The following is a 288,358-nucleotide window of genomic DNA, read 5'->3' as shown; positions in this document are numbered from 1 at the left end:
TTTTGACAGCTATTGTGTGAACAGTGCATAGTTTGCTTAGTCGGACATACAAGTCAAACGGTAAAACATTACAAAAGTTATTTATTTATTTTTAACTAGTTACCCACCCCTACTTTCACGGGTGTACATGTATTATTCATATAAATCTTCCTCTTGAATCACTCTATCTATAAAAAAAAATCTCTTCAAAATCCGTTGCGTAGTTTTAAAGAGTTAAGCATACATAGGGACAGACAGCGACAGCGACTATGTTTTATACCATATAATAATTATAATGATTATCAAAAGATACAACCCTAAATGCACTTGGAACTGTCGCAGAACCTTACTCGTCCTCAAAAATATGACAATATACAAGGTTGGAGTGGCAATATACTTTCAGAGAGAGATTTTTGAGCTTATAGAGTTTAAAAATCTCCTATATTGCCACTCTTAAATCTTTTTATTATTAAATCTTTACATAAGTTTTCAGATAGTTTACAACCCTACAACAATATTCAAGTAGGTACGTTGTTATATAAGCTATAGGTACATACATATAGTTGAATAAACATTTAAAGGCGGTGATTGTTATATAACCAAATATAACATTTTATATATACATATTTACCTATATATTTATATTAACAGGAATCAGTATTATATTATTAAATTTATATTTTGACTAACATGTACAGGTACACATATATTGGTACTTTGTAGTCCTGATTTTGCTTATATATCATAATTGAGAATAATTCGCCTCAGATGAGAATATTTTATCTACAAAAAATATAATTTATACTTAAGTTAGCTAATTAAATATAAACTGTAAACATTACTTCAATGTATATAAGTTTTAATCCAAAATAAGACATAAAATTGATAAAGGAAAATGCATGCAAGGCATACCACCCCGGCGAAGAATTTCATATGAGAGTATAATTTAATATTCTTTGTTTCATACTTTTTAGAACTCCCTAGAATGTTTTCGTGGTTGGTTGTCTTTATACATATAATATATTATGGTGCGTATACATTAGCGCCAAAATTCTATAATTTAATAAATATCTCTGGCCAATTAACACAGTGCCATCTAGTTCCACGGTAAGCAGAGCTTGTGTTAACAGTACCTAGACAACTGTTATAAATACTTAAATGTCTTTTTTGTTAATACACACATAAAAATAATCCAGACAAACACAAATGTTTTTCATGAACACAAATGTTTGCGTCTTACGAGGAATCGAACCCGCGACCATCGGAAGCTAAAGCAGTGTTTTAAACCGCTAGACTACCGAGCCTTTTGTATAAAATATTCTTTAAAAGTAAAAAATTCATTAATTTTTATTCGGTCAGTAATATTCTTTACACATAATAACATAATTCTGAAAACGCAAGATTTTACCTTGGTTTCTTAATAGATGTAGTCTAGATCTAGGTGTAGTCTATGCTGGATTTCTTAATAGGTCTAGGTATAGTCTATTTACGAACGGAGTTTAGTAGCTACGTATGTACAACTCTAACAATAAGAACTAATAGTTCTTGGGCACAGCAGATCCGGTGCTATCTGTTAAACCCAGACAAATTGACACATGAAGTGGCTAATTGGGTTAGTGGAGCCGATGTTTTTATGTGTGTAGAAGGAACGCTATAATAATTATCGTAAGTATACCTTCCCGAATGACATACCCAGTTGATATATAGCTATAATATAGCAGTGCCTGAAACTTTGTCCGTGTGTTATAGTAAGTTTGACCAAATAAAGAAAAAATATTCAACATACTAACCAAAAAAGGGTAAAGAAAAGTTTCATCGTTCTAGGTTCAAAAATGACGAATTTCCGAACAAACTCTGATCCCTTATTTTAATTTACCCACTTAAGGGTAACGGTTTTACAAATTTAGAACGTCTCAATTATTTATACTTAAATATCACTTTAAAAATGAAATTTAAAGATTCTAGCTTTAAAATAGGCGATAATTCCATACAACCCTTCAACACCCCTTTCAACCCCTTACAACACTTTCTCTTTATTTATATTTAATCAATAGCCTTAAAAATCGGTTTTATGCTTCTAATTTAAAAAAATACAATAAATAATTTTCGAACATTTATGTCCCCTTTCAACCCCTTACAACCCCCGCATTAAAAAGTAATCGTATCAGTAGTTATAGTATATAGTATATATATTATTAGTAAGGAGGTTATAAAAAATACAACTTCATATTTTACATATATTTAGAATTATTTGCAGTTTAATAAAAAATAAATATAAAAACTTAACTGTAATTTGTAGTAGTCGGTATAATAAAATGTAGACAGTTAAATGAAAGCCTTTAAGCATATTATGAAGTAAAATCAAGCAACTATTTCATAATTGCGTAGCTTTCTCACAACATGACGTTAAAAATCTTCTATTAAAAATAACTTAGCATAAAATTTCTTTAAAATTTTAAATAACAAAATTTATTAAATTGTATACTCTAAGTTTTATGATGAATATATTATAATATGCGAACATTTATATGGCGCGCGGTTGAAAATTTTTATTTTATGAACTTACTATCTGTGCCTGCGACTTCGTCCGCGCGGAATACTGACATTCGATAGCATTTTTATAAGGCTAATTATAAAGAGCAAGGAAAAAATAATACCATCGTTCCAGCTTCAAAAGTGACGATTAACAGACAAACTTTCATCCCCTATTTTATTTTACCACGTTAAAGACAAAATTTTTACAAACTTTGAATGTCATATTCATTTATATAATAATAATAAGTATCAAGTTTAAGGCTTTCAAAATGACGATACTTTCATACAACTGCCCTTTCAACCCGTTACAACCCTTTTTCCTATTTCCTTTCTCAGGATCTAGACTATCTGTGTACCAAATTTCATATAAATTGGTTCAATAGTTTTGACGTGAAAACCAGACAGGCAGACTTACTTAGATATTAGTAAGGATTATATTTGCTTGAAATTTAATTTTGCTGTTGTATTCATGAAATGTCTGTAGAAGTAAATACGCTACATAGTTGTCGTTGAAGATATTTTATGAAGATATTAACTATTTCCTTCGAAACTTCATTTCATACAAGATATAAATACATTATATCAAGTATGGAAAATCAAGTTATGAAGTTTGAAATAGGTAACCCACAACTTAAATAGAAATAAACACGTAATTTCAAGTATATGTAAACCTCAAGAAGTGAATTTGAATTTTATGAGGCTCAAAATAAGAATATTTGCTATGCGCTTGGATTGTTATTAATTATATTTTAAGCTTTTTCAAGCGGATTGACACACTACTTTACTTCCGATGATCGCGGGTTCAGATCTTCGCACGGTGCAAACATTTATATGAATGAATGATTGTTTGAATGAATATGATTATGATTATTTGTATCGGTCTGGTTGTTTTCTATGTATATAATGTATGTATTTACAAAAAAAATGTTCTAAGTATTTATATCAGTTGTCTAGTACCCATAACACAAGCTCTGCTTGTGTGGGACCAGATGTGGTTGAGTCTTTGTCCAGATTTATTTATTTATGTCTATCCATATTTATTTAACATATCCATTGAATTATGCAATATCGAAATTAAATCGAAGTCAGTTTGTATTAGGTATTAGGTAGGTATGTACTTACCTAATTGAATAGATCTCAACTGAAAATAAATCAGCTCTTCCTCAGATTGCAACGAATCTCGACCAACGTCAAAGCAATTTCAATGGATGAATGAACTATTCTTTAAGAGTTTTCAGCTCACAGACTAAAGTAATAAAAATAGCAAAAAAAGCCGAGATCATCTTCTCCTGCACTAATGACATTTGCTGGTCGGTCACCGGCAAAGAATTAAAGTATGACAATGGAATCAGGTTAATTACTATGGCGTAGATCATTTTCCATGATAGTCTCGAAGCGGACCTATAGGTCTAAAAATGTAAAATCATATTCATAAAATAATCTGTCGACAGATATCTGCATTTAATAACCCTATTCTAGCGTATTATCCCTAATCTAGCTGTACCCGCGACATCGTCCACGTGGATTTAACTTTATTTTTCTAAAATAAAAGTAACTCCGTATTACATCAGCTACCTGCCAATAAAAGTCCCGTCAAAATCGATCCAGCGTTATCAGAGATTAGCCGACAGACAAAAAAGACAGACAGACAAAAAATGTTATTTTGGTGTATGTACCGTATTTATTTTCATATGCATGTAGTAAAAAACGGTTATTTCAATATTACAAACAGACACTCCAATTTAATTTATATGTATAGATATAGAACCACCATAATAAAAACATTTATAATATTAATTTATTAATATGTTTGTTATGTTACTCTTTCAAGCAAAAGTATTGAACGGATTGTGATGAAACATTAGAGTAATATAGCTATCAAAAGATTATATAGTAGTAAGAAGTACATAATGTACATTGGGCAAAATATAATGTATAGCTAGTATGGTATAATTACCTTTTCAGAAATTTATGGAACAACCTGTATTGATCCGTTATATAATGCAATTATATACTTAGATCAGAAGTACCTACCTTTGTATAATAAGTAATACAAACTGTTGCATTGCATGTACACATGAGACAGTGTTTATGGTATTGTTTTATTTCACATGGTAAACATACAAGCGAAGCAATTTGCAAAATTGAAGGCCAGCGTGTCGCAATTGCTAAGTGCATATCTATAAACATTTAGGTAGGTACATATTCTACATAATGTAATTATATTCAACTAGTTACACCGCGCAACTTCGTCTGCGTCACACTTACTTAACATTTAACATTATATTTCGCCTAATTTACTTAATATCTTAAATTAAAGCCTATGTGTTATTCTGATGTATAACCTATATTACTGCAAAGTTTCATCAAAATTCGTTCAGTAGTTTTTGCGTGAAAGATTAACAAACATCCATCTATTGTGATAAACTTTCGCGTATAAAAATTAAATAAGATTTGTTGAATAATTGTGTTGAACAAAATTAATTTGGTTTCCAAGTTTAATTTGTAGGTAATATGATATCTTTGCTGGAATACGAGATGTGGATATTTGAGGGTTTTTAGGGATCATTTGCATGGCTTTTTCTCATTGTCTCCGAGCGGCACTCACAAGATGAGTTTCGTGTTCCCTCGCATTGAGGTATGTCACTCGCACGCTGAATAGGAAAAAAGCGACAGGGCAATCTTTTTGAAGGACGTCAGACAATTACTTGATAGCGTTTATAGTTTTTTTTAAGGATTATAATGGTGCACCCACCTGCCCTAACGGTTTACGCTGGCGAGGCACCAGTGGAGGATCATAAGATGAGTATGAGGTCAGGTCAGTTCACAAAGAATTTATAACGATGGTTTCCAGGGCGACCCGCGAGGTCAACCTGACATGAAATATTGGTAGCAATAATAATAATACTCGCAAAACAATTCTCGACCCAGGTTAAGCTAGCTAAAGCTTGTCTTATGGTTACTAGATAACTGATACAAATACAGAGATTTTTTTTTATAAAAACATACATATTATATATGGAACATCCAGACCGATACAAACAATCATACACATGAATACAAATGTTTGTGCCGTGCGAGAAATCGAACCCGCGACCATCCGGCGATGTGCTAAACCGCTAGACCAAAGAGGTCGGCTCAATATCTTAAGCAATAAGATCATAAGTCCACATTACTAACAATCTTCTTTCCCCCTAGCCTTTATAGTTCGAGAGTATAGAGATTATTGAAAAGACTCATCATTTGTGGCATGTAATAGTGAACATGTGTAAGCTGCGATTGCTATTTTGGGATAAATAGACCTTTTTGATCTAACGAGTCCCTATTATAATTTGATTAATTAGAGCACGAATTGTGTAACTGCACGCACGTAAAAGGAAACGGCGAGCTATTTGATGTTTTAGAACAAAGTACATAGATCTGATTAGGTCCTACCTATACCATAGATGGATGACGGCATCTGTGGTCTAGCGGTTTAACACACCGCTTTACCTCCGTTGGTCACGGGTTCAATTCCTCGCACGGCCCAAATACTTGTATTCATAAGTATGGTTGCTTGCGTCGGTCTGGGTATTTTCCATGTATATTATGTATATATTTACAAAAATTAATAATACATACATCTACTCATATGTCCACGTTCAGAAGCACTGGGTACGCAGTAATGCAATGATATCCAGTACTTCTGGAGCGGAAAAACTACTGAAACTACTTTCACACAAAAAGTACTGGACGCATTTTGATAAAACTTTACAGTAATATAGCTTATACATAGACTATAATTTCACGCAAGCGAAGCCGCGGGCACAGCTAGTTTGCTACAATGTATAGAAGGCTGTTTGCACTCCCCCGAATTCTACAAACCAGTGATACAGTTCCTTATAATATTACTGTTTTATTAGATACTAGCTACTCGCCTCGACTTTGCACAGTTGTACATGTATTATATATATAAACCTTCCTCTTGAATCACTCTATCTATTAAAAAAAATCGCTTCAAAATCCGTTGCGTAGTTTTAAAGATTTAAGCATTCATAGGGACGGACAGACAGCGATAGCAACTTAGTTTTATACTATGTAATAATGATTAGGGTTGAGTGTCAAGAGGAATATAAGAGAATTATATTTACATTCCCGAATAATATTCTAGATAATTAAATGCAGTTTATAGCGCTTTTATTTTAAAATGTATGCCAGTTACCTACTGGCATACATTTAAATGATGACATGACCTACAAACAGAAATATCCAAATGTTACAGCTCTACTCTCTATTTTAAAGGTTTGAGTGATATCTCTTTGACAATTTGAAATATTAATACAACAGTATTTAGTGCCGTAAAATTTTATGGACTGTCCTAATAACCTTATTATATTTAGATAGAGATATTTCATACTTATATTATATTCTTTATCACGCCACATAAATTATGGGAATCAAAATTAATTAATAATCAATAATCAAAATTAAGAGTAATAAATAATACAAGGCAGCCATGTCGCATATGCAATAGATAGTAGGTAGGTGGCACTAGAATAAAAAGAAAATGTAAAAAAAAGAAAATAATAATAATGGGAATAACATTACAAATTAATAATAATGAACAACATAATGTATTACATATGTTGTATAAATAGTATATAACATAGATATGTATATAACATATTAAAGCTTGTTTTAAGTTTACTAATGAGGCCAGGAGGCGCCGCGCCGCTGTGGTGGTTTAGAGGTGCTGCACACTGCCTTATTTGTATGTATTTGTATCACATTCTAGTGCCCATAACACAAGCTCTAGCTAACATAACTTGGGTCTAGATGGCGCTGTGTGAATTGTCCTGAGATTGTTATTATTATTAGTAGATAATGCTGGCATTTCAATCGACTACATACTATATTAGCAATAATATAAGATCTGCCTTTATCTAAAGTTATAAAAATTACATTTGTTAGTTAAAGTTTCATTGAAATATTTCATGTATGCTATTGCTGACGTACTGGCCACATACTTTTATAGTTTAATATAAAGAATTTTATTACTTATTATTTTAGATAGATGAAAGAAAGAAAGAAAGAAAAATATTTTATTCAGTGCAATGTAAAAAATACAATATTAACAACATTTTAGATTATTTTAGTGTCTAATATATACTGTGACAGATTACAACACATGTTATATAAATGCACCAACTATATGTTGAATGCCGGACTGATTACATAATGTAATACAGCCCCAAAGGTGCAGAGTATGTAGGTACCTACTAACAAACGTGACCAGAATGGTCACGTGGCAATAAATATGAAGATGAAATTGTATACGGCAGATATAAACAATGTACAGAGCCCACAGTGCCGCACACCATTTATAATTATTGTAGCAGATCAAACCAAATCAACAAATCAAAACAAAATTACTAAGAAAGTGACTACATATTTCTATTAGATATTATTCGCCATTTCTAAAACAATTTTACTGATTCTTCTTCATAGTAAACAAGTACTGTGGATCTATAGAAATAAATAAACTTCTGTATGGAAAGAATTATGATATACATTTATTTTGAAGTGAGTAATAAATAGATGATGTAGATAAGTCAATGACATTATCAGTAATAGATATCTAATATATAGATACCTATATAATAAACAGTATAAATTGACTCGCTTTAAAAAAAGTTCAGTTGAGTTTCTTGCCAGTTTCAATTGAATAGTGAACTTTACGGTAGAGAAACATATTATTACAAAATCTAGACATTCATAAGCTGCTAAAATGTCCTACATGAATAAATGATTTTTGATTTCATTTGAATAATAATAGTTTTTTAAAAATGAAATAAAACTATGTGTGTGGGACTGTGTGTAGGGCGCTGGGGTCGGTGCAGCCAACGATGGTGGTAATTAAAGGCGGAATATAAATATATAATAGTACCTATACATATTATAAAAATATTTGTCGTAACAAAACTAGAATGAAAGCAAGAGGCAAGAGCAATAAAGGAAGAACAAATCCAACCAAATATTCATATAAAATTATAAATTTTAAAAAATTAAAAATAAAGAACTGTCGTGCCCTACAGCGGCTCGAATTTAAGGAGTCCTGTACACTATGAATTCAAATATTGTATATATTATGTCAATTTACACAAACGTCCCTTTTAATAGATGCATAGATCTTCGCTTTAATTTTATGAAGTTGGCAGAAAGTCTTTTTTAAGGCCAACAAAGGACTGCTTTCCTAATGGCACAGGATTAATAATAAAGTACCTCATTATTAATATAAGTATCTGAAACATAGTATTAGATTTTACATTCTACAACATTTGTTTTTTAATTCTGTATGGGTCCGCGGTTTAACCTTATTATTCATATAAACTATATAATTTGTAATCCCTTATATATAATCCCTCTAATTCTGTTACCACAGAATTTTGGGTGTTTGGAAGCCAATTATCAGGGCTGGCAAACACAGAGTCAACAGATAATTATTTGCTAGGGCCACCCAGACTACCCACAGTCCTTGCCAGTTATCAATCAATATTCTCACAATGGACAATTTACACAGCGCTATCCAACTAATATAAATTCTAAATAATATACATAGGAAACATTTTGATCTATACAAACTTGTGAATACATATATTTGCATCGAGCGAGGAGTCAAACCCGCAACCGTCGGAAGTAAGGCGATGTGCTAAATCTATAAATCACGGATTACATCTAAATTATACGCAGAAGGAACCTATGATTACGGAAACGTGAGACTGTGTACTAAACCACTGGATCGTGACCGAAAATGGCGAATATATGGCATAACATAATACCTACGGATAAAAATAAAGTTCAATTAGGAAGTTTTCCTGTTTGAGATCTGCTGAAAACAGGTTATCTTCTTACACGAGAAACTTACAAAATAAACAAATGAATATTAAGAAAGTAAGCATTCGTACAAAAATAGGTTTGGTTTACGTTAATATAGTATTACAAAAAGTACTTCATAAAATGTCCATGCAGCATCTCAAATCGTCAAGCAGATGTTCAACCAGGTGCAACGCTCGACTTTCAGATAGATAACCTGCAATTTACTTGTAAACAACTATTAAAATACCGGTTGTACCTTATACACCATATGTTTCCGAGCGCATGTTTAACAGATGTGTCAATTTTGGTCATTCGGAAAAAATCTAACTCCAACGCCTAACCACCCCATTCTATATAACCTACACCCTATTTCCACCCCTATACAAGATGTAAATCACGTCATCTGAACGTTCTGTGTCAGATTAGTGGAAAACTTGTTACGTTCAGATAAGATGCCGAGAGGTGTATTGCATTTCATAAGCAATATCTTGTTAACTTTAAAACCGAATCTGATTTTTATTCTTTATTAATTTAAAGGCTTTAGAAGGCAAGTCTACCTATTTAAATAAAAAAATACATACATAAAATTATAATTACGTTTTTACTTGTTGTTACAAGTACTTATATTTTTAATTTTATCTTCTCTCTATTTAAAATAGATAAACGATATAAGAGTATTCGAAAGACATAACATGAGTTAATCTGTACTTATAGGTATCTACATATGTTTAATAGTAAGTTATAACGATTATATTAAACAAGTTTAAAGGCTTTACAGATAAAAAGGAATTAAGTCGTTCGCAGTCTGGTGAGTTTGTCACGCCAAAATTTTCTCTTTCATCTGAATGTACGTAATATACCTATATAATAATGATAAAGCAGTCCTTACGATTAAATGTTAATAACGGTTTAGTAAAATGTATCTAATGGTTAATATTTCCAGCAAAATTATGTTTCTATGTAAGAGAATTCCCGGAGATTTGAATCGCGTTTTGCCAAACACGTCAAACGACTATATTGAGGATAATTTTTAACCGACGCCTTTAGTCATATATATTAATAGTACGAGTATTAGGTACAGTTACATTTTGAATATTTATTTTTATTAAATTTATATATCCTTTGATTCCTGGCCAGTAATGATATTTTTTACAAAAATCTCATGTTTTCAAACGTTAACGGATAATATTGTAAATCATACAATTACGAAAGTCAAACTGCACGCAGTGTACAAAATTTGATTAATTTTACTTCCTATTAACGTACATAAATTCATCCAAATGTAGTTCAGGGATTTAGCGTGATAAGGTAACAAACAAAACATTAGCATTTTCAATATTACTAGGACACCTAATATGCATGTACCTAATTTATTATGAGAGTTGAAATGAAGATCTAGTGCTCTCTTGGAATAATTAAAATGACTTATGCTTTCAACGGGACTGGCATTATGCATGAGGTGTAAGAGAAACCTAAGAGTGACGTAAAGTAGAGTATCCACAGGAATATTCCGCTTAAGAGGCACGAATTAAGACAACAAATATCCTTTGTAGGTATTAATAATTATGGCTTAGTGTGTAACAAATTCTTTTTAATCCCTTTAGAACTTTAACTTCGAATGTCTATAAATTACAGCTAGTTTGACACAAAATTGTCGAAGAATACAAAGAAATTACAATACAGAAATGTTATCAAATACAACGGCTGTATGGGCTTAGACTCTTTGCCTTTCCTATATGGATAAATAAAAAAAATTGTGTCGTGTCAGTGAAGACGTAATATAACCTCAAAATGTTTTGAGGTGATGGCAGCTGTCGGTATAATTTGAAGGCAATAAGATTAGTTTATGCACGTGCCCCATGCATCGCTCGCACTTTCGGGGCTTGTATTATTAAGAGAGACAGCTGCAAGGCACAGTCGACTACGAATTAAACAGCTACGCGTAACTTTGATGCACCATAATGGATCCGTACAGAATCACACAACACTGTTTTAATAGTAACATGTCTGATCTATAATTTTGCATTATTAACTGTCTGACTAATAAAGAAGACCGGATGTAGCCACTAGTAATCTAGATACGTTGACGTACAATTTTGTTCAAACAATACACGTTCAGAACAAAAATAATGCATAAAATACACATACATTTACAGTGTAATTTACTTTGTAGAGTTTTTTCATGATGCATTTCAGATATTTATTTATTAACCTATTTATTTATTCGAAATGAAGCATACCTAATATATAAAAAGCATAAAAACAGAACATATACACCAATAGTATACCTAATAATAAGATTTCACAATAATAATAAAAAATATAATCGGACTTCGCATAGATATATACATAGATATATAGGTACTATAGATTTTTATCTTGGTACTTTCATATTTACTATTAGTAACTTTATAGATTGGACAAAGGAAGGAAGGATCCCTAAACCCATGCCTCAAGCAAAACCGAAAGCTGTTTCTACCTGAACAACATTTTTTTGATACCTATATGTGAAGCAAGACAACACTCATTACGATAATTCAAAGTGGTAATAATAAATTTATATTTAACCAACTTCGGAGACCCGGGTAGATTCGAGGAAAGAGGTTGTACCCTATTAGATACTCCGCCAATTCCCTCTATTGAGAGTAATTAAGTATAAGTATTATATTTTATTATTTCTTATCCGTCTCTGATGCCGGCAACATATAGAACAATAATAATAAAATTAGTCTCTCTTAGCTCTCACAGCACACTAGTCTCATGGTAGGGGGACTGTTAGTAATGTGGACTAATACTCGTGGATCCTCCTGGAATCCATTATGAAAATTCATAGTAAATTTGCCACGATTGGCTAACTAACCTGACCTCATCACTCATCTTATCATTCTCTACTGATGCCCCGCCAGCGTAAACCGTTAGCGCAGGTGGGAGCATCATTCCATTATAATCCATAAGAGTCCCATGGCAAGTAGAGCTTGTTTTATGGGTACTAGTCAACTAATGTAAATACTTACATATTTTTTTGTAACTACATACATAATATACGTAGAAAACACCCAGATCAATACAAACAATCATACTCATGAACACATATGTTTGCACCGTGCAAGGAATCGAACCCGCATCCTTCGTGGAAGTAAAATTTGCTAATTCGCTAGACAACCGGCCGAAAAGCTCAGAGGCAGCAAAAGCACTTTGATACGTAAAATTAAAAAGAATCCATATCTGTACCTTTCATTCCTTTCCTTTGAAATATTTTAATTAATTTTACATATTTTCTAATCAATAATTTAAGTAATACTATTAGTACAGAACGTTACTAGTATTGATACGATATGCCAAAGTTGGAAAAAATATTAAGATTCCTTCATCAGTCGGATAATCTATACCTACATATAAATCAAATTGGAGTGTCTGTTTGTAATACTGAAATAACCGTTTTTAACTACACGCATATGAATATAAATACTGTATATACACCAAAACAACATTTTTATACAATTGTTGTCTGTCTATCTATCTGTCTATTTTTTCCGGCTAATCTCTGAAATGGCTGAACCGATTTTGACGGAACCTATATTGGCAGGTATCTGAATGTAATAAGGAGTAAATTAGGCTACTTTTATTTTTGAAAAATAAGGTTAAAGTCCACGCGGACGAAGTCGCAGGTAGAGCCTGAACGTAATAATATTAATTCATTACTAAAAGAAATAATAACATATCATTGTTCCGAGGAAATTAAACACCATTGTATTAAATTATGCTCAACTAGGTATCTATTTGTAATATTACCGGGAACGTGTTTACCTAACAAGTCATTTGACACATTTTTCAAGTGCTGTGTGCGCTCTATCCGTTGGATGTTATTTCATGCAGCAAACTGCTAATACAATAAACATTTATGTTACAGGAATATAAGTAGGTAATGTAATGATTTTATGTAATTACGCAATGTAATGATTTGAAGTACCTACACTTCAAATCATTACATTACGTAATTACTTACCCTTAGAATATATACCCTTTATTGGCGGACTATAAGTTACAATTTGTCTTTTACTGTACAGTCAACGTGGTGAACTGGTGGGTGCCTACTTGTTTTTTTTTTCTTTTTGTTCATATTTAGGTACCTACTGCATTGAGCAATAATAATAGGATTCGAATACAACCAAGTATGTTTTTGAAATAGATTCAATTTATTTCAATTTTAGAACTAAGATTAGAAGAGAAGAAATATGAGATACTAGCTGTGTCCGCGTTAAAATTAAATAAAAATTTTTGCCTATATGTTATTTTGATACATAAGCTATATTAATATAAAGTTTTATCAAAATCCGTTCAGTAGTTTTTGCATGAAAGAGTAACAAACATCCATACTTACAACTTAAATATTATTAATATTTACCTAACACATCTCATTTCTGTGTTATGCTGGCAGCAGCAGACTGATATGAGGTAGGTATCCCAACCAAGTAGTAAAGCTATGTTAATTTATCTGTAAATACCTACGAATGTATGTATGTAGCTGTACTCGCGTCTTCGTCCGCGTGGAATTTAACAAAAAAGTTAATTAGAGAAATTTTCTAATATAATAGTAGCTTACGTTACTCCTTATTACATCAGCTACCTGCCAATAAAAGTCCCATCAAAATCGGTCCAGCCATATCAGCCATTAGCCGGAATAAACAGACAATCAGACAAAAATTGTAAAAATGTTATTTTGGTGTATGTACCGTATTTATATTCATATGCATGTAGTAAACGGTTATTTCAGTATTACAAACAGACACTTCAATTTTATTTATAAATATATATATTGATTTATAAATACTTAGTACGTAAACCTACTTATAATTCCATTCGTAGTAAGTTATTATACAAAGCTTCAGTGAAAATAATTGATATGTAACATTTAACATGAAAGCATTTTTGACTAACACAGAAAAAAATATTTTTCAGTAGATATAATATATCGTATATGACAGTCATAACTATAGTGGCTTCATACTGGTAAATAATTTTTTCAAATCAGTTGAGTAGATTAGCATTTACTTACCCTCTACAACTTCATAAACTTCACGTCCTTATAAATGTACTTATTAATTATAATAATAATTTCCTTCAGCGTATATAAACGACGCAAACAGATAACAACTGATTTTAATTGCGGTGAAACCTAACCAAGTCTCTGCTGAACAACATACCTTGATGTTAAAAGATTATTATATTGACAAGACTCAAGACTTTTGCACTATGGTAAAATGCTATCTTCGAGATCTCAGAGGCAGCGAAGGCCCTTTGAACGGTAAAATTAAAAAGAATCCATATTTGTACCTATCATTTATCATTTCCATTCCTTTGAAATATTTTAATTAATTGAACATATTTTCTAGGACTTCTGTCATACTAAGAATAATCTTCAAGATCTTCTTTATAGCCATGCACCTCTGCTTCCGGGAGCCACCTACTTAAATCATTTAAAATAAGATGCAAATGCAAATTGACTGCAACTTCAATTTTCAATACAGGAAACCGCAATCGTAATTGGTACATTTGATTAAGGAACATACCTACTCTTTAAAACCTTATTTTAAATTTGTAGTTATTAATGTACCTACATCTGTAGTTAAAACTTTTGACTGTGATATATATTTTATTATTATTTATTTATAATTGTACATGTATATACAATAAATTAACAATACACACATGAATTTTGTTTAAAAGGAGTAGCAATTATATAGGTACTCGCTGACCCTGCAAACGTTGTTTTGCCATATAAATTAAAACCGCTATTAAAAAACGGAGGTTAATGGCAGAAGAGTGAAAATTTAGGGTTGTGTTTTTAATGCCACATATATAAAAACATAAAATATTATATTTACAACCCTTATCATTCAGAGGTAGGTACTGAAAATAGATAGTAGCCGATTCTCAGACTATACTTAATATGCATATAAAATTTCATAAAACACAGTCATGCCGTTTCGGAGGAGTATGGTAACTAACATAGTGACACGAGAATTATATATATATAAGAAGATGTATGATACTTATGTAGATCTGTGCATAATTAATCTATTTATTTATATAATGTAGTGATACGGAGAGCTAAAGCTTTGTAATTGTTGCGTGTGCGGCTGGCTATAGAGAAGCGTCGGGAGCGCATATGTCGCGCACATCTGTCCCAGGCCCGGCCCAGCCAAGGCAGCCAGCTATCTCGCATGCTTATTATACAACGTAGCGCACGGGCCGGGCCCCACTTACAGGATGTTACTACTTAATCGTTATTACTATTTATAAACACAATATCTTCTTAGTAAACATGTCGCTATGTGCGTACATCAATAAACAAATCAAAAGTAATTTATTCATGTATGACATTTTATACTCTTATTAACGTGAACTTTTTGTATTATTTTTTTCCCAAGTTCCAGTTGAGTAGGTACTTTAATTGAGAAGAACTGGCCAGAAACTCAGCTGAGTTTGATTTTTTAAGCCAGTATTTACAATGTATAGCTATCAATGTCTAACAATAAATCAAAATCCCGTGCATAGTAATTTACCACATTAAATTTCAAGTCTCGGATTGATGTTATTTTTTTATAGATACTTGTGGAGCTAAAAAAATAACATGTTCTTGTACAAAGGGCTACTGATAATATTAAAAAACACTATTTGATTATATTGCCAATTCTTAAAAATACCCTCAATTTTAAATACTTTATTTAGTTACCTTTTACATTTTATGATTTTTCTCCTATTAATCATACAAGTTTTACGGTTCAGCTCAACTTGACTTCATGACAAAATAGGACAAAGGAGATAAAATTATTATAATATCTACGTTATCATATCATGTAATTTTATTCTTACCTTGATTTTGAATTTAAAACTTCGGATGATACAAATTGTTATTTGCTTGTAATCTACACAGAAACATTAATATTAACATTATATACGCAGTGTCCAATCGGGAACACGCTGTATATCGATATCGGCTGAGATCGCGGCGACACCTGCGCCGCCCGCTGCACCTGCCCGCCTCTGATTCGCCAAAAGTGAACAGTCCGATGAATCACCTGCCGCGCACGCTCTCCTATAGATGTATAGAACATACCTATACCTCTAGGGGGGAAGGGCATTGTTAGCATAATAGTTTGCCCTCCACGTGATACCCCCTTGTTAGTAATGTGGACTAATTACCCCATTGTTAGCAATGGACCAAAAAATGTTCACCTTATCTGGAAACATTGTGATATATTCATTGTGAATTTACCACTATTGGCTAACTGACTTGACCTATTGCTCATCTGGTGCCCCGCCAGTGTAAACCATTAGCGCAGGCGCGTGCACCATTCCATTATCATCCTTAAGCTATACCTCTAACGTAATGCATGGCCTATAAGCAACCTGATTTTAGAAAATAAGTATTAAGTTGATATTATTATTTAAGTAACATTTTAATTATAACATTTATATTATTATAATCAGCACTAGTTTGTTGTTTATGAAAGTGTCTTACACATTAAGACAGTTCATGAACACCTAACTAATGTTGTTACCGCAAATAAAATTAATCAAAATATCTACATGTCTGATATAGACATATTGATTAATTATATTCTTATGATATGTCAAATCTACCATCAGTTCCGGAATGATTTTGATTTGAGAAGAACTGACAAGAATGTCAGCTTGTATTCTTTTCAAATATACCGCAATTATGTAATATCTACTTACTTCAAATTCCCGATATTATAGTAGGGCTCAAGCGCTAGTTACATATTTTATCAAAGTCCTATTTATATTTAGGTTGGTATTCAATTTTGTAGAAATTATTATCTATTTCTATATAATTTTGTATTATTTGAATTACATGAATAAGACTTTATGCTCAACAGCAAAGTGTCTGATAAACTATATTTTAATGATCAAAATTCCAACACGCAAGTATCTTGCTCGTTCTTGTGATGACAGATTTCCGAATGAGCGGTAGATTAAAATGTGATGACTATTCAAAAGTGCTTCAATGTAATTTAATTTGTCACTGTGAAATTTTGAATTTTACATTCATCGATTAATATTTAAAATATATCTATGACTATAATCAGTAATTTAAACTGAATTAAAATTAGATAGATAGATATAGCGTTTATTTGTTTGTTACTAATCACACACAACATGTTCATAAGAATAGACAATACATAATACAACATAAGATTTATAAAATTAAATCAAGATGAAACAGTTACAGCACGTATAACTTATTGATAGTGATAAATTGTTCAGAACAGGTACCTACCACATGCCTTGTTCACTCTCGATTCATTCAAACCGGTCATAATCAACGAGTTAGTATTGCAAACCGGACAACAATAACTTCGGCAAAGTTCGGCATCATTACAGAAATGTTCTCGTTACTTACCAAATAACGGGAACTTTAATACAATGTCTTTAAGTAAATACCAAAGCAAAGACTGTATATTTCATAATTAGGTAAAATATATACAATCATTGACAAAACATTGTAGCGCAGGACTTAAAGGGAAGTAAGGACTTCTTTACACAATGATACGCCATTCATGTTTTTTTATGTTTATTTATTTTCATTGGACGGTGGTTTTATCACATCTGTTACATTATTCACGTAATACTAGGTTTTGTTTGTAGAGATCATTTTATTAGCTATTAATTACTTCTTAAACTGTTAAGTACATACTACTAGTGTAATTATATTGTACATAATATAATGTTTCTAAAATAAAAGTAGCCTAAGTTAGTCATTACATCAACTACCTGCCAAAAATAGTCCCGTCAAAATCGGTCCAGTCGAAACAAACAGACAGACGGGCATATATATATATATATATATATATATAGATATATATATATATATATATATATATATATATATATATATATATATATATATAGGGGTGTATATACCGTATTTATATTAATATGCACGTAGTGAAACGGTTATTTCGACATTATAAACAGGCACTCCAATTTTATTTATATGTATAGAGATAAATAGAAACTATAAACAACATTCGACTAATTACTAAGAAATCAAATTACTTTAGAGCAGGTGTGGTCCACTATCAGTTTTAGTCAGCATATAATCATGCATTATGACGACTTAGGTGGTCTAGCATACCGCATTAATTCACGGATTGGTCGCGACATACTAGCAAATTCCTTGCAACAAATATTTGTACTCATCAGTATGATTGTGTGTATTAGTCTGGATGTGATCCATCTGTGTCAATGTAGATTATGTTTAAAATTACAAAGAAATAACTAATAATAAATAATAATAAATTATATAAAATTTGTAGATATTGCGCTGAACCGATTTTTAACATATTCACATGACATATAAGAATATATTAAATTAATCAATTGTAATTCATAATAACAGATCAATGTGATTTAAGACATCTAAGTACATATCTACATAAGTACTTAAACGCATAAATACTACAGAGCAAAATAAAATACACAGAATAAAGTACCGAATACTGCGAGACAAATGTAAAATAACCGGCAGTCTGATTTTCGGCATAATCTAATCAAAATCATATAAAACAGACGACATCTATACAATGGAATTTATCCTTTGATGGTATTACTGAAGGTTCATTAACATTTAATTTGTTTACGTTAATTTACAAACACTCGAATATAAATTGTATTCAAACGAGTACTATTCTAAATCTATTTTAAGTGGTATTAATTTAATTTCGAATGGTATTGACCAAAGTTCGGGAAATCGGAGTAGAGCCGATTACATCCAACAATTTCATTGTCATTTATCGGCCTGCATGCAATGCAATGCACCAAATTATTATATTTGTGGCGTTCGGAAACTAGAACCTACTAGAGTACTAAACTAGAAATTAGAAACTACCAAAATAATATTGAATTTTCATTTAAATTTAGTAAAATGTTACGCTCTCTCACGTTATCTCACGATTCAAGTATTACTACATTGGACAAAACAGGTATTGTTTCATTCATTTTTTTTTTGTTTTTGGATACTTTTCGATGGCTCCGAGAATGAAGAAAATACTGGATTTAATTTTTTATATACACAGTTTTATCATTTTGACGATAAAATATAGTTCGATATAGGTTTTCGATATTTTACAAATACATATTCACCTCAAATATAGTAAAAACAAACGGGAATAATTACACAACATCTTGTTGACGAAGCCATATCGAAAACACCAACAAAATATATTTCAGTGTCCAATAAAAAAAAAATTAGGGAAGTTAGCGGTATCTCTAAAAAACAAAAGCTGTGAGAGAAAATCTGTTGCTATATTCAAACAATACGCGTTAATTCGAGATGGAAACGGCAAAAAATCTAAGGACACAAACATTATTTTTTGGTTGACCAGTGTCATGTTACGATGGATCCCAATGTTTAGAACACTTGATACGGCACGATGATGTTATAAAAATTATTATTGAGGGAAAAATAGACGGAAAGAGGGGGAGGGGAAGACCAGGGCACAGCTACATCAAAGAAATTAAGGACAAAATGGGAGTCGTGTCGTATCAACAATTAAAGAGCATGATGGAAGATCACGGAAAGTTGCAAGCGAATCGACAAGAGCGTAGCTCTTAAATTATGAATGAATGAAGTGTTATCATTTCGATACCGAAATCGGGGGCAATGTTGTTGTATTGTCATAGGGGTGAAATCTACTCGACGGTCTCTCTGAAAAATCGTCCTTGACTTGGCTACCTCGCGGCTTTCTAGGGCGCCCCACTGCTCCGATATAGCTCCATATTTTAGTGGCGTGTGTTAGCTATTTATGGCGACTGGGGCTTAAAACTTACGGAAAACTATACAATTGCCAAAAAAAGTAATAAATATAGATACAAAAATGATAATTTTACCAAGTGTTTGTAAATGAAGTAACTTATTATATTTTTAACATAAATCGAATCGCCGTTCAATTCAATTCAGGTAGGTATTAAAGTCATCCGATATTTAAATACTGTATTCTTATATATTTATATATAATAAGTAAGTAAATATAATAAATAAGTAGTAATCTATTTAGCCATTATATTAGATGATGGTGACGTAGATAAATATGGTGTCTATGGCGTCCATAGAGTAGTTTTATTATTTTATAAACAAATTCATAGACTATTAGTACAATATTTTTCTACGGCACCACCACATCTCCTTTTATTTAATTTTAAATTTTACTTAAAGAGAACTTTGATACGCCGAACTTGTAAAATAATTAAAAATGAAATAAAGAAATAAATGTTAGACTTTGAAATCTTATTTAATACAAATCCATGCTAGATGGCGTGTAATAGTAAATAAGGAAACACTCAAACAACTTATATTTCTATATGAATGACACTCAATACAATATTATTTTACATATGTAAATACAAAGATAATTTTAATAATATAACACACAATTACGTATCTACTAAAATATAACGCGATGTGGAATGTATTCCCAAACTAATACTTATTGGTCGAAACAGATCTAAAACTATATTAATATTATGAACCTAAATCGTTACACTATGCATTTATTGCACATTCATTGCAAATTGTGCTATTTGTGCATATAATATTTTCAGTGGGATTGTTTTATGACCGTAGGTCTGCATTGGTGGGTTATACCACATTATTATATAAAATACACATCAAACTTAACACGTTGAAGGCCGCATACCGCATTGAAAAATCTTACGTGACGTGGTCTAGTGTTTTGAGTAGTCATGCTCACTGAAATGTCCAGACTTGTGGCGACGTCATTGGGCTCCCTAAAATATGGTCGAGCGCAGTGATGGCTGGCTCATCCATCATACACGTGAACGGGTGCTGCTTGTAGGGACTACTGGTCTGCTCTAATCGCTAAGACTGATTTCCTATTATTAATTGTTTAACCACTTGGTTATATATTCAATATTTTTTCTATTTGAGTATTTAATTGAATTAGTGCTAATTGGGAGTTTGTATTCACACACTTAAACTTAAAAATGTAAAGTAATAATAAAATTATTTAATTTTAATGCAACACGCAAGTTTCTTGCTTGTTCTTCTTGCGATGATACATCTTTCCGAATTAGCGGTAGATTAAAAAAATGTACTGTGTAATGACTACTCAAAAGTGCTTCAATGTAAGTTTTTTGAATAAATGATTTTCTATTCTTATTTCTCGCATAGGGACCGGCATTTATTATTATTATATGTTATTTTTAAATAGTGTACAATAATTTTAGTCCTAGATTTAAAGTACCCACGGGAGATGACTCGGTTCAACGTGTAAACTTACATTCGTTGAGGTGTGGCCCATCGGTGGGCATGCGGTCTTAAACGTGTTAAAGCTAGTGAACATTGCAATAATATTAAATTTGATAGGTCAAATTATACCTATCCTATATTTAACTATTATAGCTACCCGCGTTGGCTTCATACGAGTTTCCATTTATTATAAATGTAAAACTTCCTTTTCAATCAATCTATCTATTGCTGAAAACTGCATTATTAGTTTAAACGATCTAATCGAGCAGACAGCAGAATACTACTGAATGAATTTTAATGAAACTTTACAATAATACAGCTAATACATTAGAATAACCCAGTTTATAAATTTTACCCGAGTGAAACCGCATATACAGTTAGTTTGCAATAAGCATTAAAAATATCGCAATCTAGAAAAATACATATCAGGTGTCTTTCTAACAACTGGAATCGATTTGTATAAACATTGTAATACAAAATCTATGTGATTGTTATAAATTACGGACGGACGAAGTTCCCAGTATCAACTACATACGTATGTAACAAAGTTGTTACTATTCAAATTACACGGTCGCATGAGTAATTGTACACGAAATATTACCTACCTTGTATGCATTTCCTTATGTTTATATAATAAATCGTTCTTTCAATATAAATAACATCCTATTTCACTAGTTTGTAATAATTATTTCACGTGGCCGACCACTGGACATAAAACTTCGTTTTAAAATCTCCCGAGTGGAATCATTCTGTGATTGTATTAAAACAACTTAAAAACCTATGATGATCACTCTCCATACACAGAAAAAGCTTACACTTAATATAATATAATAAACGCGAAAGTTTGTAAGTATGGATGTTTGTTACTCTTGCACGCAGAAACTACAGAAGATATTGAACGCATGTTGATAAAACGTTACGTTAATATAGCTTATGCATCAAAGTAACATATAGGCCATAGTTTTAATTGAAATTTATATACGGAAATTTAACGCGGGTGAAATCTAGTATTATATAAAAACTAGCTATACTATACATTAAAATCGCCATTAAAAATAGAAGTTCATTATAGAAGAGTGAAAATAGCGTTGTATGTATCTTTACATGCCACGTTATGAAAATATAAAAACAAATTGTCCACAAAATAAATAATTGTTAAGGGTGGACAACCCTTATCACTTAGAGGTATAAATAATAGATAGTAGCCGATAATCTGTATGGTTAGTTACATTACGCACGCGACTGGTGTCGGCTTCGCGCGGATGCATTACAAATCTTTGTATTTCTCAACTTGTACTATTAGCATAGTACAAGTTGAGAAATAAAAAGACACCCATGTATAATACATATAATAAACCCTCCGCTTGAATCACTCTCATCTCTTAAAAAATCATTGAAATCCGTTTCGTAATTAAAATATTATAAGCAAACGGACAGCGGCAGCGAATTTCTTTCATACTATGACATATGTATATACATATATATAAAGATTATAAAAGTATCTTTAAACACATCACTACAAATTGTCATCAACTAATATATGTAGGTACGTAACAAGTAGGTAACATATAAGATACTATGTTTGTAGATTTTAAATCATACTATATAAAGTACTACGCATGTATAATATTATACATAACTTTCCGAATTAAGCAATAGTAAAAACCGTGTCAAAAGCCGTTGATATGTATACAAGAAATAAGCGAAGGAACAAACCGTCAAATATAGTTACTTTGTTTTATACTATCCGTATATGCATACTTTATACAGATAGAACTCATAATCCTGTACACTGAGATCTTTACACGCGGATTTGTGTGATCAAAACTTGCAGAATATACCTTTTCGCTAATGAAAAGGCATATAGTTCAGTTCAGTTCAGATTTAACTTACATTAATATAATTAAACGTAGTTATGTAAAAGGCATAAATTTCTTAAAATTGGCTCAGATTTACTTGCATTAATATTATTAAATGTAATTATTTAAAAGGCATATAATTGTTCAGTCCAGTTCAAATTTAACTTGCATTAATATTTTTAAATGTAATTATTTAAAAGGCATATAATTGTTCAGTTCGATTCAGATTTAAATTGCATTAAATGTAATTAAATAATTACAGTGTTCTCTTCATTTAAATCCCTGTATATATTAGAACCACTTGTGAACAGTGGTACTTTTATTATATAATACAATGTAACATGAAACTTCACCATATCGTGTGTACTAACACCTTTTTCTGTGTAATCGTGACAACAACCGTAATCGCTGTACAAATTATGATTCAAAACTGTTTAATTTAACCACACGTAAAATATATATAATTTATATTGAATTGAATATAAGTTGAATATTATAGCTAATTTATAAGTTCAAGATTCATTGATTTTATTACAGTTATTAATGTGATAACTAATAATGATGAAGTTGAGTAAAAGCAAAAAATATTGCGTCTATGGATTTACAAATAACAATTTCCGTATATTTTCTTTCTGTTGTACTATTATTTTGCGTAAATACAAATTTTCTTCAGATAGAATTGTACATTACGAGAAACTATGGCACTTAAAATGTTCAGTTTTAATCTCATTCTACTCAAGTTAACTTTAGTTTTTACAGTTGATGCCTCGATGGTGTGCCAATTTAGCACATGGCATCACTTTCTGTTATACATCATATTATCATTAAAATTTCGTTTCGCTCTTCAAAGTTGTCGCGATTTACAAATTATGACTTAGTATTTCAGCTGTACCACATTCGTAATATATTAAATCATTAATAACTGTATTAACTTACATGTAGCAATTGTTAAATGTAAAATTAGTAACTGTCACCTGCACCATGTTACAGCGCACAAAGTATAGTCGCGGTTCATTCCTCGGATACTACAATTATTTTAATTGAGTATATCTGTTTGCATTGATCAGTGTTATATATATATATATATGTATATAAGACTATATATAAATTGTCTAGTACCCAAAATACAAGCTCTTTTTAATTTGGGACCAGATATCCATGTACGATCAGAGCTGACGTTTTATCTTATTATTATTATAAAAGCTAAAAAGTTTTTGATACTCACAAACTTTATGGATGAATGTTAGTTACTGTTTCACGCAATGGATTTTCATGAAACGTTACAGTTATAGGTTCTACATCAGAATAACAAATAGGCTATAATTTTACGCGATTGAAACTGCGGGTACGCAGCTAGTAAGACATACAGAGAACGATCTATACAGTGGGCATCTTTAGCGCCAAGACGCATGCCCATTGCTGGGACTAGTGGGCGTAGATGTTGAACCGTTTAACAGCGATTCGTCCCCAGTTCCGTCTTCCGTACGGCTCTCGTCGGGCGGGTGCCGGCAGAATGGGCAATGGCCTTTTGTTACCAGATGTATCTCATAATCTTCCGCGTAAAAGAGCTATAACAAAAAATCTTATCAATTAATACTACACATCACAACATATTAATAACGAACACAACAGCAATGTAATCTTAATAATATTATATCCGCGAAAGTTTATAAGTATAGATATTTGTTACTCTTTCACGCTAAAACTACTGAACGGATTTTGATGAAACTTTACATCAATATAGACTATATTTTTTTATTTAAATTTAACGCGGATGAAACCGCATATACATCTACTATATAATAAATAACGCTGGATATATCAAACAGCGGCATCTAGTTTAACTTAGCTGAACTTATGTTGTATGTAGTACAATGTAGTACAATTCATAGAAATACTTCAACACTAATGGACAGATGCCGTTGTATGAAACTACTAATTTGGTTCTTAAAGTGTTATCAACTTGCAAGAAACTATGATAATAATATATTAAACTGATTTTAATGAAATGATCCTTATTCATTTGAGAAATATTGGCGAAATAATTACAAAATAACAGGACTAACTATACAACATAAAATAAGTGTAACACAAAAATAGAAACAAACCAGAAATAGAAAAAGATCTATGAAAAAGAAATCTTACATGATACACTAATTAAACACTAATGTTAATTTTGTTTGCAAATTCATATGCAGGTATTCGTAAAAAAAAATAAGCTATAACTTTTTTGTTTGTGAACCGATTGCAATGAATTGAAGATTAAATATTACGAGAAGCTTGATACAACAGTAAAACATGCCTTCAAATCAGTTAAGTCCTTTCTGAGATCAAGAGTCAATGAAAAACACCTTGACAAATATATATTTATATCCATTCTCATAAATACAATGGGTAAAAAAGTATTTCGATACGAATACACGCACAGACAAGTCAATTATGACTTTAAACCGAAATGGACTGTGCACACAATATTGTTCCATTAAAAGAACCGACATCGCTAAATCAAAACTTATATTTGGTAATTAAAATTAAATATGATTACATCAAACTTCTACAACATACATTTTGTATCATATTATAATTGTATTTAATCTTTCCTATTTGTATGTTTACTTATAGGTAGAAAATATATTAATTAAATAAAATATATTGTGGTCCTTATCTCACTAGGATACATGATCGTAGCCAGCCATGTGCTCAGGGTGGGGTAGCAGTCTAAAATATTATGTAACGAGCAAACTATACCCGCGATCTTACTGTTATAACATTTATTTGAAATATATACGAACTCAGTTCTTCCCATCTCGAAATCATTCTGTACTGACGGTAGATTTGACATATCGTAAGAGTCTGTAATTGACCTACATGAATAGAGATATTATGACTTTTTTTTAGTATATCTACTGTCGAGTATGGGCTTTTTACAAATATTGAGTATTGTAGTTAGTACCTATATAATTTCTTTTTAGATACCTTACAGATAAGAGCCAGAGTGTGACAGCGTCCTACGCTGTCTGGTTGGTTGTTTACGCTTATGCTCAGATACTAGATGGCGTTGTAGTCACTGAAATCTGTTTTAGCGGTAGCTGTTAACGGTAAGAAACAGTAAAAGAACATACGTGTTGGCAGTGTGGACAGGCTATGGCAAGCAGCTCCGGCAGCATATTCCTGTAGTAGAGAGTAGGCATCAGGGGCCTCTTCACTATAACCACGCTGGCCGGGCTCAACTGCAGCAGCGCCTGCCGGCTGCACCACACCACGCCGCTTTCATCATCCTAATAATTAAATACTCCAGTAAATTTTTTGATGTATTGCTTTTTGGTGTGGTGGTTTGATGAGTACACACACACGCACCTTTCGACTTATAAATGTCAAATTACATTGATTATTTAAAAGAGCAACACTCGAGTTTCTTTCTCTTAGATTTCCGAATGAGCAGTAGTTAAAAAAAATAATAACTATAACAATTCAAAAGTACTTAAGTAAATGACTAAAGGATTTTCTATTCTATTCTATTCATACATACAGGTATCATACATAAATAGTAAACTACGTACTTAATAAATTATAGATAGATACATTTAACGAGTAATATAGTTCTACAGTAATTAATTTGACAATTTTGATAAATGTGCAGTGCGTTTGCACTTCATTATTAGTTGAAACTCTTTTCGACAGTTTCTTTTTCTGAGATTAAAAAAAATATGTAAATATATGTTTTAATTTTTATGTAATTAGATACATTACAATTTATGCCTACTTACAACAAGTAAGTGTACAATAACATGAAGTTTTACATCATAAGTTGATAAAATTATACAAATACTAGCTAATCAAGCAAACATTGTTTTTCCATACAAATTAAAATAGCTATAAAAAAAATAAAGGTTGTTGGTAGAAGGGTGAAAATGTATGGTTGTATGTATTTTAAAACCTCATAATAAAAAAATAAAAATAAAAAATTGTTGACAAAAAGAAAATTTTCTTTTCTGGTGAACCACCCTTAACGCTTAGGGGTATAACAAGTAGTTATAAACCTATCAAAATCGTTTCGGAAGAATATAAACACGAAACCTGTGACACGAGAAGTTTATATATTAGATGTTGATTTAAAAATGTTATGTTAGTAATAATTCTATTTGCGTTTATAAAGAATATTTTTCTACCTCATCGACTTTATCCAGGAACGGGTCGCTGGAGTCATCAACGTGGTCTATTCGGAGCACCTCCGCTCCGCCCGTGTCTTCCTTGCCATTCGTATCGGGCAGTGGAGTCCGTTCGATTAACTCTAGCGCTTCAGCCTCTGATATCCCTTCCGAGGGCATGAACTGTACTAAAGGTAAAACTTCTACGAAAAAAAAAACAAAACAAAAAATTAATAGAATATATATCATATCAATTCCTGAATAAATTAATGTATAAGATTCATTTAAATGTGTCTGTAACAAGTGTTTGAAAGTAGTTTTTATAAGAAATTTAGTTTTGTTCTTTTTGTGCAAAAAGGTAATTTTTTTTTCGTTTTTGATAAATTAAAATTTATTGTAAATTTTATTAGATTAAGGTAACGTGGGTAACGTCATAGCAAGTATGTTTTGGGATTATATAAACTCGGTGGAAGGCGTCGATATTCGTAATACAGTTTTATATTTCTGTGAATGACATAGTTTCTTCAGTTAATTACACATATTTTCTGTTTTACATACATTTATGTAATATGTAAATATATAAATAAATATAATAAAAATAAATTGTAATTCCACTGAAATGTCAGTACTTTTTAAGGTTTAAAAGATATCTATCTTAGCGTTTATTACAATTAAGATATCTCTTAAAAGTATTCGTTGAAAACATACGATGTAAAGAATAAATTTGTTCAAAATTAAATACTTATAATAAATAACCTATTTTATTTATGGTGCCGTTGAATAAACTAAATCATACTTATAGTATTAGTTGTTTCGAAATTACACGAACGCTTAAAAATGTTGAAATAACTGACCATGTGTGGCCAGGGAATGTGCGAGTGCGTGTGCGCAGTGAGGGCAGCGTGCGGCGCTTAGCGGTGGAACGTGGCGACGGCAGCGCCAGCATAGCGGGGACACCTCCTCATCACGACCCTCGCTCCCGCCAGCCGCTCGAGTCTTCACCATCAACAGCTCCACACTCTCCTAACCACCACAATAAACAAATAAATAACCCTGGACAATTAATACAGGGCTTTCGATATATATGGAATACCTGACAATAAGGAAAAAGTTAAATCATATTTACTAAACAAAGCTTTTACGCACTAAATGTTACCAGCCCCCCCCCCCCCCCCCCCCCCATTCGGTAGATCACATGGGGATCGAAATTGCGACCACCTGAGACGAGGTTCAAACCCCTAACGGCCCCTCAGCCTACCGTCATATCTATCAGGCAGAGACTAAAGGCTTACTTATCGGGCAAGAGTTGGTCTTCAGCCGCTTCATAAGTCCGTACTTTGGTTTGAAGTGCCCTGTTCACGTGCCCCCTATCGTCCACTGAAACTGTAAAGACCAGCTGTGGCCAACAGCAGTAAACCGAAAAACTAAACGAATACTTGAATGACGAGTGTGCATGGCAATTGTTGTTCCTGCACTGTATTTTCATTTAATGTTAGACATAAACACCTACCTAAGTAAATAATTCAAATACTTGGCATTTAAAAAAAAACTATTGAGTTACTTGCCAGTTCTCCTCAGTTAAATCTGTTCACTAAACTGGGCGGTAGCGTTACAAAAGTTACAATACAAAAAACTTTACGTTCATAAGCGGCTAAAATGTCCTACATGAAAAATTATTTCTGATTTCATTTGAAAAGATAGATACTAATAACCCAATATGTATTTCTCTATATCTTTGCAATATAGTCTAGAAACATTTTGCGAGAAACATACGCTATATATATAATCTGAAGCAGAAAAACAAATTATTAATGTTATAATATGCATCTTACCTGGAATTTTTGTGGTACTAGAAGACCTAATATCTTGTCTAGCATTTGTCGAGCTAAAGCATTAGCATTTAGCGCCTTTGCTTGCCTTGCTAAGCAGAGATACAAGCAGCTGAATTTGAAAATTAAGGTTTTTTTTATTTTTAAAACATATCTTAAAAATTATTTAAACAATCATATAGTACAGATTCATTATTTGCATAATTTTTTCAACAAATACTATTATATACTTATCTATAATCAAAATATCATTTGTTTGAAGCCACTTTCTATTTGAATTTATTTTATTTACTTATTTAATTCAGGCTACATGGCCCATATAAATACCTTAATGACTAACATACATATGAAATAATCTATACATATAAATAAAATTGGAATGTCTGCTTGTAATATTGAAATAACTGTTTTTTACTACATGTATATGAATATAAATACGGTATATACACCAAAATAACATTTTCTACAATTTTTGCCTGTCTGTTTGTGCCGGAACAAATCTATGAAATGACTGGACCGATTTTGACGGAACTTTTTTTGGAGGTAAGTAAAGTAATAAAGTGTGTCTCTCAAACCATGACACTGGCAAAATCACCGATCAGAATTGGTGGCGGCCATTTAAAATAAAGGAGAAGAAGAAAGAGTAACTTAGGCTACTTTTATTATACTTATATATAGAAAAATTCTTTATAGTTCGCCGGCTCAGCTACTTAATGAAAAAAAAGGATACAATTTAGATATCCCTGGCGGTGGTTCACCATCCAACAACGCTAGTACATACCTCGCTGCATTCAACAACGAGTCGGGCTGAATGAGCGAGAACGGTTCATGGATACATCGATGTACTGAATCGTATGCGTTGTATATGCGGGCCAGGCGTTCGTTGTACGAATACTGCCGCAGGCTGTTTTCCCTTTCCCTATAAAATTTATTAATGGAACACAATTATGAAATTTGATTGAAGACAATTAAGTTATTATGATCAATCTGGCATGATACATTGCTTGAAAGATAACTTTGTCTTTATCTAACGCAACAGTACCTACATACTTATGACGGTAAATTTGAACTTGAATGTTCAAAAGTGTGATTTACTGGGGTGAGATAATAATATAAAGATGTGTAAAAACTAACTTGTTAATTGAATTAGTCGCAGTGTCTAAGCATTGCATTGCTAGTAGATGGTGCAAATATCCAGCATCGCTGAACCTCTCTTCAGCGACAGCGTTGCCCACCAGTATTGTAAACACTCGCATCGCTGTACTTGTCTCCCCCGCCATGTGATATGCTGAAAGAATATTGAATTGTATTGTATTGTATCGTTGGACTGCATTTTCCGCAATCAGCCTCTCATCTGGGCCGTTCTATCTGTGGAGTAACTACTAAAGTATCCAAACTCCTCCCAAAAGCGCAGAAGTCTCCTGGTGTCTTCACAGGCTTCACGGAGCGACCTCACCGTTCCGAGGTTTTGATTTCATTTCATTTCAAATGAACTTGTACATGTTTGCAGTATATACTATATGTATATCTTATATATAAAATTCTCGTGTCACAGTTTTCGTTCCCATACTCCTCCGAAATGGCTTGACCGATTCTTATGAAATTTTGTGAGCGTATTGAGTAGGTCTGAGAATCGGCCAACATCTATTTTTCATCCCCCTTAGGGGTAGTCCACCCCAAATTTTTTTTTTTTTAGACAAAATTTTTAGTTTCTATTTTTTTATGATACAACATACAAAAATACATACAATCCTAAATTTTCACCCTTCTATCATCAACCCCTATTTTTTATAGCGTTATTAATTTATATGGCACAACAACGTTTGCCGGGACAGCTAGTATATATATACTTTTTAAATTCAAATTTGGGTGAATTGAGTGCATTTGCAATTTTGTTAAAAGGATGATCTCCATCTCTCTATTATTGTTTAAGATAAATGAAGATATAAGTTTACCTTTCTGTGCGTCCACGAATTTATTCTCCTGTGCCATACGATGTGCATATGGTAGGTAGACTTCGCGTTTGCACTCAGCGTGTTCTCGTGCCAATGTAAACGCTCTGGACCACTCACCCGCCGATACCGCCAGCTGAGCTACTTTTCTGCAAAGTAGGTCAAAACATGTTTAGTTCAGAAATAGAAATAATATTATTTTGCCTACCACTAATTCGGAGTGCAAACTCATCACAAGAAGAATGAACAAGAAACTTGTGAGTTGCTTGAATAAATGTTATTTTATATAAATAACAAGTAAGAGGCATGACATAATCAACATAGAAACAGCTACAAAGTCATTCTTAGTGCGATCAGATCATAGTCAGTGCTATGAATTGTAGAGCGAGTCTAGACTCTAAACCCTTAGAAAAGACATAAGCTACTTTTTAATGAGAAAAAAGATTGTAAGGGGTTGGTTGAAAGGAGAGATAAGAGATGAGTCTCATCATCATCTGCTTCTTCCTTATCCCATTTATTTGGGGTCGGCGTAAATGTTTTTATCTTCCATTCATTCCTGTTCGGAGTCATCGCGTTATTTACTTCCTTTCTTACCATATCATCTTTCACACAGTCCATCCATCTCTTTTTCGGCCTTCCTCTGCCCTTATAACCATCCACATTAATATGTAACACCTTCCTTAAAATATTATCCTCATTCCTACGCGTTACATGTCCATACCATGATAGACGATTACTCTTCAACCTCTCTAACACCGGTGCCACTTTCATACTTCCTCTAATGTATTCATTCTTTATCTTATCCATTCTTGTCACACTACACATCTACCTCAACATTCGAGTGTTAGTTGAAACTTATTTTTAGACTGTTGATTAAATATAAATAAATATAAAATTCAAAGTTAGTAAAGATTATAAACATTAAGGGGAAAAATAAAATAGGGGTATGCAAGTTTGTATGGAAATTCATTTTTAAAACTAGAACGATGAAATTTTTTCTTTAATTATTAAATATTTTATGGTCTTTAAGGTTTCCAGGCTAACGATATATAGTATATATTTACGTACATAGAGGGAGCAAATAACGAGATGACTGCGTATAGGGATGAATGGAATAGCAAATATTAAGTCGACCCCAAATAAATGGGTTTAGGAAGAAGCAGATGATGATTATATATTTACCTATAGTCTCCGAGGCGCTGATAAACGTCAGCGGCAGTGGCCGGCTCGCCGGCAGTTACTAACGCTTCCGCCACGCAACGTAACGATTCACTCGAACCTTTGTCCAACTTGCGGGCCAACTCTATCAACCTATAAAGACATGAAAATCATGATGATATTTAGGACTATATATACAGGATGTTCTTGTGATATTTTGCTGTATGAGTATAGGTTTATATATAGGCTAAACTTCATCGATAAATAATGAGATAAAGACAAGGAATATGATATATAAGATTGTATACAGGGTGTTATTGTGACGGTCACAGTATAAAGCCAAGTGTTAGAGTCGACATCGATATTGTAGAAAAATCCGATATTTTAAAAATATTAAAAGAAGGTAGTCTTATTATTACTTAGTATCGTTAAACTAGTTGCGTATAACCCTCACGCATATCTGTGTGAGAGGGGAGAGTCTTTATAAGCCACGGCATTCAATCGACGAGCACAGAACGGGCCGGTTGTACTTTGGATACTAAAGCGAATTGTATTAGAGACAGGTTTATCCCGGATTTAGTTGGGTCTGGGAGGAATCTGCTAGTAGTGAAGGAGAGTGTTAATGCAGAATGCATTAACACTCTCAAAAGGGCATTTTAAACCTACACCCGTATCACAAGTCACGGACGCTACGTGAAGTTTCCCTTCCGGTAGCCGGCTTCAAAGCCTAAATCGTCATCATAATAAGTGGATCTTACACAAGGACGACAATGTACGAGGCTAGGATTACATACGGGTTGTTACTACACTCACATGTCCTTGCGGCCGCCCTCCGCCATGAGTTGCGCCGCTCTGGGCACGTCCCCGGCCGCGAGGTACATCTCTGCAGCTGCACGGGGTTCATTCACGTGTCGAGCCCACTCCGCCCTTTGCCTCGCTAGTGCTGCTATACCCTCCCCTTCGCCCACGTACTCCTTTATAATTATAATTCAATTCGTCTTATTAATACAAAACATGTAACATCGTTCTACAGATTTCGTGGCTCAGTTATATTCACTTACATAGAGTGACAACCCTAGGACCAAATATTTCGCCGGTCTCGTGGCACTTCTAGTGTGTCAGGTGTCTATAGGCTACAGTAACCATTTACCATCAGATAGGCCGTTGCCGTGTTTGTTTGTTGTTTACATAAAAAGACAAAGTGACCACCCTAAATCTACGGGGGAAGATGATTGTTGGTAATGTGGATTAATAACCCTAGAAATGTGCCACATCAGGTTAATCTACACGCGGATCATCCCGGAAAATATAATGTTAAATTCTTGATGAATTTGCTACGATGGGCTAACTGACCTGACCTCATACTTATCTCGGCATCCTACACTAATGTACCTTTAACGCAGAACCGTGCACCATTCCATTATCAACCCTTAAAATCCCCTAAAACAAATGGCCTCCTCAATTCACTGTACTAAGCCAAGTCTATTTTTTTTATATATCAATTTAAATTTTTATTAGTACCCTCATCTGATACTGGGACTTAGATTACGGACAACCGTATGTCACTCAATTTACTATATCTTATACATATATTGACATCAATAAAAGACATCTTGAAAATAAACGAGTTTTATTCATAAGAAGAAAGGAATCATTTGCTTCTCATCATGCTTTTCTAATATTACATATTAATGTTAGTGTCAATGAATTGTCACCATTATCTGTCAGCCACAGAATATCAGTCAGTCAAGTGGTCAGAATACAAAATTATGTATATAATACTATTAAAATTAATCACCACTCGTCATACTCTTATGAGAGCAGACCTAAATTAATATGATAAGAAATTTTATTCACTAAAACCTACTACTAGAACATTTTAGGCAAAATTATAAAGATACTAGATGTGCCTGCGAATTCACCTGCGTGAAATTTATAGCCTATATATTATTGTAGTTTCATTGAAATCAATTCAGTAGTTTTTGCGTGAAAGAGTAACAAATCCATTCATCCATACTCGCAAACTTTCAGATTTATAATAATTGTAAGATAATAATATATTTGCAATGGAAACGGTAGGTAAATAAATCGAGTCTGCACGCACCTGCGCTTTATTGAACATTCTTAAGTCGACGTATAAATTTAGGGCACGGTCGTCACGGCCCGCCGTATGGAATGCTCGCGCCGCATCATTATACCGACCACGGTAAGCAAGCACTTCGCCAGTAATTATTCCTCGCTTTTCGCCTGCTTCGAACCGCTCCTGAATGAAATTAATATATATATAAAAATACACATATTTCATTGGCTTTATAGCTTTGTATAATTTTGTATACACATTATTGTATAAAACTCAAGTTTTCTCTGAAATAATATAAGAACTGGATATCTGGTTGTTTGAAACCTTTATTATTCCACTTTCACATTATACATCTATCTATTTGACTCTCGTGCTATGAGAATTGTCGATGATAAGTGGTCTCGGACAGTGCGGTTTCAGAGGAGTGTCCTACCGAGTACACTTAGATTGTGGAAAGCACTACCCGTCAAGGTTTTCTTGCGAGACTAATGAAGTTTTTCAAGAGGTAAAGGTATATTGTTGTATGTTTTATTATATTTGTACAGGTAAAAAGAAAAAAGGTTTGGTATACGGAGAAAATATATATCCAGATAGTATTGACATATCAGAATAAACCAAGTAACAAACAAAAATGTACAATAAAAGGAACTACAGAATTTCAATACAAATTTAGAATATGAAATACATTTGTGATTAGCCAGTTACAATATATATTAACTTTCTAAAGGCTTCCATAGATTACGGTAACCATTTACCAACAGATGGGCCGTATGCTTTTTTGCCACCATCATCATCATTACCTTGCAGTATGTCATTCTCTTCCACTGCTCTCTATCATTCGTCATATCTGAGCATACTCTTCTTTTTTTTTTATATCATCTTTCGCACAATCCATCCATCCTTTCTTATTTGCCACCATCATAGCATAAAAAAATACACAATCAACGGGTATTGTGCTTTATTATGCGCTCCTCCACTGGCGCCATGCCAGCATATACTATTAGTGCAACGATTACACCATTATCATCGCTTTAAAAAACAAGAATACTACAAAATAAACCTGTAAATGATCAATAAGAGACAGGAAGATGATATTCTCGCTCCGCTGGAAAGCTTTCCTCGCAACTTCGAAACTAAGTTCTTCTAACGCTGCCATTCCGAGTCGTTCCCAATCCAACGCAGTCACACCGAGGCAGGCCACCGCATATGCTTCACTGTAATTTAAAAATTTTACATATTATTAATACTAGCTAGTCGTCCCGGCTTCGCACACACTAATATTATAAATGCGAAAGTTACTCTGTTTGTCTGTCTCACTTTCACGCCTAAACCGCTGAACAGATTTAAATTAAATTTGGTACACAGATAGGGTTTAGAACCCTGACAAAGGACATAGGCTACTTTTTAATGTGAAAAAAGGGTTGCAAGGGGTTGAAAGGGAATGTGAAAGGTTCTATGGAAGTATTGTCATTTTACGCGGGCGAAGTCGCGGGCGAAGCTAGTATATATATATATAAACGTTCCTCTAGACTCAATCTATTAAAAAAACCGCTGCTTAGTTTTAAAGATTTAAGCATACATAGGGACAGACAGCGGCAGTTTATTTTATACTATGTAACATTCTTTAGTTAAACACCACTATTATCATCAAATAGTGGTGTTTAACTAAAGAATAGTTTTATTTATTTATAATACTTTATTGCACTAATATAGAAAGGACATTAAGAAAAATAAAACTAAGTACAAAAGGCAATCTTATCGCTAATGCAATCTCTCTCAGTTAACGTTCAAAGAGAGTATGTACTAAAACATGAAGTAGGTAGTGCATGAGTGGAAATAAGTTTGTGAAGTAAAATAAATCTAGTTAAAATAAAAATTGTCATCAATACATATAAATAAAATTGGGGTGTCGTATTATTGAAATTGTCGTAATATTATTGTGTTGTAATATTGAAATAACCGTTTTTTTTACTAAAGGCATATGAATGTAAATACGGTACATACACCAAAATAACATTTTATACAATTTTATCTGTCTGACCGTTTGTTTTGGCTAATCTCTGAAATGGCTGGATGGATTTTGACGGAACTTTTTTTGGAAGGTAGCTGATGTAATAAAGAGTAGCTTAAGCTACTTCTGTTATAGAAAAATAAAGTTAAAATCAATGCGGACGTAATCGCGGATAAAGTTAGTGTATTATATATATAATCACGCCATCTATCGCTGAAAACTACATTCTTTTCATAATCATCAGAGGAGCTTCCTCCCGCGTACACTTAGGTTGTGGAATGAACTACATGCCGAGGTTTTCTCACAAGACTACAGCATGAGGTTTTTCATGAAGGTTTCTTAAGTCTGCAACGAGCACATAACACCCCTGGTGTTTCAGGTTATGGTATTTACCATCAAATGGGCCGTATGCTTGTTTGCCACTATAGTAATATAGAAATAGTATAATAAATAAGAGCGTACACACAGCGGCGGCTGCGGCTTTGTTTTATACTATGCAATTATGATTATTTGTTACTCACTTAAATAACTTTTGTTGAATATTTTGATGTACTGCGTGAGACAGCGGCACATTTATAGTTTGCATTGAGTTCGCTTGCAAACAAAACACACGACCTCCCTGTAATAAGATACATATCACTAACATCCTGTATATAAAAGTTCCAAATCTACTTGAAAAAGATTCGAATGCCGTATAAAACACTTTTTTAGTAAAAAAAGCTTAAAAAATTAAGGAGTTTGTTAAATGCTAATAATGTTATTGTGGAAACAACTTAAAATCATAGTACTGACAATATTATCTAATTGCACAAGGAATCAGTGCGTAGCAATTGATATGATGATTATCGCATGCCTCCTACTTGTTACTGTGTATTTATTCATTTAAAATAACATTTATTCAAAAGAGCAACACACAATTTTCTTTTTCATTCTTCTTGTGTTGAGTCTGCATTCCGAATGAGTATATTAATATATATAGTATATTTATAATAAAGTAAATTTATATAGTATATTTAGATATTCGTTGCTAAAAATCGTCGGACTGTTAATTGTCCTGAGATATTATTATTATTATTAATTATACCTGAAAACCAACAACAGAGCCAATAAGGGGTTGAGTGGCCGGTGGAAAGTGACCAGCCTTTATAGACAGCAAGCCACCACCGGACAAACTCAGCAAGTCGTCACACCAGGAGTTCCACGACACTGATGACACGTTATCTTCCTGTAAATAAATTATGTATTAAAAAATACTAATGTTAATAAAAGAGCAACAGAAAAAGAGGTGGGAGGATGGCATAAGGGCAGTGGCATGACCAACATGGAGAAGGAAAGCGTTGGACAGAGGAACACGGAGTCTTTTGGAGGAGGCCTATGTCTTAGAACAAGCTGATAAACCTAGAAAGAGAAATAATAAATAAACAAAACCAACTCTTACTTTACTCTTGAAAGTTGTCGCGATTTACAAATTATGACTGAGTATTTCAACTGTACCACATTCGTAATATATTAAATTATTAATAACTGTAGTAACCTAGATGTAGCAACTCTCCAACTGTCAACTATGCTCGCACCATGCTGCAGCGCACATAGTCTAGTAGAGACGTAAAGAAGGGTCTCAAGTGTTAACAGAAATATTACAAGTGTAGGCACAGTAATAAATTTGCCCAAAAACATGTCCAAAGTTTCGATTGAATAAAAATGAAATTGTAATAGCTGACCGTGTACAAGAGTTCGCCGGTTGGTAAACTGTAGACCCGGCAGACCGAGGAGTCGTCGACGACTGCCAGGCGACTCCGAGATGCACTAACGTCCAGACAACGCACGCTACCCGCCGTTTGCAGCACCATTTTAGAGTTCCCATCGGTAGGTTCCACCTGCCAAATCTAGAACGAAATAGCGATCGATCATTTATTGAAGTAATTTACTAACTTTATTTTATTTGCTTTATTGACCACTAAAATTGGTCCAAAAGGTGGACTTAATGCTATAGCATTCTCTCCCAGTTAACCTTTGGGATGTGCCGAGATACTTGGTTGCTGGTAAAAAAATAAAGAAACTTATAATTTGTATTATATCATGGAAGGTGGCGAGAGCTCCACCGACAAGAGAACAGCTCTTAAGTTACGAATGAATGGATAATATCATTATTATAACAAAATACACATATATACGTACATACATTCATAGAATTCGACTAATTTACTTTTTAATACAATAGTTACTCTGATTATATAACTTAAAAATATCCTAATCGGTTGATATAAATCTATCAATTTCTAAACTTACAAAATTCAAAACTCAAATTATCTTTATTCATATTTCTTTATATATCAAATCTACCGTCAGTTCGGAATAGGGTTCATTCCCGGGAATTCTCGGTTCGAGAATTCCCGTGAAATTCATGGGTTTTGTTCCCGGAAAATCAAGCTCGAGAAAAGTCGAGAACTCGAGAAATCATGTACCTAAATAGAAATTAAATTGCCCTTTGTTTTGTTGCGTGGCGGCGCAATAATTTAAGATATTAACGTTTTTGTTTTCTTTCGTGTTATTTTTTATTTTGTAGAAACTATTTTTGTTTACATTGTTTTTTTTTTATCTAAATAAGCAGCCAAAAATGGTGCTATTATTATAAATATAAGTCTGAATAATTAGGTCCTAAAAAATTGAAATTGGCGTTTTGTAAGGGAATAAAAGTAAAGTATTTTTTTTTTTTACAAAATATATCAAAGTAAATAATATATAAAATATATTTATTTAATCAAAGTATGTACCATTTCTATTTATGCACTTTTGCCTTTTGTTTTTGCACTTTGGACTGTCCCATCGGAGTGTAATTTTTTCCCTTGCAAGAAGTTATCCAAATTTCGAAAAAATATGGTAATCTGTTGGTGCAAGGTCCGGGAAGTACGGTGGTTGTCTTAGACATTCCAATTGAAGCTCTTTTAATTTGGTAACTGTCTGTTGTGCAATATGTGGTTAAGCGTTCTTGGCGATTGACCAGCCTCGGTTGTTTAGCAGCTAGCTTTTCCATCATGGTTTCTCAATTGCTGACAATACATATTTGCCGTAATCGTCTGGCCAGATTTAAGAAAGCCGAAGTGAACAACACCGGAAATAGTCCACCAAACGTTCACAAGTAACATTTTTTGAGCCATATTTCGCTTGGGGCAGGATTTGGTTGGTTCGTCGAAATTTCCAGAACGAAAACGTTGGAACCAAAAATGCACGTGTTTACTTTTACGAGACCACTGCCATTACACATCATTAATACTTCGAGCCGTTTAGCACCGTGTAGCACTGGTGCCACAGCGGAACTCGTACTCGTAAATAACGCGATATTTTAAGTTTTTTCATTTTGTATGCTGTGAGTGACCCAAAGTGAATAGCTGTATAAATTTGGAAATGGAATTCCTAACCAAAGAAGAGATATTTGAGATCAAAGTGACCAGTACGACAAAACGCCAATTTCATATGTAAGGATCTAATATTATTTCTCTATTTAAAAAAAATATTCATATGTAATATTAATGTTTTTAAATACTCAATAAAAGTTTAATTTGATACTTTTATTTGAGAGGAAAACCACTGAATTTTTTGACGTTATTGGAACCAAATAATATGAGAAAACGTACATAAATGTAAATTTCTCGACAACCCGAGAAGACCCGAGAAATTGACCTCGAGAATTCTCGAGACCCGAGAAATTTAAAAGCTCGAGAAATCATGAACCCTAGTTCGGAATGATTTCGAGATGAGAAGAACTGACAAGAAACTCAGCTCGCATTTTTTTTTTAATATTGTCAATATTTACTTATTTATTATTCATTTTATTTATTTACAATACAGATTCATTTAAAGACAATCTATTACTATCCCATATCCTACTTCCATTATTATCCACCAAATCGGAGGCTAGCAGTTTTGGGAATTTCAACATAAATAATAAATTATTAAAACCTCTTTACTTAAATAATTTCATAATTTTGAAACAGATAATACTATGCTTTCTAGATTACGATTGTCTTTTGTTTTTATGCTCTTTGGTATACCGCTGATTCTTGCTCTTCTCTCTTTTAGCATCAATTACTCCTGTGCTGGATGTATTCCTTTTGCATAATTTTCCACTTTGTTTGATCTATGGCGCTTGACTAGTTCGGCCCTGCCGACTTTTTGATGTCATCAGACCATCTGGCAGTTGGTCTGCCTACGTTTCTGCTTCCCATTCTAAGTCTGTATCCATCTGTCATCTCTGCTTCGATATACATGACCTTTCATACGCTTCTGTAGCTTACTTTTGATGATATCGGTAACTCTAGTGCGTCTTCTGATCTCAGTGTCCTTCTAATTATATCGAAATTATTATAAAAACATACAACTAAAATTTAATTTCTTAACTCCGTAAAATAGCATTCCGAAGTAACGGTAGATTTGGCATATCATAACTCTGTAATAGACCTACATGAATAAAGATTTTAATTTTGATTTACCTGCCCGTTAAGAAGTCCCAGTAACAATACCTCCTCAAAATACAAGGTTGTCACTTTAACATAACGTATGGGCGCCGGTACAACCCACGATTTTGGCATTCGTCGTCCAATCATAACTAATTTCGTATCCTGAAAAATATACAACAAAATATGTAAATAACATTGCAACAGTAAATCCCGATTAGGTCATGAGATGTACTGTCAACTATCATCATTGTTATGGACGGATCATATGAGTATTGTAAGGCATTTCAGTAGGAATATTTCAATTAAACTGTAGGCCCTTTCACGTTGAATCTACAAGCGTGTTTTCATCGCCGGCGCCTAAGCCAGAAATTAAAGTGCACTATATTAAAACTGGGACATTAATAAAGCAATCCTTACTATACTATACTATAATACATTATTATTATTGCAAAATTATAAATGCGAAAGTATCTCTGTTTGTCTGTCACGCTTTCACACCAAATCTTATGAACCGATTTAAATGAAATACAAGAAAGCCTGAAAAAGGATATAGGCTGCTTTTTAATGGAAATAGGGGGTTTTAAGGCTTGAAAGGGGTGATGAAATGTTGTATGGAAGTATAGTCATTTTCAAAGCTAGAACTTATTGTTTAGGTTGTTGATTAAGTATAAATAAATATGACATTTAAAGTATGTACAATTTTTACCTTAATATAAAGAATAAAATAGGGGACGAAAGTACATTTTAACGATGAAAAATGTAATTTATTATTGAGATATTATACAGGTGAAACAAGAACGACAGGCAGGTGTCATAAAACCACTCGTTAAATATAAAAATAGAAAATAATATTTAAATTTATATGTAATTTAAAAGGGTAAAACTGTGTTGGGCAGGCAATGAATAATACATTTAGGCAATAACCATATGGTAATGGTTACAATATATACAATGTATCTTGCAATAATTTTAATTATAGTCAATTTACTTTCAGATACAGTGAAGTGTTTGCATACGAATTGGGTCGCTTTACTGGTAGGTAGGCTGTTAGCTAATGTAGCATACACCAGCTAATGTATGCTACATTAGCTGGTGAGCGACTGAGTGCTCACTCCTGTCGACCGCTCCGACTGGGCTACGTCCATTATGCCAGTGATAAAGAAAGATAGTACATCAGAATATGCGCTGATTACAAAATAACTTTAAATAAAATGTTGAATGTGGATTGTCACCCTTTGCCTAGTGTGTTGTGGAGTTCTACCTCGGTTTACTCGCGCGGTTACATCGTGGGGAATATTTTTCAAAAATAGCTTTATCTCAAGCCTATGCGCAATTTACACTCGATGATACCAGTAATAGCACAGTGATTAATACGCATAAAGGCTGATTCGATATAATCGATTATTGTATGGTCTCGCGTCTAGTCCGGGAATATTTCAAAGGAAGTTACAACAATTGTTTGGTCATATACCATTTGTAGGGGTATTATTTGATGATATTACTATTAGTGGTAGGGATAATAAATATTGAAATCTAGTGGTCTTAAAGTTAAAAAAAAATATGCAGTTTCTTTGCCGATTCGGTTACTTATTTAAGATATGTTGTCTCAAAAAAGGAGGTATATACTTGTCCAGACAAAGTTACATATATAACGAACACCCCCATACTTACAAACTTAGGCGAATTACGATCTTTCTTAGGTATGGTAATGTATTACGGTAAATTTGTTAGGAGTATAAGTTTCATTTTAGCTCCGGTATATGTTATTACGGTCAGGGGTTCGATTCGTATGGACAGAAAATTGTGAAAAAGCTTTTAAACACGGGAGGGAGGTAAAGCAGTTATTAATATCGAGTGAAGATTACTGCATTATTCGACTGATTAGCCTTTAATCTTAACGACGGATGCAAGTAATGTAGATGTCGCTGCGGTGTAGTAGAGAACGCCCCATCGCATATGCATCGCGTTCGCTAACAGAAGCCGAGTGGGCATATTCACAAATTGAGCGGATGGCTCTGGCTATTATTTATGGTGTAAAGAAGTTTCACCTATACTTATATGGTAGGCATTTCATCTTGAGAACCAATCATAACATTGTCTTCAGTATTTGGTAGCAGTGCATCCGCTTTATTTTTAGCGGATGGTACATATTCTATATTGTAAATATACCCGGACAGTAACACTTCCCATCGTTGCATACGACTTGCAGCCATGATTGTTATGCCCATAACTTACAATATAGAATATGTACCATCGGCTAAAAATAACGCGGATGCACTGTCGCGGCTACCGCTCTGGTATAGTGAAGTTAGTTCGGTGAACGAAATTACCTATTTGAAATTTGTTTATTTTTATAATATAATAATTTTTACCCGTAATTCATAACGGCGTTAGAAGGGGACGGCCGCTGACACTATATTGAGTCGACTTCTCATATATACTCAAGCAGGCAGTGGCCAGGCCCATGTACTGATGAAGCATTAAAGTCGTACTTTGTAAAATGTAATGTAATTTATTGTGAAAACAACTGTCTGATGTAGGGATAGAGAATAAATTCCTATGTCGCTGCGGGCGCTAACATTTCAACAATTACACAGTAGTCACATTGACATTGTAAAAACCAAATTATAAGCTCGTTATGTATGTATCAACACACAATATCCTACGACCCCTATAATTGAACATCAGAGATGTGCACGCGGGGGCGTGCACTCTCTGTAAAACGGGTTCTGTGAAGATATGCGTGTGTTCCCGCATACCTTCTAAACATCTTTTGAAAGTTTGTATTAAAATGAGAAGGGGTTGCTCTAAATACCTTACAGAGCTGGCCGTCGCTACAGCTGTCGCGGTAGAATATAAATGTACTTCCCGTGGCATGCTGACTTGGCGTACCGAGGAACACCGTGGAGTTTTTAGTGTGTACAAATCTCACATATTCCACCCGTTCCCCAGGACGGGTGGACGAATCTATGAAGACTCTCCACGATAAAAAATGGTTCGTTATGTATGGTGCTATGTACTTACCTGACATAAAAGCAAAGCGTCACTAGTAGCTACAAGTAGCGAACATTCTATTTTCTGCGATAATTTCTCCTTAACTCTATACAGCATACCCTCTACGTCCCCTTGTTCGTACACTACGACTCGTTCTGGCAGTTGGACCTATTTATGGACAGAAATACAGTATTAATAATAATAATAATAATAAACCTGTCGAACTGTACGAAATTTTCTGGAAATAGATGAAAAGGACAACACCAATCACACAATAAGTACACACACACTCACAGAAACACACACTCGCACGCACACACACACAAAGAGACTGCATTTACTTGGTTTCGGCCCATAAGTGTGGAAAAAATCAACAAAAGTTTAGAAAGTGCGACTATAGTCAGTATAATAATAATAATAATTTATAGTTGTCATTGTTTGGTGATTTTCACACGCAATAACAAGTTTATCACCCAATCAAAGGGAGATATATAAAATATATATAAAGAATACATAATAAAGCTAAGAAAATGAGACAACAATGATAATAATAATATTAACTCAGGACATTTCACACAACGCCTTCTAGTCCCAAGTTAAGTTAGCTAAAGCTTGTGATGGGTACTAGACAACTGATACAAATATATAAATATATTTATTTCGTAAATACATACAAACAATTATACTCGTGAACACAATGTTAGCACCGTGCGAGGAATCGAATCCGCTACGATCGGAAGTAAAGTGGTGTGCTAAACCGCTAGACCACCGAGGTCCTCAAATAATTAGTTATTTAACTAACTCATTTCTTAATAATATGATAAACGCGAATGTTTGTGAGTATGGATGGATGTTTGTTACTGTTTCACGCAATAACTACTGAACTGATTTTGATATAGCTTACGCATCAGAATAACATATAGGCTATAAAATTCGCGGGTGATACCGCGGACACATTTAGAGTATTATATAATAAGAACAGGAGCAAATACAAACCGCTAATCTATGTTTATATATAGCAATCTTTTGCACTCTATCATGGCATTTAATTCGAACTTTGTTCCCTGAGGTCAAATGCTGCACGATCACATCTGTCATGTTCTCTCTGTATGCGTAACGCTCCCGATATAGCCCGTGAACTGTACTGAATACCACTTGGTAGCACCATAGAGTACCATCTTGGCACGCCACAGCCTGAAAATAAAATTTAAACAAAAAGTCACTACAAAATGAGTCATTTATTGAAGAAAAAATATCCTATTCTATTCACAGGTATTGTATTATGGCATTTACTTTCAAGTGAATAATTATGTTAAGCTTAGTTTTTATGCCAGCATGTTTTATAGATTGATTTATTGGAGAATAAAACTTTAAGTCTATATTATTAATGTGCATTACACTATGGCAATAACTTTAAAGTAAATACTGCTTGGTATTTTTATTTATTTCTAAGGATTAAAGTGTTACAACTTCATACACTGTATTCTAACTGCCCTTTAAATCAGGATTATTAAAACATAACAATAATTAAGATAAATTAATGATAATTTTGTAAATAATTTTCTGTGCACAATAAAATGTTATATTAATATTATCATAATTATATTTATTTCTAAATAAAGATATGTTTTTAAGGATGATATTGGACGGTGCTCTCGCCAGTACTGTATTAAGTCAGGTAGACCTGGAAACTGTGTTAAATTCTGGTAAATTCACCACTTGATGTTAAATTCTAATAATGGGTAGCCATTATGGGTAGTTACCCATAATGGCAATTTTATCTGAGCTGACCATGAGGTCGGGGGGCGGGGCAGCAGTGGAGGATAATAATATGAGTATGAACTCATTTTATCATCCTCCACTGGTGCCCCGCCAGCGTATACCGTTAGCGCAGGCGAGTGCACCATTCCATTGTCAACCCTTAAGAAACCCCTGAAACTACAGTGTGGCATCCATGCCTCTGTATGTTAATGTAAAAGTACAGTGTCTGTTTTTTTTAGTAATTATAACTGGGACTTAGATTACTTAGTGACAACTTACCATTTGATAGGTTGAATGGATTGGATAGATTGGATGGATCGGCTGCACTCAGGATTTCTCTGCGTGGTCGAATCAGAAATGAGAAGGGCCGCAGAAGAACCAGAGTGACCAACATAGCCCGAAGAATTGCGAAAGTGCCAAAGGGTACATAGCTCGTAGGACAGATGGCTGTTGGGGCGACCACGGAACGGAAGATGCAGCGTGGGAAGGCCTCCAGCAAGGTGGACCGACGATCTGGTCAAGATCGCTGGAAGGCGTTGGATGCGAGCAGGGCAGGACCGATCGTCGTGAAGATCTTTGGGAGAGGTCTTTGTTCAGCAGTGGACTGGTGGTAGTGATGATGACGATGATGGTGATGATGATGATGATGATGAACCTACCATTGTATTGAATGCAGGCGATGGGATAATAGCCCATACCCATTCCTGTGGCGTGTTCAATATGGGCACTCCCTCAGAAGTAAGCACGGCCCAGCCACCTACTCCGCCCACTAATACTAGCGCGCCCAACAGCGAAATCGAGAGAGCCGCTAAACCTGAAACCAATCAATTACGATAAATTATACTTATTTTATTTACATTTGAAACATTACTGTCCACAACACTCCTAATTAGTTAATATAATATGTGATTTTAATTAATAATATGTACACACTCTTAGCAGTGCCAGTGTCCCAAATAAAAGAATACGTGAAAAAATAGAATCAGTATGTAATATAAAAGAAATAAGTATTTAAATGTAATTAATAATGTAAAGAAATAGTGGCAAAAAATATTTTTATTCCATAATTTTACTTATACCATGTGCGCTGTATTATGATGCAGGTGACAGTTGCCTATATTAATAGACTAGTGCATTCTGGCTGGGTTAAATTAAAGTTACTACAGTTATTAATGATTTAATATATTACGAATGTACCACATTCGTAGTATATTAAATCATTAATAACTAAGCTAAAATATTAAGTCATAATTTGTTCATTTTCAACTGTGGCGGCAACTTTCAAGAATGAAATGAAACATTACTGAAGCTGTCACTCGAACCATGCTACAGCGCACATGGTATAATCTATAACAAACATATATTATCTGTACAGTAGTTGATTTCAAAAAAGTTACATTAGTCTATGAACAAGGAAAGTGAAAGAGTTTTAAGTTTTAAATGAGATAATGAACAAATAAGTAATATAAAAAAGCATTTTTTCCTACAACTCTGTGGGAGTTATGTCTATCTCTATCTTTCGGATCTTCTTCAGGATCTTTATTTACTAAAGTAAAATTGTTAAAATAATAATAATACTGCCAACTACAGAATAGAATAGAATAGAAAAATAATAGGCCAATATTTATAGTATATTCACCTAAACATTTAACATTGCTATGTAATTGGCTTAGGCCCGTACTTACCAAAATTACCGGCAAAAGCCGAGAAGATAAATAATAAAAATAATAATAATAATAATAAACTTTTATTAGTTAATAAAATAAATAAGCATTTATCACAAGTCCCAGTTACTATGATACTACAAAATCTGATTATTTCACATTATATAGTTATATTTTAAGATTTATGTAAGCAAACTTCTAATACAATAACCTTATTGTTTCTCGACATTTCGTATTGCATATGTAGTGGATATTATCTTACTAATATTATAAACGCGAAAGTTTGTGAGTATGGATGTTTGTTACTCCTTCATGCAAAAATTACTGAACAGATTTTGATGAAACTTTACAGTAATATAGCTTATACATCAGAATAACATAGCACATCACATAACATAGGCTATAATTTTTATTGATTTTTAACGCGAATGAAACCGCGGTAACAGCTAGTCATTATCATCATTATTATTATTACATAGTATAAAATAAAGTTCCTATCGCTGCCTGTCCCTATGTATGCTTAAATCTTTAAAACTAAGCAAAGGATCTTGAAGCGGTTTTTTTAATAGACAGAGTGATTCTAGAGGAAGATTTATATATATAATACATGTGGGTGTACGTGCGAAGCCGCCGCGAGTAGCTAGGAACAAATAAAATATAGACATGATCTTTACCAATATTGCGTTCTTTGTGTAATTGTTGACCTTGCACACTATAAAAAGACAGTGTATCATTCCAATCAGTAACCAGAAGTGTTGATTTAGAGAATACCACAGCCCACACCGCAGCGTCGCGTATAATCCGTTGAGTTTCATCACCTTGCTGAAATTAGAAACATGCAATTTGATTTCATTCATATAATTTATTTCTTTGTTAAATATTTCGGATTACATCCATATTGAGTTAGTGAACAACTTAAAAGCTGTTAGTAAATTATAATATGCTAGCTGTGCCCCCGGTTACACCTGGATTATATTTCAATAAAAAAATATACCTTATATGTTATACTGATCCATAAGCTATATTACTGTAAACAACTTATAAGCTGTGCTAATTAATTATAATATACTAGCTGCGCCCGCGGTTTCACTCACATGAGATTTATATCTTATATGTTCTTCTGATGTATAAGCTACATTACTGTAAAGTTTCATCAAAATCTGTCCTACTGAACGGACTCTTTATTGCGTGAAAGAGTAACAAACATCCATCCATACTCACAAATATTCGCGTTTATAATAATAATAATGATATAGAGATATGCTCTCAGTTAATATATATATGTCCACGTCCAGAAGCACTGGGTCCCCAGCAGTGCAACTATACCCCGTGCCTCAGGAGCGAACAATCCGACATATATATGACTAGCTGTACTCGCGACTTCGTCCGCGTGGAATTTAGCTTTATTTTTCTAAATTAAAAGAAGCCTAAGTTACTTCTTATAACATTAGCTACCTGCTAAAAAAGTCCCGTCAAAATCGGTCTAGCCATTTCAGAGATTAGCCGGAACAAATAGACAGACAAAAATTAAAAAAAATGTTATACTGATGTATGTACCGTATTTATATTCATATGCATGTAGTAAAATACGGTTACTTTTGTATGCATTTATTTATATATATTTATTGATATGTATAAATATAGTTGTTAGGAGGGTGATTGTGCTCCCCCGAATTCTCAACCTCAGTGATTCTCTTAAAACCATCTACTATGTATGTAAATGTAATTATTGTACTAACCCTATCTCTTATAGATACTGCACCACTGGCCAAACCAATTGCCAAATGTTGTCCATTGGATGACCATGCACAGGATGTAATACGTCCAGCCAATCTAAATTTCTGGACAGCTTTAACATCAGCCGACCAAAACGCGAAATCTGTGAGGGCGCATGAGGCGAGATGCATTGTCACTGGATTGTAGGCCAAGCATTGTATTGCTTCACTGTGTCTGCAACATAGTGATAGTTTGTTGTTTAAAGTTCTATAATACATATGTATGTAAAAAAGAAAACGAGGGCGACAGAAAAAGAGGTGGGAGGATGATATAAGGACAGTGACGGGACTAACATGGAGAAAGAAGGCGTTGGAAAGAGGAACCTGGAGTATTTTGGAGGAGGCCTATGTCTTGGGCAAGTGGATGATCGTCAGCACAAGGCCACAAATAAAATAAAAATACATATGTTACATCACACTGTTTGTCAAATATCTGTTAGTATCATGGTTCTTTTATGTTCTATATAATAGCAAACTGGGATCAGTTAAACAAAGAAATTATTATGATATCTTATCTAAATAAGGGAGGTTGAAGGGAATAAATATGCTTTGATTATTAGTATTATTCCCCTGTATTTCGAGACCTCGCCTCTATCTGGAAACCAAGCTGGTTTAAATTGACCACTTTCCAATGGGTCTAGCTCGTGCCAACACATCAAGATTGATCTGATTGAGCCACTGTATTTCCCATCATATTTCATTCGAGAATATATTTCCTTTTTATAACTAACTGGCATTGGAATTATCATACACAGCTTAAAGGCATAATATCATACCATCATTTAATTGAATAGAAAGTAACAATTATTAAAAAAACTGAATTATATAAGTAAACTGTACTGAACTATATAACTACTGAAATTTTGTAAAATATCAAGTTTAATATTAAATTTACTTACATTTACCAGCAAATCAATATACTATTGTTACTCATTATTAATAAGCAGATAAAAGAAATACTTACGAATATTTCAAAACTCCTTCCATTTTTGAGGTCCAAATGATAACATTCTTGTCAGCACTGCCACTTGCAAATTTTTTTCCATCCCCACAGTAGGCCACCGCATGTACAGCCCCCTTGTGGGCCTGTAGTAACTGTACGAGTGCTCCATCACGAGGATCATATACCATCACTTTTTCTCCTGCACCTACCACCAATTGTGTGCCATCTGGACTGAAGCATATTGCGTGAACACTGAAAAGATATATTAACTTTATAATATTAAAAAGTAGATGTATTATGGATTAAAACACATTTATATTTTAGAAACATGTTTTTTAATATGACTGCTTGTATTGAGGCTTACATGGAATGATTATATTTTAGTACCCTACATATTTGACTTTTTTGATAAAAAGTTATATTGAGGGTGACAATAAAAGACACACACAATTATTGTTATACAACATACCTTTCCCTCAAGCTTAACACTAATATTAACAAACTCTTGAAAAAAATCAACAATATATGGTTATCCTATTTACAATCTATCATAAGGGAGTTTAGAATGTCCTTTGGGTTTGTTTCTTATCTTTCCCACATTTGATGTTGATGGTATTCCCAGCATGTCCGCCCATTGGTCACAACTGGGTATCTCAATTATATCTTGCTCCTGCACTGTTTCCCATGTCTGATCTTCACCTAAGTTTTCATTTGTCAATTCCTGCTCCACTTCTGCATCCTGTTCTTGTATTTCACTTTCTGTCTCCTGTGTTCTTAACTCTTCTGTCTCTGTGTCCTTAAGTGTTACCAATTGATCTATGTGTCTATGCATACACTCTCCATTTTCTGTTTCTATTCTATAGCTAGAAGGACCCTCCTTCCCTATTATTGTTCCAGATTTCCACTTTTCTCCTTCTGCATAGTTCCTGTACATTACTTTCTTTCCAACTTGAGTTTCACGATTCTTCCTATTTGCATTATGTATAATCTGATTTTCTGTCTTTCTGTAATGATTGATATTTGGGTGAACAGTGTCTAATAAAGTCCGCAGCTGTCTATTCATCAATAATTCGGCTGGACTTCTCTTAGTTGATGTGCAAGGCGTACTACGTAATGTCAGCAAAATTCTTGGTAATTTTACTTCCCAAGGTACATCTGTCATCTTTTTTAGTTTATTTTTTAAAGTTTGAACCATTCTCTCGGCCTGCCCGTTGGTGGCGGGATGATATGGCGCTGTCCTAATGTGTTTTATTTTGTTAGCCACTAAAAAGTCCTCAAAATCCTTTGACACGAAAGATGTACCATTATCTGATACCAATGTTTCACAAAGCCCGTGTTGCGCAAAGATATATCGTAAATGTTTGATAACAATGCTAGATGCCATAGAATTTACAATGTGAACCTCAGGCCATTTTGAATATGAGTCTACTACTATCAAAAATATTTTATTTTGAAAAGGTCCTGCAAAATCAACATGAATACGGGACCATGGTCTAGCAGGCATAATCCATTCATGTGATGATCTTGTTGGCATATTTCTATTTTCTAAACAGGAATGGCAGTTGCTGATCATCTTCTCTATATCTCTGTCCATTTGTGGCCACCATACATAACTCCTAGCCAGAGCTTTAGTATGTACTATACCATTATGAGTTTGGTGTAATAGTTTTAACATGTCCTCTCTAAGTTTATTTGGTAATACCACACGACTTCCCAGTAAAATACAGCCATCTTGTATACTCAACTCCAAGCGATGTAGCCAACATGTATGTAACTCTTTATTTGTAATTCGGGCTGGCCACCCTTTCAAAATGAACCATTTTACTCTATGGAGAGTTGGATCTCCAGAAGTTGCTCTTTCAATGTCTTTTGGACCAAATGGCAAGTCATGTGGTGTTTCTGCTATTAAGAGAACCTCCCTGGAGTATCAATATCTTGAGATGATACTGGCATTGGCCAGCGGCTAAGTCCATCAGCATTACTAATTTCCTTACCACGTTTATATTCAATTTCGTAATCATGTGCTGCTAAGGTCAAACATATACGAGTCAATCGTGGTGAAAGAATATCTGGTATCTTCTTCTTAGTCCCAAATATTCCCAGAAGCGGTTTATGGTCCGTTATAATTGTAAATCGACGACCCATCAAATAATTGTTGAATTTTTTAATCCCAAACAGAATTGCCGTGGCCTCTTTATCTAATTGAGAATATCGTCTTTCATGTGGGTGTAGTGTTCTTGATCCCATAGCTATTGGTTTCTCATCACCATTATCCATAATATGTGCCAGAACGGCTCCTACCCCATAGTCTGATGAATCACAAGTTAAAATCAGTTTCTTCTTTGTGTCATAGTGTGTAAGACAGACATCATTTGCAAGTAGACTTTTTGCGGTATTAAAAGATTGTTGTTCCTCTTTACTCCATTTCCAATCCTGCTTTTGGTCCAACAATCTATGTAGTGGCTCCAAAACTGTTGCCTTGTGAGGTACAAAGCGTTCATAAAAATTATATAATCCAAGGAATGCTTGAAGTTGCTGAACATTCCTTGGAGGTGGCGTGTTTATTATTGCATTAATTTTACTTTTTGCAGGGTGTATACCCTCGGCATCTATTAGAAATCCCAAGAATTCAACTTGTGTCTTTGCAAACTTACACTTGTTTTGATTAAGCTTTAGTCCCTTGTTTGTTAAACGTTGCAGAACTATATTCAGTCGAGTTTTCATTTCCTCTAGTGTATGACCAGTAATAATAATGTCATCGAGCAGAACAGCAACTCCTGGGACATCTGCAAGTAATGCTGTCATTGCTCGCTGGAAAATACCTGGGCTGGCTTTAACACCAAATGCTAGTCTATGTACTGAAAACAGACCTTTGGTTGTATTTAATGTCAGTAGTTTTGATGTCTGTTCATCAACTGGCACCTGTGTGTACGCTCGATCCAGGTCCAAAGTTGTAAAAAATCGTCCTCCTGCCAGGAGCGCAAAAATTTCATTAGCAGTCGGCATCGGGTATGTATCCGATTCTGTAGCTTGATTCACTGTGCTTCGGTAATCACCACACAATCTAATGCTGCCATCTTTTTTTACAATGGGTACTACGGGAGTTGCCCATTCTGAATACGGTATGGGTTTCAATACACCGTCTTTGACCAAATTGTCTTACTCTTGTTCTACGCGATCTTTCAAAGCATATGGTACTGGTCTCGCCTTTATAAATTTAGGGACAGCTCCTGGGACTAAATGTATTGCTACAGGCTCTCCTTTGTAAGTACCTAAGCCATGTGAAAAAATATTTTTATATTTATTTAGTAAGTCTTCACACTGTATGCCCTCATGCTCTATTAAATTTATATTATTTATAGAAATATTTAGAGGTTGAAACCAGTTCCGACCCAACAAATTAGGGCCTTTTCCTTTAGCAACAATAACTGTTAATGGACATTGCTTATTATTATATGTCACATCAACATCTAATTGTCCTAGTAAGTGCAGTGATGTATTTGTCCATGTTGATAACCGTAGAATCATTGGTTGTAACTTATTCCTTAAGTATTTAGGCAATTTTTCAAATGTATTTACATTTATTATTGAATATGATGCCCCCGAATCTATTTCCATTTTTGTCTCGCAACCATTCAATAAGACATCAACCTGTATAGGCGGTATTCTCTGTAGATTATTTATATCATTCACACAATATATACCGTTAAGTGAATCATTATTCTGAATATTCGAATCTTCCTCAGTTGTGTAACGGATATTCTGATTTTTACGTTTCTGTGTACAAATTTTCTCTAAATGCCCAATTTTTTGACAAAAATTGCATTTAGAGTTCACATGTCGACATGTACCACTATGTTTATCACCACATCGATAACAGAATCTATATCTATTATTGGTGGTATTTTTGTCACGTATGGCACCAATATCCATTGGTTCAAATGTTGAACTGGATGTACTTGGGGTCGGCTGCACTGCACGCATCATTGTGACGTCACGATGTGCTGTTTCTGCTGCTGTTAGACAATCCACCACTTCCTTGTATGTTAAGTTGTCTCGTTTCAGTAACTCAAATTTCAATTTCTCATCTTGCATCCCACATACAAAACGATCGCGAAGATTTCGTTCCAAATTACTAAAGTTACAATGTGCAGCTATTTTCCTCAATTCTGTTAAGTAATCGAGCGCCTTTTCGCCTTCCCTTTGGTTGCGGTTGTAAAATTTGTAGGACATGGTGATTTCATTAGATTTAGGTGTATAATGTTTTGTCAATAAATCAACCACATAGTTAAAACTGACTTCATGTGATTTTCTTGGTATTATCAAAGCTAGCACCGTTTCAAACACCTCAGAGCCACAAATTGTATAGAAATTAGCAAGTTTCACATTATCGTCGCAAATTCCATTTGCCACAAAACAATAATTTAGCCTATCTATGTAGTGACTAAAATCTTCATTCCCGGTCGGTACTCGTGGAATTTAATTGCTTGCATGTTTGTACATTTATTATCACTATAAATTTATCACTCGTCGCCAATATTATGGATTAAAACACATTTATATTTTAGAAACATGTTTTTAATATGACTGCTTGTATTGAGGCTTACATGGAATGATTATATTTTAGTACCCTACATATTTGACTTTTTTGATAAAAAGTTATATTGAGGGTGACAATAAAAGACACACACAATTATTGTTATACAACAAGATGATTCTCAAATAGTCTCTAATATTGTATTTATTTTATTTAATTTTAAATAATTTATTAATTTAGTATAACACAAAAACAAAAATGTAATCATTTAAAAAATAATTAAAGTAATCATAATACTCGTATTAGCAATAATGTTATTTCAGAACAATTCACATAGCACCCATAACATAAGTAGATCTCGTGTTATGGGTACTAGAGAACCCATATAAATATGGACATGAACATTTTTTTGTACATATACATAAAATCATGTTATGAATATTGAAAAATATTTGAAGCGAGCAACAAATTGACCTGACAACCATCAAAATTAAGGTGGTATATTAATTTTTCTGTACAGTAGTCTATGTCTACAAATCTTCAATGTATTTCTATCATACTACAACTACATCCTGGGTATTGCCATCATCTACCATGAGATGAGGTAAGACCAAGCACAATCCCATAATTAATAAAAAAAAATTACTAGAAAGAGGCACAATGGAACTGCAATCCTATCATTATCATTCCAACCTGTGATAGATTTTAGTTTATAGCTCTCCTTTCTCCTTTTGTAAATCAACAAGCTTAGTTTGATTCCCCTTACATACATTGTATTTCTGGCTGCTTTTTAAATAACTAATAGTAACTAACTAACTTAATATACTTTTTAATAAAATTAATAAATAGGCAATAGAATAAATACAAAGTTAAATAATATGCAGTAAAAGCTCTTTATTTGCAGAGTATATGTTTCATATTAAGCTGTGAATACTGAAACTGTGAAAATAGAATGGTAATTTATATGGAATTATAGGAGCAACATTTCTAGGTACCAAATAAAAAATAAAAAAATATATAAATGTATATAAAAACATCAATTTAATTGAAGTTTTTGACCATTTTTATTCATTATCTTAAGGCTTAAGAATTTTGTAATTATCTCTTGCAGTTTTTAAAAGCTCCTACAATTCAGACTGATATCCATGTACGCTTTTCATTCTGTTTGTTGACATTCTCAAACACATGGATCGTGGCGAAGGAGGCTCAATGTCAAGTCCTCGGCGAGATCATTTAATAACATACTTTAGTTAGTTTCCTAAAAATAGGTAGGAATTGAATCGCATTTTTTAATGCGCGTATAGTGAAAACGCGAATGAAGGAAGCGCAAATAAGAAGCTTTTACTGTATACATAAATTAATTATTCTTAATGTTGTAAGTTATTATTGGCATAGTAACCTACCTGGAAAATTCGACTTTATCAGCTTCATGGATTTTATTCACCCATTTGGGAACAGTTCTCATTGTGGACTATTACAAACTATATGTAAACTGCAACTAACATTATAAGATAGTAAGTAATTTACTTTGTATTCAGAAAGTCACGTACTTTCTGTGATATTTTCGGTTGACAACGGGCCTCAAAAAGATGTAAACAAACCAGCGTTTGAAAAGGTGAAGGTTACAAAGCGCGGTGTTCAATTAAAATTTATATACTTAATAAATAGGAAAACAGATAAAGCATATGTTAACACCAGGATATATAAGTATTTAATGGTAAATAACACCAATAACCAGATATTTAGAAACAAACTTGTGTTTACAACAAGTTTGAGTTTAATATATACCTATATAAGCAAAATTCTAACAGACTCTCAATGTCAGTGGTTTGACTGCTAATATCAATCAGCATCAATCAATCCATATGTCAGTTATTTCCTTATCTCGACAACGGTTGGCTGTGCCGATTTGATAAATTTTGATTTTAAAATATTTGTAGAACTCCAAGGAAAGTTTAAATGTTGGGAAAATATGAAGAAATTGCATGTAAAATAGTAAAAACAACCAATTATTTTCCCATACAAATGGTTCGTATCTGTCATTCAGGGGTGCGTTTAGAAATTTATAGCGCAAAGCACAAGTTAACCAAAAACGTTTGACATATTATTAATTTCATATGTAGGTATGAAGTTCGTTATCTGTTAGTTTATATATCAAAATCGGGACACTGAACAGTCCAAATAATATTACAAAAAACTGATGTTTCGTATTCTTCTTGTTGATTAAAGCTCCATCCACATTCATTATTCAATGCCGCTTTCTATGATACAGGGCGCAGGGCTAAGCACTATTATAAAAGCACCCAATAGATGGCGTCAGGGGTATCGTCAATTTAATGTTTTCATGACAAAAACAGCAACTGTAGTGAACAATTGCGCTGATAGATGTCGCTCAGAGATTAAAAATTATATACCTCGTATTACTTCTAAGATTTTCTATTATTCCCCTAATATTAGATAGGTACATCAACTTTTTTTTATAAGTTTAACCACATTGTTTCAGATCTAGTGACATCTAGCGAATAAAATAGACCGAAGAATAGCCCGAGTTAGGATAGAACCATTTTCTTGTATAAGATAGGGTATCTGTATGTAATATTATGTTATCTGTGGTATAAGTAACTCTTTCCCTCTTTCCTTTTCATTTTTATAATATTTTTTATAAGTTCCTCATGCCGTTTTGAATATGCTAATATTTCCGACTTTTTTTCTAACGTAGAGGGCAAATGATCCTGCGGCTTACCTGATGGTAAGTGATTGCCACCGCCCATGAGTACCCGCAACACCAGCCTTTTATTTATTTCTTACCAGAACGCTTGATAAAAAATAAATAAAAGGCTGCCGTCTCGGACATGCACAACTCGGCATGTTTTTATATCTTCAAGTTTAGTACGGATCCTAATTTCTTCTAATAATTTCGAAATATTCTTTCTTTTCTTTCCGAGTAAATATGAATTCACAGGCTATGATCCAGATACAGGTTAGTCAATTTCGAGATCCTGCGTCGATTCTCTGTTTGGCTTACTTCTACCCCAAGCAGCTGGCTTTATTCATGATGAGACATGTTACACTTGTACCCCTAGCTGTAACCTTAGACTAAAGTCGTATCCACCAGGCAGGAGTAGGCCTTCAGCCACTTCATAAGTACTTCCGCAGGTTAGGGGGGTTCGGAGTGCAATCTGCACTCGCTCCTTATCGGTCGGTGAAGCTGTAAAGACCTGGACCCAACAGCATTAGAATAATTCGATAAAAAGACGGTTATACCTCTTCAACTATGTAATAAAACATTAGAGCGTTCCTAAGGGCTTGCAATACTCGATTTCCTTAATGTCCGCAGTGGAATCTACTGTGGTGAATTCATTTCACCGTACCAGCCAACTAACCTAATTTCATCTTCATCTTTTTATAGTCCATTCGTTACTATGGGACAACTGACCTGATTTCTTTGTCTTTTTATACTCAAGTCAGCTGGTTCTTCATTACTATTTAGTATAGATGATTATTACATTGTCACATTTATTATAAATACCTTTTAAATAATAAAAAATAAACTGGTAAAGGATATTGGGGTTAGGTAGGTAGGTAGCGAAGTGCTATTAGTATAATAAATATTTGCTACATGTTAGTTTTTTTTTCTCTTGGCTTGGGACTATGGTGCATTTGCCAACATCAAAGTTTGGGAAACTAGGACTTGGAGTAGTAGTATCTTTTATCAAATAGGTACATCTACAAAAAATGCAGATGAAGTGCCGATGTGATTTTTATGCGAGTATCTTAGATGTAATGGTTACTATACATATATATGCACATAATTTGTTATTCAGCATAAAAAATAAATATTTCCTGTCAATAGAATTGTTTTGGTGGGGTTCTTTTGTGTTGAGATAATATGTGAGATAATATGTTAACTAATAAATAATATGTACGCAGCAGAAGAATTGTATTGTCTTTTTATAATTTTCTACAATAGTGTTAATCAGTATTTGACAACTAAACTATTATAAAATCGTAATCGGTGAGGAGGCCGTATATCCACCTAACAAGAATAATAGTACACTAAATCTTAGCTGTTGATACATACATATGACTAGCATAACCGGATGGTTTAATTTGCCGTTTCTAAAAATTTAGGCAATTTAAACTATATAAAGTACAAGTACTATACGTAATCAGACTACAATTAGATACATGTAATAAGTACATGCTATTTGAATTTTCTCTGAAAATCCTGTAAAGAGTTCCACCCGATGCCTTCTGTATATCACGGTGTACACTTATTAACTGGCGCAGCTTTATAAAGCATAAAAAAATATTCAAGGCAAACAGGAGTTAATTATATTTTTTTTGTTAATTTTATTAATAAGTATGATATTGCAGTTTAAAATTATTTTTTTCCCCAAAAGGAAATTTGAAGACTTGTTTAGGTATATAATGAAATCTTCCAAGCCAAACCAATAAAGTATTAAAAATATATATATCAGTCGCCATCTTGTATGCCATGCTCTACCTATTTTATTCCGCACGGTAAAGAATGTTATCCGGTATTGGAATGGTATTCTTAGTTAAACTTCTTTTTTTTTTAACAACCGGGGAAAGATATCTCCTCCTATTTTCTTCCTTATTAATCCATTGATCCATTGATCCATGATTAATAAGGAAGAAAATAGTAATGTGGATAGATAACCCATTGCGAGCAACCATGTTGACCTCCACGCGGTTCCTCCTAGAAACCATCGTGATCAATCCCTAACTGACTTATCCTTTCATCCTTCACTCGCCACGAAAATCGTTAGCGCTCAGACAGATACACCATTCATTAAAAAAAATATTCTTAAGGTCCACTTCCATCTACTTTAATATGACAGGAACTCGACGGTTTTATGCCGTGTCTCCATTTGCAGTTTTTTGATCTAAGCGGCGGATCCTGTGATAGAAGACCGATACGTTATCCAGATTGAATTATTGGCACTACGACAATTATGGATTAAGCTGCACACTTCAATTTTAGTTCATAAATGTGCTCAATTCCACTACCGTATAAGGTTTAAATTTGAGTACGAAGAGTTTTAGTGAAAACTGCTGTAAGTTTGGACGAATCTGAAAAAAGGTCGTTAATGGAACAAAACTGACTAATAATTAATGACGTGTGACATTCGTTGCGCTACCGTCCGCCCCTCGCTTCTTTCAGCGTCGCCCGTCACCGTATTTTCTCCATAAATTATAGAGTCCATGCACTCTACATAATTCTTAACGCTTAAACTTTAGAGGTTTGTTTGGTTTGTATTTACTGAATATTTAATTTAGTTTTATCTTTTAGTTGACATCTATAGTTTACTTGAAAGTAGAGTAGTTTTGCCTTGGTGACTTTTTTATGGACGTTGAGGCAGACGGCTTGTCGCCGATACCGGATGTAGTAGGCACAGAGTAGAGAAATGAAATTTATTTACTGAAAGCAACAAAATTTTACGTATATTTCTTTGTTGTATTACCTATGTAGCGTTCCATTATATTAATACATATTTACCAACGACTCTTTTTCATGTTTTAAAGTAGTAGGTATTATTTTTCAAATATGTACCTACCTATTTTACCTAATTTCAATTAGTTTTATACAATTACTAAAAACATTTCTGGCAATAATATCTTCTGAAAATATAGAAGTGGAACTTAAAGTTTTTATGTTTATAGGGTCTATACCTACCCAGAGCCTCCAAAGTAAATAATATACCTATACATATATGTAGGTACAACTTATAATATATGAAGGTCCCTATAATAATCACATAACTGATAATTGAATCAGTTAGAATATATCATAGATGGCGATGACAAAGTGGTAAGCGTGGTGATGATGATGATGACGATGATCGTGATCTCCTCTCTTCTTTTATTAGGATATCTATTCCGCAAGGATAAAAGTCTCTCACAAGTGATAACATAACAACATCACATAAAAAATTAAATTGTAGGCATATAGTGTTTGTAACCGTTTATATCCGATTCAATTAAAAAGAACAAAGAATTTTCTTAAAAAACAATTCACCGAGCATTTTGTGAGTGAGCGTCTACTTTCAATTTGCCTTTAAAAACAATTTTAGCGTAGCCTTTACAAGAAATATATGGTCGGTTAGGTTGATCTAACATCCCCCTCACGTCACCAGCCGGCGGGAACACAATTAATCCATTTGGAAATTATCCGGTGCAGTCTCCCCTCGGGGTTCAATTAAAATGTAAATGTCCGCACGCCAGGCTCTCTTTAGCTGTAGATAACAGCGCCGCCGGTACGCGCTCCATACCCACGATACGCAGTGCTGCCTGCTATCACCAAGTATCATCGTATTCACACAAACTCTGTCTATAAACACGTACCTATATGTATTAAATGAGGTATGAATATTACAGATTAGCTGAAAGTAGATAAAACCGAATTCAAAGTTCGATAAGAATTGTTTTTGATATCAATAATCTAACGGGATGTTTAGTTAATGTGGTAACACTAGTAATTGCCAGTGGTCGAAATTCAACCACAATTTATTTAAATTATAAATGCAATATTATTAAGTTGGATTTCTTTCATAATAACACAGAAAGAAACCTAGATTCGCTGATTTGACAGTAAACCATATTGAAAATAATAGGAGCATGGAAGGAAAAATTAAAAAAAAATGTTAAGGGTGGACAACTCTAATCACTTAGGGTTGTGAAAAATAGATAGCCGATTCTTAAATCTCCGAATATAAAATTACATGAAAATCAATCAAGTCGTTTCGGAGGACTATGGTAACTAACACTAACACTGTAAAATTCTAGATAAATTAGGTCCATATTTATAATCATACGGTACAATAGTAGATACATACATATATGTACATTAGAACCGTATTGGAAAGCGAGTACGCTACAAAGTATATGTACGAGTATTAGATCTTATCTGTGACTAATATAATAGCAACAAAGTATTTTAATTATATTATTTACTAATTAGCTATACCAGCGACTTCATCCGTGTGGAATTTAACTTTATTTTTCTAAAATAAAATAATTTTTCTAAACTAAAAGTAACCTAAGTTATTCCTTATTACATCAGCTACCTGCCAATAAAAGTCCCGTTGAAATCGGTCCAGCTATTTCAGAGATTAGCCATAACAAACAGACAGGCAGCCAAAAATTAAAAAAAATGTTTTTAGGTGTATGTACCGTATATATATTCATATGCATGTAATAAAACACGGTTATTTCAATATAATAAACAGAGACTCAAATTTTATTTATATGTATAGATGTAAGCAATTATGATACCTACTTTGTTGCTATTATGCACATCAAGGGTAAGTTTGTTACAAAATGTCTTACACTCGAATGAGTATAAATAATAGCAAACTTGATAATGAGAAGTTTCAATCGAGGTTATAAATCAACAGATTTAATGAGAGTCATTATTCAGTAATTACTATCTGTTGGTAACTTATCAAAACAAACCGAGATAAGGATGTAGATCTCGTGCTGCGAGAGAATAACAACAATTTCTAAACATTTCACCTATGGTGAGTGTTAGAAGAAGCGTTGAACCAAGTTTATATGTTGTTTGTATGTAGTATATTTTACTCAAACATACTTCATGTAACCATTTAAATAAAAATCAATTGCCACAAATGTAGGCAAGTGGCGGAAAGGGAATTGTTAGTAATGTGGACTGTTGACCCTATTACTAGCAATGTACCATGTCAGGTTGACCTCCACGCGGTTCCCTCTGGAAACCGTCGTGATAAATTCCTGATGAATTTGTCACAATGGGCTAACTGATCTATTCATCTGACTTCATGTTCATCTTATCATCCTTCACTGATGCCCCGCCAGCGTAAACCGTTAGCCCCGGTTGGTGAATCAGTACATTATCATACATTAAAAAAATGTAGGCACGTGAATCAATTATCTATACCTATAAAGGCGTAGCAATCTATACCTTATTTAGTAATACCTTACTTTCGATGGCTGGATTCGATTCCTCGCACAGTACAAACACTTGTATGATTGTTTGCATGGGTATGGGTGTTTTATGTATTTTCGAAAAAATGTACTTAAATATCAGTTTCGTAGATACCTACTATAACACAAGGTCTACTTAGCTTAGGACTAGGTGGTGCTCTGTGAATTGTGTTGAATTATAAAAATTTGACGACCTCGGCGATCTAGCGTTCAACACCGCTTTACGTCCGATGGTCGCGAGTTCGATTCCTTGAACGCACAAACATTTGTATTCATGAGTGTTTGTATCGGTCTGGGTATTTTCTATATATAATATGTATGTATTTACCAAAAAAATATATCTATGTATTGTATTTGTATCAGTTATGTAGTACCCATAACACAAGCTTTAGCTAGTTTAACTTGGGTCTAGACGGCGCTGTGAATTATTACTATTATTATATAAAAATAGATTCATTGTTTGTGTTGACACTGGTAGGTATAATGATTTTGTATATACAACAAATATTGAATTAGTGTAATTAGTAATACTTGATTCATATTTTAGGTTATTAGTCAAATAAACACGAGAACATTTATTTATTCAAAATCTAAAAAGATGCACGGAATCAAAATTTATAAAGCTCTCAAAAAATTGGCAATACGCAACATGTCTTTTGTAAATTTGTCAAAGTAGACTATACCGTTCTGTTTGCAGATTCAGGTAAAAATTCTTTGTGATTGCAGTGTAAACTATATGTATGCCACATATATGATACATTTTTATTTAACTAACCTTTACAAGATTATTCAGATTAGAAAATCTCTAAAAAGAGCTATGCTTCATGGAAAGTCACTATTTTATACTTATAAAACCATTCTTTATTTAGTATAGAATCCGTTGAATAGGCCGCGGAAAAGTCAGTAATTATTGTGAATATTAGTCTTCGATTACTTTAATTTTAAGAAATTACGAAACGAGGTAATATTTATCTTCACGAATTGTTATAACATTTCAATATCATTACATAGTATAAAATAAAGTCGCTGTCGCTGCCCTATGTATACTTAAATCTTTAAAACTACGGAACGGATTTTGAAGCGGTTTTCTTTAATAGATAGAGTGATTCAAGAGAACAGTTTATGTATAATACATGTACACCCGTGCGAAGCCGGGGCGAGTATCTACTTACTAATAAAGTTAACTTACTTATAAAAAAAAGTAAAATCGATTCAATTATGCGAAATACTATATATAAGTATCTACATATCTTAATTTAGTACCCAAGGGAGGTAGACAAATAAACCTACAGGGGTTAGGGTTAAATTAGACCTAAATTAGGCCCTAGGCTTTTATAATTTGATACAAAGTAAATGTTATACCAAATATCGGATATCGCAACTTCAAATCATTGTTATTATTTTTAATAAGCCGTATTAGATTATTTGTTTGACGCCCTAGATAGTCTAGCGGTTTAGTACACCGCGTTACTTCCGATCGCAGGTTCGATTCCTCGCACGGTACAAATATTTGTATTCATGAATATGATTACTTGTATCGGTCTGAGTATTTTCTATGTATAATATGTATGAAAATATCTATGTACATATTTGTATCAGTTGTTTAGTACCCATAATACACTAGTAAGCTTAACTTGAGTCTGGATGGCTCTGTCTGAATTGTCCTGAGAATATTAGTATTATTATTTATATGTGTGTCCAATGTACGTGTACATATCTAATAATATGCTTTGTAGAAAAAATTTAGATAATGTCCTAAAACTCTGTATCTGTCAACATATGAGTTGCGTGTTTTATTATGATGAATTGGTCAATATATTTACTAGGTACTAGTACATACATACATAGTTACTATGTTGTACCAACATTATATATTGCAGTCATCATACAATGCAGTATCTACGTTCCTACATAATTATGTATAAGATAACTGCTGATTAAGATTGTCAATGACACTGCAACAAAGTATTTAGTACCATTAGGTGATCTAAGTTACTTCCTATAGTTTATTGCATCCTAGAGCTACCCACTTGTACTACAATATTAATATTAAAACGAAGAAAAAGAAAATATTGATATGCGTACTTATTCGGATGAAACAAATAACAAGCAGAATGTTTCTATAAGAACTTCTTTAGGATACTTTATATCATCTTTTGTAAGCAAATTGGAAAGTATGCCGGAAGTCCCAAATCAATAATCTTAACGTGAGAGAGAGAGGAAAGAGGCTTAAAGGGGCGCGGTTGCTCCGCCCTACTCGCTCCCCATTCTACCAACCCCTATTCTAACCACAATGGGTTTCATCAACTTAACTTAGGGGACTTGAAAGTGTATATGTATACTTATGTACAATATATATATATAGGAAGTTAGGGACCATCAAAAATAAGTAGCAGTGCTACCTACATCTTCAAGCTCGTCTTAAAAAGTTAATATGTCATACCAATCGCCTTATTGCTACTTTATGTGTGACGACATTTTTTGAAATTGAAATTCCATTGAAGATACATTATTAATTTAAAATTAGAGTAATCGCCAGCCAACTTATTTAAAATACCTTCGGAAATCTTCAGAATAATTTTTAGGTGGTTGTGCTTCAAGACCAAGTTTCAAATTGTTAAAACCTTCATACACATCACGTGGTTAAATTATTATAAAAAGATTATTTTTCTTACTAAGAAGTAATTTATAGGTATAGTAAAAACTGGCTTTTGAAATGAATCAGTAACCCCTCTATCAGTCGGAAAACCATAAAAAACTGTATTACCATTACCAGATGAAAATGTATTCTGTCAAATTATCCCATACTGTGTGTACGAGGGCAAGAGAAGCAAAATTTTTGTTTTGATTAAAATCGAGTTTTAGCCTCACAATTATCTTTTTGTGTCAGTCATCTAAAAGTGTATTACATTACTTGTCAGACGGTATTGATGAGATTTGTGTTTATGATTTAAATATTGTGCCTAATATAATTTGTTTTAAATTAGTACTTATTTCTGCTCAATATTGGATTTGGTATAAACTTTTACGTAAGTACATCGTAGGTAACAAATTGATTAGAGATAATAATTTCAACGTTTGAAACCATATTCAACGTTTTTTTTTACAATTGCTCTGTCTGATGTACTTAAGTTAATGCAGTACTTTCTTTTTTTTGAAATATAGTACCACAGATAAAATAATTTTACCTAACAGCTCTACTTTACATAAAATGTAGTAAAACCCACTTAAGTTTCTATTATTTTGTTTTATGTAGTAATTGGTAAGCAATTGTATTGTATGTAGTGAGAATTATATTGTATAATCAGTTTATGGTTAATTAATTGTTATTCAACCCAAACACAACGAAATTACACTTTATCTTTTAATAGTAGGTGCCAACGTAGTTAAAATTTTATATTGTGTTAAATATAAGAACTAGGAGTTGTATTAGTATATTTCTTTATAGTTCTCTTACCGAAATGCTTCGAACAATTTTATTTTTAATAACTGTGCAATTTTTTTGTAAGTATAGATTGGTAGTTTGTAGCCATACATAAATTAAAATATATCTGGCTCACATTTACCTTATTATATTATATATTGTCAGTCAAAATCAGTCCACACATTTTTACTATCAAAGGGAACATACAAAGAAATATAGATGAATGTTTATATAGCCTTATTTTTCTAATATACAAAATTTTTGTTCATATAAAATCCTTTCGGGATCTTTTATACTCATATCTTTCTCACGTTGTACTTAAGTCTGTACTGCTTTTTCAAAATTAGAGTTTCGAACGACTACTAATCGAAACCAAAATTTTAAATTATCGACCATGATCCAGTAGTAAAAGTATTTAGTACCTATAACCTACTCTAGTATTTTTCTAGTGCTCATAACTTGCGAGTTTCTTGGTCAAGTCTTCTTCAATTTATTCATAACTAGCGATGCGGTTTCACCGTCGTTAAATTCATCAATCAATTCATTTATCAATATATAAATTTCAATAAAAAATATAGGTAAAATGTTATTCTGATGCATAGCTATAGTATTGGAAAGTTTCATAAAAATCCGTTAAGTAGTTTTTTTGTGAACGACTAACAAATACCATACTTCGCATCTATCTACAAACTGTCGCGTTTATAATATGATATTGAGATCAAAATAAAGAAACAATTTATACTTTCCTCTTTACAATATTAATAAAGATGTACTTAAGCGTTAATGAACATTAAGCGTAAATATTTTTATTTTATTGTAATATAGTTTCTTGTAAATGGCTAGTCGCCCCGGCTTTGCACGGGTGTACATGTATTAGATATATAAACCTTCCTCTTGAATCACTCTTCCTAATAAAACCCCGTTATATATCGTTTTACTAAAGTCCGTTGCGTAGTTTTAAAAATTTAAGCATATATAGGGACGGACAGACACCAATAGTGACTTTGTTTTATACTATGCAATAATGATGTTCACAGTTTTAATTATGAAAACTGACGCCCGTTACGCCGGTCGCGTACAGCGAAGAATGAAGTTTAAAATGTGGTATATGCATTACGAGATTGTAATGGATGGAATAAGACATGTAGAAAGGGTTCAACATTTTAGAAAATATCACTACAAGTCCAGGCCCTTCCAAATAGGCGAAGCCGTGTTTATTATACGGCAGAAATATGCGAGATTGATCACCATATTCAATATATGTGTTACTGAACTCGGTAAAGAAATAAAGGATCACAATTTTGTAAGTTACATTTAAACATTTAAATTTATAATGTGTTCATCCCAAATTGTAGTTAAGTCGCAGCCAAATATTTATGGTTCTACACAATAGTGGACATTATCCTTTGCAAAAATAATTGACGGCCTCGGTGGTTTAGCGGTTAAGCATACAGCCTTATTTCCAATGGTTCGATTCCTCTCACGGCACAAAAGTTTGTATTCATGAGTATGATTGTTTTTGGTTTAGGTGTTTTCTATGTTCAACATATAGATATGTGTTTACGAATGTATTTGTATCACTTATTTAGTACCTATAACGCAAGCTAGCTTAACTTGAGTCTAGATGACTCTGTGTGAATTAATGATAGGTACTCAATAAATAATAGGTACTTCATTTACGCCTTAAACAGTTATTCCTTGTCGTTGCAATGAAATAATGTTAATAACCTTATTTTACAGTACCTTCAACATCTATCAGAACTGCAAAAACTAGCAGTGGATATTGACCAGCTAATAGAGTTAATAGAAGACTATGAGAGCGGTCCTACTGAAAAAGTATGGTTGTATTTTGGCAACAGCAGCATAATTAACACTAGTACATTTTCGCCCAAAATTCTTCGTAGCTATTTGCAGGGTAATCAGGAATCATTACATACAGACAGAGAGAAACAAAAAGCGTACATGATAAGAAAGAAGGTAGCCTGGACCATGTCTAAGGGACAGATTAACAGAAGTAATTTAACAAAAGAAGATTTTTTAAAGAAGGACATACGTGAGGATGGGTTTGAATCGGATTTAATATGAAGTAACTAAATCGTCATTGGCAAGAATACAATAAAATAGAAAATAATTTATTTAAATAAATTTAATAAAGCACTTTTGATTAGTCACAGTTATCCTTCTTATAATATACCGCTCATTTGCAAAGTAGTCTTATCACAAGAAGAATGAATAGAAACTTATGCGTGTTGCTCTTTTAAATAATTGTTGTAACTTTACATTTTTAAGTCCAAACGTCTGAATACAATCTACCAAGACAGGTTCCAAGTTCAGTCAATAGACTGAATATCAATAGATATGAAAAAAATATTGTCGCGCTGACATGTTCAAGAACTTCCATATAGTCTTAGGTCAACAGAATTTTTCGTTGTCTGCGAAACAGTTAAACTTGTCGTACGTACCATCTAGGTGGTAGTAGAAGGTTGTCAATTACTATTAGCATAGTACTCGATCAAATGACAACTTAGGTACTCTTGGTCCCTTACCAACCATTTGACTTTATTTTATACTAGCTTTTGCCCGCGGCTTCGCTCGCGTTAATTTATCTCCTTAGGGATGGAATTTACCAAAATCCTTTCTTAGGGGATGCCTACGTCATAGTAGCTTTATGCATGCAAAGTCTCAGCCTGATCGGTTTAATATTGACAAAGTTTCATACAAACTTTCACCTCCTATTTTATCCCCTTAGGGGTATAATTAATCAAAATCGTTTCTTAGTGGATACCTACGTCATAACATCTACCTGCATGCCAAATTTCAGCCCGATCCGTTTAGTGGTTTAGGCTGTGCGTTGATAGATCACTATGTCAGTCACCTTTGAGTTAGATTATTTTGTAATAAGCTAAACCTAATAAATATAATTCATAACGAAGAGTAGAAACAAGATAAATATTCTTGCGTATATTCTTGCTCCTACTCTTACTATACGACTACTCTTACTATAGAATAAAGACCTATCATTATTGTACCTGCTGACAATTATACAATTCTCACACTGTGATTGTGACAATGATATTAATTTCTAGACAATGTAACTACGACATTTATACTTTTGGGTTCAAAGAAAATTCTACTTATATTTCATCAAATTTCATTTACTAATTGCTCAACGAATAGGTAGATTCCCTTTGTAACTTAAGCACATAGAGAGGCCACACTGAGTAATGATTTCCCACACATTATAATTCGATCTGTAAACTATGATAATCAAATATTAGGTCGCGCGGCGTACATTTTGGGAAACATTTAGAAATTTTAAAAGGAACTAAAGCATTTAGGCATGTTCTATGTTAACAGTTCATTGTTCTCGGATCACAGCTCACTTTACACTTTCCTCAAATTAAATTTATTTACTTCTTATTAATAAAGAATATACTTTACTACACAACTCTCATAAAATTATATACCTAACGCTGCTTATAGCTTATAGGTTTTACGATACGATTTTGAATTGGACTTAGTGTACGTAGTTATATACAACTAACAAAAAATGAGCTCACATATTCATACAAAATCTAGACAAAAAAGAAGCGAAATGGTGAAAGTCCTACACGATTTGCTTGCTTTAAGTTGTATTCATTTGGTCGTTTATATAATTTTCAAGTATTACTTCAACCACTTCACAATTACATTCATAAATTTTTAGATCAGTGTGTACTTAAGTAGTCCTATATAATATATTTTAAATAAGAACCGAGATTACAAGATCTCAATGTGCACATACTTTAAAATGGGCCCACTATCTGTATTTATATTTACCTACCGTTATTATTAATTTATAGTGTATTAACAACAATTAACAGTGTAATGAAAACCACTTTGTATTACTTACAAATAGATGTAGTTATTGTAAATACAAGAAGGTTACACAATTATCTCATCTCACATTGCATAGATTAAACCTATTGGTCCACTGCTGACCTTTTACAATGATTAGTCTTATCTTCTACTTCCTATAGCTAATAATAAATTGTTATAAGTAATCGATATAGGTATGATTAGTAAGTTTAGACTGCAGAGTAAGTAGTATTATTATTGTAGTAAACATAGAAGAATAAAATCTTGGAGCAAAAAGTAGCTTTAGTGAGTAACTCACATCTATACTCACAGGGATATCGTTGATTTATTTGTTTGTACAAAGCTCGCAGGCGAAGCACTTCAAGGCTGAAGGAAACAAAAGCACTCAAACAGCTTTAGTATGCCATTTTGACCTGCGTATAGCAGTCACTAAAAACGGAACGCGAGGATACATTGGTTTACTTTTGGTTAAGAATTTGTTATTGTAAGCCATATGGATGCAGGGCGGCTCGGCGGCTCGGCGGCGTGGCGGCGCGGGGTTTTTTTCAGTTACGACGAATTTAAAAGCCGTCGTTAAACAATGGGACACATGCCTACGTGGCCGTACATCTGTGACGTATTGCCTGCCTAGTTCAACCCGATACTTGTGCCCTGCGACCATGCATAAATACCCACATTTTATTGGGTCATACGGACTTTGTACCTCATGTCCAATATGTTATTTCTTTGCAGTGTCTACTATTTTACATCTAAATCGGCCATACGATTCCTAGTTATACCTACTTATAATATCATCCCCTGCCGTCTCTAGACCTATTTATCTACGTAAGTACCTAAGTACATCTACTAATCTGCTTGCAACGAGCCAGAGTATAATCCTTACAGAATATTGTAATATCGGGAAGTTCACCGGACGTTTGATCAATATCTTAATATTAATATTCAGGGAAAAGTTTGACAGCCTCGGGGTCATCTAGCGGCTCAACTTCTATATCGCCTTAAGGAATCCACTTAGGATGAATCGATACCTAATTATGCTGCGTGCCCTTTGGGTCGGATTAATTTCAATTTTGTTTCAAATTGTTCAGACTTAAAGTTATAACCGGCCAGATAGGTACGTAAGTTTTGAATTAATTTTATGTAAATTCAATCAGACTGAGTTTTATTAAAGCGAAGAAGTAAATTGAATTTTAAAAACGATATTTTAAAGAATAAATTAACGCCTACCTCTACACGTGAAAAAGTCAGGCACCTCAAAAATGTAAAGATGGCGTGGGTTGAGTTGTATTCAAGTGACAAAGCGACATTATTTGGTATTCTAAAGACAACCGTATGCTGCACATGTTAAGAGTCTTATTTGGAATACAGAGTATGGAAGTGGCAGGCGTACTCCACCATGAATGTCACGGATCAAATCGACAATAAATGTTAAGTATTTACTTTACATTTACTCTTTAATTGTAAGTCTATAATGACAGGCGGAGAGTTCGCTCGAATTCCGTCGATGACAATGCACGTTCATCTGTAGGCAATGTTATTTTATGAAACTACCTTCGGACTGATGTGATGTGCTTCAGCTTTATACATCGAAGGCATCTTTAGGGTTATAAAAGTGTCAAATCATTGATATTATATATATACGGATGCTGGTGCATATATATTATATTGTATATACATACATTTAAAATATAATGCTATTTACTTTTTTTTTATATTCGGTCGGAAATGAAGCAGAGTACAAGAAAGTATCCTGTGGATTCTGATACTTACTACATGACAGATATTGGTACCTATAAGATAAATGACCTGTTGTATATCATTCCTACAAGTATATATCATGTAATTTCTACTTATTACTAGTTTAAGACTAGTAAAATATGCCTATATATTATTAATACAAAATCAAGTACAATTATAAATGCAACGATCTTAGACAGAAATCATTTTTTTTATTATTCTCCGAAAATATGTTTATCATAAATGTCATAAACGTTATGTAAGAGAAAATAGTGAATCATTACATAGTATAAAATAAAGTCGCAGCCTCTGTCTGTCCCTATTTATGCTTAAAACTACGCAACGAATTTTGAAGCGGTTTTTTTAATAGATAGAGTGATTCTAGAGGAAGGTTTATGTATATAATGCATGTACACCCGTGCGAAGCTGAAGCGAGTAGATAGTAACGTTATATACTGTTGAAATATCAGCTAAACAGAGATATCTGTCTATTAAATAAGATACAAGTGATGGGAGAATCACCGGTCGATAACGTAAGCGTGAGCACGCATGCGTCTGGCCCTGGGCGACCGACCTGAAACAAAAGCGGTGACCGAGTACTGTTACCACTCTTCTATACGTTACAATAGCGTAGCTTTTAATGTATAATTTTATAGATATATTTAGAAATTACATCAAGTTTTGTTACAGCTATCTATAAACCTATCTATAATAATAATATTCCTTGACTTCATGACTTTTACTCTAGAAGTTTGAATAGTTCATGATTAAGGATACTTTTAAATCAATATGCAACAGATAATAAATAGATAGATTATTAATATTATATTATATAACCATTAGAAATATAAAAATACTTATAATCTCTAATAATAATAACAATAATCATAGGACAATTCACACAGCGCCATCTATACTCAAGTTAAGTTAGCTAAAGCTTATCTTATGGGTACTAGATAACTGATATAAATACATAGATTTTTTTTTTCATATTATACATAGAAACACCCAGAGTAATACAAACAATGATACTTATGAATACCAATGTGTGCCGTGCGAGGAATCGACCCCGCGACCATCTGAAGTAAGGCAGGCAGTATGCTGACCCGCTAGATCACCAAGCCCGTCTTATAACTGCTTACTTACATTTTTCGTATTTTTATACGTACTTCATCAGAAAATATATCTATTTAAATTATGTATTCAACATACATATCCACGAGTTGAACACGGTTAATTCTATTTTTCTCTATGATTTAAACCATAAAAGCTCGCAATCTACACCCTAAAATTCGTGGACTGAGTATAGTTGAATAAACAACATTTATTTTTATAAAGCATAACAATAGTGCCTTTTATTAGCCGATTGTCGATCAGAAACTGTCACAAAACCTTTAGTCCTCGCCCTATCGGCTGTGTAAACATTTAAAATTAAAATGTTTCAATTTAATATGTAACGTCAAACAATTGGTTTGCAGATATGACGTGCAGATTATTATTATTATTCTAATTCATAATATATTGAAGGTGCATACTAGACTATTTATTTTAGGCTCACCTTAAAATAAATAGTCTACTATAGTATTTGCAATAGATATTCAAATTAAATTAAAAATCATTTATTCATTATAGCCATTTATGAATGTATTTTTTTTGTGGATATTTTTTTCTATAGTACAGTCATATACGTAAACACGTTAGTACAGTCCAGTTTACAGATTACAAGTATACTAGATGTTATACAGAATAACAATTGTATATTTTAAAGTTATTATTATAATTTTTAATCTCTAAGTAAGGTTTGATACTTCCAGAGTATTTTAATATTGTCTCTACCTTACCTGAACACTCTCTCTGTAGCCCGTTGCCTATTACACGTGATTTTCAAAATATTTTATAGTGGATTTATTTAAAATTAAATATATATATTTATAAATACTTATTTCAAAACATTCGCCAATATATTTAGTAGAGATAAGTAAATATTTAATTTTAAATAAATCCACTATAAAATATTTTGAATATGTCACACATACTTGTATATTATATTAACTATAGGAGGTAATTAAATCCATGTCAGGTAATTAATTGAATCATAAGTCCAAAATATAGAAAGACTCATTTGAAGTATATTCACTTTTTAGACAGAAATTATCTCGTAATATATGCACAAAAAATGCTGTTGACTTTAGAACCTCCTCCCATCCCCAATAAAAGAATGGTAATTATACAATCACGAAAAAAGTAGGAAGGCTAAACGTCTTTTCCCATTCCATCACAGCGACATTAAAGTCATTTGAACAAATAATACATAATCCGTATTGTAGTGCGCATCGCAATAACACGAGGCCGAAAATTTGTAATACTCACAATAGGAATTAGAAGTGTGTCCCATTGTCGCAAATTGGTCGTCCCTCAGCCGTGAAATCGTTGGACCCATTGACAGCGGGCGTTAAGAAAAACATGACAACATGTCAAAACTGACCAGATTTGGTAGTCGACAAGTGATGCGTATTGTCCGCTGGCCTTTGAAATCTGTGTGGCCCTCTTCGACACCTACGTGGTGCTAGTTGGAGGTGAGTGCGGGATGACAGTGTTTGCGCATCGGATTGTTCCGTCAGATAATCGCCGAGGCCAAAATTCGAGCACGCCCTCATTCATACGCTTTGTAAAAATCCTATTCATTGAAAAGATGAATGGTTAATATAGGTGTAATTATTATAACCTGTGGTTTGTTGAGGAAAGTCACGTTTCTTATTAACTTCATAGTATGTAAGCATTCATAACTATTTCTGTAGTATTAGTTGTAGTTATTTAATTTTAATGCCTCTTCTGTTCAGTCGGTGTACTGATCCATACAATCAATCAGACACTTAAATGCTCTGACTTGTAATCTAGTAAATACAATTCGACTTAAGACATGATCAGTTAAGCCCTTGTGTCACGTTCTTTGGCATGTCAAGAGGCATCTAATCTATTAATAAAATTAATAAAATCTGTCATCAAATATGCTCCGCAAAATGTAGGTAGGTAAGTGGAGCACTACATTCAGAATCAATCGGTAATTTTTCCCTCTACTACTACTATATAAATATTTGAAGATTTATAAAGGAAACTAAAAATTTATCTCTTAAATATATATTGTTAGATGTAATGCCTACCTACACACTATACTCAACACGTAATGAAACACTGTTGAAATGAATATATTTTGGATCATCTCAGATCATAAATATCGGACACAAAAATGTGAATTCAAGAGATTAAGCTCCCAACGTAAGGGTTGGTTCATATTGCGGCGCCAGCGCACGTGGCAATGTTGTTACAGTGTCTTCGCGGCTAATTACTGATTTATGCCAAGCAGAGCGACTACTGGCTTGTTGTGGCGCAAGTCATTACAATTAGCGAGTTCATATAATGACTTGTCTACCAAATTAAAAGTCTAATTTAAAGTTCAGTTGACATCTTATACTAAAGAGGTATAATGAAGCAGTTATTGAAATCAATAATTATTCATAAAGGACATTTTAGCCGCTTAAATTCAAATCAATCAATTTTTTTGTATTAATATTAATTCCCGTCCAATTTAGTATACAGATTCAATTGGGAAGAACCGGTATAAAACTCAACTGAGTATCTTTTTTTTAATGTAACTTACGTAATATACATAGGTAGTATTATTACTCATACAGTATTTAGTTTCGTTTAATAAATTTAATTATTCCAAAGGTTGATTATGATGTCATTGATTACATATAACATATAGCATGTCAAATTTCATTTTTAATTCTCCAACAACGTATGTCATCGTTAACAGAGCAAAGGAATCTAAAACATGGCTTTAAGTTAGCCCTTATTAAAAGTAATTTACTGATTGTTCTCAGATAATTAGTGCTTTTGCCATAAAAATCCAAATTCAATTTAAAATATGTGTGTAATATTATCTACAAAATTTCAATTAATGAGCTGACTATATGACAGTGAAACTATAAACGTAACCAAATATATTCTATATATTTATAAGCTGTCTATTGGTCTATAGGTCCTACCTACCAAAAAATCAATAACGTTACAATTATATCTACATGTGAGTTGTCAGTTTTATTCCTTTGTTAAACTCATTGTTCAATTCCCTAGTTCAAAGAGAGTTTTTCCATAGTTCAATGGTAAAGTTTCTGTACGGATAACAATCGAAATTAATTTTCCGTGTTCACGTAGACCACATCGCAGCCCGGGGCGACCGCTAACGTTACAAGCGCTTGCCTTACACAAACAAATGGTACCAAGTATAACCGTGGCTTAGCTCGGCCACTTCACGTTTCGAGTGACAAATTTTATTAAAGATCAATCTTACACAAAGCCAGCTACATGTAAAGACTTTTCTTTTTTTTTAATGCACCTCTAATGTTTTATATAACTGGCGCGTCTTAAATTTTATAAAATATAAATCTTACACAAAGCCAGCTAGGTACATATAAAGACATTTCTTTTTAATGCACCTCTAATGTTTTGTATAACTGGCGAGTCACAAATTTTATTTAAAATCAATCTTACACATAGCCAACTACATATAAAGACTTTTCTTTTTCTTTTTAATTCACCACCTCCCACCCACTATTTCTTTACTTTTTTTGACAATAAAAGATAACCTGTTCGTCATCGTGATACAATACATATTCTCATTAAATTATATTAAAACCATGCCATTTAACCGTAAAAAGGTAACAGACAGATAGAAAGACACACTTTAGATTTTATAACATTAGCATGCATATGCGCGATAGCTAGCTATAAATTTGGTGATGGATTTGCATGAATAATAATGTAGACGTAGTGGCTTCATTTTATCATCTCTAGACGTTATATTCAGTGATGAATACAAATTTGAGATGTGAGTAATTTGTAACTGAAGTTTGCAGGGTTATATTTACTGACTCATCATATGTAGGTTACCCGTTTACCTCTCTAATACTTTCTAATGAACCTGTAAATAAGTATAATTAAATATATGATAAAATATTGCAGTAATATCAAATATATGAAAGCTTTATACCTCTGCGTAAAAAGCTTTTCAACAACGAATGTCAATGTTACGGAGTGCGCAGTTATACCGTATTTGTTTTTGTATCAGTTGTCTAGTAGCCATAACACTAGCTCTGCTTAGCTTGGTACTAGATGGCGCTGTGTGATTTGTTCTAGTAATTTATTATTAGTACATATGTACACCTCGGGGATGAACCTATTGGCACATCTTATGCACCAAAATTTCCGATGACAGGTTTCCAAAGTCGCCGTCGCCATTTCGTCTCTGAAACAGCAATCACAAGTTATTAAATAAATAAAATCTTATTTATTGAAAAAGATAGTTAAACAAATAAACACGAGACGTGGCCTGAGAGTGGCTTGACACCGCCTTGTTTATTTTGTATTTTACCCGTATCGTGTACAAAATAACAACCGTCTAGCAAGTTAACGTGTAGATTTACCTTCACATATAGCTAGATACAGAAGGTAATATAATAATAGTAATAATAACAATCTCAGGACAATTCACACAGCGCCATCTAGACCCAAGTTAAGCTAGCTAAAGCTTGTGTTATGGGTACTAGATAACTGATACAAATACATAGATTTTTTTTCGTAAATACATACTTATTATACATAAAAAACACCGAGATCGATACAAACAATCATAGAAATGTTTGTACCGTGTTAGGAATTGAACGCGCGACCATGTGAAGTAAGGCGGTCTGCTAAACCGCTATACCACCGAGGCTGTCAATTTCAACATAAATTTTTATTATATAATTATTTATAGATCGAATATTAGGTTTATCTCATAGAAATGTTATACATATTTATTACATTTATAAGCACTCTGTCATATAGGTTGTTTTGAACTGTCTGAAGGATACTGGGGTCGGTGCAGCATAGCAGTATATTATAAAATACTAGCTGTTCCAGCGGTTTCACACGTGTTTAATTTCAATAAATGATATAGCCTATATGTTATTCTGATGCCTAAGCTATATCTAAAATCCATGAAGTTTTATGTCTCACAAAAAATATCTTAACAGCCTTATCGATGACTCATTATATGTTTCGAATAAACCCATGTCTATTCGTAATTTTATTTAATAAAGAAAGTTGCAAAATAAGATTGATTTCATTTTCGATTTGCAATAAGCAGCTTTCCTCATTGCAATTAAATATTTACTAAGAAAAGATTTCTCGATACAGCGACGAGTAGGTACTCGTACATAAGATAATAAGTTCACGGCAACGAAACTATAAACAACTGGTAATTAAAATAAATCAAATACATAGTAACAAATTATCTTATCTGTGATAGTAGTAAATTTATTGAAATTAAATACATTGTGTATCTCTATCATTATCTGCTTCTTAACACAAACTCTGCTTAGCTTGGGACTAGATGGCGTTATGTAAATTGACCTGAGATATTATTATTAGTATTATTAAAGTATATATTTTATCTATGTACAAGTAAAACCCTTATATGAAAATTATAATTAGTGACCACATGACCCTATAATATTTTCTAGGTTTGCTGGAAGAAATCTCTTTTTAGTGATAAACTCGCTCTTGTACATTACATTTACGTTATTATGTTATTTTTTCCTATGTGTGTGTACAATAAAAAATAAAGAGGTTCATTGGAAAGTTGTGTTTTACACAAGACTACTTATGAATTTTCTATTTCCGGTAACTATTATACCAAAATTATGTCAAGCGTGGTGATTATTGAAGACACATGTGATCAACCTTGAGCACCTAATGGTCAGGTTACTTATCAATGACAACATATGCATAAAATAAAACTTATTTCTGCCTATCTATAGGTGAGTACTTTCAAAACTCTGGCATGTGTACTTTACATTTATAAACACCTTGCTTCAGAAACATAAGAATGAATCTGTATTATTGTAAACATGTACAACCATATTTGAAAAGAATACGAGCTGAGCTTGTCAGTTTTCTCAACTAGAATTCATTCCGAACTGATGGTACATTTGAATAAAGATATTTTTATTAATAAAATAATTATAATTATAATTATAAAAGCTTCATATGGTTGATGAGGTCGATTTGAAAACAAAAATGTTTTTATTTATCTACATATAAAATTTTACTTATTGCATTAAACAATTACTTATTACATAATAATAGTAAAAAAAGAATATTATAATACAATAATAGCTTATCATTACAGAGTAGGTAGCTTCTATTAAACAATCGTTTAGAAACCATACCGACAGTAATTAAATTAATAATATTTTTACGAGTGTTCGTTCAGGTGCATATTAGTGGTTGTTAATCATAAACACGTAAGTTATTATCATCGTTTCTGAACCAGCAATGTGCGGTGAGGAAGGGCTCATTAGAGGCCGAGCTTTATGTTAAACATTGGATTAACCCCATGTGCTGGCCACATTGCATTCAACTCAACCCAACTGGTTAACTGACGGATTGAAAGGTAAAACTGGAAGCAGTATGGGATTATTTGAGTTACAGACTTTGATTTGTAAGTATATTTTAGGTAATTCGTATTTAATTTTCAAACGTGTATTAACTAAAATAATCCTATAGTTATTGATTTACTTACAAATGACAATACAATCGTGGCAGTCAACCGCGTAAATCATTAAAATATACTAAATAAAAAGTTATTTTTTTATCAATATACATATTCCATTTCTGAACAGCCAGTTGTTTGCACGCCTATTTTGTAGGTAATAATTTACAGAGTAATAGGATAAAGCTTCAACACGTATTTATTAATAAAAATTTTGAGATTATTTCGATACAATATCCAATATTTTCGATACATCGGTCTACAAACCCACGACTTCTAATGTTTCAATTTAATATTTATCGAATTAGTTAAAACAAGAAAAGTTTTTTGTGTTCTTTTCGTATTTTACTATCAAACTTAACAATCATGCACATAAATTATCTATTAACTAGGTTAGATAAATAACCGATAATTTTAATTTTATATTATATTTTCAATTATAATTTATAAATTTTTAATTTAATAATAATATTTTTAAGTTTATATTTATAATAACTAAGAGTACGACATATATTAAATTGAAACATTTATTATTACATTAGTAGTCTTAGGCTCTAGACCAATGTAAGAGTCGTCACAAATCATTAACTACATAGTATCATCAGAAATCATTCTATTAACAGCAAAAATGTAGGTATCAACAACAAACGACCCTGTGCCACATCTACGATATACAATATTCGTTCTTCTAGATTACGAATATATGTACATACATAAATATAAATATAAGCACAATAAGAAGTTCTAAACCAAATTGTCTGCAAGCAAAATACCACAAATCCTTTACTTAGTACGGACCGATGAAAACCACTTTATCTCCTTTAAACAAAGCCGTCATTTCAACGGCTATACTTACTACAGTTAAGCTGTTATTTTCTGGCGTATCTATATTAGGGGCGCTGTGTTTATACAAGGGATATTTGTGTGTGTGTATTTAATGTTAAAATAAGTCTACCAAACGAAATTAGGCGTGGAGAATAAATCCAAATTGCAGCTGTTTGCTTTTTGAGCCGGCGCGTTTGCTTTCTCTATGAAAAATCAAAAGATGTACAAGAGGTCAGGTTTTTAATCTCTCTGCCTATACCCCGCAAATAACCTATCACAAAGTAGTAAAAAATCAGTATAAGTATATTTTAAAAATTACCAGTTTTGTTAATGTCACTATTAATTGTACATTTTCGTTATTAGCTATTTTCATATTAGGTGAAATAATTTAATTTAATCAAGTAATATTGTCTTACTCTAACTTATCATCAACGGAAAGATTCGGTATCGTAGAGAATAGTGTACCTAAGAAGCTCATTCTGGCTTGTAAACTTTGGACATTGATCTGGGATTGGGATCTGCGATAAACTGCAAATTTATTTTACCAGCTGCAGTCTGTAAAGTCACAATACTTTTATCGATTGCCGAATCTTAAAATATCCATCTATACAGAACAGGACATATTACAAGAAGGAAAAGAAATCTACTGAACAGATAAAGGTGCTGATCATTTACTTTAGTACTAACACCTGTTATATTAAACAAAATGTAAAAAAACCGATACTATAAATGTCAGTGCTTAAACACTTTTGGATTTCGGTTCAAAATTCTAAAGCCAGTAATGCTGTCATTGCAAATTGGGTGTGATAATGTCAGTGTCCATGAAGACGTTGACTGTCATCGTTTTTTTCTTTATGGACTGCTCAATTAATCGCACCACCTTTGAAGTCGCGCCCTCGCACTACAAGCGACAACGCAAATCGCTCCTGTTTCCTGGTATTGAGATACGATTTCAGATGAAAGTGGTCTATTGCTTATTCATTTGTGGTACAAGTAAATTGACATTATAACTTTTACTACAGCTATTATTATTTTTGCTGTAGTTTAACATGGCGTAGATTAATGATACCTATAGGTTTTATATTTTAAATGATAGTTTCATGTATGACTAAAGCGTAAAAAAACAGAAAGTATGCCGTATGAATTAGAATCGGAATTTTATTTATTTACTTTGTACATAGAGTAGAAAATTATATTCAATTAAATTCAATCATTTGTTGCAACAGATGTTTTAAATAAGAGGTATTATATTGTTTAGGGTTAATAAAGTAATTAGAGAAATTCTGACATGACTCTACGTTGAGGCCTGCTACTAGCTGCAAATTATACCTTCATCGGAAAAAAAACTTCATTACATAAAATATATTTGCGATAATCTCAAAAAGTACCTAACGCTGCTTAATTTTTATAAGTTTTATAACTTTAACCGCCACACTGTGAAATACGTAAAATAGAAAATGATTTATGCATTAGCAAAAATATAGGTAGGTATATATCAGATTTACTTATCAGGTCACAGTTTCTTAAGCAAGGCAAAGATACATCGTAGTACGCGCAGCTTAGTAACGCCTTCTACTAAGACTCTCAAATGGGAATTTCCAACAGTGATGTAACTATTAACACATTTGTTTTAAATGTACTAATCAATCTAATTTTAAAACTATCAAAATTTTCCACGGTAAACTTAAATTAGACTTTATGACATTTTTCCATAACATATTGCTTCCTAGCAGACAATTCTGATAATCCGCTTTGATAGCGGATGAGTCAATTCCCAGATTGGTTGAGATGTCATCAAATCCAGTAGCGGACTCATAGATTCGCAAGTGCCGTTTGATCAGGCCGAGGGATGACAGATTGATGTTCGGAGTTGAAGAAATCGATCTCCTGTTTCCGCTCCACATTATTTATGCGTTAAGTTTGGCAGCCGTTCACGTGGCATCCGTATTTGCTGAAAATAAAATTATTTATCTTAATCTATGTTGCGTATTAAATATTCCTAATCTAGTACCTCTACTAAATCTAGTAATTTAGTACCTACTGGATAAATCACTCATTTTCTATATCATTAATTCATAATTAGTCATGGAATATTAATATTATGATTTACTTTTTAAAGATGGAACTACATACTTGTATTAGAGATAACATAAGATCTTGTATGAATTTTGGTACAATGTAGGTTTTGTCATAAATCGCCCGCAGCCAGGAAAGAGGTAGGGAAAAATATTTAATAAAAGAAAAACATATTCTGATAGTATAAGAGAAGAATGAAAAAAGTTTTTTTCTATAACTATTTCTATACATAAGTATCTTCACATTTATAGATATAAATATTAAATTGAACATGCGATATAAGTATTTTTAACTTAACAACAACAGCCAAGGTCGTATTTCTTAGATGAACATAATTGCATATGTTTTTAATCTATTCTAATATTATAAAGAGGTAAGAATTGATTGTTTGTGTGCATTGAATAAGCTGCAATACTACTGATCCTAGTTGAAAAATTCTTTTACTGTTGAAAACTTATATTGAACCTGATGAATATAGGAAACACAATGTTTTCAATAACTTTAAGAATCCTTATGAAAATTTAGATAATGTAACATATCAGAGTAAAGTGCTGTACTACAGTTTTATAGAGAACATCAACATCCAAAGGTGTGTGTGTGCCGGTTTTAATTGTCTTAATTATAAAATAATTAAAAATACACATTGAAAGTCAGCTCGCGCCTCTATAGGTAAATTGCATTTTTCTTAATTTTTAATAAAAAAAATTATTAAATTTTTTTTAAGCTTTCAACAATAAAAAATTTAACTACTAGTTAAGACTATTATTTTTGGTTTGGTGTTGTTTTGGAACAATTTCATAATATGTGACGTAGGTATATATAGGTATTGTTGTTATTCAGACATACGAAATATTTAGTTTAAGATAAATAATTTAGAGGAAACGGTTCCTGAGAGATTTTCGCTGTTTGCTACTAAGTCTATATGACTAACAGATAGACTCAAACATAGCGAATTCATTTTAAATATTAAATAGGGATGTATTCAGAAATCGAGTTCCTTTTGTCGAGTATGTCATTACATGTATCTGTAATAGAGATACATATAATGACACTCTATTAATAAATTGTGTCATATAAAATATAAAAAACAAGTAATCGCTTAATTAATACTGATATATGTAATTAATGCGCTATCACCACAACATCGGACGTTTGACTTCACAGCTTTCAAACATTCTCAGTGAAATAATTTAACAGTGAATGGATGGCTCATCCCCGTCTCAATTATTGATAGCGGACTCAATTCAAGTCCATTACAAAGAGACCCCAGAGTAAAATATGCTGATCCGCAGACAGTTTTCAATTGAAATCGTGTCGAAAATACAGAATAAAGGGGTCGCGGGGCGTGGCGCGGTGTGATAACGCGGCGCCAGCGATGCGTGTCCTGGGCTCTGATCTTCCGTTGCGTGCACTGTGAATAAACGGTGAGCAATGAACAATGTGAACAAAAGTGAACAAACCTGCACTAATCCCCGCATTGTGGAACAAAGACCACAGGGAACATGGCTCGCAACGGGCTGTCTACGCCTGTTAAAAACCACTATGCTACAGTCTGCGAAACAACATAACCCATTTGAAAATTGTACCTTTTTAGCAATTAAAATTAGATTAATTTCATATTTAGAAGTATTAATTAAACCAATATTCATTTATTAAAATTGTAAGATGTAATTAGATTAGAATTTATACCATAAATCCTTTTTTCCAACGGTATTAAAAGTGAGCTATCCGCCTAAAATTAAATTGTAAAACTTGACGAAGGTCTTTGTTTACCTAACAAATGACATGAATGGGTGCTGGAGGGATTCATTAGGAAATATTGCTGAGAAAAACTGTCCGCGCGGTTGGTCGTTATTCTGTAACAGTTATTTTGAACTCTATATCCATAGAGATAGATATTAATATGACTGTAGAGGCACATCACGATTTGTGAAGCAAAAAATCAGTATCCGGACGGACGGCATGAATGGTGTCAAAATGACATGTCAGTTTTTATTTTTTGCGACTTATTTGACAGACTTAGTGGCGTTATTACTTTGGAACGTCGGACTCTCTCGGGGGCACATCCATTTGTTCTATCCCAAATAGCTGCATATTTCCATCGTTAATTTTAAACTAAATGTTATAATTATTACCACTAAGAACGATATAAATCATTCCTACTAAAATATTGTTCATATTGTTTAATTGTTGATCTCTGGTACTAACACAATATAACATTTTAATTTGTTCTATTAGTTTAATAATAATTTACTGTCTACAAAGTTACGGTATCTTCTAAACTTTAAAAAAAATTGCAACAATTAAAACTTACATTTAATACGTATAAGTTAAATCCTTTATTAATTATAAGGAAGAAGATAGGATTAAATACACACTATGTAGGAGACAACATATTTTTTATAAGGAATGTATTAACTACTATTGTCAATCTGGACACTTCCTATGTCCACTACACGTATCATAGTCCCTTACTGAATCTTATAAATTGTAAAATTTAAATTCCAGTCCTCTGAAATTTCACTGGCATGTCTCAACACCAATATACAACTTAAAAATAAGCACAGAGCAGATGAAATCTAAGGTTAATTGTTTCTCCATTAAAATAAAGATTAAAAGTTCACTGAGTCCTAAAAACTATTTCACACAAATATTACTCAAATATGTGTGTACCAGAGAGAACTGTTTACTTTAATCTATACTAAAGTAGACAGTTCTCTCTGGTACACACATATTTGAGTATTGTGGGAGCAAAACATAAAAACTTATAATACTTACAAAAAATATAAAAAAATCGCATCTGTTAATAAATGTTCAATTTACTTCCACCAGCGTACAAGGTCCCACCACTGTATTAATATTTAGGTATATTAAGATGGATCTAACCTGGTGATGTCAGATTTACCTGAAATGTTTCGACCACCAACAATGGAGTAAAATACTCAATTCAATTGTTAACAAATTGAATTAAATCGAATGCGTAAAATGTATCGTTTTTATGAAGTTAAGTTTCGCTAAAAAACATGCCAACATATAAATACTGTCCTATTTTCAAGGTCAGTTTAGATTTTGAGGCCATGTTATTAGAGTTCAAAATCCGGCGTTGTGTATAGTGTGCAGTGTTGTCTGTAATTGAGGTATTGTTAGTTTTTGCAGATTATAGCGATAGGTATATTGTGCGTGAGCCTGGAGGAACATTGCAGCCCGGGGGCACGGTGGCGCGCGATGTGGATTATACGCCGCATTACGCGCGGAGAGAATACCACATGTGGGGTATGATCCTAAATTGAAATTGTTGCGCATTTGTTGTTCATGACGTGGATGTTAAACTATGTAGGAACTCTATGATTTTCAAGAAATGTAATTCTCTAGTCTTTGGAGGCTGTTAAGTTATCTTATCAATATAATAGACGCGAAAGTTCGTGAGTACGGATAGATGTTTGTTACTCTTTTACGCAAAAAATACTGAACGGATTTAAAACTTTTTTTAAAACTTGATGGTCGCGGGTTCGATTTCTCACATGGTACAAACATTTGTATTCATGAATACGATTGTTTAGTCTGGGTGTTTTCTATTTATATTATATGTATATTTATAAAATGGAAAATCTAAGTGTTTATATCAATTCTCTGGTAGGTACCCACAACACAAGCTCTGCTTACCGTGGGACCGTTAATTGCCCAGGGTTATTTGTTATTAATATTATCTGTATTAATAACTCCATTCGAGATTACTAGTTGCGCTTCCTCTTCTTCCTCAAGGTTGTTTCACCGCTGGGCATAAAATTGTTTTAAAGCAACCCGTAGCTTGTCTGTATCAGGTTGCATGCAGTGGTGATCATCGGCCCATCTGGTGGTATACCAACACCTGACTTTCCACTCCAGGATATACCTGAGCTTAATAATTTATAATTAAAATACTTATACGCATTTATTGCTGACTAGCTACTCGCTTCGGCTCCGCACGGGTGTACGTGTATTATACATATATATGTATGTATATATAAAACCTTTCGCTAGAATCACTCTATCTATTAAAAAACCGCTTCAAAATCCGTTACGTAGTTAGTAAGTAGTTAAAGATTTAGGTATACATAGGGACAGACAGCGACAGTGACTTTGTTTTATACTACGTAATAATGATAAGAACATCAACAGAATAGTGTCTCTGACTAACTCATCATAAGTTACTAGCGTAAACATAATCCTATGCAAGATTTAACAGCACAGTTTCCCTTATTTCACATAGAATTAACCATTAACTGAATGGTTAATTTCCAACAGTTTATTAGGATAACAGTGTTACTTCACGCCGCTTTTATGTCGTAATTTACTAACGTGCCGTGAACACGCCTTCATTTGTGTTCGACTAATTAACTTTTCTTCACATACTACTTACTTCTTTGAAATTGATTGATTCATGATATAAGATACATTTTATAGTGACATCTATAGGCTACTGTGGCAGTTTACCATTAGATGGGCCATATGCTGTATATGATACCATCGTAGTATAGAAAAGAATATACGTATGTATACTAGCTGTCCCGGCAAACATTGTTTTGCTATATCAATTAAAATCTCTATTAAAAATTTGGGGTTGATGGTAGAAGGGTAAAAATTTTGGTTTGTATAGGTATATTTTTAAAGCCACGTTGTATAATTTATTTATTTTTTAAAAAAAAAAAAAAATTATACAACGTGGCATGGTATGAATTGTCAAACCTACTAAATATTCATATAAAACTACAAGAAAATCGGTAAATGTTATATATGAGAAGATATAACTCGTATGTAGTAAGTAATTCATAGAGTATTGTATAGAATAGAGTAATGGATTTATGTGTAAAAGTCTATTTACCTATCTAATTGATTCCTAGAAGGATTTTACCTTGATTCCTACCTATTCATCGTTGAGATATATCTAACGTATTGCTGAACACAGGGCACAATCTCATTAATTACACATAATTAATCAAGAAAATGTACTGTAAGCATCACTCATTAGTGTTAATAATAATAATCATGATTTATTTATCACAAAACCGGAATTTATCGGATTATTTGATTTTTAACTACGCAAAGGAAATTGCACCTCACTACAGATGTACATATGTATTTGTCTGAATATATTATATATATCTACAATGATGGTAATTATATAATATAGGTTTCATCATTTTCTGCTGTTTCTTTCACATATCGGGTAATAATTTTCTATTGACACTTCATTTATTCGTATACCTATTATTTTGTAACATGGAAATCATTTTATTTTAATCAAAAACTAACTATATCTTCACTCTACACAACGACATAATTTGGTGCACACGATTTACGACTTCCAGATTGCGTAAAAACACGTCTATAACAAACTAAAAAACAAACAGCCGCGCGTGCAGTCGTCTATAAAGCGCAAGTTATCCACATTTAATTACATTCTGGTATTTTTGTAAGTGAGGAAGAGACCGCCAGCGACGAGCGCTGTGGTGGCCACCTTACGTTAGCAATACGCTTTTTTGATCAGCTAATGTGGCCCCTACTGATGGAATTACAACCTAAACATCATTCAAAGCAAATACATTCTTTAATTTTTGAGATCTAATTGTATTATTATTTTTGAGATCTAATTGTATTATATATCCGTATATAATTATGTACAAATACTAAAAGCAATTTGGTTTAGGAACGAGTGATTGCAGGTAACTAGAAAATAATTGATGACACTTTTGACAGTTGAATATTTATATCAGTATTATAATATTATATTATAGTAAGATAGATAGATAAATTCTTTATTCACCAATTACAGACACATAACACACCCGTACATGAGGTACAAAAAAATGCATCATTATTATTACATAATATAAAACAAAGTCGATGTCACTGTCTGTCCCTATATATGCTTAAATCTTTAAAAATACGCAACGGATTGTAAAGCAGTTTCTTTAATAGACATAGTGATCTAAGAGGATGGTTTATTATATAATACATGTGTACCCGTGCGAAGCCAGTGCGAGTAGCTAGTGAATTAATAAAAGTAATGTAGGTGACTGTATGTGCCGCAAAAGTAAATAAGCAGCCAACTCAGCATACAGCTACAGTTAAATCTGCAGCGCTGATATTCTGTTGGCTCCTGTACTTATACCATACTTATTACTAAAAATACGTATAATAATACACTTAGATTGTGAAATTAACCTGCCGAGGTTTTCTCAAGAGACTACAGCATGGGGTTTTTAAGATACATACCGCGCACATAACACCCCTGGTGTTTCAGGCGACCATAGGCTACGGTAACCGTTTACCATCAGCCCGTATGCTTGTTTGCCACCATAGTGCACAAAAAAAAATAGTAACCGCTATTTTGAAATACAAGATCAAAACATGTCGGATTGTTAATCGGTTATAAAACAACGACGCAATGTAAGCGGCGGCGGACGCCCGATGCCGAAATCCCTGGGCAATCAATTTGTCACAACAAGATGTAAAACATCACTGAAGTATTTACTACAAAATTTACTGTAAAAAACGTTAGGAAGTCATTATAAATCGTGGGTAAAAGCAAGTGTATTATGATTATCCCTTTATTTTAACCAGCATGCGAGAATAACATTGTTTAATAAAATAATTTATTTTCCTTCTTGCGATCTATCTAACTCTAAGACCATGGTGAGGTAAAGTTCAGCAATCATAAAGACTGCAGTACGAAAGCCTACGACTATTTTATGATATGATCTGACCAGAACACAATTGTATCTGATTCTGTTTTCTACGTTGATAAATCGTTAATCTACACTCATACTGAAATAATGGGTGAAAAGGGATTGTTAGTAATGTGGATTAATCACGCCATTGCTAGTAATGTCAGGTTGACCTACATGCGGTTCCTAATGGAAACCATCATGTTAAATTCCTCGTGAATTTGCCTCTATGGGCTAACTGTCCTGATCTCATACACATCTTCCACTGGAGCCCCGCCAGCGCATTCCGTTAGCGCAGGCGAGTACACCATTCCATTATCATCTCTGAAATAATTTTGTATCGTACCTACAGTTCAATATTCAATCATTTTACGAACCATATTTTAAAACCTAACATTTCGGCGTTTCTAACTATTAAAGTGAACCTAAAACAATTTTCGAAACTGTCCGAGGGGGAAATTTACTTAAAGCTAAGTATATAGGGGCGAATAGACAAACATCAAACCTATAAACCGTTTCCAACGACGCTCAGGGCGGCATTGGTCCAAACGAGGGTTGGCGGGAACAGGCAAATATTTGCTCTGAGGGCTGGGAAGCAGCCGACTAATTGTTCTTTAAATACCTCAAACCCACCCTTCGGCAAACATATTCCAAATCGATTTATTGGGTACAACTCCCTGTGTTTCTCGTTTTTCTGAACGTACCTTGCTTCTACGTATAACATAATGGTCCTCGCCGCGGCGGGATAGGTTACCAGGTAAACATATTTCAAATGTATTCCCACAAATATTTGTATATACGGCACAGAACCGTATTTCTGGATCATTTAGTAAAAGTATGTATAAGTATATGCATTAGGTACTCCGTGTACACAAATGTCGTTGAGTATACATTCAACAAATGAGGTTGTGTTCTAATAATTCCATTTGACTTCGTTTTTAATAATTTATTTGCCGTATAACTACAGTTTAAAATGTTTAAATACTGATTCTATTTATTAAAATAAACATCCTGGGTAGTGAAAAACAAAAAAGAGCGACTTTTCTTTTTTAGTTTATGTAATGGATCTGTGGACTGCATTGGTTGGTAATGGAATGCAGTTGCGGACTATCTAAAAGACAATGAATCAATAATAAAATGATGTCATATGAATATCAAATAACATGACATATGAAAAAAAACTGTTAAAAATATATAAATTTAAATATAATAATAATATCAAAGGAGTTCGGCGGTTGGTTGCCAACAGTTTAAATGTATCAAAAGTTATTACGTTAATATATAATGCATTAAAGTTTACCATAGATATAATGAATAGTGTTGAAAACTGTTTTATATATCTTTTATATCTATTTTTTTCTATAATAACTATAATGTTTTACATATATGACATTAGTCAATACAATGTTTGTGACTACATCGGTGCCTTTTCTTTGTTCAACTCGTCTTCGATCCTTCCTTTACAAATAGCATCTTACAATAAGTTACAATGTAGTATATTTAATGAAAAATTCAACACTATAATATATATATATATGCCAAAGATATAAATAGAATTATAATCAATCTATTATTAAATGAACACACAAAAACGCGTGACTATTTATATTTTCACATGAAAAATGGAATCTGAAGCCGCCATTAGGCATATGAACCGATAGACGCGTGTTCCACTGTCATCGTTTCTATTTCCGTACATCTATTTGTCACGCTTGTTGTCTAATTTGTGTTCACGTTGAAGTGAAGATTTATAGTCTGTACACCGCGTACTGTTGTACTAAAGTATTTCTTTTCTTTTCATTTATTAGGACTATCAAACAGCAATCTTAATAATATTATAAACGCGAAAGTTTGTGAGTATGGATGTTTGTTACTCTTTCACGCACAGATGAACATATAGGCTATAAATATCATGTGAGTGAAACCGCGGGCACAGCTAGCAATATTATATTACATATATATGTATATATATATATACTATATTTTTATATAGTATTTGATAAGGTTAAATATTTTGAAAAGTATTACCAACGAAGTTAAACACAGTCTACTAAGGAATATTTATATAAACATGCAACGGATATATTGACAATTACCTTAGGTATAATGAACAATTTCTTTATACCTAAGATCAGATATTGTCAACCTACCTGTAATAAAAAAAAGAACTACTAAAAATAATGAAATTGATTAATAGTTAGTAACTACCAATTTCTTAACAACCATCTTTTTATTATTATTGTATTGTATTAATACTGATTATATATTTTAATTCAATTAGATATACTATTTATTCGTTCTCTAAAACTAAATAATTACAAATATAATGTTATTTTCTAAAAATATGTACAACCATATAATTAAAATGCAATTATTCGTTATCTGTAAATGAACGATATATAAGAAAAACTATCGTTGGGTAAATTACTCAACGTATACGCAAAATTTCTAACATACAAGTCGTTATGAATTTGGTAATCAAGGTAATATTTCCTATTAAACCGAAAAAAGATATAGAAATTTACATTTAACATTACCTAAACCTAAAATAATAATGGTAAACCTACAGGATTATTAAAACAAATAGTTAATTTTTACATCGCAACAGTGAATGGAACTTTATTCTGACTGGAAATAAGAAATTAAAATAACATTCATCTTAGCACTCGGGTCCAGATGGGCCGTGTCGTACCCTTTCTGGGGACCACTATTTTTGTAATGACAGTTTGCAGGCGGTCACGTCGCATCCGACTCGGCCGCCGACACCGAACAACTAAGGAAACGCCTAATTGTGGCCTGTATTTATGAATGAGTTGGAATATTTTACTAACTGTATGTAGTTTTAGAATAATACATAAACGGCATTCTGAAGAAATTATTCAACGGAGGCCAACTCGGCCTCCGTCGTTGAACAACTAAGGAAATGCCTAATTGTGGCCTGTATTTATGAATGAGTTGGAATATTTCACTAACTGTATGTAGTTTTAGAATAATACATAAACGGCAGTCTGAAGAAATTATTCAACGGAGGCCAACTCGGCCTCCGTCATTGAACAACTAAGGAAACGCCTAAATGTGGCCTGTATTTATGAATGAGTTGGAATATTTCACTAACTGTACGTAGTTTTAGAATAATACATAAACGGCATTCTAATGAAATTGTTCAGAGAATCTTCTCTAATCCGACTTGGCGGCCCCGAATAACTAAGGAAACGCCTAATTGTGGCCTGTATTATGAGTTGGAATACTTCACTAATTAAATTGGCGAAAATTATACCAAATTAATTTTAGAATAATACAAAAATACACTGAGAATAAATTATTGCTTTGGTAGAGTCTGTACAAAAATAATAAATTGTCACGTCTCTAATAAATATGCTAGTTTAAAAAAAATGTCTGTAGATAATCATTTTCTATAATATTATTATTAATTATCCGCATCCAGTATCTGAATATCGATATATATATCGATATTGGAATATATATATTCCAATAAATTATAGAATATAATATATAAACATAACTTAATTATACAACAAAGAACCTAAAATTAAAAACATTAAAAATATAATATAATAACTAAAATATATTAATTCATCAGATATTCCAATAATATGTAGGTACCGTTATACTTTTCTTTCATACACTGACCATTTTACTACGATTGTTTGTACTATTTCTATCAATTGAGTAGATAAATACAAAATTACATGAAACTCATACTTATTAAACAATAAAAGGTAGGAAAAATGAAACTTCTCATGCGCGCACAGATATCACCGTTTTTTAAACGTTACTAAGAATTCAAAGTCACAAATTAATAGTGAAGTTTATTTTAAAGCATCTTTATTTATTTACTTAACAAGTGCTCAGTAATACAAACGTAAACTAAAACATGCACAGCGATACCTGACAGGGAGAGAGTGGAGCCGCGTGGTGGCCGACACTCGCGAGCCGATCTCCAGCTTCCGACACATGTCATTTTTTTATACTCATCATCATTATCATTATTACATAGTATAAAACAAAGTCACTGTCGTTATCTGTCCCTATGTATGCATAAGTCTTTAAAACTACGCAACGGAATTTTAATCGGTTTTTTTTTAATAGAGAGAATGATTCTAGAGGAAGGTGTATATATATAATACACACGTGCAACGCCGGGGTGAGTAGCTTGTTAGTAATAATAACTAATAGTACATTTACAATACTTTTTGTCATATTCTATAATGAAAATGAATACAATGTATTGTAGATGCTAATTATTACAAGGTTTCACCTGCGTCAAATTTCAATAAAAAAATATCCTATGTGTTATTCTGATGTACCTATAAGCTATATTACTGTACAGTTATCAAAATCCGTTCAGTAATTTTTGCGTGACAGAGTAACAAACATCCATACTTACAAACTTTCGCGTTTATAATATTATTATTAAGATTAAGATGTTACCAAGCACTGATTTCATTCCAAATTAACTAACCGGTGAAGTAATACGTAGGTAGATAAGATAGGTGTATAAATGTTTTATAAATAAATCCTCTCTTATACCTAAATATTGAAATGTTACTAGTATATTTAATATACATTTGATATAATAATAATGCGTGAATCAGCTTTATTAAAGAAAAAACCTTTTAATAATCTCCAGTGTATGAAAATGTAATATTTGCTGGCAACAAATTCGTTTTCAAAACAACTTGTGTAAAAGGGCAGCACCCAGTGGCGCGGTGGCCAGTTCCGTGCCAAATTAGACTCGATAAACTAAATATTTATCTAAGTTTCAATATAAACGTAGGAGGTGAGATAACCGTCAAATCAAATTGCTTTCCAACTAGACTGCGGGTGGCTTCATTCCGTATTTCTCGGATTTCCAACGGCGAGCTTTTAATCCATTTTACTAAACACTGTCCGTATGGATTGTAGTGTTAGCGAGGGACGCTCTGTCTACGACTTTTTGAAGTGACTAGTTCTATAGTAGCTAACTTTATTATATCAATACTAACGAAACCCTTTTATCATTTATCTATACATACATCTATCTATCTATACATTTATACAGTCATATAAATAAAATTGGAGTGTCTGATTGTAATATTGAAATAACCGTTTTTTTCTACATGCATATGAATATAAAACGGTACATACGCCTAAACAACATTTTTTATAATTTTTATCTGTCTGCCTGTTTGTTTCGGCTAATCTCTGAATACCTAAATCGATTTAGACGGCACTTTTTTTGGCAGGTACTTGATGTAATAATGAGTAACTTAGGCTACTTTTATTTTATAAAAATAAACTTATATTCCACGTGGGTAGTATAAATTATATTTATATATGCAATATATAAGTTATAAACGATATGCTGTACGTAATACATATACAACGAGTTACCAACTGCACACATATGGCGTTGGCATTAAAATCTCAGTTTATGACTACCAAATTTTAGACTTGCCTAGAGTTCTAGAGAACATAAAAACTGTGACTGCATATGTGTACGATATACGAACTAGACAAGAATTTATTTATGTTTTCGAAATTAACGCTGACTGACATGTTAATATAGATCAAGTCTCTTTATTTTTTCTAGGCATACTAACTAAAACGTTTCCCACCAATTGTTACTCTTGTGGGAGAATTGGGCCAAATATTAGTTCAAAATTTATGCAAACTTTGGGGGAAATATAACAATAATAAATAATAACATTTGCATCTTAATAGGTTTCCTTAAACTAGCGTTCTATTTGAGCCTAAACGCTGCTCAAGAACAATAACCCTAACCGCTATGAACTGTTATCTACCTTGTTAGTAATTTGCATACTTAAATAGTAAACTTAGGTACATATTTAATTGAATAATGTATTCACTACTAACCCTTGATTGTTTTATTTATTTATTACTAGATACTCGCCCCGGCTTCACACGGATGTACATGTATTATTATATATATAAACCTTCCTCTTGAATCACTCTATCTATGAAAAACCCGCTTCAAAATCCGTTGCGTAGTTTTAAAGATTTAAGCATACGCAGGGACACATAGCTAACGCGACTTTATTTTATACTATGTAATAATGATGATTTAGAAACAACAAAGAGATAGATAGGTACTTAAAATTATGTTGCTGTGTGCTAAACAGCAGGATAACTTTATGCACACACAGGATCGTATATTATATAGTAAATTACCTATATGCTAAATTTATAACAATAATACTAATATAAAATTTAAAAAAAAATATTTACCAAAAAATATATTTGATTATGTAATTAGACTTTGGTTCGCCCCGACATCGACTCCGGGCTGTGAAGAATGAATGAAATTTGTTTAATGAAAAAAATTATCTTACAAAGTACATACTTGAAGATTTTTGTTTTTTATTTTAATTTGTTACGCCTAGTATGGCACGTAAGTGCCATACAAGGCGTAACAAATTAAATTCTTAGGCTACTTGGTGTCCTCCTCGCTAGCGACGGCAACAAGACTTTTTTTTATTAGTTTTATTTGTCTCTCTGTTGTGTTTATTATCACATTTATATTTATATATGGATTATAAATATACTATCTAGTACTTCAGCCGTGATTTGATACGGCCAAAGTTTTAATTGCTTAATGTGTTCCTCTGGAGGGGACCACAAGACGGTTAGTGAAACAAATTGTGATATAACGTCTGACACGCATTTCCATTAGTCAATAAGTGGCGTGACATTTGTGACAGGCAAGGGCGTTGTACAGGAGGGGAACAGAGTTGAAGGGCGGTACGCCATTTTAGCTTGTGCTTTGTCGTAGCATCCCCCCGTTGATAACTAGCTACATCGTGAATTTTTCAGTTTACTTGTCTATTATATAACTTACCGATGCCGTGACGCCATGTTGAAAATTTTATACGCTTACAATAGGGGGGAAGGGAAATGTTAGTAATGCAGTCTAGTGTCCCCAGCTTGCTAGCAATGTAACATGTTAGGCCGACCTCCACGCGGAATCCATTGCGGTATTACTGGTTATTTAATCACGATAGGCAAAATGACCTGACCTCATTTTATCATCCTCCACTGGTGCCCCGCCTGCGTAAACCGTTAGCGCAGGCGAGTGCACAATTCCATTAATATTCATGAAAAAAAGAGTCCATCATAATAATCTCAAGACAATTCACACGGCGCCATCTAGACCCAATTTAAGCTAGCTAAAGCTTGCATTATGGGTATTAGACAACTGATACAAATACATAGATATGTTTTTTCGTAAACATACATATTATACATAGAAAACACCCAGACAGATACAAACAATCATACTCATGAATACAAATGTTTGTACCATGCTAGGCATCGAACCCGCGACCATAAGAAGTAAAGAGGTACTCTAACCGCTAGACCATTGAGGCCGTCAATTAATATATAGAAGAAACGATATAATTGTGGATAATCTGTTTATATGCATGTGTTTTTATACCTGGTCACATATTTATTCCCTTTGTGTGTGAAATATCAATAACAATAAGATAAAATAGACATAACCGAGAAGAATTAGTAAAACACTTACGTGTTCTTTTCAAATTATTCCTTAAACATATATTTTATTTATTCAAGTGTATGTCTAACACATCTAAAATAATAATATTGGAAATCGCTTGCATTATCAAGCAACACCATACATGTTTGTCTTGTAATGTAAGTATACGTATAATGAGCAGGTTTGTGAGGTCTGTCTTGAATATAGATTTTAATATATTAATTTCTGAAGAGCACATTGTATCTATTTACTAATAATATATGAGAAAAATTACACGCGCACATACAAATAATAAACTAGGGCACTTTAATATTTGTCTGTGCATTTGTATGCTCTAAAATCACAAACGGCTGACCGAGCGATTTGGATACGGTTTCCCGTGATATATTGTGGTAATTTTAAATGTTGTTTGTTTTATTTCCTTCACTTATGTCCTTAGTGTTGTTTATGTATATATACGGTTACTGTTGAGGATTTATGTAAAATTCTTTTGTCCATATATTTTTTTAAAATAGAGTATGTCGTATTTTATGTCATGTTTATTTAGAAAATTTTCAGTAATTAATTTTATAAAGTATTATCTGATGTCATAATAAATAATGATATAGAACTGTAAATATATTGTATCGTCTTTATATATGTGTATTCTTGAATTATTAGTTTGATTTATATTATTATGTGTATTTTTCCCAACAATTTCCAACTCTTCTGATCCTGTAATCCTATTCCTAAATTACTATTTTTTTAATACACGTCGATTTCCCCAATTTAAAAAAAAAATATAAAGTGGCTAATGGCAACACAAAGCGCCAAAGCCAAAATAAGAGAAAAAAGTAAACATTTTTTTCTGTACAGCTTTTATATTAATCTTTTCCTTTCCCAAAATCTTTCCTAAAAAAATTCGTTCACAGTTACCACCTGGTAGGCCGTCATTTCGTTTGCTATTCCAATAATATCGGTATGTTGCGAACTCTTTGCACATCTTTATATGTTTATTTTTCTAACCATTTTGAATATATTTTCTTTATAGAATTGTCATATATTTTAATTGTCATTTTTACCTTACTACCGTTTGTACACGTATCTTCATTATAAGTATTTTTATAATTTTCTTTCCATTGTTTGATTTATAGCATATCTACAGTCCGTCCATTTCCATCACCCACATTTTGGTCCATCTTCACTAAAAAACCAATCGACATTTTCATGTTACATTTAATGTTATTAGTTATGAGTATTTTTGCCAGAGAAGTGTTTTATTATTACCATATAAGTGCGTTATAAATAGTTAGTACACGTCGAACTTGAATTTCATCCCGAGCCGATGGCAAGGGCTTAATAAACGCAACCATAAACCTGTGATGAAAACTGTAACTTTTCCGGCTTTATACATTTTTAAATCAACAATAATTTTGTAAAAAAATATCAGATTACTATATACTATATGATATTTTGGTTATGGAATATAACTTCAGTATTTGCGTTTGTAAAGCATGCGTGTTTTACGTGCTTTTTAATATATTGAAAACTGGTGAAATTGCATCCACTTTACGAGCAAGTGTATTGAAAAGTATGCTTTATTTTCAGCATTTGTAAGTGTGGTTTTATTAAACAAACATACTCATCGAGGAATCGAATTCGCGACCATCCGTAGTAAGGCGGTGGACTTCACCGCTAGACCACCGAGGTAGCCGGTTCTGCCTCCTTACATTCATTACAATATTTCACTATTATAATACAACTTAAAAAACAAACAATCGACAAGAGAAACTTTTTTTAGGCAGTCAAAAATTTTTATTATGATATTCTAACAACATAAGCTTACTTCAGCGGCTATGATTTATTCTTTATCGAGATTTCCCTTAAACATTCGAGCTCGTTACTGTACCCGCTCGTAACTCAGCTGGTGGATTATTTTCTTATGTATATGATACATGACTGCGTTCAGATACCCGTTGTTCCGGTGCATTGGGTCTATTAGAAGCATTGGATAAACAAAGGATTAAATTATCGCGTTAAGACGGAGATAATCCGTACAGATGAGATGGTTGTTGACCTTCGATCCTCGGGAAAACGGTCGGTTGACTCATCAGATCATTCCAAAAATGTAGCCAAAAATGTTTCTGGAACATAAATAAATTTGTGTTACATTAACTTATTAATAATGTAAATAGCTAATGTTAATTTTAGTATTAACTAGTTGCTTGCAGAATTAAAAACTACGTCGGATGTATTGCAGTTAGGTTACCTATTAGAACCTAATACCTTGTAATAATATTAATGATATGACTACAATTTTTAAATTATTATATTAGCCTAGAGACTCATTCAGAATAAACTCCCAAATGACTTTTGGAGCCCTGAAAAAATGACAAAATTCATCTATTCTATTGACTGTTTTTGACAAAACCTTGCAAAAGAGTAAAATATTTTGTAATCTGCATAGTATCCTGCTGGTGAACAATTTGTCTCTCTCTTCTTATATTGTTATGAGAGAGAGATGTTTCTCCTTATTCAAGCCTATTCAAAATCAATGTTAGCATGTTTTTTTAAATATCTAGAACTCATTACGCCCTTACAGTTATCCATGTCATCCTCAATCATCTCTCAGGTACTATGTTGTCATCATTACTCCCTTCCATCCTGTTGCATTTTAACTGCAAAGAAAACTTTTCAAAGATTAGATTAAACAAATTTTCAAGTCACATTTAAATAGCATTTGATAGACGTTATTAAAAAAATTATGATATGATATTTCATTAGATAAAATCGATCGCTTTAAAGTGATAATCACGGTCAAATTTCAACCTGAAATTTTACAACTAACAGAACATCGGACCAGAAATAGTTTGACACAGTTTCGTTTATAAAATTCCTACATCTGACTTTTTGGGTGTGTGCAAATATTTCCATGTACACTATTATCCGCAGTCATGTTGATATAAGGCCATGGTTACGTAACTCTACCTGTTTGTACGAGACTTACCATTTAAAACAAATAGAATTTGTGCCAATATCAACAAAGCCGTGGTAGAAAAACAATAAACACGAGCGCTTGGTTCATTGACCGATATAGCTGGATAGTCTGCCAAAGTAAGCACCCCTTCCTTACCTTTCACAATGGATGCTGAATAATGCAAAATGTATGTCACGTGTAATGTTATGTAACTATTATACTCATACCTTGACGCACTGATTTTAATTACATAGCTGCCAACTGCCGAAGTGATGCTATTATCAGTAATATTACTAACAATGTTGTTATGTTTTATATCCAGTCAGTATCATAGTTTACGGCACGCGATTTTCCGCTTATAGTGTAGTAGATTATATATAATATATATATTCTTCATTTTAATAATATTATAAACGTGAAAGTTTTTGAGTATGGATGTTTGTTACTCTTTCACGCAAAAACTACTAAACGGATTGTGATGAAACTTTACAGTAATATAGCTTATACATCAGAATATCATATTTTTAAGTATGTATTTACCAAAAAAAAGTATCTATGTATTTATATTAGTTGTCTATAGTCTAGTAGTAGTAGTAGTAGTAGTCTATAGTAGTGTATAGTTGGGTACTACCCATAACACAAACTCTGCTTAAATAGGGACTAATTGGCGCTGTGTGAATTGTCCAAGAACATTATTATTATAGTATTTTATATACTTATCTCCTTTTTAACGGGTTAATACGTTCAAACGCACGGGCCTTGACCAAACATGGATGAGTTTTTATTATTATTATTTACGTTTCATAATATGATTTGCGACCAATCTTCAAATATCGGAATGGGTAGGTATTTAGAGAACCAATCATATATATATAAACAACATATATACCTACAACAACCCAACATATATACTACATTTATAAAACAGTTCTATTTAACACTTTACACGTAGTTATGTAAATAGTTACCAGTGATCTGGTACGGATCTATTCTACAAAACTTTCCTTTCAGTTAATCTCTTCTGATAATCACACACATATCTCTGTAGTTTCAACCTGTCAAAATAATAAGAAATGTTTCTTAGTATATATTTATTACACCTCCTTATTTTATCAACTATATACCTTGGCATTCAATTTTATTATTTTATCATAAGTACCTGTGCAGAACGCACGTTTTTATATGATAATTGTATTTTTATATATACATTTTGAAGACCTTTTTTCCTTTGTTCCATTATTATGGTCACTTTTGAAATGTATGTCTTAGTTTCTCTTCGTATAGGTTGCTTATATATATAGACATATTAACAGTCACACAGTCACACATCATTACAGTTACCTAGTTTACAGGTTACTAGAAACCTTAAGAAATGTAATATTAATCATTAAAACTGTGATTGGATTCTTGTTGTTTCTACATATTACATTGATTGGAATCAAAATTTAAACACCCGAAATCCTGGCGATCTTCAAATGAAGAACTTGAGTATAAAAAAAATACTGTAATGACTACGCGGGAGGTAGGATGACAACCAGAAGAATCCGCCACTGACAGGGAGAAGCTCTTAAAAATCACTGACCGTCCAACGGAGGATAGTCCCTGACTCTGCATATAACGACTCATATTATTATATAAATAAGCTGGATCGAAGGGTCTCGCGTTATGGTTAACGTTCATTCATTGTTGCGACCAATGTCAGCTCCTTGAATCGACACTTGATTTTTTTAGTCCACAGCGGAATGCAAGGTCCAAATCAACTATTGAGGACCGCCCACTCAAAATATAGACGATATATGATTTCATTTGTGTTATTCATAATTCCTCACACAAGGTATAAAAAATGGTGGATTTTTTATTTAGGTAGAATCATCGTAACTCATTTGTAATCAGGCATAACCGTATTCATTATTATTTTGATTAAAATTATAAAGAAATGAATGAAAGAAATGATATTCTGATTAAGGACATTATTTAGGTAATTTCCAGCTAGGTTTACTTGCAAATTACTTTCTGGAATATTCCCTGTCATCGATCTCCATTCCAATTCAAACGGGGATCGAAATTACGACGGCCTGAGCCGACGTTCGAATCTATAGACCCTGAGACTATCCGAAATCGTATCGGTCAGGCGGGAGTTGGTTTTAGCCGCTCTATAATTCCTTCCGCGGGTTTGGAGTGTCATCTTCATCGTCCGGTGAAGCTGTAAAGTCCAGTTGCGGCTAACAGAAAAAGAAAAAGTATTCTACCTGCTGCAGTAGCTATAAACGTCTCTCACACACATCGTTACTTCAAATAGGTATACATGTTATTTTGAAACACAATGCGTCAGAACAGTATAGTGACGTTTCTTGGTAAAAAGGACGCAACGTAACAAAACCCGGCAATTTAATATTGCTACATACTGTCAATGCAAACCAATACGAAACTTTGTGTTGTCGACATGTAGGCTAAATTCTATTTCCGTAGCTCAATTAGGTTATAACACCTGAATTTACTAATTTTGAACAATATTATTGTTTTTGTATAAATCTTGGTTACCTGTCTTTAATATCAATATTATTATACTTTCTTCTACATTCCTTCCTAATAAATACCTACACCATACTTGCGAAATAGTTTCTGGTATGTTCCTATAATATAATTAAGAAGTTATTTTAAGACTTAAATATATGTAATATATATAAAAGTGGCTCTATATATGTATAAATTTGTACATGACTGATAACTTTTTTATATAGCATAGAGAACAAACGAGCTTGCGGCTCACCTGATGGTTAGTGATTACCGAGTACTGACGCCCATGTACACCCGCAGGAGTGAGTAATGTAATGTATGTGGATTGCATATGATAGGAAGAAATGAGCTCTTTTTTTTGAAGGTTTCAAATACCATGGAATGTGATTCCACAGGGCAAAATAACTACATATTTATCCTAATTAGTTTGACATGAAAGATTCAGAAAAGAAACGTTGAATATTATTCTTTTTCTGTATCTTTTTTTAAATATTACTTTTTTTGAGTCAAATGGTTACACCTACCTAATTTTATTTTGTTATTATATAAAAATAACAAAGCATAACTAGGTAGGTAGGTATCTAACTATTTTCAATAAACGCGATGCGTGATGCAGTGTGCTTGTTGGGAATGTATTTAAGTACTTACTTTGTGATTGAGAGGTGATTCTTCAAAATTCGTCCCATGTTGAGCTGACAAAGTGGCTACTCTCGAGTTTAGTTTAATTCAGACGTGACAAGACGTAAGTTACATGTACACCTGCAAACGTTCTATTCTTTAATATTTATAGTTCCTGTGTGAATTATTAAATACTAGCTGTGACCGCGGTTTCAATCGCGTGAAAAATTTATAGCCTATATGTTACTCTGATGTATAAGCTATATTACTGTAAAGTTTCATTAAAATGTCGTCCATCCATACTCATAAACTTTGTAATATTAATAATAATAAGATTATCATCCTTTATTTGTTTTGACTAAGATTCAACAATAATTGATATTGAAAAACACCAAATATTGCAGTTACACGTCAACCTTTTTTATTTTATACGTGATTAACTTTTATATTATTTACGGCCTCGGTGGTCTAGCGGTTGAACACACAGCCTTACTTCCGATGGTCACGGGTTCGATTCCTCGCACAAACATTTGTATTCATGAGTATGATAGTTTGTATCGGTCTGGGTGTTTTCTATGTATAATATGTATGTATTTACAAAAAAAAATATCTATGTATATGTATCAGTTATCTAGTACTCATAACACAAGCTTTAACTAGCTTAACTTGGTCTAGACGCTGTGTGAATTGTTCAGAGATTATTATTATATTTTATTATGTCAAAGCGAACATTTAAGATCGGGATCGTGCAATGGCAAATAATGAATTGTGTTTTTCTAAACTAATTCGATTTTTCCTTGTCTCAAATCAATGTAAACATACTCTCTAGTGCCTAAACGATCATACAGACGAATATAATCCAGCTTTTATAGAAACAGAAATAATTACTATTTAAATAAACTTCACTTCAAACACTTTTACAATGGATTGTTTAACAGTTCTATTGTCACTTTTGATGAGTTTCAGCTGAGAATATTGGATAAGAAACCTGTCTGCTGTTTTCAATCAAAAGTCTTAGCAATTTTTTTTATTAGCATACCTGATTGCCGTTGCATATCCTGGTTGAAATATCTTAGAGGCTAGTGTCATATTTGATCGTAAATCGGCAATGATGAGGTCAATATACTTTGGAAAGTAGAATTGCTCTTATCAACGACGATCTCCGATGGAATATGACACAAGCAAAAGGACTAGAAACGAACTATGGACTAAAATGCACAATCTAATAAAAAAAATAAAAGGTAATTTATAAAAAGATTACGAAATAATTAGTAAATACTAAAATTTTTACTAGAACTGGTGAATTTTCTCATTATGAACTAAAGAGGACTAGTACCGATAAAATCTAGTTAATTAAATATAATATAGAGGCATACGACAAGCAACTGGATACACGACATACGGGTCGTCTAATAAATTTAAGTACCTAAGTAATAAGAATACTGTGAGATGCAAGAAATTAAAAAACAAATGTAGTGAAATAATTGTTCTATATGTGATTTTTGTGGCGTCAGTACTCAAACTACTATATATTAAATAGACCTTCCTTTTGCTGTATTATACTCGTACTTACTTATATAACACTATTAAAAAAAATTTTGTTGGGACATAGGTAGGTATGATTTATCACACATATTTATTTATTGGTCTTCAGTTCTCCTGAATACGAATTAACAAATATGCGTATATATTTATATATATTAAAGAGCTATATGCTGTGAATGGCACAGTATAATTTATTTTATTCATTTTAGGATTAAGAGAATATATTTTACATATACATATGTATAATATATGTAAAATATGTTCTCATAACTTTCTATAATTTATATAAACTTTTTTCATATCAACTGATAAACGTTACTACGACCTGTATGGCATATTCCAAGCAGGTGTGTTTCTACTTAGGGTGCACATACTCTTCTACACTAAACTGTAGATGTATTCGTTCTGGCACTTTGGTTTATTTGGGATATCAGCTATGGCTACAGCGTCATCTACGTCTATATAGTCGTTGATGACTGGCTGGTTATTACGTTCTAACGAGTAAGTAACACGGGGATGGTAGAATTAAAACAAATGAGGACAATATTCTAAATACAAATAAACATTTATTATTTAAATACATGTATGTACACACATTTACGATAATTATCACAAAGTTATTAACTATTAAGTCATCTAAAATTCAATTACAACTCGTCTGCACAATTTTAATAATTATTTTTAAAAGTTGTTGCTATCGGGTCTACACTGTACAACGCAACGGTCGCAAGCACACTCAAAGTTACACATATCTTATACATTTGTCTAATAAACATTGTGCAAGAGTTTAATATCTATATTTACAATTATTTTCCACGTAAGTTTACACTATGCTGCTACATGATTTTGCATTTATTATTATTTCAACGATTAGGTATCTACTTCCATACATCAATTGTTTCTATCATTTGATCAAACATTCTTTAATTTATTACCAATAAGCACCGATTTTCGTTATAAATTTAGTATCTTTTATTCTTCAGCGATTAAATATCCGCAACCGTACCTTGAAAATAGCATGCTTTTTTGGAAATGTGTCTAATTACATAATGTCGTAACTCCATTCAGATTTAATTATATTAATATTACCTAATCTTATAATTAATAATTACAGCTATTATATTAATCTAGAGGTATGTGTCTAGGTATATGAGATTAAGTTATTTACAATACAAATGTGCCCACTTTTACGTAGGCAAATAATTTCTTGTCTTGTGATTAATAATTTCGTCATCTTATAATAAATTTAATTATTATACAGGGTTGCGTAAAAATTTACTAAAGTAGTTATTTTTCAGTAATGTTCAGCAGGTTTTTAATATTTTATACAATTACTAATCGTAGTTGTATGTATATTAGATAGTTTATTGAAACTGCAATCATTATATATTTATAAAATTAAAGGGGTATATAAAAATTTTAAACCAGATTACGTAATAAAGGCACTTAGGTAAATATTCATGACAGTGCACACACCCTAAGAGATATTTAATATTGTCTTATTTAAACACATTTTTAAACAAATATAAACATTTTACAGCGCAGATATCCTTTAAACAACCCTGTATAATAATTTGTTATACACATAATATAAGAACAATTACATATTTCCAGTTTTCATTTGGAATGGCATGCAATAATTATTTGTATGTGATTTATACAAATTTAAATATAATAAATAGGTAGATAGAGATCACTAAATATTCTATTATTGTATTTTAAGATAAAAAGTGTACATACATATGTGTATAAATTTATGTAAGTCATGTAAAGCAGGTACAGCTATTATTGTATAATAATAATCGCAACGTCTACTTAGATGATTAATAAATTAGTTATTATCAACATAATAATGCCAGTGGTGCTCATTATCCCTTCACAAATTTAAATATAATTTTCTTAATTCGTAACAAGTGTATGTTTCGGGGTGTTTATTCAAGATTCAGTGTAATTCATCCCTACGCAATACGATTATTTATTTTCTCTAATGCTGTTGGCCGCAGCTGGTCTTTACAGCTTTACCAGACGATAGGGGGCGAGCCCAGATGGCACGCAAAACCCACAGAACTTATGGAGCGGCTGAAGGCCAACTCCTGCGTAACGGATACGACTTTAGTCTGAGGGCATCGCTAGAGGTGAAAACCTCGGCTCAGGTCGTCGTAATTTCGATCCCCATTTGAATTGGACAATCGGATCGATCAGAGGAGACGATAATATATGTTACTGCTCCTTTTAATATCCACGATCCTATAGTACCGATAAATAGGGCCGCTGTAGCATATCAGATCAGAGCAATAGAAGGAAAACTAAAACAACCTTTAGTAGATCACTTAACTCGTGTTGTATTAGTAGGCTGATTAGGTACTTTTATGAAGAGACACCTATGCAGTACTGTGTTCTTCAGTAGGGCGTTATTGAATTGTTTTTATTCCAAGTAAGTATATGCCTAAATGACTACATCGTTGAATTTTTTGGTATTATAGTATTTATATTCTCCACATAAATAATACCAAATAAATTCAAATTCTATTTAATATATCTACAACATCAGACTAGAATTCAATCATGTTGATTTGAGTAAAATGAACCATTTTACTTAAATCTAAATTTTTCATTACTTACGACAAGTAAATATGTATATTTACATTATTGATATTAATTATTACTTACATAGAAATGCGATTGAATTTATTTTTTTTTCTCTCTCTAAGCACGTATTCATATTATAGTCTAACAACATCGAAACGTCTTATCTACAAATCCACCATTGAATGCAAAACTACCTATGCACTCAATACTTACTAAAATAAGTCTTCTGTCTTAGTAATATACACCTAAAAATTCTCAAGACTTCTACAATGTGAAAAATAAATAAAACTTGTTCACGTTGTAAACTATTTCACTGGGTTTTAAACCAACGTTCACAATAATCCCGGAATACCCGCGTCCTCATATAACATTAGGTACTCTGGCTGTCCCCTGCACTCCGGCTCCCGCTTTCTTCATAGACCGATATACCTAGAGCAAAAAAAAATATTTTTGAAAACAAAAAATGGGTATAATTATGATTTTTTTAGTTTTATATATTACCTTGATGGAGGTGATAAAATTATATTATTTCAACATTGTTATTTTGTTTCTTTTCGTATGTACTGTATCTACTGTACTTTCGTATGTATTTGATAACATTGAAATACATAAAATAAAAACAATTCCTCTAACATTTTACAATTTATTACTATTTGATAATTATTAATAATAACTATTTACAATTAAGAAAGTTGACACTGATCGTCGTGTATTTAATAAATAATGTAATTAAATAAAACTGTAAGAATTACGTGAAATTGATAACTAGACTCTACATTATTGTTAGCTCATTAAGATCCCGTGACACAAATCTGTCATATAGTGTCAATTTAATATTGTTATATTTATTAATGTTATATTATACATATATACCATCTGTGGATGACGTGGAACTAGATTGAATTGACCAATTTTTCAATATATCAATTAATAAATCAAATAATATAAAAAAAAACATTATTTATTCAAAAAACAAGTTTTTTGCACGATCTTCTTGTGATGAATCTGCATTCGGAATGAGTGGTAGAATCAAAATATGACTATTCAAAAGTGCTTGTAATGAGTTTATTTGAATAAAGATTATTTATAATTCTATTTCTTTCAACCAATTTTAAAAAATAAATACTCATTTACATTGGTTCTAATTTAAAACAAATTATAAGATATTTTAATAGGTTTAGTAACATATAATTCATTCAATAGGTAGAGCCTAAACCTTAAGAAAGATTTATTTACTACGAGGCTCCGACTATTCTATGCAATCTTTTTTTATAGTAATTGGAAACTAAGCTATGCTATGAAAATTAAGCAAGGCCGATTATATATAGATAGTTATCTCAATACGATTTATTTTAAATGAAACAATATACAATAACTGCTATGTATGTATACCACATACGTAGCAGTTATTGCTTATTTAAATATTAAATTATTAATCTCAGATATATATTTCAGGTATTAGTACTACCTGTATTAGTTATGATATTTCTAACAACTTCTATTATAAACAAATCAAATTAAATTAAAAATAATTTATTGATGTAGGATATTTTAGCCGCTTATGAACGTCGAATTTTTGTATGAATATTTTTTCCTTGCCGTTTAGTGAACTAAACAGTATACAAATTCAATTGAGAAGAACTGGTAAGAAACTGAACCGAATTTTTACTGTGAGGTATATAAAATTGAAACCTATTTACTTTGTGTATTATACACATATAACTTATGTGTATTCTATATAGAACAATGGTGCTGTTACAGAGAAACATCAAATATTGGCTGATAAAAAAATGTGTTAACGACGAATAAAATAGGTGGGCCAAGAATACTTAGGTAATAAATAATGCGAAATCCAAAGTAGAGTTTGTTTTATGCAATTCAGTAGTTTGCTAAAATATTTATAGGTTTACTAAATCGTAATGTTTTACGAGTTGTTTAATGGCTCTCTCAAACATACTTTTACCTATACTCAACGTAAAAACTCAAACAATATATTCGTATGTGTATAGTACGACTGCATTACAATAATTGCAGAGTGATTGTCTGCATGCTTACGTCTGCTCTTTTGTAAAATGTGAAATAATTATTACAATCAACTAATAATATCATTGATAAATGTTGTTTGTCTAGTTCCAAATTTACTTTAGTACATGGGAATTAGTATACGCGTAGGTAGACCAAGAATTCAATTAGTCAGATAGTAAAAATTATATCTAAAAATCTAGTCTCCGTATGCTAGGAAGAAATATGATCGAAACTGGCAATATTTCAAATATTAAGCCAACAGTATGTAGACAGGTACTTAGCATATTCTTTTTTATTTATAGATATTAAGCGCTTTTCATCGATGTAATTTACATCGTTTGCAGAAATATCGGCTAACATAAACAAAATAAAAACAAAGAATTGAGAGAGAAGGGATCGACCGACTTGTAACTAAAATGCTTTCTTTCTTTTTTCTTATAAATTATAATTTCTTTCATCACGATTTTTAAAGAGCAGAGAAACCTACTCAAGTTTAGTTTAATAACTTAGGTGTAGGTAAGGCTTCTTCAGATTAATATTTATGAATATTAATATGAATGCTACTATAGTAGATCTATTGCATTTCTGACACTCAAAATTATACTGCGGTTGGTAACTTTACATTGTGGATTACATCACCAACGCTCACTCTATTTTATTTTATTTGAGAGCTTATTTATACTGCCTAATATATGGTATATTCTATAGTAATATACAATTTGATCGATAATATATACCTAGCAAAAAATGCGAAAATGACAGTCGTCACTCGCGTCGTACGACAGGGCGCGTAGTTTAGTAATGTTTATCGTTCCAGTTCAAACCGTATAGTGCAATTACGAGTATCGTGTGTGGCCTGCATTAGTCGGAGCAAACACAGAATCCATTGTTTCTGTTCTATGAGCGCAAATGCCGTTTGATAGGTGTTGCAGGAGATTAAAGTGAAGTTAATTAACTGGACGGTAAGGTCAGTTAACAGTTGCTACTAATTTTAGAAGCAGACCACAGTGCGTATGCACTGTAGAACACAAAATACCTGTATATTAAAGAAAAACAGTTTTTATCCTGTCTGGATTGTAATATGCGAAACTTTTTACGAGTAAGATTTTTTACGAAACCGTCTACGATTATGTTTAAATGTCACTTATTTTAATTTTGTATTGTATGATAATAATGACTTTGATCATAGGGATCATAGGATGGCATGTCACCTTACTCCTTAGTAATGGAAAACCAGAAGGGGTAGATAGATTTATGTTTAATTTTATAATGTGCGATGATATTAAGATATTAGTTTTCTTAACTGCTTGGTTTCCATTCACGAAGAAAATACTTTCATTTTAAAACACCATTATTTTTTAATTCTCGGCTAACGTATATTATTATATGAACTATGTTGCCTTTCTTAGAAATCAAATAATTTAGTAGTATCTGTTATATTGCAGTTTCGCGCACTATTTGGCTGTCGATGCTTCCGAGTTAACAACCCACATAATACAACTCTATTTTTAAGTAAATAGTGCTTATAATGTATTTATATTTACAATCATTATTATTCGTATATAAGTTAGTTAATAGTTGTCTAATATCCACAGTACAGAGGTTGTTTGGAATTTAGGTTATTATACCTATACCGTAAATTATAAAACTCCAAACGTAATTTTGCATAGATCAATGAAGCTACATTCACTGTAGATCTCCATGCTCTCCTTCTATTCATTTGCTTTATATTTTTAATACTATATCGAAAATTGAATCCTATTTATTAAACCATATGTACTTTCTTATAAACATAATAGGGTTAAGTGAATCTGATAATAAAACGTAATTATTCCCATAAGATTCCTGTAAAAATAAACTATATATCTATGATTTTTAAGAACTAGTTTTTGTAATCCTATTACCTAATTTTTTCTTTCTCTTTCTTTATTTTTGACTATTTTTATAACTATCTCAAGTCTATTATTACTCGTAAAACGATTGCGTTTGATACACCATGGCATATAGTTTACTTTAGCGAATAATTGATATTACTCACTAAAATTCTATTTAAGTGTAATCATTATCTCAGCAATAAGCTTAACAACACCACAAAAGGATGTGCTATGAGCTTCAATCTGTGCCTATTGTTAAATATTTACATTTAATGTTTGTTCGCTTATACCCCAGTTGGTTACCACATGGTCACTTAAAATTAACCTAGTGGAAAAAAATTGCAAATTATTTTTTACTTTGACTTACTTGATTTACAATAACCTTTGTTCGTGTTAATTTCTATGAACGATACGTCTTAGTAGGAAGAAACGAAGGTTTGTACGATATTATTTAAAAAATGTTAATATCTTATAACAGACCTACTGGAATTACTTTAGACATTCACATCCGAGTGTAGCAGTACCCGCGCAATCTTTGGATAATGTATGTCCAGAGCTAATCAAAACAATCTTGTTCGTGGCTTCCGTGAAACATCGGAATATTCAGTGAAGTAGGCAAGGAGCACCGCTGGCAGTCTCACGCACACTATCCGAATTACGCACACCCTAACATCATCAGCCACTCATTGTTACAGACAACTTCTAACACATGTTGAGTTTCGACATACCTATAGGTGTGAACGGAGCGGGAGGCGGCAGGGTCGGCCGCCGATCTGTAAACAGTGGTTATCGACGCGCCGCCACTTGCCTTCACGGCATCTCCGGCTACTGCGCTATATTTATCCGCTCTGGAACTGACGCGGGCGGCTAAATCCGTTCGGCGCCGTATGATGCCGGCCTCCTGCAACCACAACCACGTCACGAGGTGCTCCGATGCACATGGACGCTCACCCCGTGGCCGCAGGGGTGAAATATGCGAGCAATTCGCACTGCGGAATTCGCGGACGCCACACAATCTACAAATATGGAACGACATCGCATAGCACTATCGAACAATAAATTGGTGTCTCACCTGAGGGCAGTGTCTCAGTAGGACTTATGAGCAGGCGCAGGTGCAGCTGCTACGCACGCTTGGTGGTGGTAGTATGAAGGGGCTGGCGTACGGTAATGGTGGTGCGGCGGTGGAGAGGCTCGATACGCTTCAGGTCCTGGAGAACTACCACGGAAACCAGCTAACTGGCAACTCGGTGGTTCGAAAAGGTCTCGGAAGGCCGGTGGTAATTGCTCCGTAGGTGGTTCAGGCGCTGCATACCAGCCAGACGTAGCAGCTCGAAACTCTTCTGCCGCTAAGGAATAGGGCTGCGGTGAACAATATACGGCAGAGGGTGGCAACCGAGGTTCACTAAATTCGTCGAGCGCGTCGGCAGGTTTATCGTAACGTGCGCATTCTGCACCTGGCTCTCGTTTTGGTCTACACTCGAAAATACGAGGTTTAACGTCCGGTTTAACATCTCGTGTTTGTCCTAGTGCATCCGCCGCACTGAGCGCTTCTTGGGCTGCGAGTGCTTCTTGCGCTTGCTGAAGTTGTTGCTGCCTTTTTAAAGCTTCTTCCTTTTCTTTGAGGGCGTCTTTCTTTTTGAATCGACGCCTCCGTCGTAAATATGAACCATTATCAAACATATTGTATGAATCAGGATCTAAAGTCCAGTAGCTTCCCTTGCCAGGTTTCTTGTCATCCCTCGCCACTTTTACAAAACACTCATTGAGACTTAAATTATGTCTAATAGAATTTTGCCAACCTTGTTTATTTTCTCGGTAGTATGGAAATCGCTCCATAATAAACTGGTAGATGCCGTTGAGTGTGATGCGTCGATCTGGTGCATTTTGTATCGCCATTGCGATGAGGGCAATATACGAATAGGGCGGCTTGACCATATCCTTAGGCGCCCCAACGTGCTGTTGGTGCGGATGGAGGTAAGGAGCTCCATATCCGTATCGGTATTGTTCGTAGGCATAGGGTGTCACTCCGGCTGAGTAGCCGCCGGCGGCTCCACCACGGTACGCATAGGGGCTCTGTTCGCCGAACAACGCGTGCATCGTTACGAGCCACGTTCACTACCACAACATACTCAGACCGCGAGCGCGGAACCCTCGACGCGTTGCTCTTTCGGCAACAAAATGACGACTGACTGATTTTGTTTAGATTCACAACAAGACCCGTTTACATAGCGGACGCTAAACGAAAGACGAATGAGCGGGATCGTGGGCGCCACCGCTTGTTGCGCTATGACGCGGCTTCGCCCCGCCCTCTAAATACGACTCTCGCTCTAACAACGGTATCAGGCTGGCATCTGTCTCTGTCACGCAACCCCGGAGAGTGCCAGGTGGAGCGGCGCACGCCCAGGCATAACGCCGAGGGCGGCGCCCACTCTACTCGCAGTACTTCCCCTCCGCTCCGTGACATTTACACCCTTATAGACTTTATGCTCTATAGCCATTGTTTGGCAACTACACTATAGAACTGTAAATCCATTGCACTCAATTTATTTAAGATTCATAATTTTCATTATTTATTCATATAGACATAAATTGTTAATAACAAGGTACGCGACACTGTCCATATGAGTCTTTAATCGTATGTCCCAGAATCAGAACTAGGTATTTTATAGGACCCTGCTCTAACGACTTTAACTTCATTTAAATCGTATGAGTTATTCTACTTATTTAAACAGATATTTAAAGCCTTATTGTTAGATGCCAATAGTTTGATAGGCACATGTAGTTCCTACTATAATATATGTAGAGATATCTATGTGCTATTAATCTCACATAAAACAAACATGTGCCTACGTAGAGTATATGTAAATAAATTATTTGACTTAAAAGAAAGTAGGTACTCATATAGGTAGAATATTTTAGTAGCTTATTCATATAAATTTATTCTTGTACCTATTATTTTGAATCCCACATGTTATCTTTGATCCCACTATCCAATTCATCTAAAAGAACAGAAAACTTACCTGTTTCCTTTTTAATGCACTGGACTTATAAAAATGACTACAAAAAACATAATAATAAGTAACAGGTAGGTAGGTACTAGGTATATCACAAAAAATACCAACCATCTCTATATATCGGAGGTATTGTATTAATAATAGGTATTAGGTACCAGTTACGAGTACCACCTACCTAAGTACCTACATGAAAAACTTTGTAACCGGAATAATAGTTATGACAAAAACCGATCTTTTTATATAGGTAGAGTCAATACTCTACCTATATAAAAAGATCGGTTTTTATTACCGGTTAAAAATTTTGCTCTGTTGAATAGTTTAAAATAATTGTAATAATAATTGTATTATTACAATTACTTTAAACTATTGAACAGAGCAAAATTTTAATAAATGTACCTATTTGTTTCATTTTTTGTATGTATACCTAACTTTGTTCATATCTATTATGTATATATCTATATATATATTTATATCTTATATGTGGTATAACTATATATATATCTCTAGTATAATTCTGAATTTACATATTGACTTTTTAATTACAGCAAACCTGTATGCATAAAAAGTTACTTAAAAGAAATTCCCCAAATTTATACCTAGGTAACTAGGTTTAGGTTTTACCTTGCCACAGTACTACATTTCAGTATTTAGATACTCCAAAACAAGATTGTTTTGATATGTCATCTGCCTGTTTACATAGTTATGCCTATACTAATTAATTAATCACCGGAAGTCGTAATGTTGAGCCTCGAAGTGTTGACTCAATGCATGTGTGAACTAAGCTTTTTACCTAAACAAAAAAAAAGGAAATACATAACTCGGATTACAAACTTAAGTTAACTGTTACAGATTAGCAACATCCGTAATTTGACCCGTATTTTAATAGCGCTAAATTAATAAACGGCTTAATCTACTTAGGTACCTTTTATAAATTTAAATATTTATAAAATACTCAACTAGTATTCGCGTGACTTCGTCTCCATCACACTTACTCAATTTGTTTTATAATATTTTAAATTATAGCCTACATATTTGTGTTATTCTATGTATAAGCTATATTGTAAAGTTTCATGAAAATCTGTTCAGTAGTTATTGCGTGAAAGAGTAATAAACATCCATCCATACTCACAAACTTTCGCGTTTATAATACTACTAGCTGTGCCCGCGGTTTAACACGCGGTAAATTTTAATATAAATTAGCTAATGTGCTACTCTGATGCATAAGCTATATTATTTACTGTAATGTTCATGAAAATCCGTTCAGTAGTTTTTGCGTGAAAGAGTAACAGATATCCATACTTACAAACTTTCGAGTTTATAGTATTATATTAAGATTAAAATATTGTGGGGCACTTGATACGAAGTGACGAACATATTAATAATATTATCGAAGGAAAAATAGATGGAAATGGAGGAAGGAGAAGACCAAGACACAGCTATATAAGCAGGTTAAGGAAAAAGTTGGAGTCGTCTCGTATCGACAACTAAAACAATTGATAGAAGATCGTGGAAGGTGGCGGAGCTCCACCGACAAGAGTTCAGCTCTGAATTATATTAAATTATGAATAAACAATAGCTTTAACTAAGTACCTACGTCTAAAATGACGTTATCTTAAAGACGATTTGATAAAATAATTGTAAGTTTTGATAAAATTATTTTTCTTTATTTCATGGGACTTAAAAATAATTTATTCTATCATCTAAGTAAGTAGTCGCCCTCGATTATTCTGTTCTATTCATTGATTTTTTACTTGTCGGTACCAATATAGTCCCGTTAACATAATCCCGTTTTACTTCCTTCGAATAAGACATAATTCACAATTCACACATTCTCTACAATTTGTAGAGTTGTAGATATAAGACGGTCTCCTACGGACGAAGGCCTGAGGTTCAACCATTGGAATTAAATAAAAAAATTAAGATATTTCAACATAGATATCAACTATATTGGTAAAATCTCTTTGTTGCCTAAGAACTAAATGATTTGTTGATCTTTAAATACTTGAATAAATTTTAATAACATAGCTAAGGGTTATCTAGATCAAGTCAATTTAGAAAAAATGCATCACTATATGTCTATTAGTTCAGAAGCTACAATACAGGAAGAAACAATATGTATGTTATATCTACTATAAAAAACCTATTTATTGTTAGTATTAGTAGACTAATAGATATTTCTACTAATTACAATAATAATAAATAACCCTGGACAATTAACACAGCCCCATCTAGTCCCACGGTAAGTAAAGCTTGTGTTATGGGTACCTGCTAGACAACTGGTGTTAATACTTACCTAGATTTTTTTTGTAAATACCTACATACTGAATATACGTAGAATACAAAACAATCATATTCATGAATATCTGAAGTAAAGATGTGTACTTTGTTGTTGGGATCGGCCTGCTTTCTTTTTTCGGACTACTCTAATGCTGTTGGCCGCAGCTGGCCTTTACAGCTTCACCGGACGTTAGGGGGCGAGTGCAGATGGCACTCCAAACCTGCGGAAGGACTTATGGAGCGGCTGAAGGCCAACTCCTGCCTAACGGATACGACTTTAGTCTGAGGGCACCACTAGGGGTTCGAACCTCGGCTCAGGCCGTCGTAATTTCGACCGTTTGAATTGGACGGGGGATTGATTGGAGGGGCGCCTGCTAATAACGTAATATGCAGTACATATAAGTATACGAGTACCTACATATTTAGTACAGGGGTATATTACACAACAAAATTCAATCAATCACGTTTTTAATATTAAATACAGGCTGTTTTACAAACGTTTATATCCTCCAGATAACGAGTGGTACCTATACCTAATGATTAAAAGTTAACAATTTCAGTAACGGAAGATGAAGGTACAAAATTACGTATTATAGAATGTTTCATACATCTCCTACCTAAGTTAAGGTTAGAATGTACTGTCCATTCATTGACTACTCAGCCAAATATTATTTAATTCGATTTAGTTGTATCATCATTAATTGCATGTCAGGGAAACAATATATAGGTAACTTTTAGTTAGAGGTTAAAAACAAAAAGAAAAAAGTATAAATTCAAATCAACTATTGTAAAAGGAAGAACTATCTTCAAATGGACAGATATGTTAATATAATGTCCCTTGTAATAACATAAAACGAAAGAAATTCGCTTTAAGGAGGAGCTAGGGGAAATAGATGACGCAAGAAAGATTGGGGTAACAGTTCAACCCCATTCCCTCCTCACAAATTTCCTCCTCCAAAATTGAATAAGTTCTTAAATTTTACCACTATACTATTCGTCGACACTAAACGACCTTATAATGCAACGAAAATATATTATTAAAAAGAATAAACTTATACCTCCCTACCTACCATCACAACTTCGCAAGGAGTTATTCAAGAAATAAAGAACAGAAAACTCTTCCAGCCATAAGTAAAAGTACAGCGTTCCCAGAACAAACTTTAATATTATATCAAAATTCATTCGTTTCCATTTTCTTTTCTAAGTAGTTCTTTTATCTCTTTTTTTTTTAAGTATTACATTATAAACACAGTTTAGATAGGTACAGAGCAAGCTGCTTGGCAGTTGAAACAGAGAAAACAGTGGCACTCAACAAGACAAGTTTATACAAAATCCATCAGCCTACTTGACTATAAAACGCCAATTTTAATTATTCTTGCCAAATATTATATGTACTTGTATCATGATATTAGTTGATGAAAACTAATTATATCATGATCTATAATAAAAGTTCATGTAGGTTGATTGAGAAGGAATTGGCTTCTGTCATACGACTAATGCTAGTAAAGAAGCCAGGACTACACATACATACTAAAAGGATTGATAATGTCTTGAAAGTGTACCTGTTGTATAAATAATATTGTAACGATCCTCCTGAGTTAAATAAAGATTATTATTATTATTATAAATAAGGCCTTATAACATCACGTTATCAGTAATTTTGAGTTAAGCCAAAGTATTAATAAGATACTAAAAGTACCTACTATTGACCCTTTAGTACCTTATTAGGATATATAATATATACTTTCAAAATAAAATAGGTATATCTTTTTTATTTTGTTTACACTCTCAACAAATACAAAAGCTAATAGAAAAAAAAAATTAGAAACACAAAAAAAAAATACTATACTACATATAACAAAAATGTTAAAAAAGTACAGTAATAAAATAGAAATAAAAGTGACTCATAAACCATTAAAGGTAAAAAATTTAAAAGAAGTAGTTTTTCCATCAGCTTACTCTCTTATGGATCATGATAGAATTACTCTAACAGTACCTACACAAAAAACGAATGAGTGCAAGGGAATGGAATATAGCCCGGTCAGTTACTGCACCGTAGCAAATTCTCCAGGAATTACCATATTACGTCCATTTACAGAGAAGAATGCGTAAAAACCAATGTGACATTCTACATTTCTAAGCGAGCAATATATACTTACTAAAAATCTCCTTCGCTCTCACTTGAGAAAAGGTAGTTACTAAAATATATTTAAAAAGACATACATTGTTATGTCAGCCAAAATTCGAACCCAAATACTTATGGAGTAAAAGCTGCGTAGTAACCCACTGAGCCCCAACAGTTAAAAACACACACGAATTACTTAAAAACAGTGACGCAGTAGGGGAAGAGCTCGGTTCGCTTGCTTTGCAAACAAACTAGTTCCTAAGGGTGCCGCAAACTAAATTGGGCTGTCCTAGTCGGGAAAATAGAATAAAAAAAGTAAAATTGGAAAAAGCAATTAAATGCTTAACGTTAAAACAATGAACACTATAAAAAGTCATAGTGTTCGTTATTTTAAAGTTAAGTAATAACTAGTAGGATGCGAGCAGCGCAGGACCGATCGTCGTGGAGATCTTTGGGGGAGACCTATGTCCAGCAGTGGACGTCTTCCGGGCTGCGATGATGATGATGATGATGACTAGTAGAGTGTTTACTGGGAGCTGTATACCATATAAGCGTACCGGGAAAGCTCTCTCTATACCAAATACCAAATTAGAGGGTATTGCTGTAGTAGTGTAGCAATATAGGTATATATATTTAAAAAGATTTGGGCGAAATGTTACGATAAATGTCCAGTAAGACGGACAAAATATCTCCCATCTGAGAGAGAGTTGATATTATACAAATATTACATATTAAATAACTATTTACATATTAAATACTAACAGAGCCCGAGGTTACACCCGCGTTAAATTTCAGTATACAAATTTCAATAAAAAATATAGTCTATATGTTATTCTGATGCATAAACTATATTACCTACTGTAAAGTTTCATGAAAATCCGTTTAGTAGTTTTTGCGTGAAAGAGTAACAAAATACGCATACTGTAATAACAATATGTTAATTACAGTATTAAATTAATTCATATCAAAATAAGAACTTTTATTGGTCTTTGAACTTTATCCGTTACACTAAGTGTACCTATGTGGATAAGTAGTTTGAAAGTCACGATGACGAGAAACAGTTGTCATGTGATCGTAAGAAAATTACAAATATTCACAAACATAATCGATTTTTACAATATATTTATCAAAATAACGTACTTGATACAAATAAAGTCTATACTTGAATAACGCCCTTATAATCGCCCATTTATAAGTGTATTTTTGGGGATGTGGGCTTTATTACCTACGTGTGGAGGTAGGATGAAGGAAATTAATATTGTAAGAACTTAGGTACTTACCGTATAAAATGTTTATTGTTACTCTTTTGCGCAACTGAAAAACTATCTCTTATAACATCATCATCATCTGCTTCTTCCTTATCCCATTTATTTGGGGTCGGCGTCATATGTTTTTCACTTCGATTCATCCCTGTTCGCAGTCATCGCGTTATTTACTTCCGTTCTTACCATATCAACTATCTCTTATAACATATGGGTTTAAATTTATACGCTATTGAGTAAATTAATCAAAATATAGGAATAAGTTTAAATTAAACGTGTGCAGTTCCCATTTTAATTGATTCTTAAAAAAGTCTCTAGATGCTATTCTGTGATATCTCAAATATTCTTAATAAATATTACGTTGGTTATGAAATACTTTTACACAAACTAGCGACTAGACTTTTACAAAACAGTAATGCACTGTAGGTATTAGAAATAAAACCTTACATGTGATTAAATCCTATTTACATGATAGAATGCAAACATTTGAAATAAATGCTGTAAAGTTTCAAGAAGTTAATATTAAAATGGGTGTTCCTCAGTGATTCATTCTAGGTCTTTTTTTTATTTTCAGTTTACATAAATGACCTTCCTTACATGGTAGAATAAATAGAATGACATGTGAAAACAGTGCTCTCTCTTCTGTGTTAAAATTGTTTACTGCTATTAATATGGTAATAAATGCAAATAAAAGTGTATTAAATATATGTTCCCCAATGTGAGGAAGATAAATTCCTAGTGAATTTGTCACGATGGTTTTCAAAATAAGGTCAGGTGTGTTTAGTCCTGACTTTATGTTCATCTTATCAACCTCCACTGTTGCCCAACCAGGATAAACCGTTAGCGCAGGCAGGTCCACCATTCTATCATCATCCACAAACAGTTACAGAACCACAGACAGATACAAAGTTATATCTTAGAAACTCTGTCTGTGTGTCTTTTAGTATAAACTTAGATTGGGCTTATGAAAAGAAAATACGCAAGTCCAAGTATTAATCACGCTACAACAATGGGAACGGGGTTGCAATGAGAAATATTGCATAAAGTTGCGTAGGTAAAATAATTCTACTCGCATTAAAATAAAAACAACGCAGGCGTTAGAGAACTTTACATAGTGGTTATATTATACACGTTATGTTCATAAAAATTAGCAAACATTAAATAAAAATTAGCAAACATTAAAAAAAAAGTAACAGTGTACCAAATGCTTTAATAAATTAAGTGCATTTGTTACACTTTATGTACTGATATATTGTTTTCTATTTCATGTAATATATGATATCTGTCAGTAGTCATAAACTGTCAACGAATGTCACACTTTCACGACTTGTATACTGATGGATTGACTGATTGACGCACAGATCTAGATTTGTTAGGACTAATAAATTTAACACATATAGCTGAGTTTCTTCTGAATATTTATTTTTATTTTTGTATATTACATAATAACTTCCTGGCCGTGAATTTTACCAATATTTTCATTCTTGATAAGTTCAAGTATTCATACTTCATGAGAGGGATCGTCGTTAGGAAAGAACTTGAGTCTTGGATCAGTGTTCTCAAAACCTGTATTAGTTTAGGGAAAGATGGTGATTCAAGTGTTACTAGAGAATTTTTTTTTTATGATAATGAATTGGTGCTACCGCCTGCGGAAACTGTTTACGCTGGCGGGGCACCAGTGGAGGATGATAAGGTGTATATGAGGTCAGGTCAGTTAGCCCATCGTGGCATAATAGGAATTTATCACGATGGTTTCCAGGAGGAACCGTGTGGAGGTTAACCTGACTTGGTAAATTGCTAGCAATGAGATCATCAGTCCACATTACTAACAATCCCCTTACCCCTCTACTAGACTAGACTAGGCAGTGAACAATCACACATTCATATATTTTGCCAAACTCGTTGGATTAAAACTCTTAAATGTACTCTAACACTCTCAGAGCAAAATTAATCTTTGCACTTCAGCTGACAGAAGTACTTAAATAGAACTTAAAAGTATCTCAGTAAATTTTCACCTCAATTGTATCACTCTTTGGGGACTTTCTAACAGTATAGTTTAATCTCGTCTTCATCTAAAAAAGTACTAAAAATGGCACATTTGTTCAAGGGATATCTGTATGATTTTTTAAATTCCAATATGGCAAATGTTTATGAAATATTTTTGTCCACTTTTTTCTGCAATATAAATTTCCAAATATTCTTTACCCATTATTATCTTCTATTCAGACTTTTTCATCTAAACTTATATTCCCTATGAGGTTGTTTTAAGTTAACTATTTCAGTATTTTGTCAGTTTCTTCAAATAGCTTTAGAATAAAGACAAGTCAGTACAACAGCTAAAATTATTTTGTTGCTTGGTTTGACGTTTTTATGAATAAACCAAAGTTAAAATAGTTTTTTTCTTTTTAATGTTGACTAAATAATGATGAAATAGTCAAGAATTAATTTTTTATCATGCTAATTTACATACGTAGTAGAACTACATATTAACAATATGTAAATATTTGCAATATCCATAGGAAGATTAGTAGTTGTTATCGATAGAGGATAAAAGAAATAAAAAGTATGATTATAAATATTCACACTTCATGAGAGGGATCGTCGTTAGGAAAGAACTTGAGTCTTGGATCAGTGTTCTCAAAACCTGTATTAGTTTAGGGAAAGAAGGTGATTCAAGTGTTACTAGACAATTTTTTTTTTATGATAATGAATTGGTGCTACCGCCTGTGGAAACTGTTTACGCTGGCGGGGCACCAGTGGAGGATGATAAGATGTATATGAGGTCAGGTCAGTTAGCCCATCGTGGCATAATAGGAATTTATCACGATGGTTTCCAGGGGGAACCGTGTGGAGGTCAACCTGACTTGGTAAATTGCTAGCAATGAGATCATCAGTCCACATTACTAACAATCCCCTTACCCCTCTACTAGACTAGACTAGGCAGTGAACAATCACACATTCATATATTTTGCCAAACTCATTGGATTAAAACTCTTAAATGTACTCTAACACTCTCAGACCAAAATTAATATTTGCACTTCAGCTGACAGAAGTATTTAAAGAGAACTTAAAATAAAAGGATCTCAGTAAATTATCACCTCAATTGTGTCTCTTTGGGGACTTTTTAACAGTATAGTTTAATCTCGTCTTCATCTAAAAAGTACTAAAAATGGCACATTTGTTCAAGGCATATGTGTATGATTTTTTAAATTCCAATATGGCAAATGTTTATGAAATATTTTTATCCACTTTTTTCTGCAATATAAATTTCCATATATTCTTTACCCATTACTATTCAGACTTTCATCTAAACTTATATTCCCTATGAGGTTGTTTTAAGTTAACTATTGTAGTATTTTGTCAGTTTCTTCAAATAGCTTTAGAATAAGAAGATAAAGACAAGTCAGTACAACAGCTAAAATTATTTTGTTGCTTGGTTTGACGTTTTTATTAAAAAACCAAAGTTAAAATAGTTTTTTTCTTTTTAATGTTGACTAAATAATGATGTCATAGTCAAGAATTAATTTTTTATCATGCTAAATTAATTTTTTACATACGTAGTAGAACTACATATTAACAATATGTAAAAATTTGCAATATTCATATGAAGATTAGTAGTTGTTATTGATTGAGGATAAATGAAATAAAAAGTATGATTATAAATAATTTATATAAATATATTCGTTTTCTAGACTTAAAGTTAAGGTAACATTAAGCTATACCCATATTATACATTTAATAAATATGTATTGTGATGATCAATTAATACCTACCCTATGTTGATTTAAGCTTGTATTTAGTATATTACAATTATTATGATTTAATGTTATAATTTATTTATATTACGACAAATGTATGTTAGTCTATAAGATATTTGTAATATGGGTGATTATACCAAGTGCACTGTAGCATGGTGCAGGTGACAGTGTCATTAAGGGTTTGTTTCACTCTTAAATTTACAAATTATGACTTAGTATGAAATACTAAGTCATTAGCTGTACCACATTTGTAATATATTAAATCATTAATAACTGTATTAACTTAAATGTAGCAATTGTTAAATGTAAAATTAGTAACTGCCACCCGCATCTTGCTACAGCGCACACAGTATAGTAGTCAGAAATAAATAAATAAAATAAATTACATTTTTTATGTGATCTCCAATCCCTGCGTATCTCCTAATATTGTAATGTTCAATAGTAATCATAATTATCACCTATCTGCAAAGGCCGTTTCAAGTTTGTAGTTAAATTATAAAAGTATAAAAGTAGATCTAAAATCACTGTTCACATTGGAATCACAATATCCTATAAAATATGAGTTTATACTACAAAATTATTTACACAACTCTGGTATACACCTCTATTATAAAATTTATAAAAAAATATACATTACAACAAACAAGTTGTAGTACAACCAATAATAAAAATAACTGAACTGTTTTTCCTTAATAATAGTTTTTATAAAGAAGAAATTCTAAGTGGAATATATGATGTATACTAAATATATACAATACTCCAATATTGATAATATTGGTGTATTGTACAATAATTATATTATATTTTAAATATAAAGCCCAATTTACACTCAGCCTGAGTGGGCAGGGAAGTGAGCAGCGCGAGAGTGTAAACATGATACTTCTCATTCCATTCGCCACTCGCGCTGCCCCACGCTCCCTCGATTGTCGGTTTTTCGTGCAAGTCAAAGGACTGGCAGCGTGTGTTTACATTCAGCCCTCTCGCTCAGTTGTCGCCCGGCAATATTTCCGGCAGTACGAGTGGCAGGGAAAGCGGCTGAATGTAAACGTAGCAAACAAGCACTATTTGTATAAGTATATATATAAAAAGTATTTGTTATAAATATTATTAGTAAATAGCTTATTATATAAATAGGTATTGTAATAGATATATACAAAATCTGTACTATTGTTTAGTATTTACCTATTGAGCTGTGACATATTAACATAAGCTTCATATCTCTATGTAAATGTCAGCCTTTGATCAGTAATAATATAAATATTAATTTATGAAATCTACTTGTGAAAGTGTTATAACAAATACAGAATTGTGTGATTATAATCAGTCTTTAGTTTCTCTTCTGCTCCTTCAGCAGTTTGTTGTAGTCATCCCTCACCGTCTTGCACTCACTTTGGAGATCTTCAAATTGATTCTGCAATATAAATTAGACAGATTAATGAAATGTATGATGGCCTATATAGTCTAGAGGTTTAGCACAGCACTTTACCTCCAATGATCACGGGTTGATTTCCTCGCATGGTGCATAGATTTATATTAATGAGTATGATTGTTTATATCTGTCTGGGAGTTTTGGTATATTATGTAAGTATTTAAGAAGAATATATGTAAGTATTAATATCAGTTTTCTACCGATAACACAAGTTCTACTTACCATAAAGCTTGATGGTGTTAATTAACTGTCCAGGGTAATTTATTTATTATTATGTATTTGTTTCAACAAAATGGTATCTTTAATAACATTATTATCAGCAAAACAATTTATCATCCCAGGGCCAGCTATACTACTCTAGTCATTACAGATTTTAGCCTACTAACAGCATGTTAACCAGATAGCTCGGTAGATGGTTTTCTTTTGAATTATGTTTCTTGTAACAGACAAACTAATTTACTTGAAAGTTTACAGAAATTTCTTCATATGTTTACAATACTTGTACACAATAAATAGAAGAAACTGAATATTAAATTTATGAAGTGAATATCTAGTAATATTTTATACATAGATTGTCTTTGCATGTGGACCTTAATATAACAGGACTAAAGTACATATATTATAGTATCATATCTAAAAAGACAAACCTCATCAGTAAGAATATATATTATCTTTATAACAAAAATTTACCTGACATATAGCTGTTTGTTGCTTCATAGCGACACAGCTCTCCATTATCTCTTTAAATTTCTCCTTCTCAGTTTCCTGAGCTTTTTGTGTTTCTGTAAGTAATTTATCTATACGGTTTTTGTACTCCGTAACTACTGAAAAAGTTAAATGTAAAAATTTATTTCCTAACGGTCCAAATAAATATTTTTTCCTTATATTATATTGATACAATTGTATGTTTACCATTTAGCTGATATTTTACAGATCTCAACTCAGAAAAACATCTTTGTTCTGACCACTCCACGCTGTTTTCCTCTTGTAAATATTTAATGTAAAAATAAACTACAGTTACAGTTACAGAGAAAATTATAAACAAAACAAAAATAACAACTCTCGATCTCGACAATGTACGTGAAATCATTTTAACAAAATTTATCGAAAGTAATTAACATGCAATATTCTTATACATACAAATGTTTAACAGAAAATTAAAAAAACAATCTCATAATTTAGTTACATATAAATGTTGTTTTAAATATTTAAAATCTTAGAATTGAACATTCCCTTTTATCTATTAGTTTATTGATGGTTGATAACAAAACAAATATAGTGTATTATCTGTTGCCTGTTGATTGACAGATTGCCGTCAATGTCAAACAGATTCAATCAGTGTTGCCAACAATGTTTGGGTGACGACAGTATACAAAACACTTCTCTCTCTTCGTCTGATATACTTACTTTGTTCTTTAATGCTAAACACCAAAAACCACTCAAAGACTACCAATTTTTTAAAGAAAAAAACATGCTTCGAGAAATAGATCATATTTGACTGGTTTTTTTACTCATAATAATATAATTGGTATTATAACTATAATCTGTTTTTTTAATCTAAGAGACTTAATCGACATATATATATATATATATATAGGTATATAAATGTCAAATTTTCAAACATGTGTAGGGGATAGTGCTGTACCTGCGATACTGATTAGTTGAATCATAATTTTTTATTCGCGACGATTAGTTTTCAGCCTTTCTTCATAGTTTCAACAACATTTAAAAATTTACGTAGGCACACTAGTGTTTCTCCATTACTATCTTTGTATTAAACAACACGAAAATTCGTTTTTGTAATTTCAGTACACATAGTAATTCATACAGTATTAAGCGACGCAGTTTACGTTTTTTTTCTTTCATACATCTAAATATTTTAAACAAGTATAGGTTCTATAAAATATGACATCATACGAATGTCATTTACCCAAAGAAATCTTAACTTTTATTTTGTGAAATACATATCAAGAAAAATAATATATTTTCATATAACTATATGTAATAATATCTATACTTTATTTATTTTATCTTAATACGTGTAAACTGAAAACCCACATATTATTTGATTGAAATCAATTTAAAACGGTAATAAATATTAATTTCCGATTGCGTCTTAACTCTATTTAAAAAGTGAAAAAAGGTGGCGACGTAGGTAATATAAAATTTGTTGCCGAGATAAAAAACATATTATTGAGCACAACATTTTTTTCAATTGTATAATCATTGTATAGAATAATCAGTCTGTAGACTGTTTACTTCTGAACAATAATTATGAAACTAGAAAATGGCTCATGGCAACACATGTCGCCTGAGCCAAGAGAAAAAAAAAAACAATATTAAATATATTTTCTTTAGTATGCAATATGTTTATATAGCTTTTATTACTGTTCTTATATCAATCACGAATCCGTAAATAGATTTTGCCACATATTTAAAAAAACATCTCTATAAATATACCTTATACCTAAAGTTCGATATCAATCGTTCCACGGTTTCCACCTTAGTAATATAGCCAATAAACCTGTTGAATTTGGGCACCGATGGCAGATAAAATTTATTACTAATAGCTAGTCTTAATACTCATGTAACAATGTCCTAAAAACTATGACTAATTTATTTTGATACTGAAGTACTTTTATGTAAGTATGTTCTACTCTATCCTAAATATAAAGGTCATATCTTACGACAAAAGTTATAAAAGCACAAAAAGATAACCAAAACTATCTTATAATACCGTTGACATTATTTTTATTTATTGAATCATAATTAATTGCTTATTTATTGGCTTTGACGTCTGAGAATATAACCATATTTGATTAATATGTACATTGATACGAAAACTAATTACTTTGTATATATATTATGTGGAACATAGGTCTACCAGAATTTCATGTCAAATAGGGATATTAAAACTAGTAATGTGAAACACTAGGGAAATTGAACTGAATAGACTTGATACTAGTTTTTCGGCTCAGTCTAAATATAATTTTTATTTGGAAGTTCCAATTTTTTTGTTGGTAAGGGTATCATATATGAATTTAAACTTTAATACTAATTTAATTTAAGTACTAAAAAACGTTAACAGCGTGAATTAGATCTGTAAAAGTAAAGACACTCGGATCACTCGTACGTACTAGTTACTAAACAGTACTAATTACTACCTACAACATTTTTAAGTTACTAGTTACAGTTGAAAGAAAAGACAGCCATCGTTTTTTAAAAACCGAACTCTACGTTATTTTTTCTTAGATTCTATATTTAAATTTGTTGGACACAACAGTACATTATACCATGTATACCAGTAACAGTACCGTATGTAAGTAATGTTGCATTATGTAAAGACAGATCTCTATACAATGATTTTACAGCAATGTATCATGTCTGATTGATCTCCAAGTATAGTAATTTCTGGTAAATTCACCACCATTTGATGACTGATTTGACTTCATTAATCATCAACCTTATTAATAATCAACTGGCAGCATATATCGATATCTCAAGCGAGATGCAATACATAATAATGCATTTAAAATGTGATAAAAAATGTCTTATATAAATAAAATAAATTAACATTAACTTCAATTCTAGTAACTACGTAGTTATAATAACTAGATAAATACAATAAGCAAACCCCTCCCGTCACAAGCTATCTATAGTAACTATATAGGTGCAGTTCTAAGAATAATAATAATCACTATATAACTACAGTAACTATGGAAGTATATAATTACAAAGTATCGACACCGTACTTCAGTACTGCTACTGTACTCGTTACTTTGTTCCCATTACGTACCATTTGCAACAGTACTAGTGTGAATAAGTATTTTTCTTTTGGCTTTTGCTATTTCTATTATGTTAGCTTGGTAATGGCTATGACCAAGTTTTGTATTAAATCGGGCCAATCGGAATGAACTAGTAGGCAGTAAAAGGATATCATTTCTATTTATCAGTTACCGCGCTATATGTAGAGTGGCGCTCCGCTCGCTGGCAGTTAATGGAAGAACTATGACTACAATGTATATATAGGTAGGAAAATATATAACCATATAGTCGAATCAAATAATGCTGTCAACCATTAACGTTCCATCTTCTAGTATATACTTAAATATCTTATAATATTTGTCTCAATTCATAAGACATGACAGAAGATGATTTAACTAAATTAATTACAAAGAAACAACAGAAACGTAATGAACGAAAATGAATATAACGAACTGAAGCCGACTGAACGAACAGAATGACAAGAGTCAGGAACTGTGCAGTCATTCATAAGTATTTTTTTCTTCTGGTTAGTTTATTTTAGCATTTACATAATGTAACAGAGGGCACCACATTCCATACAGTATTTATTTTGATAAAAGACTTTAAACTTTATCGAATTACAATAAGATTCAAAATAAATAAATTAGAATCTAAAAGTGTATGGTCTAGCGATGGGAAATTGTTTAAAAACTCGATTAATAGACGAATAATTTTGATTGCGTAGTAATATGCAATTATTTATTTTTTAAATAATTCAGATCTGGTGTCTTTGCCCGAATGTACTCGCTTTTATAGGTTTCTAATTGTTTTGTTTACGATACCACGAGTGTGGTCGTTGAGCTTTGTAAAATAGATTTTATTATTTTTTATGTTAAGACTTTAGACGAGAGAATTGCATATAAGAATATTTTATTAATTTAGTATTCAATTAATTAATCGATTTTATACGTAATCGATAATTTAACATCACTAACGTAGTAGTCTGTGTAGTCGATGCCCGATGGGTATTGTAGCAATTGGACTCGATGAATGGGCTGTAAACGGCACACTTGCTATCTATTTATTTAGTTTCTTTTGCACGCTCTTCTTCTTTTTTTCATATAATGCCCTTATAATTAAATAAGTCATTTAATTAATTTGACATTCTGATTTTATTTGTATTAATAGCTGTATTTTTTTAATAATAATTATTATATTAGTATTATAATGTTGAATAGTGGCGACTAATTATTAAATAACGGGCACTCGTTACCTATACCTGCGCATATGTGGAGCACAGAACAGTATTGTCGCTTCCTAATGTCCCATCTGGTTTACTGAAAGGTATGATATATTATTATATTATATATATAAATATTTTTATTTGTTAGGCTTTAGTTATGCGTTATTTTGATCGTGAAATAGTGGAACTACAATGCTATAATGTCGAATGTTCTAAATATGTTGCCGTACTTATAAAAATAGTATTTTGTATAATCATATTGTAAACTGATGACATGATAATTGTACCACTAACAAAATGTGGCTTTCATTTTCCGTTTCCTCGATACGTAAACTTCCACAACGTAAAATTGATTTTCCTCGCATTAGACTTTGACACCTCATAGATGTGTGCGTATGTTCTTGCAAACGCGTATTTATATCCTGTTGAATGCGAGAGTATTCGTGTACACAACGATTTCTCCTACATTTGCTGCATAAATTTACTACAAAGAAGTGAACTTGGAGTTGATACAAAATTTTATTAGTATAATATACTAATACATACAGTAGTTGTATGTGAGCATACCACATCTTTGCCATTAAGTTAACTCCACTTATGACAAAGGTATATAGCCAAAATAATAAGTGAATGGTTTCCAAAATTGATACTTAAAAGCTACTAATATCAAACATTACAGCATACTTTGATTGAGAAATTACATTAACAAATCTCCACTGCTTACCCTAATTATATATTACTAAGTGTAAATGCTTGTGGTTATGAGTAAAATCTTAGACTTAGTAATAAAAGTTGTTACTAAGGATACTCTGTTAATACCTATTTAATTATATTATTGTTAGTTAATAAATTAAAATTCAATATGGACATAGTACTGACAGTTTCAAATTAAAATCCATGTACTATAATTACTAGACCAAACTTGGAAATACATACCTATAACTACTTATTTATACAAATAAATATAAAAACAATCATATCAATATAAAAGTCTTTATTATAATTATGTTTTGAATTGAATCGAATCATTGACTAGCAAAGTGTGCACGATGTGTTAAGCCGTTAAACCAATTTTGTAATATAACATGCGCATGTAATGATTGACAGTTTGTGGTGCATTGTAACTTTAAATATTATTATACTGCATTATAGTATAGAAGTTTAATGTTAGAATGTTGGAGTTAGGGTCATATTTGTCTGGTAAAACATTTAACACATCTGTTCATAATCTTCAATTGATTGGAACATGGACTCACTTAATTATTCTGTTGAATACAATTAATCATTAATTATATCTATTTTATTGACTTGTGTATATATCAATATGCAAGCCAGTAGTACATGGATGGTATATAGATCTTCGAGATTGTAATAAACATTACATAGAGAATAATATATTATGTGATAATGAATGAACTCAAATCTGTTCTCTACTAGGTAAGAGAAAATGTATTGAATGTTTTCTCTTCAAGTGACTGACTTTAAGATTTCTAAATTAATGGTTACTTGGTTTTAAACACATAAAAAGCTTATAGTGTAGGTTTTAGTAATTTTTGACTAGATTCATAAATAGAAATGTTACTTACCATTTATTTATTTCTTGTCTTAATAACAAAAATATGATAATAGTAATATTTTCATCTCTAATAGAGTAACCCATATTTAGGTACACTCATATATTATTATAATATATATAACTACAATAGAATTATGTATTCATAAACATATTGTAAAAATGTCTGGTAACAAATTTATCCACTATAGGCATTGTTATTGTCTTGTCATACATTGCTAAGAAATTATATTGTATACAATAGTGTCATAGGTTTCTGCTTAAGTTTAACATTTAAATTAGCAATTTTCATTTATATGTATATTGCTAATAATTTACTATGTTCATTAAAAAGAGACACAACTGTTGAGTGTATTTAGCAATGATTTATTAGTAAAGTTAATTGTGAAGCACTAACTAATTACTGCAATAAACAGCAGACTATAATTAACTTAATTTGAGAGTATTTAACACTACATTTTATAGATGTTAATGTAAACAAAACTTCTTCATTGGTGATTAACAAGTATAGTTTGTTCATTTGATATCTATATCTATTTTATTTGTCTATTGTCAACTACTTACATCTATTTTTATGTATTTATATGTATTCTAGTTTCTATGTATTATATTTATTAATCATTTTGCTCTACCATGTACCACTACAGGGCTCTCAAAAGTAGGATTTGACCCACAAGTAGACAAAAATATAAACACTAGCAATTATATTTTTTGAGTATATATGGAAATGCCTAGATTTTATATTCAATGAAAGATGTAATGTGAAATCCTGCATAGTACTGTATACTTACTTGATTTAAATCTTGCTTTATGGAACTTACAATGATCAATTTATAGTACTGTATACTTACTTACTTGATTTATATCTTGCTTTATGGAACTTACAATGATCAATTTATACATATATAATATATTTACTTGTAATTAAGAGTTTTTCTACCTGTTATATTCTGATCTTCTAAATCTGTTTACCAAAACACCTTATACCTCAAAGTCAAACTCTAAGATATTAGAAAAGACTATATTAGAAGTACTATAGATTATTTTTGCTTATTTTTATTCGTTTTTTTATTAAGTTCTACAAGCTAAGTAATTGTAAAGGTAGTAGTGGAAACCTACGGATATCATATTATCATGTGATATGTATTGATATTACAGGAGACTAAGATATCACGTCTCTTTTCCTGTAATTCTCATTCTCTTCTCCTGCACTGTATCTCATTCTCACATCCTTCAACAGAAACACTGCAAAATATACTGCTGGGCGTTTAAAATATGTAAACTGGGTTATGGATGTAGGTGATATTTACAGTCTTCATCTGGTGAACCTATTTTACATTATAAGAGTTACTCACCTTTATGTCAGCTTGCGTACTGTTATTCTCTACTTTTGATAAAAATAATATCCTAAAGTTCTCATTAAGGTAATCCATACTGTTTGCCCTAAAATAGTGATGGAGCAATGATCCAAATTCAACCATAATTATTATAAATTACAATTTGGTTTTATTATCAAAGACTAATATATTTATATTTATGTTATTTTTTAATGATTTTATGTATTATTTGCATAATTAAAAAAATAATTGGCCTTCTACTATATATATCCTACTCTATACATATAAAGTATAGGTATGCGAAATTTTATACATCTCCCTCCGCGCAATTTTCTTAAAAAGGGTTACGAAGTTTTTGCTTCACATATTAATATAATGATTAGCGAATTTTTTTTTATTAATTTATTTGATTATCCTTTTGTTGCTTAAGTTAAGACATATTATATATAAATAATAGCTGTGCGTGCGCTTTCACCCGTGTGAAATTATAGCCTATATGTTATTCTGATATATAAGCTGTATTACTGTAAAGTTTTATCGAAATATGTTCAGTCGTTTTTGCGTGAAAGAGTAACAGACATCCATCTATACTCACAAATTTTCGCGTTTATAATAATAATAAGATTATCATTACATATATCCTAAAAATCATTTATTCTACGAGGTACAAAGCGAGTTACATAAATGAACTAAATCAACGGCGAAAAATCTATTATACTACTATATATTACAGTACTATATAAAACAATAGATCTTTCAAAAACTGTAGCGCAAAAGGTTATTATCAGAAAAAAAACCTGCCACAACTCATATCTTATAGTAATGGGTAGAATTGAAATTTACGAACTTACAACATTGTAGCTTATACAATTTCTCATAGGCATTTATATATATATATATATATGATAAAAATTTACAAATACGAATACAAAAATAATGTAATTTTTATTTTTAACCCAATAACGTGAACTACACTAACTCTTCCTCTTACCAAATTTGTTTCATTTTCAAGTTTCAAAAATAAGATTGATACTGTTTTGTCATGATATATGATACGATACTATCTATATTATTTTCCATTCTCACATCTTTCATGATCATTCAGATTGTAAGATTATAACAGTGAAAGAAGTGGAAAAGCTACAAATATTGTAATCTTCGTTATTTAGCGATATAAATAAATAAGATAGGTACTATTCTATAGTTCCGTACGTTTTCGTTATGTACTTGTGTACAGATAAAGATGGCCTACAGAGTAGCGAAAATGAAGTAAATGTAGATTTTATTTTGCAGGCGCAATAGATTATCATGGCTGAAGCACATTCGGCGGTAGCATTCTCTTTTGCGATCACCCACGATGGCTGGGATGTAAATTTTGATCGCGAGGTGCTGTACTTGGTCTGGGAGTCTGGTCTCCGGTCGTGGAAGAAACGTCTCGTACGGTTCAGGGTCAGTATTTACTTTATAGTACTTTATGAGGTTCATTTAAATACAAATTTTACATGCATCTTAAATGAAAGATGTAAAATTTGTATTTAAGTGAGTAAATCTATACATATGAATAAAAAAAAATGTTGAATTAACCGGTTTTTGCTATATAATGGCCTATGCGTCTGTTATAGACGAATTATGGCGTAATGGTACGTGAACAGCTCTTTTCGTGGCTATATAAACCAGTTTTTATTACATGCATATCAATGTAAATACGGTACATACACCAAAATAACATTTTTTTACAAATTTTGTCTGACTGGTTCTTTGTTCCGGCTAATCTCTGAAAAGGCTGGACCGATTTTGACGGGAAATATATAAAATAAATAAAAAAAAATATATATATAAAGAAAAAAAGAAGAAAAATTAAGTTAAATTCCACATGGACGTAGTCGCGGGAACAGCTACTTATTAATATTTTTTTAATGCTAACCACATCATTTATTGAGAATTCTTAAATTATACTTCAATTATGACTAAATAACATAGTAATTAAGAACTTTAGTTAACCATTGCAATTACACACCTTTATATTTATATTTTTTTATCATCCTTCACTGGTTCCCGCCAGTGTAAACCGTTAGCGCGGGAGGGTGCAACATTCCATTATCAACCATTAAAAAACTATGAGGTTACCCTAAATTGTGTTGATTCTAGGACAGGGTGAAGTTTGATATTTTAGGCTACAGTAACCGTATACCATGAGATAGGCTGTATGCTTGTTTGCCACCTATGTAGTGTATAAAAAATACTTTCACAATTATAATAATGACAGCTTCGGTAGATTAGCGGTAGCACACCGCCTTACTTCCGATATTTCGCTTCGATTCCTCGCACGGCACAAACATTTGTATTCATGAGTATGAATGTTTGTATCGCTCACGATATTTTCTAAAATATGTATGTATTTACGAAAAAATATATCTACGTGTTTATCAGTTATCTAGTACCTATAACACAAGCTTTCGGTAGCTTAACTTAGGACTAGTTCGTGCTGTGTGAATTGTCCTGAGATTATTATTTTTATATTATAATCATAATGTACTTTCACAATAAATTCCTGATTTATGATGAAAAATGGATGAAACTTATCTGTAGGTTATAATTATGAGACAATGAATCCACAACTCCGGCTACCTATTGGTTTTGTTGTTGCAATGCTTTCAAAGAGTTTCCCTCGCGTTTGCTAGAATTGGTCACTGTGGTTTCCAAGCGAAGCGCGTGGAAATCTAGTTGACAGGATGTAGTTTAGCAATAGAGATACATCTCTGTTAACACTGCACATATTTCGCCGAGCGCACTTGAAACAGACTACTCCAATGGTTAGTAGCAAGCTGGAAACTATGGTTACCATATATATATAAATATATATTTTAAATTTGGTAATAAGAAATATTATTTTTTATATTAAAAATAATTAATTTACCTTATTATGTCACAGAACAGTGTACACAATGGAGTCTACCCTGGACATTTGCAGTCGCTATATGTCTTGTGGACAATATTGGTTGCTGCTCATTTTGGAGGGTTCCAAATACCATTTAATTTAGTACATAAGGCCACAGCAATTTTACCTGGGTAAGTCAATAACCTATACAGACTATACTTTTATTTATTTACTCATACTTATAATATTATGTTTTCATTGGACATGTTTTTGTTTTAGCAACTCAACTATGTGGCAAATTATTGCCTGTCTATTGGCAGCTCTGACAATGTGGCTTTCTGTAATATTCTTTATGAGGTATCTTCTCAAACTACTACTGATGTACAAGGTAAGCAATTTAAGACAATTAGCTATTTTCAAACTATTACTTAAAACAAGATTGCATAATATATTTAATATAGTTTTTTTTACACCTTTTTATCTCTCTGGCGGGGTAGGCAATGACCACTAAATAGCATTATTTTCTTGATTTATGATAGTTTAAATTTAATTTTATATATGTAGTAATGTGAACGATTACATACTTGTATTTTTTTTAAACTTTGACTAACAAAATATGGTACAAAAAGTCTATAGACATTCTCTATAAGTCAACCTTTGGGAAATGTAAAGATATTTTATAGTGGCTAAACATCGAGTATTCAAATTACATGTATACAAATATTAGATGTTTAATAAAATACACAATAATAGTACAATATAGTCAATATAGACATACACAATGCATAGTACGTACAATAGATCCAATCTATGGATTGTGGAATGAACTACCTGCCAAGGATTTCTCACGAGACTAGAGCATATGATTTTTCAAGGAGGGTATATGAAGGTTTCTTAAGGGTCGGCAACGGGTGCATAACACCCCTAGTGCCTCACGCGTCCATAGACTACGGTAACCGTTTAACATCAGAGAGCCATATGCATGTTTGGTACCATAGTAGTATATAAAAAAAATGTACAAACATTTCATGTTTTGTGACATTATTTATGATTTTTTTGAAGAGTTTGTCTGTTATTGGCACTCCCTGGAAGTCTCTACTACCAGGCCTATGGAGATTGTAGATACATGTAACGGTATCCTGCGTAAATTTATCGCATCGTATTAATTCGGCATATGAGATTAACAATACATAAGTGTACACTATATACAAGCGAAAACTTTTTATGATTAAATTTTATATTTAAGTATTAAATCTATTATATATTTTAATATAATATTTTATGTATAATATATGTGTAATTATGAAAGTATGTATAATATAATATATATCCCTACAGTGAAAACTTCTATTAAAGACTTCCCCTGTATCAAATCGCAGCGGGAGCCTAAGATTTAAAATAAATCAAAATATACACATTAAAAAAAAAACGGTGAAACAAATAAAAGGGAATAAAAAAAAAAAATTCGGCATATGAACTATCCGTGTATCAAATTTTATACAATTTTCTACATTCATCCATTCTTCGTCACAAATGTTAACATTTATAATATCAATAGGATTCCTATAGGTGCGTTCAAAACAAAAATCTTTATTCATATAGAACGATACGTTTTAACCGCTTAGTTGAGTTTCTTGCCAGGGAAAAAAATTTACGTGCATCAAATCTTTTCCCTGGCAAGAAACTCAACTGAATTCCATTTTTTAAAGCCAGTTTAATTGCATGTTAATTTTTATAGTTGTCTATGTCTAATTTTAAATGAAAACCCCGTGCATGCACTAGTGCCATGCACGTTCCATATTCCATCATGGTTTAGACTAAATGCTTACGATACACTTGGATGCTCTCTCTGATATCAACAACCGTCTGAATGCGGGGGGGAAGGGGATTATTAGTAATGTGGCCTGTTGACCTCATTGCTATCAACGTACCATGTCATGTTGACTACAAACAGTTCCCCCTGGAAACCATCGTTATGAATTCAAGGGCTAACTGACCTGACCTCATGCTCATCTTATCATCCTCGACTGGTGCCCCGCCAGCGTAAACCGTTAGTACAGAGCACCATTCTATTATCATATATTAAAAAAAAACCGCCTGAGCACCTTGTTCGGGGGCACTGAAGGTCTATGTTACACTAAACTCGCACGTTGTCGCACTCTTGACATTGAACGATACAACAACGTCCGGTATATCATGCATGCGGTCGCTAACGCTTCCTTATTGATAGATTACTTTACCCTTGTACAAACCCTATGTATAAGCATAACTGCTATCTGCATATATCCATACCTACTGCATTATTTATCGAATCTAACCACGATTTTGCGCCGTAAACTGCAGTATCTGGGTCACATAATGCGGAATGAAAAATACAGTCTTCTGCAATTACTCTTACAAGGAAAAATTCAAAATAGAGAATAGAAAATAATTTATTCAAATAAACTTACATTGAAGCACTTTTGAATAGTCATCACATTTTTTTTAATCTACCACTCATTCGGAAAGCTGTCTCATTACAAGAAGAACGAAGAGGAATCTTGCGGATTTCTCTTTTAAATAATGTTATTGTTATCTTTTTAATTGTTACCTTTTGAAGTGTGTGAATACAAACTACCAATTAGCACTAATTCAATTAAATACTCAAGTAGATAAAATATTAAATATACAACCAACTGGTTGAGCAACCAATTAAGAGCAAATCGGTCATCGGCCGTAGTGATTGCTGCCGAAATTGCTGTCGTTGTTGTTGCCAGGGTTGCGGAAGACCAGGCAGACATCGTGGTTAGAAACATCAGGCAGTGGTTTAGGATGAGCACCAGTTTTCTTTTCATGTCCACCGTGGACAAAATAAAGATCGCTAACCTCCAATAGAAGATGGCACTTAAAGAAGATGAAATGTGGTTTAGCTGTACCCGCGGACGGGGGGAGGGGGGTGTTAGTGATGGGAATTCTGGAATGGGAAAAAAATTCCTAGCACAGTGCAAACTTTCATAAGTATTTTTTATCGACGTTTTTAACGATTGTATGTATTGACAAAAAAATCTTAAGTATTTATATCAGTTGTCTAGTACACAAGCGTTACCGTGACTAGATGGCGCTATGTTAATTGTCCAGGGTTACTTATTTATTAGATTTGTCATTGATGGGCTAACTGTTCTGCTCATATTATCATCCTCCACTGGTGCCCCGCCAGCGTGTACCGTTAGCGCAGGCATGTGCATCATTTCATTACCATCCACAAAAAGGCTGTATCCGTGGTAGATCAGCGTAAAATTTATAGCCCAGTAGCTGGGACCGCGGTTTCACCCGCGTAAACTTTCAACATAAAATATTACCTTACGTTAGTCTCATGCATAAGCTACATTATTGCAGCTTCATGAAAAAACGTTCAGTAGTTTTTGCGTGAAAGAGTAACAAACCATCCCCACTCACAAACTATACTTTTAAGTGTTTATAATATAAGTAAGATTATAAAATATTGTTTTAGGGTTGGATGTATGAATCGAGATCACCTGGTGCTAAAATATCTAGAAAAACATTGTTATGGATAGCTATTGTAAAGGTGTTGTCGGGGTGGAATAAACCAAAGCTGTACAGTTTCCAAGGATCCCTGCCGAGGCTCCCTTTGCCGGCTGTCAAAGACACTATGAAACGGGTAAGGATATATTTTACTATCTAATCTAATTTATCTATCTATCTAAGTGTACATATTTTGTTGTGAATATGAAATTTCCGATACGGATAGGTTTCGGATATAGGATTGATTATTATACCGGATACGGATACGGATGTGGATATGAAATTATTTCGAATTATCCATTAGTTTCGGATAATTTCAGTTACAGATTTAATTTTATTAAGGAATTATTAAAGTAAAATACAAATAGCTGATAAAATGGTGTCTTAATTAGGCACCGCCCCTATCCGATATTATCCAACACTTTTATTTCGGATTCGGTTACGGTTACGGATATTTTTTCATATCAGACATCCGATACTTTCGGTTACGGTTACGGAGCTCCCTAAAATCCCTGATATTTAGTTTATATCTGTACTCTAATACGATAAAGAGGATTATAAACTCATTAATTACAAAATTCAATGCGATGATAGTTACGTTCTGTTTACGTTTTAAATGTATTAAATAAGTTATTAAGACATTGGGTTTCACTGAAAATCAGTGTCGTGGCAATAGTATCACATTGGTCATATGATAACGTGATGTCTGTAGTGCTATTCATGTATAAAGACAATTACGTATAAAAATTAATAAACACGAGACGTAGCACCAAATTAATGCATGTACTATGTCATTTGTGTAGGGGCCTACCCCCTAACGCAACTAAATTATATGTTTCAGTATATAAACAGTGTTCGGCCATTATTAGATGACAAAAACTACAAAAGAGTTGAAAAACTTGCAAAGGAATTTGAAGAGACGATAGCAGTTAAATTGCAAAGATATCTTGTTTTAAAGTCTTGGTGAGTATATTATCATTATATATTTATATTGAATGAAGATAGGATATTATATTATATTGATGTTTGTTATTAACCTTGATATCACTTAATAAAAATGTTACACTTAACAAAATCGTCAAGTTTAGAACCTTTTTGAAGTTGGTTAAAATCACCTTTTATTAATTTGTAATACATAAAGTTATATGTAGACAAAAGCCGTAATACAAAGAGAATATATTTTGGTTTTTATTTAATTTTTATTGGCCTTTAGACAACAAGTGTAGTCTAAAGGAACTAGAAGTTTTATTTTACTTAATTTTGATTTATTTCCTTATATGTGTTATACCAACATATATAGTATATTACGCAACTTATATGCGTTATGATGGTTATAATATATGAGGCAGAATTTCAGAAATATCAACCATAAGACTTCGATGCACACTGTTTTACTTTTATTAAATCAGCGCGCTTGCTCAGTGATTGGGTGGTTGCTACTCACTACGAAACTTTATAAAAAAGAAATAGCAAAAATGCGGTTATGGAATATAACTCCACTATTTGCGTTTACAACGCACGCGTGTTTTATGAACTACTTTATAAAAAAACAAAATATATTTATTCAAGTAGGTGTATTATAGACTCTTATGATATGTCAAATCTACCGTCAGTTCGGAATGATTTCGAGGTGAAAAGAACTGACAATACGACCCCTTTACGAGCGTGTTGAAAAATACATTACAGACAGTTTGATTTGGTGTATTAATAAATATAAAAAATTTTAGGTGGTCGAGCAACTATGTATCCGATTGGTGGGAGGAGTATGTGTATCTTCGTGGTCGGTCGCCACTAATGGTCAATTCGAACTTCTACGGGATTGATGCAATTCTAATGAGACCTACCACAATACAGGCGGCGCGTGCCGGTGTCGTTATACACCTATGTCTCAAATTTAGAAGGCTCATTGATAGACAGGAGTTGGAACCGGTTAGTTGATAATCTTTTACACCCTTTACAGAACTAGCAAATACATAAAATATATATTTCTTTTTTTATATATAATAGTAATGATAATAATCATCTTTATTTTTAATCTACGACACTAATGAACGAGACAAAATTATTAACACATGTATATATTTTATATAGCTCCCCTTTTACGGGGCTAATACGTTCAAACACGCGGGCCTTAGCCAAGCGTGGATGAGTTTAAAATATATATGATAAAAGTGATGACGAAAGAAAATTTCTTACAATACGGCATGTGTTAAGGATGATGGCTTAAATAACAGTTCTATTTAAAGGGGATTTATTGTCATTATTATTTTTCTATATATATATATTATATTTTCCTTTTTCCGGGGCAACCTTTTTAAACACGCGGGCCTTAGCCAAGCTTGGATAAGTTTAAAAGTTATATACATATTGCGAGTTTGAGAATATTAATAATTTAAAGAAATATTCTTACAATTATTATTATTATTATAGTTGTTCTAAATATCGGCTGCATGTTGTTTGTCATAATGCCCTTGTCATTTGATGTCTGGCTTTTATCTTATTATTGTCGATGATTATCAGTATGTTTATACATATACAACTATGAAAAATGCATTGAAATAGTTTAAGCTGTAGCTGAGATTTATGTACGCAAACGTACAGACAATCTAACCTAAATGAATATTATTTAATAAAGATACAATAAAAATACTAATTAATGTTATTATGAACAGGAAATAACTTTAATAATCCTTATTCGTGTAGGTTTATTACACACTTATGATATGTCAATTCTACCATCAGTTCGGAATAATTTCGAGATGAGAAGAAACTGATAAGAAACTCAGCTCGTATTCTTTTCAAATAAATGTTATACTTAAATGTTATAATACAATCCTCATTGCCTTGCCTTTTGCCTTCTTCCACTGATCTCTATCGGCCTTCATATCTGAGCATACTCTCCTTTTATTCATATCATCTTTCACACAGTCCATCCATCTCTTTAGGGCGTCCTCTCCCTTTCCATCCATCCACGTTCATATTATACACTTTCCTCAAGACATGATCCTCGTTCCTCCGCAAAACATGTCCATACCAGCTCAATCTGTTACAACACATTTCGAAATGATTTCGAGATGAGAAGAACTGACAAGAAACTCAGCTCGTATTCTATTCAAATAAATGTTGTACATGTTTACAATTTAATAATAATTATAATACAACAAATATTTTATATGTATATTTATCAGTATATATGGAACTTGTTCTTAGGCTACATGTTGTTTGCCATAATGTTTTTACTATTTGTTGTCTGGCTATAATCTTATTATTATCGATGATAATCAGTATGTTTATACATATACAACAGACTAAGAATGTAATTATATTGTAATGCCTAATATTCTATATTTAAGGTGTGATAAGAAAGTGCTTTATTTATCCATATATTGATTGCGGTATTATAATTAATCAAAATCTAAGATTATAAGTATGTGCCCTCTAAAATGTTTTAATTTATCTTTAATAGATAATGCTCCAAGGTATGGTCCCGCTATGTTCTTGGCAATATGAGAGGTTGTTCAACACGGTACGTGTGCCTGGAATTGAAACGGATAAAATAGTACATTATCAGGACTCTTCACATATCACAGTTTATCACAAAGGAAGATATTTCAAGGTTTTGGTGTACTCTAGAGGACGATTACTGCAACCAGCCGAAATTCAAGTGTAAGTTATTGTGTCAATTGTAAAAAATAACTATTATTTATATGTATTTTAGCTAGTCAACAGTAAAATTATTGTTCATACTAGCTGCGTATAAATAATTGCGTGCTGCGTAATAATTTTACTGTTAATACACTAAGTCCGCGTGGAAATCAACTTTATTTTTCTAAAATTAAAGATTTTTTTTCTAAAATTAAAGTGGCCTAAGTTATTCCTCATTACATCAGCTACCCGCCAATAAAAGTCCCGTCAAAATCGGTCCAGCCATTTCAGAGATTACCTTCCGGGTAATCTAAAATAACAGATATAATTGTAAAAAATGTTATTTTGGTGAACCGTATTTATATTCATATGCAGTAGACAGTTATAGTCTGCCTGTAGAATAAATAAGCAAATAAACATTATCTTATTAACTACTCCGCATCTACAGACCTACCTACTGTAAGTGTAGATAAGATAAAACAATCGTATTACTATAGGACATATATTTTGTGACCGCGATGTTATGAGTTTGATATATATCTTATATATAAAATTCTCGTGTCATAATGTTTGTTATGATACTCCTCCGAAACGGTTTGACCGATTTTTATGAAATTTTATAGGCTACCTACTTAACATCAGTAGGTCTGAGAATCGGCTGCTATCTATTTTTCATACCTCTCAAGTGGTAAGAGATAGGTCATATATTTTGTGAGAGCGATGTTTTGAAATTGATATATATATATATATATATATATTCTTATATATAAAATTCTCGTGTCATAATGTTAGTTACGATACATTTCCGGAACCGCTTGACCGATTTTTATGAAATTTTATTGGCATTGTCAGTAGATCTGAGAAACGAATCTATTTTCATACACTTAAGTGATATATATATACATGTTATTTGTTGTAATATTATAGTATGGTATAGTCGTAACCAATACTTATGTTATATATTCTTTACGCCAAATGCATAGAAAACTGATATAAAATCTACCGATAACATATCGAACGCTACCGGATGCATGAAAAAGACCAAAACTCGTAATATTACTATCTAATGCGTGTGCTAGTGACCGATTCGATTCGGTTATCGATACTTGTCTAGCCTCTGAGGTTGGCTACGACGGACCACTATCGGCATTAGGTCGAGGACGATAAAATTTAATAAATAAGTTTATTTGCTGAGATGAATTATTAACTCGTCGGTTAATGTAATAGTAATAAATTAAATGCAGTAATTTCGTAAATCCACTTTCGAAAAACTCCTAAAAAAACATCAAAAAATATCTTTATTTAAGGTACATTTCATTAATACCACAATTTAACGAGTATTGAATCGTCAACTATTTTTTTATTAAGCTAGCATTTTTAGTTTCCGATATTTATTGGTCGTAAATCCACCTTCGAAAGACTCTCCTAAAAAACTAGAATAGTTTCATCAAAATCGGTAAAGTATTTTTTGCGCGAAAGAGTAACAAACAGCCATACTTACAAACTTTCGCATCGTGATTACATAGTATAAAATAAAGTCGCTGTCTGTCTCTCGTCGCTGTATGTATGCTTAAATCTTTAAAACTTCGCAACTGATTTTGAAGCAGTTTTTAAATAGTTACAGTGATTCTAGAGGAAGGTTTATACATATATATAATACATGTACACGAGACGAGTAGCTGGTTTATAATATTAATAAGATATAGTAACAGTGTGTTGTTATATTTATTGTAACAAAATAATCCAAAAGAAATTGTTACACAATTCCGTAATTGCAAATAAGCACCGGAAGCAGCACGCGTACATTGTTAGTCAAGTGCACGTATACACCACGAATGCTTATCCAATTGAGCCCCTAAGGTCGTTCGTAACGATGTCAAATTTACATACAATGTCAAAGTTATGCAACACATAATGCCACTACGCACTATACGGTGCAGTTTGTTGTTTTATGTTGCAAAATGCATTGTCGGCTGTGCTGAATTATATAATTTGATGATTGTTACACACAGTTGTTATATAAGATAGCACTTATTCGCGATAACGTTTAAGATAGCCTGTGACCGTCATAGTCTATAATATGATGGCCACGGTGGTCTAGCGGTTTAGCACACAGCCCTTCTCCCTATGGTCGCGGGTTCGATACCTCGTACGGCACAAACTTTTATAGAGTATGATTGTTTGTAACAGTCTGGGTGTTTTCTATGTATAATGTTTATGTGTTTACAAACAAATCTATTTATTTGTATCAGTTGTCTAGTACCCACAACATAAACTTTAGCTTGCTTAACTTGAGTCTGGATAGAGCTGTGTAAATTGTTCTGAAATTATTTTTACTGTTATTTTGTTTAACACTATGTTTGTAAATAGCCTCGGTATTCCGAAAATAAATATTATAAATATATATACCGTACCATATGGTCCAATGAATACATGATAATAAACCTCAAATAAGCTTTAGAAAAAAAAAACTAAATAAGTCGTTGTACGGGCCTAGGGGGCTTGTACCCGTGACATCCTATCTGATTAATTTTATTTATTTAATACACAAATACAAAAATAAAGGTGCATTAACTTAAGGTAATGATGTAATAAAATAAAATTTCCTTCCGCAGACAAATCCAACAAATTCTGGATGACGATTCACCACCTGTCATCGGAGAAGAAAAGCTAGCAGCGCTGACAGCCGGCGAGCGCACCCACTGGGCTCGCATCAGACAGACCATGTTCAATAGAGGCCACAACAGGACCTCTCTACATTGTATAGAACGTGCAGCATTTAACGTATGCCTAGGTATGTTAAACACTACCTGTGCCTGCGACTTCGTTCGCGTGTTTATCAAAAACACTGCATTCAAGAAGGGTATATTAAGGTTTCTTAATGGTCGGTAACGTGTATCACCCCTGGTGTTTCAGGCATCGATAGGCTACGGTAATCGTTTACCATCAGATGGGCCATATACTTGTTTGCCACCTACATGGTATAAAAAAAACATATTTTTTGGGTAACTTGAACCGTTTACGCAGGGCACGCAATGGAAGCCCTCAAATATGAAGAATTTTCCTTGTTTTTGCAACATTTTTCACTGATGCTTCGCCTCTATTGGTCGTAGCGTAATGTTATATAGCTTAAAGTCTTCCTCTACAAATGGACTATCCAACACATTAATATTTTTTCAATTCGAACAAGCGTTCAAACAAACGAACAATCTCCTCAGCTTTATAATAATAATAATATAACGATATGCAAACAAAAAGGCGGTCTTATCGCTTACAGCAATCTCAGGCAACCTAGATATATGTTAAACATAATAAATATTATTACATATCTAGTTAATAGGATTATTACATAATTCATCATAATTTCCACGAAATTGAAAGAACTTTCAATTTCCAATGCATCTGAAATCTGGAATTTAATACAATTTATGGAGAATGACCTGAACGTATTCATTGAGTGATTTAATTTTCATTTTTAAATAACAAGTCAATTTAAATTTCAATATTCTTCACTAGGCATAATCTTTTGATTTTCATATTTAAACAACAAGAAGGATTTCAACCTTCTTCACTAGGTATAATCTTTTTATTCAGCCATTTAAGTCAATCTTCTTCATCAGAATTCAGACATAATCTATTGAGATATTTTTTTTTTATTTCTGCTATTTAAGTTTACGCAAACAACATATGTTGTTTAATTGACGCAGTAGATCTATTAACATATCAAAGTACTGCAAAAGGTTAAAATGATATTTGGGATTCACTACAACAAAGATTGATTCGTACTTACTTTATAACACACTAGCTGCACCTCGCTACTTCGTCTGTATCACACTTACTTGACATTTATGATTATATTTCGCCCTATTCACATATTATCTTTTTAAATTATTATCTATACATCTAAACATATAAATAAAATTGGAGTGTCTGTTTGTAATATTGAAATAACCGTTTTTTGCTACATGCATACGAATATAAATATAGATACACAAAAATAACATTTTTTTTTTTATTTTATGTCTGTCTGTTTGTTCCGGTTAATCTCTGAAATGGCTGGACCTATTTTGACGGGACTTTTTTTAGAAGGTAGCTGATGTAAAGAAAAATAAATTTAAATTCCACGCGCACGAAGTTGCGGGAACAGCTAGTCATATATATATAATATCATAGCCTATATGTTATTCTGATGTATACGGTATATTAGTGTAAAGTAATTTAAAATCTTAACACTAATTTGTGTTAAGACCAGGTTAATAATTTAAATAATGTATATTAAACACGAAAGTTTAAAAATAACTATTGCAAACCACTACGGGCCGGAGATTGCATATAATATTTCTGTAAAGTTTCATCAAATTGGTTCAGTAGTTTTTGTGTGAAAGAGTAACAAACATTCGCGTTTATAATATTAGTACGATAATTAGTATTTCCTAAATTGCATTCACTTCGGCATCCGTAATGAATGTTAAATTTTTGCATCAAATTATAATTTCAGTCTAATTAATGGTTTTACGCAAAGTGTAATCTGGCATTTCGTAAATAAAAACCAATTAAATCGTAGCTACGATAATGATAGAGTATTAATGTTAGATGTAATTGCATGTAGTTATACAGTACATAATTTGTATTAGTCTGCTATTTTAATATCTCATTATATCTATAAAATTATATATAGATATAATGTATACATATAAATAATCTATCTAAATTTGATATCTACACAATGTATAATGTGTATAAATGTCAAGAATGATGCAGACAAGTTGCGGATACAGCTAGTATGGTATACGAGTAATTACCTTTTCAGAAAATTATAAAACTACCTATATTGATCCGTTATATAATGCAACAATATACCTAGATCAGAAGTACCTTTGTATCATCTATACATATAAATAAAATTGGAGTATTTCTTTGCAATATTGAAATAACCGTTTTTTACTACATGCATATGAATATAAATATGGTACATACACCAAAATAACAATTTTAGTCTATCTGTCTGTTTGTTCCGGCTAATCTTGAAATGTCTGTACCTATTTTGACGGAACCTTTTTTGGCAAGTAGTGTCTTTTATTTTAGTAAAATTATTTTTAGAAAAATAAAGTTAAATTCCACGCGGACGAAGTCGCATGTACACATAATTAGAGAATATAATTAATTTATCTATCTATCAGACGACATGTCTCGACCCTGACCCATACTGCTTAAGTAGGGAAAACAGAGCGACAACGACGCCTAGATCCATACGACATTTTATTATTCGTATGTTGCAGGCACGTTGCTTCCTAGTATTTAGTGGCGTACAACACAACTTTTTTATGAAATAGAAACAAAGAGAAATAATCTTTATTCAAATAAACTTAATATAAGCACTTTTGAATAGTCAAATGTTTTTATTCTACCGCTCATTCGGAATGCATACTCGTCACAAGACGAATGAACAAGAAACTTGTGTGTTGCTCTTTTAAATAAATATTGATTTAATGATATTTACATTAACAAGGATTAGGCATGAGACAATCAACATAGAAACCGCTACGCACTTAATCTCTGTTCAATCAGATAACATTGTCAGCGCTATCATATATGTAGTAAGAATAGATTCTTCCTTTTTTATATAGTACTAGCTACGATTGTGTGTATCGGTCTTGGTGTTTTATATGTATATTTTATGCAATAAAAATATTGGTATGGTTTACCTGCCATCGCACGGTTTACACTTGCGTGGCACCCGAGGAGGATGATAGGATGAGCATGAGGTTATGTCTGGTAGCCCATCGTGTAAATTCAGCAGGAATTTATCACGATGGTTTCCAAGGGGAATCATGTGGAGGTCAACCTCACATGGTACATTGCTCGGTGGGGGGGTGGGGTTACAATGGGGTCGTCAGTCCACATTATTTACAATTCTTCCTCTTTATATGATGTATATTATATATGTATTTACAAATAAAAAGTATCGTGGTATAAATATGTAATGTGTGGGAATGAGGATAATATTTTAAGGAAGGTGTTACATATGAATGTGGATGGTTGTAAGGGCAGAGGAAGGCCGAGAAAGAGAAGGATGGACTCTGTGAAAGATGATGATAAGAAAGGAAGTAAATAACGCGATGACTGCGAACAGGGATGAATGGAAGATAAAAACATATTACACCGACCCCAAATAAATGGATAATGAAGAAGCAGATGATGACTAGATGGCACTCTAGGAGCTGTTCTGAAATATTAATATTAGTGCCAGAGAGAATATTTTAAAGATGTCGTAAAAACTATACAAGCAAATATCATCAGTTACATCTGTCATATTGTTTCCCATTCAGAATACGTAAATAAATTAAAAATAAAAGAGTTTTTTTTTACAGATGACCAAGACTATGGTTACAACGAGGGTGATCCGTCCTCTTTGGACCGGTATGGGCACGTGTTACTGCACGGCAAAGGTCACGATCGTTGGTTCGACAAATCATTCAATTTATGCTTCAGCAAAAGTGGCTTCGTAAGTATATTGCATATTATAAGTGTTATTTTTAAAAGATTCTTTTATCCACAATCACATTTTTAAATCAAAGTCAGATTAAAATTATTAATTATTATATATATAAACATATAAAATATGAGTAAGCCTTTAGTAAACACATTATGAAAGTCGATGCGACTTAGTATTTCTCTTTGTAATGTAAAATACAATGTTTTATATTTTTTCAGGTCGGATTCAACTCGGAACATACATGGTAAGGACACATTTTATCGTAACTAATATAGTTATTAACTTAGATGTTTGAAGTACATTTCCAAGTAGCACTTATGGTGTTACGATATAATTATATTTCAACATTTAAATTTAATATTTTTTTTGTAGCATTTAAGTATTTATAGGCCGTCTAGGCTAAACGGACAAATTCGTTCTGTATGTATAACATCTCTATATAATCACGCATGTGAATTACACATCTTGAATATAAATTACAAATCGTTATACTTATTTTGTAATTGCTTATTGATAGTAGACTTAAATATAGATTTTTCTGACATACTCTATGTAGTAAGGGCGTAAAAATACATCATAACAACACTTAATGAACCGAAGAAAGTAAATATGTAGTATAAGATTAACAAAGACCCGTTTTAAGATATTGACACACTAGGCGTATAACAGCAGAGTGGCGTTATTTATTATATATATTCTTGGTTTTATATCTTCATATTTAGTACAGTAGTATGGGAGTAAGAATACGACGTATCAACACTAAATCCAGAGGCGACTATGAATCGAAGAAATTAAATATGTCAGAATAAAAGAAGGTATATTAACATTATGACAGCAGAGGGACATTACTTTTTAGTTATTATTAGTGTATTTATGATACCGAGTCATTCTTTGTTTTATATTTTACTAGCTTCGAACGAGTGTACATGTATTATACATACAACCTTCCTCTTGAATCACTCTATCTATAAAAAGAAACCGCATCAAAATCCGTTGCATAGTTATAACGATTTAAGTATACATAGGGACGGACACAGCGCCAGCGACTTTGTTTTATACCACTACATAGTAATGTAATGATAATATTTAGTACAGTTAAATAACAATGTTCTGTGGTACTTGTTACAGGGCAGATGCACCGGTGATGGGCCACTTGTGGGAGTACGTCATTTGGTCGGAGCTGGAAATTGCGTACGTACCTTGTTTACATTTATCATCGTCCTCCACTTAGTCAAAACAATAATTATCACTCATATTGTAACTTTATTGGTTTGTAACTATACTTTTTTATCTGTTCATGAGTGATAAGTTATTATTTATGTTTTAAATTAACCCTAAAACTTCCGTAACGTCTTGTAGTGTTCTTATATCATTTTTAACTAATTAAGACATGCATGTGTTAATGCGTGATATTATAATTATTACTATCTATTGTAGTTTGATCTTAACGTCAATAGCAAAGAGTAGTCAGTACATAAAGCAGTTATTAAACTTTGAAAGTCTACATGATATTTTTTACATCCAGCATACATTTTTTTGATGAGAGATCGTGATTATCTGGTAGGTAAACAGTTGAATAATTATTACATTACGCTGTGCCCGCGACCTTGTTCGCGTGGAATAGTGATCTTGGATAGCATAAAATATTTAATAATGTAACCCAAAAAACCAAAAATAAGTTCATCGTTCTAACTTCAAAAATTATGAGTTTACCATGCAAACCTTCATACACTATATGATTTTACTATTTTTTTTTAAAGGTAAAGTATTACAAACTTTGATTATGATACTTATTTATATTTAATCAACAGTCTAAAAAATAACTTTCAAGCAGCTACAAAAATGACGATACCTCCATATGGTTGTATGAAATTTATCTACTACTTACAACACCTTTATCGCATTCAAAATTAGTCTATGTCCTTTCTACATAAGTGTCGACTATCTTGTACCAAATTTCATTTAAATTGGTTTAGTAGTTTTGGTTTGAAAGCTCGACGGACCGAGTTACTTTCGCATTTATAATATTATAAGTAAGGATTATTGGTATTACTAGCATCGTTCACATAGTACTAATATATCAAGCAATTAAGGTAGGGGAACATTCACTATAAGTATTATTTATATTAGTAGGGTATATTAGGGGAACGTTCACTCATAAATTTTCTAACATTTATTAGGTATAAACCGGATGGCAACACTATTGGGATAGTAGAAACGCCGCCACCGATCCCCACACGTCTGCAATGGGACCTCGCCAACGAAGAACTGCTGAAAGGCATCGATGTATCATACGACGTGGCACAAAAGTTACTCAACGATATCGAACTAAAAATACTTATGTACACAAAGTATGGAAAAGGTACAAAAAATTACATATTATATTTTATTAATCTATATATGTATATACGTGTCGTCTTCAGCACATCCAAAACAAGGCATTAAAAACCATAGCCAGAGCTCCTTGGTTCATAATAAACATTGAAGTACATTCATATCTAGAAATGCCAACTGTAAAAGAAGAGATACAGAAAGCCTGTGGAAGATATAAACACAGATTAGCCGGCCATAAGAACCAGTTAGCTTCAAAACTACTGGATACAAATGACTGTCCATCTAGATTAAAAAGGGCTCGCCTTGCCAACATCTAAAGAAAGTAAATGAAATGGCACCTTACTGGAGGTGTCTCATCTCCAAATGCCCATAACATCAAAAAAATCGGATTATAGCCGGAACGGCTGATCGCAGATAGAAAAAAAAATTATATATATATACATACTAGCAGATCCGGCCACGCGTTTATGTGGCTAACATACGCAAAACATTTGCAAATTATGTTTATATATATGTATTTCTCTCAAAAAGAGAACTTGTGAATACTTGTTCTGTAGCAACTCTTGTATTAATATAATAATGTTTATAGGTTTCATGAAGAGTTGTCGCGTGTCACCAGACGCGTATATCCAACTGATCTTACAACTGTCGTACTACCGAGATGCTGGCCGGTTCTGTCTTACATATGAAGCTTCTATGACGAGAATGTTCCGCGAAGGTCGCACGGAGACGGTCAGGCCTTGCACCATTGAGAGCTCCGCATGGGTAAAGGCCATGGTGGATCCGAATGCATCGGTAATATATTTTATACTTTAACTAGCTACTCCTCTTGAATATATATTTAAAATAACCGCTTCAAAATCCGTTGCGTTAAGTTTTAAAGACTTAAGCATACATAGGGACGGACAGACAGCGACAATGACTTTGTTTTATACTATGTAATGACTTAGTATGAAAATTTGTTTGGGGTCCTAACGAAGGGTAAAGATTTCACTCAAAAGAAAGATAATTCATAAAATTTAAAGAAATATTTATTCATCATAATTATCTGTCACTTTTTCCACTTTTTTTTACAAAGAATTTGAATTAAATATATACTCCTTGCCATATATAGCTGATGTGGGAAAAAATAAATTACTTTTGTTTCCTTTTGTCATTTCTGAAATAAAAAAAAATGGGAAGTTAATTTTTTTAATTTGTTTTTTACCAGGCCAAAAATAAAGATACTTGATGTTATTATCTTGTGTTTTGTTGCGTTTTTTGTTACTTCAACGAATTAAGATTAGTTTTATATCTTTTATCGCAGGAAATTTTCCGTTTCTTTAACTCTATAGGTGCTTTTCGTTTGTATCACGATAAATTTTTTTAACTTCACACCATGTCATATTATATGTATATATAAAGGATTTTTTATGGATGATAATGGAATAGTGCTTCCGTCTGCGCACCGGTTTACGCTGGCGGGGCACCAGTGGGGCATCATAAGATGAGCATGAGATTTATCACGATGGTTTTTAGGGGAACCGCATGGAGGTCAAGCTGACATGGTACATTGCTAGCAATGGGGCATCAACATTACTAACAATCCGCTTTCCTCCAAGTCCATGGAGTATGGAGTATAATGACGTACATGAATGTTTGTTAACGTAAAATACCTACTATACAACTAGGGGGTATGAAGTGATGATTGTGGGATTACAATATGCTATCTGTTGATTTTGTAATGTCATATATTTAAAACGATTAGATTGTAAATTTTTATCCTCAGTGATTTTCTAAAAGATAGATGTATGCAATAAATTACGATTATTATCGATATTAATAAATCGGACTGTTATCAATAGTAGTCGGTAAACATTATAACAAAATAAGCCGGCTTAGTGATTTTAGTCATAGCAGATAAATGTGCATAAATATCAGCTGTTTAGCACCAATAGTGAAAGTAGTTTAGTTTTGAACTAGATGGCGCTGTGTAATATATCCAGAGCTCTTTATTTTTTTAATGATTGAAAATGATGATATACCTGGTCAACTTACACAACACCACCTATGCCAAGATAAGCAAGGCTTTTTGATATGGGTACGAGAGAACTGTTAGAAATACATAGTTTTATTATAATACATACAAAACACCCAGATCGATACAAATAATCAGTATGATTGAAAGATCAATCATGAAAGAAACAAATGTTTCTACCGTCAAGGAATCGACCCCGCGTTCATCGGAAGTAAACCGCTAGACCACCGAGGTCGTCGTACGTTTGTATTCCATCACAGTGGAATACTTTAGTATTCTTGTACTCCAAGACTACTGATATACAGGTTTAGTTATAAAAATCCCGACTTTAACGACTTCTATTTTACACATCCTTAGTGTCTTAATTGTTCCTTGTTTGTAACTTACTTATATTTAATATTCTTCACTTAAGATCGAGAAGAAGGTGGATCTATTCCGAAAAGCATGCCAACGGCACCAGCTCGGCTACCAAGATGCGATGGCTGGACGAGGCATCGACCGTCATTTGTTCTGCCTCTATGTCGTCTCCAAGTACCTCGAACTTGACTCCCCCTTCCTGCAAGAGGTGTTCAACGAACCCTGGCGGCTGTCGACCAGTCAAACACCACACGGTAATTAAAATGTTATGGGCCCAGTGTGAAGCTTTACTAATATTATGAATATATAAATGTGATTTATTTGTTAGCTTATTACATTTTTGTGTCTTAAGACACAGTTTATTGTCAGGAAATTTAGTGTGAAAAAGTATATGAGCTATTTTATACCAATATATTATTATTTTTATAAAATTTGATAAATTTTCTCTGAAGTAAGACTAATAGTAAAAATTTACTGAAACTGCATGGTTCTTAGAGGATGTATGTAACCAAAACCTAACCCATTTTCTAAAAACTTTGTTAGAATGAGAGGCAAGCAATTGCTTGTCACATAACATGTAACAATTAGGCTCCGTCCCTATCCGATATTATTCGATACTTTTATTTCTGATTCGGTTTCGGTTACGAATATTTTTTTATAACGGATATCCGATAGTTTCGGTTACGCTTACGGAGCTCCCTAACGTCCCTGTAAAACGCGCAAGCGCGAGATGCCGCGCCTTTGCACTAAGACGGTTATATTACTTTTGCCTTTTCTTACTTTTATTATTTGCACTTCTGAATGAAAGGAAACAATTAAATTTGATTATTAATATAAAGATGCACCAAAGTAAAAACATTGTGTAAATATATCGAACGATAAAAATCTCAGTCTGCTTATTAAGTAATATATTTTGTGTTTTTAAGTGAAAGTAACGTATTTTTTATATGTTCATTTAAGGCCAAACAAGCATGTTGGATCTGAAGAAATCCCCGAATTGTGTAAGCGCTGGTGGCGGCTTCGGTCCGGTCGCCGACGACGGCTACGGCGTCTCCTACATCATCGCCCGTGAAGATACCATCTTCTTCCACGTCTCTAGCAAGAAGAGTTGTTCTATAACGGTAAACTAAATGTATACATAAAAATAAAATTGGAGTGACTGTTTGTAATATTGAAATAACCGTTTTTTACCAAATGCCTATGAATATAAATACGGTACTTACACCAATATAACATTTTTTTCAATTGTTGTCTGTCTGTTTGTTCTCTGAAATGGCTGGACCGATTTTGGCGGGACTTTTATTGGCAGGTAGCTGATGTAATAAGGAGTAACTTAGGCTACTTTTATTTTAGAAAAATAAAGTTAAGGCAGGCGAAGTCGCGGGTACAGCTATTTATAATATAATTATAACATATTGGTAACCTAGCAGTTTCGCACACCGCTTTACACGCAGGTTCGATTCCTCGTACGTTACAAACATTTCTATACATAAGTATGATTGTTTGAATTAGTCTGGGTGTTATCTGTGTATAATATGTATTTGCAAAAAAAAAGTTTCTATGATTTAATATATCATATGAATATCAATTACCTAGTAGTCTAGTATGTTGTTGGGATTAGAGTGTGCTGTGTGAATTCTCCTGAGATATTATCATAATTATTATTATCTAATGATTATTATAATTTATATTCATATTCATAAATATTCTTACATTTTCAGAGTTCTTCAAACTTCGTGCAACAAATCGAGAATTCAATGAGAGACGTCCAAGAATTGTTTCTCGAGTACAATAAACTCAAAAATGGTGTTAAATCTTAATATTGTTTTTAGATTAATATAATTATATTGTTGTTGTTGTATTGTAAACTACTGTATGTAGTTTATAAAATATTCTTATTCTAGAGTTTGTAGACATAATTAACATTGTAAGTGAAAACTCAGTATATCTGTTACAATTGCTATTAATATATTTTATACATATCATGTTAAAATTTATTATAAATACATGATTCGTTCATTATATTTGTAAATTTAGAAAACAGGGATTAGTTACTGTTAACGAAAATAACAACTAACTTGGACTCTTAACTTTTGTAGCTCTGAATAGAATAGCAACGGAAAAAAAGTTATCGGGATGTATAATTCCGTCGTACGTCATATGAAATATTGTATATGTTTTGTATGATACAGCTAGAGAAATTCATTTATTTTGTTCTAAAATATATCATTTCCGCTTGCATATTTGTAGACTTTAATCAAATGACATAAATAATATAAATATACAACGCCATGTATTAATAATATTAAATGAATTGACAATAGTAGTTGGAGTGTTTAAAATGAAAGAGATAAACGAATATACCTTTAAGCTATTTCTCTAAAATTCTTTCAACCTATAGTATAAATATCACTTATAAAATCAATTTGCTATTTACTAAGTTTATACATTTCCTGACTATATGAAATATATTGTTATTGTAAAAAAAAGTTATATCACTTTAATAATAGGTCAATTATTCTATATTAAATTGTTCAGTGTATAAATATTATATTATGGGAAACAGAAGAGAATGAAATAAATATATTTTTATACCTAAGCTTAAAAATGTTTCAACTGATAACATATTTTTGTGTGCTTCCAATATATGAAAACCTTATAAATAATAGGCATATACAATTTTATTTATACATCTAATTTGACTATAGCGGAACCTAGCATGCAGTAAATTATTGTTTTATTTATTTATGAATACAGGTGTTGTTTTATTTATATTATCTTGTATTTTATTAACAGATTACTATATTAAGGGTAATGCAGGTGTTTCTAATAAGTACATGTTATCAAGCGAACATATTTAATTTTGAATGACGTTTTAGTAATATAGTTGTAAGTATATGTATATTGAAATGGGTGTTTATAATTCTCGAATACATATTTGTGCATTAAAGGCATATCTGTAGAAATTGAACTTCTCTCTTGTGGTCCAGATGCAAAAATTCTATTATCAACTCTTTCATCTTTAATAACTAAATGTATAATGTTTCACTGTACAATGTACCATATACAGTACAAACATAAATATTATGTGGTTTTAAACACTGTACTCAAGTTTTATATTAAATTAACATATCAATGGTGTGCTAGAAAACAAATAACTTGCATATGAACAATGCTGGAAGTTACTGCACATTCATTTGTCTTTAACGAACATCACAAATAACATCTTCTGTTTGAAATGAAATAATGAAGTCATTCCCTTGTACAACTTTATTATTCTTTCATTCTTCAGCACCTATGCTATTTACACTCATATTCTGACACTTTTTACATACTAGCATAATATTAATTTACTTTGACTTTGTATCATTTTAAATAACAAATAACAAAGCTATTTGCATGTGTAAGTGGCATAATGAATTGTATTTGACAGCCTCATTTTATAATAAATCAATTATAATTATATATATATTATATTTATGTACTTTAAAAATGTATCATATTGCATATATATATAGCATGTAACTATTGTTTAAACAAAAACATGATATCGAAGATTTATTCGTAACATATATGTAAATATTATTATAATGTAAATTTGCTACAATGTAATAATTTATTATTAATATACATATTATTTCCAATACAATCACTATTACTATTAATTTTATTGTAAATAAAATAAAATTTTAATATTTTGTCTTTAGACGCATTTTAATCCTGTTATCAAATAGTTCCAAGTACTGTGGACAATATAACACGCAATATTGTTAAGACGTGACCTACACGCTAACCTAATTATGTAGATCGTTGGAACTACGTGGGGTTTAATTTATATAAGTACACCAACAATATAAATCTAAGTATACAATTATATTTATTTTAAATCAATACTCTGGAAACAATTCTGTCCATTATCATTAGGTAGACATAATTTATTTTGTGTAGGTGGTTGATATTGGATAACCTTTGAGCTTAATTTTAAAAATAAACTTATTTATGTTAATCACTCTTCATACATTCAACTATTTTATCCTTGTTATTAAATTATCATATATATTGAAATCGAGAACTCAATTAAAATAAATAATACGTACGAATATCTCGCGTTTTTTCCAAATTAAATCATTTTAAGGCACAACAAGGATAAAACAGTAATTAAGTTGAGGGGCCAAAAATGTGATTCATTATTCATTACAGTGTTACCTTGACAAGAACCCTCTATTTATATTAACGCAATAATATTTTCCGAATTTTGTTTTTATTATACAACTTACATTTTTTATAAATTAATATTGTAAATAAATGAATTATTAAAAATGACTCACGTTATTTAATCATCTTTCCACAGTAAACTACGAAATTACGCCCTGGTTTAATGGATATAATCACCATATATTTTTCTAATAATAAAATGTAATGCAAATGCAGGTATATATGCAGGTCCTCTAAATTCCCTAAACTCCCTAAAGCAGTTGTAACGAAACGTTCTGTTCAACGTACGAGTATAGTTACATGATAGTTTGTTTTTTTAAGAAACGCCTAAATCTATGTGGTGAAGAATCTAGACTTAAAAATCGTATACGTGTATGCCTCAATATCACTTTTTTCATCCCCCAAGCAGCTTGCTTTGTAAGATGTGAAGTGAAATATAGATCAGCAATATTTACTGATTAATAGGCATGCAATTTATATGACAGTATTCGTTTTAGTCAAATATTCTTGGACAGTGTAAAAATTACAAAGTGACAGACAATTTTTTAGTTTGCGTTTAAACGATATATTAGATCTCAGTTCTCGTAGTAGAATGAGGTGATGAGAGTACAGAATATGGAGACGTAACATCTTAGTCGTGGTACATGATAACGCCATTCCCATGGTGCTCACGTATATAGGCGAAAGTTATGGTTAGCTGTCAGCTACTTACTATACTTATCACTTATATAAGCAATCACGCATTAACATCTTGTTAAATTTTTATGAAAATTGAGATGGAGTATGTAATTTATATTATATTATATATAGGTGAGAAGTTTAATTTGGTAATATGCTACTACCGAGATGAAAGAGTAAAAAAAAGAAAAAAAAAAAAAGAAAGGTCAAGATCGCGGGAAGGCATTGGATGCGAGCAGCGCAGGACCGATCGTCGTGGAGATCTTTGGGGGAGGCCTATGTCCAGCAGTGGACGTCTTTCGGGCTGCGATGATGATGATGATGATGAGATGAAAGAGTTCCATTGGATTTTTTGATATTACTGTTAATTTATTTAATTATGTATGGTTCGATCCTCTGATGATTATAAATCATATTTAGAAAAAGAAGTCGTGAAACAGTTAGGGAGTGGGAATTCTTAACAATGGGGACTAGTGAGCCTCTTGCTAATAATGGTCAATGCCAGGTTAACCTCCACGCGTTCACGTGGAGGTTCATGGTTAATTCTAAGCGAATTAGGTATGATTGGCTATCTGGCTGACCTGACCTCATTCTATTATCCAATCGCTAGCATAAACGTAGACACCATATAATCTATTAAAAATCGTGAGAGAATATTATAATTTCACCATGAGGTGCTAATTAGAATTACAGCGGGACATATCGTTACTTTTGCTTGCGACGTTACTGATAACAGGGTTTTGCTTCACGTACTCAAATATTTTTTATAGGTATACAAGATTTTTAAAATACATAATTACCCTAATAATTATAACCCTATTATTTGTTTGATATCGACTTAATTACTTATATTATTAAATATAAATCCATCGAGTAGTTAATTACTGTTTTTAGACAACGACCAACAGTTATTTTACATGATATGGTACTAGATGTCGATGGTATCTAAAGTAACGAGTAACACAATCACAGGACTACTGTACCGATTTAACGAATACTAGTTGCAACGATTGTACTTTTATAGCTAAATATATATTTTAAAATATATGTAATTTAAAGATTTAATATAAATACTATTCATATTAAACATATAGAGCAAATAAATTATACGTGTCTAAAACATAAAACCATTCAAAAACTTATACATACATTCCATTTGATTTCAGAACTAAAAGTTCTATTATACCTACTTTATGTATATGGAATTGTTGAATGTTGATATTTCTGAGCAGTGGTCTGTTATGTTGATTGTCATTACATCCAGTCCAGGTCCAGGCACAAAATATTAGTGTCGTTTATTGAGGTGTAAATTTATTGAAACGTGATTTAATATTTATACTTGTTATTAATTAGATAATGCATGATGATGATAATGTATCACGTACTAAGGACAGTACTATATAAAGTTTGGGTCGTTTCTACTCTTACTTTATTCTCCAGTGTTGTAGTTTTTTGGTTTTATGGATTTTTCACAGCACTTTTCGTCTTCTCCATTGGCATGACTGGTGAGTCAAAATTACATTATTTCAGTATTTTTTAATAAATACCGTAGATTGTATAAATTTAAATTTGAAATGTTCGTGGATGAAATATTTAGGGACATATATAATTATGTAAGTATTTTTATAATGTTATTTGATTATCGTTAATATAATATGAATAAAATTAACATATCAGACACAAGCAAGAAGCACGGAAATAAGTGAAATATTCATTATCCATTAAATTTAATAAGTACTATGAACCACATCAATATCAGGCACATTCAAAGCAATGACTAAATATGACCAAATTATAACCAGATTCTTGGTTGTAGCAGATGATGCCGTAATAAGTTTACAGGTCAGTTGCTGTAGTAAATTTTAGAGAAATAAAACACAGGGCACTCAAATAAGAGTAGAGCCAAAATTTACATTCTACTGTTATCTTTGTATTCAGGTTATATTGACAGACATGATAAAAACACAAAAACAACTCTTATAAATAAGATGGGTCTACATATAGTGATAATTTACACAGTTAATGTACCGACACACTCGGAGAAATCAAGTTGGAATACTTTTGTTTAGTTAATAAAAAACTATGTGTGTGTATTAAGCAGAGAATTAAAGTGACTACTATAGGCAATGTCTATACTCTATATTTATTTATTAGAAAACCAACAGCTTATAATTCAATACATTAATCAATACATATTTCCAATAACAGGTTTAGCTTATGTTAGGGTTCATATTGATATTGTAGAAAAGTCTGATATTTTAAAAATATTAAAAGAAGGTAGTTTCATTATTACTCAGTATTGTTAAACTAGTTGCGTATAACCTTCACTCATATCTTCTCTGTATAAAAGGGAGGGTTTTTGTAAACCACAGCATTCAGTCTTTGAGCACAGGATGTGCTGGTTGTATTTTAAATGCTAAAGTGAATTGTGTTAGAGACATAGTTAAATTAATGCTATATAGTTGCTATTTCATTATAGTACATACTTTTACTAGTACATAGAGTTGATATATCTTAAACTTAGCAAAAGTAAAAAAACAAAATTTTGCAAACAGAATAAAGATTATAGATAATTATTGATATTGTTAGATATGTATTATTTAATTCTATTTATTTTAACACAACACAACACAATGGAAATGGTTTATAAATAAATTGAATGGTCATGACATTGAGTGATCACTAGGATTCCAGGCTCTATTCATTGCTTTATGATGCATCATTTAGAAGCTTGACACATGTTGCATTATGGTACTCAACAATAATGGAGATTGATCCTTAATAGGGAAGGTCAAGATTCTTCTAGTAGTGGTGGTTAGACCTTTACAGTTAATATTTCTAGGAAAATTCCAATGGAAGCAGCATGTAACAAATTAACACTAATTGTAATGGGCACCCACAATATAATACCTGTTATGGAGTAGATTGAAACTAGTTACTAAATTATCACTTGCTCTGAGTACTAAAATCATCTTGGTTGACACTTTATTCCGAACTACATTTTATAAGAGACCTACAGCAACAAAGATGATTTGGTTGGCTTTGATTTTAATATAAATTAATATAATGTAAAAGTAAAACATGCATCCTACAAGATAATTGTATATATTTAATTGAATTAGGTGTTATATCACAGAAGTATGTCTATTTAATTATAATAATTTATTAATGTTTAAATAACTGGTACAAAAGTAAGGAATTAAACAAAATAATATAAATCCATTAAGAAGAGAATTGTAGATAAATTAATTGATTTTTGTAAAATGTGTATAATTTTTTTTTATTTTATTTTAGGCATTATGTATAGTGCCCAGGATTTGTTATTATATTACCCGAATGATCCACCAGACTCCAGAGGATTTGTTTTACAACCAAGTAATTTCAAGTTACCCTACGAAAGCATTAAAGTAGTCAATAGGGATGGCTTTAAAATACATATGTTTCTTATTAAACAAGGGAACAATAGTGAACTTAAACCCACCATGATATTTTTCCATGGTAACGCAGGAAACATGGGCCAAAGGTACATGTTTCATATATTATTTATATAAAAAACATATATTAGACTTTGTGATATAATAAAAAAACATGACTATACAAAATTATTAAGTTTAAGTGTACTTCTCATATTAAGTGAAATGCGAAAGAAATATAAATAATCTTTATTCAAGTAAAAATAAAAATTATTTCTATTTCTTTCACATTTTATTTAAAATTAGTTGGAAATATGAGAAATTCTCGACATTATAATTGTGTTACTCAACTTACTAAGAAGATATGATAACACAAGATTGGGATCAAAATAATTTTCTAAATTTAGTCTGATCTATTGTTATCTTATTGTAAGTGTAATATAAATGTAATTGTTGTATGCCACTCATATAATAATATCTTAGTGATGTAACAATTACATTTAGATATATGTTTATCAAGAATATTTTTTGCAGGTTAACTAATGTATCTGGATTTTATCATAAGTTAGATATCAATATTCTTATGGTTGAATATAGAGGATATGGACTCTCAGAGGGCACACCTTCTGAATATGGACTGTATTGCGATGCTCAGGCTGCATTTGATTATCTGATAGAAAGGACTGATATTGATCCAACAAAAATAATGTTGTTTGGGAGATCTCTTGGTGAGTTAATTATTGCATTGTTATTATTAAGTAGTATTAAATTATTTGTGTATATATAATGTATTCAATTATGATTAGGATAGTAGATAGGAAGTTAGTACTAATAAATTAAGTTTTTTTAAGGTAATAACAGGAATATAATCATGAATTTGTCAGAAATTATAAATGGTGTTGTACCTACTTGATTTGTTGACTGTGACATAACTATAAGTATATTATTAAATAATACATAAATAAATAAAGTTATATCTATAATAGCAGTAGGAGATTACTGGGATAGTAATATTATGTTATAGTTGAGACTATGTATATTACATTTGCCGAAGGCAACTGTTTTGATATTTACCTCATCTAGGAATGTGTCTTATTTTAAACCAGTCTGAAATACAGTACTTCTGTCACATTACAGATGATAGTGAATTGAGAAAATGTACAAAATATATCTTATATGCTAAATAACAATAGTAAAATGTAAAGTAAGGTGACACAGTTTAGACAGGGCAGTGCTTAGTAGACAATATTTAGTTTGTCTTACTAGACATAATAAATTGCAAATATTACATTGATGTAACTGTGTATCTGTAATTGTATTCCATATACTAATGGAAATTTGTACTTGAATGCTCTTGCACCATGATAGGTTGATCTCCACTACTTCTACCCGTATACCATCATGATTAAGTCCTGGTGAATTCACTGTGGTAAACTGACCTGACTTCATCCTTATATATTATCACTAGTTATACGCCCCGGCTTTGCAAGGGTGTACATGTATTATAAACCTTTCTCTTCAATCACTCTATCTATTAAAAAAAACCGCTTCAAAATCCCTTGTATAATTTTAAAGATTTAAGCATACATTCGGACATGCAGCGATAGGGACTTTGTTTTATACTATGTAATAATGACACACTAGTTACCTGCCAGCATATACTGTTTTCGCAGACTGATACAGCATTCCATCTATATTCTATAAATTTGTAATTGGGAATAGTATGCCAATTGCATAATTTGCAAATTTTGCAACTTGTATGTATAAAGTTAAATCGACCTTTATGCCTGGGAACCATAGTGTTTAATTCATAATGTATTCTTATGCTCTCAGTATCCGCTGGTGATGTAACACAATGAAGGGTGCACCATTAAATATAGACCATCTATAGATATATAAAACATATATCTTTTTTGCATATTATATGTAACTAGCTGTCCCGGCAAACGTTGTTTTGCAATATAAATTAATAACGCTATAAAGAAATAGGGGTTGATGATAGAAGGGTGAAAATTTAGGATTGTATGTATTTTTGTATGTTGTATCATAAAAAAATAAAAACTAAAAATTTTGTCTACAAAATAAAAAACAAATTTAGGGGTGGGCAATCCTATACCGATTTTCAATTTCTTTTTCATCATTAGACACTATTATATAGAGGTTGCATTTTTTTTAATGCCACATTATTAATAAAATGTTAGGGGTGGACAACCACTAACATTTAGGGGGATGAAAAATAAATGTTGGTCGATTCTCAGACCTACTCAATACGCTCACAAAATTTCATGAGAATCGGTCAAACCGTTTCGGAGGAGTATGGGAACGAAAACTGAGACACGAGGATTTTATATATAAGATTTATTTTTGTATCTTATTTTTAAAATAACTTACTAATATTTTTTTTTGGAGGATAATGGTGTATCGCCGGTCTTAATGGTATACGCAGTTAGGGCACCAGAGGAGGATGATAAGATGAGTATGAGATCAGGTCAGTTAGCCGATCGTGACAAATTCACCAAGAATATATCACGGTTTCCAGGGGGAAAGAGCGTGGAGGTCAACCTGACATTGCTAGCAATAAGATCATCAATCCACATTACTAACAATCCCCTTTCTCCCCAATAAGTAGTATTATATATACCCGATGAGACAAATAAGAATAATTATATAATATTTGTGCAGGTGGAGCTATTGCTATAGATTTGGCTTCAAGGTTAGAATATCGGAGCAAAATTTGGGCCGTAGTAGTGGAGAACACATTTACCAGTATACCAGAAATGGCTAAAATTATTCTGAAATGGAGGTGTTTATTGTGGTTACCAGAGATTTTTCATAAGAATAAGGTACAGTATAATAGACATTAGCATATTTATTAATATTTTATTATAAAAGTATGATGTTCAACAATATAGTTGAATATATAGTCTAGGTGGTATAGCTGTTTACTTCCAATGGTCGCGGGTTCGATTCCTCGTTCGGTATAAACATTTGTATTAATGAGTATGATTGTTAGTAGCAGTCTGGGTGTTTTCTATGTATAATATGTATGTATTTAGGGAAAAAAAACGATGTATTTATATCAGTTGGCTAGTACCCATAACACAAGGTCTAGATGGCGCTGTGTGAATTGTCCTAAAATTATTATTATTATAATTATAGTGGTTGTGAATGTATATGGCGATATTTTATTTTTTATTGTTATTTTCATTTCATTGTTATTTTACTCAAGGTAATATTTTTAGCTATTTGTTGAGCAGTTTTAACTAATCTGTTTACCATCAGACATCCTGTTTTTAAATGCGAAATTAACTTTGTGTGTACGTTACAAATTCATACACAAACCACTAAAATAATGTTGATAAGATTTAGTAAAGAGATATATTAGACCTTGATATAAGATAAGGCTACGTTTTGCAGCAAAAAAGATTCTTAAGGGGTTGAAGGTGTATTTAGGGAATTAATAATTTGGTATTTAAGGAGTTTTATACTCATTATAATTATGAAATTAAAACTTTTTACATACACAGGTTGTCTCGAAGAGATTGCTTTAGCTAAGATAACACCGCCTTTTGTAAGCACAAAAGGCGGTGTTATCTTAGCTAAGCACAAAATCAAACTAAGTTTTATTTTTAATGTTTCAATTTTCTTCATTACCTCTCTAAGTTTGTGCAATAATGTGTTTTAAATTATTATTACTATTATAAACGAGAGTTTGTAAGTATGGATAGATGTTTGTTACTCTTTCAAGCAAAAACTACTTAACGAATTTTTATAAAACTTTACAGTAATATGCTTATACATCATAATAACATGTAGGCTATAAATTACACGCGGGTGAAATCAGGCACAGCTAGTAAATAATAAAGATTTTGTAATAATGCTACGCAAATGTAGCTGCTGGTGTTAAGCTATTAATTTTATTATCATTTAAATTAAAATAAATATTTACACATGATATTATGCAGGCATGGTAATGAATGAATCACACTTTACAATACACATTTACAATAATAATGTTGTGTAAAGATGTTGATAATGAATTATTAAGTTTTGTAATCTTTATTTGCAGTATTATTCAATAAAGAAAATTGTTCACATAATGGCGCCAACTTTGGTGGTATGTGGCTCAAGCGATGCATTGGTGCCACCTTCTATGGCCAAAGAGCTATACATGAAGTGCGGGGCGGCGTGTAAGAAATTGGTTGTGATGCCAGGTGGTGGGCACGATGACACGTGGACCTGCAGAGATTATTATACATCTATCAGACAGTTTATAGCGAATGTACCGTCTTTGTCACAAAATATGGGTCCTTTCTTCGACGATGTTAGGAAGGAACCGCTCCGATCCACCGCTAACAGATATTCGATTGTGCAGACTGTGTAGGTATTCAGATGAAATATGAAGATATTACTTGTGTCAAATATTTATTCAAATTGTACAGTGCGATGCAACTTTTGTATGCACACCACTGTTGTGATTTCTTTATAATATTATGTAGATATTCGTAACGACTAAATTATCATTGTCATTAATAAATAAGTAGTAAAAATTACGTATTTGGTAATATACCAAAAGTAAAGCATTCCAAAACCTTTAAATACACAAATATTATGTACTTTATTCGTAATAGATATTTTCTTCAGCAATGTCAATTATAAAATTATCAGTAAGTAATAAAATTTATGTAATTCTACAGCATAATAAAATAATTTATATCTATTTATTTGAATGGTTTTAAAATACAATTAATGATTAATGAAACTTAATTTAAGCACTTATTACAGGAAGATTATGAACGTTTATAAAATTACTTTGATACTGCCAAGCGTGGAGTTACTCTTGTTTTATATTTATTTAAATACTTTACGATTATTTTTTAAGTTTTTTTTTTAAATTATGTATTCTTCAGTGTATTGATTGATCGATTAATGTATGTGTTCAAAATAAAAATAAAATTTATGTTCTACAAATAAAGTAGGTGGTGTGTAAATAGACTTACTCAACGTCTAACAGCCAGTCTATATACCGGAACCGGGTAAAAGGCTAAAGAATAATAATTATCAGTAAAATAAATATGTTACATATTGTTTTTTTTTTAATTACTATTATTTTTATAATTTTATTTCTGATAACTATTATGACAGAACGGGTTCCGCTTTAATGTCTACTTCTTGGAAAACCTGTGTAATAGATATTACTTGTTAATAATATAAACCAGTGTTTCCCAACCTTTTTTGTGCCCACCTTAGACCTTCTAAAATTCTTATATCCTCTCTCCATGGGTAACATTAATAACTTTAAAAAAATAATTGTTCACTTAAAAAATCTAAATAATGGGCTGTAAGAAAACACGAAATTATTAATGGAACACTACATAAATTTTCAAAACATAATGAAAAACAGAAATTTATATTCCATTTTCTATTTGCCCCCCTTAACTTGCCCCCTCTGGAGTGTGGGCCTCACGTTGGGAAGCACTGTTTATATTGTAAACGAAAATAGCAATTATACACTAAAATTCTTATTATTTTAATCCGATCGAGATTATTATTACGTATTCATAGCTATAGGATCATAATTATACGCATGGGACTTATAACTCTATTATATATATAAATATATATTTATAGGAATATAGCGATTCAAATTTATCTATTTATGATGGTGTTAATGCAATAAAAAAAATAAGCAATATAAACTTCTATAGAATTTGTGACCCAGAACAATAATTAAATTAAATTTACCTGTCTACCTATTAAAATAGTTACTTGTAACTCTGACCTATATATTTAACACTGTTGTAAATTCATACAAGTCATATAATTAATTTAGACATTATATTAATTGTATTTCTTATATATTTGCTCATACATATATGAATTAATTTTGATTATCATGTTGATGTTCTTATGATCTCTTTACGATGTAAATACGATTTTTAACTTTACTGCTATAGGTTTAAATTGTACCGATTAGACGTAAATACAGATCAAGTTTGAAGATTACATTGAAATTCAATTATGCATACCAAATTAATTCTAAATTAAACATTATTCAAACCTATATGACAGTGAGATTAAAATATGGCATTTTATTATTACACTAGCTGAGCCTGTGGCTTCGCATCCATAGTGGAGCTTACAGTGAGATATTAGTGGTAGTGCATCAAAAACAAATAAATCTATCGCACAAAGGTTCAGGGTTCAATTTCACGAAAGGACCCTATTTAAGGTTTTTTTTCATATACATAGCTTCCATATTTCTGGTACTATAAATTATATTTCTTATATAGGTACCCCTTCTAATCCACACGCCTGTCCGTGTTTTCACTCGGATTAAATACTTCAACAAACTAAAATAAAATATCTTTTAAAAACGTTTAATAGATGTAACGTTTAACAATAATTATACATATGTATATCAGGACCTATTAGTTTTATCTCATAAAAAATACCTATAAATTCTGTATTACAATCTGAACACTTCAGAAATTTACCCCCCATTTTAGGTAATTTTTTTAAAATTCGTATTAGGTGAATATACATATAATAATCAACTTCGTATGGTGAAAAAACACCTTATTCTAGTGAATTATGAGTCAAAATCAACTCAACAATAAGTCAAAATCATTAATTATTGAATTTAATAAAATTCAATATTAATTATTGAATTTTATTAAATTGTTCGACTTTGTGTAATAAAAAAATAATAATATCTGACTACAAATGTGTTTGCATTTTTTTATCAACGATGCGATGATAACCAGAATTATTATCACTGTTACCATTCAGATTAGCGTTTGTAACATCGATTTGCCTGCATTTCGTCGTACATACTAAAAAGAGAAGTACTTACCGCTCTATTAGATTAATCTGATAGTCCACTTCGAACGGTTACTTTTACCGTCCTATTCAAGGAAAAACCATATAAGCTTAAATTTTTGATGTTAGATACGCATTTGGGGGAACCACTGAGGTTTTTTATATCGCATTATAAAATGAACAGTCCTAGATTCTCGACGTTTAAAAAAATAATAATTAAATGTTTTATTAAAAAAAAAAGAAGCGTAGGCTCGGCTGGTACAATTTTCTGGTCTATATAGTTTTAATTATTTAATTTCTGCACAAATTTTGTTTTATATAGAGTAATTGTTGTAAACCAACGTTCTAATTAACAATAATTTATTTCTAGATATAGATAAGAATGTTCTGTGGACTGAGATAGTACCTATGTACAATTACAATTATGGTCATTATTTGAAATTGTCTTCTTTCACACATATTATAGGTATATAACTGTTGTTATAGTTTATTTTCTAAGAAACTATAACAACAATACACATCAAATAAACTATTATATCAATCAAATACACGTATTTTAATGCTTCAAAATATGAGTATTTGACTTAAGTCCAAATCTTGTTAATCAGTTATGTTAGTATGAAAATTAGTAAATGAAACAGTGGTTGTACATGGGTATTGTTATAATTACTGACGGTTGTACGGTTAGTCTATAAGTTACATAGTTTTAACTGTGGTATAGTGATGGACTGTGTTATTTATGTACAAGTAGATTTAATTTATAATTTTAACAAATAATCCGTCCATAAAATGGATGAGCAAAATTACTTCCTTATAGACTCGTATTTTTATCGTTTCATTAGGTTAAACTCGGTTTTTTATCTATACATAATTAATCCGAATTGCGGATATTCCTCATTGTTGAGTCTACTTTTAATTCAAACCAGCCACAGCTTAGTTTTTTTTTATTTATTTTCTATCGAGTTTGTATTAGGAAAGTGCCGGTAATATTATAAGAAATTAAGTGTTTATAATAAAATTATGTGAATAAAGTTTATTATTCTAAAACAGGATTTCTTTGATCTCTTCTGCAAATAATATGTACAGATTATTTTCGCATATTTATTTCATTCCAAACGAAGCTTTAGACGAGAAAAGGGTCTCATTGTCAGTGGGCTGTAATAAAATTATTAATTATGCACTGTTAACTACTTGATAAATATAATAATATAAAAAAAATCTAAATCATTTTTACAAATATTTTTTATGTATATGTAATACTTTACATTTATAATGTTTTTGGTACTTATCACTGAATATTTTCTCTTTTAAACTACCTAACGTTTAATCATTCCATAATTTTGTTGTATCGCAAGCACATAATTTTGTATACTGTAATTTTTTTGGCATACATATTTATATTCTATGAGAATTAAAATATAAATTAATATTTAATTTTGTTCAATAAAAAAAATATAATGCATTTAAATCATAAATTTTTTCATGATATACCTTTTCTTAATAATCTCATAAAATATTTTTCTAGTTGCGATGGGTATGTAACGAATTATATTGCATATTGTTTGTTTACCAGAGACCATATTATTGCATTTATTGAATTATAATTGGTTCAACATAACTTTAGTATTTTATTATTTCTTATTCTACAAGGATTTCGAATATAGTAACAAGATGATTAGATGATAAACGACCAAAACCAACGAACATTTGCATCCTCGGGGACTACATATTAATTTCTTTCATCATACTTCTTACCAGTTCTTCTCGATTAAACTGTATATTGCACTGGAAATTATGATAAAAAAATTGATGTTCATAAGCGGCTAAAATATTCAACATGACTGATTTGATTTGATTTGATCTAACTATGAGGGAAGGCTGTTGTTAGTATAAACTAATTCATTCAACCCTCATTGCAACAGTACCTATCATATCAGTAAACCTCGCGGAAACTTACTTATTTAAATTACTGGTGAATTTGTCACGGTACGGTGGGTTAAATGATCTGTAGGACTTATAAACTTCCACTGGTGCTCCTTCAGCGTAAACCGGCAGTGCACACGGGTGCAACGTCCTGTTCTCCTCCATTAAAAAAACTATTATCACACTAGCTGTGCCCGCAGTTTCACTCGCGCAAAATTTATAGCCTGTGTTATTCTGACAAGCTATATTATTGTAATGTTTCATTAAAATCAGTTCAGTCATTATTGTGTGAAATAGTAACAAACATCCACATTAACAAATATTATTATATTAATATGAGCAAGATACACATAAATAGCGACCCGCTCTGCACGGGTATTTATGCACCTAAATTTTTTTCAGAAATCATTCTATTGACGGATAAAAGCTGCACGAATATTCAGACACAATTTGTCTTATTGTGTGCACAAGATGTATAATCTATACGTATAAATAAAATTGGAGTGTCTGTCTGTAATATTGAAATAACCTACTATGAATATAAATGCAGTACATACGCCAAAATAACCATTTTTACAATTTTTGTCTGTTTGTTTGTTCCAGCTAATCTCTGAAATGGCTGGACCGATTTTGACGGGATTTTTATTGGCAGGTAGCTGACGTAATAAGTAGTAACTTAGGCTACTTTTATTTTAGAAATATTTTTTACTTCAGAAATATAAAGTTACTTTCCACGCGAAGTCGCGAGTACGGCTAGTTCTCAATTATAATAATCCTGGACAATTACGCAGAGCCTGTGGTATGGGTACTAGACTATATACTACTACACCCAGACCGATACAAACACTCAGGAATACAATTGCTTACCGTGCGAGGAATCGGTCTCTCGACCATCGGAGGTAAGACAGCTGTGTGCTGAACAGCTAGACCACCCAAGCCGTCAAAATACTATATTTATTACAATCGACACTAGTAGCTATCTATGTATCAGACTGTATATGATAAAGTAGATTTTTCTTACATTTTTTGAGAGTGTGATAATCACTGTTCAAAATATCAGTAATAATAGTAGCAATATAACCTCAACTCAAAGCATGCTGTGGTAACCTATAAATATGAGAACAATTAGTATAAGACCATTAAAAAAACGTCATTTTTATATAGCTGTATCTTATGTTGGTAATCCTTAAAGTTAAATAAATAAATGAAAGATGCAATAAAAAATTGAGTGGGACATGTAGATAATTGAAACAGTAATAATCTCCTAAAATATTTAATATACCAAGAATTATTTAACAATCCACGCACCGTATGGTACTCTAATGTATGTAAACAAAAAATTATTTAATATACCGTAAATCATTTCGTGAAGAGAGGTAGGTCCTTCATACAATCCACTTGTAAGTACGAAATACGAAGTTAGGATAGAAACATTGTATATCAAAAGTTATTCCAATTTAGTTTCGTAAATGCTAATATAAGGTACCTGATACAAATAGGGCCGTTCAAATTGTACAAACAACTAATATTTCACATATATCAAAAATAAAATCAATTTTTGGTAAAAACAATACAAATAATTTGTTACACTCTGTTATAACAATAAATAATATCAAAACACCATTGGATCTTATTTTAACATATCCTGTATTTCATTGATTGACGTGTTATTAATTTACCAGTGAATATTTGAATATTTTAAATTACAAAAATAGAAAACTTAGGTTGTTTTTATTCAGCATTGCTGATTCAACATAGGCTATTTTGTGTCCCTATTTGTGTCAAACACTTCACAATATAAACTAATTTGTAAATAATTTTGCCCAGTCTTAGTATAGAAAGAGTAGCACGAAATAGTACAGTATGAGTAATCCATAAAAAGAAACGAGAAGTATGTGTAGAAAGAGAACTCTGTAGACTGTAATATACATATAATTTAAATTGATATAGTTTATAACATACGCTATCACGAATAAATTACTAAATAATAACGAGTCGTAATTCTACGTTACATGCCTGATATACATAACTGCAACTCTAAATACATATTATAATATGTTTAACAATATGTATTTGTATATTATATTACCTTCCATTACATATTTGCAATGTAATCATAAAATTATAAATTACATCGCTATATATTATTATGTTAGACAATTATGACCAGTTAATTTATATTATGTCTATAGAAATTGATTAATGGGACTAAAAATTCCCGGTCGAATCTACAGTAATTTGCAATAAATCGTATAATACCTCCACTGTACGGTAGCGGCAACGTGAATATTATGTGCAATAATCAACTACACAACATTTATTTAATTCAAAACATCCAGTATAATTATTTAATGAGAATATTCAATATTATTGACACAGGTAAAGAGTATACGATATAGAATATTATATGATTAACAGTGGTGGTAACGAGATAGTGGGGGCCGGATGGATGTGTTGCACGTGGGGCTCCGCTAACTAAACAGTGGCTCACTATGGATAATAAGATAGTTCCCTGGCCCTGTACTATGCCCCATATGCTAAAAAGTACACTCTCACCCTCACCCTAATATAATGCCACTGTACCAACCACTCGAAAAAGACAACTACTTTAATCAGATTTATTACTGTTAACTATTAATTGTATATGTAATCTATAGGTACTTATGTTGGTACTATGTGTAAACTAATTGAAGAAATTGACGACAGTTGAATATAGTAAGTTTTTTAAAAGTTTTTGTACAATTGAATAAGTAGTACACAAAATGCACTACCCGTAACTAGAATGACTATGTAATGTGTTGTATAGGCTGCCTATAACTTCTATCGAGGATAGAACAAGTAAATACATAGATATACAAATATAACACTCAAATATATAGATAATATTATAATCATTGTAAGAATGTGTATTCTTTAAAAAGAATCATCAAATATTTAGATAACATGCGATCAAGTGATCAACAAATTTATGTGTATGTACATTTTTATAAAGTATAAGCATATATATTATGGTGTAGAAATATTGCTAAAAAGGAAATATAGTAGTTATATAAAGTTACAATTCAGAGTTAGATAACAACTACAAACTGTTATGCAGTTTGGCCATTTAATTTAATATGAGTAAATGTGCACATCGACTATTTAAGTGGATAAACAATTAGCACAATATTATCAATGTACGTATGAACGTCCTTCACAGAAAATCAAATATGATGGTGTATATGATAATTTCGGTGTGTGGCGCTGTGCAGGTGGCACAGTAGAGCGTGTGCGACGGCGATGTGGTGGCATCGAAGTAAGGGAACTGCTAGCGGCGCGCTCCAAACTCCACCGCATCGTCGTCGGTGATGTCACCATGCCGCCACAGGTTCAGGCGGGAGCTCCGCGCGTGCTCCTGAGACGCTCGGTAATCGGCTATCAGGCCAGTCAGTCGGCTGTCACGGAGGCTCTCCATCAGTACCAAGCCCTCCTTGATCAGGTTCTAGAAACAATTATTATATTAATAGAGAGATCAAGTTTTTATCTGTATTTTTGTTATATTATTTAAAAATAATCTTTGAAATCAAATAGGAATTATATGGAAATAAATTAAGACCGTGTAATAAGAAATCAAATTAAGAATTAATTTATTAATGTAGGACCATTTTCGCCACTTAAGAATGTTAAGTTTTTTGCATTAATATTTTTTCCCTACCATTCAGTTTATTATATTTGTGTGAAGAACTGGCAAGAAACTCAACTGAATTTCTTTTTTTTTTATAAGCCAGTTCATTTACATTAATAAACATTAATAATATTCCCTTGTACATGTCATATTATTTAAAATCACTCTTTGATCTCATGTATACTTTACTTACCTTCCCAAGATCAACATTGGTGTTGGGGTCAACAAGAGTGACAGCTGCTGGTGAGCCGCGAGTCTCCACATTGAGTAAGAGCTTCTTATTGAAAGTGTCATTGGCGAAGACAGACACAGCCTCAGAACGGTCATCAGGATCAGATGGAAACTTCACACAGCACAATAGATACTCAGTGGCATATGGTGGATCGCTTTCTGTTCCAGCAGGAAGAGATGCTAATCTGGTGCAGTTCACGATCTACATAAAAAAAAGAGGAGAATATTATATTAGCTACCTAATTATATAAATATGTGGTACGATAGTATTAATAACTCAGGTTATTTACAGTTTAATGGATTATTATAGAAATAAAAACTATATTACTTAAAGGCACAATATTCTTTGACATTGCATAGGTCTGGCCGATTTTTCAGATTATAATAAAATAGGACACTCATTATTGTAAATAATTTAATTTAATTAACAAACTTACTTCTCTGTTTCCATAATCAATGTACAAGATGTGTACGAGTTTATCATCAGTGATTTTCTCCACCTTAGCCCTGTACCACTGGTCATCCAATGTAAAACGTGCTGCGCAAATGTTGCCTCTTCGTGGTACGTAAGAGCCTGGCAGAGGAGCGTTGGTTTTGAAATCCTGATGAATTTTCTCCATCAATGCCTCCAGCTTTCCTCCTAAATCGACATTTTGGGCATAAAAATTGCCTTCTGCAGTCACTTCTGTAATGATAACCTTCTCGTATTTCATGACACGATCCTGCACTGGCGCATTTCGTTCCCTTTCGGTTTCTTTGTCTGCTTCCATGTAATCTTTCCATATTCCAATGCGTTTCTTAATGGCATTCTCTTCTGCAGTTTTGATCACTCTAGCATACTCAGATGTTTCTGCGGTGTGATGTATTGAAGAGAGGCCATGTTCAACAAGTGATATGGATAAATTTTCATTATCAACCCACAGCCAGCCGATGAAGTTACCAGCTTTATCCATTTCTTCAATTGTTACGATCACATCATGTTGTAAGCATTTTTCTTTAGTGAAGTGGAGAGCTTCTTCTCCGTATGGCTCCGCATCCTGCATTCCGCCTCCACCGACAGCTGGTCGGGCACCCCTTGGGCAGTTAATACCGGCCAGCAAAAAGGTGACCAGCACAGATTCTTTGGGAATGTATAACCTCATGCGTGATCCACTTGCAACGAATTCCACAGTGGCTTCTGTCTTTTGTGCCCGCTTCAAGAAGGGGAAGAATTTTTTAGCCTTAGCAGAATCGCCACTAGTGTCTTGTATGCGATGAGCAGGAATGTCTTTCTTGGCGTGAACGCCGATAGCAGCTTTCATAGCTTTTTGTTCAGCCTCCAATAATTTGTCATAGTGAGAGCTTCTCTGGTCATTATCGTTTCTGTACCTCACAACTGTTGCATATCCCTTTGCTACTAAGGCCTCGGCAACGTTTCTGCATAACATATTGTGAATAACGTTATTTAATGAAATTAAAAATAAACATACTATAATATTGAAACAATACTTTCACATTTATACACTTTGTAGATTGGGTTATACTTACGTTCCTCCAGCGACCACTGTGCAGCAAGTTTTCTCTGGGAAGTTATCCTTGGCGGGTTGGATATAATCCACGGTAACATTCACTTTCTTGCCCACAAGTTTTTTCCTTAGGAACTCACGAGCTTCGAACATCCATGGTATATCGTATAAGGGCTTGAATCCTTTTGGTCTTGGTGATTGCTTGCCTTCATCATCACTCCTATGAATTACATTAGTTTGAAATTAATTTCTACACTGAAGTATCATTTATCAACTTTTTTTTAAAATTTTACAATATAACAGATTAGAAGATAAAAAATAAGGAATAATTACTATTTAAGTTATAATTATAATATATATAATATATAATTATACATACATTTAGTTACAAAGACATAATAGATACAATATAAAAGATACAAAAAGATAATTTGGACTTACTTTTCACGCGGGGGCCTGATGCTGGCAAGGAATATCTTCTTGTACGTGTTATTGGACATCTTTACGACCAGTGCATCTCCGTTCACGACCTCCAATACAGCGGCAGTGAACTCTTTATCTTTAGCTGGTATTATCGGAGCATTGCTCGTGTAATTAGTCCAAATACGGAGTCTTGCATCTTTCGCGGCGCGTTCAGCTGCCCTCAATTGTGAAGCACCTATATTTGTATATATTTTAGTGAACCATGTTGTTTTTAATTAAGACCATTAAACACGATTGTGGTACACACTTTTATTGTAAATGTATTGTGAGAAACCTTACATTGTACTGAGGTGTTTTGTATTAATGTAAATAATTCACATTATTTGTCTTCTATAAACTATTATAATATTAAATTTCAACAGAATTAGTAAGTGACAAACACACTATGTCTGTATATAAAAAAATTAAATTAGTTAATAAATGGCGATGTTTTATGAAATCAATAGAAAAAAACAATCTATAAAGACTACAACAGAACTGACCAGATTTCATGACGGCAAGAGACCAGTCGACGCATCTAGCGAATCCTTGACGTAAAAGTGCCTCCGCAATATTGCCCTGGGGATGAAGGATGGTGCCAACAAAGTTTGCATTGTTGACAGACTCCAGTACCACTTCAATATCTTTCTGTAGTAGCTTGGACTCCACAAAGTAACGGGCTTCTTCGGCGTATGGTTCAGATTCGCCATCTTGTTTGATGAGTGGGCACTGTAATCAGTTAGCACATTTATAATCACTTGTCATTAGATTATCCATATTCTGGTTTAATAAAATGAATAAGAAATGTGGGAAATTTTCCATTTGTCGTACACATATGGCCAAAAACCTTAAATATAAATTGATACTAAGTCAAAATGGATTCTTGAATCATTATGACTGCTAAATTTCAAACAATAGTAATCTATTTTTTTGTCCAAAATAAGTAAGTACTTAGATGTATAAACCTTAGCTCAAACCTTTTTCTCAAAGGTTTAATATGATTAAATAAGAAATTAATCGAAAGCTAAAAATGATCTGAGATTGTATAATTGAAGGCAAATTATTCGATTCTACTCTTGCTGTAATTGTAATTTCATATTATTTGTATAACTTAATACAATACTTACTCTGATTCCAGAGAGCATCAATGTAATCTGATGGAAGTCAGGTAATAAGCAGATCCTGACTGTTGATCCATCTCGCACATATTCAATGATACCTTTGACGGGGTGTCCATTGTGTTTGTTGACAAATTGTTTGGGGTTATCGATGGTCGGTTTCAATTCACGAATATGTTCCTAAAGTACATAAATTTCATTAAGTAACAAATTATTACAATTAATAAAAAAAAAGCTTACAAATTATCCCTACTCATTGTCTCTAATTATCAATTTAGATATTTTAAGATTTGTACAGAAAGAGACAGAAGATGAAACTATAGATGTAACTCTTTTAAAACTTTCGATTATACGGAATGCTCCTGATTTTTATTGATTCGGATAATCGGGATTCTACTGTAGTTCTTGTTGTACATGTAATATGTACTAGACTTAATGCCTTCTTTAGTAGTTAGTATGTCCAAATTAATTGACTGCCTCTGTGGTTTAGCGGTTTAGCACACCGCTATTCTTCCGATGGTCGCGGGTTCGTACGATGCAAACATTCGTATTATTATTTGTATCAGACTGGGTATTTTCTATGTATACTATTTTACGTATGTATTTACAAAAAAATATGTAATATCAGTTGTCTAGTACCCATAGTACAAGCCCTGCTTACCGTGGAACTAGATGGCGCTATGTTAATTATCCAGGGACAATATTATTTAATTATGACTAAGGTAAGTGACACCATCTTTGTATAGTAATTGTCATGACACGGCACGAACATGAGACTTAATAAATAAGTTGATCAAAATTGCAACACTGCAATTTTTTATCGACTATAGGATGTGTTGAACGCTAAAGTGATGTTGATTAAATAGAAAATTATATACCTACCTACACTAAAACATAGGAATTAATTATTCAGACACTTACTTGCGTGTCTGAACTCCAGATGCCCTTGCCTTGGGATTTAGCAATATCTTCAATTTCTACTAGTCTTTTCAGGTGCGGTATATTCCTGCCTCCATCTCGAACTTTTACCAAGCCTTCAGATAGCAATGTTTCAGTCACATTCTCATCTTTTGATGGATCCTTGCCAGCCCAAACAGAGCCATACTCCCTTGTAGCAGAGTTTGGTGGTTTCTCTGCCGTGAATATGACCTCTTTACCAACGAGCTTCTTTCTCAGGAATTCACGAGCGGCCCATGCGTAGGGTTCTTCTTTTATTTCCACATCACTGTTAAAATATAACAATTTTTAGTTGCATCATATTTGCAAGCCAATTTAAAAAGCATTTGCAAGTTTAGTTGCAAATGTTTTGAATATAGTGAGTATGGTATATATATAATAAATATGTAATATGTTTGCGTAAGTGATCGCTGTCTGCTGGAAGATATATATGTGAAATGAATACTATAGCAGGACTTCATTAATGCGGTAAATACCATGACAATGATGGTTAAATATTGTTTAGTTGTTTGTTTGCGCGAGCTAGTTCTACAAACGCAACAGCTTCAGGTGAGATTTCACTTTATAGCAATAATAAACTTCATTTAAGATTTAATGTTTTGTTGCAATCGGAATTATAATAACAAAAAAACTTTAATTTTTATCTACTATGTTATCTAGTAGTTAATCTAAACCTTTAAAGATTTAGAACCTTTAACTACCTGTGGACTTCTTGTTAGCACATATAAAGACATTTTCATGTGTGCTTAGTAACGTTATTTTAATATTCGTTATGGATATTATTCCACAGAAAAATAATATTTTGTTTCTAGTTTGAGATTGAAACTAGCAATTGCTAGAATATAATTTAATGATTAACGCACCAGCAATGTAAAATGAAATAAAATGACAATTCATTTAAGTTCTCTTAGAATACAAACAAACATTTATACATATTATTACTATATAAATATGTATAAACATACAACATTCTCAAAGGGAAGAGGCAACAATGGGCGGCCTTATCGCTGAAAAGCGATTTCTTCCAGGCTTGTAATTGAATGTAAATGTTAGGATTAATTTCCTTTCTTTATCTATATTAAGATATTAATGAATAAGAATATTTCGTGTAGTGTCAACTAGTTGTGTTGCTAACTTTCGAGTTTCGTACTTCGCCGCCATTCGCTATTGTCAATCGCGTAAGTCCAAAATTTCGCATCAGATATAAATTATGAACGCACAGAATTATAAATAATAGATACACATCGGCCTCGGTGGTGTAGCGGTTTAACACACCCCTTACTTCCGATAGTCGCGGGTTCGATTCCTCGCACAGCACAAAAAATTTGATTCATGAATATGATTATTTGTATCGGCCTGGATGTTTTCTATGTATGGATTTACGAAAAAAAAAAATATTTTTGTAGCAATTGTCTAATACGCATAACAATCTTTGACAAGCTTAACTTGAGTCTAGACGCGCTGTGTGAATTGTCCTGAGATTATTATTATTATCTGAAAAACTAGATTTAAAACGTTAAAAGTGGTTTTATTTGAGGGTGCTTAAAAATAAAAGCCATAATATTGCTTCTAGGTAAGAATATTCTTGCTATAGATTGTTAATTTTCAGAACTACTTTAGTGCTCATTTATAATGTAAAATAAGAAACTTTTGTAAGAGCTTTAAAGCTTCTAAACTTACAGGTTTAAGGCGTGCGCTGTCAGTCACTCAATGTCTAAAGTTTTATTAATTACATTGAGGGTAATACTTTTAGTATATTACAGTACTAAGGGATGTTGATTGGTTATCAGAATATTATTTTTGGAATAGTTTCACCCGTAACAGTTTACTGAAGCTTTTCGCCAATTAGACACGGTTATTATTCGTATCTATAGTGTTTACAAAATCAATAGAATGTTAATGAAGGGCGGACTTTTATAATGTTGTTTAAAATTGGACTCATTATAATGGATTAATTTAATATTACTAGCTGTCTCGGCAAACGTTGTTTTGCCATATAAATTAAAATCTCTTTTAAAAAATAAGGGTTGTCGCTAGAAGGGTGAAAATTTAGGGTTGTATGTATTTTTCAATCCTAAATAATAATAAAATAAAAATAAAAAATTATGTCTATAAATAAAAAATAAATTTTTGTTGTGGATATCCCTTACCACTTAGGGGTATGAAAAATAGATAGTAGCCGATTCTCAGACCTACTGAATATGCATATAAAATTTCATAAAAATCCATCAAGCCGTTTGGGAGGAGTATGGTAACTAACATTGTGACACGAGAATTATATATATATATGATACATATATGTCATCTTCAAAGTTATAATATATTTTTTTTTGTTACAATTATTTAAAATCAAATAAATTTTATATATTGGGTATATATTACTTAGTAGTTGTACTCGCGGTTTCACCCGCGGTAAATAAAAAAAAATAGCCTATATGTTATTCTGACGCAAGCTACATTACTGTAAAGTTTTACCAAAATTCGTTCAGTAGTTTTTGCGTGAAAGAGTAATAAAATCCATACTCAGAAACTTTCGCGTTTATATTATTACTAGCTACTCGCCCCGGATTTTCCCATGTGTACATATATTACATTTATAAACCTTCCTCTTGAATCACTCTATCTATTTAAAAAAACACTTCAAAATCCGTTGTGTAGTTTTAGAGATTTAAACATACATAGGGACAGACAGCGACTTTGTTATATACTATGTAATGAATAAGATTCAGTTTTATGTAGTAGCAGGCTGCCTATATAGACACCGCCTTATCTATTTCATTAGTAAAGCTGCAGTTATTTTCGGTCTAAAGGGCAAGATAGCCAGTGCAATCTGATAAAAAAACAGCGCTTTAGTTGTCATGTGTACTAACGCTCGCCAGTCCTGGATTTGTAAATAGGTCATAGAGGCCGCGGCCTAGGGGCGGCTGCGTCCTAGGGACGGATTTCAGAGGGAGGTCGGTCACTCGAATCCAAAGGATAAAAGTCAAACTATTAATTAGAGAAAAGTATTATTTAAAAAAAGTATATACGAAATATAGCGGCGAAAATAGAATGGCCTACACTCATGAAAAATATAAATCCGCCACTGATGCTCACCAGGGATGCCATAGGCGGAATAGTATGCTGATATGTCATTGGAGATCATCAGCTTGTATATAGATGAGTATATATTAGCGATATTGCTAAACCACTCGTTTTTATAGACAATGGAATGATGCACCCGTCTGCACTAACGGTTTACGCTGGCGTGGCGTGTCAGATAAGCAAGAAAGGTGTGGCGTTTCCTAGCTAAACGTGTTCATGGGATGTGAAAGACAAGATGGGCGTAATCAGCTCGAGTGGGTGCGACACCGACCACCGAGTGGGAGGATAGAGTGTACCTACGTCTGGAAACACACTGGTATCCCACAGCAAAAAAAAATACACTTTGCAATTATACAATAATATATAAAAACTTTTTTCTCTCAACGCATATATAGGATAGTATTCATGTAGGGTTGCCAACTATACTGTTTTAAATAGTATTATACTGTTTTCACTAACTTATACTTTTTAGTGTTGAACAAAAATGAAATATACAAAATACTGATTTCAGCATCAACACCTCAGCATTTACAGAAAGAGTTTTTCAGTAATGAATGTTAAGTGATGGGATAATAGGAATAGAGCATCTATTAATTTACTAAAAAATCAGCTCCTCATTTATTTTAATTTCAATACATATAATTGTGGTGAGGTGTGTGTGAAGTTTTTATAAAAGGTTGTGAATTAGTAAGTTGTGTGAGAAGCTCTAAAAATATGTATTTAAAATAATAAATAAATAAAATACTGTTTAATATTCTTCTCAGACCTGAATATACTTTATTTCTTGTAGAAATGTTGGCGTGAATCTAGTCATGATTAAAACAGTATAAGTTGAGCATGTAAACATTTGTCTGAAATGTTTCCAATGACTCTCTTTAAAATATTAGTCTTGATGGTTCTATTATTTCACTATTATAAGGTAAGTAGGTAGTTTCATTATTGTGTCACTGTATTTTAATTTGTATATGTTTCGTGAAAAAGAACAAAATCAATTGTCAATAGCAATTAACTATAAAAACTTAGACAATTTATTTCATCTTGAAAAATAAGAATCTATTTTTAATTTTTTAAAATATGTACCTATCATAGATAATTAAATTTTATTAGTACAAACTACCAAAAGGACTACCATAGTTTAAAAAATACAATATTATCATGGTTATTCTAAAATTTCGTTACATGTTCTGTTAATGCAAGCCAGCTCATTAGCTACATTATTTCCCAGCTTTTAGCTGTAGGTATTGTAAAATGTAGACACAACTTAGTAAAGATTGTTGTAAACATAGGTGAAGGGTGCAGATAATTATCACAATCTATATGTCCATATCAACTGCGCAGGATCACGGTCATAGTCTAGGTCTTTAGTATTTATCATATCAGTACTGAGGCTTGCTTTGTAAGTTAGGTTGCTACCTAAATACTTCAAGAGAAGGTAATCTCTATACAGCTATTTTAGTCTATTACTAATATAGTAGATATAAAGACCTACTATTTTAGTAATAGATTAAAATATTTATTTGTTAAAGATGATTAAATCAAGGTAAAGATATACATATCTGAAATTACAGGATTAAATGTGCCTATATTTTTAATATTAATCATGATCAATGAATGTCAATATATAATTTGGAAATCGAGAAAAACATGTTATTTTTCAGATCCCTCTATCCAGAACCTTAATATTTCTAATGTGTAGACTGTACCATAATATAAAGTAAAGATACTAAATCGATTGACCTATTTACTGATTTAGATTTCCATCTGATGACACTATTATAATTTCAGTTGTATTCCATAAGATCATATTTAATTTTAACTTTTAATATGTGTATTTGTTATTTTAAGTTAATATAACAAAATAATACTGAAACTAAATTTTAAAAACTAAAATATACACCATGTAAAGCATACTAAAACTAAAATAATAAGAGGCAATCCAAAATAAGCAATTCGCTAATGCATTACACAACATTTAATACATGCCTACATAAAAAAAAGTGCATGCCACAATGAGGTACTTTCACTTTGGTGGTTTTTCCATTTTTAATTTTTTTACCACACTTTCAGTGATGCATAGAAAATAGTTAGTAAAATAAAAATAAAATATGAAAAATTCTGTAGATATTATCAGATTTGAAATTCCCATTAGCTTTTACAAAATATTGTTGTAATGAGAGAAAATATAATACAAAAAAAAACATTTACAAATAGTTATAATCATATTATATTTCATTTATTTAAATTCAGTTATGATTTATATATAATTTAATAAAATTTTAATAAATCTTAAGTTACAACACTTATTACCCTGATAATATCATTAAAATCTTCCATAATTGCATTTCATGACATAAAATAAACACAATTTTTGAAGGTAGATCAGACAATATGGAACTTACCTGTTGGCAGTTCTTTGACGTGCTAGTTTTGGTGCAGTTACACCTGATAGGGCGATGACTTTCTCAGGAGGAGGACCACCCTGAGGCTGCCTCCTTATAATAATCGTATCTCCCGATAAAACCTGCAAACATTACAATATTCAAACAAAGGAGTTCCATTTTTAAATGAACTAGACAAATAGAGAGAGGGGTCGATTTTCCGAGGTGCAACGCGCAGGGGCGACCTGATTTTGAACTAGTCAATATTCCATCTGGTACATATAATATAAAGCTAAAAATATATGCTCTTGATCTATATATTCATATTTTTAGTTACAAATAATTAATAATATGACAATGTGGTCGATATCGAGACAAAGTCTTTAATGCATTGTAGTGCCAACAGGGCAAACTATAAGAAATCGGCACGAGGTATAGCTGCTAGTTTATTCAATTTATAAAAAATATAAAATTACTGTATTACCTGCTTAACTATTCCAATTTTATACGCAGGAGCGGGTGCTGGAGCACTCATTTTTAATATAACTTACACGATCAACGTGGTAAAAGTCTATGAAGTTAAGAAATAATGACGAGTGAACGAACAACTAACAAGACTGGCGAAACGTGGCGGACCGTCGGTGTTTCCACATTTAAAAAGGACCACTACACAGATAAAAAAAATGAAATACTTTTTATCGAAAGTTACGCGTCATCAACGCGATCGCGGTTAAGACTGGGAGCGTGAGACTGGGAATGTTGGTTTTCTGTTACAAGCTGTATTGATTTGGAACCAGTGTTGCCACTTTCTGACACAGAAATAAATTTTAGTAATAAATGTAGAAAAAATATATATTGCATCTAAATAAAATTACATTTATTTTACTTTATTATTTTACTTAAAAAATATTTTGGTTAATTTTTGGTAGCTGACCCAGATTTGTATATTCGTCAATTACCGTACCTATTCGGTAGCAATCAATAACGCCAGAGGTCAATCCCCAGGAACACGGTCGTTCTGTTTTATGCAATATTCTTTAAAATTCTTATCTTATATTTAATATTGGCCTTAATTAAATCATGCGAAAAATAGTATTTTCGAGTTATTCGTTGTTGGCATAAAGTATAAAGTACAATTGTAATAAATAAAGTTCAATAATTCGGAACAACGACAGAATCTGCTCCTTCCAAGTCGTCCACAGTCGATAGTGCGCCCTGATTATTATCATATCTGGGAGACACAAATTGAAGTTATATTATTATTGTGTTTTACACAATAATAAGATAACTTCAATTTGTGCCTAACCATAATATAATAATATAAATATAATTTATGCATTAAAAAAATCAAATGTTTTCAAGAAAATATACTATTATAAGATTTATAAGTAAAAAATAATGGTAAGAAAATCTCGTAATATTTATATATTATTACAAGATTTTCTAAATATTTGTGCGAAGGGGACAGTATTCCTGACTTCGAGGTCTCATACGGCAAATGGTTTTCTTAACTAATTATACTGTCAAGATATCAGTACTTCTTCATTACCTGTTAGCAGAAACAGTATAGAGAGGGGTGAAAGGGAATGTTCTGTGAAGGGGAAAGGGGAAAGTGGACTAAAAATTATAAATATACCATGTCAGTTTAATCCCAACGCGGTTCTACGTGGACACCATCGTATAAATTCCTGATATATTTGACACAATGTTCTAATTGAATTATCTGATTTCATGGTCATCACATCATCCTCTACTGGTATCTTCTCCGCCAGCCTATACTGTTAGCGTAGGTGCTTAAGCAATGATTCATTCGTTAACAATTTTCAATTGCAAGTACCTATTATTTTAGTACTTTGATTAATAACTAATTAAAACTTTTAATCGTAGACATACACTTTTAGACAGACAGACTTTTAATAGTACACAATGGTTTAGTTCATATTTTATTTCCATACCAGTGTATTTTGAAATAATTATTCGAATATATTTTTTAGTGTTGCTATGTTCCAAATTTCTTTTATATTGTCTGTTAAATGCTCCTTTCGTGTGTCAAGATATCGAGACAATCCCATCGCGATCGAAGGCGGGAAAATTTAAACTGTGGCTTAAAAATCAAATAAAGAAGCTCATTATTCAATTATATATATGTTTTTCTATGATTGTGGTAAACTAGCATTAGTATAATCTATGCTAGATTCCATGAAGATCAATGATTTCAACATTAATTGTCTAAATAATTAAATAAGTCTGCGTATATTATTTAAAGTAGTAATGTCGTTATAAAAAATAGATAGGTGGGAAGTAGAAGGGTGAATAGGTAATAAAAAATAATATTTTTGTACAAAAAAAATTGCTTGGACCAGTTAGGAGTATAAAAATAGACAACAACCTTTCAGAATAGACGTATACATTTTTTTAAGTTATTACTACTACTACCGCTACTATTATATTTATAAGTCTTTTTGAAGGAATACGACAACTAACAATGATACGAGATTTTTACATATAGGATGTTATTAAACCTAACGTATTGGAATGTAATACACGCAAGTTTACTACGTGGCCAAATAGAAGAAAAATGTTTTTTAAAAATCGAACAGAATAAATGAATTGACTTCACTTTCCAGACGTCAACTGCTTACAGCTTGAAGAATGATTTGTATTATGTAGCATTTTTCTGTGCCACTAGTCACTGTTCTTCATGTATTTTTTAAAATAGTTATTTATCCTTAACAGTTTTAAGTTGAAGAAGTGTTAAAATGGCTAGTGCTGACTTTAGAAAGGACGTATCGATGCCTGTCCGCCCGAGAAGTGTCTATACTGCGCATTCTTATAATCAGGTACCTCCACAATATTCCTTGGCCGACTCCATGAACAAATTAGGTCAGATCTCTTGATATTATAGATATTTTCGGGCAAAGTAAACTTCACATTCTTATACCTAACACTAACCAGGTTAACAAGCCATTGTTGCTTGCTGTCTGTCCGTCCCTAAGTATGCTTAAATCTTTAAGATTAGACTACGAATTTTGACGCGGATTTTTAAATAGAATGATTCAAGGGGAAGGTTTATGTATATAATAATACATGTACACCCGTGTGAAGCCGGGGCGAGTAACTAGTCTTATATATATAATTCTCATGTCACAATGTTAGTTACTATACTTCTCCGAAACGGCTTGACCGACTTTTATGAAATTTTGTATGCATATTCAGTAGGTCTGGGAATCGGCTACTTTATATATATATTTCATACCCCTACCTAAGTCATAGGGGTTGACCACATCTAAAAATTATTTTTTTATATTTTGGACATTTATTGCTTCATTTTTTTATAAATTGGCATTAAAAATACACATTACACTAAATTTTTACCCTTATATCACCAACTCCTTTTTTTCAAAAGCAATTCTAATTTATATGGCAAAACAACGTTTGCGGGGTTAGCTAATATAATAATTTATAATAAAATGATGATACTATACTAAAATAAAAAGGAATTTGTTTAATAGGAGGAGTCGAATTTGTCTGCTTTCCAAGATTATAGCAAGTTCCTGGAAGGTGGATTAGGGCAAGCGGAGCTGGTAGGTGCCGCAGGATGGCAGCCTCCGTGGCGCGCCCCGCTGCAACGCAAAGCGCCTTTCTACCCTGGAGACGACATTTACCATGCTGATACTTGGAGAGAATTGGAAGTAGGTAGTATTAACAAGAGGTGGTACATAGAAGAATTATTATTACATCTACATTCTATTGTATGAGGGTATAGTGTCAATCATGACTTAGTTGCAGTAAGTCAGGTCTGATTAAATATGACTACAGCTTTGCTGGATTAGGAAAAAATTAGGAAAAAATTCAAAATGAGTTCATGTAGAAAATAGTCCTCAGAATTACTAATTAAAACACAAAAACTCGAATTAAGAAACTCCTCCTTTTTGAGGTCGGTTAAAATTGCGCTATGTAAAACATTTATCTATACATATAAATAAAATTTGAGAGTCTGTTTGTAATATTGAAAGAATCGTTTTTTACTACATCCGTATGAATATAAACACGGTACATACAACAAAATACATTTTTTACAATTTTTGTCCGTCTGTCTGTGAGTTTGTTCCGGGTAATCTCTGAAATGGGTAGACCGATTTTGACGGGACTTATTGGCAGGTAGCTGATATTATAAGGAGTAACTTAGGCTACTTATATTTTAGAAGGATAAAGTTAAATTCTACGCTAACGAAGTCGCGGATACAGCTGTTTAAATATATATTTTTAAAATTATTCAAAATTCAAGCTATTTATGAGGTAATAGCACCTTATACATGGTGGGTATCGTCGGCTGTACACGTTCTCTTGTATGTTTTAACTACTGGAAATTCACTCTCTACAAGTACAAAGCAAGATTAATTAGTCATTCTTATTCAATATTTTTAACCATGATCGTATAAGTACATATATTATAGTTGGAGCAAAATGGTGTGAAATAAAATTTATTGCAAAATCTTCAGTATAGTGTATATTAAAAGCAATTAGTTTAATTGCTTTTAATTTAAACTAGAAACTAAAAGTAAAGAAATTTCTGAGAATTCTGAGGTTACCGACCAGCGACGCAGGAGTGTTAAGTCACCATATCTAAGTCAGTACACTGTATTATATAGTAGTAAAATAGAAAATTAGTTAGGTACAAAAATCAAATATATTATACAATTTTTAGTAAAAAAAAAAAATATTATTATATTGTAATATTTATTTTACATGAATACATCTGTCGCAAAGTGAAAATATTATACATCATATAGTGTTTGAATTACAAAGAGGTATGTCAATAGCAAACTTATACTTTATTCCAAACATGTCTCAATCATAACACATCTTTTTGCGTAGTCTGGAAAAAGTAAGTTTGTTTATATTTCCTTATCACAACAAAACAGCTCAACGAATCTTGATTAAATTCAATTGAAAAAATATGCAACATAAATCAAAATCTTAGTGGCGATTGAATCGATCGGATTATGTTCAAGTTAGTTTCGTTATTAATAAAAGTAGAGTCCACTCCGTCCTATTTCAATACCCGAGGCCTTGCACGTCTTCAAATATTATTGAGGACGATCATATAGATTTTAAGGCAGTAAAGCGCTATTTTTAGACAGATTCTAGCACGGTTCTACAATGGAGCCGTAGGGACCCGCGTAATTATAGACCTTTTGTCGCTCATCGACTCGGTGAGATAGTTGAATTGACGAATAACTGTGAGTGGTGTCATGTGCCGTCTGATGCTATCGTAGCCGATGTAGGTACACGAGATGGTGCATCACTATTGTCATATTCTGCCTCGTGGTTACAAGGTGATGCCTTTTTACGCCGACCTGAGAGCGAGTGGCTTAAAGATCGTTAGTTCTCCAGAACATCACAAGATGTGACTTTTGCCGAACGATCAATTAATGTGATCACTTATAGTTCAGTATCTTTGCCTTTCATGTGCATCACCATCGTCGTACTACTCATACTACGACCCGTGGTTACCTTTACCTTTCTACGCCCACCTGAGAGCGAGTGGCCTAAAAATCATGTTCTCCAGGACAACGCCAGATGTGACTTGTGAGGAACGATCAATTAATGTAGTTGAGAACTATCTTTGCCTATCGAAAATAATATTTCGACTGGATCGTATTAATACGAACCACCGTTGCACCGCCCTAGTGTTATTATTTATTCACAAATGTCGTCGTAATAAAATACATTTTGACATTTCTTTAATCAATAGAGTATAGAGTTTTCTGTTTAAATTGTTGTTTCCAACAAAATAAACCTATAGATAGTAATAGTCGTTTATTCCTTAGCCCGATGTCTTGATGAAACAGGAGTACTGCGTGTCGGTGACCGCATCGATCGAGTGGCAAGAGTAGAACAGTCTATTAAGACCTGCAATACTTGATGACCGACATTAAATTACTCGGCTCTTAGTCTACCACTATCATAATAATAATGTAATATAATATTTCAGGACAAATCATAGTGTCATCTAGTCCCAAGCTAAGACAAAAATACCTGTATATATTTTTTTTGTAAATACATGCATAATATACTTAGAAAACTCACAGATAAACAATCATACTTATTAATACAAATGTTTGTACCTGCGAAGGATCGAGCCTGCGACCATCGGTACGGCGCTCAACCGCTAAGGCCGTTAGAATTGAATACAAATTATGTGATGATGGGACAATGAGAGGAGTAGAATTGCGTTTCATTCTACCAGGCACTCCAGGAATGGGAGGAGCTTGAGAGCGAATGATACATACTGTTAAAACAATGCCGAAAGCAACTCTCAAAGTGAGACCCCTCATCCCTCAGGATGTTCCTGGTGTCTCAACACTAGTCATTATTTTAACAGAGGTTAAAGGTTTGGTAACACACGTCTCTCTGCTTCCTGAATATCCAGAGGCCCAAAATCAGTTTTTGATACATCATCCAGTGGGTCCCACCTATGGACTTCAATAATTCTGACCTTTGTTTTCAAAAGCGTATACGTACTTATAGTGTTTATGTCTAACATTAAATGAAAATCCCGTGCATGAACTACAATTGCCATGCATGTTTGTCATTTATGTAATCATTTAGTGAGTAATAAATATAATTAAACAGATGTTTTATGTAACAAGTAGTTTTTATATGTAATTGATATGAACAACATGCAGGCACAGGTTAGGTAGGTAAATCTATATATTGGAATATAATATAAATAAAATCTATATATTATTTAAAGCTAATTGCAGTACATCCTTTGATATATTTTATGTAAATATACCAAAAGTACGAATATAAATATACTACTCTTTATAGCCATTCCTATAGAAAACCCAGTCATTAACTTTGTTTAGAAAAGTTAGGAACAGTAAGTTTGACTTTAAATCTAGTATTAATGTTCCATGATTTAACTTGGCTGTTTTTCACACGGCATTGAAGGCGACGGATTATGTTCTTGATATATATTGCTAATATTTTTTTATAGTTAATCTTATTACATATATATACGTTTTCATTAGTGTGTAACATTTTAATAAATACTTTCGAGGGTAGGTATGAACGATTTCATTAATATAATATTGCGCGTTTGTACAGAATGGTGTAGTCGTGCTCGGACAAGCGCGGTGACGCTCGTCGTTACATTTCTATTTAGTGGTTGCCGTTGTAAGTAGTAAATATAATGTTTCAGGTAACTGACGTTGTCGGCGGCGCTGGCTATAATGCCTCCGTAACTCCGCATGGCACTGTCTGCCTTAGGCTGAGGGATCGAGTCAAGTGAGACATTTATATTATTACTTGATTAGATATCTTTTTAAGATTTATTGAACAATATGGAACATAGAGCAAAGTTTAGCTATGAGTATTTTCTAACCTTTGGAGATGCATATATATTGAACTGCGCCTGAAGAAAAATAATTTACCTATATAATGTGTTTATTCTACAATGGCATGAAATATGGCACAATATCAGTTTAGATAAAAGAACACGAATTTTTCGACTTCAATATATTTATATTTTTTTTTATATAGTAAAGTACCAGAAAGTATTCAGGAGGTTTTTATTTCAAATGTGATTTTTGTGTAGATGATTGTGTGTGTGTGGTGTCTTTGTCAAAATATATGAACCCATTTTTATGATTCCTTATCGAATGTAATTGAAATATCGATTGATATGGTTTAAGAGTTTAAGTATATATTTGTCTTATCCACGTACTGTGAAATTATCTAACAATGTGTGACAGTGTTGTGCCAATTTAACATAGATATACTACAAATACAATTAAAATAAAACTGCATTTTTTATTCATCAAAATATTGTTTCTGAGAACATTGATTAAAATTTTTTTTTTAATAATAACATTCGAAAGGTATTTATTTATGAGTTCTTAGAATCCCACTGCGATTTGATACAGCGGAAGTTGTTAATAGAAATTTTCACTATATAATATAATATATGTATCCTGATACATAAATTATATTAATGCATATAATACATTGATATTTAAGAATGTACGCATGCAAGCAGTGTACACTTAAGTATTGTTGATCTGTTTTAACTTTAATTATTGCTTATTTTGTAAATAATGCTCTTTATATATGTATATCCAGGGTGGACATGACCATAGATGGGGCAGTTCGTGTAACGAATGCTAAAAACAATATAATCTTGGCGTTGTCGAGATCTGGCGCCGCCGCCGCCCTCATCCACCCCAATGGCCGAGTGTATCACTACGGGTCCAGAGTGGAGATACAGGCGAGACACCAGCAAGGCAACAACAAGTGGGTCCACTTTACTCTATTTATATTAAAAATTGAAATTTAAAATCATTCCACATATTTAATTTTTGTCCAAACTCTGAGCAGCCCTTTTTTCTCTATTTATATTATAATTGAAATTTAAAGTAATTCTATATACTTAAAATTTTGCCACAACTCTGAGCGGCCGGACTGTTTGTTTGTAACACTATATTGTACAGTAAATACATTTGAAATAAGGATTCAAAAATAATATAATTATTTTTTAATATTGTTGTATTCTATATTATATTCTGGACTGTATTCGCTGGTCTGTAATAGTTATCAATCATCAAACAACAAACTACCAGAGTCTGTTCTAAATCTGCCTGCAAAAAGATTAAAATGTCGTATAAAACACTTCTTTAGGGGGGAAGGCTTTAAGGGCTGTATGAAAATCAGGGGGTCCAGTATTTGTCCTGGTACGCGAAGATGGGGTACAAGGGCGTGTCGTTTCTAAGCGTTTATATACTCGTAATTACCATCAGGCAGATGGCATGTTGTCTGTCATGGCCTTTGTCCAGCAGTGGACGTCTTCCGGGCTGAGATTATGATGATGATGATGACGATGATGAGATGATATGTTCGTCAGTGGGACTGTGTGAAAACGGTCAGGGATTTGTCCAGGTACGCGAAGATGTGGTACAAGGGCGTATCGTTCACGGCGGAGCAGTGCGCGCTGGTTTACTTGGTGGACGCAGCCGGCACACGAACCACTACCGATACATTCCTTGACATGACCCAGGACTTCACTCTCAACGTATTTTATAAGTATGTATTGTATAATATACTACGATTTTCATTTAAATAGTAGTTTAGTAGATTTTTTAAAACATTAAAAGTTATCATTTGTGTTCTATAATATGTAGTAGACGATTTTTTCGCAATTAAATAAATAAATAACCCTGGACAATTAACATATAGCGATCTAGTCACATGGTAAGCAGAGTTATGGGTACTAAACAACTGATATAAATATTTAGATATTTTTTTTGTAAATACGTAATATACATAGAAAACGCACAGACTGATGCAAATAGGTAGTCACTTAAATAAACGTTTGCACCGTGTGAGGAATTGAACTCGCGACCATCGGAAGTAAAGTGGTGTGCTAAACCGCTAGACCAACGGGGCCGTCAATTGTGTGTACTATGTTTTTATTATATTTTAATCCGCTTACACTAATTATAGTTGTTGACGTGTTATTAAAGTATGAAAATGAAATGATCTCTTGTTACTTGCAATGCCAACGAGTCTTCATTACTAAGAATACCCTCATTATTGCAGATCTCTTAGATGTTTCTAAATTTAAAAGCTAATGAAAGAAATTTATATTACAGAGCAGTTATTAAATTGGATTGATAAAGAATTTGCATTGTTTTTCATTGGATTGATGTAAATGTTAAAAGTTAAATTAAATTTAGGTAAAACATACACATATATGTGTTTGTACATACAATTAAACCAAAAAGTCGCAGTTCTTTGAATTCTTTTTCCCCTTGCTTAAGACTGTAATTCAGGCAAGATATTATGGATTGATACTAGACTATTATAGGCACGATCGTTTTAAGTTGCATTATTGACATTATGTATTCGTGGGAAATGTATCAGCTGCAGTTTAATAATTTACAGTAACTAAAATAGTGCGCAGGAATATCCTTAGATGAAATAATATATTAAATAATTATTTTATATTTTTACTTTGTGTATTCTTACAAAAATTTTAAATTGTAAAGTTTATAGATGTTGAAAACAGTTATAACCAAATTACTTTCTCATTCTCCTTGGTAGAATACGCAGTCCGAGCAGAACAAATTATTTAACTAATTGAACAATTCACTCAGCGCCATCTAGACTATACTTAAGTTAGCTAAAGCTTGTGTTATGGGTACTAAATAACTGATACAAATACATAGATATTTTATTGTAAATAAATACATATTATACATAGAAACAACCTGGCCGATACAATCATACTCATGAATAAAAATGTTTGTGCCATACGAGGAATCAAACCCACGTCCATCGGAAGTAACAATCATAGTCATGAATAAACATGTTTGTGCCGTACGAGGAATCGAACCCACGCCCATCGGAAGTAACGCGGTCTGCTAAACCGATAGACCATCGAGGTTGTCGAAGTACAAGTGTCGAAGTTGTATATGTATATATACATACTGTGTTTATTTCAATAAAGATGTTTTCAATTCCATTCTATTATGAATTGAAATATTGAATGCGACATGAGCGTATGTACACTCGGTCAATGAGAATTAGTGTTATGTAAAATAAATGCGAAAAAATTTTATTACGTCATGTATAAATTATTTACCATTTACTAAAATACCATCCTGATCATCTGGATGAATGGCGGTCCTCCACAGTGCGGTTTTCTAGAAACTTTGCCACACACAACCACATTGTGGAATCACCTTCCAGCTATGGTATTTCCGTACCGATACGATATTGAATCTTTCAAGAAAAGAGCTTATTCCTTGTTAAAAGCACGCAACGTATTTGCAATTCCCCTGGTGTTGCGGGTGCTCATGGGCGGCGGTAATCACTTACCATCAGGAGAGCCGCGTGCTCGTTTGTCCCTTGTGCTATAAAAAAAGAACTTCATAGATTGAACGTGATGATTTATCAATTGTGTTGCAGCGAGTCGAGGCACGGTCCGTCTTATGTGAACGAGGCGCTTTCGTTGCTGCAAGCAGCGCAGTATTGGCTGACTGATGATGGGATTGACAATTGGATAATCAACAATGTGCGCGTCAGTCAGACTGCTGATGGATTGGTCAGGTTGGTTTGTAATTCCTGAAGGATCCTTTCGCATATTAGTCTATGTATACCACAGATAACATAAACGTATACTAATTGTTACTTGCTAGTTTAGACTTGTAATAGATAATTATCAATGTTTAATATTTTGATATGTTAGAGTAACAGTATATTGTAGGTAGATGTATATATTTTAAAATGGCGGTACTTCCAGTCTTGCGTCTCCCCTTTCAACCATTTACAACCCCTTTTCTAGCATTAAAAAGCCTATGTTCCTTAACCTATGTTCTTTCTCAGGATCTAAACTATACGTGTATCAAATTGGCCTAAGCGAGATAGACAGTTTCTTTCGCATTTATAATAATACTAGGCACTCGTCCTGGCCTCGCACGCGTGTACATGTATTATATATGTAAACCTTCCTCCTGAATCACTCGATCTATTTAAAAAACCGCTTCAAAATCCGTGGCGTAGTTTTAAAGATTTAAGCATACATAGGGACAGACAGCGAGAGCGACTTTGTTTTATACTATATAATGATGATAATGTTAATGATATGAAAGACTTATAATGATGCACATATATATTTATATATACTTCTACTATAATATAAGCACATCAGTGCTAAATCGTTCGACCACCGCGGCAGCCATTTTATTTTGTAACAAGTTCCATATTTCAATTTACGATACTTAAATACTCATTTAAATCCTGTCCGTGCCAGATTGTAAAATTGCATTTCAGGGATGCTTTTGTATTAAGCAGCGCAACGGGTGAATTCAATTTCCCGCTACAAATTGGTTCATGAAATACTGTGAATATTCCGGTGACCTAGATTCTAGATGCTAGTGATTTATGCGCTTGTCACTATATTCTGAGTATGACGCAGTTTAAATATTCAGGTTATATGGGCTGCATTTGCTGTATTGATTTTGCTCTTACGCGTTTTACAGGTCATTCATATACCTGCGCAGTTATAAACGATATATAGGTACATATATGTATATGAATTTGTAAAGGTGTAGCATAGATCATAGTTCACAAAGTACTTAAGGCACAATATTCTTTCAAATCATACAATTAAGTCGAGAACATAATAAATCTAAGTATCTTATATTTAAACATTATTTTTGGCATTCAAAAAGCCTTATTTTTGGTTATCTAATAATAATAATATGTGGACAACACACTCAGCGCCATCTAGACCCAAGTTAGCTAACTAAAGCTTGTGTTATGGGCACTAGATAACTGATACAAATACACAGATGGGTCATTCTTTTTTTAACCTACATGATCTTAAAAGTTTTACCTTTACAATTTCCAAAAAAAAATAGAACGCTTGTATCAAATCAAATCACATCACATCAAATCTTGTATGTTTTGAGATAGCTGAATGTCTATTCTATCTGAAAAATTTATTGGCCGCGAAGTTTACAAATTTTTGTAAGATTTTCGAGGCCTTAAGCACGTTTGGGCTAATAATTGTACACCTCCGTCACAACATCTTTTATTTGTTTGTTTAACTCAGATAGCTTGCAAATTACTTTTTACAATAATAATCAAATGGTCCTTTTAGAAAACTTACAAGGCAAGACTTCTGTATATAACAATAAATATATATTTTTAATCTTATATCAGTCTGTCACAATTGCAGTTTTTTAGAAGTATATTTTTGCTATAATTCAATTTTAACCACTTCTAGCACAGAAATATTAATGTCGTAGACTATACTACAGTTAACTATTTTACTTAGAAAACATCCAAACCGATACAAACAATCATACTCAATCAAATGTTTGTGCCGTGCGAGGAATCGAACCCGCGACCACCAGAAGTAAAACGGCGCACTAAACCACTAGATCACCGAGGCCGTCAATATTACGATTTATAAACATGAACAGTTTCGATACATCACTCTCTGGCATATTTACAAATGTATTATATTAAATACAACGAGTATGATGTATCGATGTAAGCAGAGGCATTTTCAATATTGCTTCAATACAACCTCTTTAGTTGTATGAAGTTATAGACGAATTATAATATACTAGCCATTCGACCAGGCTTCGCACGGGTGCAATACTTTATGGGCATGCCCATGCACCACTATGTCCGTGCATTTTAAATCTGTAATATCTTCGGAGATATTCATTTAAATTACATGTTGTATTTAATAAAGTAAACTTATTTTCTGTTTATATTGTTGGTGGCAGGATACACCGCTGCAGCCATAAATATCAGTTGCGCACAAGTCCAAGCAATGGATCCGCATCCATTACCAGTCCGTTTCTGCATTGCACCGCTTCGCTGGGACAAACGCAGCATCTATTTGTTCGGTAATCTGCAACAGTTTTTACATTCTTTCTTTATTTAGGTATATAAGTAATAGATGACCCGCAAAATAGATATTTTGCTATATTATTTCTGGATGGTTCCACCGCTATTATCTAGGTGTATAAAATATAGCCTATTTCAAAGATTCTCTGTCCGACTGAATATATGAAATTTTGGGGTAGGACACCACCCCAAAATTTCACAAAAATCGGTGAAGCCGTTTGGAGGTGCTTTTTATTTATTATAACTAGATGTAATGACTTTTTGTCACTCTCTTCAGTGTGAAGCTTTATTCGTTATTATTTGGAACAAATTGGTTATTGATATTTTGTTGTTATGGATATGTAACAACAAAATATCAATAATCTAAAGTATATTTTTATTGTGTGTTGTTACAGAACATGTAAATTTTAGATATTCGTTTTTCAATTTACTAATTAGTTTATTTTTGTGATAATTTCTAAACAAAGCATGTTTATGGAACGGGCATTTCTAACATTCTTGTAATTAGTAAACATAAATATAAATACGGACATAAATCTAAAGCAACGAAAAGGATTTGTTCTATAATAAAAAACAAATATCGGAATACCGATTGATCGATTTTTCTATACCTATGTGGTAAGTCAGTAAGTCAGTGTTAGTAGCCAGCACTGACTTATGATACTGTGAAATGAATACAGTAATACTAAGCTCAAAATATCGAGTTATCGATATTAAAATACATATTATTAAAGATCTTTAATTAAGTTTACACCTGTGGTTGAAAATGTAAACATCCAAGAACTAGCTTCGCATATTTTGGCACCGCAGACCAAAACTTATACCAATGTATATATAAACGTTTATAAAAGACAAATGGTTCGACTCGTACAATTGGCGAGTCTGAATCAATTGGTTCGTCTTGGGGGTTCGTTAACGCAAATACCAGTTCAAATGCCAATTTAATATACGTCCATTGTTTGTAGACGAGGCGAGAGGCGGATGCATTTTGACGGCAACTCGTTTATAGTTCGCAACGCTGGTCACTCTGCCGGCTTCGATGACAAGAATCAACTTAAGGTGTACTGAACCAACCAACTTACTTAATTCGCTGGCGAGTTTTAACCTCCGGTTCCCTTATACCACCATATTTTGTAATCACTACACAATGAATAGACTACTCCACAATACCAAGTTGTATAGAACTACACTATTTACATTTGAAACTGTTGGTTTCCACTTTTTTTTCATATTCTATTGTCTCTTTAGATTCGTTTGAAACACGTGGGTAGGTTCAAATTACACGGTGAATGCCTCCCTACTTTGTAATCAACGTTAGTGTGTAAAGCTTACATTAAATGTTTTTGATTTGTATTAGTGCGGTTCCAGACACTATTTGTGTCTAGATCATATGCTTTTGGAAGTAGTAATTTCATTTATAAGCAACATTAGCACTTCTTTAACACAGTGAAGAAAAATGCGGAATGGACTTGTACAAACGAAATATTGATTGATAATCAACTTCTTTGATCTTCACCTTCGTCTGGAATCGCCATTAGTTGATGTACTGCCATACCATAGATTAAGGTTACAGTTAGATGATCAAGTGTCAGATCACCATTGCTCAGGCCACTGTAATAATTTAATCGACATTTTTTACTTTATATTATTTTGATGTCTATATAGAAAGTGTTGATTTTCAAGTCTGATTATTAGTTCACAATTATTTATCTTATTATGTATCATGTGTGTTAACAACTAGCCTTGTAAAAACGGTTATTTTACAAGAGGTAAATTAGTTGAACTGTTCGGTTTTTACCTAAATAGCGCAATAGTTAATTCCGCCCCCATTCACCCGACCAACGCACTTCTCGTCTATTTAGCAGATCCCCAGACATAACTACAGTATTACTCACATGTATATTGTTTTGAAAATGTTGTAATAATATGTAGTCAGATAACAGATTTGGCAGTTGTTAACCTAAAAACAAAAGTTTGGATGCTACGACTCGAACCCACGTGTTTCTTTATATATAAAAAACTTCAAGTATGACGTTGTTATGAATAAAGCAATGACTACTTCAAATTGTTTTTTATTTTAATTTTAATTTTATTATGTACATACAATACTGCTTTTGTTAAATGTAATAATAGAGCTAAAAGAATAGAAAAGGAAAGAAAAACAAATAACAATAATCTTTGTCTCAAATAAAAACAAATACAATTGCTGCTTATAATAAAATATCTATAACTCGTACGGGGCAGTTAGTCCATCCTCTCTGCTATTCTACAATATAGCTGTATTAGTGCTATAACTATATGCTATATTAGTATATTAATACTATAAAATGACGACGATAGCACTTAACTTCAAAACTAAACATATATTCTGATTATTATTTTAATATTTTAGCTTTTATATAAGTCTTAATGCCGTAGAAAAGTTGGTAATTAAAACATTTCTAAGGCCCATAATACAAACACTACTTAATTTGATTCTAGCGGCCGCTACGCAATTGTGCAAGCTTCATTGTTCTATGTTTAGTAAAATTGTATATTATAAAAATAATGAGTCCTGCCTGTGAATTTACGCTAAATATATTGACAGGAATATTGGATTATTAGATACGTACGTGATTCTAAGGTTATATGTGCGGCCCCTATTAATTTCTTCCCCATAGCCCTTAACGAAAGCAGCTCCACGAGGGGTGACTTTGTCAAATAATTAAATAGATGTTTTTCTCGGGGTCCGACTAAATATATATATTACTAGCTCTGCCCGCGGTTTTAACCGCGTTAAATTTCAATATAAAATATCGCCTGTATTATTCTGATACATACGCTACATGACTGTAGAGTTTCATCAAAATCCATTCAGTAGTTTTAGCGTGAAAGAGTAACAAACATCTATACTAACAGATTTTTGCATTTATAATATTAATAAGATATATTTAATGAGAAATACTGTACTAACCATTGCTATACTGAATTGTAATATTAATAGTACGGAAAATAAGTCGCTGCAAATCATTGCACATTAATCTACAGAGGGATATTAACCCTATGATTGTTACTGGAAAGGCTATTTTGAATCGTAGCCCTTTCACAAAGGAAATATTGAGCTTCATCGTGCAACATGTAGTTTTGCTTACTAGACTTCTGTAGGCGTTTACTACATTACATTTTCTCAGTATTAAGAAAATGAACTCAATCGACAGTCAAATTATCTTTTAAATGCACTCTTGCATGAAAAGATGGATATTATTGATAAACGAACTCTCGAAGGGACCATATTCGCTTAATTTTTAATGAGATTGATTTTCACGTTGCATTGGATATTGTGTTCTTATGCAAGTAATTTTGATGTAGGGTATATGTACATTGGACAAGACGCTAGAATAGCAGTTGAGGATGCTTGCGTTCATCATGTTCCGCAGCTCCCATAAAGGATTTCATCATCATCATCATCATCATCTGCTTTTTCCATATATATCCCATTTATTGGGGGTTGGCGTGATATGTTCTCTTCCGCTCATCCCTGTTTGCAGTCATATCGTACCTCCCTTTTTTACCGTATCATCTTTCACACAGTCCATCCATCTCTTTTCCTGCCCTTATAACCATTGTTCTATATAACACCTTCCTTAAATGAATACATGTAATTCAGAAATTTAACTTATTAGCCAATGTTATTTTTATAGTAACCGTTATGAATGATAAAATAGTTGACGGTTTAGTATCTGCATTGGTGTAACTATAATATATTCCTTACATTATAATCTTCACACAGTCCATCTCTTTTTCTTCCGACCTCTGCCCTTATAACCATCCACAATCATATATAACACCTTTCTTAAATGATTACATATAATTTAGAAAAGAAGCTTATTAGCTAGTGTTATTTTTATATAGTAAACGTTATGAATGATACATTTTAGTATCTGCATTGGTGGTGTTACTATATTTTAAATATTAAGCTTTGTCTGATACCAGTAACCATATTGTAGGTCAAATCAGACTAAACAATGTAAAAAACATAGAATCTTACTAATTTTTACATTGTTTAGTTTAATACGAGTATCTATATTGTGGTAGGTGGCTTGCACTGTGTATATAATATAGTTCGGTGCGGTGCATCGTCGCTCCTTCCTATTAGCGAGTATTGATCGTCGGCGCAGCGCCGGTGGCGCCGCGGCGCGGACTCGGCCGGCGTCGTGCCTCGTGCGCCAGCTGTCAAAACCGCGTGACGTAACTAGTAGGGCGACGCACACGGCCGTCGTCTGCCGCTGGCTAACTACGCGTGTACGGTACGCTCCAACGCGTTGCATCGTGCATCCCGGTCCAGTGCACTGTGTACTCACGCCGCAGATTTCGCGCGGCAGGTGAGGCTGATTGGGGCCGGCGGGGCCCCGGCTGCTCGGAACGCCCGTCGCGGTATTGATCGCATCCCGACCGATTCCAATGTTTATAAACAGCCGGCCGCATATATTCGATCCCTCTTGTTTTTGATACGTTTGTCTGACGATTCGGACGGCTGATCCTGAATGCACCGACTGCGCCCGCACCGGCATCCCACGGACCGGACTCAGTGCACGTATGTATGCACTCCTTATCCCTATATCGTTGCAATTACGCAGCAATACGCTAGGATCGTCTCCGTGAAGCCGCAATCTGTTTCTAACTATAAATAAAATAGGCCCCTACATTATTCTTACAAGTTGTAAACATTTATGTGCTGTCACGCAGTGTTACTCAATCGATCTCCTTTACTGCGTTCCAAATAATTCATAAAATTTGATGGCCACGTTAATTTTCGTCTTTAACGTATTCAACAGAAACATAATGTATGTCAAGAAATTGTAACAAATTGATTTATAATGTAATGTATAGATTACACATTACGTTGTTTTTATTTACTAGCACCCTTAAGTACATGAAATATACATATATCTGAATAATATTATAAACGTGACAGTTTGTGAGTATGGATGGTTCTTACTCTTTCACGCCAAATCTGCTAAACGGATTTTGATGAAACTTTACATCAGAATACAGTCAAACAGACATTCAAATTATGTCTTCATATATGTATATACTGTAGTATTGAAGTTTATATATAAATATAAATACATATGTAAAAATTATAACATCAGAATTTAAGGCACGAATTAGATTTTGTTTTCAATTCTGTGGATATAGTACACGTTTGCATTCTTTACTCTATCTAGGTATGTATGTTAAAAAAGTTTACACTTCTAACATTTGATTACAATTATTCAGTTAGGTCTTTCAGCTAGTGTATTTTATATATTTAGACTAGACGTTGTTTTGTTATGTTTCGGCACATCGATTCCTAACAGCATTATACGTCGGACTCGATGGTGTAGTGGTTTAACAACTACTTTACTTGATGGTCGCGGGTTCGATTCTTCACATGGCATTTTGTATTCATAAGTATGATTGTTTGTATCGGTCTGGGTATTTACTATGTGTAACATGTATGTATTTGTGTCAATTAACCTTTACCCTTCAAACAACCTTTAGATAGCTTAACTTGGGTTTAGATGGCGCTGTAGGAGTTGGACTGAGATTATTATTATTATTATTATAATACCTAAGGATCAGGAGACTAAAATTCTCAATATTCAAATAATATTAATAATTTTAATTCACGTGCACATTTTAATAATAATAATATCTCAGGACAATTCACACAACGCCATCTAGACCCAAGCTAAGCTGAGCTTGTGTTATGGGTACTAGACAACTGATATATGTACATGGATACATTTATTTTGTAAATAAATGATATAGAAAACACTCAGACCGATTCAAAAAATCATACTCATGAATACAAATGTTTGTACCGTGCGAGGAATCGAACCAGCGACCATCGGATAGTAAAGAGGTGTGCTAAACCACTAGACCAGCGAGGCTGTCACTATTTTGACTTGCTGATTGTTGTTTCAAAATTGTTCTGCTAATGTTGTGTTAGAATTGAGTTAGAATAGGATTTCAGCAGAAAATAATAGGCTACGGAGACCGTTTACCATCAGATGGGCCGAATTCTTGTTTACCACCGACGCAGTAAAAAAAAAAAAAGTTTCATTACAGCGTTTTGTTAGGTTAAAGGTTAGAAAGTGATTAGTTACCATATTATATTCGGCAACTGGACTCTTTTGTCAGACAGGCGTGGATATTACTACCCACTACAAATACTGCAACAGTGAATTCCAGTGGGAACCTTGTGAAGGTCGACCTCATATGGTACATTGCTAGCAATGGGGCCACTAGTCATTGCCCACAGCAGTGATTTAACACAAAAGTCGTGGGCATTAATATCTTATTGAAATCTGAAGATGATGTTTCACAAAAACAATTTAATGGTCATTGATTTAGTAGACACATATGATATGGTAAGAATGGGAGTAAATAATGAGATGACTGCGAACAGGGATGAATGGAAGAGAAAAACATATTACGCTGACCACAAATAAATGTGATCAGGAAGAAGCAGATGATGATAATGATTTAGTACAAAAGATCATTTTCGGGAAATCATTTTTAACAATCATTATTATAGGTTCTGTTACGTGCTGGTTGGTAGTTTGTATTCTCACATATCGACTTGTAAATGTGAACTTACAAGGATCATTTAAAAGATCAACACACAAGTTTCTTGCTCGTTCTTTTTGTGATGAGACAACTTTCCGAATGGGCGGTAGATAAAAAAAAATGTTATGACTATTCAAAAATGCTTAAATTAAGTTTATTAGAATAAATGATTTTCTATTCTATTCTAGTCTATGTTTCCCATACACATATAGAGATCAGTTATACTTTTAACTAGCTGTACCTGCGTTAAAATTAAATAAAAATTATAGCCTAAAGTACGATTATTTATCCAGCCAGTAAAATGACAAGTGCAACTGTCACTGATACAAAAAAGGGTGACCCGCTACAATAGTGATGTGCGGCAATCAATAGACTTAGACATTTAGTCATGCTTTATTTTATTAGGTATCAAAGCGTTTTTTTTTATTGTTAAATATTAAATACATACCATATTAAATATTACGATTTTAGAAATATGGACCTTACCAGCATATTAAAATTTCTCACTATAACATTATTACAAATGCTGGGAAAAAATGTATAAAGAGATTCAGAGGAATTAACATTAGAATTTTTATTTATATAAAGGCAATTTGATATTGAATAAAAAAAATCTAATCTCGACTAACTTTTAATTGTTAAATCTCCATTGTACCACATCACTATTTATTTGGGAGTAAAAACTTGCAACACTGGAAATGTCTTTTTACTGACTGGAATTAATAATCTTACTTTACAAGGTATTCTGATGCATAAGCTAAAATCTGTTCAGTAGTTTTCGCGTGAAAGAGTAACAAACATCCATACTTACAAACTTTCGCATTTATAATATTATATTAGGATATATCTATACATATATAGACCTAAACGACAAGTAAGAGACTTCCTCCTTAATATTTAAGTTTCGTTCAGGATGGTATTTTAATATATGTTTAGTACAACGTAAGATAAATTTATCTTACCTTAAAAATTATGTACGTTGTTCATAATATGGGTGTAGGTCGTGTAAGTGTATATATGTGATTATTGTTAGTTACATACATTTTAATTCATATTATACTTATTTTTATTTTCCTTCATCATCATTATATGTTTGTTATTACATTTTTGGATATCACTTACCTGTTCGATATTTATATCCATTTCTCTAAGGATGCCTTTAAAAAGATTGGTTCAGCAATAAACTAGCCTAGCCTTTTTGTAGCCATGAGTCCTTTAATATATTGTTTGTCTTTTCTTACTGTATGTTACAAACAAATTATATTCTATCTATCTAATACCTGAATTTTTTTTAAATGATATTTTTTTTACTTAACTTATACTCTAATTCCTCAATTATTTCTAAAAGAGAATAAAATCCCGAGAGAAATTTACTTTTGAAAAATTTAGTTCAAGAAACTGTTTTGCTTAAGTCAGTTCATGATATTGTCCATATCCAACTTACTAAGAAAGATATTTTATTCTACTGTACCTAATTTACAAAAGTTTAATATAATATGCAAATTATTTGAACACGACCCAGTTTTGGCAATCCCATTAGATGAGGTCATAGTCATATGCCAGACCATTTCTAGGCCCCTACTGGAGTTTACGACGGCAGGAAGCTTACATTTTCTGCGTTCGGCCTGTATATCGGACTGGGACACTTATAAACGTAGGATATCCTGTTGTTTTCTTGTGTTTCATCGAGGAAATTAATTAACAAGAGTAGAGCAACAAGGCCGTTTATTTTGGGGCATCTATTATTTTTGTCCAAATATAGAATAATCTTTTAGCAGAATATCGAGTTATATTATGGTCACTCCATGTAATTTTATGTGTATATAGAAGGCAATTTCCGGTATCCAGACCGGATGAACCATTAGCAGAGTAGGCAACCGCCATGAGGCCCCTCAGCGGCTCTTAGCCTTCTCATTAAAAATCGGAACTGCACGCGCACAAAAGAAATAAAGATGTTTTAATAGAGTGACTTTTTTTAAGGATGATAATGGAATAGTGCACAAGCCAGCACTAACGGTTTACCTTGGCGGGGCACCAGTGGAGATTGATAGGATGAGCATGAGGTAGTCAGTTAGCCCATCGTAACAATATCACTAAAAATTTATCAAGATCCAGGGGGAACCGCGTGTAGGTCAACCTGACATGGTACATTGCCAGCAATAATCATCAGTCCACATTACTAATAATCACCTTTCCCCCAATTACAATAGGTTAAGTATAACTGTGGTATAACTTATTGTTTCGACTTTTTGTTTATTTTGTCCAGAGTCTTGTTTGCAGATTTGCTATTATATGACAGATAGCCGTAAAAATTAATATAAAATGACTACCACTACAATTTAATGTAATAAATACATGGACTACATATATATAGATAGTATCTATACAAAACGTTAGGCCGTTAAATTCTCAGAAACCATGTTACTACTTATAATACAAGAAAATGTTCAACAAAAAATTCAATTTAATCGTGATGATAGCGAGATTTTTCGATTAAATAAGGATTCAACGGAATTAGTTCAGAATTGGCGATGATGCCGTGTAATATGTAGGTAATAACTTGATAAAATAAAGTCGGTTTACAAAATAATCGATTCTTTTGTGTTTAACAGATCTTTGTCTACGTTAATAGATAAGTGTTATCTGCCATATACTAATATATTTTTTTATTTATCTGGAATAGCAAACAAGCTGGATTGTAAAAGGGATATTAATACATTATGCAATTCCAGAGAATTAAGGTGTCATACCCTGCAATTTCTCTGCTTTACATATATATATATATATAGTGATCGATATAGATAGCCTTTCATCCGAATACAATACAGCTTACTAAGCTGCTTGGGGATGGAATAAGGGCGACAGAGGCGCAGATGTAGTACTGTGTACATTGTATAAATAGTAGATACATATAGGGTTTAGTAAAGTTTAAAATAATATTTACCTTTATTAATATTCTTCATTTTGCACATACACATTCATTATGTAATGTTTTTTGAAGATGTACATTATTTGCCACGAAATTTTATAAAAAAAAATATTTTCTGTGAATAAATGTATTTTTCATACATAGCTTTTTACAATTTATCGACTACACAGTTCCCAAATCAATTGACTATAATCATAACGTATCTAAAATTAGTAATAATAATAACACCGGTCAATTCATACAGCGCCATCTAGTCCCTAGCTAAATAGAGCTTGTGTTTATGGGCAGATAACTGATAAAAATATATTTGGAACACCTAGACCAGTACAAATATAAATGTTTGTACAGTGCGAGGAATCGAACCCACGATAATCGAATGTAAGGTGGAGAACTAAACCGCTAGACCACCGAGTCCGGCAATTATCTGTAGAAATTGACTAATAAAATATTTTAAGAGCAGTCAATGTCGTAGTGAAATGTAAATAGAACAACGCACAATGCACTTTCAAGTTCGTGGTATCAAAGTGTTGTATAACAGCCAATAATAGTTTTTACATTATAGAATTATATATACACTCGCGAGCAACCAAATCGACTCAAGCGCTACCCCTACATTCAAACATTGTTATAAATAAAAGTATACAAGATTGAAATAAAAGTAATATGTCATTAGAAAGCTTGAAACCAAAGCTTTAAAAAAACATCGACACCATAAAATAAAACAAGTACCAACACGTTCATTTGCGCGTCAATAAGGCGTATGGGAGAAATTACTCACTACGCTACCTGCGAGTTGCGCTACCCTGTACCCCTATAAAATCTCTCGTGACCACGTGACCCTTCAACTCTTATCAGTTGCTTATCAACAGTTGACCGATACTCCGCAATCTGCATTCATTGTTTTTATGAAACCATGCATACCAAACATCAAGGAGCCTCAAGAGTGTATGTATATATTTCTTGGCCACAGCAACATAATATTTCTCTGCACCACTCATGGTTGACTGGTAGATAACACCACAAGGTGTTAAGTCCGACATATACTCGTACCTATCCGATCCTCCAATTCAAACGGTGCTCGAAATTACCTCGGCCGGGGCCTGAGCCGAGGTTCAAATCCCTAGCGTTGCCCTCAGACTAAAGTCGTATCCGTCAGGTGGGAGTTGGCCTTCAGCCGCTCCATAAGTCCTTCCGCGTGTTTAGAGTGCTCACTCGCCCTCTATCATCCGGTGAAGCTGTAAAGGCCAGCTGCGGTTTGCAGCATTAGAGTTTTTCTAAATAAAAACTTTATATTTGTGCATTGAAGTTAAATATATATTAAACTACTTTTAATATAGCACAGTGACATTTCCATTATAAATGTGTTGTTTATGTTTTGTTTCGTTCGGTCAGTGTAGGGTAAAAATAGTATATGTTAGTAGTGCATTGCAGTTTGTCCTTGCGACTGATGTCATACGTACAAACAACACAAACATTGGATGTCCGACAATAGTGCGCCACGGCCACGTCATTTGGGTGCGCCAAATCTCGTACCTATGTCCACCTACATTATGTCATTTCATTGTAATGATCTTGATGATCTAAGAAATGTTGCCTAGTCACACTTTAAGATTACAATACAGAGATTCGCTCTATATTGTTAGTTAAAAGTAAGTTTTCCTGTCGTTAGTCTACATGCTGAATGAGTGGTGTATTCTACACTAGTTTGGAATAAAAATGATTACATTAAGTTTATTTAAATAAAGATTATTTCTATTTCTATTGAACATGATTTTATAAGTTCTATATCTAAATCGTTGAAGAAATTGATAAAAGTATATATCTAGGCGATGTTATGATACAATGTCATTGAACCAGGACTATAGAGTATTACAGAAATAATATACATGTAACAAATATTAAATACATTAGTTTGCTACTTATAAAAACTGTTTCGTCTGGTAAAGTTTAATGTTTCTATTATAAACATACAACAGTGTTAGTTGATGTTTTAACTACAGGCCAAGTGCAGCGCAATAGATCTATTATATGTATATATAGATAGTATTCTCTTATGATATTAAAAATATTATGGAGCAATTTATTATAAATATTTCAATTAGAGTAGATGTTTATCCTTTTATGATATGATATGATAGAGTATTTTTAAATTAATTAATAGATAGGTAAATTCTTTATTCATTAATTACAGGCACATAACATACATGAGATACAAAAAATACATGAATAAGTAAAAGAAATTTAGGTGACTTTCAGTGCCACACTAGAGAATAGGCAGCCAAATCAACATAGAATTCGGAATTATTTACTATTAATTGAATGACGAGCGTGCATGGCAATAGTTGTTCATGTACGGGATTTTACGGGACTAAGTGGTAAGGGATATCCACCCCTAAATATGTATGTTCTATTTTTTAGACATAATATTTTATTTTCATTACATTATTGTTTAGGATTGAAAACTACGTACAACCCTAAATTTTCACCCTTCTAGCATCAACCCCTATTTTAATTTATATGGCAAAACAACGTTTGCCGGAATAGCTAGTATATACATATATACATATGATTCATATTCATTTATTTTCATGTTAGAATCGTAAAGAGATTGCTATGAAACATACAGTAATAAGTGCTTACAATATTAAACCATAATTTCACCTTGTTTGGTAATCGATAAATATAAAATAGTACCCAAATTGTATTATTAGACAAACAGGCAGGAGGTCGGCACCCGGCTATTTTATCGTACATCGGTGTAGTCGAGCAACCGCGGAAGTTGAAGAAACACAAACAAATACGACCCGATGACCGGAAAGAAAACTGAACATGAAACAAATTAACGTTTAGTCGAGTATGTGAAGTGATAATCTTATTACACCGGTTTATACCGGTATGTGTATAATATGTACGTACATACAATTGTTTTAAGTAATAATAATAATCTTAGAACAATTTACACAGCGCCATCTAGTCACAAGTTGAGGTAGCAAAAGCTTGTGATATGGACACTAGATAGTTGATAGAAATACATAGAGATATATTTTTTTCGTTTATACATAGGCCGATACAAACAATCATACTCATGAATACAAATGCTTGTACCGTGCGAGGAATCAAACCCGCGACCATCGGAAGTAAGTCGGTACTACAGCGCTAGCTAGACTACTGAGGCCGTCATCGTTCATGAGGTAGAAAATGCCGCATGGTGTTAAGTCTGCCAAATGTATTTTACTATATTTGGTACTAGCTACTCGCCCCGGCTTCACACGGTTGTACATATCTTTTATATATATAAACCTTCCTCTTGAATCACTCTACTTAAAAAAAACAGTTTCAAAATCCGTTGCGTAGTTTTAAAGATTTAAGCATACATAGGGACGGATAGCGACAGCGACTTTATTTTATACTATGTAATGATTGTGTGCATTGAAATTAATAATAAATAAATAAAAAGAACTTTACTAATTGCAAGATGAGATGAGAGAATCTCACTAGACGAGATGCCATCTAGTGTGATTCTTCCATTTTAATGTCGTGAAAAATTGATAAATTAATTCTTATTTCAATAAAACAGTCAATTAAAGGCACAATTAGTAACAAATTGGACATTCAATATTACATTTCATGGTGCACAATGTTTGTTTCCATTAAGTATTCATTAAGGTGACTCTACTTTTTATTGACAATAGTTTAACACTAATTGCTCGTTGTTACCTACTAAATATCACGTATATATTTGCTTTAGAAATTACTGCTAGTACCAATAGTGATGTGATGATGTTTATTTCGGACTACCCTAATGCTATTTGCCGCAGTTGGCCTTTACAGCTTCTCCGGACGGTAGGGGGCGAGTGCAGATGGCACTTCAAACCCGCTGAAGACAACTCTCGCCTGACGGATACGACTTTAGTCTGAGGATACCGCTAGGAGTTCATGTACTACCATGTGATTATGTTTATAAATCGTCTAAGCCTTTGTTTGTATTCTAGATACTTTGAGTATTTTCTAACAAAAGAGACGATTCTAGAAACTACGTATCGTCGGTTAGTGAACTCATAGCTAATATATAAAAAGAAATAATAAATAAATCACTCTGGACAATTAACACAGGGCCGTCTAGTCCCATGGTAAGCAGAGCTTGTGTTATGGATACTGCTATATATATGTGTGTTAATACATTCATAATATACTTAGAAAACACCAAGACTGATACAAACAAACATACACATGAATACAAATGTTTGCACGGTATGAATCGAACCCCGACTATCGGAAGCCGTGTGCTAAATCACTAGGCCATCGAGGTTGTCATATAGTATCATTATTTATTTTTTTTTTAATGTAAGAATCGTAACAAATTTGTATCTATGTATATATCTATAGTCATAAGAATCAAACTATAAAATATTTTTTCTTTCTTTCTTTTAAAATTTAGAACGCGGATACAAGTGATGCGTTGAATGGATAGAGAGAGAAGATTCAAAGACTATACACTAGACTATATTTAAAATTAGGAATTTAATGTCTAAAAGAACAAATTTTATAAATTTTTTTCATTTCACTAGTACTAGGGTCACTTCCTTGTGCTATATTATGGTACTTCAGTAAGTCTGTGATCTATTTATACGATTGCAAGCCGTCGTTCGTAGTATCATTTAGCGACCACTCCGTAAGCCTGATATCGGCCTGGCGACGGCGTTGTAAAGCCTTAGAGTTACAGATAGATTTCCTATTTCTAACTTAATACAGACTGACTTCTATTAAGACATCCTACACTCATTTGATTGTAGCTATTAATATTTATATATAGTTTGTATTATGTCGTAGCTATGTGTGTTAAATTTTACTCACTGTTCTGCGCCTAGATTTACTTATGTATATATTATATATTGTTATTGTTATATATATTTATATGTATAAAGGTATTCGAAGAATACCAGCGTCGTGTCACCCCGTCATTCACGGCATATGCTGAGTGGAGACCTATTTGGTATCATTTGTACAGTAATATGAAATCTATATATATAAATAAAATTGGAGTGTCTGTTTGTAATATTGAAATAACCGTTTTTACTACATGCATATGAATATAAATACGGTACACACAAATAAGATTTTTTACATTTTTTGTCTGTCTGTTTGTTTCGGCTAATTTCTGAAATGGCTGGACCGATTTGACGGGACTTTTTTTGGCAGGTAGGTGATGTAATAAGGCTACTTTTATTTCAGTTAAATTCTACGCGGACGAAATCGCGGGAACAGCTAGTATAACATAAAACAATTATAATAAGGAGCGCGAAGAAAACACAATTATCACTTTTTTTTGCTTAGTAACAAGGAAAAACAGTAAACTTAAGTACAATATAGATCATAATTAGTACATTTATTATACAAAACAATAAATTTTCGACTAAGTTATTTGATTATACCAATATCGTATAATTGGATCGTGAAATTTAATTTAAAATCATCTTCTTGAATAACAGACATAGGATAGTCAGATGTGGCACTTCGCGAGAACGTTGTTTTGCACAATAATTTTAACCAGAAATTTTAATGCAATAATGAATAGTAAGCTGAGATATTACAAAACATAAATACCAAACTGTAGCGTGAATTCTTTTGCAATGCATATAATATTACAGTTCTGCAACTTCATTTAAATATAAATTTTTAAATAGAAATCATTTAATGTAATATACAACTTAATTGTACAACTAAGAACCTAAAACTAAAAACCTTAAAAAATATAATATAATAACTAAAATATATTATTAAAAGGAGGGACTCCTTTTTAGGCAAGGTTCCGAAGAGGGGCAGCGTTCCCCCTTTGAACGGCTAGACTAATTCTTTGTCCGAGGTAGCTGTTGTTAAATAAATGCCAATGATTAAAAATAATATTAATAAGAATAAAATTAGTAGAGAATTGACGCAACCCTATTTGATTGCAAAAATAATTATCAAAATCGTTATATAGGCTCTTAAACTTTCTCTGAAGAAATGAATCCGTAACGAAATAATTCTCCAGAAAACTAAATCACCGACATAGGTTACTGAATCTTCAAGTCCAGTGGCAGTTAGTCGTTCGTCGTAGAATCGATAGTCGTTGATGTAGATGTATTTTTTTTGTATATGATAATGGAATTATGCACCCGCCAGCGCTGACGGTTATCGCTGGCGGGGCACCAGTGGAGGATGATAGGATGAGCATGAGGTCAGGTCAGTTCGCCCATCGTGATAAATTCACCGAGAGTTTATCACGATGGTTTCCAGGGGGAACCGCGTGGAGGTCGACCTAACATGGTACATTGCTAGCAATGGGAGTTACTAATTCCCATTACTAATAATTCCCTTCCGCCCGATGTAGATGTAATGAAGTTATTGATGTGAATGTATTGAAATTTAAGTGTGAAGACTGCAAATCGGCAAATAAAGTATCGATTCATGCAACGGTTAAAGCGACCCCATAAGTAGGGTAGCAGGACTGAATAACCGATCGATCCCCCATCTAATTACGACGAAATTACGACGGTCTCAGCCGAGGTTCGAACCCCTAGCAGTGCCCTCACACTAAAGTCGTATCCGTTAGGCGGGACTTGGTCTTCAGCCGCTCCATAAGTCCTTACGCTGATTTGGAGTGCTATCTGCTCTCGCCCCCTATCGTCCGGTGAGCTGTAAGGTTGCCGCAGCCAATAGCATTAGAGTAGACCGAAAAAAAATAACTTTAACCAAAGAACTAAACATCACGCTCAGTATTCACGCAGAGTGAGTTAGCAGAGGCCTATACACAGCAATACACTGCCTATACACAGCAGTATATATACAAATACAGCCTATACACAGATACAGCTCATATTACATGTCATTTAACTATTGATCTGTAGTCCGATAATTTAATGTATCAAATAAATAAATAAACAGAGTCATGACTTTAATAATACGGAGTTTCAAATTACCTAATTATTTCTTGCTGTTTTGTAGCAAACATTTAGTGTATTTGGTGGTATTTTTAAGTGTTGCTAATACATTACAGTTTTGAGTTTAATCATTGTTGTTTGACTATATTTTGTCTGTTATTAGGTACTGTAATAAAGATAACATCATATATCCGAGATAATAGAGAATTCTTTCTACCTATTTTAGCCTTCCTTTCGCTGAGATAAAGTATTGAATTCTCTGGGCAAGAAGCTTGACATCCGGAATTCATTACTGTTGCTTAATTAATTACATTAAGCAACATATATTGCGTTACATGATAACGTGGTACGCATAGTGCTGTTCATATAGTTCATCATCCATAATCCATCACTATCAGGTCAGACCGCCATCTTGTTTGTCATTCCTAGTCTTATTCTCTCTTTCTATATTTTGTTGCTTATCTATATTCAGAAAATATAGATAGGTAACAAAATATCTATGTATAATAATAATAATAAAACCTAGACAATTAACACATTACCAAATGGTAAGCACTCGTAATCGTAGTAGACAACTGATATAAATACTTACATATTTTGTTTTGTAAATACATACATAATATGCACAGAAAACACCCAGACCGATACAAAAAATCATAAAATTGAATACAAATGTTTGCACCGTGGGAGGAATCGAACTCGCGACCGCGGAAGTAAAGCTGCGTGCTAAACCGCTAGACCACTGGCCTTAGTATATGTAAAGTTAATTAAATTTAAATCTACATATATGTAAGAAGTAAATAAATTCACTTGGACGTTTATATTATGTGAGAATTTTGCTTGAATTTTTCCCTAATGACAAGACATTGTTTTGGACTAGCTACACAGTTGGCAAGCCTAGCTTTCTAGATTACCTTGAAATAGTAATATCTCTGTGCATAATTTTAGATGTATAATAATTGTATCCAACATGTAGTTTGCAGGGATCGTGTATATGGTATTTGGCAGACGCGTATTGTATGTAGGTCGATTGTTGATGTATTGCTGACGTATTCATACTTTACTTAGATCTTTACACAAAAGAGACGTGTTTTGACTATCCAGCAAAAATACAGTTTAGTCAAAACAAGTCCAATAAAACGTAAACTGAAAATATATTGTAGGTAGATTAAATACGAGTTCACATTTAGGATTTAAAACATCGTAATTATTCTTGAAATCACAAATATATTCAGAACTAGCTGTTAACGCGACTTCGTCCGCCTGGAATTTAACTTTGTTTTTGTAAAATAAAAGTAGCCTAAGTTACTCCTTATTACATTAGCTACCTGCCATAAATTATGACGGGACTCATAATCGGTTCAACCATTTAGAGGTTAGCCAGAACAAACAGATAGACAGACAGACCAAAAATATAAAAAAAAATATTTTGGTGTATGTACCGTATTTATGTTCATATGCATGTAGTAAAAAACGGTTATTTCAATATTACAAACAGACACTCCAATTTTATTTATATGTATTGATAATGCCATTAGATAGGGTAGGAAAGTATCTAAGTATTTTATGAGAGTTTAAATTTATTTTTGAAAAGATCATCCCGAGAGTTTACTCTTTTTAGATAAAACTAAAGTAACACATACATTAATAGCTAATACTTTTATTAACAATATTATATAGTCGAATTGATTATTATATTGGTGACTTTCAATGAGTATTCCTTACAAAGTTCCTTCAAGTAGTTTTCATTTATATAGATCGCTGTCCCGTGTCACAAACATCTCAAAAATACTGAAAGGCAGAATAATCTTAAACAAATAATGAGAGAGTTCGTTAATTTGAGTAACCTTGAGTAGATATGTGAACACTCATCGTTTCTTTGTGTTATTCACTAGTAGGTATAATTATATTTCGCATTACATTTATTATTATTTTAATAAGTGTATTATTTTGAATTTGCTCTAGTCATCCAATATGTAACGAACGCATACCATATGTATATGATTACCTACAATAGTCACGCAAATCAAATTAAAAACAATATTAGAAATATAAATAAAAATAATCTTTCGTCAATAACTTAATATTTGCACTTTTGAATTGTCACATTTTTTTTTCTACCACTCATTCGGAACGCAGACTCTTCAAGAAGAATGAGCAAAATGAAATTGCTGTTATCTATACATACATATAAATAAAATTGCAGTGTCTGTTTGTTATATTGAAATAACCGTTTTTTACTACATGCAAATGAATATAAACATGGTACATACATCAAAATAATTTTTGTCTGTCTGTCTGTCTGTTTGTTCCGGCTAATCTCTGAAATGGCTGGACCGATTTTGACGGGACTTCTTATGTCAGGTAGCTGATGTAATAAGGAGTAACTTAGGCTACTTTATTTTAGAAAAATAAAGTTAAATTCAACGCGGACGAAGCCGCGGGAACAGCTAGTATTCTAAATATAATAGCAATTATAATTAGTTTTTGTCTGTTTGGCTATTAATGGGAATGTTTTACATATTAGATTATACTTAACTAACCGATCTACAGCACATACATATATATATTTAACTGTAATACGATTACTAACTTGCCGGACCATCAAAAATGTTTACGATAGGCCCTTTAAAACATCCGTGAACGTTTACTCAAATACAAATTTGTAGTTGGATAGTTGGTTTATTTATGTTCTGGTCTACATTGATTAATTATCCAACATACAACAACGTATCTAGGTATCCACAATAATAGTGCGAGTCAGAATCACAGTTACAATGATTATAAAATATACCTAATGCAGTTGTAACAGACAAAGCTCTCTAGTGAGTAGTCGTCTAGCGGTTTAGCTCCGACGGTCGAAGGTTCGATTCCTCGCGCGGTGCAAACATTTGTATCCGTGTTTATGATACTTTGTGCGCCAGAGGCAGATCGGTCTGGGTTTTCTTTGTATATTATGTATGTATATACAAAAAAAATCTATGTATTTATATCAATTGTCTAATACCAATAAGTGCTCTGCTTACCGTGGGATTAGATGGCGCTGTGTTAATTGTCCAGAGATACTTATTTATTATTTCTTTTTATATATTAGCTATGAGTTCACTAACCGACGATACGTAGTTTCTAGAATCGTCTCTTTTGTTAGAAAATACTCAAAGTATCTAGAATACAAACAAAGGCTTAGACGATTTATAAACATAATCACATGGTAGTACGTGAACTCCTAGCGGTATCCTCAGACTAAAGTCGTATCCGTCAGGCGAGAGTTGGTCTTCAGCCGCTCCAAAATCCTCGCGGGTTTGAAGTGCCATCTGCACTCGCCCCGTACCGTCCGGAGAAGCTGTAAAGGTTATAATTATTATTTATTTTAATTCGGGTAAAAACTTATAAAACTATGTTAGTAACTTATAATATACAGATACAGAGATATATTTAATTCATATATATGTGTCCACTTATTCTTATTAATTTAAATTACGATAATTTGTTGATATTTATAAACAAATTGGGGCGGCGCATTGTCGACAGAAGCCCATGATCGACGTTCCGGATTGTATCTGGCGCAAAGGATTTCCCTAGCAATTCAACGTGGAAATGCTGCGAGCGTTATGGGAACCTTTAAGCCAGGTACGATACGGGACAATCATAGCAATAACCTTTTAGGTATATTTTTTTTTATTGTATATTTACCATGTAATTATTCATTTAAATAATTATAAGCTTTGTTACATATCTACTAATTATACCATTAATTTGTTGATAGATACTGAAAACTGTATGAACTCTCATACAAATCATGATAATTTGTTAATAGTAGTAATTTGCTGCTGTATGAGAGTTCATGTATACTCTCATACAGCAGCATCTCAGCAGACGTATTCCTGTCGGTCAGACATAGAATGTCTCTTTGACGTATCGTTTAGTCCGGGTTCATTTCCCACGCTGAGTACTAAAATTGTGTATTCTAAGCGTATCTTTTGTATCTGAATATTATGATCTCATAGAAAGACACGTTCTGGCCATAAAATTGTGACGTTTGTGTGTGTGTCACTAGAGATTTGCATTCGAATTACAAAGTTTTTATATTTATGCGGCAACCATTGGTTGCTTACCCCTTTGAACCAGAAATATTGCTAAACAGGCCATAGACTTAACACCCCTCAAATTGAATGGTGTAGTTATGCATAAAGATCTACTATCTGAAGATAATATCACAGTGGTAACGTCGAGGATAACAGTTTCTCCAACTCAGATAGGTCCAAAAAGAGAATAAAACAATATAGATAATAGTTCATCATCATCATTTCAGTCCGGAAGACGTCCACTGCTGGACATAGGCCTCCCCCAAAGATAATTGTTGCGTGAATATAATTCATATATAAAACTTCTCATAAACTTCATATAAAACTTCTTTAACAGTTACAGTTTATCGTAATAAAATAAAGCTAGTACACAAAAACGCAATAAATCGCTTGATTTATTGCACTTACGCAGTCATCATTATTTAGGCCTAGATAATCTAGAACGAAAGATAATATATTTAATCAGTGCTTTTCAACAGTGTTACAATATGAACAAAAGAAAACAAAGAAAAATAATTAAACGTAATTTAGACATGTATATAATTAAACATAAAATAAACATTTTTGACATAAATATAAATATAAGCACTGAAATGGGGCCTCTCAGCTTTATTGTATGTCCTATATAAACATACCGCTAGTTTTCAGTGGCACCCTGGCACCAAAACGAAAAAAAAGTATTAAAAAAAGGGGGAGGGGGGGTGGAGAGGCCACTATTTAAAATATTAATGATAATAATTAAAATAAAACAACAACAAAAAAAAATACTAAAGGAACAATAACATAGATACACAACTATAATACTTTGCCGTAAAATTGATAGGTTAAATAGTACATAGATAATTCTTATATAGTTTCTTAAAGGTGATTAATGACTTTGTCTGAAAAGTAACCTTCAATCTGTATTCTTATTCACATAGCATTTGTGTGGGTATCTACGATTTTGTAAAGTTAATGATGGGTTCATGTACTTTACAAAATCGTAGATACTTGTTTATCAGTATGATGATTATATGATAGTGGGATGAAGACCTTGATTTCTACATTTAATTCAGTTATCTAGTACCCATAAAACAAGCATTAGCTAGCTTAACTTGGGTCTAGATGGCGATGTGTGAATTGTCCTGTAAAAAAGTAAAAGTAAAGTTAATTCAGAAGACATGAAGACGTAAAAACGTCTATAAAATAATATGTATTACGGAAATATGAGTACATATATATATATTGAAATAAAATATATTCTTCCCTATTATTTGCTCTAATTATTGCACTAGCACTGGGTGAACTCGATGTCTAACATTGCAATTGTGCATTTAAAATTGACTCATAAAATATATATTATCGCAAATGTTTCTAATTAACCGGTCGTGATTGCAATCAGCTGGGTCGGAGCACAAAACATCTCCTCGAGTTCACAGCGGGCGACTGACCTTTCCCTCACTAAAGAATGCTATTATATTATCATTCCCACACATAGAGAATCTGCTGACAACCAAATTGGATAAGTGAACTGAAAACAATATAATAGTGACATATTTATACACAACTTGTATAAAATGGGAACAATATAATGATTGGAAATTTACAATATTCTATACGTACTAGCTATTCCCGCAAATATTGCCATATAAATTAAAATTGCTATTAAAAAATAGGGGTTGGTGATAGAAGAGTGAAAATTTAGGGTTTGTATTTATTAATGCCACATTAAAATATGTCCAAAAAATAAAAAAAACGTTAGGGTCGGACAACCTTTATCACGTAGGGGTATGAAAAATAAATAGTAGCGGATTTTCAAATCTACTGAATATGTGTATAAAATCTCATAAAAATCGGTGAAGCCGTTTCGGAGGAGTATAGTGACTAACATTGTGACACGAGAATTTTATATAATTACTAGCTGAGCCCGCGGTTTCATCCTCATGAAATTTATTAATTTACAGCCTATATGTTATTCTAATATTTAAGCTACATTACTGTACAGTTTCATCAAAATCCGTTCAGTAGTTTTTGCGTAAAACAGTAATAAACAATTCTTCCATACTCATAAACTTTCGCGTTTATAATATTAATAATAATAATAAGATTCAGATATAATATGAAATTGAACACCTTCCTTCAACAAAGGGGAATGAAGCAGAAACTGAAATAACTTAAACCTTTCATGAAAGGCGAAAGAAATAAGCCAGATTAAATTTCCGTTAGTATAGATATCTAACTGTATCAGTTCTATAGAAGTTATTGCAAAATGAATATTTAGGAAAGTGATCAGATTCGTATCAATTAGCACCTCATCAATCGATTATTATGAAGTACAATGAATCGAATTTATGTTTTGCAGTCTGATCGTACTAATAACAATAGCTGGAGTTTTAGTAAATTATCTTTTAAAGTGGAAGTTACCTGATTAGTCATTTTTAAAGACTTTTGTTATAAAACGTAAAATAATATGTTTTTAAAATACCGAGCATATTAATCACTTTCATTTTGATAACGTACACAATATAATCTGTAGTCTAGGCGTCGCAATGTGTATCTGTGGCTTCGTGCACATCTTATGAATGAATCGTATGAATTTCTTTACAACGCTGTTTATTTTTAGGATATTTCGCCGTGGCCCACCGGCTCGTCGGCGGCTTTAGACAGATTCACGTGGCGCCAACTCAAGGTGCCTCCGCTATAATACATCATATATACATCTATATAGGGTTGCCACAATCCGCAGCTACCATTACGATTCTAGATGCGAAGCGCGCGCAAACATAACTAAGTATAGTTTATAATAATAATAATTTATTTGCTCAAAAACACAGTACAAAAGATGATAATTAAAGCATAGTATTATGTGTTTTGCCATAGCAATGGTATACAAAATATTATTGTTAAAAATTTATACTTGAATAATCTATACAGAGAGAAAATAATACTAGTAGTAAAATAGGATTTTTTCAGAGTTCGCTACCAAGACCCGCCAGGGACAAGAATTGAAGGATATTCTTAGGAGCGATGGTTTTTATCTCCTCAGGATAAAGTGTAAATTTCCAAAGGAGATATTACGTTTATGCATGAGTGGGCTATGTGACCTATCCTAGAGGCAGAAGACAGTATATTGAATGTACATGGGTGTAACCTATAAAGTGATGCTAGCAGTCGCCGTTCAATAAAGCAATGATGTTTCAATTAGCACAAAATGCATCGGGCATGCATCATTGATCTATATCGATTGTTCTACATCTTGCCTTACTAGGTTATAGAGCAGAGAGTAATTATTGTTTTATTTATAGTTTATAAGCAGAAATAGAGAAGAAAGGAAATTTGTTTATTTGATACACATCAAATATAACAACACAAAATGTACAATTTCAATTTGGATCATTACTTCTGGTATCAAATAGGTCTCAGCTCAAAATATTCCGTGGCGAGGGGTCACGACGCTGGTCTGCTAGATCATAGTGCTACAGGTCCAAGCAATTGACAATAGCCCGAATCCCTCAATAAAAAAAATAGGTCACATAATACTATTACTGTATTTCATCATCATCTGCTTCTTCCTTATCCCATTTATTTGGGGTCGGCGTAATATGTTTTTCTCTTCCATTCATCTCTGTTCGCAGTCATTCCGTTATTTACTCCTTTTCTCACCATATCATCTTTCACACAGTCCATCCATCTCTTTTTCGGTCTTCTTCTACCCTTATAACCATCCACATTCATATGTAACACCGTCCTTAGGATATGATCTTCATTCCTACGCATTACATGCCCATACCACGATAGACGATTACTCTTTAATCTCTCTGTCACATAATACTATTACTGTATTTATTTGACATAATATTAAATAAAAAGTCTGTTTCAGTATTTTAATATTTTTCAATTTCCAAATTGTGTTATTAATATATAAGATGTTCTATCCATGTAGTTTGTATGTATGTATATTTATATATTGTATTTGTACATTAAAGTTTAATAAATAAATGATGTGGATTTAGGTAGAAATAGTACCTAATGTTTTTAGATGGACCAGGATCGAATTCGCGACCTTAATAATTTAACAAGTTGGTCGAGGGGAGAATTAGGCCACGAGGTTCTTAAAATATAGACACTGGATATTGGTACGTATTGTAGGAGTTTCAAGTGTCTATGTTTTGAGAACTTACTACGTTCGAGCTAAATAAATTGCAGATTATAGGGGATGAATGGATCTTATCTTGATGTCTTGTTGAAGGTTAAATTTGTCTATTGTTTGATGTATATATTAAATACTAGCTGTTGTCTGCGACTTCGTCTGCGTTTTGGTAGTTTTTCGTAAAATAAGTAGCCTAACTAAGTAAGCCTTCCTTACATTTTTCTTCATTGTTCTGCTTCTATTGATCGTAGCGTGATGAAAAGTATACTATAACCTGCCCAGGAGTATGAAGAATAATTGTACCAAGTTTCGTTAAAATCCGTCGAGTACTTTTTGTTTCTATAAAGAACATACAGACAGACAGACAAAAATTTTACTAATTGCGTTTTTGGCATCAGTATTGATCACTAATCACCCCCTCATAGTTATTTTGGAAATATATTTCATGTACAGAATTGACCACTCTACAGATTTATTATAAGTATAGATAATTTGACTATCTCGGTAGTCTAGTAGTTACACAAACAGCCTTACTTCCGATGGTCGCGCGTTCATTTCCTCGCAAGATCAAACATTTGTATTCATAAGTATGATTGTTTGTATCGGTCTGAGTGTTTTCTATGTATTACAATATTATGTAGTATTTACGAAAAAATCTATGTTTTTGTATCAGTTATCTAGTATATAACTTGGGTCTAGATGGCGCTGTGTGAATTGTCCTAAGATTATTATTATTATTACTATAAACGATACACTCAATCCAGTACAACCTAACTAAATCTACACCGTAAACTTATTTATTATAAAGTTCAAATTTACTCAAACTTGATCCGAAATGTATTCATAGACGAATTGAATCTGTAAATTTCAAACACTAATGGAACCATAGATTATATAGAAACTAATATTAGTTCAATATCTTTTGAAAGGAACATGTCTGTAATAGACATTTGACGTATATACGGTACGTCGTAGGCGTTTATATAGCTATATATACGTGTATATAGCTATTTAAATTTCTTTACTCATTGAAGATCAAGGTCGATTGGTAAACAACACCCAATTTATATTTGGTAGTCTTCAAATGTATGTGTATGTATACACTCTTATACATTCACATATAAATGTTATAATGTTTACAATCTTCTTAATATTTTTTTTCTTTTCACAGACATAGAGTCCGTGCTCTTATTATATGAATATACATTATTATTAATTAATTAATTATTATTAATATTATAAACGTGACAGTTTGTAAGTATGGATGTTTGAAAGAGTTACACGCTAAAACTACTAAACGGATTTTGATGAAACTTTACAGTAATATAGCTTATGCATCAGAATAAAACATAGGCTATATTTTATATTGAAATAAAACGCGGGTTAAACCGCGGATACTGTTAGTAGGTATAGTATAAATAATAACATTATATGTACTTATAAATTTAATAAAAAAAACGTAAATATTTGTATATATGCACCAGAAAAGGAAAATAAAAAATAATATAAATAATTGGAATACTAAAAAATGTATTTGCGTAATACCGAGATTGTATCAATGATACTTGTTTTATTGAATGATAATGATTTTTTGTTTTCTGACATAAAGATTAAATTACTATACAATTTTAATAGGCACATTGTGTGAATTGAGTGATGTGATTATGTGATGAGACAGCTATCCGAATGTGCGGTAGATTACAAATGTTAACATTAACATCTTTGTAATTTAATTATTGTTTTTGTTTTGTCTAATAGGTCTCCAAGATCTACCTATTCGGCAATTAAATCAGTTATCCTAACCTTGATTTGATATAAACTGCCTTCTTCTACGTACGTAAGATAATAGAATAGAAAATAATTTATTGAAACAATTTAACCACTTTTGTATTTGAATAGCCAATTCAAATACAAAAGTGGTTAAATTGTTGAATAGCCAATTCAAATACAAAAGTGGTTAAATTGTTTCAATAAATTATTTTCTATTCTATTATCTTACGTACGTAGAAGAAGGCAGTTTATATCAAATCAAGGTTAGGATAACTGATTTAATTGCCGAATAGGTAGATCTTGGAGACCTATTAGACAAAACAAAAACAATAATTAAATTACAAAGATGTTTATCGATTTTCATTTCTGTATTATGCAAGACTAGATGTTCCCGCGATTTCTTCCGTCTGGAATTTAACTTTATTTTTCTAACATAAAAGAATATTTCTAAAATAAAGTAGTCAGTTACTCCTTATTACATCAGGTAGCTGCAAAAAAAACCCCGTCAAAATCAGTCCAGCCATTTCAGAGATTAACCGGAACAAACAGACAGACAGACAAAAATTGTAAAAAATGTTATTTTGGTGTATGTACAAGTATTTATATTCATATGTATATAGTAAAAAACGATTATTTCAATATTAAAACAGACACTCCAATTTTATTTATGTATATGTAGATGCTTTCCCACGCGAGGATTGCGAGGAATCTGAGGACGGTTGGAAACCGCGAATGTAATGCGATAGTGCAAGAGCAAGTTGATTTGAAAGGAAATCTTAAGGGAGGGCACGGTACGCTGGTTCTGGAGTTGAATGAAAGAATAATGCAGTAATAATGCAGGTGCCGGGGAAAGTCTAGGTAGTCTAGGCATCATAAATATTTATAGTAGTTGCTTTCCAAGTTAAATTTTCGGCGAACACATAAAATATAGAACTTATTTTTGCGGGACCAATGGTTACAGTTGACAGATATTTTTTTTTTATTTATTTAGGACAAACATAGTAATAAATTATATTATATATGTATACAATATGTGATAAGATGGAAGATAAATGTATCACCAACGACGTTAATCACAGTTTACTATAGACAATACATATAAACATGCTAATTTGTTTACGAGTAGTGCTGAATTTTATATGAAGTTACAAATATGAACTTAAAATGCAACTTATTAATGGATATAAAGAAAGCGTAAAATGAAATAAAATATAATAATAAAAAATAGGAATTACGAATAAAAATTAATTAATATATATTAAGTTAAATGGGTTATAACAAAGTCTGACCAACCATCTTTTTAAATAATGCAAGGTTAAACGTATAGACAACTAGCTTTTGCCCGCGACTTCGCTCGCGTTAATTTATCCCCTCAGGGGTGGAATTTATCAAAATCCTTTCTTAGGGGGATGCCTACGTCACAGTAGCTTTATGCATGCAAAGTCTCAGCCCGATCGGTTTAAAATTGACAAAGTTTCATACAAACTTTCATCCCCTATTTTATCCCTTTGGGGGTAGAATGAATCAAAATCCTTTCTTAGCAGATGCCTACGTCATAACATCTACCTGCATGTTAAATTTCAGCCCGATCCGTCCTGTGCGTGGATAGATCACTACGTCAGTCACCTTTGAGTTATATATATTTAGATGTATACTAGTATAGTATGTATAGTATTCTTTTTTTATTGCCTAAAACTATCCCAAGGGAGCGAAGTGGAGAAAAGAAAATGCTTATTAACCTTCATACTACGCGGCGAAGTGACCAGTATAGCATAAGTTCAATATAAAGTTTTCATATTTCTACTTTGTTTTTGGTGAAAATTCAATTTCATCAGCGGCTTATTGTTTTTTTCTTTTTTCAGTTTCAGCTTCTCTATGACTAGCCTTTATGCAATTTCCTAACTGAATCCCACTACCCATAACACTATACTTATTTCGTTAAGTATATTATTTTGCATTCAAGTCTATTCAACAGATTCCATTTTTACGTGAATGTACGTAAATTGCCAATTTAATTTTAAATTCTGCCTGTACAAATTGATTTTGTTCCCGACGACGTCAAATTGTTTCTAGATTGTTTTCGCTACCACAGCAGGGATTATGAAACTTATTTATTTAGAAATTCTTCGATATTAGATTCATGAAGAAATATTTTTGAGAAAACAGATTTCGAGCGAATCGAACATTGATTACGAAGCTTAGGTCTTATCTCTTATTATTATCTGTCGTCAGGTGTATTAATACACTTCGAGATTAAATTTTGAATGTTTAGCCTAAGAAATATTATTAAATAGATAAATTATCTGTCTAGTTTAGGGTCGGCAACGCGCACGTGACACCCCTAGTGTCTCAGGCGTCTATAGCATATGATAGCCGTATGCTTGTTTGCCATTATCGTAGTATAATAAAAAATTATATTGCAACTTATAGTATAATTTAGTCGAGGCCATTACGCGATTTTTATTACATTTCGGACTTAAAACATTCATTCTAACTACAGCGAAAAACGGGATGTTGCGTCAAATACACCTAGGTAGTTATTTTTATCTAGACAAACGTACACAACATTCTGGTTTGGAAAATAATAAACGATCCGATTCTCACCAGTAGTTGATCAATATTATTGAATTAGTTAGTGTTCAAGTTTGTAATTTTTTATTAGAGCTATTCCTAATTTTTATATTTAAGGTCCGTTTAATTGTTGTCACGATAAACATTTAAACGGCTTCCTAATAATTTTTTTTTTTCAAATTTATAAGTAGTCAGAATATAAAGGTTAAATACAACCACTAAACAATAAATAAATGTTATTAAATTGACAACTACAATCTCTGATATATCTTTCAGATCTCAATCATAAACGGGACTCGGATAGCGACTTGAAGGACTTCCTCAGTGAAACGAATATATGGATACTATTGAATACTTGTTCTATTATGGATAAAGGAACAAATGAGTTTATCGACTGAGTCGACAACTGCGTATATTTTCATGTTGATATACTACAGATATTAGACAGCCATGCTGTCTTACATGGTGCCAGTGGAGGAGAAACCTCCTCCAGTGCCGGGGAAGGGTCGACTCGCTTTGGAATTAGTGGGGAGCCCTGGCAGTCCAGAGTCGGCTGCGAGAAGAGCCCGCAACAATATTTCCAAAGAATCATCGACGAGCTCGTTCGCCAGCGATCTTACGATATCTTCGTCGACTCCTACTGGAGCACTCGACAAACCAAAACACAAGCTACTTAGCAATGGAACCAAACATACCACGCTGAAGAGGTAAGCTTTAATTTTTTTATATAATTCTAACGGTAGTTGCAATATTGTTTTAGTACTAGATGCTACGAGTCGCTTACGTTCTGGAATGTTCTCTACGAAAAGTCAGTACATTCTACTAATAACATTGAGCAATCCAATGCTACGAGTCTTGAGTATGCATCTGCTGTCGAAGAGTCAGTACATTCTGGAATGTTCATTGTATTACATATATTCTGTATTCGACACACGACAGTTGCAATTCTACATTACGTATTGGCAAGATATTTGTTGTTTTCAGTTATTTGAAAAATAGGAATAAATGAATAATAGAATTTTATAGTTTGTACAGTAACAAATAACTTTGTGAAAACAATATAAAATATGTAGATTTTCTTAGGCCATCACATTATCACTTCATCATTGGTTCCTCGTTTCGAATTATAGTAAAATGTTCATGCATGGAATTCAAATATCACATATATATTCATTCATTCAATAAAAAAAGAACAATGGCGATCGTTACGTTCAACCAAAATTGCTTATTGTATGACTGCAATCGGAAAATTTATTTCACTCGAAAACTAAATATACCGGTTTGTATTGTAATTTAAATACTGAATATATAATTAATTTGTATAATATAATAGTAACGTTTTGTTTGATGCGTTACATATGAATGTTAGATATGAAAAAAGAGATGGATGGACTGTGAAAGATGATATGGTAAGAAAGAGAGTAAATAACGAGATGACTGCAAACAGAGATGAATGCTAGAGAAAAGTATATTACGACGACCATAAATAAATGGTAAAGGAAGAAGCAGATGATGATAAAGCAATGTTATGTCTGGTGTACAACAATATTAAATGAACCAAACATTATTCACTGAAGCAGCAATCATAACAACGTTTGATAATTGTGCAGTCAATTTGCTTGTAACCACATGTAGTTAAATGTTCGCAAATTGTTTCTAATTTAATATTTATTAAATTGACATTCACAAAGTTATACAATGCCATCACAACCCCAGCTATAAATTAAAGGTCAAACATACAACTATTTCGAAATATACATATTGACGCAAGAAGTCTTTATAAATATAATAATTATGACATTGTGAATTTGTGACCTAATTCATCCGATTTGGATGTAGTTTTACATGCATAGATCAATGGGTGAATGATTTTGGAAACACAATTGGACTCCATAGCGGCGTCGACAGTGTCTGCTAGTATATGTATATAATACTAATTGTACCCGCGGTTTCACCTGCGTTAAATTTTAGTATATAAATTTCTATAAATAATATAGCCTATATGATATTTTGATGCCTCAGTTATCTTAATGTAAAGTTTCATCAAAGTCCGTTCAGTAGTTTTTGCCTGAAAGAGTAACAAATACTTACAAACTGTCGTATTTTTAATATTATTATAAAAAGATTAAGTACTTACTTTTGACATAAACAACTATATTGTTTGTGTGGATAATGTGACCAATATAAGTATTAGTGTACTTGTTGTTACGGTTTGTTCTATATGATACTTCCAAACTCTTGTAGGAACTTATGATTTAGTTCTCAACAAACATTATACTGTTCAATAGCAGTATTATTATAAGTTTTAAAATATAATGCCTTTTTAATTGTTATATTTTATACTCTAGAGCATCTATACAAAATATAATTATTAAATATTCTTACTTGTTATATTTTATATTTAATAGTAGACAAATTTAATTAATAAAAATAGTCTTAACTTTTCTGATGTCGTTGATAATGTACACGATGCCCTTAGTATGACTTCTGAGATAGCAATCTCAAGTGACACTTGGTAATTAAAATCATGACGTTCTCTGACTAATAGTTTGAGAAAGAGTATGACTTCACCAGACCTTTCACACCCAGAGTATGACTTCTGAGATAGCAATCTCAAGTGACACTTGGTAATTAAAATCATGACGTTCTCTGACTAATAGTTCGAGAAAGAGTATGACTTCACCAGACCTTTCATACCCAGAGTATGACTTCTGAGATAGCAATCTCAAGTGACACTTGGTAATTAAAATCATGACGTTCTCTGACTAATAGTTCGAGAAAGAGTATGACTTCACCAGACCTTTCATACCCAGAGTATGACTTCTGAGATAGCAATCTCAAGTGACACTTGGTAATTAAAATCATGACGTTCTCTGACTAATAGTTCGAGAAAGAGTATGACTTCACCAGACCTTTCATACCCAGAGTATGACTTCTGAGATAGCAATCTCAAGTGACACTTGGTAATTAAAATCATGACGTTCTCTGACTAATAGTTTGAGAAAATCTAAACGTCTAAGTTTGAGATCACTGATCATCGTAGACCACACTCTAACAAAATAGATCTCTTCATATGAGATAGATAGTTGATGAACAATTTATTTAACCCTAGCTGTACACGCGACTTCGTCTCCGTGAAATTTAACTTTAATTTTCTAAAATAAAAGTAGCCTAAGTTACTCCCTATTATATCAGCTACTTGCCAATAAAAGTCCCGTTAAAATCGGTTCAGCCATTTCAGAGATTAGCCGGAACAAACAGACAGACAGACAAAAATTGTAAAATATAATATTTTGGTGTATCTACCGTATGTATATCCATATGCATCTAGTAAAAAACGGTTATTTCAATATTACAAACAGACACTCCAATTTTATTTATATATATAGATATAATATAGGTTTAAAGACTAATGCACGCCAGTTATACATTTGTGTTTTTAACAATATACCTTATTTTAATCATAAAAGGGTACTAATTCAATCTAAGTGTAATTATAACAACTAATCGAAAAAAAAATCTTAAAAAGTGTTTCGACAATGAGATCACCTTGAATTATAATTACTATTGATATTAATAACGTGCCAAAAAACTTTTAGGATACGATTTACTTCCTCATCGCAGGTCACATAACAAAATAAATAAATAACCCTGGACAATTAACACGGCGTGGCGCCATCTAGTCCGATGGTAAGCAGAGCTTGTGTTATGGGTACTAGACAACTGATATAAATCTTAAATATTTTTTTGTAAATACTAATATAGATAGAAAACGTCCAGACCAATACAAACATGAATACAAATATTTTCACCATTGGAGGAATCGAACCCGTGACCATCAGAAGTAAATCGGTGTGCTAAACCGCTACACAACAGAGGCCATTAAAATGTTTCATAATATTGTGAAACATATGAGAATATCAAAGAATATAACTGCAGTGAACAAATAGAAAGAATGGAATGAAAACTCAAGTAAAACTTTATATAAAATGTGATACAATAGAAGTGTTTAACAGTTTATATAAAAATTGTTACAATAGACGTATTTAACAATTTATATAAAATTTTTACAATAGAAGTATTTAACAATTTGTAGAAAAATTGTTACAATAGAAGTGTTTAACAGTTATAACCTATTTGTTACCAACGTAATCCTTATTATCCCAAGTGTCTGGAAGTTTTACTGGAATTTTCGAGAGCCACGATGTATATATTTCAAGTTGACAGTCAGACCTGGAAATAATGACACAATTGTTATTTATAGATTGTTTAGTTAGGTAGTTATATCAATGCATATAACTATCTTTAGGTACAGTCTGTTTCATTCAGAACGTACCGTAAAAATGGTCAGTATTACAATATCTTCGTAATTAGAATCACAATTTTGAATGACCGTAACATTTATGCATTCATTATTTAGAATTCCTACAGATTGTAAGGGCAATAAAATATCGATTCAATATGAATATTTTATTGAGTAAAAATTTGCTTTAACTGTTGTTCTTAGTTTACGATAATCTTTTTTAACTTCTAATTAAGTACTAAAACCGTGCCGAGGTCATCTTTTTGTATGTATACACATATGGTTTCAAGAGAAATAACTGGAGGAACTAGGAATGTTGATAAATGTATCAACATATGTTTTATATAATTAAATCTTAGAAAAATATCTGCATTTTTCTTGTTAGTTTTTAATACACCATGCGTTTGTTGTTTAGTAAATTAATAAAGTACCTAATATTTATTAGATTTAAATGATTTATTATATATATTGTTTGATTATCAATAGATATTCTATATAAATGTACACACAAATGAAATGGCGGCCATCACTGTGTATGAATGAAAATACAGAATATCAACACTACCTACGTTTCATTTAAAATTAAGTTAGATATATTTTGAACTTTTTTTTCAATGTTAAATAATAAGTTTTATTATTATTGTTGGCGACCGACCGCATCGAGCTCCCTTGAAAACATTATTATTTTTAAATTTATATTTTTAAAACTGTTTATCACTTTTACGTCATGTTATTTGATATACTTCATTATTGCTACATTGTGTATTCGATATTTCTATTTTTCTATGATATTCTACGTGATTTAATCATTTAGACACCTATACAGTCCACCGATCCGTTACAATTATTGAGAAACTATAAACTGATATTCAAGAAGCCAACTGTACATACTGATTACTAATGAACCCGTTGACATCTGTGCTACAAGAAATTAGACGTGTTTTTGCGACAATGGTCATGTCAGAGTACATTATATGATAACTTATCGTGTGAATGTCACCTATGAATAGAGGGTATGACAATTAATTCATTATCTATTATAAAAAGAGAATTGCAACGGATTGACATATCAACACGCACATATAACCAGAACGACGATTTTTTCTTATGTGACATTATTATCTAAGCCATGAGTAAAGTAATCCAAAGTGCTATAAATTTGTAGATGTTGGTAGTTTGTAAATGATAATGTTTTTGTAGAAATAATAATATATGTAAAAAACTTAAAATTCATAGCGCTTACAATATTATCTAATTGCACTAGGAATGAGTGCGTAGTGGTTTTTATGTTAATTTTCGCAAACCTCTTATTTGTTGTAATGTAATTATTTATTTAAAATAACATTTATTCAAAACAGCATCACATAATGTTCATTCTTCATGCGATGAGTCTGCGTTCCGAAAGTGTGGTAGAATAAAAAAATATGACTATCCAAAGGTGCTTGTATTGAGTTTATTTGAATAAAGAATATTTCTATTTCTATTCCATAAGAAAATGTTTTTGTATTTTTTTATGTAAACGGTTGGTATTGAGTATTATGAAGACTCGGCAAATCTCTATTAATTTCCAAAGTAGTTCAAAGCTTGCATAATAATTAGGTACATTTTACATTTTTATAGACCAAGTTTTTAATAAGAGAGGAATACGACAAAACCGTCCTTTCTGTGTTATGTGGGTCATGTTTTCAAGGAACTTCAAAGACCTTTTTATGGGACACCTTTCATAGACTCTGAGACTATTCTCTTATGTTGGCGTTATGAATAACCCTTTTGAACATCTGTATTGCTCGTGGAATATGACTAGAATTGCCATATATGTACTTATTTAACAGATTTACTATTATATTGACGGTCTTGGTGGTTTAGTGGTTTAGCACACTTTTACCTACGATTGTCGCGACTTCAATTCCTCGCACGGTGCAAACATTTGTATTCATGGGTATGATTGTTTGTATCGGTCTGGGTGTTTTCTAAGTATATTATTTATGTATTTATATCAGTTGTCTAGTACATATAACACAAGCTCTGCTTACCGTGGGGCTAGATGGCACTGTGTTAATTGTCCAGGGTTATTTATTATTATTTATTGTATAGGTACCCACAGTTAGTGAAGTGTTGTGTCATTTTTAATTAGCTTTACAAACTTGGTAGAGAGCCATCCAATAATTCCTGTAGATGTCACAGGCACTGGCTTCAGAGTCTTCGTTGTTTCCAATTTACTTATAACCTGCGGCAGAATATCGGCACTTTCTCTCCGAATTTTGTCCGACTCGGCGATCGTTTGTCTGGAAGTGTAGATATAGCGATGATATAGTTTTCTTCTTCAAGGTAACGTGAGTGTTACGCGGTCGATAACAGGCGAACTGATATCGTTGTTGCTTGGAGTGGTTTGTCGTAAACCTAAAGAGCAAGCCATACCTATTCGTGGTAATAAACTGAGAGATCAATATAGAATTACAGCAAACTGCGCTAAATTATATTAATAATAATAATCAGAGGACAATTGAGCAGCGTCATCTAGTCCCAAGTTAAGCTAGTTAAAACTTATGTTAAGGGTACTAGATAACTGATATTTCGTAAACATACATAATATGTATAGAAAACACCCAAACTAATACAAACAATCATACTCATGAATGCAAATGTTTTTGCTGTGCGAGGAATCGAACCCACGACGATCGGAAGTAAGACCTAAACGTAAACCGCTAGACCATTGAGACCGTCATCTTATTGTTGGATAGTAGAGTCATTTTGAGACTCTTCTATAATTAAACATTTTTTATAAGCACTTATTTCGAAAGTATAATCCACACAATTTTCTATGGCGATTTTACCGGTCAAATGCGTCGATGTTCGTGAACAAGAAACGATCGGGTTTAACATTTGTTTCGCATGAAATGTTAGCGTTCACGACAAATTTAATTTCCGTGACGAATTTATGCTTTTGGTTACTTTGATGCTGTGACTAGACTGGAATGCTACTGCGGTAGAGATACTATTTAATAGGAGGAAGGAAAGACAAGTTAATTGTCTAAGATAGTTACGACACTAGTGCAAAGTTTTTGAAGATCTTGCTCTCTGATTTTGAAGATTTTAATCTCTGTACCTGAGTAAACCTCTATAAACTTTGTAGTTTAATATACCTATTTGCGTAAAGTTTTTGAAGATCTTGCTCTCTGACCTTGAAGATCTTCATCTCTGTACTTGAGTAAACCTCTATAAACTTAGTAGTTACTTGTAATTTAATATACCAATTAGTGTAAAGTTTTTAAACATCTGCTATGTACCTGAATAAACCTGTACACACTTTGTAGTTACTTGTAGTTTAATATACCTACTTGAGTCAAGTTTTTAAAGATCTTGTACTGATTGAACATGCAAGGTATACCTGAAATTGTGTAATCTTAGTACACTGTGTAATATTGTTACAATGTTCAAGATAACTTTATCAAGAAAGTGTTGAGGATTCTAGTTTTTAATATCGCGTAATTGTGCGCTCGTATTTATTCAGATTACATCATCCATTCCTATTAATAATAAATTAGTATTTTAAATCCGATACAATACTTATTGTTAAGAATTAATAAATAAATATTTGAAGCATCTCTAGTTTCTTTATATAGATAGTTTCTTCTATATAACTTAGAGATCTTCTAAAACGACGTTAATTACATTCTCTCATCCAAAAGCCAGCTCCATTGATCAAACCACTGCTTTCGGCATATATCCACCTTTTTCCACTGTGCCCGCATTTGAAATGCTTCTGTATTGAGATCAAGTTTTGGTACATATTCCTTCGCCATTTTATGTTTTCCTGAGAACAAAAGAAAGCTATAAATTTTTTTTTTATATTATATTATTGCTGCTAAGGTATTTGTTTCTTTTTTAACGTCTAGTCAGTATTATATGAATGTGTAATATCAGTGTGATAAGGTATTTTAAGAATAATAATCTCAGGACAATTCACACAAAGCTTGTGTTATGGGTACTAGATAACTGATACAAATACATATATTTTTTTCGTAAATACATACATAGAAAAAATCCAGACCGATACAAGCAATCACATTCATGAATTCAAAAGCTTGGGCTGTGCGAGGAATCGAACCTATCGGAAGTAAGGGGTGTGCTAAACTGCTAGACCACCAAAGTCTTCAAATAAATACACATAATTTGAAACTAACTGCAATTTTAGTCAAACACGGATGTTGATCACAAACTTGGATTTAAAGAAAAGTCATAGAGATTGATACAGAATTGTAATAGAACAAGTATAGATAACATTCAGATAGGTATGTTATAGCATCGGTTATACTTAAACTGGGGCAGACGTTATCAAGAATGCTAAGTAGCTTCCTACCAGCTACGGTATCGCTCAGTAAAACTACGTGACCATGCTAACTGCCTAACACCTTAGAACACCAAAAGTGGGCCAACTAGAAAGTATATCAGTGCTTTAATAATACAGCTACAAGATTTTCGGATTGACGCCTAAATCGTGAGTAAGGATTGTATAGGTCAATGGATATTGGATATCTAGAGACGGTCAGATCACGACATCTACTTTTAAATAATTCTGATTGTTATCTAAATAAATACGGCTCGAACATCTTGACGCAGACATAAGGTGCTGTGTAATAAATGTGTTTTCGCTTTTTCATCTACAAATTATATTTTTTTATTTCATTATCATCATAGGGCTCTATTATGATTTAGGCTATTCATTTTTTCAGAATTACGTTATAATATATAATAACAATGTCATAATAAAATGCTAGGTGTTTGCAGTTCACTAATCTTATTTTCTATTACGATTTGATATCAATAAAATGTATAAATTAAAAAAACTTAGGTAAGTTTAAACTTAGGTAGGAGAAGTACGGCGAACAAATGGTAGATAGTTACAATATATGGATCCCTTTTAAGTTTTTGGTTAGAAATTAGCTATAAATCCGATTGTAAATTGAATTAAAATAAATGACTGTACATACAAAACGCTAATCAATGTAGATCACTGGTTCCCAATTAGTTTTTGCTGCGTACCACTTCAAAAAATAACTCAAACCTTGCGTACCCCTTATATAAAAAATATAATATAATAAATGTGAAAGTTTTTGAGTGTATGTGTGTTTGTTTAACTGATAGCCGCACGTACCCTTTGATGCAACTTCACGTACCCCTGGGGGTACGCGTACCACTAATTGGGAAACACCGATGTAAATGAAAATTGGTAGAGCTGTTTACAAAGCATAATCTGTAAAACAAAAGTCATGCCTTTATATAATAAGGTTGATAGAAATCAAACATTATGAGTAACGCCATGATTTTCGTTATATCGAAAGTTTTAATATTTTTGCAATAGTATACCCAAAAGGAAGGTCCAAGAGAGAATAATCATATGTTGTATACATTGCTTTGATACGAGTATTCTAATATCAGATGATATTTTAATAATCTTATTTATTACATAACACCAAGTCTCTGCATATTTTTTTATTTGTTCACTATCCATTTTTTGCTATTATGCGCTACATTATAATAATAGAATTTACCCCACAATATAACATTATTATGAAATAGGGCATAACAGGTTTTCTCAGAAAAAAAAACTACAGAAGCTTAACCTTTTAGATCTATGTATTATGGGTATAAATATTCCGAGATATAAAAGGTCTCTATATTTATGTATGTACCTATATGTCTGACTATATCATCTTTTATCTTGTTTTGGAATGCTAATGGATTCATACGATATCGAAATCTATTGACTAAGGCGTAAATACTAAAGTGACATATACTTGTTTTAAATACACAAATAATTATACTACAAATATCCCTAATAAAATAAACTTAATATCCGCACTTTTGAATAGTCACAATTTTTTAATCTACCACTCATTCGGAATACACATTAACAATAAGCGGTCTAGCACACCGCATTACGTATGACGGTCGCGGGTTCGATTCCTCGCACAGCACAAACATTTGTATTCATGAGTATGATTGTTTGTGTCGTTCTGGGTATTTTCTATGTATAATATGTATGTATTTAACAACCCGTAACACAAGCCTTAGCTAGCTTATCTTGGGCTTAGATGGCGCTGTGTGAATTGTCCTGAGATTATTATTATTATTATTAACAAGAATTAGGCATGTGACAATCAACATAGAAACCGCTAGGCGCTCAATCTTTGTTCAATCAGATGACATTGTCAGTTGATGATGCTATGAATTTTACTTAGATTATTTCTACAAAAACATTATTATCATTTATAAACTCTTCAATTTTATAATAAAATGTTTTAAATCTGGGTATTATATCGAAACTGGATTATCTATTTTAATATAGGGAAATATATATGTCGTTATGTATTGTTGTCTGTTGTTTTTTAAACTTAATAGATATGTATTCCGTAAAATAGTTAAAGTATTTTTTTAAATGAACAGGCGCCTAACTTAAGCTAACGTTTACTTTCACTTGATCTTTATTATATCTGTAAAAGTGTGACCTCGTAAGTGTAATATTCTCTTTTAAGCCATTAAACCTTGACATTTATATTATACGGTGTACTTACTTGCGAATACTAAGTAGGTATTATCAACCTTTCTATACATGTAAATGATTTTTAACAACATTATTATTATTGTAATTAGTATAAAGTTCATTTAAATATAATAAACACAAGTGCTGCATAAAATGAAATTATAATTGTTTATTTGATGGTAAGTATTGCATCAACTGGATAAAAAATATATTTTTATAGCTATGAATATGAAGCGGACGTGACAGAATTATAAAACTCAAGGAAAATTTATCAACAGGTACAAAATTGCGTAAATCATTATAAATATAATGTATACATAGTATAAAACAAAGTCGCTGTCGCTGTCTGTCTGTATTATTAAATGTTTAAAACTGCGCAACGGATTTTAATTCGTTTTTTTTTAAAAGACAGAACACAACGGATCATGATTCCTTTTTTTAAAAAGACAGAGTGATTCAAGAGGAAGGTTTATATATATAAATAAATAATACATGTACATGTAGTGTACAATAAATAGCCCAATCTATAATAGATATATTCTAAACACAATATAACCAGATAGACAACTCTATGAATTCTACCAAATGAGATAGTACAATTTAAAAAACGATTTGTAAAATGGGGCTAAGGGCTATTAAACTACTATTAGTATACCTAGTGAGGTATAAATGTAGACATGTATGTTTTTGGATTAATTATCAGTCTATATATAAATAAATTGATGACTAAAAAGCATAAAAAACAAACACCTCAGGTTCTAGTGCTATTTAAGTTTCAAGTAATAATTACTTATCCATAATAATTTGATATCAAAAAGCATAAAAGAACAAATACCTCAGTTAGACATATGCATAATAATTAGAAACTTTAAAAAAACCTGAAAAAAAATCTTGGTACAAAAAAACTATCATAATCACATCCATTCATTTAGAAGCTACGATGTCACAGACAGACGTACACAGATACGTCAAACTTATTAAGACACTCCTCTTTCACCGTCTGTGTTTAAAAATAGTATTAAAATACGTAAATAATAGTATTGAGAAAGAAATTTTGATTATAGGGAAAGGAATGAAAAAATTAAGTGTTTAAAATACGTTTTTTTTTTTAAATAACTCGATAACCGTGAGAAATATGAAAAAATGTTTTAAAGAAAGGTTGTAGAGAAAACAATTCTACATAAAACACGCTCTTATTTTTTATTATCTGATGTTGTTTAGCCACAAAATTAAAAAAAAACTAATTACCTAAAACTAACAGCTGAACGATCGTATCTGTGTGATGCACGCGCTGCTTTGTACAGGGCTTTTACTTACATTTAACTAGTTTTTTCAGTTGATAACGAGCCAAATTAGTTTTTAATTTTGTAGGTAAACAACACCAGATAATGAAAAAATGAAAAGGACTTGTTTTGTGCAGATTTTTTGTTTTACAACTTTTATTTGAAACAGTTTGTCAAATTTCCTATCGATGACGAGTTATATTGAAAAAAGAGGTTTTCGGCCCTATTTCAAAATCTTTCTGAATATTATTATTCATGTATTTGCAAACTTAGTTTTATATATTGCACCAAAACAATTTAAATCAAAATTATCTTGGACTATTATATAAAAAACAAACGTAATAGAAATACCTACTCGCTACTACGGTCGTAAAAAGTATCTAGTAATTTCAGTTATATAGGCATTTAGTATGACACCAAATTGCGTTTCCGGTGATCACACTCCTCGCGTAACCAGGTCAAGGTTTGTTGATCCATTAGCTTTAATAATTTACCTACTTTCATATAATAGAGTTATATTATTATACGTAACGACCGACATCTGTGGTATAATATCTTTCCCATATTTTGAATACTAGCTGTACCTACCCGCGACTTCGTCCAAGTAAAACAGTGACCAAGTAATGAAGAATTGTTTAATTCTACAGCTCAATCAACAGCCTAAAAAATAAGTTTCAAGCTTTTAGCTTTAAAAATGACGATACTTTCATACGATCTTGCATCTCTCCTTTCAACTCATTTGTAGTATTTAAAAATAGTCTATATACTTTATCAGGGTCTAGACTCTCTGTGTACCAAATTTTATTTAAATAGGTACAGTAGGTTTCGTTTGAAAGCGAGACAGATAGACAGACTTACTTTCGCATTTATAATACAAGTTTAGTTGTTGGATTTTTTGAGCGATACAAAAAAGCAAAAGGTCTACAAGGCGCTAAGCTAATTCCTATACTCAGACGACAAATAGTAAGCAGTACAGTCAATGTTATTATAAAGATACTATTAAATATTCTATGTCTAGAAGAAGTAGTTACTTGACATGTAGTTTCTTTAATGAATGTACGTAATGTGGATGACGATTATGTGTAGAATTCAGAAGGAATTCAGAGGTAGAACGGACCACGTGGAAGCGAAAATTTTTACGGATTAGCCTAGAACATATAGTAACCACAGTACTATAACGCACACATTGTAATCAGAATTAATTGTAGAACAAGTTTTAGAAATAATTTACAAACCAATAGATATTTGTGATGACCTCCTACAAAAACATAAACAAACGATTGGATGCCGACGTAACTAAAACAGTCCGTGATCTCACCAGATCTCACTTTAAAGATGAATTAAAAATAACCCATTTAGTAATGGTTAAGTCATTCAATGACAAATAAAATACTTGCGAGAAAATGAAGTCGGTAGCAAAAAGTTTATAAGTATGTATTAAATTAATGACCTTGTGCAATATTCCGTCGTTGGCAGTATTTGAAATAAGAACGTTTTAAATGCTATTCATAATCTAGTCTAGAATAATATAAAAGAAACTCTGCAAAGTTTGCTTTCAGGCAATTTACTCCTCCTATACAGCGTCGTTGAGAGGAATGACCTCCATTTCCAAATGCCCCTCGGCCCGCCAAAACAAACAAGACATTGTCACTGTCAAGGAAATGTCAGTGTGCGCTCGTCAAATCGCGAGGTTGGCTTTGTGTTCAATAAAATATCAATCTTAACATAATAATAGTGACTTTTATCTCGATAGACGATGGCAGTGTCCTGAGCAATGCCATTTTAAAAACTGCAAGTTCAGTATACCTACTTCATGCTAAACCGTTTACACGATTTTCTCGATTACGTCATGAGACTCTAGTAATAATAATTAAATTGGAGTTTATTTGAATATAGAATGGAAGGTAGGTAATTGTTAGTAGGTAATAGGGAATAGTGGACCAGTTACTAATTATGTACCTTGTCAGGTGGACTACCACGCAGGCCCAGAAAATTTACGTGTACCTATAATTAGGTCGTCTACCATTCCATATTTAAAATTTGGAATGATATATCACTAGCTGTAGGTAGGTATATGCTGGCGGGCCCCCGTAAAGAACGATAGGCTAAACAATATGGCCAGTTCATCATGAATTCCCATGGATTATATCCAATACTCTCCTACCTTCGGCCCCATAAAAGAGAAATTTTGTTTGATAATGGAATGTTGACCCGCCTGCTTTATACGCTGATGGGGCACCAGTAAAGGATGGCAATAGATGAAAACATAAAGTCAGAGTAGCATATCGTGGAGAATTCAACAGGAATCAACCACGATGGTTTCCAAGGGGACCGCGTGAAGTTCAAATTGACATGGTGCTGGTATTGGAGCTGCTATCCCTATTATTAATAATCCCCTCTCCTACGAAAGCGAGTTTCTTATTTTATTATCTTTTAACATCTTGATTAATAAGATGGAATTTTCTGTACAGCTTGTAGATGTTTTTGGATAGACAATACTCTACCTACTTTTTATTGGAACTGATTTGATTGAAGCATCTTTGATAGCAGGATATAGCAATTCCTTTGCGTGCGTTTGTGTATTGTAGTGGAGTGATTGTAGAATGATTTTGTTATCTATCACAGATTAACAAATTTCTTTCTAACGTCTTGTTACTTTTTTCTTAACAAAGGTCATTTTTTAATTTCTTACGCGAAGTAGCTAGTGATATAGAAAGAAATGCAAAAGTAGTAAGCAGTATTACAGTTATATAATATTAGTATAATATTGTAGACTATGTAATGGTAAGAATTATTAGGTACGTCTTGATATTTAGTATACTAGATAGATCTGACAGATTTTTTAAAATAATCGTTACTGATATTCACCTTGTTAGGATATAATACATATCTAGTAGGTATGTAACATTTTGCCATATCTTGAGAGCTTTAGCTCTACAAATATAAACAAGTTTTACTTTTTAGAAACTCATCCCATGACAAATATGTACGTAACTATATGGAAGTGATAAACAGCTATGATTTTAAAACTATAATGAGTAGCTGTATGATATCTCCGCGCGCAAATATAAAATTCAACTAGTAATGTTCATATATATTAAAATTATTATAATATGCAATCTATTTATGAAATGTATAATTACTTTGCCTCAGCCTAATCTAACAAATACAGGGTTATAAATAGTATTTTTTATTGGTTTGTATGGGCTATTGTCAGGTGCTTGGACCTGTAGCACTGCGACCTACATAGATCTATTGTGCTCGCCCTGTTTCACAGTACGCTACCTAGACTCGTCAGGGATAAGAATTGAAGGATATATTCTTTGGAGCGGTGGTTTTTATCTCTTCAGAATAGAGTGTATACTTTCCAAAGGAGAATGAATGCTCTACAACCACATACATAGGATGTGTAGCGGCGTTTCCTCTTCAGTTTGGTATAATCTGCAGATTTTTGTTGTGCACAGGCCTAGTTTGCCATGTTTGTTCATAAATAGTAGTTAGTAATTTATAAACCAGGTAGAACAGTTAAGGAACCTAACTGCTTATATAAATAAATAAAGTGGAATTTTTAAAATAAAGTAGTCTGAATATGAGGCCATATATGGACCGGCCACCGGCTTTTCTCAAAGAACCTTCGTTGCAGTGAGTCAATGGTCACCAGTCAGCGGATGCCAAGCCTAACCTCTTTAGGGGGCCGTCAGCTGCTTGCAATGAGGCGAGTGCACTTACTTACTACTTAGTCCGGCCGCTCAGAGTTTGCATTTCTGAAAATAAATTGTTTTTGTAGTGCTGTGACTAAATAACCTTAAAAGAGCGCAGTTTGATGTGGTTTTACTTTTAAAAACTATTGTTTTTATATTTGTTAATAGTTAATATTTTATTATTATATTTTAGCCCACAATGAATACGTCTAGTGTAAATTTTAATAATTATTATATTTTTAATGAGTTATAAACTCGTTAATAGGGTACATAAAAGATATTTAAAATTTTTCCGTAATTTGTACGTTGGTTCAAAGTTACATCGCCCTTTCGATCCCAACCTGTCAGAAACGTAAACTCTGAGCGGCTGGACAGTATGTATTTACGAGAGCCATTTCTCAGTTTTTTCCTAGTTTCTAGTCTCATTTTGCAAGCTCATCACTTCAATAAATATTCTATGTGAAAGTAGAGGAAGGAGAAGTTATTTTAGGTACGATAATAACTTTCATACCTTAGGTATAGAAATACCTACCTGAAAGTTGATTAAAAATCTGTTAAGTATTTATTAACAATAAAAATTATCTTTTCCATTCATAATATTAATTTAGAATTGAAATAACAGTACATAAATTTAAGAATAATACATCAATAAGCATTAAGAAACATGCCTACACATTGCTGTGTATCATTTGATAATCTGATTCTGCGATAAAGGCGATAAAACTCTTGCTTTTATGAATACAAGTTCAATGTAAGAACTGAATTATGTAACAATTTAACTGTAGAACAAAATTATATACACCAGCGTGAAGGTCGTATTGTGTTTGTTCGGTTTAGCTACACAGCAGTAGGTATAGACTTAATTGCGTATTTGGAATATTATTATTTACTGCGTACACATAGATTAACTATGTTCAGTATTTGGTCATATGGTGTTTTCTTTTTATTAATGACCAGCACCCCGCGCAAGTTCGTCTGCGTCACAGTTCCTTGACGTTTATCATTATATTTCTCCCAATTTACTTAATATCCTTTTAAATTATATCCTAAAACATAGGATATAATTTAAAAGGATTTCTGAGATATAAGCTATATACCTGCCAAATTTGATTAAAATCTGTTCGGTTGTCTTTGCACAAATATCCTTTGTGTAACCAACTTGTACTGTTTTACTCTTCACAGCAGTAGGTAGCTTAAATTGCGTATTTGGATTTCATATATATATATATATATATATATATATTATTAGGTTGTTGGGAAAGTAATTTCGTTTTTTCCTAACTTAGGATTTCATTGTATTTTTTGCACTCAACTTCACACTTAAGCCGTATAATTTTTATATGCTTTGAAAGCTCATATAACAAGGCTTGTTTCTGAAAAATTCCAATGAATTCTACGCAGTAGTTTTTGGTTGGTGCCCTTTTAAATATGGAGAGCCATAAGCAGCATTTTCGACATATCTTACTGTATTACTGTTTTGTTAAATTTGATAAATTTAATCTCAATCCGAACTCACGTGTTATGTTATTCGCCGGTTCGCATCAATCAATAAATATTTTACTGCCTACACATAGATTAACTATGTTCAGTACTTGGTCATATAGTGTTTTCTTTTTATTAATGTCCAGCACCCCGCGCAACTTCCTCTGCATCACACTTTCTTGACGTTGAATTTACATAATATCTTTTTAAATTATAGCCTAGGTGTTATTCTGAGATATAAACTATATTACTGTCAAGTTTCATTAATATCTGTCGGGTAGTTTTTGCGTGAAAGAGTAAGAAACATCCATCAATACTCACAAATTTTCGCGTTTATAATATTAATTAATAATAATAAGATATAGGTATATATAGGAATATTTATTTGTATACAACTGGTACATTCCAGTTGTATACAAATAAAGCTATAGTCCCTCCGGATAAAAGTGGTATCCCTCGTTCATAGACAACAGGCGATCGCAAAACATATTGTGGCCTTGTAGCACCCCTCTTGAGCCGCCATTTCAGAGGTCTAGGGTATTGTACTATCGTATATTGTACTAGAAGCCGTGCCCGCGACTTTGTCCGCGTGGAATTTTACTTTTTTTATTAAGATAAATTATATATACGAGTATATATAAGAAGAATCGAACCCGCGACCATATATCGTCGATTAAATAGAAAAATGTCATTTTTCAAAATTAGAATCTAGATTTGCCTCCTTTTATATAAGTCAATTAAATTAACCACATCGTCTTAATCATTTTCTAAATACTTTTAAAATGATATATAATCTTCGGTGTAAATTTTTGTTAAAACTTTAAAGAAAAAAAAATAATTCACAACTTTAAATGTACATTTTGTATAGTGCCATTTCTCTATATAACCAACGATATACAAAACTAATTGAGTTACTAATTGCAGGTTAGTAAACTCGTCGATGCCTACGAAAAACAATCTGTCAATAACAAATTAATATTTAAAAAGTTCAAAACTACATATACACAGCTTCTGTAGAAAGACCAAAAATTCTAGACTAAAATATTGATTGTGGGCTATTTTCAAAAAAGGACTGCTCAATGAACGTGTAACCTATTTAGTTTTTGGTTCAATAGTTAATGCTTAAATCGTAACCTTTAAACATTTGCTTCATTCTAAAGGGGGTAATAAATAAAAATTAGAGTGCTAATGTAAACGAATTGAATTCATCTAAGCTAATTTGAATTGACTGCAAATTGTGCAACACGCTGCTGCATAATTAAAACTTATTGCACTGTTTTAAAGCCATAATGAAATCGTTAATTTTCCGTTGAACATAATGTGTTATTCTTTTTAAAATACTGTTTCATTAAAGAGCGCCAGTAAAGACTTTTAATATGATTTACAAGCAACATATAAGTTTTGTTTAGCGCACCTTACCTACGTCTTTAGTCGTAAATAACAACGTAACATACTAATTGTTGTAACTGGCTAAACACAAATGTATTTTGTATTCTAAATTTGTATTTAAATTCTGTAGTTCCTTTTGTTTTGATACTTCACTTCATTCTGTTGTCAATACTATCCAAATATATATTTTTTCCGTATACGAAAATCTTTTTTCCTCTTTAACATATGTTACGACGATCATTAGTGTTGTAGTTTTATTTTATTCATATGAATAAAATAAAACTACAACACTAATGATCGAATTAACTACTATAACTACAGTTACTTTCTTTTAAATTCAGCTAAAATAGCCATTTTAGCTAATAGAGAATTAGATTAATTTTAAAATATTATTTTATTAAAGAAGACCAGTAAAGACTATGATTTACAAGCAGCATATCATTTTTGTTTAGCGCACCTTACCTAGGTACTTCTTTAGTCGTAAATAACAACGTAACATTCTAACAATCGAATTTAACTACGATAGTACCTTCCTTTCAAATTTATTCAAAATAGTTCAAAACATAAAATCGGTTCATTTTAAAATATTGTTTTTTTAAAGACGACCAGTAAAGACTTTTAATATCATTTACTAGGTACTTCTTTATTCGTAAATACTGTAATTTCCTATTAATCGAATTTCACTACTATAATTATACTACCTTTCTTTCAAATTCAGTTAAAATAGTTCATAGATAAAATAGGTTTTGTTATCTATGTTTATGAATAAGCTTAGTAAACTCTACAGCAGGGTTTCCCAACGTGGTGCCCACGCCCCCAGGGGGACAATTTGATTGCTAAAGGGACAACCCGTAAATGGACTTTTTATTAAAATGATATGGAAGGTTAATTCCGAGTTATATCATCACGATGGTCTAACTGAACTGACCTCATCGTATCATCATCCACTGGTGCCCGGCCAGCGTAGATATATTGCGCAGGCGGGTTCCATTATCAGCTGATATTAAAAATAGTAATTCATAAGGGTTTTACCCTTAAAAGCTATGCATCGTATTATTACGTTATACCATATTATTGTTCTATACACTTTACTGTAGTATCTGCGAAATCAACATCATTCTTCAAATTAGAGTAGTTGACTAAAATGCGGGTTATAATGACGCTATATAATATGTAGTTCCACGGTAAACAGAGCTTGTGTTATGGGTACTAAACAACTGATATATACTTAGATATTTGTTTGTAAATGCATATTATACATAGAAAACACCCACACAGGTACAAACAACTATACTCATGAATACAAAGGTTTGTTCCGTGCGAGGAATCGAACCCGCGACCATCGCATGGAAGTCGATATTTTAAACCGCTAGAGCACAGAGCATCGAGGCCATTAATATATTTCATACAATAGCTATATATTTTAACAGTTTTTTAAATTATATATTAAAAAAATATTTTTTTTTTTATTTTGAAATGTGATTAACGCCTATTATTTGTTTTATCTATACAGGGTGTCATTCGGCAGTTCAAAGGGGTCCATGGTAGAGACCTTGATATACGAGAGCCCGCTACAAGAAGAGCCGGAAAGCAGTCCGCCCCCGAAAGTGCAGGAAACAGCGTTCCCCTACACGCCCGTCGAAGACGAGTATGTTAAATTACTTTAGAGTATGTCATTATTGATTTTCATTATTGCCATTTTCTAATGCGAATGCATTGCGTCGTATAAAGATTCAGAAGAAGGATCAAAATACAACGTACATATAATAATGCACCAAAGTGGTTTTTGACGTTCATAAACAGCTAAAATGTCCTATATAAATAAATGATTTTTGAATTTGGAACACTTTTCCACCTTTCGTGTTCTCGGAGAACTACAACCCCGGATTCTTCAAGTCTATGGTGAATAGATTTCTTCTGGGTAAGCGAGCTACATCGTAGGTCTTGCCATCATTTACCATCAGATGAGGCAATACTAAGCGCAAACCCATTTATAATTTAAGAAATCGAATAGTGCATTTAGTAGTTGTATTAAATATGTGTAAATTCGTTTAATGTGAATCGATTTATAAAATCATACCTATATTCGAATAAGAAATAGACTCCTACAATTTTATTACTGCTACAAAATATATTTATAATATTGGCCTACGGGAGAATTTCTTCAATCGTAAGAAAATTAATATTTATAATACAATTACTGGAGTAAATATTTCCGAACATAAACATCACAATAGGTTTAAAATTGAGGAAGTAGACGAATATTTACGTAACGTACATAACCACATTGTCTAATTCTAAACATCTTCTCTTTAAAAGCTGGTTTTATAACAAAAAGGCATACTTATATCACTCGCTTTTTCCGCCCTTTCGACAAAAATAAGACTTCATGGATCATAGAGTGACGCACAGGCTAATCCTAAATACTTTGCTGTGGTATAAGTATAATATTAGATCTATTAATTTAACATATATTAAATAATATATTTTTAACTGACCACAATTACTCAAGGTAGGACTTGTAAGTACAAAAACTAAGCAACATCCATCTTTATTATATATTCTATCTATGTTTCCAAATACCTCAAAGTCAGTACCGAATTGCCATATTAAAAATAATAAAGTACCTACTTTAGGTATTTATTTCTATAATAGAAAATGTCAAACCGTCTGTTTTAACGGTAAAAGAACCCTTAAAAATAAATATTAATTAAAAAATACTGGTAATTAATGTATAAGTGTATCGTATTCATGTATAAGTGTATCGTATTTTATGGTGGCATTTCACGGCGTAACTCCCTCAAAATTGTTTTATATAATTATCCACTAATATATACATAATAATATATGCACTCTACTAGACATCATTTAATTTTCTTTTCAAATTACATTTTTCAATAATGTCCGGTATCTATTTAACTGTAGATAACTGTACTGTTTTTTGGTGTTAATATATTTTAGTTACATTTTCGTCAATAGTAATCTTAATAAAATAAAGAAATTTAATTTTACATTGCCAATCTGTGACCACCCACAGATTGGCAATGTAAAATTAAATTTCTTTCCGTTTAATATCACCTGATCGTAAACCGAGCTTTTAGATGAATTTTAATTATACTTTTTTGTACGGTGCATGACATTAGCGGGATAATTATCACAGGTTTTCATACCTTATTATTTAATTTATTCAAATGTCAAATTTTCTAATTTAAAATATAAAACAATTTAGTGATGTGAAATCATGAGTGATCAGAAAAGCTGCTGTTCCACTAATTTATCGTAAATTGTTCAAGAACAATAACTAGGGAGTATCACTAAAGAGAATAGCTTACATACTTATAAAGGTACTACTTTTTATACTTAAGTAAAAATTTAAGACATATTTGTAAAGTGTAAAAATAAATGTAAGATATAAATAAATAATAACAAGTAAAATATAATTTGCAACGGTTCGAAATCGTCTTTCGTTATGTAAATCGATTTTTTTATTCAAGTAATCTTAAAATAAAGTATATTATAAATATAAATTATATACAGTAAGCTAAACAAATAATATTATATTAACGTTAAATTAAATTGCAGGAAGATTGTGTGACGGTATCATAAAATTTACTGGTGCGAACATAGCCGCACATTGTTTTAGTACGCTATCGCCAATCGTGAACAAGGTGACATCACTAGGCGGGCACGAATGGCGCTACTCGCTTCACTGTACTCCATTCGCCACGGGCGAGCGCGACTTCCGAGATCGATGTTGTAGTGGGAAACACTGTTGTGTAGCGTCGAATTGGCCAAACCCTGTGTTAACTGCGTTGATGTTTTTGATTTCTTGAGTTTTTATTTAATATATCTTAACAGTGAAACGCTAGTAATCGACCAGTGTATAGTGATAAACATAAGCGGTGAATATAACTAAGGTAGGTATACTATTCACAGTAATCACGTCATACACTTGTTGTGCTTCGAATTGGGTGTTCTCACAGATTTTGACCCGGTATTATGTTTGAGTCTATGAAATTATATTGAAATTTTACAGTACTATGTTACTTTGGCACCTGCAGGTGTATTAGTAATAAATTGTCAAATAAATTTGCAATAATATTGTGTAGAGAATTCGGTCACCGTGACGTCATGAACACTGATTTATAAACATAAAACGACTCTCGGTTCCATCCAGCAGTCGGGAGTACAAGGTCATTACTCAGCACGCATATGTAGTAAACATACATTGGCAAACGTTTTAAAAGCTCTATTTATAATGTCACTACCAATGACGGCTATCCCTATGGAGGACCCGCCCTGTACCGTGGCCTGCATGCTGATCGTCGCTGACATCGGCCTGCCTATTTAGGCCCAACCACATAATTATCATGCATTATTATTCTATAAAATGTTCTAATAATGGTCATATGAATGAATTCCTCTATATAGCTAATGGAAGTAGACATAAATTGAATCTAACCACAAAGTTAACCAAGGAAATTTAGATAAAACTCTGAAGCATATAATTAATTATCCTCCATAGACTTGCTTAGTCTTGTATCAGCATACTCAAATGAAATTTGTTGCATAAAAATTTGAAACTTATAATATTCAATATGAAAAGGTAGGAGTGTATAAGTTTTTCTTGTTCCATTAATATTAAATTTATTTGGGAAAAGATTATAAATATTTTTAAAAATATAAATTTCTGCTTGTCCTATGGTTGTCTGGGAGAAAATGACTCAAGGTGTTAAGTTCGCTATGAGCACCTTTATTTATGGATTTGTGTATTGAAGTTTTAATAAATAAACAATAAAAAGATTTTATCCTACAAATACCTTACCTTGTTGTACCTTACTTACAAATCATGATTAGTGTGGTGAGTTGGAAGGGAATAAAATTCTACAAAGAAGCTTGTATGAACAAGCATTATTATGTTCATCTTACACTATCCAATAAGTCATTTGTTGGAAAAATAAGTTATATTAATTAAACTTAATTAATATAATTTATTTTACAAACAAATTGCTTTACAGTATGGCAAGTATTCAAATGGTTCTTATTCTCAAACATATAATTAACAAATCAAATATTTAATTCACCACTCTCATGACATCTAATTACATCAAATTTATGTTCTATCAATATTACATATAAATATCAGCAAGTAAATAATTTACAATGAAATTTTTTAATTACATATTATCGCTTTAAAAATTACTTTTAATGTCCTGAATATGTCCCCTACGGTGTTGCAGAAACAAGTCCAATTACATAAAGTGCGGCTGCAGTGAGGTGACCTACATTGCTCCCAATAAATAATAAATCTATGTACTCACGATCAATTAAGTGACAGAATGGACATTTGCCGATGTGAATTGAAACCATTTGATACAATGAGTATAATTAAACAAAGTGTTTGATCTTTAACCACTTATTAAGTATCTATATGCAGCTGTACATAGGTGTTCAATTGATTTTAATTTACAATCGTGGTTTTCTAGCACAGCTAAATGTTGTTATAATAGTACTGCCTATTTGCTTTTTATATTGTATTGATTTATGCTGTGCTAGAGGATATAGTAAATTTTTTTTATTACTTATTCATGATTTTGTTTCCATATTAACATCATTCTTCTTTACCCATTTCTGTATCTCTTTTGCCTTGATGAAATAATAATTAACTAATTAAATTTAATTATGAGTAAAAGTTATAAATTAATATTAATAACTTGTTTTGCTAATTATATGGTACAATAATATGTTTGAACCATTATTTGTTCAACACATGTGTTATGGAGCTGTCCAACAATGCCTGTGACCTTGGAACCATGTCAATTATGCTGTGCGTTGTTATTTCTCTATTTTTGCCGAGCAGCAGTTGAATCATGTCTCATTAAAGAAGCAACACTGACGTCAGATTTTTGCTAAGTTCTATATGTGTGATGATTGGTGACATTAACTCTTTATGATATGTGGGAGTTGATCCATTTCATCAACTGAGTACAAAAAGTAGGAACTTCTCAAGTCTACTTTAGTTCTTTTGTTTAAATTTAAATATCATAATAAATTGTGAGTTTTCATTTCATGATTATTTTTTTAACTTAAGTTATTTTCAATACTTAGTATTGTTACATTTAGCTTGTTTTTGTAATCTTAGTGTCACCTTCTGTTTCATGCTGTTTCTTATGCATTGTTTTTTTATAAACTGTCTCTTAATTCAATTTATGTTATATTATTATTTATAACTAGATGTGCCCGCGGTTTCAGCAGCGTTACATTTCAATAAAAAATATAGCCTGTATGTTATTCTGATAGCTATAAGCTATATTACTGTACACTTTCATCAAAATCCGTTAAGTAGTTTTTTCGTGAAGAGTAACAAACTTTCGCGTTTATAATATTATATATTAAAATTTTATTCTACACGTAAATTCATAGATTAAATTGAATTTGATGCTGGCGACATGGATTTTGCGTAGGATTTTCGTAATATAATTGTTTGATACAATATGAATAAATGAATAAATTATTTTTTTTATAATTTCAAAATATTAAGTCTGTACAGTTGCATATATTATGCTTTGCTAGCAATTTGAAATGCTAACGAGATATTTACGAGGACTAAATGTCGCGTGGGCGACGAATATAGTCATCTACTAATAAAAGAGGAGCTATCATTGAATCACCTTCAAACTGCATATATTGTTATTATATGTATGTGACCATTCTGTTGTTAACTCTTGGGCCTCGATAAATTAGGTATTATCGCTGTGCGTTATTAACGCCAATATTTGGAGTTAATTTGTTACATGTACATAAATAAATGATACAATTAATACAGCGCCATCTAGTCCCACGGTAAGCAGAGCTTGTGTTATGATTATTAGACAAATTATAACTTTTTTGTTCATCAAACTATCATAACAAATAATTATACTCATGAATACAAATGTTTGCACCGTGCGAGGAATCGAAGCCACGACCATCAGAAGTAAAGCCGAAGAGATAAAAATAAATAAATTCCTATTATTTTAATATACATATATATATTTTATTTTTGTATATTTTAACGGTGAGCACTCATCATCATCATCTGCTTCTTCCTTATCCCATTTATTTGGGGTCGGCGTAATATGTTTTTCGCTTCCAGCACTTTGCACCTGCAATCAAATGACCTTTGGTGAAGTTGAAAGTGGTGTCTGGGTTACAAATTACGTAATACAGTAAACAGTTATGATATGATTGTTACAAAATTAGTACATATGAATAACAAGATATAAATAAAACCAGAATACCTAAATGCATACTATAGTTATGTAGCTACATTCTAATGACCTCATCGTTTGAATTATACGTAATCAATAAAAGTATATTAACATTATCAATTGCAAAATAAATATCTTATCCCTCGACTGTAAGTTTTTATTAACGGCCTCGGTGGTCCAGCGGTTTAACCTACCGCCTTACTTCAAATGGTCGTGGGTTTGATTCCTTGCACTGCTCAAATATTTGTATTCTTGAGTATGATTGTTTGTATCAGTCTGGGTGTTTTATATGTAATTTAATTAGCTTGTAATGGAAGGATTTCCTTCAAACATTAAACTATAGCTTACTCTGGTAGCTCACACATCGTGCGGATGGTGTATTGTCGTTTCTTTATAGAAGATCCTTTTAAAGTAATGTTTCATTGGTCCAACACGTTCGTAAATTACAAATGCATATGATTATCGCATACCGCATTATAGTACAACGCTTGGCGTATAGACACTTGATATTTCTTAATTATTGTAATTTATACTTTTTTTTTGTATATATATATATATATATATATATGCCGTCTTGCAATGTATTTAATGTTATTGGGCGATAATGAAAAAAGCAAATATTTTGCTGGGCGATAATAGCAAGTGTTAGTACATATTGCGTAGGTATGGGCGAAAAAATTATTGAATTTTTAGTTCTATATTTAACTAATTTTGTAATTGTGGCGAAGGGTTTGGTTTTAATATTTCTTGATTCGTTATTTCACATAATTTATAGAATTAGACGTAATATTCGGACTGTGCGATATTCAAATTAAAAAATCATTTATTTATGTAGGACATTGTAGCGCTTATGAACGTAATATTTTATATTATAATTTTTCCCTACCGTCCAGTTCAGTATACAGGTTCAATTGAGAAGAATTGTCATGAAGCTCAATTGAAGATGTATCTGATTGTAATTGTATAAAAGTAAAACGTATAATAATATGTGGTTTCAGTTCGGAGCGTTCAAAAGTCCGCGTATCTTTCTACCAAGGAGCGCGGCCTCAGTGCTTGTCGCCACCGCCGCCTCACGCTCCGATCTCGGACTCCAGCGTCCTCTACGCCGCTCTGCTCTCTGCTGCAGCCAACGCTGACATGGCAGACCACGCGATGTATAACAGACAGATCAGGTAAATTTACTGATTCATATTAAGAAATATCCGCACACAGTTTCACTCGCTTTAAATTTCAATATAAAATATAGAATATGTGTCATTCTGATGCATTAAGAAAAGAAAGAAAGAAAGAAAAATATATTTATTTGGCGCATACAAAACAATCATACAATATTTTACAAAAATTATAACAAATTATTTTATAAATACAGCTGCGACCAAATTGGTTTCCACTCAGCTTTGTGTCTGGGCTGTAATGCCCAAACGCTGATTTTCAGTGGAACCTTGTAGAAAATAATTTAAAATATAAAATTTGTGTGCCTACTGTTGCCTGCGTGAACGTGCGCTGTTGGTGCTTTTGATAAGGTGTAAGTCTATGCTATGATTTAGCTACATACTTTTTTTTTATGGATGATAATGGAATGGTGCACTCGCCTGCCTTAACGGTTTACGCTGGCGGGGCACCAGTGAAGGATGATAAGGTGAGCATGAGTTCAGGTCAGTTAGCCCATCGTGACAAATTCACCAAGAATTTATCACGATGATTTCCAGGGGGAACCACGTGGAGGTCAACCTGACATGCTACATTACTAGCAATAAGATTATTTGTCCACGTTGCTAACAGTCACCTTTCCTCCCTATGCAACCGCTGTACCAACCTAACATGTATGTAACTGCAAAGTATCAAAATCCGTTCAGTAGTTTTTGCGTGAAAGAGTAACAAACATTCATACTTAGAAACTTTCGCGTTTATAATATATTAAGATGTGCAGAAATAGCAGGTTTTGCAGATACTGCGCGGATGGTATAAACAATTGTAGTATTAGCCGTATTGATAAACATGACTAATTCCATCAAAAACTTGACCTTCGCATGTCCAGAGAATAAATGTAGCACTTAGTTTCAATCATACACCCCAACTGACGTTCATTTTGTTGTCGAAAAGATTTGCTTCTATCTTTAATAATTCACTACAAACAATTACAGACAAATCTATACATCATTATATATAAATAAAATTGGAGTGTCTGTTTGTAATATTGAAATAACCGTTTTTACTACATGCATATGTATATAAATACGGTACATACACCAAAATAACATTTTTAATAATTTTTGTCTGTCTGTCTTCTTGTTCCGGCTAATCTCTGAAATGGTTGCACCGATTTTGACGTGACTTTTTTAGTATTAACAGTTTCCATACTAGATTTCCATGCTAGAGATAGATATTAGTCGCGTCTAACAGTCGATTTAAACAAATTTCAACACTCGCGCCATAGCCTTTGATTCTAATTTGCTTTGCCTTTCATTATTTTCTGTCAGGAGTCTGCGTTCTTTAATAATACCTAATTGAGAGATAAAGTCACTGTAATCAGAACGAGAGCACCCATTAAACGACTATAAATAGAAATAATCTTTATTCCAATAAACTCATTACAAGCACTTTTGAATAGTCAAATTTTGATTCTACCACTCATTCGGAATGCAGATTCATCACAAGAAGAATGAGCAAGACACTTGTGTGTTGCTCTTTTTAATAGACTTTTTTTTATATAAATAATTACAGTATAACAAGTAAGAGGCATGCGATAATCAACATAGAAATCACTACGCACTCATTATTAGTGTAATCAGATAACATTGACTGTTTCTGGTTTCTATCCTAATTATTGTAGAGTGTAGCGTTCAGTGAATACATAGCAGGGATGTTAGGGAGCTCCGTAACCGTAACCGAATCCGAAATAAAAGTTACGGATAATATCGGATAGGGACGGAGCCTAATTGGGACACGTTATGTAACCATTTTATTAGTTATTTGTATTTTACTTTTGAAATTCCTTAAAAAAATAATATCCGTAACCGAAATTACCCGAAACTAACGGATAATCCGAAATAATTTCATATCCGCATCTGTATCCGTAACCGGTATAATAATCATTCCTATATCCGAAACCTATCCGTATCCGAAATTTTATATCCATAACATCCCTGATACATAGACGCGAGTTGAGTTTTTATTTATGCTGTCACAGTCAATTGCTGGTGCTAAATTAACGTGTGTGCCAGGGACCTTAGTCATACTAGTAACTACCGCGTTCTATGTGTACTCAACCATCAACGTTTCCTGTATGAAGCGACTTGCAGAACACATTGCATATATTTTGCAATATGTTGATAATGAAAGAAGAGTTTAATACAGTTGCATTAACCACTATTAAATACTCTATCCAACTCTAATTTTTCCTAACTTTTGTGCGTTTTATATATAAAATTCTCGTGTTACAATGTTGCCAACCTCTGAACGATTTGACCGATTTTTCTGAAATTTTATATGCATATTCAGTAGGTCTGAGAATCGGCTACTATCTAATTTTCATACCCCTAAGTGATAAAGGTTGTCCACCCCTAACATTTTATTATTAATGTGGCATTAAAAAAAATGCAACCCCTATATAATAGTGTCTAATGATGAAAAAGAAATTGAAAATCGGTATAGGATTGCCGTGACAGTGACAAAAGGAAAGTGGATTGTTTGGTGGGGTGACGAAAAACAAAATCGAAGTTCTAAAACAGGTGTACATAAGAAGGCATTGTAATCATCATTTGGGTTTAGGGTTGCCAACTTGTTTTGACAAAAAAACGTATAAACTTGTTTGGATAGGAAAAAAATCGTATTCAAATATTTTTTTTTTGCAGTTAAATGTATTATTGTGTGCTTTTAACACTAGAGTTGTGACATATGCTATATGTATGTGTAGAGTATTAACGAAATGTTATAAATTTTGTTCAGTAGCTAAATGTAAATCATTCAGTACCCATAATGAGTATTTTGTTTTACGCATCACAGTAAAGGTTGAAAATAAAGTATTTTTGCATACTTTATATAAAAATATAAAGTGTAATTACGAAAAATAATGTAGGAAACGTTATTATAAAGTATGGTTGGCAACCCTATTTGTATTGGTGGATTGTATTGGTTACGTAATTAAATATATTATATGTTTCTTTCATATGCACTTCAAGTTATCGCAGTCGACAACTGTTCGGTTGATAATGTTTAGGTTAATAGATACTAATATACTTATGTACACGGGTAATGTCCATTGAAATCGTTTTACCTGGTAACTACAATTAATCAAAGCAAAGAATGGTGACGCCATTGCTTAACGGGCGAGTCCCATTTACCTTTTATATAATGCTATAAAATGTATACAAAACGTACATTTACAATGTAGAACGTTGATCATTCACTATTGTACACATATATTGTGATTATTTATTTTTACAAAGCTACCAAACTGATCTGTAAAAGTTACGTAGTTTTTGGACCCAGGAATATTCTCAGATCTCATATATATACAATTTATCTAAAGTTTGTGCTAATGTCAGTTGGGCTACTGTATTTACGTCTATATTTATTGTATCTTATCTTATATTAGATATCCACTTGCAATTGGTAATCGCAATGTCTAACTAAATTCATATTTTGTCAATAATTGCTGAGATCTGTATCTAGTAAAAACCTATTGTTTTCGATTCTAATTTTGTGCTATTTAGGAGTGCAACTTTTGTCGTTAGGGATAGCAAGTATGCATTCATCATATTAGTAGCAAAGTATTGTGTAGGTATATTACCATTTCTAGTAGTTTATATTACTATTTCTCCTTAATATAAAATTCAGATACATAATAAGTCCGGGTTTGGTAAATATAGTTTATTCTTAATTTTCGCAAATAAAAAAGAAACAAACCCTTAAGGTCTAAGGGTTAAAATTGAATTTCAAGGCATTTTATGACATTTGTGACATTAGTAGTATACAGAGAGTTCGGAATCATATTGAAAGTAAATAGTTATGTGAGCAATAATGAGTAATATTTTCTAAACTGTTTAATTTAAAAAATAAGGGAATATCGCTGTATTTGGAAATCCTTAAAAAATAAGCATATTTTCACTTATATTGTCATGCATTTATCTATGTTTTCCTGGCCTTAACCTTTTCGTTTTATTTCGGGTTGGCGCAGTATCGTTTATCTTTATACAAGTGTTTGGTTGAGATAGCGATAATTTTATTGCCTCAAAAATGTACCTATGTACTATATACACAATGACATATATCCATTAACTTTGAGAAAAAAAAATTGTGTAGGTACTTGAATTTTCGAATTTTAAACTTGGATAAGCGTTTTAAATAGTTTCCTTAAAGTACTACTTTATAAACAATTATATAGCGAGAAGTATTTTAGAAGTAATGGATAACCCTGAATATGTAAAATATCAAAATTTATTATAATAGATTTTATTTATATATAATATAAATAAATAAGTAATTTATTTGCTTGTTGCAAATATTATACTGTATTATACTAACATTTATTTTACTGCTATAAATATTGTTATATCTTTTGTACATTTACAGGTTTTGATCAATTTTGCCATATACATATACACTTAAATTAAAAAGGATACCTACTTTATATAGAAAATTAAAAATAGTTATCTGGTATATTTAGTATGGTGTTCGTGAAAATATAGTAATGAAATAATGTTAATATGATTTTTATAGTAATATTTATTTGCATTGTATACAAAGACATATCACCGGCAGATGTACTAGGCCTTAGCTTTAGCACACCGCTTTTCTTTCGATGGTTGCGGGTTCGATTCCTCGCACGGCGCAAACATTTGTTCAACATGAGTATGATTATTTGTCGGTGTGTTTGTGTTTGATCGGTCTGGGTGTTTTCTATAGATATGTATATGTATGTATTTACAAAAAAAAAAACTATAGTAGCATGTTAGCTTAACTTGGGACTACATGGCGCTGTGTGAATTGTCCTGAGATTATTATAATTAATACATATTTTTTTTCCTATAGAGTTATGTTGACAGGTATATCGTAGAATGTATTTTGACGGCCTCGGTGGTCTAGCGGTTTAGCACACCGCTTTACATCCAATGGTCGCAGGTTCGATTCCTCGCACAGTACTAAGTATTTATATCAGTTGTCTAGTAACCATAATACAAGCTAAGCAGACCGCGGCACTAGATGGCGCTGTGTTTATTGTCCAGGGTTTTTTATTTATTATTACTTATTTTAATTTACCAGAGCCGGAAATCTGTAATAAGCATAGAAGCGTGTTGATTAAATGAATACAATCATGATCAACTATACGATATCCGGCATGGTTATGGTTTCCCGTTAGAACCTGCCTGCTATAAATGGTAGCGCCCGATTTTTTTACTCGGTATGTTAGTAATACGTAACAACTTTGCATTTCATATACTGCTTTTGTTTTTTTTAATTTATTTAGGATCACTAACAATTGTTACACCATCATTACATAGTATAAAATAAAATCGCTGTCGTTGTCTGTCCCTATGGATGCTTAAATTTTTAAAACTACGCAACGGATTTTGAAGCGGTTTTTTTAAATAAATAGAGTGATTCAAGAGGAAAGTTTATATATATAATACATGTACATCCGTTCGAAGTCGGGGCGTGTACCTAGTACAAGAATATACATAGAAAATATCTAAAATAAAAACTTAATTTAAGCACTTTTGAATAGTCATAGTTATTCTTATTTTAATCTATCACTCATTCGGAAAGCTGTCTCATCACAAGAAGAATGAACAAGAAACTTGCGTGTTGCACAATTTATTTATTTATGTGGTGATCTAAATGATCATTTATATCATAATTATTTATAAGCGAACACGGCATTCAAAATAATATAAAAAAGTTATATAACGAAAATATTAAATTGTTTTTTATTTTGATTATGTTTATTATCTACAACTGCGTGTGTGTACGTATGTGTTCATCATTCATTCCTGACACAGTCATTCATGTATAATATAATAGCCACGCTCTTATCGGTGGAGCGCTTGCTACATTCCACGATCTTCCATCATGCTCTTTGATGAAATGATGTGTTGATACGACGCCACTCTGATTTTGTCTTTGGTTTGCTTGATGTATCTGTGACTTGGTAATCCCCTCCCCCTGTTTCCTTCATGACACAGTCTTTATTATTAAATTATGATGTACGAACGTGCTGAGGTTTTACTGTCATTCACTTTTATTGTTCTTCTTCAAAGTTCGATACTTAGATTTTACGATTGGCGCACCCCAGATATGTCGCACTAGTTTGTTAGAGAATATACTCTAAAGCCTTTACTGACTTATTACTTATTACTTACTGATATTTTGCTGTAATTTGTGTAAAAACCTACTAAACTATTATATATAATAGTTTAGTAGGTACTTAGTCTAGTAGATATATAATTTTTTATTTTGATAATAGCAAACCCTGAATAATACCTCTTACTCGTGACTAAATATGTGTACCTGTTTGTAGGTCAGTATGATTTATTGGTTATAAAATATTATTGTTTGTACCGGTCTGGGTGTTTTCTATGTATACTATGTATGTATTTAAAAAAAAATATCTAAGTATTTATACCCGTTGTCTAGTACCCATAACACAAGCTCTACTTACCGTGGGACTAGATGGCGCTGTGTAATTTTTTTTATTATTTAGTTGTATGAGGTGCATTCTATACAAACTAATTATTTTGGACTAGATAGCTATACGATATGTCCATATATACTATATTTGTTATTTATTTATTACATTTCATTAAGTATATTTAAGTATTATGTACTCATCTGTTTAAATGCAAAAGCTTAATTCTGAAAGGATAAACATACTTCTAATTGTATTAAAAAACTAGCTGTATTATAGTATTTTTCTAAAATAAAAGTTGCCTAAGTTACTTCCTATTACATCAGCTACCTGCCATTAAAAGTCCCGCCAAAATCGGTCTAGCCATTTCAGAGATTAGCCAGAACAAACAGCAGATAGATAAAAATTATAAAAAATATAATTTTGGTGTATGTACCGTATTTATAATCATACGCATGTCGTAAAACAGTTATTTCAATATTACAAACAGACACTCCAATTTTATTTATATGTGTTTTTAATAACGCAATTTCGTATGTTATCACAGAGTGTTTGATAGTTTTTGTAATACCTATTATACTATATTCTTTTGTCGCAGCACGGAGAGTGGTTGGGACAACCCGTTCCGTCCGGACGGGGACTTAAGCCGCGAGGCAGATGAGATTGTTTCTCTGATCAAAGGGGGGAAGCCGATCACGCCTACACCGACCGCCGCCCCGCAGCTGCCTGTATGCGAGGAGAAGGAGGAGAAATCCCATGCGAACAACGTTACCGTTAGTGACTCTTTTTTATATGAATGATAATGAAAAAAGATAAAGGAATGGTGTACTAGCTGACCTTAACTGTTGGACCAACGCTCCACCTCGTTGATTCAACAGTTACGGTTGGCTGGTGCTGTGTCGACCTGACTATCTCCCGTGTCTTGTTATTCAAATCCGAAATATGTTTATTCATGTAGGTCTATTACAGACTTATGATATGTCAAATCTACCGTCAGTTCGGAATGATTTCGCGATGAGAAGAACTGATAAGAAACTCAGCTCATTCTTTTCAAATAAATGTTGTACATGTTTAAAATAATACAGATTCATTTAAATTCAAATTTGGGAGAATAGGGTGACCACCATCATATGCTATTGCAAAAGCAAAAAGTGAGCCTAATCAGTGTTCGTAACCTGAACAGACCAGTCTCCACAAGTAACCCGTTCACGAGTATGATGGATTATGGTTGTTTTATAAAAAGTATTCCAAATGTCTAAAGTTTTAAATTGGAGAATGGGGTTGGATCTCCAGGTCTTAGGAGTCATTTGTTGTTTGATTGCCTGCCATTCGACAATATAGAAATTCAACCAATTTAAGATGTAACATTATTCTATGAGCCTTTTAACAAGCTTTTGTGTAATATGCCAATAATTAAAATTAGAAATATGAAAGTTTTGAAGGAAATGAAATGAAAAATCCCTTTATTGTTCCTCTCACAGAATGAAAGTAACAATAACATAAATTAATATGTATATCAAATATAAAAACAACATAATTACAATACAGAGGCAACAATGGGCGGTCTTATCGTAAAATAGATTTCTTCGAGGCAACCTTAGGATGAGGAGTGATTAGACTGAGTCTGGTCGAGGCAACGATAATTAGTTATTACAAGTAGTATTAAATAAATATTAATTAATATTATATACATAATAATTCTTATATATTATATAATGTATACATACTAGCACCATATATACATAATTTCTTTTCTATCTGCAATTAGTCCTTCCAGTTATAATAAGATTCTATTGTATTATGGGCATTAAGAAATATCGCATGTCCAGTGAGGTGCATTTATTATTGCCAGATGTCAGGTGAGCCCTTTTTAGTCTAGATGGACAGTTATTTGTATCCAGTAGCTTTAAAGGTAAACTGGTTCTTATGGCCAGCTAATCTTGTGTTTATATCTTCCACTATATCTTCTTTTATAGTTGGCATTTCTAGACACTTTCGTTGGACTTTCTGACACTTCTATATTCTTTTATAACCAGAGAGGTCTGGTTATAGTTTTTAATGCTTTGTTTTGAAAGCATTGGAGAATTTCTATGTTCGAGTATGAGCCGATCTCCACAGCATATGTCTATATATGTACATGAGATAATAAAATTAGCATTGCTTATATTGCAGGCAGCAGGGCCGGGTTCGCCTCAAACTAAGTTGGATAGTCCAGCGCAGCAGAGTACTCCGAAGGCCATGAACGGTACTAAAAATGGCGCCGCAGTTGTGGACCAGCGTCCCGGACAGGTGGAGGTGCAGCGCTCGCCGCCGCAGGAGCCTCTGCAGCCTGAGCACGTCACCATCAAGAAGAAGCCCAAGTGCAAGTGTTGCGTCATTCAGTAACTCCCCAGTATAGATCTCGTCTCCGTTTTCACCGGCAACACGCTGTTTCATCAACCCAGCATTCTCCCCATTGTGGCGCATACTCGGTGCTATTTAATTTTCCACGTGTCCTTTGTTTATGAATCGAGTAGGTATACAAATCTTATATAGCAGATCGCAATGCCACCGTGTTCTTGCATTTGGTGTCGTGCATAATTATATTTGTGTAACATTGTTTACACATTCAGTTTGAGCCTCAGCATATTTTTAACCTAGATGGCAGTTATATTATCTGTTATATTAAGATTGTTTTTGATAATTTTATGTGCTAAGTTTTTATTGAACTTTTTATAGGGTACAAACTTAAAGTATTTATTATCTAGCTAGTCTGAAAGAGAAATATGTTTTACACGTCATGGTTTTTCAAGCCATAAAGTTTTCAGGGACTTGACAAGCGCGCGAGCGCCCATTCATGTGATGTTAATTAAATAAAAAAAATATTTCTTGATTATTCAAATTGTAAGAATCTCAAGAAGATTAAAATGGCATCGACAAAGAGCTAGGCAGCAAGTGAGAGAGTTTATGATAAGCTGTTTTATATCAAGTAAAATTTATAATTATTGTGACTAAAATGAAAAAGTATAGTTCCATTCATTAAAAATAAAGGAGTGTCCGTAACGAACTCTCGCAATCACTATATTTATTTGACAGTTTTTAAAATAATTTATTGTCATATTAGTAAATGATTATTTTAGAAATACTCTCGTAGCTTGTTAGTTTGCTTTAGCTTTTTAGTTAGCTACAGGAGTATTTTTTAAATAATCATTCAGAAATATGAAAATTGTTTGTATTGTTTTTTTAATGAAAATACTATGATTATTGCAAAACTATAGTTTTAATATTCTTATTCATCGTTTCTCAACCATTTTATGTCGCGACCCACGATATATCTTAATATTTAATTTTATAAAACTAAACTGAAATTAATTTCTATAATAAACCTATATGTAGTTTGTATTTATTATTTTTCAACAGACTACGAACCCCTTTAAAAATAAAGTCAACCCCCGAGGGTCGCGACCCCTGCTTGAGAAACGATGCTCTTATACATAATATTAATGTCATAATTTTGAAATCACTTAATAATTTATTTGAAAACTGTTACTTTAGAGTTGATACTGTGTTGAATAATATGTAATAATACATAATTTAAATGTATATTTTTATATCTTAATTTATGAAAAAAGTATTATAATAGACCATACAGAATGGCTAACCTACCAATGGGAGATGTCAGACATGATCTGCGGAACCGCTTTCGAATATGCTATTGAGTAGATATTTATTTAATAATTACATATTATTATTGTTATGTAATATAATAATTCTCTCCCATTAAGTAGTTTGCTACTTTGTAATATGCATAATATACTGCATGAAGGTTTTAATATATTATCACTATGACCAATGTCGTGAGAGTAGTCCCACAGAATAAAATAGAATAATGATTAAATAAATATGACTACTGTTGTTAGTTTTACATGTGGTGTTACAAAGTTAATACACGCTTGCTTCCAGTAGGTAATGCGTACACAACTAGACGTTGTTACCGATCGGTTCTCATAGCTGGTTATATATTGACGCCTACTGGATATTTATTTAAATTAATATAAGACTGTTTCGGTTGAATATATATTGTAAGGGTGGTTTTATAATTCGCTTTTGTGTAACTGATTGGTAACAATAGGCACTAGCGTGAGATATTCAGTGTAACCAGACGCTTAGTTCAGTGCGCTCTAGAACACTAGCATTTTATGTGTACTACAAAATTATTTCTTTATTATATTGACATAGATATATAAAGTTATAATTATATACCTACTTAGGGACTAAATGTTGAATCCAACTTCTATAGGATATATAGTGCTGCAGTTAAATATAACAAATATAATGATTACGTTTTATTTGTGAAGGCATGCAGCTAATGGCTACTGAGAGGTGGACTTAAGATCATGTATGGTCATGAGTAATGATTGTTAAGAGGTAGATGCTCCCTTCTGAACGGAATAGCATTCTTAAGGTAGATAGGAAATTAGACAGAACGTAGTTAGATATCCCATTTAAAATTTTGTTGTTACAACTTAATTTATTTTTTTTGTTTAGTTTTTATATTTGTGACGCTGTCATACGATTGACGTGTTATTGTATCCAAAACTTTGTGAGTTATATTTCTTCAGAGGATATTGTGTTAAATGATAGATTTAACAACCAGATGGAATCGGATAGTAGTATTGCTAAAAAGGTTTTCTATATATATTATAGTACATTTCAAAGAGGGCTGATCATGCTATGGATTAGAGTAGTTCTAAATATTCGACAAAGGGCAACGTAGCTTGGCGTTACAGTATTTGTGAATCATGCAGCTCAGCTTTTAGTATCACAAATGTTTGCTAGTGCGTTGTTTCCGACGCAACCTCGGTCCTATGTTAATGCGAAATTTAACAGTGTAGTCATGCACTAGAATATTAAGCCTTTAACTTGATATATATATATAAATAAATAAAAGCGTCCATTCCGTTACAGACATAATACTATAAATAGTTATTAAAGGTCGATATACGCCCTGTCATAATCGAATAGCGCACATCAGAGAGGATTCATCACAACTAATATGATTGAGATTTAATGTACCAAATTGTTACAGAGCTCGTTCGAACATTGTTTCTATAGTAATTTAAATCTACGTTATCTATATGGATATTGTTGAGAAATATCTAAAGGCATCACAATTAAAATATGAATGTTTATTTTTTTAAATTGTTTGAATACATACATTAATATGTGTATTGAAATAGTTTAGGAAAACTGCTCTCAAACCTACAGTTATCTAGAGCAATTGTACCCCGTGAGTGTTAAATCGACGTTTCCTCCCCAATACTCTAGTTTTGAAACAGTACGGTTTAACTCTCATATTCTATCATCACTATCATAAAAATTTAATCTCATTTTACATTCTAATATATTTATAGAACTTATAGCGCTTGTTAACGTCTATTGTTACTTTTTTAATTTGATTTTTATTACAACATGAAAAATTTTGTGTGTTGATTTTGGGCACAAAATTTCGGTCATAATAATTCCTATTTATAATAAAATCGGAGCAATAATAATATGGCATGATTATGATGATATAGCACAGTAAATTACAGTAATGGGAAAATTAAATTTTACGACATAATAGATTTTGTGTTCTATAATTATTGGTATTTCTTTAAAAAGTAATATCATCAATTGCATATTTTATTGCTCCTAAAGTTATATGTAATTATGTAAAGTTTATAAGAATTATGTATGTATAATAAAAAAAAAAGTTGTAAACACCATTTTAAGAATCGTAATGAAGCTAAAGTATGTTCCTTAATAAAGTCTTTTATTTATAAGTAAAATACTGGCATTAAGGTTCTATATTTGAAATCGTGTTATCTAGTTGAAGTTCGACTATGCTTTGTTCAATTAAAAAAAATAGGAAAATATACTTTCTCACAATATAATATTACATGATAATTGTGGCGTAAATTCTTATTTCCAATATTAATGTATTAGCTATATGTGTAATACAAATTAAAATGACATTATATTTGTATAAAATATTTACTTTCTATTATTGTCGATCAATGAATATGTACAAATCAATTACAATGTAATTATTTATATTAAATCTTTAAAGGCGATCCGGTTGTGTTGTAACTAATTTGGGCTATCTTTGTTTTAAAATAACAATGACCCTTACATATTTCGATTATTATGCCTGATGGGATAGTCAGAAACATAATTTGTATACTATGATAATGGCAAACAAGCATACGGCCCTTCATAAGCATATGGTAAAGGGTTACCGTAGCCTATGGACGCCTGAAACACCAGAGGTGTCAGGTGCACGTTGACGACCCCATTGTCGATGATGCAGTAAACGTAACACTTGACATTTTATTGATATATTTTTATTTTATTATTTCCCATTATTTGTTTCTTAACCTTTTCTCATTAGCTTGGTCAAGTTCAGATTCGAATTCCCAACCATTGATGTTGATTAAACCATGATGCTCAATAATTACTGTGCCAATTTGACGCTCGTTAGACCTTGGATTTTGTTGTATTATAATATATTAAGATTCATACAATGCATCTTAATTAATTTAAGGTGGTTATAAGATGGTGCACTCGTCTGTGCTAACGGTATACGCTAGCGGGGCACTAGCGTAGGGTAATAAAAAGATGAGTATGAGATCAGATCAGTTAGTTCATAGTGATAAAGTGTGAAAAAACTTCGCATATATAATATTAGTAAGAATTAAAATGTAGTACGTCTATCTATCTATTTATAAAAATAAATATGCAGTAGGACGTCCTAACAACAAACGAACTGGTTCGTGCCACCTACATTCGATGACGCCTACAACAATTTTTGCTTCGCTGTTCCCAAATTTCATTTTATATAAAACTACAATGCATCATTACAAATCTTTGAATTTCTCGCCTTGTTCTATACTGTAACACGCATTTACTATACATATAACCATTCCTCTTGAATTACTCTTTATCCTTTCTGAAAACTGCATTAAAATCCGTTGCGTTGAAATATATAAGCGAACAGACAACGGTAGTGACTTTGTTTTATATTTTTGTGGTTTCTAGAGCCAACGTGTGGAGGTCCACGGCCCTTGGCTTTGTAGTGTACATGATGTTCATGTTTAGAAATGACAACTCTACTTCAACTGGTGGGCAGTTAATTACAATAAATCAAGCGGGACAAATTATGGTAGCATTTATAATTATTTTTAGTTACCCCTGAACAATTCACATGTCATCTAGTCCCAAGATAAGCACTAGTAAGCAGAGCTTGTCTTATGGGTACTAGACAATTATATATATTTTTTATTTGTAAATATATACTTAATATAGGAAATACCCAGACTGATACAATCATACTCACAAAAGTTTGTACCGTGCGAGGAATCGAACCTTAATAATATGCCGCCTTCAGAAGTAAAGCGGTATGCTAAACCGGTGCACTAGCACCACCGAGGTCAACTGTACAGGTGTATAGTAATAATAATAATCTCAGGACAATTCACACAGCGCCATCTAGACCCAAGTTAAGCTAGCTAAAGCTTGTATTATGGGTACTAGATTACTGATACAAATACATAGATCATTATTTTTCAGAAATACATAATATACATAGAAAATACCCAGACCGATACAAATAATCATACTCATGCATACAAATGTTTGTGTCGTGCGAGTAATCGAACGAGGACGTAAAGCGATGTGCTAGACCGCTAGACCACCGAAGTCGTCAAATATAGTCTACGTAAAAACATCTATTTTATTTATATTTGCTGCCAAGCAGCTTTATAAGCCGTTTCAATTTGAAGGGTGACACGTTCTTTATGAAGATGCCTGAAGGATTCCACGGGTATCAGGAGAGCTCCATAGCTCTGATTCAACGGTTTACGCTTTCCAACAGGCGTATTCTGCATCATGTAATGTAGGGACGTGCGCAATAATCATGTACTGCATTTTACTTTTTTTTAATTCTAATTGAAAGTAAATTAGTATTCCATATATACAGAGATCTAAAATATAATACTATCTGTGGCGATTACACCCGCGTAAAATTTATAGACTGTGTCGTTCTGATGTACAGCTTATACATAAGAATAACATAGGCTGTAGTTCATACAGTGGTGGTGTTCATCCATGCAGTGGTGTTTGCGTGAAAGAGCATAAACATCCATCCATCTACACTAACAAACATCCACATTTATAATATTAGTATGTAATATTATGTTATCTGTGATATTAGTAAAATTAAAAGTGGTCGCCAATCACTTTCTCATTTTTCTATTCTATATAACAAAACTCTACCTTCACAGTAGTGAAAAATTATTTTAACTACTAAATATACACAGACTAGTGTACATTTATAAGAATATAATATAATAACCTCAGGACAATTCACACAGCGTCATCTAGTCAGATGACTTATTGTATTATGGGTACTAGATAACTGATACAAATACATAGATTTGCACATGCATGTTATAGAAAACATCTAGACCGATACAAACAATCATTCATACTCATGTATACAAACATTTGTGCCGTTCGAGGAATCGAACCCGCGACCATAGGAAGTAAGGCGGTGTGCTTAACAGCTAGATCACCGTGGCCGTCAATTTATTTTTGTTATAAAATTATTATTGTACATGTGTATTTATATTTGTATCATCATCATCTGCTTCATCCTTATCCCATTTATTTGGGGTCGGCGTAATATGTTTTTCGTTTCCATTCATCCCTGTTCGCAGTCATCGCGTTATTTACTTCCTTTCTTACCATATCATCTTTCACACAGTCCATCCATCTCTTTTTTGGCCTTCCTCTGCCCTTATAACCATCCACATTCATTTGTAACATCTTTCTTAAAATATTATCCTCGTTCCTACGCATTACATGTCCATACCATGATAGACGATTACTCTTCAACCTCTCTGACACCGGTGCCACTTTCATACTTCCTCTAATGTATTCATTCTTTATCTTATCCATTCTTGTCACACCACACATCCACCTCAACATTCTCATTTCAGTTGCATGCAGTCGTCTTTCATCCGTCGCCTTTACGGGCCAGCACTCTGATCCATACAAGACAGCAGGCCGGATCATGGTCTTGTAAATTTTCCCCTTAAGCTTAAGAGGAACACGCGAGTCACACGTCGTTGCCGTAACCTGCCGCCACTTCATCCATCCTGCGTTAATTCTATGCTTTATGGCCCTGTCTAATTCACCATTGCTTTGGAGGAGAGAACCTAGATACCGGAAATCGGAGCAAACCGGAAATCGGAGTAAATGTATTTATATTTGTAGGTAGGTATATAGTGTCGAGAGTATTGAAAATGCGTTATCAAATCAAACGTATATTAAAATATATTAATGATTACAATATAAAAAAATATCTAAATAGTAGGATACAGATTAACATTACAGAATAATCTAAAATTGTCCACATAATTGATGAGGTAATTACTTTATCAACAATCATAATCACAAGAAACTATGAAAATTAGATTATTATATATTTTCTTGAATAAGCCTCATACCTTAAGGGGATTTCCATTAATATACTATCTTCACAGTATTCAAATAACAGAATTACAATATTTCACATTATTATTTCGCTCCCTATTTATAGGGAATATTTTAGTGGACGGTTTTTTAGCCCCCTGCAAATTACGGTTTCATGGAGTTTAATGCGGTATGTGGCTTTATAATAATATACACAACAGCAATAAATTTATCCAAATTGAGTCGAGAAAAAGGAGATCACAGTTCAATATATTGAAGTAAATTATTACATAATTATTTTAATGGTATCCAGAATATACAGAATACCGTGTAGTCAATTATTAAATTGACATACATAAACTTACTCAAATTTTGCGCCTACTCTCTTACTTTACAATCTATTGCTAGTTGATATAACAAAATCTTATGCCCAAAAATAGGCTGTAATAGTATATTTCTTTATTGTAAACTATAACTATCCTAATTAATTATTATCGTACCTAATTTTAAATAATTATATTTGTATTATGTAATTATGGCGAATATATGGTATCGAATCGATCCACCGTAGTCGGCAATAAATATTAATTCTTTTTAATTTAATTTAAACATGTTCAAATTTGAGGTTAGAAATTGCAGTGCGGTTTTTTTTTCGGATTACTCGGAGTATTAGAACCACAAAACTCTAACACAAAATTCCAACCACAAAGTATTGGAAATTTGATATAAATCAAAATTAACATCTTTATTCATGTAAGTCTATTACAGACACTTATGATATGTCAAATCTACTATCAATTCGGAATGCTTTCGAGGTGAGAAGAACTGATAAGAACCTCAGTTCGTATTCTTTTCAAATATAAATTTGGGAGAACAGAGTGACAACCAGCATATGCCATTACAATTTTGTCAAAAGCAAATAGTCCCAGAGTTCGTGACCCGAACAGACCAGTCCCCAAGCAATATATTGGTATTGAAAAGATATCAACAATATATTTCCAACACTTTGTGGTTTTTTATTCACTTATCATTAATCAATACTCTGCCTAAGATGGAATAATCAGTTCACATTTTACTATCATGCATTTCCCATGTGCTTATTAAATTTTTTTTTATTTGACTTCAAAAGAGAAATAACATGTTGAGTTCATTTGCTGAGTGAATTATTTCCATGATTCCAATAACCTAGGACAATTCACACAGCGCCATCTAGTCCAAAGCTATACATAGCTTACTTTATGGTAGATGACTAATAAATTATATAAATACATTTTTTTTTGTAAATACATACATAATACACATAGGAAATGCCCAGACCAATACAAACAATCACACCCACGAATACAATTATTTGTACCGTGCGAGGAATCGAACCGTCAAGCCGTTAGGTCTACTCACCGCTAGACCACCGAGGTCTTCGCAATGCATGTCGACTTTTAATAACATAGATATACATTATTATATAATATATATATGTATACAGTCATACACTTTTAGTATGTAATTTACGGTAAGTACTCATACATTTCTGCAATAATATAACCAGACCGAATGTTCCTTTCGTCTGATCAAACTGACTATATGTGGAACTGTCGTGAAACAGCAAAAGATCTGGTAGCATCAGTCATTTTGATTAATGTGCTAAATCTTAGTTTTGTGAACAATAAATATTTAACTTAACTCAATATAAGAACGAATCAACTAAAACGAACGAATAAAATTTTAGTATCTATCTAAATAATTAAGCAATCATGGTAAAATAACTAAAAATTATTGGATACATTCAGCGTAATTGTACTATAAAAAAACATTCGAGTTTCCTGTAATATCTATGATTACGTAATATAACAAAATCGTAAATATATTGGTTATTGAATGTTTTACACGCAAATACTTTTAAAAATGTTACTTTATGGCCTTAAGTAGTACAATTTTATATATTACGTTATATACTATTTTAAACCTTATTACCTACTTAATTGTAACAATAATTGAATTGTGTATCACGGGAGTAACACTAGGCTATTTAAGGCCTGTGTAAATGAAGGTCAGAATAATATCCCATGCCTTGGCGTGGAATACTATTTTGTGCCTCAGTATAGTTGAAATGCACACGCATTTTAGGAATTATTAGGGATATACTTAAGTACGACGTATATAGAGTATCCCCATATATTGAAGATTTGGAAAGTACAATATTACTACGTTATACTTAGTGCAATGACACGCCTGAGCGGGTACCCTTATGGATACTTACGCGAATAAGCATTTGGGTCGTCATCCAATATGGTTAACATTAATTACACTACTATAATACAGTGAAACCTGGTTAAGTGAGAAACTTCTATTATTGGGAGTTGTAATGAGGTCCCGTTACGTCATTGAATTACCTCAGTTAATGGGAACTTTTACTATTTTAGAGGTTCTAATGAGATTTGAATTCTAAGATTTTTTCGATGTGTACCTCTATAATTCTAGGTAGCTCAATTCCCTGTATAAGTGAGACAAGTTAATCAGATTAGGACAGGTTTTGACTCGTTTGTTTACATACATTTGAATGTCTTTTTCACATGCTTTGTTTGTCAGTACAACTTCGGGGTTTTCCATCTCTGAAAATGGAAGAACGGTACATTTCGACCTCTATAAGCGGAGCCTTTGAAATCAGACAACTATAACATTAAAGCTGCTTAATTCGAAAACTGGCTTAATGGAAACCTTATAATTGGTACTTAATTCTTGGTCCTTTGAGATCCCAATTAACCAGGTTACACTGTATAATCTAAATGTTGTTAGTAATATGTTAAACCAAACACGCGTCTGGATTTGGGTAATCCAGACATTGCGATATATATATTGATGGCGTGCGGCCCACGATGCCCACCTCTCAAACATCCATTGCACTATGTACATTTGTGGTCCAAATATTCGTATTGTAATACTGTACTAACAGATCTTAACACAAAAATTATGTTGCAGTTCCCCGAAATTCCCGTAAAGAAAGATATATTCGAATATATTTCATTTTTTAACATTATAACGGAATGTCAATATAATTTCTCAATTTAAATTAAATTTAAATGTATCACAAAACAAATACAACAATATGTAAAAAACATAACATTCCCTAGTCAATATAGGAATGAATGTGAAGGCATATATTTATTATATAACTGATAACGGTCCTTATAATGGTTTTTTTATACCACATAGGTGGCAAACAAGCATACAGCCCATATAATGGTAAATGGTTACCGTAGCCTATGAACGCCTGAAACACCAGGGGTACCACGTGCGCGTTACCGACCCTTAAGAAAACTTAATAAAACCGTCTTGAAAAACCCCATGCTGTAGTCTCGTGGGAAAACCTCGGCAGGAAGTTCATTCCACAATCTAAGCTTACGCGGGAGGAAGCTCCTCTGAAACCGCATTGTTCGGGACCACTTAGGTTTCAGCGTGTGGGGATGAATTCCCTGTCGATGGCGAGCGGTGCGGTGGTAAAAGGTGGTCGTCGGCATCATGTCGAAAAATTCCTCAGAATACAGTCATTTGGTTTATGACAATCGTCATTCTTATATTTCATAAACAGCACCAACGACATGTGATGACCCTGGTGCCTCATACAGTTCTATACTAGAGAACCAAGCTGTTATAATTTTAATATATTTTATTCAGATAACTTAGGATCTGAATCTAAGTTATTTGAATAAAAAATATATACATATCTATATGTTGGTAACAGTGAAATTAAGCCTATCTTAAAATTCCTACAATTATAACATTATTTAAGTGCCTTTGTAACAATCTAGGTATAAAAATAATGAATGGCTATTTATTACACAGCGTTTCACAATACTGTTATTGCTGTCTATCTGCTTATATTATTACTATCAGAGTTCGTTTATGTATGTTGGTAGGTATATAGATTTCTCTGAAGGTATACCGGTCGTCAAAAGATGCTAACAAACATTGTGGATGCCCCCATCGCAACGAGTCAAACATATAATTATTACGAAAAAATCTTTTTTTATTTATATATTAAAACGTCAATGCACAATTATATAAATAAAAGTGCAAATGGCGGACTTAACACATTGATGCATTTATTCGCAGTCAACTATTTTGCCAACAGAGATTTATCAACATTTGAACATTATTTTGGATATGTAGAGCGCCGTATGCCTGTTGTATTACCTTACAAGCTGTAGAAACATTGACAATAATCTTCAAATACTTATTTTTACGTCAGTCGAACCTGAAAATTCATCTGTATATTGTACCTTTACTGCCTTATCTGTCAATACAAACAGTAATACAGATTATAAAGCAAACAGCTTGGCGGCAAAAGTTAACGGGGGTAACTATGTAGACGACTACTGCAGTTGGAAATTACAGAAACAATGTCTTCAACCGTAGTACCTAAACTACATGAAAATATTCGTTTGTTAGTTATAATTTTATACACACCTATACTAATTTAGAGAAATAAATGTATCAAAAGATGGTTATACTTGTATAAAATAGTAAAATACTTAACATATCTATATAAAGCTTATACAAATTGATAAAAAATCTTATTACATTGAAATACATAAACAGAAATGTACCAAACCGTTACAATAGTAATTATCTATTGGATATTTCCACGGCTTTATTCAGAATTAAGGATACGTCCATTGGCGGGAAATTTTGCAATAACTTCACATTTGACGCGAAGTCGCCGCTAAGCAAGTTGTCCCTTACTAATCTGTATAAAGAAAAGAACAATGTATCAATTATACCACATTAAATCGGCAATAAATATATCACAGTAAAACTTAATCATTTTGACATCATATTGTTTGTTAACTGCTTAGTTTTTGTTGTTGTCAAAATTACTGTTCACTGGTCGAGATATATATACCATATATTTATAAATAAAAATTATGTGTAACGTTGTTTGCCCGCGATGGACTCCTGAACTACTGAACCGATTGCAAATTTGATTTGCACATTGTGTGAAATTTGATCCAACTAACGAAATATAGGATAGTTTACATTTAAATTTATAGTTGCAATATTATTTTACTGTAAATTATTTTCATATATAAAGAAACTGTTAGCCACAGCAAACCGTGGCCGGATGTGCTAGTATATAATATAATGTCATTGGGGTGAAAGGAGATTGTTAGTAATGTGGACAAACGATCTTATTGCTAATAATGTACCATGTTAAGTTAAACTCCACGAGGTCCCCTGGAAAACATCGTGATAAATTCTTGGTGAATTTGTCACGATGGGATAACTGACTTGACCTCATGGTCATCTTATCATCCTGCACAGGTACCCTGCCAGAGTAAACCGTTAGCGGAGGTGCACCCTTTAAATGATCATCCATAAAAATATATAAAATAATTTAAAAAGTATACTTACAAAATCATGGCACAGCAGATGTATATGAGAAAATTAAATCGCTGCTTGTCAGCAAATAATGAATCCCAAATCCTTTCGACGTCAGGCAGTGAAAACTCTTGAGAAAGCAACAGTGTTAGCCACCTGGAAATACGTTCACAGTATTATACCACTATATTTATAGACATATAATTCAAATTCAAAATATCTTTATTCATGTAGGTTTCTTACAGACTGTTATGATACCTCAAATCTACCGTCAGTACGGAATTATTTCGAGATGAGAAGAACTGCCAAGAAACTCAGCTCGTATTTTTTTTAAATGTATTATATATACATAATTACAATAATACAGATTCATTTAAATTCAAATTTGGGAGAATAGAGTGACCACCAGCAGATGCTATTAAAAAAAAAAAACAAAACAAAAAATCTAATCAGTGTTCGTAACCTGAACAGACCAGTCCCCATAAGCAGCACCCGTTCACGAGTATGAAGGATGAGCCAGCCATCATTGCACTCAATCTTACAACCATAGAACACCCAATCGAGGGTGCACTCCCTATAACCCGTCATAGTTAAGTTTATTCTCATTTTATGCAAATCACAATCCATGCATCTTTTTCTTCGGTCGTCCTCTTCTTTTATATCTATCACTTCATTTTTTATATTATAAACCTTATTTAAATTATGTACTCATTCCCCTGCACGACATGGAAAATGTATTATTAATATAGTTAAACGAGTTTTAAAATGAATAAGTTAGTATTAAAACTCTAGTATTTATCTCTATCCTGCTCTCTTGAGAGAGAGAGAGAGAGAGAAGTTAATAGCAATTACCTTTATTAAATAAAATAGGTAGACAATTACTACTAAATGAAGGTAAATACGTTAATTTGCCATAAAATTATTAGTGTTAAAACCCGTTTAACTATTTTAACAATGTGTTTAAAATAAATATGTCAAATGTTATATTTTTAATATTTATGTTTAAACTAAAATATAATAAAACATTGTCCCAATCACTATATGTGCAATGTAAATCACCGTTGATTACACCGTTATTATATTATTATGCGTAGAACATACCTGAAGCTGTAATACTGGGGTCGTAACTCCTGCGACTCCAGCTGATCCCATATAGAGGGGTCGTTTTTCTTTACACACTCGCACAATTTGCCCATCATGTAATTGATACCGCTTTCCGTTTCATCCAATGTACGTATGAAGAAGTCACGAATCTCCGACATCAGGTTGGTGAAGCAGAAAAAACAATCCGCTTCTGCATGCTCTACAAACATTTAATTGTACTGGCACCATTCAATATAACACTATGCTGTTATTGAAATTATAACTTTAAATTTGATATATAATAATCTGACCCCGCAAACGCTGTTTCGTCATATAAATTAAAATCACTGTTAAATTTTTTTAAAGCCATATAATAAAAAAAATATAAATGTCCACAATTAAAACAATATTTTAGGAGTGGACAACCTTTATCACTTAGGGGTATGAAAAACAGATAGTAGCTGATTCTCAGATCTACTGAATATGCATATAAAATTTCATAAAAATCGGTCAAGCCGTTTGGTAGAAGTACGGTAACTAACATTGAGACACGAGAATTTTATATATAAGAAGATAATTGTTAACTGAGTTGATTTATAATGATTATTTCTTTTACTCAACTTCCTTATTCAAATATTGGGTCTCCCCAATAATCGCATATGGGCAATTAATGCATTTTTTACAATTAGTAAAAAATTTTTAAAAACATAATATCGTCCGGTGAAGCTGTAAAGGCTAGCTACAGCCAACAGCATTAGACAGACGCTCCATAAGTCCCTTCCACGGGTATGGAGTGCCATCTGCACTCGCCCCCTATCGTCCGATGAAGCTGTAAAGGCCAGCTGTGGCCAACAGCATTAGAGTAGTCCGAAAAAACACTTATTAATGTTGACGACAGTAGAAACAAGTGAAGTTAAAAAACAATGTATGTTTTTGTAATTTTTAGAATATTAGACGTAAAGTCTTAATTATTCTGCTTAAATAAACTAAATTTTGACACAATTCAAGAGAAAACACGATCGCACTACTCCCTTCGCAACCAATTGTGTAATGAAGCTGCAAAACGTGTAACAGGTGGAAAACAAAAATGGACCTTGATGTTTGTTTCCAAAACATGACACTAGGCTACTTGTAGGCCGGTAAATGCACATTTGTGCTATAGCCACAGCATCCAAAAGCGACCATTTCGCTTTAGACGGCTACAAACGCAAGTATCCGTCAACATGTTAAGATATCTATTCGTTAGTTGGGTCGATATTATCCCTTGAAACTACAGTTGTCCCAGACTTCCTTGTAAATGTACCATAAAAACAAATTACGGTAAAAAAAACTATAAAGTATTTCATATAGCTACATATATCTTATATAGTTGTATTATACTTACGCCGGTATTCTTTATCAGAATCTATGGCAAAAGTGTGGTAAATAGGGCCTATGATCTCGTTCATCCCCTGCACATAACCCTGACCGGGGTTCAGCTTCGCGTAGAGAAACAACATCCGTTCCACGACCTCCCAGTGCGCTTCACATCCTTCGTTCAATGGCACGTAGTCTCCGCCAGATATGTCCGAACGTCTGATCTCGTTGCTTAACTGAAAGAAGGTTACTATGTTTTATGTGTTCGATATCAACCAGAGAATATGTACGTACGGCGAGGGTAGGGGATTGTTAGTAATGTGGACTAATGATCCCATTGCTAACAATGTACCATGTCGGGTCGACCTCCACGCGATTCCCCCTGGAAAATATCGTGATAAATTCCCGCTAATTTGTCACGTTGGGCTAATTGACCTGACTTCATGTTCATCTTATCATCCTCTACTGGTGTCCCGCGAACGTAAACCGTTAGCGCAGGCGGGTGGACCATTTCATTTGTACGTAAGAATAAATATACAGGAACAAAGGTAAGCATGAATTATTGAATTTAAGTTTATTTTAATGAATACCCTACTAATTTATATTTATTTAAAATAAATTGCTCCAAGAAAATGTATATTACATTATTTACACATATTTTTACTAATCTCAAGCTAAGTTGTGAATAATAACCAGTTGCGGATAAAAGCTAAACAAAAAGATATATTTATATATTATTTTAATAATAAAAATCAATTAATTATTAAGTCTATTATTATTATAACTTTCTACTACATTTACTTGGTACCATTACGTAAATAATAATTAATAGATCTTCTGTTTAAAATACATTTTATATATATATGTTGGACATTCTTGTCAATGGTGAATTGTATTTGTATACAGTTATGTATATAATATACATAACTGTTTTTTTTTATTAAAATCGGTGCTAAAGAGACATGTGGTACTACAACCTGCATAAATATATTGTGCTCGCCCAAAATGAAATTTTACCAAAATTACAATGTGTTTTTGGTAAAAAGTACCAAATGTTACTTTCATGTAGGTTTACATTTTTCTTTTTGCACATTAGAATAGATGTAACAAATAATATGTATGTATATTAGTGTGTATGTTCATACCTTTGAAACGCCGAGTCCTCGTCGCTCCAAAGTTGAATACTTCAATACGGATCGCTCCACCCTCTTATGAAGTCGTTTAACTCCATTACTATTAACTATCTGTAATACATATATATATTTATTTTTTTCATTGCTTCTTTGTTAGTTGTATATATACAGTTTATAAGTTTGATGGATTAGCTATATGATAGATATGAAGAAAATTTGAAGTTTATTAACTAATTACGGAATTTATATTAAAACACTATCTGAAATCATATTATTCAAATGCAAATTAAATAATTTATTCATTTAGGAACGTAAAACAATTTATATTATATTTTTCCCTGCAGTTCTGTTCAGTATATAGATCCAATTGAAAAGAACTGGCAGGAAATTAAATTGAATTACTTTTTTATTTAAAGCCAATTTATTTATAATATACTACACTTTCAAGCTATATACAAGCTTTATTGTTTTTCTGATGAGGCCTATTTAGGCGAAACGAGTCTCAATAAGGGTGTGGACAGTAGTAACAGTCGGAAATTGATCACTAATAACGATAGTAATACTTCTAGTAGTAGTCAGACCTCACTGAACATCTGTGGTCATCCATACTAATAGCAGAGGAAAAACTAAATAATATCAATCTACTGAGTAATGAAATTAATTTCAACAAAATAATTACCGCAATAAAATAATAATATCTATAATGAATGAAAATATAAAAGAGTAATATGTAATTATATCTATATATAAATTGGTTTCTTTAATCATATTTGTACGCGTAATTGCAGAAAACATTGAAATTTTTTATAGTAAGATATTTATAACCTGCACTTCACAAATAAAGAATTTGAATTTGAATAAAATCATTTTATTTATTCTAAGATCTTTCACAAATGAAATTCAATTAATTTTATCAAGTTCAAACTATACCAATAACTCAAGTTGAATTAAAAAAAAAAAAAATTTGCAACAAACATTCAATTGTAAATGTATATATTGTACCCATATATGTGCTCAGTTTATCTTCATACGGGATGATACGATCACATCTGTTGCGGCAGATTACAATACTCATTATGTATTAAGTATTGTAACCTGCCGCCCGAAAACACAAAACCACTACCGTTTTTACTGCACAACACAAAATTACTAAGACGCTACGAGCATAAATTACAGAATACAACTTTAAGGAAGTGTGTATTATACTATGTACGTTGTAGCATGGTGCGGGTGACAGTTTCATTAACGTTTCTATTCACTCTAAGTGGCCGCGGTTTACAAATTATGACTTAGTATTTCAGTATCAAATTCGTAATATATTAAATCATTAATAACTGTATTAACTTAAATGTAGCAATTGTTAAATGTAAAATTAGTGACAGTCAGCCGCACCATGTCACAGCGCACAGAGTATAGTCGACGCCGGTCGATTTTAGGATTGGGTAACTCCCTGCTACATGCGCACAAACGAATTGTGTGCGGGGGAAGGCGAGATGATTGGACATTTGACACTTCTTTTTACACCTGTTTTCAAATTACGTCTAATACCTCTAACTTAGGTACAACTTATATCGCTAGTCTCATTGATATCGAAAATTCTGTAGTTTTATTTAAAGTTCGTAATATTTACCATATTACCAACTTTAAATGACCCGCGATGATATAAATAAGGGATTTCTTAAAATTTGCACTGCTCTTTTCTTTGTAACTTTTTAAATTTATTATTTATTTAGTTATAAAGAAAATATAAAAAATAATTCAAATTATACGACAAACTAAATATCTTTTTAATAAATACTAGCTGTGCCCGCGGTTTCATCCGCTTGAAATTTATAGCCTATATTCTGATGTATAAGCTATACGTATTACTGTAAAGTTTCATCAAAATCCGTTCAGTAGTTTTTGCGTGAAAAAGTAATAAACATCCATCCATACTCACGAACTTTCGCGTTTATAATATTAATAAGATTATGTACATGGTTATAGCGGATATTATATTAATAGTTCTTCTAAATAGTTATATAGTTTTGGTATTTTTTTATGGAAGAATTTTGTTCAGATTTATTAATATAATGTGAAGTTAAAAAAACCAGATTTTAATGTTAGAGAAATATCTATGAACAATATTATCATAATAAAAAAAAAATAGCATATAATAGAAATTAAAGATTGTAATAGCTTATATTTCTCAAAATTTTAGCTTTTATTGAATGAGTATTTACGTAAAAATTTCCTTAGGTTATTGAAAAAAAACTAAAGAGTAAAATAAACAAAATACCTCTGGACAAGGGAATTCTGTGGCAGATTGAAAGAACGATATATCAGGGCACAATCTACGGACATCTTTATCGATTTGCAGCAACACTTCATTGTCTTTGAAGTAAGTACTCCAAGAACTATCTGGACTGATGTTCAAGGGATGGTCACTCGGACCACCGGGCGATACTATAATTTCATCTAAAAAATAATTTTGGCGTTATTTTTTTTTTCTTGAAATTTATTCATTTTTGTTTGACTTCATCCTCAATAATATAAGGACACTCTAGTAGTACCTAGTATTAATATATAATGAAACTTGTATTTGTACAATGTAATTGTTGGCTGAAAGGAAATTTCCAAGGCCGTAAAAATACTTAATAAAAAAAAAGTAATTGGAAGAAAAGCTGGCCGGTGGCCCACTGGTTAAGTGACAATCGCCTTATATGCATGCACTGCACTACAGACGTCATGTCCGACATAAACTGCTTGACGACTAAAATAAGTTAGATCTGTTTAACTTATTTCTCATGCAGACAACTTTCTACAACCTTTAATTTATTTATTTATTGCAGGCAACTAGGCCCATATTATAAATACCTTATAGACTAACATACATATACTTTAATATTTAAAAACTAATATCTTGATATTGTCTGTGTGTTCACGGCACTGAAGACGGCAATCTGCCACAGTAGCGCCGATATACCACACCTTTCGGCCTCCTCCATCATGAAGGTGGGCAGCGCGTTGGTGGTGACCCGGGTCACAAACGCATTGAAACTCACGTTGTGGCTCGACTCCAGCTGCGTCACCCTCAATGTCAGTTCAATTACTCTTGGTTCGTATATAATCGACAATGTCCTGCTTCTTATTATAATATAATATATATAATTTATGTACCTACTAATCTTAAGAGCTGAGGTGATGTATATTTTTGAGTTTCTGTTTTTGTTATTACAGTAATCCTCCCTATAATGCGGTAGATTGGTTGTGCGTTATAGGAATAAGCGTTGTAGAAGTATTCCCGTATAACGCATTATTACGAATAATGTTTAGTTACGTATAAATTACTCACGTTTAATTTTTATGGCGAATAGAATAGAATAGAAAATCATTTATTCAAACAAACTTACATTGAAGCATTTTTGAATAGTCATTACATTTTTTTAACCTACCGCTCATTCGGAAAGCTGTCTCTTCAGAAGAAGACCGAGAAAGAAACTTGCGTGTTGCTCTTTTAAATAATTTTATATTACTTTACATTTTTAAGTTTAAGTGTGTGAATACAAACCACCAATTAGCACTAATTCAATTAAATACTCAAATAGAAAAAATATTAAATATATAACCAACTGGTTAAACAATTACTAAGAGGAAATCAGTGTTAGTGATAGTGATATGCGATTTGAGTGATAGCGAAAAATTAAACGTGAGTAATTAAATCGAATATTCATCGAAATTCACCGAAAAATAAACTATTAACATTCTAAATAAAAAACATATTCACAAATAATAATGAAATCAACATATTCAACATGCACAAATAGAGTCACTTAATAGTTTTACAGTAAAGAAATATATTTTTTTATTTATACCGCTGTATTGAAATCCGTGTAATATGAAAATGCGTTTTAAGAGTACCCTGTTATAGGGGGGATCACTGTATGTAGACTCTTACACCCATAAGAGCATATCCTTAAGTCAATACACTAAATACAACAAATACATTTTTACCAATAAATTGCTTGTAAAGCTGCCTCTTCTTGATAAGGGTTACCTCTCGTGCACTTTTCTCGTGTGGTAAATAATGCAGTAGTATTTTCCACACAATGGAACGTAATCCTTTATCATCCGGGACACCTACGTAATAAGCACATAAATATTTTAGTGTAAGTTATGCATTTTATAAATAAAAGATTTTTATCCGTCTCGGTATAGGAATGATGTCCTCATTGGTCCAGCCGTTTAGTTATAATCATGAGTATGTTATATATCACTACTATAAATTATAATTGGATAATGAGAAAATTTATTCTAGTAATACTATTGGCGAAGATTATTAATTGGCATACGACAATTTAATATGACTCATTTCATTAATTCATTCATAATTTAAGAGCTACGCTCTTGTCGGTGGAGCTCTTGCCACTTTCCGCGATCTTCCATCATGCTCTTTAATTCTTGATACGACACGACTTAATATGACTAGTTACATCTAAAAAATTACACTGTTAATCTTCCTAAAATAAATAAAATAAATCAGTTTGGGTGTTTTCTATATATATTATGTATGCATTTACAAAAAATAATGTATTTACATTTATCAGTATATAGTTGTCTAGTACCCATAACAGGCTCTGTTTAACTTGGAACTAGATGGCGCTGTGTGAATTGTTCTGAGATATAATATTATTGACAATAGGACACCTATATTTTCATACTATTAGTCAATAAAGCTATTTTACTATAAATAAGTATATTATACTTATTTATAGTAAAATAGCTTTAGTAGTTATAAGTGTATATGGAAAGGAATTATTACCATTGAATGCAAGTTTCCTCAATTGAACAATATCTATTACTTCTTGGTCGAGTATTTCTTCAAAAGCTTTTATCCTGAAACAAATAAAGTAAAAATTTATGGCAGATATTTTATGGCACAATAATATATATAATTCCAAAGTGTTTATTTGTTAATCACAGATAGGGTTAGAATCTACAACCTGAAGCTGAAAAGACACATTTGAATCCTATTGAAAATATTATGCTTTGTTAAAACAGAACCATAATAGAAATGGAAATAATATTTATTCAAATAAACTCAGTACAAGCACTTTTGATTTATCATATTTTTGAAATATGGTTAATTACACAGTATGAGAATTTATATCACATTTATATCATGATAATTTCAGATTGTTGAATACTAGAAGTTATGTAACAATACTTCAAGAATTGCTACATATTAGGAGTTATGGAAGAATGATTAGGAGTCAAGGAAGAATTAAAATAACTATCAATACTTTAATTTGAAGTTATATAGAACCAGCGCAAAAGGTTGACTTTAGTAATCTTAATTTCTTTCAACAATTACAAACCATTTCAGACTGATACTATGTATTTCATATCTTTGATATAATTTGAATGATTCTCATTAGATAAATAATTAAAATTTGTAGCTGAGAAATAATGTCTTTGTGATAATTTGAATGAATTCTCGTTAGAAACATCTAACGAGAATTCATTCAAAAAGAAATGAGATTATCTCTCAGCTACGAAAGTTAACTAAACATAGTTAACTTTCGTAGCTGAGAGATAATCTCAAAGAATGGTCTTATAAAACAGAGATTTAAGAGATAGATAGATAAGAAAACGGGACTGGTTTAAGATTCTTTTCCAGTATACTTTATGCACAAACATGTGCAATATTTTCCACTATATCATTTTGTTTATGACTCATGATTACCTCAAGATAACCTATTTTATATTTACACTATTATCTTAAAAACAGGTCCCTCAAATTGTATTCATTAATATTAAATAATAAGTAACATAGATAAGATGAAATTGAATTGCATCATAGGAATTGAATTCAGATAGAATATAAATATGAAATGTAAACTTTTTATAGCCAGCTACTAGATTCTTGAGCTGTATTTTAGTTAGAATAGTCATATATTTTTTTGTATAAACTACTATGTTGTATGTTTTACCTGTCAGCTGTAATCAGTATTTCATTGCCAAAATTTGGCAATGAAATACTGAAGGCATGTATTTATGTATGGAATGGTTTTGTATACACAATTAAATATAAATATATATACATATATGTAATATGTATATATATTTAACTTTAATTGCCCCAGGATTAGAAAAGCCCGTGTAATGGGAAGAGGAGGAGATGAATAAGAAGAGTTATATTTAATTGTGTAGGTTTGATAACAATATTATATATGCACCATCTATCATGACTAACAGGGACATACCCTGTAAGGTATAACAATACAGCAGTGTTAATACAAAGAAGGTACACCATGTATTCTGTGAGCTTATCGTAAAATAAAATTATAAACTCGAAATGTTGTGAGTATGGATGTTTGTTACTCTTTCACGCAAAGACTACTTAACAAATTTTTGATAAAATTTTACAGTAATATGGATTATGCATCAGAATAACATATAGAGTATATTTTTTATTTAAATTTAATGTGACACACCTAGTTATGCACCTATAAAGGTGAGGAATACTGATTTCTATAACCTTATTGCTAGCAATGTACCATGTCAGTTTGACCTCCACACGGTTCCCCCTAGAAACCATTGTGGCTAATTCCTGTTTATTTAATCACGATCTAACATCCTCCCCTGGCATCATTCCATTATTAAAAAAAAACGAAAAGATCCATGTCAATTTTGAGTAGTAAGGATACGGCCCTTCACTACACTCGGATTTCCGCTCGGTTCGGCATTCAACGACTCGTTTCGCTCACTGTTGACCTGCGCTCCGAGTGAGGACCTCCATTGCGAGCCTTCTGGCTTCGCTTTTTAAAAAAGTTTAAAACGAAAAACAAAACGTCGAGAGGATGTTAAAAGTGTTTTCCAAAGATAAAAACACAATTATTTTCACGTAATTTAATTAATATTTCAAAAATTATTAACCCTAAATCTATGACTTTCCGTAAGTTGAAATTTTAGGAGTAGACTAACAAAAACAAATACTATTAAAAATATTTTTTTCTTAAATGGATTGTATAGATTGTACAGGTAAGCCGTTTTAGCAAACAAGACATAAATAACCTTACATTAATAATTGAGTGAAAGTGTATGATATAACAGTCCAATGTTGTTAGAGCACAACAATCCCATTAATAATGTGTAAGAGGACAGATTTACAATTAATTGATTTATTTAAACACAAATAACAATAAAATAAAACTTAACTATCCTATGACATTTTTAGGGCGTAATCACATTCAGTTATATTACAGTTTATATAAAATAATTGTTGGATTTAACAGAAAAACTTCATTTAGAAATTAAACCACATATTAAAAATTAAATATTACCTGGCTTTATGTAAACTCATGGTGCGTGCAACAGTTTGGTCTTAAATATATTTCATGAGAACAAAAATAAAAATTGATATGAATATGTGTAAGCCGTAAATATAACACAATATACATGAATTACAGAGTAAACTCAAATAACTTTTAACAAACAATAAGTTGCTCTTTTCTTTCTTTAAATTAATCTGTGACTTACATGTGTTGCCAGATGACTTATTACAAGCACTTTGATTTTGTGAAATTAACTAACCTCTTCTATGGGGGAGAAGACACCCATTATCAGTAATGGGGAATAATAATTGTATTACTAATAATGTAATATAATTTACCGTGTTAGCTTGATCTCCATGCGCTCGTCCTAACCTAAGCGATTGTTTGGCTGAAAGGGAATTCCAGGGCCGTAAATCAAATTAATAAAAAAAACTAGAACTAGAGTTGGAATGTATTGGTATCTGGAAAACGTACTCAATAGTTTTTTTTTCAGTTATTTTATCATTTCTGATTATTTTATTTCGTAATATATATTTCTGTTGCTAATTTTAATTAAAATATCAACAGAGTGATCTGTAAATTACTGTTTAGTTATGAATAATAATTTAATGTCCACGTGTCTGTCTAATTATGACTAGAATTGTATTTTACCCAGGATAATTCACACAGTATTACGAAATCCTAAACTCACTAGAGTTTGCTCTAAACAACTGAAACATATTGTTTTGTTTTCTAAATAGATTTATAATATACATTGAAAATACCCAGACTTATACGAATAATAAAAACTCACGATTATGTTACGGGTGCATAGGGATGTAAAAGAAACATTTAGAATTTAACTTCTATTCTAATACAATAAATAGGTAACACATAATAACAATCAGATTCCTTAAGCATAAAATACTTTTGTGACTAAATAACTGTAGTATCTATGAGGAACTTCTGCAATAGGTTTACATGAAGTCTAAGTAAATTTTTGTAAAGTTATAATAATATAAATATTAATATAAAAAGTAACAATATAAAAAAGGTAGATATTAAACACAATAGAAAATAGACGAGGAAAAATGTTAGAATACTTGATACGGCACGATGATTTCATGAAAATTATTATTGAGGAGAAAATAGGAGGAAAGAGGGGGAGGGGAAGACCAAGGAATAGTTACATTAAACAAATTGAGGACAAAATGGGAGTCGTGTCGTATCAAGAATTAAAGAGCATGATGGAAGATCGCGGAAAGTGGCAAGAGCTCCACCGACAAGAGCGTAGCTCTTAAATTATGAATGAATGAATGACTATGTCATAATAATGATATAATAATAACTATGAACATGAATAAATAACAACGATAAATGACAGAGGATATTATCTATCTGTTATTTATGACTTTTTGCACCACTAAACTGGAGTCGGTGTTGTCAGATCATTATTTTGCTATTCCCCAAACTGTAATACTCCCTCCCTTGTTACAGACATAATGATAACTTGCTCAGTGTGTTAACCTTTATCATAACCACATCTCCCCGTTTGTCAGCAAAATTTGTTTAATCCGAAATAATTGTGGTTGATACATGAATTAATACATAACTAAAATAATTACATTTATAAGTCTAGAACATAGCTGTTGATAAAATATTGATAAATAATTATCAAAACGCTGTTAGGACAATACTTGTTATGGTTTGATAGTAAAGTACCTATCAACAACTTTGACCTCAATTCGAGTTTGTATCAAATATTAAGATCATTTGAAATATTTTCTTTTGTATTAGGTACTTTTGGAACAATAATAAAAATATGAAGTTGAAAGTCTTTAAATACATTTAAACAGACTTACATAAAAATAAGAAGTTTTTTGCATCCTAACTGGCACTTAAATACTACAAGTATTATTAATAAATGAAATACTCATAGGTATAATGTTTTGGAAGAAAGTATAACAAACATAAGTAATGATAGGTAGATATGCAATTACAGAAAATTCTGTGCAAATATATTTTGAATCATGGTCACCTATTCATAATGAGATTCTATTATGGATTAATTAAGTACAATTTTGTCAATTAACTAATACCAAATAACAGGGGAGAAAGAAATTATCAGTAGATAATGTGGACTAATAACCTCATTGCTAGCAATGTACCAGGTCAGATTGCCATCCACGCGGTCCTCGTGGAAACCGTCATGGTAAATCGCCATTTGCCAAGATGGCTAACTGACTTGACTTTATACTCGTTCTATCATCCTCCACTGGTACCCCGTCAGCGTAAACCGTGAGCGGAAACGAGTGCACTATTCCTTTCATCATTGCCTTGCTTTTATTCCTTTCCATCCATCCACGTTCATATTATATACACTTTCCATAAGACATGATCCTCGTTCCTCCGCATAACATGCCCGTACCAGCTTAATCTGTTACCTCGTAACTTGTTTATAACTGGCGC

General features: G+C 32.3%; 11 protein-coding genes across 13 annotated transcripts; 5 read left to right on the top strand and 6 right to left on the bottom strand.

Moving 5' to 3' along the window:
- Positions 1-24,677: 24,677 nt before the first annotated feature.
- Positions 24,678-56,315, bottom strand: LOC131853121 (intraflagellar transport protein 122 homolog). The gene is made up of 23 exons (XM_059203936.1): positions 56,236-56,315; positions 50,317-50,547; positions 49,317-49,527; positions 48,252-48,399; positions 46,573-46,727; positions 45,149-45,346; positions 44,183-44,320; positions 41,192-41,320; positions 38,423-38,587; positions 37,786-37,926; positions 37,223-37,320; positions 35,751-35,904; positions 34,715-34,873; positions 33,424-33,584; positions 32,635-32,763; positions 31,456-31,601; positions 30,635-30,788; positions 30,231-30,419; positions 29,504-29,612; positions 28,526-28,694; positions 27,693-27,874; positions 26,646-26,801; positions 24,678-25,091 (listed from the first exon to the last, which is right to left on the bottom strand). Exons 1-23 carry the CDS (start codon positions 56,295-56,297, stop codon positions 24,918-24,920), a joined length of 3,558 nt encoding a protein of 1,185 aa, XP_059059919.1. The 5' UTR covers positions 56,298-56,315; the 3' UTR covers positions 24,678-24,917.
- Positions 56,316-63,475: 7,160 nt separating this feature from the next.
- On the top strand, positions 63,476-68,337 carry LOC131853092 (uncharacterized). Its single transcript, XM_059203905.1, has 3 exons — positions 63,476-63,521; positions 67,280-67,545; positions 67,983-68,337. Exons 2-3 carry the CDS (start codon positions 67,288-67,290, stop codon positions 68,325-68,327), a joined length of 603 nt encoding a protein of 200 aa, XP_059059888.1. The 5' UTR covers positions 63,476-63,521; positions 67,280-67,287; the 3' UTR covers positions 68,328-68,337.
- A 37,963-nt stretch (positions 68,338-106,300) lies between these two features.
- LOC131853007 (fork head domain-containing protein crocodile-like) lies at positions 106,301-112,851 on the bottom strand. Of its 2 annotated transcripts, XR_009357962.1 has the most exons (3): positions 111,755-112,851; positions 111,411-111,583; positions 106,301-107,212 (listed from the first exon to the last, which is right to left on the bottom strand). XR_009357962.1 is itself a non-coding variant. In XM_059203792.1 (2 exons), the coding sequence occupies exon 1, from the start codon at positions 112,777-112,779 to the stop codon at positions 111,769-111,771; it is 1,011 nt and encodes a 336-aa protein (XP_059059775.1). In that variant the 5' UTR covers positions 112,780-112,851; the 3' UTR covers positions 106,301-107,212; positions 111,755-111,768. The 2 variants fall into 2 exon arrangements, 1 of the variants encoding a protein (XP_059059775.1); XM_059203792.1 differs by lacking the exon at positions 111,411-111,583.
- Positions 112,852-124,082: 11,231 nt separating this feature from the next.
- LOC131853075 (uncharacterized) lies at positions 124,083-125,837 on the bottom strand. Of its 2 annotated transcripts, none has more exons than XM_059203871.1 (3): positions 125,460-125,837; positions 125,238-125,371; positions 124,083-124,529 (listed from the first exon to the last, which is right to left on the bottom strand). In XM_059203871.1, the coding sequence occupies exons 1-3, from the start codon at positions 125,635-125,637 to the stop codon at positions 124,446-124,448; spliced, it is 396 nt and encodes a 131-aa protein (XP_059059854.1). In that variant the 5' UTR covers positions 125,638-125,837; the 3' UTR covers positions 124,083-124,445. The 2 variants fall into 2 exon arrangements, with proteins under 2 accessions (XP_059059854.1, XP_059059855.1); XM_059203872.1 differs by having other exon boundaries at positions 125,238-125,368.
- Positions 125,838-133,741: 7,904 nt separating this feature from the next.
- LOC131852979 (carnitine O-palmitoyltransferase 1, liver isoform) lies at positions 133,742-156,068 on the top strand. Its single transcript, XM_059203753.1, has 16 exons — positions 133,742-133,893; positions 135,377-135,513; positions 135,602-135,710; positions 138,813-138,980; positions 139,686-139,807; positions 140,572-140,773; positions 142,311-142,510; positions 145,105-145,283; positions 148,861-148,994; positions 149,204-149,229; positions 150,114-150,176; positions 151,166-151,347; positions 151,909-152,114; positions 153,749-153,947; positions 154,654-154,814; positions 155,415-156,068. Exons 1-16 carry the CDS (start codon positions 133,753-133,755, stop codon positions 155,511-155,513), a joined length of 2,328 nt encoding a protein of 775 aa, XP_059059736.1. The 5' UTR covers positions 133,742-133,752; the 3' UTR covers positions 155,514-156,068.
- A 3,738-nt stretch (positions 156,069-159,806) lies between these two features.
- Positions 159,807-166,727, top strand: LOC131853049 (protein ABHD13). The gene is made up of 5 exons (XM_059203842.1): positions 159,807-160,091; positions 161,881-162,109; positions 162,534-162,727; positions 164,682-164,842; positions 166,069-166,727. The coding sequence occupies exons 1-5, from the start codon at positions 159,947-159,949 to the stop codon at positions 166,381-166,383; spliced, it is 1,044 nt and encodes a 347-aa protein (XP_059059825.1). The 5' UTR covers positions 159,807-159,946; the 3' UTR covers positions 166,384-166,727.
- Positions 166,728-172,380: 5,653 nt separating this feature from the next.
- Positions 172,381-184,888, bottom strand: LOC131853023 (staphylococcal nuclease domain-containing protein 1). Its single transcript, XM_059203813.1, is given in 10 exon segments — positions 172,381-174,225; positions 174,602-174,841; positions 175,077-176,055; positions 176,167-176,394; positions 176,586-176,802; positions 177,110-177,335; positions 177,734-177,904; positions 178,646-178,949; positions 184,165-184,286; positions 184,628-184,888. Coding segments are annotated over 10 exon segments (2,712 nt in total). The 5' UTR covers positions 184,679-184,888; the 3' UTR covers positions 172,381-174,051.
- Positions 184,889-186,763: 1,875 nt separating this feature from the next.
- LOC131853029 (uncharacterized) lies at positions 186,764-199,622 on the top strand. The gene is made up of 8 exons (XM_059203820.1): positions 186,764-186,983; positions 187,656-187,835; positions 191,354-191,439; positions 192,274-192,444; positions 193,087-193,230; positions 195,118-195,258; positions 197,451-197,573; positions 198,540-199,622. The coding sequence occupies exons 1-8, from the start codon at positions 186,903-186,905 to the stop codon at positions 198,640-198,642; spliced, it is 1,029 nt and encodes a 342-aa protein (XP_059059803.1). The 5' UTR covers positions 186,764-186,902; the 3' UTR covers positions 198,643-199,622.
- Positions 199,623-201,832: 2,210 nt separating this feature from the next.
- Positions 201,833-266,165, top strand: LOC131853043 (uncharacterized). The gene is made up of 6 exons (XM_059203835.1): positions 201,833-202,147; positions 226,849-227,279; positions 246,788-246,922; positions 253,523-253,696; positions 260,750-260,924; positions 262,324-266,165. The coding sequence occupies exons 2-6, from the start codon at positions 227,023-227,025 to the stop codon at positions 262,534-262,536; spliced, it is 954 nt and encodes a 317-aa protein (XP_059059818.1). The 5' UTR covers positions 201,833-202,147; positions 226,849-227,022; the 3' UTR covers positions 262,537-266,165.
- Positions 230,570-240,093, bottom strand: LOC131853044 (uncharacterized). Its single transcript, XM_059203836.1, has 4 exons — positions 239,938-240,093; positions 234,548-234,689; positions 233,020-233,160; positions 230,570-230,805 (listed from the first exon to the last, which is right to left on the bottom strand). The coding sequence occupies exons 2-4, from the start codon at positions 234,676-234,678 to the stop codon at positions 230,706-230,708; spliced, it is 372 nt and encodes a 123-aa protein (XP_059059819.1). The 5' UTR covers positions 234,679-234,689; positions 239,938-240,093; the 3' UTR covers positions 230,570-230,705.
- Positions 266,166-272,113: 5,948 nt separating the features above from the next.
- LOC131853004 (TBC1 domain family member 13) lies at positions 272,114-286,071 on the bottom strand. The gene is made up of 9 exons (XM_059203788.1): positions 285,920-286,071; positions 283,396-283,469; positions 282,588-282,713; positions 280,873-281,051; positions 278,607-278,705; positions 277,490-277,697; positions 276,124-276,325; positions 275,056-275,178; positions 272,114-274,390 (listed from the first exon to the last, which is right to left on the bottom strand). Exons 1-9 carry the CDS (start codon positions 285,937-285,939, stop codon positions 274,270-274,272), a joined length of 1,152 nt encoding a protein of 383 aa, XP_059059771.1. The 5' UTR covers positions 285,940-286,071; the 3' UTR covers positions 272,114-274,269.
- Between the last annotated feature and the right edge of the window lie 2,287 nt (positions 286,072-288,358).

This window comes from Achroia grisella, unplaced genomic scaffold, assembly GCF_030625045.1.
Source record: "Achroia grisella isolate CSIRO2021 unplaced genomic scaffold, CSIRO_AGI_Agris_v1 utg874, whole genome shotgun sequence".
Taxonomy (NCBI): Eukaryota; Metazoa; Arthropoda; class Insecta; order Lepidoptera; family Pyralidae; genus Achroia; species Achroia grisella.
Note: the sequence above shows the minus strand (reverse complement) of the source record. Positions and strands in the feature narration are given on the sequence as shown.

Bases quoted from the DNA above. Each gene is read 5' to 3' on its own strand.
- LOC131853121 (XM_059203936.1), bottom strand. From the start codon at position 56,297: ATGAGAACTGTTCCCAAATGGGTGAATAAAATCCATGAAGCTGATAAA. The intron at 48,400-49,316 runs GTTAGTACAATA...TTCTAATTTCAG, and splicing joins CAGTATCTATAAGAGATAGG to CAAGGTGATGAAACTCAACG. The intron at 46,728-48,251 runs GTAAAGATCATG...GATTGGTTTCAG, and splicing joins ACACAAAGAACGCAATATTG to GTTTAGCGGCTCTCTCGATT.
- LOC131853092 (XM_059203905.1), top strand. From the start codon at position 67,288: ATGAAAACTGACGCCCGTTACGCCGGTCGCGTACAGCGAAGAATGAAG. The intron at 67,546-67,982 runs GTAAGTTACATT...CTTATTTTACAG, and splicing joins AAATAAAGGATCACAATTTT to TACCTTCAACATCTATCAGA.
- LOC131853007 (XM_059203792.1), bottom strand. From the start codon at position 112,779: ATGCACGCGTTGTTCGGCGAACAGAGCCCCTATGCGTACCGTGGTGGA.
- LOC131853075 (XM_059203871.1), bottom strand. From the start codon at position 125,637: ATGATTTCACGTACATTGTCGAGATCGAGAGTTGTTATTTTTGTTTTG. The intron at 125,372-125,459 runs GTAAACATACAA...TAACTTTTTCAG, and splicing joins TGTAAAATATCAGCTAAATG to TAGTTACGGAGTACAAAAAC. The intron at 124,530-125,237 runs GTAAATTTTTGT...TTTATATTGCAG, and splicing joins AACAAACAGCTATATGTCAG to AATCAATTTGAAGATCTCCA.
- LOC131852979 (XM_059203753.1), top strand. From the start codon at position 133,753: ATGGCTGAAGCACATTCGGCGGTAGCATTCTCTTTTGCGATCACCCAC. The intron at 142,511-145,104 runs GTAAGTTATTGT...TTCCTTCCGCAG, and splicing joins CAACCAGCCGAAATTCAAGT to ACAAATCCAACAAATTCTGG. The intron at 154,815-155,414 runs GTAAACTAAATG...TTACATTTTCAG, and splicing joins AGAAGAGTTGTTCTATAACG to AGTTCTTCAAACTTCGTGCA.
- LOC131853049 (XM_059203842.1), top strand. From the start codon at position 159,947: ATGATGATGATAATGTATCACGTACTAAGGACAGTACTATATAAAGTT. The intron at 162,110-162,533 runs GTACATGTTTCA...TATTTTTTGCAG, and splicing joins GCAGGAAACATGGGCCAAAG to GTTAACTAATGTATCTGGAT. The intron at 164,843-166,068 runs GTACAGTATAAT...CTTTATTTGCAG, and splicing joins AGATTTTTCATAAGAATAAG to TATTATTCAATAAAGAAAAT.
- LOC131853029 (XM_059203820.1), top strand. From the start codon at position 186,903: ATGGCTAGTGCTGACTTTAGAAAGGACGTATCGATGCCTGTCCGCCCG. The intron at 186,984-187,655 runs GTACCTCCACAA...TTTGTTTAATAG, and splicing joins CTGCGCATTCTTATAATCAG to GAGGAGTCGAATTTGTCTGC. The intron at 187,836-191,353 runs GTAGGTAGTATT...ATAATGTTTCAG, and splicing joins ATACTTGGAGAGAATTGGAA to GTAACTGACGTTGTCGGCGG.
- LOC131853043 (XM_059203835.1), top strand. From the start codon at position 227,023: ATGCTGTCTTACATGGTGCCAGTGGAGGAGAAACCTCCTCCAGTGCCG. The intron at 253,697-260,749 runs GTAAATTTACTG...CTTTTGTCGCAG, and splicing joins ATGTATAACAGACAGATCAG to CACGGAGAGTGGTTGGGACA. The intron at 260,925-262,323 runs GTTAGTGACTCT...CTTATATTGCAG, and splicing joins CCCATGCGAACAACGTTACC to GCAGCAGGGCCGGGTTCGCC.
- LOC131853044 (XM_059203836.1), bottom strand. From the start codon at position 234,678: ATGGCGAAGGAATATGTACCAAAACTTGATCTCAATACAGAAGCATTT. The intron at 233,161-234,547 runs GTAATTAACGTC...CTACACTTCCAG, and splicing joins TGGCTTTTGGATGAGAGAAT to ACAAACGATCGCCGAGTCGG. The intron at 230,806-233,019 runs GTTTGTAAAGCT...CATTATTTCCAG, and splicing joins ATTGGATGGCTCTCTACCAA to GTCTGACTGTCAACTTGAAA.
- LOC131853004 (XM_059203788.1), bottom strand. From the start codon at position 285,939: ATGAGTTTACATAAAGCCAG. The intron at 282,714-283,395 runs GTAATAATTCCT...CTTATTACGTAG, and splicing joins GAGGAAACTTGCATTCAATG to GTGTCCCGGATGATAAAGGA. The intron at 278,706-280,872 runs GTATTTTGTTTA...TATGTATTACAG, and splicing joins CAGAATTCCCTTGTCCAGAG to ATAGTTAATAGTAATGGAGT.